Source organism: Callionymus lyra, chromosome 10 (genome assembly GCF_982586985.1).
Source record: "Callionymus lyra chromosome 10, fCalLyr1.hap1.1, whole genome shotgun sequence".
Classification (NCBI taxonomy): Eukaryota; Metazoa; Chordata; class Actinopteri; order Syngnathiformes; family Callionymidae; genus Callionymus; species Callionymus lyra.
Genome location: NC_141827.1, coordinates 25,531,292 through 25,819,649, shown reverse-complemented (window position 1 = coordinate 25,819,649; position 288,358 = coordinate 25,531,292). Strand labels below are relative to the sequence as shown.

The 288,358-nt window shown below is 37.6% G+C and overlaps 11 protein-coding genes across 16 annotated transcripts; 5 read left to right on the top strand and 6 right to left on the bottom strand.

The window, feature by feature from the left end:
- Positions 1-6,281: 6,281 nt before the first annotated feature.
- LOC148071234 (aflatoxin B1 aldehyde reductase member 2-like) lies at positions 6,282-9,341 on the top strand. The gene is made up of 7 exons (XM_087801299.1): positions 6,282-6,584; positions 7,629-7,816; positions 7,889-7,993; positions 8,104-8,200; positions 8,256-8,355; positions 8,425-8,554; positions 9,178-9,341. The coding sequence occupies exons 1-7, from the start codon at positions 6,389-6,391 to the stop codon at positions 9,337-9,339; spliced, it is 978 nt and encodes a 325-aa protein (XP_087657425.1). The 5' UTR covers positions 6,282-6,388; the 3' UTR covers positions 9,340-9,341.
- Positions 9,342-9,446: 105 nt separating this feature from the next.
- On the bottom strand, positions 9,447-13,769 carry mrto4 (MRT4 homolog, ribosome maturation factor). Its single transcript, XM_087801300.1, has 8 exons — positions 13,688-13,769; positions 13,519-13,577; positions 13,349-13,452; positions 13,206-13,287; positions 11,055-11,122; positions 10,826-10,977; positions 9,789-9,865; positions 9,447-9,727 (listed from the first exon to the last, which is right to left on the bottom strand). Exons 1-8 carry the CDS (start codon positions 13,713-13,715, stop codon positions 9,581-9,583), a joined length of 717 nt encoding a protein of 238 aa, XP_087657426.1. The 5' UTR covers positions 13,716-13,769; the 3' UTR covers positions 9,447-9,580.
- Positions 13,770-15,476: 1,707 nt separating this feature from the next.
- Positions 15,477-48,411, top strand: iffo2b (intermediate filament family orphan 2b). Of its 2 annotated transcripts, none has more exons than XM_087800925.1 (8): positions 15,477-16,299; positions 36,623-36,683; positions 39,690-39,785; positions 41,995-42,162; positions 42,996-43,144; positions 43,439-43,607; positions 43,676-43,774; positions 45,089-48,411. In XM_087800925.1, the coding sequence occupies exons 1-8, from the start codon at positions 15,836-15,838 to the stop codon at positions 45,320-45,322; spliced, it is 1,440 nt and encodes a 479-aa protein (XP_087657051.1). In that variant the 5' UTR covers positions 15,477-15,835; the 3' UTR covers positions 45,323-48,411. The 2 variants fall into 2 exon arrangements, with proteins under 2 accessions (XP_087657051.1, XP_087657050.1); XM_087800924.1 differs by having other exon boundaries at positions 43,409-43,607.
- Positions 48,412-49,427: 1,016 nt separating this feature from the next.
- terf2ip (telomeric repeat binding factor 2, interacting protein) lies at positions 49,428-56,910 on the bottom strand. Of its 2 annotated transcripts, none has more exons than XM_087800630.1 (9): positions 56,648-56,910; positions 55,441-55,685; positions 54,339-54,469; positions 53,943-54,220; positions 53,080-53,151; positions 51,734-52,241; positions 51,573-51,673; positions 50,701-51,483; positions 49,428-50,100 (listed from the first exon to the last, which is right to left on the bottom strand). In XM_087800630.1, the coding sequence occupies exons 2-9, from the start codon at positions 55,668-55,670 to the stop codon at positions 49,879-49,881; spliced, it is 2,325 nt and encodes a 774-aa protein (XP_087656756.1). In that variant the 5' UTR covers positions 55,671-55,685; positions 56,648-56,910; the 3' UTR covers positions 49,428-49,878. The 2 variants fall into 2 exon arrangements, with proteins under 2 accessions (XP_087656756.1, XP_087656757.1); XM_087800631.1 differs by having other exon boundaries at positions 50,701-51,456.
- Positions 56,911-65,275: 8,365 nt separating this feature from the next.
- On the bottom strand, positions 65,276-94,943 carry pparg (peroxisome proliferator-activated receptor gamma). 3 transcript variants are annotated; one of them, XM_087801586.1, is made up of 9 exons: positions 94,807-94,943; positions 80,163-80,441; positions 79,860-80,026; positions 77,050-77,188; positions 72,792-72,991; positions 70,516-70,633; positions 69,289-69,473; positions 68,986-69,229; positions 65,276-67,183 (listed from the first exon to the last, which is right to left on the bottom strand). In XM_087801586.1, the coding sequence occupies exons 2-9, from the start codon at positions 80,434-80,436 to the stop codon at positions 66,936-66,938; spliced, it is 1,575 nt and encodes a 524-aa protein (XP_087657712.1). In that variant the 5' UTR covers positions 80,437-80,441; positions 94,807-94,943; the 3' UTR covers positions 65,276-66,935. The 3 variants fall into 3 exon arrangements, with proteins under 3 accessions (XP_087657712.1, XP_087657711.1, XP_087657714.1); XM_087801585.1 differs by lacking the exon at positions 94,807-94,943 and adding an exon at positions 94,144-94,224; XM_087801588.1 differs by lacking the exon at positions 94,807-94,943 and adding an exon at positions 85,533-85,638.
- A 4,326-nt stretch (positions 94,944-99,269) lies between these two features.
- On the bottom strand, positions 99,270-166,569 carry syn2b (synapsin IIb). Its single transcript, XM_087800396.1, has 13 exons — positions 165,462-166,569; positions 131,538-131,595; positions 130,097-130,188; positions 127,417-127,573; positions 127,257-127,346; positions 113,097-113,159; positions 111,522-111,664; positions 111,331-111,405; positions 110,236-110,338; positions 106,808-106,978; positions 106,482-106,548; positions 103,885-104,632; positions 99,270-102,530 (listed from the first exon to the last, which is right to left on the bottom strand). The coding sequence occupies exons 1-13, from the start codon at positions 165,893-165,895 to the stop codon at positions 102,377-102,379; spliced, it is 2,355 nt and encodes a 784-aa protein (XP_087656522.1). The 5' UTR covers positions 165,896-166,569; the 3' UTR covers positions 99,270-102,376.
- LOC148071229 (metalloproteinase inhibitor 4-like) lies at positions 115,187-126,287 on the top strand. Its single transcript, XM_087801298.1, has 5 exons — positions 115,187-115,586; positions 122,410-122,507; positions 122,772-122,886; positions 123,807-123,931; positions 124,039-126,287. The coding sequence occupies exons 1-5, from the start codon at positions 115,454-115,456 to the stop codon at positions 124,234-124,236; spliced, it is 669 nt and encodes a 222-aa protein (XP_087657424.1). The 5' UTR covers positions 115,187-115,453; the 3' UTR covers positions 124,237-126,287.
- A 9,179-nt stretch (positions 166,570-175,748) lies between the features above and the next one.
- tamm41 (TAM41 mitochondrial translocator assembly and maintenance homolog) lies at positions 175,749-180,532 on the top strand. The gene is made up of 8 exons (XM_087800973.1): positions 175,749-176,065; positions 176,860-177,042; positions 177,160-177,252; positions 177,328-177,478; positions 177,553-177,698; positions 179,118-179,283; positions 179,931-179,993; positions 180,209-180,532. The coding sequence occupies exons 1-8, from the start codon at positions 175,928-175,930 to the stop codon at positions 180,301-180,303; spliced, it is 1,035 nt and encodes a 344-aa protein (XP_087657099.1). The 5' UTR covers positions 175,749-175,927; the 3' UTR covers positions 180,304-180,532.
- Positions 180,533-182,356: 1,824 nt separating this feature from the next.
- On the top strand, positions 182,357-212,158 carry vgll4b (vestigial-like family member 4b). 2 transcript variants are annotated; one of them, XM_087800975.1, is made up of 6 exons: positions 182,357-182,486; positions 184,113-184,186; positions 197,977-198,196; positions 207,426-207,699; positions 207,768-207,885; positions 208,711-212,158. In XM_087800975.1, the coding sequence occupies exons 2-6, from the start codon at positions 184,123-184,125 to the stop codon at positions 208,965-208,967; spliced, it is 933 nt and encodes a 310-aa protein (XP_087657101.1). In that variant the 5' UTR covers positions 182,357-182,486; positions 184,113-184,122; the 3' UTR covers positions 208,968-212,158. The 2 variants fall into 2 exon arrangements, with proteins under 2 accessions (XP_087657101.1, XP_087657100.1); XM_087800974.1 differs by lacking the exons at positions 182,357-182,486; positions 184,113-184,186 and adding an exon at positions 193,211-193,685.
- A 38-nt stretch (positions 212,159-212,196) lies between these two features.
- atg7 (ATG7 autophagy related 7 homolog (S. cerevisiae)) lies at positions 212,197-262,805 on the bottom strand. The gene is made up of 19 exons (XM_087800986.1): positions 262,336-262,805; positions 261,627-261,825; positions 259,187-259,241; positions 258,770-258,887; positions 258,596-258,673; positions 258,407-258,523; positions 257,875-258,015; positions 257,713-257,801; positions 255,143-255,264; positions 253,802-253,892; positions 253,114-253,258; positions 251,745-251,903; positions 246,083-246,277; positions 244,997-245,242; positions 244,565-244,680; positions 244,360-244,435; positions 241,686-241,766; positions 238,068-238,190; positions 212,197-212,447 (listed from the first exon to the last, which is right to left on the bottom strand). The coding sequence occupies exons 2-19, from the start codon at positions 261,799-261,801 to the stop codon at positions 212,415-212,417; spliced, it is 2,160 nt and encodes a 719-aa protein (XP_087657112.1). The 5' UTR covers positions 261,802-261,825; positions 262,336-262,805; the 3' UTR covers positions 212,197-212,414.
- A 3,834-nt stretch (positions 262,806-266,639) lies between these two features.
- Positions 266,640-268,938, bottom strand: hrh1 (histamine receptor H1). Its single transcript, XM_087800888.1, has one exon. It carries the CDS (start codon positions 268,852-268,854, stop codon positions 267,265-267,267), a length of 1,590 nt encoding a protein of 529 aa, XP_087657014.1. The 5' UTR covers positions 268,855-268,938; the 3' UTR covers positions 266,640-267,264.
- Positions 268,939-288,358: the final 19,420 nt, after the last annotated feature.

Below are 288,358 nucleotides of genomic sequence, written 5' to 3'. Positions count from 1 at the left end.
CCTATGCAGACTTCTCCCTTCCATTTATCTTGGAAGTGGACGCCAGCTATGGTGGCCTAGGTGCTGTTCTGTCCCAACGACAAAATTATGTGGTTAGACCAATAGCTTATGCAAGCCATGGATTGAGGCCTACAGAACGAAATATGGAGAACTATAGCTCCATGAAGCTGGAGTTCTTGGCTCTCAAGTGGGCCATGACTGAAAAGTTTAGGGAGTACTTGTTGGGTCACCAGTGTGTAGTTTACACCAACAACAATCCCTTGAGCCACTTGTCCTCTGCCAAGTTGGGGGCCACGGAGCAGCGGTGGGCAGCTCAGCTGGCCTCGTTCAACTTCGAAATAAAGTATCGGTCAGGAAAAAGTAATAAGAATGCTGACGCCCTCTCCCGCCAGAACACACCGGAGCCACCAAACCTGCATACTATGGTTCATGGCACCCGGCTACCTGAGCCCTTGCAGCAAGCGCTACAATGCGGCAAAATTGTAGCCACCCAGTCGGTAGCTGCAGCCTTACCTCATCGTTCGCCGTCTGATATTGCTACCCTCCAGGCTACTGACCCAGTTATCCAGGAAGTATTGGCCTTCTGGAGGTGTCAAAGACGACCCAATAATGAGGAGCGGAGGCAGATGTCCGCTGCTGCTTTAGTGTTACTCCGTCAATGGGATCGTCTGACAGAGAGGGACGGGTTAGTTTATCGGCAACTTTTTAGACCAGATGGGGCGGAGGTGGTGCTGCAGTTGTTGTTGCCTGCTGTTTTAAAAAAGGAGGTCCTCACTGAGGTTCATCAGGGCCATGGTCATCAGGGCATTGAGAGGACTTTGGAACTTTTGCGCAGGCGTTGCTACTGGCCAGGTATGACAGCTGAGGTGGAACAGTGGTGTCAGGCATGTGAAAGGTGTCAGGTAGCAAAAGTTTGTAAGCCGGCCGCTCGTAGTTTCATGGGCCACTTGATGGCTTCTCGGCCTAATGAAATTTTAGCTATTGATTTTACTCTCCTCGAGCCAAGCCGTAATGGTTTCGAAGACATCCTGGTGATGACTGATGTATTCAGTAAATATACCTGGGCGGTCCCTACCCGTGACCAAAGGGCAACTACTGTTGCCCAGGTCCTGGTGACTGAGTGGTTTTCCAGGTTTGGGGTACCCGCTCGGATACATTCGGATCAGGGACGTAGTTTCGAGAGCACCATTATAAAACAACTGTGTGAGTTTTATGGCATTGACAAATCTCGCACCATTCCATACCATCCAGCAGGAAATGGTCAGTGTGAGCGGTTCAACCGAACACTCCATGATCTTCTGCGTACTTTGCCAGTGTCTCGGAAACATGACTGGAGCTCATGTCTACCCCAGGTCTTGTATGCCTATAACACCACACCACATCAAGCCACTGGTGAGTCCCCATTCTTGTTAATGTTTGGCCAGGAGCCCAGGCTCCCTCTTGACTTTCTCCTAGGTCGGGTTGAGACCCCCGTGGGAGGTTATATTCATGAGTGGGTTCAGGAGCATCAAACCCGACTGCAGATGGCATTTGAGGGGGCCCGTGACCAATTAAAGGTGGCCGCGGAGCGCCGTAAGAGAAATCATGATCAACATGTCCAGCATGCTCCTCTGAAGGAGGGCCAGTTCGTTTGGTTGCGGGAGCTTGGTGTGCGGGGCCGCCACAAGATCCAAGATCAGTGGTCGTCTGTCATACACCTTGTCTTGAGGGTACCGAAAGAAGGGGGCTCGGTATACACCATCGCCCCAAAAGATGATGCAGATAGAACCAGGCAGGTCCATCGTTCCTTGTTAAAAGCCGTAGTTGGTGTCGATCCTTCGTGTGAACCTCCCGCTGTTCCCTCTTCATCTCCGCCCGAGTCAATTCAGTCAGAAGATGAACTTTCATCTGAATGTGACTGGCTGGTTTTAAGGACCGAGAGCTTTTCACCCATTTCTGTCCAGGCTGGAGCTCCAATCCATACTAGCCCCAGAGGTCAACCTTCAACCTCTGTGCACCCTGATCCTATGGTGGACAGGCCCCGTCTTCTCCCTTCGGTCGGCAGAGAAACTGTGCGGCGTACAGTGAGGTCAACTGCGGGTCAGCACTCTAATGTTCACCATCTTCCACGGCCGTTAGCAGACCCTGAACAAGGATCTACTAGTCCTTCCAACTCAGTGTTTAACTGTTGCTGCACTGTTTAGACCGTGGCAGTAAACTCGGTCATTGTGTCCGGTTATTCCATCGTCGGGCCGACGATTCAATTGTTGGGGGGAGATTGTAGCAGGACGAGGTTGTTGGCATTCCAGCCAATCCCGTCTTAGCCTGCTGGTTAAAAGGAGGCGGTGCGCACACTTCTCCCTCGCTCTGAATGGCTGGAGGCTGAGTTCCCACCTCAATCAGCGTCCTACGCTTCCGCTTCCGGGGTCAGAGGTAGGCTGTTAGCGACGACTGTGGTTCTCTCGTGGTGTTCTGTCCAGCTCTGTGGTAAGCTCATTGATCCTTTTGATAGATTCCTCTCTGGGTGTGTGCTTGGCTGCGTGTTGCTTCCCCTCTGCAACTTCTTTACGAAGTGGGTGACGCCGTTTCGTGCCGTGCTCCCCAGGAATGTTTTGATCGGTATGTGGCTAGGTGATTAGCACATATGGAGCTTTCCTCCTCCGGTTTTTTAGTTTATTTTTAACTCTGCTTTTATTGATCCCCCTAGGTCACTTAGCGCAGCCTCCGCTAAGACCACCCGCTTATTTCACTGCTGTTTTGTCTTGGGTTGTTTTATTTAAACTTCACCCGGAACTGCTGGGACGGATCGGGTGGCAACGATTCGCCCCTCCCGACCACCTCTGTGTCCCGACGGCCGACTGTGCGTGTGTGTGATTGGCTAATCGCACTAAGTCGAGCGAGCGACAGCGGACTGAGGCTCGGTGTCGCAGTTCACCCCGGACTCTTGAGTTCTTGTGTTCATTTTTGTTTACGTTTATTTCAATTGTGTCTGTTTCTTTCCGTGTGATTATTTTGATCATTCTATGTTTTGATGATTTGTCATTTGTTTAGTTTTACAGTTAAAGTATATTCATTTGTATTTTGTTCGTCATTGTCGTCACTCATTGTTAACGTTTCACTCTCTATCTGCTCAGGAGCTGCCGTACTGCGGTGTCGGATTGGTGTCCCGGTGATGGTGTTTCCCCCCTTTCTTTTGCACGTGGGTTTTGTTTGTAGTGTTCCCAGGGATCCCCCCTTTTCGTCGGGCATCTCTCACCGTAGGTGTCTGCCCTGAGCAAGGGTAGTCGTAACCAGCACTGTTTTATTGTTGTGGTAAATTAATATAAAGAAATAATAAATATTCTTTCTGAATTACTGTCTCTGCTCCTTCCCACAAATGAACCTATGTGCTGAACTTTATATTAATATCCTCTGGGTGAAATTCCCAGGGTGGCGTTGTTGAACACATAAATTACATAAATAATACTCTATCTGTGCTCGTGTCGCCACATTTATATAGACAGGTTCAGCCAATCAACTGCTAGACGTGAGAATGTCGCTGATTGGCCACTTTAATGTTACAATTAAGACCATAAACCCTAATATATTACAACCGTTTTTCAATAATATGACAACAAATGTCAATAGTATGAAAATTAGAAAATGTTTATTGCCAGTAGTGTTAAAAAAACACGATTTTTTTTTGTAGTGCATACATTATACAAATATGACAATTAAAAAAATGACTCGTTCAATAAAGTGGGCATATGTACATTTAATAATTGATTTAATTGATTTTAAAAAATCGAAACCTAAATAATTACTGAGGTGTTTATGATCCGAACTACAGACAAGTTATTGAAAGGGGAATATTCTAACTTTTTTTTTTTGAAAAGCGAATTATTTCGGAACTCGAATGATTTTTATTTCATTATACAGTTGTGCTTTATTATTAGTAAAACAGCTTCAGCCAATCAGCGGCTTTGTCACATGTAGCGCGGACCCTTCCGTTGGTCTCAAAGTCACGTGTGTCGTCAGACCAGGAAATGAAAGAACGGAAAGTGATTATGTTGACGAAGATCGTCTTTTTGTCAATATAAATGTTTTATGTGTGGTAAAAAGTATCATGTAAACGTTCTGTTGACGTTTCTTTAACCCATAAAAAATATGTTAAAGAGACGTTCGCGTATGACGCGTGTGACGTCATTGTAACCCAGCCGTTTATTTGTTGTTTTATGTTTCAATTAGTTTCACTGGAAGTATATAATTAAACCCAGTTGTTATTTTCGTGTTTTATGTTTTATTACTTTTCAATGCATGTATCGCATTAAGACACTGTCGCTTTAAGACGGCCATTGTTTTTACCTGCGTTCCACGGATGAGACGCGTGGTGTTCAGATGCTTCAGCGGCTCAGAGACTGAGACACGTGTGTGCCAACGCTCCTGCAATTTGACTGAATACACTCGCTTATCACTCCTAGGTGAGCCTAAACAATAAGTTTATATTATTGTTTATATTGCTGTGTGTAAATGAATGTTGTGTCGAAGCAGCTATTTAAGTTTTTGTGTGAAACTTGAAGCATTGTTTTATAACTTTGAGGTGACCATCTGCAGCACCGGGGTGCCTCAAGGGACAGTGCTGTCACCTTTCCTTTTTCCCTCTACACGGCGGACTTTACCTATGACTCCAGCAGCTGTCACCTCCAGAAGTTTTCCGACGACTAGGCCATTGTGGGCTGCGTGTCTGGGGGGGGCGAGCTGGAGTACAGGTCAGTCATCAAGGACTTTGTTGACTGGTGTGGGAGCAACTACCTTTGCTTAAACACCGGTAAGACAAGGGAGATGGTGATTGACTTCAGGAAAAAGTCCCCACCACATCAACCGGTGAGCATCCAGGGCTCGGACATTGAGCTGGTGGACAGCTTCAAATACCTGGGTGTTCACCTCAACAATAAACTGAACTGGTCCACACACATCAACGCCGTGTATAAGAAGGGCCGAAGTCGCCTCCACCTCCGGGGGAGACTGAGGTCCTTCGGAGTGTGACCACTTTTAAGGACCTTTTATGACTCCGTGGTAGCCTCTGCTATCCACTACGCTGTGGTCTGCTGGGGAGCAGGCAGCACGGACCGGGACAGGAAGAGACTGAACAGGCTGGTCACGAGGGCCGGCTCTGTCCTGGGCCGCTCGCTGGACTCGGTGGAGGAGGTGGGAGAGAGGAGGACACTCTCCAGACTATCCTCCATCAGGGACAACGCTCTCCACCCACTGCACCTGACCGTGGAGGAGCTGGCCAGCTCCTTCAGTGGCAGGCTCAGGCACCCCCAGTGTAGGACGGAGCGTTATAGAAGGTCCTTCATCCCAACTGGTGTCAGGATATTTAACTCTCTACTTTAAATATCCTGATGCTAATCCGTAGTGTGTTTTTCTTCTCGTGTGCTTTTTATCTTATTTTTTTTCCGTTTTTTATTCTATTTTATTTTATTTTTATTCTATTTTATTTTGTTAATATTGTCAAATTTCTAATTTTGTAAATAATTTGTATATTCTTAAGATCGTTTTTATTTTGTATTATCTCTTTTATTATTTCTTTTTTCCTTGCACTTTATTTTTTTCAACTGCGCTGTTGTGAAAGTGTTTCCCCTCTGGGGATGAATAAAGCTTTTCTATTCTATTCTTTATTCAAGTGTATATTTTCGATAGTATTTTATATTGTACTGTTTCACTTTGTTTTCGCTCCTGCAATTTGACTGAATACACTCGCTTATCACTCCTGGCGGCTCAGAGACTGAGACACGGCTTCACCTGTTCTTTGATGGTTCCTGTCACCGAAGGAGGAAGAGTAAACATCTGTCTGCTCAACAACGACTTCCAGGACCAACTTGAGTATTCCAGGATTTGTACTCACTCTTTTCACTTTTATTTTGCTGGCCAGCACAACAAACAGACATTATTAATTTTGTTTAAAGACAATACATTTTTCCAGCCAAGGAGGTTATTTTGTTTTTGTTTGGTTATTTGAATACTGTGTGAAATTATATGTTGTTTATATTTTATAATAGGAGACAATAAATATTTATTTTCTCTACTGTGTGTGGTGGATGAATGTGCTTCTGTCCACAATTATTTAATTTACTGGACTGATAGTAAATTGCTATCAACCCTACCTTTCCACATTGGTTACATCATCACGTAGGAAGTGGGGGGACCGATATTGTAGGGGGGACCGATATTGTACCTACACCGTTCGTGAACCAAATCGCTCGCAGTTGAAAAAGCAACTTAAGTTGAGACTTCCTGCTCGACCTTTAACCTCCGCCACTGCTGGGCTAGCACGCGCTGTTTACTAGCCGTCAGCAGCTTGTGCTCGCGCACCAGAAGTCTCACTTTCCACGCACACTTTCTGCGAGGTTGTGTCTCCCGGAGAAACATGTCGGCAACTCAGGCTCAGAAACCCGTGTCCTTACTTGGAACCATGGCGTTCGGTGGTCGAGCTGACGCCGAGCAGAGCCAGGAGATGGTGAAGGCTTTCCTGGAGAGAGGACACACACGCGTGGACACAGCCTTCATGTACGCGGACGGGAAATCCGAGACTGTTATCGGAGGAATGAACCTGCCCAGGAAAGGTGAGGTAGAGTCACACCTGCAGACCACAGGGGCTACAGCTGCCATCTTTCTTCTTCTACGACTAAATCTTTGTACTCACCAAGTCTCATGATCACTAAAGTACTTTTTTTCTGGGTTACTTTTATTTCGTTTACAAGTAATTTTGAAATAGTAATGTTAATAGTAATATGGATATAAAAACACACCAAATAAAGCCACTCAGATTTTCTCATTATTCATCTGTATTTCTTTCTTATGTTGTTTTCCCCCAAGTTCTTAAATATAATAATAATAATAATACATTTTATTTAAAGGCGCCTTTCTTGACACTCAAGGTCACCATACATAGGTTACATACATAAAACATTTTAAAACACAACAATAAAATATGTATAAATAAAAAGTAGCAGACAAGGGTAGAGGAATAGCATCTAATGGAATAAGCAGTTTTAAACAGATGTGTATTCTAAAATAAAAGCGTTTTGTAAATACAAACACCACGTATACTGCATGTCGTAATTCTCGTTTTAGTTGTTGATATAAACAAAATGTGTGTGTGAATACATTTTCACTGACTATAGTATAAAAGTGTAAGAAGTGTTTGTGTGTGTGTATATATATATATATATATATATATATATATATATATATATTTTAATATATATTAAACTTTTTTTTTTTTTACTCACAATTTGTTTATTTTTGTGTTGAAATTAAACTTATGGCCAATGACTCAGTCACTACATCTTCTGCAGTCCAAGGAACAATAAAATCCAAGCGATATCCCTGCGATGACTGAGGACAAGAGGAGACAGTGGACTCTAGCGGCTTTAAAAGTTGATGTCTTGAATTGAAAGCAGTTACAACTTTGTCAAGATTCATACGGTCTGTAAATTCTGAAACACCAGAGTCAAGTACTCGACAATAATACAAATATACCCTTCCTTATTATTCTAATATATCGTATCATTGCCCCTGTATCACTATACGTATCATCCGATTGTTTCCAATACATTATCCTACATTCATATCTATGTGTTAAATGTTTGTTTTTTCATTGGCAGTTAGCATCGCCACCAAGGCTAACCCCTGGGAGGGTAAAACACTGAAACCGGAAAGTGTTCGCTCACAGCTGGAGGCCTCTCTGAAGAAACTGAAGACGGACTGTGTAGAACTTTTCTACCTGCACGCCCCTGACCACCAGACCCCCATCCAGGACACGCTTCGAGCCTGCGATGAGCTCCACAAAGAAGTAATGAAACTCCTCTAAGGGTACTTATCGTAATCATGCCAGCAATAAACTAGTCCTGTTCATCACTTGCAGGGAAAGTTCAAGGAGTTTGGTCTCTCTAACTACGCCTCGTGGGAAGTGGCTGAAATCGCTTCTATCTGTAGACACAACAACTGGGTCGTCCCGACTGTGTATCAGGTGATCACGACTCATTGTGTAATCTGGCTACAATATTTGAAGCTCTGCAGGCTCATTCATTTGTGTTATAAATGTGAAATAATGAATGATTGACCTTTGACCCCTCACAGGGGATGTACAATGCTACCACAAGACAGGTGGAGACGGAGCTGCTTCCATGTTTGAGATACTTCGGGATGAGGTTTTATGCGTATAATCCTCTTGCAGGTACAGTTTGTTACGGTTAAGTTTATTCAGCAACTATTTTAACATGTATTATCAGGCGGTCTTCTCACTGGGAAGTACCACTATGTAGACCAAGATGCTTCTCAACCTGAAGGCCGTTTCTTTGGGAACAGCTGGGCTGCTGCCTACAGGGACAGGTAATGGACTTCTTTTTTTTGTTTTTAAATCAAGAGGCTCTTTTCATTCAGGCCCTTTTCTGATGCAAGATACTGGAAGCAAAGTCACTTTGAGGCGATCGAGTTGGTGTTGAAAGCGATGGAGAATGCATACGGCGCAAACAAACCTACTCTGACATCTGCTGCCATGCGCTGGATGTACCATCACTCCCAGCTCAAGGTAACGTCCAGTTATTTTTCATTAGTTCAAGTCAGATTGTTTGATTAAACCTTGACCTGACCCTCGTATGTCGACTCTTTCGAATACTTCTTTCATTGAAGAACATTTGAGTGAATAGTTGTGTTCCTTATTGGTTTGGTTTAAAAATTTTGTGTGAAATTAGAAAATGTTAACTCTAAGCTTTTTATCTTCATCTTAAATATAGGTAATTTTGTGATAATTAATTCCTTAAGAGTCTACATGTGTTTCCACATCATTTATATTAAAGTATTTTTATTGTAAAATGTCTGGTAAGGTGCATTTGACGTTTAAAAAACATCACATCACCATTTAATTACCTTTTTTTAATAAAACATTAACTATTAAACATTTATATATAATTAAATGTGACACTCATGTCAGACAGTAAACCTACAACATTGTAAAATGTTATATTTGAGTTTAAATTGAGAAACAATTAAAGGTTCATCTATACTTGACCCTTGTGTGTTGAGACTACCTTGACATTTCTTTCAACTATATAACATCTTGGAATTTTTTGGGGGGGGCAATATACTGAGTTTACTGTACTGAGCGTTTGGTTTTGAATTGCATCATCAAGTTTTAATCCTGCCTCCTCACAGGGTGAACTAGGAGACGGAGTGATCATCGGCATGTCGACGATGGAGCAGCTGAAGGAGAACCTGACGGTTGCAGAAGAGGGTCCGCTGGATGAAAGAGTCGTTGAAGCTTTTAAAGAAGCCTGGAACATCGTGTCTCACGAGTGTCCAAACTATTTCAGATAAAACTCAAGACGACTGGGATTAATCTTCCTCTAATGTACACAAATCAATCAGTGTTTTGATTATAAACGGAAATGATTTTGAGGTCAGCGATTGTGGAACTCATTGACTCACAGAAACAAGTTTATATTGGTTGAAAATGGAGCAACATTACAGTTTGTTTGAGAGCAGCAACAATAAATGTTGCACATGATGAAAAAAAAGCTAAAAAGTAGAATCGAATGTTAAAGTCCTTGCAGAAATTTCATTCTGCATCATCATCATCATCTTCGTCATCCTCCTCCTGCATGGGCTCCTCTTTACCGCTTAGATTCAGAAACTCCCCCGTCTCAGAGTGCCACATGGATTTGATCTGTACCTTGAACTCCGCCATTTCAATTCCAATCAATTTCTAGGAACAAATAAAGCAGTTTTAGTTTCATTTATTGACTGGCATCTTGTCAGAAACCTACCAGAATACGGGCTTGTTCAGGAGTCAGCGTGTCACCCTCCTTGCAGACTCTGTGGTCCTGCAGCAGCGTCACCACACCTTCAGGATGTTTAAACACAGTTAATAACTCACCAAAGATGCTTTTATTTCTCAGGGCTCAAGTGGGTTTCTTAGCATATGAGAGAGATTTATAGGTTCTGCTCCCTGCAGAGACTAAAAGCACTTTCAAATATGAAGCGTCCACTACTTGACTAAGGCTGAACGCTTATTGAAAAAAATATTGTGATTGCGATTATTTTATCAAAGTCATTTTTATGCAATTTTTAAATCTAATACAATAAATTATTAACTTTACATCAAAATGTATGCAATTTTTAAATCTAATACAATAAATTATTAAATTTACATCAAAATGTATTTCTCTTAGATTCTCAATATGGATTTATGAAGTCTTTTTATGATGAAGGCAAATTAAGCATACCTTAAAATAAAGGGAGTAGGTTTATTTAGTTTATGTTTGTAAACAAACATATTCACTGCAAACACTGAAAACTAGTGTAAAAACGTGCTAAAAGTGTAATGTAAACATTTACATTTATGAGTCAATAATAAGTCATAGAAACTAGTCAGTCATTATTTTCCTTACTGCATATTTTTGCACAGTTTCTCGTGTGTTTAAGTGCATTTCCTGTCATACACAATAATATATTATCATTAAAACAATTTGAATTGTGTGATTGCATAAGGTAACTTTAATGAGCACACACAAACACGCCGGTGGTTCGCGCACACACAGACACACGTCTCGATTCAAATGTGCGAACCGATGTCAGGATGTAAAGTTGTTGAAAACACTGTAGTTTGTTTCTTATGCTGCTCTTTAGCTTCTCTAGACGTCACTGATCACAGGTTCAAGCGTCTCTCTCCTCTTGCTCCGCTCGCAAGTCAAAACCTTTGCGATGTAATTATCGCATTTTTGAATATAGCGATTATATTGCGAATACGATTAAACGTTCAGCACATTTTATTATTTTTAAAGGTGCTTTTCCTCCAGCTTACCTTTTTTAAGAGCTGTGGGAAGACCAAGTTGCCGTAGCTGAGGTTCCATTGAGTGAGTGAAATGTTCCAGAGGACCAGCATCCAGAGTTACATCCATCTTTGCCTGGTTGCCAGAGCGGGCGTAATCGTTCTCTTTAAAATCGTCGAAATACCTAAAATAAAATGTTTAAAGTACAGTTAATTAAACTAGTTCATGTTTTTTAAGGAAAAAAGCTGAAGCTCGGCTTACTCTTGCACTTCCTCTTTTGTTTTATTTGTGAAGAGCACGCCCACTTCTCCTCGTAGCTGCCTGCTCACCTGCATGTTTAAAAGGCAAAAAAAAGGGCAAAAGTGTAACCGTTAGCAAAACTTTCTCTTTTCAAGGGTCCAGATTCTTTTGTAGTTTACACACAAAGTTAAGTTTGGAACCTCTCTTGTATCCCAACCAACACCATAAAGCTTGATTCAGAATAAACTGATCCAAGCAAAAGAACTTCCTGTATTCATATCATCAATGACTAGGGTTGCAACAATACATCTACAATGACAATCATTTTGAACCAAATAGATGCTCAACAGATATTTAACTATTTGATTTAAAAAAAACAACTTCAAAACCCATTCAGAAAAACTTAATTTTTACACTTAAATATATACCGTTACTGTAAAGGGATTCAATCTATACCATGATATGTATATGGTCATATTTTCTCAGTCCTAGACTCTTCCTTTTCTACCCCTTTTTACTGCATTTTTTTTAAACCAAGACAAATCTTAAAACACTTTCCTAGTTGGTCAATTCCATTATCACAAAACCATGTGCATTACAAATTAAGAAGGATGAACTAAAATACTGTTTTCATGAACTATAAAAAATGAATAAGTTAAATATTTTGCAGTACGTCTCATAAACGTGTTAAAGCTTTTTTGGTATCGTAAGTACCAAATACATGTTTTCTTGGCAGAACCAGCAAAGGCATTATATACGTGTGCACTATCAGCGCTGAAGAAGAACCTACTTCTTGAACATTTAAAAAACACGACAACTCTTCTTATTGATACTGGAAATACTATAGATCTGAGGCGGATGAATGCAGGTTTTTAAGGGTTAACATTTACAACAAACACATCCCTGAAGTAAGGAAGTTAACAGAGGAAACAATTCGAACCAACAATACTTGAAAGACATCTCGACTTGTTTGTAGTTTAAGGCGAGTAGTTTTAGTTTGAAATAACGTGTTTCACGTTAAACTGACAACAACACACGTTCTGATATTTGAGATAAGACATCACTATAGACCAGTGGTTCTTAACGTTGTTGGAGGTACCGAACCCCACCAGTTTCATATACGCATACACCGAACCCCTCTTTAATGAAAAATAAAATATGATTTCTTGTATTCCCCGTCTCCATGCAGCTTCAAGAAGTGTTCCTTTAGTTTTGCCGGTGCGAGAATAGAGTTGCTCAACTTGGCTTTGAAAATCATGAGGATTTTCCGTGATACATGTGAATCCATGTTGTACATATTTGTCCGTCCACTTTCTTCTTTTGCCCGACAAGGTTAGTATGGATTAAAATATCAACAAAGGAATAACACGACGTACTACCACGACAGTCACACTAAATTCCCCTCAGCACAGGTTGGCAAAGCAGTGTAGCATGATCATCTGTAGCCAGGGATGGCCAAGCGAATCATCACGAATTTACACGATAATTCGGGTGTGTCCGAACCGCGGCGGAGGCTCTGCCGAACCCCTAGGGTTCGATCGACTGGTTGACTGACCAGAAGCAAGAATCACAGAAATCTTTGAAAGGTTATTTATTTACCCACTTCTAACATACGATATAGATTTTTTTTATCCCTCATCACCAATGTTGAAATTTGTGATTAGTGTTTATTTACACATTTATAAGAAAATGTTTGAAGAATGTTTGTTATTATACTTTAAGGTTCATCATCACTGAATGTATAATAGTTGTTGGTTTTGATTATTTTGCATCTTTATGGAAGAAAAGTGACCATTGCAACTCTTTAAATGTAAAACGATTGTTGGTTTTGTTATTTAATAAAGTTGTGTACTTCAAAGTAAAGGCTACTTTTTTTAAACCATGGTATCGAAAAGAATATACAGGTATTGGTATTGACTTCTGAAATTTCGGTACCACAACCCTTCTTAGTATATCCATTCATCATTGCTTAAGAGGATTTTCCCAAAGGACCAACGAAGTTTAAATTCATTATTTTGTCGTTTTATTACAACTTCAAGAGTGTGATTCATCTTAACTCTCAGTCATCATGACATGTTTATTTTAAAGCATCGAGTTTTACTTTCTGGTAACATTATGGGTCATTAAGCTATAATTTTAAACAAAGAAACATCTTAGAAACATCTTTCATACCTTGCACAGGTTATCCCTGTATTCGTCAGTCTCTCCCTTCCCCAGGGCCACAACCATCACTTTATTCTTCCCGAAGAAGAATCTGTTGAAAGAAGCAAACGTTGAATGGACTCATCCTGACCTGGTTCACGGCTGTCATGTACCTGCTGTGTTTCCACGCTGTTCTGATGTCTTTCAATTTGGTGTTCCTCATGTTTTCAACCGAGAAGATAAACAAGTGCTTGTAGGTGTCCACGCATGATCGTAACTGTGGGAAGGAAATGTAAGTCAGTTAAAGCGGGTCAATGTAATGAAATAAAACTATAAATCTTACATCTTCAATAAGTTTCTGTTTGGACTCCAGTCCCTTCTTGACTGTTTTTGTTAAGGAAACTGCAAAACAAAAGATCGCGAATCAATCATGGGTAAAATAAACTTTTAAAGTAAATCCATATGAATGTTAAAAGAACAAAAATGCGAACATAAATGGATAAATTGTTAACCTTTCTTATCCCTCTTTGACTTCGGCATGGCTGTTTCTCACGATGGCTGGTGGCGCACATGTGAACAAATAGGACCCCGAATGTTTTCCGTCAACGAAAGGTGTCCTAGTAGAGCCTGAATAAAAAGAATAATAACAAACAATTAATATATGTACATATATTTAAAATAATAATCATTACATTAATAAGCAAATGTTAAGATACAGATGTTTTAAAAAATTTAAAAACATTTTCGAAAAGCAGGCACGCGAAAATAACATCATCCAGTAGAGGGCGGTCAGGCCACGAACATTTTTGTTTCTAGTCTTAAGTTAATACATCAAAATGTAGTATTTTATTATTTGCTTGACTTTTTTTTTTAATATTCTGACATTTCTATAAGGTATACAAATATTCACATATGTGTATGTTATATATAATATTAAAATTAATATATTACATAAAAAATAAACGCGTCATATAACTGAACAAGTTAAATAAGTGATCATATTAATTATGACATTAACGACCAAAAAGACCCGGCCAAATTGGAAAAAAAGAATTTGGAATTAAATTGAGCGTAAATGCTACATTAATATTATATGAGAACGTTTAATAAAATATTGAAGACATTGAATACAACTACAGTACTACCATTAACTTATAATCCTGCCTGCCTGGAGGCATTCATTTATCTAAATAAACCTTTTAAAAATGAATCTGTATGATAAGTGTATTTTTCGTGTTTAAATAAGACTATATGCACTATGAGTAATATGTTCCAATATTACACCACGAGCAATGTACAGATGTCAAACCGAAAACTACAAATAATCTTTTATTTGGAATTTTTTTTAAATAAGGCAGACTGAAATTTTCACCACCTGATCTAAGGTCATCTTATGATTTCTGGAAATATTGTATAGTTTCTTAGATGTAAGGAAGTAAGTAAGTAATAGTTATTTGTAAAGCGCCTTTCTAGACCAGGGTCACAAAGCGCTTGAAGGTGAAAAAGTTCTGAGATTGTTTAAAGATCAACTAATGAGAAACTCCAACTCTCCTGACTCAACCACATGTTTTAAATGTTGAAGTCTTCCTCTCCAAGATGCAGTAAGTCCCTCATCATGAACATGTTTTTCACTTATTACTTTATAAAGTTCTCCCTCGTCTGAAATCTAAGCGAACGAGAGGTTACGTCTCCATAATGACGTAATAATGGCATCACTCGTCCTCCATCCGGCTGTAAATTCTCCCCGCTTTGTTATTACAACAAGTCCCTTGGAAGTGGAAACTTGCAGGTTTGATGATACATGTCGGTACAAACCTTGATGCTTGACCAATCACAGCAGAGTGGGCGTGGCTATGGTTAACAAGATTGTAGCTCCAGACAAAGCGTTTTTCAGTGGGCGGGGCTTAAGCACATTTTTAATATATATGATAGAACGCAACGTAAATGGACATATATAAATGTATATGTATCTATTCAACTATAAGTAAAACGTGATCATTATACTAAACTATAATCAGGTTAGTGTCCATGGCTTGTTTTTAATGATACAATTCCTTTGTAAAAAACGTATTCAAATGATTATATAGAACATTACAATATTTTTTGGGGGCCACAACTCAAAGGGCCCTGGTTTTTGGAAGTTTATATTTCAGTGAACGCGTCAAATGGATCTATTGAATCAGTAGCTGGCAGGAAGTGATCGTCTGGCCCGGGTGAGGGAGGAGGGAGGAGGGTGAGGGAGGAGGTGGGAGGGGCCCTCGTCGCTGCTGGATGCTCAGTTTAGCACTCTTGCAACATGATCCGCGTCGAGGCAGGACTCTGCAGCTCCCGCATCCTGCCGTCACTCTCACGGTAGCGGATGGAGTGAGAGAGAGTGGAGGAGAGCCGAGAGAAGGTGGGACGACCCTCTTCTTTTTTCCTTTTTTTTGTTGGATCAACTGGGAGCAGCAGCGGGTGAGATGAAGGTGACGGCGAGTCACTGCGGTCTGCGTCAATCCTCCCTGAGATGATCCCCTGACTCCAGGGATGGTCCTCTCCTCCTCCTCCTCCTCTCCGCATCTCTCCTCGGCGGAGCTCAACATGCGGAGATAAAACAAAAAAAAAACGAAATCAGGGATTTTTTTTGCTGTATCACTGGGATCCTCTTATTGTTCTCCACCATGAACTCGTTGTTTTTCCCCGACCCCCCGCCCGGGCCGGTGTGCTCCGTGCCCACCGGCACCAGCGCCCTGCGCAACGACCTGGGCTCCAACATCCACGTCCTGAAGACCCTCAACCTGCGGTTCCGCTGCTTCCTCGCCAAAGTGCACGAGCTGGAGAGACGCAACAAACTGCTGGAGAGTCAGCTGCAGCAGGCTCAGCAGAGGACCCACTACCGAGGACTTTTCTCCCGGGAGGTCGCCGTGCAGACGGACGGACCCGAGTCCAGGATGCCCGGGACCATCTGGAGCTTCACCCACGTCCGGAGACAGGGGCAGAGGTTCGAGACGCTACACGGACCGGGAGTGAGTTGGACTCACCCGGATGGGGTCGGGGTCCAGATAGACACCATCACGCCCGAGCTGAGGGCTCTGTATAACGTGCTGGCCAAAGTCAAGAGAGAGAGAGACGAGTACAGGAGAAAGTGAGTAGAAACACAAATGTTCTGATGTGAAACCACCTGGGCTGGTTCTTGTATTAGGTGAACTAAGCAACTGCTTCAGAATCTTAATTTAATCTGTGAACCTGCTGCGTTGTTCCTTCAGTTAACCAATGGTGGCATTTTTGTCCCACGATCTAAGATAAATTCATTTTTTTAACATCACCGTGAGGTGTGGTTTACGGTGCTAACATTTCAAATACACAAAAACAAAACTCTCAAAAAATGGTACAAATAACCAAACTAAGATGGTCAATTAAAACTGTTTTATGATGGCAAACGTGATGCTTAGTTCAATATCAAGTTTGAGCTGGTTTGGTCCCGAAACCAAACTGAACCACTCTTTCCATGAGTTTGGTTTTGGTTGCGACCATCAGAAATGAAATAACACGACAGAACCAACCTTGTAACTTTACGAAAAAAAAATCCCTTTCCAAACTCTTGCGTCTCACAACTCGTGATCCAAACTTGTTTTCAAACCATGGTCTTCCCTACATGAGTTAAGTGGATTTGTACCACCTTTATTGAAGCTAGTAATGAGAGGTATACATTGCTGTAACACAAACCATTGAGAGGTTAAAGTTAAACCACATTAGCATTATGTAGTGCTCAAGGGCTACCTTACTGGGAACTAAACTCTATGTGCTTAAACCTTGTGAGAGTTTGATATATCTACTCACATAAATCATCATGGAAAAACTGTTGTGTAGTATAACCGGTAGTACTGAGCATGGCCTTTCATTCCTGCCTTCCTCTTCAGTATTTCTTGTACTAGTGAGTCATAAACCATCAGGAGTTCGACTCGAGAAGGTTCCTTAAATGTTACTATACTTTGATTTAGTCATGTGCTAAAAAAGTACACCCCTTGATCTAATGTCATCCAAAGATTTCTTAGAAGTACTTTATAATTTCTTAAACATGTAATATTGCCTTAAAGGGCAACTCATTTAAAAACACAACTTTCCTGACCCACTTTTATGTTTCAAATGTTAAAAGTCCCTCATCATGATGACGTTTTGAACTTATTACTTCATGAAATTAATCTTGGAAGAGGAGAGGTTACGAGAGCAGAGTACATTATGACGTAATAATGGTCTTCACTCCTCCTCCAGCCAGCTGTAATCACACCCTGCTTTGTTCAAAGTCCTTTGGAGTCGGAGACTTCCGGGTTTGATGACATGCGGTGACAAACCTTCATGCTTGACCAATCACAGCAGAGTGGGTGTGGTTATGATAAGCAAGATGTAATATCCAAAACAACTAAGTATTTTGATGCGTGGTGCATCATGCAATAATGATAGATTATTATTTCTCCACGGAGATAAATAAAAGTATCCATCATCATTACCACTTCTCTTGCCTCCTCCACATGCTCCCATATCAGCTTTAAAATAAGAAAACCCAAAAATAAAACTGAGCTAAACCATTGGACGAGCTACTTAAAATGTCATAACCGGTTTGTCAACCCTTCTCTTTTTAACAACTTTTATTGACTTTCATTTAAATGAGTTTCTTTCATCAGCTCGAAACTAGCGTTGAGACACGTCACGCTGAATCTGAACACATGGCAGCTCCACTGGATGTAACATTTGACATGACAGCTGTCAGAGTGTTTACTCAGCAGTTTAAACACTTGGATTCTAATGATGCAGTCGAGTTTTCTCTGAAGCAGCCGAGGGAAGACCCTGTACTACTCAAGGCCAGCGAGGCACGTCTTCCTGTTGGAGGCCGTTCGTACTGCAATGATTCAGATTCAAAGTATTTAAAAAAGGCTTATGAGCAACACAGACTTCCTCCAGAGTCAGTGACAGAGAATGCTCTCACACTCCTTCTGGAAACTGGATATCCTGTCTAGTCATCCCAGTAGAACCAGCACATCTTTTTATGAATATATCTACCTGCTATATATATATATATATATATACAGCCAGCTCGCCGCCAGTGGGTCTAAAAAGTGAAGTAGCCTTGTAAAGTCCACACATTTGTAAATTACAATTAAAAACAAAAACTATTTTAAATTATATTCTGATGATGTCCAGATTCATTTTTATAACTTCCTGTCGTTTAAAGTAACATTCTGATCGACCAGCAAAGTGAGACATGTTTCTCTTATTGATGTCTTTGAGGTATTTTTTTCTAATTTTCTAAGTTAGCTCATTTACTACCTTGTTAGTGAAAACATCTCATCAATAGCTTGATTATGAATAACGTTTAAAAATTAAATACAATCTAATGTCTTTGAACATTTTTCTGTTGAAGGTATTTTTATTTTAAAAAATTGTATTGGCAAAAGTTTTCAGTCGTAAAGCAATGTTTTTTGCAACCATATGGATAGTGGCTCAAAACTGAACTAGTTTGAGCACACATTTAACATTTAAATTAGAAGAACTCTTAAAGCTTTAAAGCAGGACTGTAAATAAATGGGCATTTTTTAACGTGCATACAACATAACACTCCAAATGATTTGGGTATTATCTTTTTTTAGTATGTAATTAACTACTAGTAAACTAGTTTGCCTAAAAGAACCTGCTCAACGGGCAAGAATCCCGGATTGACACATACTTTAATTGAAGCTCAATCATATGTGAACCAAAGTTACTTTTTCCATTCATATGTTTATTGATTTTGTTTATACAATCGAAAATGGGAAACAAATAAAAGGAGGTATAACCTTAAATTAAGTACTTAAGTCATTTACTGTATATCTTTAATCACGAAGTGCGTAAACAACAGAACCATACACAGGTAAAATCATACACGTTTAAAAACTCTAAAACGTGAAGACAACACAGTGACAAACATAGTACCCCCCCAACTTAAAAACAAAAATATATTTTAATAAACTGCTTAAAATGTGTCATGCAATTTGCCAAGAAAGTTAATTTTTCAAGGGCCAGATTATATGACATTTTTTTCACTCATTGAACAGTTTTTGGACATTTTTCCAGTTCAATAAAATAACATGATTACAAATAAGCTTCTTATCGAACAACACAGTTTTTGTTGACTTCGTAAAAACACAATGGACATTTGACTTGGCAAAGGTAACAGCTAACATGTCCCTGGTGAACCTCTATGTCAAACATTTTTACATACCACTGTCACGTGTGTTTAACGGACCAATAACCACAGTCGTCAATCTTTCACCTTCCCTCTCTGAGCTCACCCATTACATCACCCTTAAGTTCAGATGTTTTCCTCCCGTCTGCTCGTCGTGGTTACAACCATTCCCTCCTTTACTGTTGGGAGCTCTTTGTCTGCAGCCATTCCTTCACACCACCCTCCACCCCTTCGCTGGCCCGTGCACAGACTGCTTTGTAAGGCATCCTTAATCCCAGCAGAGGCCCCCCTGTGCCTCTCACCCACCCTGTTGATTTATTAAAGCTTTACCGGCGTGGACGTCTGCTCGTCTCATTTCAGAATAGTTTGCTTGAATCATCTCTCTGTCCGCTGCCGTTTGTGCATCTTCATGAACTGAAATGTGTTTTCATGGTCTTGAAAAACAACGGTTCCCAAGATCATAAAACTATCCAATGCAAGAAAATCGATCCTGCAGTTTTATTGGCCAGTATGTTGGCATTAATAGGAGTCGTATTGCACCCGGAAATTAGATCAGTTTTAATAAGTTTAGGGAAAATGAATCTGGGGAATATAAATATAATTATAATCATATTGGTAATATTCATTCAAGCACTCTTTGTAAGCATTTTAAATGTATCAAATTACCTACTTTTCCTTTTTTAGTAATGTTTGCATTCTTTAACCCTCGTGTTATCTCAGGGTCAAGCTGACCCAAAGACCTGAAAACAGATGTAATTGTTTAAGTCCTTGTGGTGTCTCTGGTACAAGGTGAACAACCTCCCTGGCTTCTATTAATACATATGCAACGGTGAAGGTCGTTTGAAAGAAACAAATTTGTTTTTTGGGGCCTCCGGGTCAACTTGACCCAGAGATAAAACAAGGGATTAAAAACAGCAGAAAGTCAAGTCAAATTATTCTATAATAATATCCTTTTATGAACATTAATATACTTTTTAGGAAGGCAATTTGACTACAAAAATAATAAAATACCCCAAAAAAGAAAAGATAATAAAAGATATAAAAGATAAACAACCATGTTTATAGGGAATGTGTTGTTTAAATGTAGCCATTGGCATGCCAATGCTATCTAGCCACCTGTTCCTGCTCACTTCAGTCTTCGGTCTTAGAATAGAAGCCACATGTGAAGCTTTACAAATAAAAGGAGAGGTTTTTTTTAATGATCTTAGCTGAATCCAAAAGTCCAACCCCCTTTCTTCAGACTCCCTGAAGCCAAGCCTCTGGACCACTGAGAGGAAACATGGCAGTAGGATGGGTAGCAAATGGCAATTTGATTGACATGTTACCATTTTATCATTTCTATGGGTTGGTACTTATTAGCTAACAAAGGGTTTTGTTGAAAAGAGAATTCATTTTACGTAAAATGTCTTTAAAATCCTAACGAAAACATATCTAAAAGTCAACAGTTTTTCATTCTTGAAAGAGTTTAAAAACCGACCGATCAGTGAAAGTGATGTTAAATTCGATTCCTCTAATACAAACTAATACAAGCAGAACAGTCTCCGAGCTGATCTCATAAATCAGACGTCCTTCTGAGCCCCACACGGTCACAGTGGGGGGTCCACTGCTGGTGAATGTCCATGAGTAAGAGCAGAGGAAAAGGTCAAAGCTAGTGTCTCGTATTTGTCACCCAACTGTCTCTCAAGCATGTGAAATGTATCATCTCGAGGCCAATGAGTTTCTGCCGTTGATTGTTTCACGTGCGTGGGATGTTTAGGAGGCCGTGAACACATCTGACAGTCTGCAATGAAAACTGTAACTCAAGGCAATGTCAGCCATCGTGGAGGAACGTTGTGAACCGATTCTCATTTTTGATTTGAATCGGAAGTGACACTAATGTCAGGAGTGATGAAGTGGTTTGTTGTTAACTTTGTCGATGATGTGCTGTTTCAGTTCTAGTTCTCGTTGGACTGTCAGATCACGAGACATTCCAAGGTCAGAGTGGTCTTTCATTCCATGCTCTTTGCTCCGTGTCAACATGGAAGACTGTAGATCACATCATTTGCTTCTGATTTTCTTTCAAGGTTGGTAGAACCTTTTCAGGAAGTACTTTAGTTCACACAGGTTAGTTGCGGTGGAAGTAAAATACGACTCTTAAATCTCCGCTCTAATAGATGGTGCTGAAGAGTGACTCCTCTGTAGCATTTCCTGTTCCTGCATTACAGCATTTGAGTTGTATGTACTGTATGTTACACTGAATTTGAGTTTTAGTACTTTAAATAATAGGAAAAATAGTTTTCAATCCAATCGTTTTAACTGTGTTCCATATATTTATTATTGTTATATATCGTGATATTTTGTAATCGTGACTCGTGATGTGGATCGTATCCAGATGTTTTGGTCACTGAATAAATGTAGAGATGGAGAGATCACTCAGGTTTATCCTTATACTCACCTTTGATTCAGGAGGAAAGTGAAAGACTTCAACAAGTTCAGATATGAACAGATGAAAATGAAAGTTTTAAGAAACATTAGATCGTTTGTTGTTTTTTAATATAAGTTTGACAATGAAAACCATCTATTCCTCCATCCATTCATCCATCCATCCACACACCTGGCCATGCATACATTAGTCTATCCTTTCATCCATTCATGCATTTTCCTTCCATCCAACCATCTATCAATCCATCTGGCCATGCATCAATTCATCTATCCATCCAACTATCTGTTCATCCATCCATCCCTGCATCCATCCATTCATCCATCCATCCATCATCTATTCATCTATTCATCCATCCATCCATCCATCCATCCATCCATCCATCCATCCATCCATCCATCCATCCATCCATCCATCCATCCATCCATCCATCCATCCATCCATCCATCCATCCATCCATCCATCCATCCATCCATCCATCCATTCATCCATCCATCCATCCATCCATCCATCCATCCATCCATCCATCCATCCATCCATCCATCAATCAATTTATAAATCCATCCATCCACCTGGATATGTATCCATTCATCCATCCATCCATATGGCCATCCACCCATCCATCCATCTTTCAATCCATCCACACACCTGGCCATGCACACATTAGTCTATCCTTCCATCAATCCATCCATCCATCCAACTTGTTGCCATCCACCCTGACTGATAATCAGTTCATGAATTTTAAAAAGTAATTCAAACTACTTATACTTTCTGCTGCATCATGTGAAGTTGGACAAGTTCTCCAGGCATTTATTCCTCCAGATCTCTCCTGCATGAATAATTCAGCTGCAGTTGAATTTAGCTCCGAGGATCAATGAGACTTAAAATCAGTGGCGACTGATCTGTTTGATCTTCAATCATGCGTCTATGAAGGTCTTGTCAAAGTGTGAACAACACAAAGCAGTTGACATTGTTGTATGTGTTACTATCTGTGTGATCACATGTGACATGTTTATATACACACACCATTGTGCTCTTGTGTTGCCTCTCCTCGACAATGACGTTCTCTGTGTTTAATCCTTGGCGTTGGCCCAGGAGATTTTCTTTAAGCCGTCACCCAGCACCGAGACTCAGACCTGCAGCCGGAGAGTCTTGGCACGCAAACGCTGAACCACGGCCTCGGAACAGGACTTCCTGTTTCTGCGATAGAGAGACAGAGCTGAGTTAAGACTATCAAGCTTCAGATGCAGAAGGTCAATCACCTCACACCCTCTTTCTCTGTGTGAGGGAACTTCTCAACTTAAGCTTCCTTCATTCTCCTTCTAACTACTGCTATGATAATTGACCTGAATCAAGTGGTGGATCAAAGTGTTATTTTCAAGGGACTAGAATATACTTGTTATAACTCATAAAGTAATTTTAAAATTATTTACATGAGTTATTCTCATGGTTTATTCATAGATGATGATTAAAGCTTTTGTCAGGTCCGTAATCTGACTTAATGCTTTTAATTAAACAAAGAATATAAATCAGATCTAGAGCTGTTCAGTTGCTGTTAAATCTTCTTTGCAGTTTCAAGAAAACTGGACAGAAACTGTTTCCTTCAACTGGGAAAAATCTCTCAGCTTAGGAAAATGATGTCACAACAGATTCGGAGCGTATAATCCATGTGTTTGTGTCTTCTCGTTTAGACAATTGTAACAGTTTATTTTCATGTCTTAACAAGAAGGAGCTGTCTCGCAGTTGCAGTTAATACAACTCTGCAGCGAGAATTCTGACCTGCTCCAGTAGAAGAACTCAAATTTCCCCGATCCTTAAAACTCTTCACTGGCTGCCTGTTTCTTCCAGGATTAATGGCCGTTAAATATCTTACTCAAAAGTTTTCGACCAAACACAAACTTCAATGAGTTATAATTGCTCAAGGTTGGGGTTAGCAGTTCACTTCTGCATTGCAGGGTTCCTGAACCTCAAAAAGTTGAAAAGGATCTAAATTTCTATAAACAAGGCATTGATTAGCATTAAAATGTCTTAAATAACATTTTCATCAGTAATAAATGTGGTGTTTTCTTTGATTTTTCCAATTTGGTTAATTGTCGAGTTGGTCTTAAATTTAATTTCAAATGGCATTCAATTAATATTTAAAAGTCTAGAACGTAACTTGTCTTGAGCTGAACGAACTTTGAACTGAGGATCAATATCTGTTGGTCTTATTTTCAATAATAAAGGAAAATATTAGGCTTGTCTTTCATTAAAATAAGCAGTATCTGACAACAGATAGCGGTGTGGACGAGGAACGACAAAACCTTCACGGGTCCAGATTGAACTTCAATCAGAACCAAAATATGATCATTCTTAACTTATCCTGAAAATGTACAAGAATCCACAAAACCTTTCAAGTTAAGAAAGCAAACAAACATACACTATAAAACCCTCTCCTTGGCAGAGGTAATTAAAGAATGTGGTCACTGGAGGGATGTGAAAAACATTCTGCTGAGTTCAAATGAAAGATTGAATCACGATCCTTGTTTAAAAACTGGCGTCTGTGGTTCTGGCTTAAGCATAATTTAATGTTATGAAATGAATGACTCAGGCTTTTTCTAAAGGGTTTTAATTAGTACATGCAGCGACTGAATTCTTCCAACTGAACATTTTCTTCAAAAATACTTTTGGCACCTCCAATAGCTAAAAACACCTCTCCCACTGTTGCCTAATAAACAAGAATGGAGCCAGACGGTGAAGGAACCTTCCGCAGCAGACCGGGCCTGTGTTCTCTGGAGCTCTTGTCGATGCTGGAGCATGAAACTGCTGCTGCTGCTCCGGTCGATTATTCATGGGTATCGATGGAGCCGAGCGAAGTGGCGCTGTGCCACGTTGAAAAATGCAGGAATGCACCTGTCTCTGAGAAAAGACCTCCCGCTGCGGAATTCTAACCAGCAACTCCACATGTTTCCATTCGCCCCGGAGACATAGATGTACTGTTTTCTGAGAGACCTTTACCACTAAGAAGATAATCATCTTATTAACACGCAATGGTTTAACAGTCGGTATAATAACACCTTTTGTTCAGACCTGTTCGCTTCTATTGTGCATTTTTGGACAGAGTTGCAAAGACTGACAGGTCGTGTTGGATTAATGCTCTCGGGACTGTGGTTGTGAAAGACTGGTTCGGCTGCACGTCAAAACCAAAGTTTTGGCAAAAACATCAACATAGATTCGTATTTCAGTAAAATATTCAGAGCTGTCCTTTTACTTTCATAGACCCTTTACACAAGTATAAAATCAATATATTTCATATTTACGTTACATTAACTTAAACATAAATCTGTGATTTTAGATCATGTTAATGTCACTGAATAAAAGACACTACAAAAATAATTTCAATTCAATTCAATTTTATTTAAAGTGTCTTATCATAACAAAGTTATCTCAAGACACTATACAGTTGAAGTAAGACTGTAGTTGATTAAGGAAAAACAGATCCCAGCGATTCAACAAAGAGCAAGAAGCGAAATACTGTGCAGTGAGCTATGGCGAGGAAAAACTTCCTTTTAGAAGGCAGAAACCTCGAGCATAAATGTATGCTATGTAAATACATTTATATACATAAATAAATGTGATAAATGAAAAGAAAATTAACGTTCTTGATTAAAAACAAGTCCCAACAGTTCACTGAAATCTACCTCTTCAGGTGATTGTGTTTCATATTGGTGGGTTGAGATATTTTGACCAGAAATTAGATTTATTTGTTGTATTGTTTAAGCTTAATTTGAAGGTTATAAGCAACATATTCACTTATTAAGCTTTATAAAAGAAATGTCATCTTATTGTTTTTTTTATTTCTTAGTCTGCATTTTTCCATAGTTTTAAATTTAGATATTTCAGTAATTGTATATTTACATTTAAAAAAAAGTCAAGCAATGATAGTATTCTTAAGTGTGATGTCTTTTATTTATTCATTAATAATTTAATATGGTTACTTTTGTGTTGTTTTGTTCGACATTTTGTGCTCCAGTAAATGCAATAAATGTATTCTCATATGATATTAAACAACTTTACTATTCCATATTTTCTCTTTTATGAATACAGACATTTTATATATATATATATATATATATATATATATAAATAATATGTATATACTGTATATATATATATATATTTTTCTTGCAAAAAGCTAGCCTCAGAATCTATTTCTTGCAAATATATAACTTCTATAATATTTTAATTCATTGCATTTTTTAGATGTTAAAAGTTGTTACATTTTATGTCTTTGTTATATGGAAGCAATAAATAAATATAAAAAAGAATCTTTGCAACAAGAAATTATGTTTAGTCATTTTCTATCTTAGGAAAAGTAAGCACATTTAGAAAAATAGAACATTTTAAGTCAGTAAAAAATTGTAAAAAAGATGAATTAACCTTTAACTCTTCAAGCACAAATGGCTGTAGTTAGTGTGCGAGTCATATTTCAAATGAAAGTGATTTATGAATACTCGGATGTGCCGCACAATGGAGCAAAATTCCTCCACTTTGTTTCTCAGTTTCCTGTCCAGTCACGGTGCAGGTGTGTGTACAGGGAGGTCAACATTAATCTGTCTTTCTCTTCACTCCATTATGAGTCAAACGAGTGAACACACCCCGACCATTGAGGGAGAGAACATCTTCATCTTTCTCTCCACTGTGAGGGTCTGTACGACTCCACCCTACTGTAGCCCTGACATGTCCATGATCTCACTCTGCGGCTCTTTCACACAACTTTGCAAACAACCCGTAAGACCCCGTTTATTTCAACGTAAAGGAGCCGTTTGTCAAGTTGAGCCGAGTTATCTTGCATGTCCACGTTGACAGTGGGATCCGGTTTATTGTTTAAGTGGAAATCTGACGAGGTGTCTCTTTGTAGCAAGTGGCGAGGGGTCGGTTTACAGCGTGGGAGGATCTGTGAGACTCAATGTTGTCTATGAGAAAATATATAGAAGATTTGAAATTAGGAACATTCTCTTCCGAGTACGTTATCGTCAACGAAAAATAACCAGGGTTACTTCTTCTCTTGATGCTGAGGAGCAGCTATTCTTCTCTGAGTCCCAGTTGACTGAGTTTCTACCTTTACCTTCACCCCTGTGTTATTCTTGGGTCACCTTGACCCAGAGATAACGAGGGATAAATCCTGACAACTGGTTCAATTAGGGACATTGACAGGTGGTATCTTTGTCTTTTGGCTCAGCTCTTTATCTGATGATGATCCACCCACTGAGTCATTGAGCAGAGACGTCTACTAAATTCCAGACAATACAGTCCAGATTAAAATTACATATATTTTTTAACTGTTGCATTGCATTATGGAACTTGAAGTCAGTACTGATGCGCTGAAGCTTCATGAAGCAGTGTCATGTTGTTTAGAGGTCAGTAGGTGGCGCCATCAGTTTAAAAATGATGTCATGTTTCATTAGAACAGTTGTTTAAAACAAAGGAAAATAGTGCAGAGACCGCCCTCTATTGGACTCTGTAAATAATGACACTGCTTCATGAACTGCTTCATCAGACCACTGATCTGATTCTGTCACTTTAGGTAATTTTAAATGTCACTACTTAATTTCCCAATTTGGGAACAAATATATTTCCAGTACAGTTTATTTAATGAGCATGAAATAGGAAAGAACTAGCATTTTAACTAAACTTAAATACAAACAATAGCAGACTTGTGAGGTTTAAATATACCTTGTAAGTCGTGACCCTGTCACTACATATGACATCATAACTGAAGTCTGCTGGAGTTCTATCGTAGTTCTCGCTTCAATCTCCTCTCTCACTTCATCCTTCCTCTAGCTTTTCTCCATCTGTCCGTCTACCCCCACCTCCCACCCTGTGACAGCAACACTGAGTCTGGTTCTGCTCTAGGTTTCTGCCTTCTAAAAAGTCATTGTTGATTTACTGGAATCTGTGTTTCTTTTCTCCCTCACAGTCTTACTTAAACTGTAAAGTGTCTTCAGATGACTTTGCTATGAATTGATAGTTTAAATCGAGTTGGATTGACGACGTCCAAGCTACTCACACTATTTCTTAGGAGTACAGACAACATATTGCCTGTTGGCTCAGCTCTAACTGCACTGTTAGACAACCTGGCAGTAAATAACACCAAGTTTCGTCTTGAAAATCCGCCGCATGTTAACCTGTTGTCCTGATCAAAGAGAAAGTCGTTAAAGGAAACCTTTGGCATGACATTGAGGCGTCAATCATCAAGAGCATGACAAAAACAAATCATTACATTGGAATGGTTTTCAAAGCAAAAAAAACCCAACATGTCTCTACAAATGTTTCAAACAACAATGGAGACACACCTCTCAAGAGCAAGATGTTGTGCGAGGGCGGGTCAGCGATTCACTAGCAGAACCATTAGACGCAATTATACATGTGTTTATCTGCTCGCTGGATGATTTACTGCTGACGGAACCTTCCCCACCTGCTCACACCCTGGAGGAAACGTCAGTGAGGCCCGGCCGGGGATGAAGGATTAGACGTGTTGCAACATTTATCAGTTAAGACTCAATGAAGGGAGGCTCCCCATCTTTTCAAGGCTTTGATCGTTACAATAAATAACTTTGTCTTATCTTGTCTCGGATCTCATGATCGCCAGCGGCTGTATCTATTTTTTCTGGAGCATTAGCAGCAACGAATGTGGCGGAGATTAATGGAGATATTTTTATTTCGTCTGGTCACTCTGGACTAGACGGCGTAGCTTCCCGAAGACCTGTGTGGGTTAAGTCTTTAGCGCTAATGCGGGTTAATCCACTTTCAAGATTTACACAAGCGTGCTCTCAGAAGAGGCAGCCGATGATATCATACTGTCAGAGGACTTCATTGTTGTCATTTAAAGTCTTTCTTGATTGTTTTAATTGACAATGTAGGCCGTAGTGTGATTATGATGAGAAACGATAGTCGCTATAGTCGGTACATTTTCTGCCATTCTAGCCACTTATAACGCCTTCTTTAGAACTGTGGTTTCATTCAGAGGTGGCTGTACAACTCTGAAAATAAATCTATTCCATCTTAAAATACAAACATTAGCATTATTAATAAGAATTGATGTAGTTTTGTGAACACAGATGCTGAATCTGGACGTAAAAGAGTAGCCTTCCTTTGAGACACCCACTCTTGACAACTGCTTTGTGATGGACTGGATTCCTGTCCAGGGTCTCCTGTGCTTCTTGGTACATGCAGTAACAGTGTCAAAATGCACATATGACATGGGCATTGTAGACCAGAGGATTCAAACTTGAGGCCTGAGGTCCATTTTCATTCGGCAAGAGGCAAAGGGACACCCTGGACAGGACACCAGTCTGGCGCAGGACACAAGAAGACAACCATTCACACATTCTAGATTTTAATTTCTAAATTGAAATAACAAATAAAGACAAAAATGGCCAAGATCCACAGTGAAACAATCAATAAAACAGTTAATACAAAAATATAAATAAAATGAGACAAAAACATTCATACAAAATTGAAAGACCCTCCCCCCTGCGACCGAGTCGGAACAAAGAATCGACTCCGTTTTAGATTTTACATTTTTTTGTTAGATTTTTGTGATAAAGGTAAAAGTGCAGCCAGAGGTCCATGAGTGGCCCTTTGATTTGATTGATGTGGTCCTCATTTGGTCGGTTGTAGAGGATATGAAACAGATCTTTGCAGATATTTGAAACCAAAGATGACAGATGCACAGGATCTTCTTGGTATCTGTGACATCAACCTTCTGATGCTGAACCGTGGTCTGAAGCCAATCTGCAATAGCGGCCATCTTGGAAATGCATTCTTCTGAAAAATGATTTGGTGATGAAACAGCACCCGTTTAATCGAGGCTATACAGGCTTAAACAATATATAATATATACATTTTGCCTTAAATTTAGTCTTGAAGGCGTTTTTTTGGTTTCTGCTGCTGCTTGTTAGATCGTCTGCAGTCACAGTTCTCCACCGGCCGGAAAGATTAAAAATGTCCACTTGAGCCTGAGGATAAACAAACTGACCAGCGAGGGGAGATTGTGCAGATCAACCCTTCTCTGACCAGGATTATTCCACTCTGGATGCCGGCCAGTGGTATCCAAGGAGACGATGTGGCGTGAGAAGATGAGGACGGGAAGGAAGGGTGGATGGAGGAGAGGAAGTGAGGAGTGACCTTGTGTCTGAGCTTCTATATGATCATGGTTAGCAAAGGCGTCTCTGTGGAGTCTGGTGAGACGCACGATCGATGACCTACTGAAGATGCTTTTTATTCCACCGCGTGAAACACTCTCTCGGCTGGTCAGTCACGGTTCCTACCTCTCGATCCCACTGCATGTTTCCTACACATCCAGCGTTATTGATCACGCGTGTGCTGGTGGGTCAGACGTGATCCGTCACAGCCGTCAGTGGAGGTCTCTCGCATCGATCCGTCCACCCTATCATGTGACGCCCACTCCTTCACTGCTGGAGACGCAGTAAGATTTTATTGTAATGGTGCCGTAAAAGTCGCGCTGCAGTGTCCTTGGATCTTTAAACGGACACTTTATATTTATAACTGAAAGTCAAAACTCTATCTGTGATTTAATCATACCAGGACTATTAACTGCTGCCACTTGAGGTGCGTTTCAAAAGCTAGATTGAGTAGATTTTTATGATGGATTTTTAATAGCCAAGTAGTTTACATAGTGAAGTGAAATATAGATTAATTTACTACATTTGTATCTTAAGATATAGACCTAAAATAATATAACTTTGACTTTGTGCCTTTGATTAAAGTATTAAGTGCATTTATTCGCTTTATTTGTGAATATATATGTATAATTTTCATCAATATTAAATACTTAGAGTCTAAAAACTCGTATTACTCTTAAAAATATAACAAATGCAAATATTATCGTTATTTAAGTTTTAAACCATAAATAAATGTACAACTGGACTATGGACTAAAATGATTCTTATTCATTGTTTTGACTTAAAGTTATTTCACAAATATACTTTCAATCCTGGTGTTTTTAATTTCCGGTTGTTTTATCATTAATTTGATAGATGGTAACAGAAGACATCATGTTTATTATAATCACACATTTCTTCATTCTTTCTTAGCACCCATTTTCTTGAAAGTCCCTTTTTTTCTCTCAAATGTTTACATATTTAAAAACATCAAAATCAACTTTGTGACATTTTAATAAGCATTTTTACCTTCTCTGTAGTAGTACAGTAGTAGAGGGTAGGGTAGCACATTTATTTTCTGATACAAATTCAATTTTTATAGTATGGTGAGAACTTTGCACTTGAACACAAATGGAATTTTAATGGAAGTTAAACTCTAATTTCACTTTCGTCACCGGGGCGTGTTCAGTGGTTGCAAGAAGGATTGAGAAAATATTGCAACAGCAGGTTACTGAACTTTGTGTTGTTGTTTTGGCCTTATTCCCATCAATGTTAGTAAAAAAAAACACTTTGTGTTTGAGAACCTGTTTAGAAGCTTGAATTCTGCCCCAGATGTCTTGAAATAAAATGATAAATAGAAGTAAAGAGTTTAAAAGGTAACATGAATCCAGCAAGAATTTTCTCTAATAAATAACTAAACTGAAACATTTGAACAAGATCTTAAACAAATACAGTGACTGTGGATAAGTTTTTTCTGCACATCTTTAAGGAAAATGTGATTCATATTTTGTAGATTTTCTTTGGTTAAACCTTTAATTTTGGCCATTATTTTGTCTAATTTTAAGAGTTTTCTATAAATGTGTTCAACCTGGACTATAAAATCTAAGCTATATAGACGATGAACTATGAAATGGAATTTTTCGAAAGTTAAACTCTAATTTCACTTTTGTCACTGGGGCGTGTTATTGGGTTGCGAGAAGGATGGAGAAAATATGATCTTTTTCTCTTAACACAGAACATTTTTATTTAACAAAAAATTCTGACTATTCTTGTTATTTTTTTCCCACTAAATGTATGTTTTCTCTGATAAACTCTTGAACAGTGTAAACTCATCACGACTCTTTTACTTATAAATTATTTGTAATACAGAAATCTATTTCCACATCTTTTGAGTTAGTATTAATCATTTACTCGTCAGCAAAAGTTGCTTTTTTTCTTTTCTCAACATGCATCTTGATTTAAATATTTCACATGATGTGAACCAGACACTGGTTCTTTTCACATAAAAGGTCAATCCTATATCGTTAGCAACACGTTTAACCTGCAAGACAAACAGCGTTCATGCATGTTGAAAGAAAAATGTCTCTGACACTTGTGTAGCATGATGTGTAGCAGAAACAGGGTGTTGTCTGACTGAAGTGTTGTTTGTTCAAGAGCCATCGAGACTGTAGAATGATGGGGAACCACACCTTTTCACTCCTTCATATTTATCTTGAACTCACTCCAGCTCTAGTGACGGATGACTTGAATAACTCCAGTTTCTCTCCTGATTAAACAACGTTACCGATGTGTTGCACGGTCACGCGACCAGAAGCCTTTGAGCATTGTTAGCGTGATCTGCTGAGGCAGAGGATGATGGGAACAGAAGGAGGCGTCTCGCGTGCAAACACGACTTCCAGACATACCGCACAAGGCTGGGAGTGTTTGTTGGCCGGAGTTGCTGGAATGCAGCGGCTCACCAGATAAAACTCCATGAGAAATGTCTGCTGGGAGAACGAAAGTTGTGACTCATCTTTATCATGAATACCTCGATAGAAGCAGATGAAGTATTAGACGTGGTTAAAAGAGAAAATGTTGCCCTGATATGTTATGTTAGAGCAAATTCTATTGTTTTCCTTCGTCACTACAGAATATTAAAAATGTTTCTAGAAGTGTCGCTGCTGTCGGTGAAAGATAAACAGCTGCTTTATAAATATTCTGTTAGAAGATGTGAATCAGCTAACAGGGTTTTATCTTAGATTAACAAGTGTTCGAGCACAAGTTGAATAGAGTCTTTCATAGAAAATTCCACTTCCAACAAAATAAATAAACCATAGAGCACATGGGTTGAATCTGGCTTCAAAAGGTGGGCAGGTTAACAAAGAAAAGTGAGATTTTGGTGCTGATTTAAAAATGATAGAAATGAATGCAGCAGAGTCACCCAGACCAGGGGTCCCACACTTGCGGCCTGCGGCCAGTTTGTTGCCCACAAGATGATATTATGCGGCCCTTAAGTGGGGGACACCCTGGACAGGACACCAGTCTGTCGCGGGGTACACAAAGACAGACAACCATTCACACACACACTCATACCTATGGAAAATTTCCCCAAAGTTCTCAATCAACCTCTGTATGTCTTTTGACTGTGGGAGGAAACCGGAGTGCCTGGAGTAAACCCACGCAACACGGGGAGAACATACAAACTCCTGGAGGTTTTATAATATAGTTAAAATACAAAATCACCACACGACAATATACAAAAAATTAAAGAAGAAAATATCAATTTGCCCCCCTCTTCAACCACTTTTATACCTTTTCCCTAGTGAAGTCAGGAGAACGATTACAAATATACTCTTTGACAACAACGTCTCACTGTGTTTGTGTCGTCGACGGTGCTGCTAGGATTACATTAGATAAAGATGCAGCAGAGTCAGTCCCTCGAACCTGATCAAGTTCTCAGGTTGGCAGGTGTTCACAAATGTACCTTTCTGACTTAGCAAGTGAGTCAGCGCACGTGCACGTGCATGCTCACACCCACTGTTAAAAACCAATGGAATGTAAAAAGACGGAAGACTTAATTAATAATAAAGATGATTCAAATTGAATGTGAAATACAGATATTTTTACCGTAAAATGCATATTTAAGAAAAATCAAATGAACATCTAAAATTCTCAGACTTTTCAAATGAAATTAACTTTGGCCAAATACATATAGTAGACGGGTCATAATCAAGGACCACTACTTTGCCACGGTCAGTTTAAGCCAGTTTTTTTTTTTTTTTAATTTTAATCATACACAATTGTATGAGCTGGACGAGGGACTTCTTCTTCAGGAGGAGATTTTAAGGTGACGCTAATAAAATGAGAAATCGATGATGCAGTTGTCACAGGGAGACAGTTATTATCTCACCGGTCTGCAGCGGTCAACACGGGTCCATGACAGGCTCCAGGTCTCGTCCCGTGTCTGTGCCCTTGTAAGGAGACCCCGGGTGTGTTCCCAGATTGAGGACAACCAGAACCCTATGAAACGTCCTGTTGCTGTTTGGATCGTCGTCACTTGTTTACCAATACAGTGGCTGTGAAGGGTTCTGCCGTTTGTTGCTTTTTAATTTGAGGAAGCTCAAGATATCTGTGTCTCGCACCAGGATGTTGACTTTTAATAACACTGTTCGCCTGAAATGTTTCTAATATCTCGGATCTGTTGCAAGAATTTCTTAGTCACATGGTGACACATATTTTACCATCCAAGATTTTAGCTCTTATTTTAACAGTTTTTCCTTAAACAGAGATTATACAGAAATTAACTCAAAATAGATGAGGTACACATGCCAGGTTTGTTTTGGCTTTATCCATATAAATCACACTAATAAAAACACGGAAGAAGAACATAAACATGACTAGCCAACTTCATCATGACATTTTGGTTTAGACCCGAAATTATTATTTTATGTTATTATTATTAATTATGTTATTTTAACGATACGTTAAGATTGACTCAAGATACCATTTACCGACCATATTCCAGTGAGCAATACTTTAGAGTGACTGGTCCAATGCTATATAAGCGTATATTATTGATATTTTTTATAAATACTTGATGACTGTACTGTATGGGAGTTAAGTCTAAACCACGCTACAATTTTTATGTTTTTAATTGCGGGACGTTTAAAAGACACTGAACTGGTCTTCTGGAAACTGATGAATCACTTATCCAATAAAGAAAACATCATTTTGTTGACAACCCAAATCAGATCGATTGGGAAACCCGGGTTACCTTACGTAACCACGGTACATGCGAGGCCCTCCAGCCACGCCACCCAGTTGACCCCCTGAATTATTTTGGGAGGGATTCTTTATGGGAGTGCCCCCCTATTACAGGTGAAGGAAACCTTCATTGTTTTTTCTCATTGTCGGGGGCTAGAGGGCCTAAGCATGCATGACGTAGAACTCGTATTTTGTTTTCAGAACTTGTCTTATAGGATCACGATGAAATAACTAGATGGAGGAAAAAAAAGGGTTAATACCAGTCGTCCCCAATGTAGGTGACCCACATACACCAAAGGAGTAGACCACAATGGGCCTGTTCAAAAATAATTTTTCATACAATGAACAGGTCATTATGTTGGATTTTGAGTTTCCTTTACTGTTGACCTGTTGCTAAAATTGAAGAATGAATGTATTAGAGGAATATATTTTATGATCAATAACAATGTATATTAAGTCATTTCAAAAGCATAAACCAAGCTTATGGTAGCCCTAGGAGTAGTTGGTGACACCTGGTTTATACTGTACATGTCTAGCAGTAAATCCCGTCATGAGCTGAATTTATCGAATCGAATCATATCGTGAGCTGAATATATTCAATTACAAAGGATATGGAAATTAGCAACAAATTCAGCCAAGCCAAATATGTGTCCAATCAGCCACAGAGTTTCAGTCTTGGCTTCAAAATACCATAAATAAAGAGCAAAGATGCTAAAGATGGATCTCAGACTGGCTTGTGAATAGAACTAGTACACACCAAAGATGGCATTTTTGTCTTATTTTTCACTTCTTGAACAAGCCTGTTGTTAAGCCAAATTCCTCAACTTAATCTCCCGCTAACAACTTATTATCCGTCAAATTGTCTAGTTTTAGTTTAGCGGTTTCTACTCGATTGAAGCTGAAATAACTCAGCAGTTGCCGCCTCAGTCTGTCGATAACCTCCCTCCAGGGTGACATAAATAGCTCTGACATATTGTCGACTGAAGGGGACTTTTTTTCCATCAGTGGATCCATTTTTATCCCCTAATAAGAAAGGGAAACAACAGAAATTACTCTCCGAGACGAGAGTGTATTTAGCGAGAGGGTTTTGAACCGGGCTGAACTCAGGCAGACTGAGAGTTGTGGCAACGGCGGAGAAGCTTCGCCAGCATTTTTTCGCCAAAACCGATTCGGTCTTCGCGGCCCGGCTGCCAAGAAACACTTCTCTGTAATTAGACAGGGTCCATTCAGAGGGTCCTCAGTGAGAACAAGCGGTTTCGTTGAGAAAGTGACGCACGCGAGTGACGTTTTCGTATCTGAGCGGTAAGAGGGTCAGAGCAGAAAAATGTAGTAGTCGTCGTCTCTCCCACATCCTCCCCATTTTCGGGAGTGAATGAATTTCCTACCCATTCTCAGAACATCTGTGACTCAGCAGTGACGGACCGAATTCTCTCGCCGCCTAATTTAGTTTCTGCGTCGCGGCTGTGGCTCGGATGAATGATGTGAAGTGTCACCGGGGGAGAAAGAGGATCGTGCTGCTAAGTTTAGCGACGGCGCGGCTGCTTTATTTGACGGCAGGAATCCTGTTCACATGTTTACGTGTAGGTTAGTGGGCCATGATGGCAGCTGCTCAGGTTCACCACAGAAGTTTGTACCTTCAACTAGAGATCCAGATCCTGAGCTCACAAGATAAACCCCACCTTTTGCATGCAAAAAGAAATCCTCGAAAGGGCGACAAAATCTCTTTTTTATTGAGGGAGTGGGCTTTTGAAAGAAGCCCAACAAAAGAAGGTGTGGAGAGAAAGAGAGGGCGTTGACCACCGTCCGATAAGCTCGCATTGAAATCTGAGATAAAAGTTCAATGTACACAAGAGTGTCGTGTTGTTTTGCCCCCCCCCTGTGGGACTTGATGTAACCGTGACCCTCCTTTTTGTGTTCACAGATGGGAGGAGGAAATGTCCAAACGAGAGCAGCTGGAGTCCACAGTGGAGTCACTGCAGCAGGTCGGACAGCATCGAATACACTATAAAGTTCTTGTATAGCGCAGAAAAACTTGCTTCCTGTTGGGAGTACGCTACTTCCTGCAGGGAGTTATTGGATTACACATGCCAGAGTCACAATCAGAATTCCAGTCAATCTGGTCTTAGTCATTATTTACAAGTCATTTGGTTTTTAATTCGAAGCTAGTACAAAATTAGATGGACTTAAATATTTGTTCAAAAACTTCACATTTATGTCAATATTCCTACAGTCAGAAGCTTCAGGCATTAAGCAATTGATGAGGGGTTCTTTAAAAGACCCTCCCAAAGTCAGCCCCGCGGGCTCTTTGTGGCCCCTTTACAAAGAAACTTTGGTTCAGTGCCTTCGGCCCCTCAAGTGTGGATGTCAACCAGAGAATGTAAACTTAAAATGAACATTCAAATCTTGACTTAAAGGTCTTTTAACCCTTGTGTTATCTCAGGGTCAAGGTGACCCCGAAGGCCCGAAAACAAATGTGTTTCACCTTGACCATGAGACAATAGATAAGACAAGGGTTAAAAATATTTATTTTTTTACAATACATTTGAGCCAATAAGAGGCAACACGTACTGTCAACATCCACATTTAAAAAGTGTTATTTCTGCTTGTCCTGATAGGTTAAGGAATGAGATGCATCTCAAACAACAGGCACTAATATTTTTTTAAATTATTTTTAACAAAGCAATCTCAATTTTAACTAAAACAAAGTGTCAAGAAGGTTAGCACTTTAACATTTGTAATGAAGCCGTCATTAGTCTGATACCATTTGACAGGGTTTTCTGTGGGTTTAATTCAATGAACGCCGCCTATATCAGGACCAGCAGTCTGGAGGAGGATGTGTCGGATTAGGAAAAACCACATTATAAATCCATCAGCACGAAGCTTGCCGAGCTCCAAATAGACCAAAATATCAGATATTACCAGCTGACGGCCATTATGTGTCCAAATGGAGCGGAGAGCTGAAACTAAATTAAATAAAGAAGCTGGTATTTTCAGTCGTTCTTTAAACAGGAATCGATCGGGTCAGCAGAAAGACTTCCCACGAGAGATAAACCATTGAGTGGGACAAAAGAAAACCCGCAATGGTTTTGCTCAAGAGCATTGTGGGGTGGGGGTGAGCTGGTGTCGATCGAAATCAACCAAATTTTGGCCATTGTTGACACACCAAACAGGAAATGGTGCTCAAAGCAGGAAGTCTGGAGGCGGCGTGAGAAGCAGGGCTGTTTAGAAAACAATGAGGGTCAAAGAGATACCAACAGTTCATCCAGTGTTTCTCTAAAACCCTTTTACCCAAACCAGTGGGTCAAAAAAGACTATTTTATTTGATTCAAAATGGCCGTCCCACTATCAGGAAGAGACAGATGATTAAGAGACATAAAGCTGCTTAAAAGATATATATATGCTTAGTGGCATTAATGGACCTGATCTGTAGTTGAAAAGACCTCATCTGGCGATACGTATCAGGATAAAATATATTGGGATAATGTAGTAACAAAGATATATTAGTAGTATTGTCGAGTACTTGACTCTGTTTAATTAATAATTAATTAATTAATTTAAAGACCACACGACTCTTGATGAAGTCGTAACTGATTTCATTTGTTTTGAAACCAAAATATATCCACCAAAATATGGAGCACCAGGATATTGACTTTATGGAAATATATACCATAAAAGAATTACAATGAAACTTTATATTGAATTTAAAATATGATTTGAAAGCTTTATATATATATATATATATATATATATATATATATATATATATATATACACACACACAGTATTTTAAAGTGCTGTTAAATATCTAAATCCTATCATGAAGAAAACCATTCCGATATTCAAGTATATTGGGGGGGTCGGGGTGGGGGTGAGCTGGTGTCGATCGAAATCACCCCCAAGGATGTCATTAAAGGTAGAATTTGTGGAGAAGCAGCCAAGTGGTAACTCAGCTAGGGGTGACAACCGCATTTTTTTGCCAGTAAAGGAAGTGCCCACTAGTGAGTCTTAGCATTATTGGAAGAAATGAGTCCAACCTGAATCGTCAGTATAAGAGACATACAAGTCTGGGGTGCAGTAGCCACTCTCACTTGTGATTAGTGGATGCTAATTTTAGCATAAAACGCATCAATTGTTCGTCACCAATAAGCACTTGCATCTCAAACTAAATGACTCTGAGAGCCAAATTTGGCCCCCTGGCTCTATGAGTTTGTCACATGAGTTCCAGGTAGTTGTCACACAAACAGTCCTTCCACTTTAGGTTTGTCTAATTCTCAATATTTTTAATGATTTACAACTATCCCATTCGGTTTATTTAATGTGTTTTACTTCCACTTGTAACTTCTGCTCATCCGAGGTCATGATGCAGAAGCCAAAGTAAAGACTGTCCGCCTATCCTGAGAAACATCCTCTCGCTCGTCTGAGAGAACACAGAGGTGGTCCCGGGTCAGCCAAGAGTATGTCCCGGTCTGCCTCGGTGGTCTCCTCCCTGTTTAACATTCCCAGTAACCAAGAAACATCCTGACCTCGATATTCAGGACCTCGATTCTACCTTCTATTAATCTTTACTTCACTACCCGAAGCTTCTTGTAAAAGTAGGAAGATGGATTTAATAAATTGAGACTTGAGGTATTTCTCCCCTTTTGACCTAATAACCATGGATTTAGAGGAGCTGATCCTCATCACATCAGTAGGTTTTCAATACAGCACAAGTGCAGTTTTTGTATCCATCAAAGGAGAAGTTACATGATTGAGAAAGATACGACAAGTCAGCTGCTCTAACACAGTGAAATCACGCTGGGAAATCAGTTTGAGCAAGAATTCTGTCCAGCATTTCGGGGGAAATCATCTGACAAGAATTTGGATGCGACTGATTGACGTCAACATGGATGAGGGCGTTTAGATTTGTGCTTCTGAGAAGAGTGAGCAGGTCAAAAAAGTATGATCATCCAATTTCCAATTTCCTAATTGAAATCATGATGTTTTCTCAGAGTGCCCAGGAGTCGTCAGAGGTCCAGGAAGATCTGAACGTGACGGTGGAGAAGCTGAAGTCAGAACTGGTGGTTTTCAAGAGCCTCATGGGTGATGTGAGTATTTGAGTCGACGAGGTCGAAGCTGATGGTCTTATTATGAGGTCACTGTGAAAATAACAAGTGATCTTGAAGAAATGTCTCATCGTTTGTGCTTTTTGACTGTAGAGGAGGCTGACTGCGGTAATTTATTTTACTTTTATATACCTTGTAATAATTTTGGTTTATGTTGTGTTATGTATTTTTAAACGTAGTTTATTGCTACACTGCTATCATAATTCAACTTCACATTTAATTAAAATGTGTTCTTTTATGTATATCGTTATTCAAACTTCTGGTATTCTTTTGTCTTTTATATGGCAATGTATATAAAAAAACATAGTTCAATACACACCCTTCTGTACCTAGATATCTATAACAGAATTGTAATAAATGACACAAGTGAGTTGATGAAGCTTCATGTAACAGCTGATGAGGTATCATGATACAGTGTCTTCCCTTTTAAAGGTCAATAGATCACAATCAATAGGTCACTCTCTTTATAATCTTTGGAACTGATCTACCAATTTAATAAAACCTGCCATCATTTTAAAACTTAGAGTGCCATCTAGTGGCTTTTCAAAATAAATTCACTGTATCATGATACCTCATCAACCGTTTCATGAAGCCTCATCAACTTATCACTAGTATTTTTTCTTACATATTTTTTCTTACTATTATCATTGTTATTGTACGTTGAGTGTTAGTTTGTTGTGACCCAAATACACACAGTACAGAACAAAAGTATAGATCAAGGAGAAAACATCAGCAATTAAACTAGTAATAATAATAAAAACGATGAACATTTTGAATCGAAACAATACAATTTGAAAAATATTAACAAAAATGAATGTACTTTTGTAAACCAAATGAGACATATTCAAAGTATTTATTATTGTTATTGTTATTTTTCCATTCTCATGTTTTCTTACCAGTTTGTAATTATTATATATGATGTGCGGTCCGTTTTTTTTTTTTTAGTCCTCCTTTAGTCATCAAGTTGTTGATGTTCCACTACCAAGTGTGCTATTGACACACACAACAGATAAAGCCCAACATCACGCTGGTCTTTGACCTGATGTTTAAATCTCTCAGCAGGGGGTTCAGTTATTCTGGTGCATCGACTCAACTTTCTTTTGTGATGGAAGCAATTTTTCCTCGAGCTGGTTTAGCTGCAGTTGTTGGCTTACACTATCATAACGTTAAGGCTCACGGTCTAGCTGATGTAAATACAGATGTGAAGCACGGTCGCCGTCTTTTAAGAGCTCAAACAGCAGCTGTACATCACTTCCTGCTCCGCTTTTGTTCTCTGGCAGCTGTGATGTACGGCTGTGATCTACCACAGTGTGTCGGCAGCACTGCTGGCTCAGGGATAAAAATAGTCGGATACTAATGTAGTTTTTCTGAAGCCTTGGTTGTTCATCCTCTCAATCTGGTCACACGTCTAACCTGCTTCTCTGTGCCCCCCCCTCGTCCCCCTGCCCGTGAGTGACAGATGCGGGTAAGTGACGATCACGTGTCCGATCATAAGAGACCAATCTGCTGGGGTTTAGACTCCGGAGGTTGCCATGGTAACAGATGTGAGGCGTCATACATAGTGAGACCCGTCTCTTTGTTTCATTAGTCTGTGTTGTTGTGTTGTTTTGACGTTCGTGTGTTGGAGTTGTTTCAAATAATATTAAAAGTGAGACTAAATACTGTTATGATAATGTATAAACCATCTTTTTTTTAAATAGCAATAATACTTTAGTATTAATTAACCATACTATTAAACAATATAAGACATTTTAGGACCACAGCAAGTTGAAAAGAATGTCTATTATATTTGAATAAATATATCCTATAAATTGCATAAATGTTATTAATCATTAAATATATGATTTAAGAGAATTTAGAAAAAATTATAAAAGTATAAAGAAATTAATAAATCTATGTTTTAATTAAGTTTTTATCATTTATTCTGTGTTATTTTACTGCAACTTTTATTTTTATTATGTGACATCTAGAAACTAATTTGAGTTTAATTTTTCACAGTTGAAATTGCTCAAACTCTATTATTGACAAGCCTTTAGTAAAAGGCCATGGGACATGATGGGCCTTAAACGACAATACCATGGCTGCCCATGGCCCACGGGCCTCTGGTTCCCGGTTTTTAAAATGTATCAAAAGCTTGTCTTTATATTTCTCTTCACATCGTTTTCATCTTTAAAACCTTCTGTCTACACAGCAAATGTCTGACCTGGACACGAAGATCCAAGAGAAGGCCAGGCACGTGGACATGGACATCTGCAGGCGGATCGACATCACGGCCAAACTGTGCGACGTGGCGCAACAGCGGAACTCGGAGGACATGTCCAAGATGTTCATGAGCCCGGTCCGGGCGCTGCCGGAACGGGTCGGTACCAAGTTCAAGCTGTGGGGATGAAATCTGAGACGACGAATATTAGCAACGCCGTTTAATTTCAGATCTTTAAAGAGCGCCTAATGTGAAAACCCAACTCTCCTGACTTATTCACATGTTGTAAATGTTGAAGTCTTCCTCTTCAAAATGCAGTAGGTCATTCATCATGATGTTGCTCCGTTTTGAAGTTATTACTTAATAAAGTTCTCTCCCGTCTGAAATCTCGCCAAATGAGATCACGGTTTAAATTAAACATTCCGACATCACTCTGGTGGAGGTGTCCTCCCCTAGAAGTCCTTAATCAGTTAAGTACCTACATGTTAATCGTGAAACAAAATAAATATTTATGTAAACATGGTGAGAGTTACTTCTGCCTTTAGGTGTTTTTGTAATGTGTACATTAAGCAGGAAACCTTATTATTCGTTTTTAATGTACAAACGGGAGTTTCAGGAGTGAGATTGAAATTTACGTGAGTCCTTGAATGGACGTGGGCGTGGTTTGGACGAGATATCTTCTCAGCCAGAACTGAGCATTTTAAGTGGACGGGGCTTAAGCGTATTTTCTAATGTAAATATCTTTATTAAATGAGAGTTTTGTGCAAAAAGAAACATACTGATGAATATAATAGAGGTCCTAGAACAATTTAAGACACACAGGACATTAGGTGCCCTTTATAATATTCTGAACTGCAGAGAATAGATTAAAAAAAAAAAAAAATTATAGGAGACAAACCTCTCTTTTGTTTGTTTACCGTCTTAAAAGTGGCAAAACTCGATGGTTTACTTAGTGAAACATGCTTTAAAGAACACTTTGCTTCTTGCAACAGACCACCATGACCTGCTGCAGAAAGAAAGAGCGAAAGCCGGCGTCAGACGAGGAGAGCCTGGAGATGGACGCAGAGCCCAGTCCGGCGGAGGAGGAGGTCCCTGCCACGGTCAACATCACCGACGAGATGAAGCGTATGCTCAATCAGCTGTAAGCAAAAGTGTCCACTCACTCTCAACCAACGTCCTCAATGAACCGTGACGTGCACTTATGTGCGACTCTGTCAGCCTCTTGTGTCCACAGAGGGTACTGCATCCAGCACATCTCGCTTCCATCCTAAAAATCATTACTCATTTTCTATTAACAAATACTTTTCATCTTCTGCTTTGGAAAGACTAAACACACTGAGCGTCTGTGTGTCCGTCTGCGACTCCGGTGACCTTGGTCTTCCCTCTTGTCCTCTGTTCCTCGCAGACATGGCTCAGATAACTCCTTTGTTGCCAGGCGGGAGACTTTTGAGATCGACGACGACTGCGACAGCCTGACGTGGGAGGAGAACGAGGAGACCCTGCTGTTGTGGGAGGACTTCACCAACTACAACTTGCCACCGGGCGCCATCGCCGCGGCGGCGTGCGCCAACGGCTGCGACGGCGCCGTAGAAGCCACCGAACCCGTGAGTCTCGTCTGAAAGGTGTATCGCGGTGAGGTTGAACATGTGACCGATTGACCCTTTGACCTCAGGAGTCGCAGGACGGAAGCCTGGGAAGCCTCATCGATGAAACGGAGTCTCTGTTCAAGAACAGAGAGCAGGAGTACCAGGAGACCATCGGGCAGATCGAGGTATGCAGTCGAGTCTATTTTCACTGTCCGTGGTTAGAGTTAAAACACATTTAAAACATGTTTTTTTGGGCCAACATTCAAGTAAAACCAGCTCTATAAAAGCAATACATCAGGTAAACATCTTACAGCTAGCATGCTAACATTCAACAATTTTCAATCTATTAAGCTAAATTAAATATTATAAGATGATTTCTTAACAGATATTTTGAGTTAAACGAAAAGCTTGCAAGACCAAAACACAGATAATCAGCCAAGATTACTTCAGGGTAAACCGTTTGGTTGATTTTCTTACTCAAGTAAATTAACTTGTTTGTCTTATATATTCAATCAAACATTTACGTCCAAAAACAGTTACTCAGTATACTCAGTACTAGGGCAGGTACGTCAAACTCAGGAGGGACCAAGAATGAACAGGTGAGAGACCGATTAGCATTATAGCCTTTTCTCACTTTTGTGATTGTTGGGCTAAAATGCTACATAACCAACACATTTTATTAATTAAGTGGTTTCAGCAACAACTTGTGGACTTAGGGAAAATTTAGATTATATACAAAAAAACGTGTATTTCGTAAAAAAAATAGACTGGCTGTAAGCGAAATACTAACCCAACTAAAATAGGACTGTTTAGCTAAGTTAATAGTCTTCTACTCTTATGTTTTTTAAATGCTAAAATACAAGGTTATTTCAAGGCAGGTGAAACAAACTCAAGGATAAATTGCTAAAACTGGCCATCAGGTAAAAGACAGTCACTACTTTCATGACAAAAGTTCATCGAAGATACCAATTGGAATTATCTTCAAGGACTTTTTAAAATGTTAAAATACTAGCATACCTGAATTGTAATGGAGTCCAATTTAATGTTGAGTTTCCATCAAGCGGTACATAGCTCAGTCTAAGGACAGGTCCAATCCTTGAGGTGGGCGGTCACATAGCGATGCTGCACCATTTCATGACGTCAACAATGGCGTCTAAAGCAAAGTCATTGGGGTTCCTGGTTAGGGATTTTGAGGTGTAAGAGATGCTCACACAGCCTCATTCATTTCACAGGTATCACAACTTTTGTCAGTTGAAACACACTTAATAACTCCCCGAGACAAAGCTACTTTGTAGTTTATCCTAGCTTAGGATCTGAGGCACATGTGTTGTTCTCAGTATTATCTTGATCTTTGAAGTATGTACTGTTTTGAGTATTGTTTTGATTGTTAAAGCGCTTTGTGACCCTGGTCTCGAAAAGCGCTATATAAATATATATTACTTACTTACTTACTTACTTACATTCCGATGAATCCCCCTTTCTCCTCTTCTGTGGTCCAGATGGAGCTCGCGACAGCCAAGAGCGACATGAACCGCCACCTTCACGAGTACATGGAGATGTGCAGCATGAAGAGGGGCCTGGATGTGCAGATGGAGACGTGCCGGCGGATGATCAAAGGCGGCCGCAACTCTCCTTCCATCAGCTCGGTGGCCAGCAGTGACTCAGGGAACACCGACGAAATCCAGGACGAGATTTCGGACAAAGATGCAGAGACTGAACTCCCCGCTAGTTGATAAAGGGGGACGTCCCGGGGTCAAGTGTGCGTAGCTCTCCACGGATTGAATGGGGAAGTCCTGGTGCTTTTATAAAAAACAGTTAGTAGGGGCGCAGGGGTGTCAGGGTGCTGCTGTGCTCTCTTCCTCACAAGCCGTTTATATTTTTAGAGAAATTCAACTGGAACTTTCAACTGTTATCGAAGTTCAAAGTTGGATTCACAAGTGACTTCGGGAGCACAGCATCTGTTTCTACGTCTATGCAACTGAGCTGGCCTTGTATTTGGACCGTTTCTTTTTCTTCCAACGATTAGCCTTTCAAAAGCAAAAGCAGGTTTTTTCTACCTTACGTTTTAAGATGTTATTTTGTCTACTCAAGCGTGTGTCATGTTTGTCACTAACGGGTGAAAACTGGAACTCGAATGAGGAACCCCCCGACTCTGCCTTGTGATAGCTGCTGCTCAAATGTTTATTTACCGACCCGGCAAGCTCAGTTTTTTTACCTTCTGCAGGCAAAAACATGTGTCCATCCTCGCAATATTCATGGCATTTTTGGGACGGACGGAAACTGAATGTTCTTAAAGAATATTTCGCAGTTTCAAGTTATTTCTATTTCCCCTATATAGCTCAAACACTTTTCATTTTTGTACTGTTCACATCATTGTTCAAATCATCCTCCAGATCATCCAAGTAAACCCAGGACTAGTGAAAAACATTGGAGCTTTCTCGACCAATTTCACCATTTTGGAATACAAGAGTCCAATCATCAAAGGAAAAGTGACCAAGTCAAGCCCAAGTTTGAAAGGGTCATAAAGGGTACCTAGCCGCCGCACACTTAAAGTCTTGGTACTTTTTTATTTTATTTCTTGACTTCTACGCATCGCTAAGCTGTCCCCGACTAACAACTGTCTCGGCTGAGGCAGTAAAAGCAAACATTAAAGTGGGCGCTGTCACAGAACGAGTTTGGCTTCGCTGATGTAAGGACACAAATGTCTTCGTTTACAGGTTTAGTAGCCCTTATTCCCAGGGAAATACCCACTACATACCCAAAGCAACAAAGTCAAATATAAATTTATGAAGTTTAGGAAAACAAACTGGTTCCCACGTAACTTCAAAGACCAACATGAGAGAATAGAAAGCACACCGCTGCACCAAAATTCTGCGGTAACCAAGACTCCTGTAGGAGTTGCCGAAATGAATTAAAAAAATAAAATAAATGAACTTGCCGTGAACTGAATAATTCTTTACAGTAGCCAACACCACTATAGGCAGTAGTCAAAGGACGATCATCTCTTCTTCAATTGGGCGTATCAAAGAAGTAGTGATGGGCTGATGAAGCTTCATGAAGCAGTGTCATGTTGTTCAGAGGTCAGTAGGTGGCGCGGTTTAAAAATGATGTGATGTTTCATAAGAACACTAGCTCAAAACAAAGGAATATAGTGCGAGGACCGCCATCTAGTGGGCTCTGAAAATAATTTCTCTGCTTCATGAAGCTTCACAGGACCATCACTACAAAGAAGTTCGTAGCAATGTTTGTGGTGAATGTGGAAATAGGAGAAAAGCCATAAAATCCCTTTTATTGCTCAAGTGCTGAGGTTAGAACACACACCAATCAGTAACTAAGCAATTTATATCAAGTCCAAACTGTGGTACCCAGTAATTTTTTGTGGCCTTAGGTAGAAACTATCCGACCTGCCATGCTTCTCCAAATCCTGGCTCAGATTCTGTTTTTTTCTCTCACAACAAGCAGATATTATAAACCTTTGTAACGTAACCTTGCAATTTCCTGAAAACATGTCAAGACTGTGAATGAAAATGTTGGTCGATCATGTTCAAATCTTGGCAGTTTTGGTTATCTGGTTTGACACCGAGAGCATACCACTACCACATAACAGTGCCCAACTGTCCACACAACAGTCAAAAATCGGCTTGAACTGTAGTGATGATGGTATAACAACTTGATGTGACTTTTGGAAATGAGGGTGCAAAGAAAGAAGTGAAAGATTATTTTATCTGTAGCAACTTTAACAACCCATTCGTCAACACTGTTAACCATACAAGTCTCAGTCAGTGTGTGGAATAATCCGACCTGCTTCAGGGTAGCATTGTAAGAAATCCCAGTCGTTTCTGACTCAGTTCAACAATCCAACAGCCATATTGTGAACATCTTAACCAAACCAAAGGAAGTTTTCCACCCAAGCATTTTTAATCTTATCCGTTTTCTTCCCTTACTTGACGACTATTCCAGAGGCCTTTTGTTCATCTATCAAGTGTCCCTCTTTGCTTTTCTATTCTAAAAAGAGCATTTTCTAGTCCCCAGATTGTATTTTAATGTCTGCTTTAAAACAAGGCAAGTGCTTTTGAACAGGCAGAATGTCAAGAAATTAACAGCCTTTTTGTTTTTATAGCATGTTTGTACAAAAAAAGGGGCAGTGGTGGATCTTTTTTATACATTTTGAACAGTGTGGTTTTAACGTCGACGTCCGTCATGCGTGTTCGACTTGTTTTGACACATGCTCTGCTGTTGGTTTGTGTTTGCCTCCCTGTTGATGTTGAACCAGCCGTTTCCTCTGTTGGGATGATGACGACCACACTAACCAGCCTACCAAAGCTAGCGAGGCAGCGTCATAGCAGGACTGCGACTCACACTTCTCCAGTTCAAAACATCTTGATTATGGTGAAGAGTTTTTGCGTTTTTTTTTGTTTTCTTCTTAAACACACTCATCTGTAGAGTAGCCTTCGCCTCCTACTAACACCGTAGTAGCTCCTAATATCCAGGGATACACACCTGTTCACCACTGGAGATCTTTTAGCTTTACTGAACGTTTGTGCGGTAGACGAGCTCCAGGTGGAATGTTTCCTACCAAAAAGGCTTTTATACAGTTTTTTTATCAACCGTGCTCCATATGAACATCAGATCATGTGCGGAGCAGAAAGTGAAGCTGCTCACTTCCATGTTCAAGTCTACTGAGCTTTCTTTTGTTTTAACCCATGCTTTCAATGAATCCTGACTTGTATTTTTGGGATGATTATTTTTGTAACCATGCGAGTCTGGGGATGAATGTAATCAATAGAACTTGGGGCTAGCAAAAATAAAAAGGTGCATTGGACTCGTGTTTCTGGGGTTTTCCTGTTGTCTCTGAGCCAGTTGTTTTTTTGAAAAACTAATTTCAATTAAAATGTTAGAAGACTCTGATAATGGAACAAGAAACAGGTGATTAGATGTTGGTGGTGTTTCAAATTACCGTCTGGATCCTAGAACTATTTTAAGGATGACCACTTTTTTGTTAGAACAGCAGCACTTCTTTCTTTCCTACTAGGCACGTGTAGTTGTTCTGGTTGGTCTTCTACCGCCACCTGCTGTCTGATTGAGCTCATTAATTACATTTTAAATGCTTAAAAAATATACTTATTATATAAATGAGGGAATTATATTGTGTAAAAAATGTATTCATAATTATAAACAACAACATTGTATTGTGTATTGGTGAAGGGCGATCTTTCCAACAACATATGTTAAAATATATATTTTAATATATACATACTTTTTAGTAAAGAGAAAAAAATATATATATCTTGGGGTTTTTAATTGAAATCATCAACCGTGTCATTAAATATCTTTCTGTTTTCTTATTGACATTTAAAAAAAAAAATGAAATCAAAGGCAAAGAAAACATGTCAGGTGATGGTTCCTGATCAAGTGTGGCATTGATGTTTAATGTCTTTCGTGGTGAAGAAAAAAGCTGAGCAAAAAGACTCCCGTCAATAAGAGGTAAAAAATAATATTCTGCTTTTTTTTTTTATTTATCTGCGGAGACCAACAGTAGATCAACTGTTACTCCGGCCTCAAGGAGGATTCTGCTTTTTACTTTTTTGGGCCTCTTCTTGACATTAAACATCAGCCACAGCTTTCTTGCTTTTCTCAGACACATCTTTTTCCAAATCATCTGTACTGGCAAGTTCACCATACATTATGCAATAAAACCAACGGAAAAGAACATCTTCATCTCAATTGAGCGGCGACAGGTCAATTGTTTCGAGCCATACCAAGAAAATCTCAGTTAAATCTCAGTAGAAAGAATTGAAATAAAAAAAACAAACAGTGTTAAAGCCATTTTAGTCAATGAAGGTGGTACAGATTTTATTGCGATACACAAGCCATTTCTATTAAAAAATACATTTTAAAATTACATTAAAAACGTCATGACTTTTCAAGTTCAGCTTCATTGTTCCAGTCCAGGTTCTTGCTCAAAAATGTTTATTTACAACACGTCGCTATATCTTCTTTATGTTTGTTGCCGTCGTTTCTTTTACAGTTTTTAAATTCATTCAATTCATAAAAATGACAAACGTATCCAGTAAATTGATTTTAAACCTCAAAAATTGATTTTATTAATTACAAGTAGAGTGTTTTATTTAATTATTAAATCATGTTTATCTATAACATGGTTAAAATCAAGTAATAATATTTGTGCCTTGAGATAAACGTTACAATGAATATGGAATAAAAAATAGGTCCTTATGCTTTTTTAAAAATCTTCCTACGTCTCCAAGTGTGATGATTTTAGATTGAGGCTTCATCCTTCTACCTCGAGGAACAACATCCTTTTAGCCACCCTCTGCTCACCGTATTTCTCTCGCAGCTTGTTTCTTGCCTCTGGATCGGCTGACAGGAGAAATCGGTCGTCGGTTCTGGTCCAGAAAGGTTGAGCAAGTGTGCAGGAGACCGAGAGCAGACCAAGCGCTGCAGGAAAATCCCCACTCGTTTGCAGCAGGGCTTTTGTGACGCTTACTAGGTCCTGGATGCATAAACAACAACATACTGTTAGTCAAAGATTTATGAAAGTTTGTCAGGGCCATCTGAATTTTGAAAGGTTGAGTTTATCAAATATATAAACTTTTAAAAAAATTAAATTACTTTTTTCTAAGCATTGATTTTTAAATTATTAATGAAATAATTTCAGATTGAAAAGTTGAATTTGTTTTTAATTTAATTAATTAATTTTACTATTTGTATATTAAAAGGTTGATTTTGTTTTTATAATTTACTTTTTATAATTTAATTTTTAAAAATAAAATATTTCCAAAATAGATTCATTTGTTTTAGACAGAGTTTGATATAATTTTCTTTATTTAAAAGGATACGAATTAAAATGTAATTCAGAAAGTTTTTTAATTATTGGAATAAGGATATCAAACTCTTCAAAATATTCTAGTTTTAAACTTCAATCAAAAAAGTTAATACATTTTCAAATAAAATTCTTCCAGAAAATAGGTTAAATCTTTAAAAAACAACATTTAAATAAAAAATATTACAGTTTTAACATGAGAGATGATAAGTTCAACCATTCAATATTTTGATGGAACTACCAGTCAGATCACCAGAGGAGAAAACTTACGCGTCCGGACACCTTCATGAGCTCTCTGATCCGCTCTATATCTTCATCTAACTGGACCTGGGTCAGTACGAGTGCTTCATCCAGGTTCTGTTCTGGGTCGGCTGCATTACTGGGACCGTTTGCCTGTGAGTTTTCTACCTGAGTTTCAAAAATGAACAGGTGAGCCTTGGAGGTCGCCAGGACCGGCTCAATGGCTGCACTGGTCTCTGGTCGAGTGGGGGGACCACAGAGGGTCGAGTCCTCCTGGTGAGTCGGCCCTGGTTTAGGGTCTGGATGAGTCCCGGCTTGATCTGTGGAGGTGGTGGGCCTCTCGATGGGTGGGGGTTGAATCACGTCAACCTCCTGACGAGGCTCAATCACGGCGACTTCCTGTCGAGGCTCAATCGCGGCCACTTCCGGTCGAGGCTCAATCGCGGCCACTTCCTGTCGAGGCTCAATCGCGGCGACTTCTTGTCGAGGCTCAATCGTGGCGACTTCTTGTCGAGGCTCAATCGCGGCGACTTCTTGTCGAGGCTCAATCGCGGCGACTTCTTGTCGAGGCTCAATTGCGGCCACTTCCTGTCGAGGCTCAATCGCGGCCACTTCTTGTCGAGGCTCAATCGCGGCCACTTCTTGTCGAGGCTCAATCGCGGCCACTTCTTGTCGAGGCTCAATCGCGGCCACTTCTTGTCGAGGCTCAATCGCGGCCACTTCTTGTCGAGGCTCAATCGCGGCGACTTCTCGTCGAGGCTCAGTCACAGCGACTTCTCGTCGAGGCTCAGTCACGGCATCTTCCTCCATGGACTGAAAGAACACAAACACCAACAATCGTCCAACTACGGTAAACTTACATATTTTGTCTTAAGAAAGCAAAAAAAAAAAAAATAGTTTACCTCCGTATCACTCTCCTGAAACTCCAGTGCAGCGAGCTGAATGATGCCCAGCTTCTCCGGCCCTTTCGTCTGCTCTTTGGTGTGTGGCGCTGGATCATTTTCTACTCAAGGAAAGGAGAATAAATTATATTTTCATTAACCAGATCATATATTTTCAGCACCTTGTTGAGATTCTTGATCCGGTCCACGGTCTTTACCAAGAGCTTCAGTTTCTATGGATGGACTCTCGCCCGTGTGTTTCTCAGGGGACTGCTCCGTCGGCCTGGGTTTGATCGGAGTGGAATTCTTTGGAGAACCGACGTCCGTCCGAGGGGACGTCTCTGAATCCGAGGACAGTGGCTTTTTCCGCTTTGCTTCGGGTGGCGTGGCATCCATGCCGAGGCGCCGCCTGGATGACCTCCGCAGCGGTTTGACCACACGCTTCGTGGGAGTGGAAGAGCACGGGGAAGGTTCGGGTGTCGGAGTCACGCGTCTGACCTCGAGGAGGGATTGTGAAGGCTCGGAACCTGGTTCTGCAGCATCAGCGGAACGTGCAGGGTTGTCTTGAGGTTCGTCTGGATTACACAGGACTCTCTCTTCTGATACTTCAGCTGCTTCTGGTGTTAGAAGAGAGATGGACTTCTGAGATGCTTCGTTTATAGAGGGTTTCTCATTGGCTGACACATCGATCTGAAGGAACAAGAGATTGTCAAATAACACAACACTTGAATTAAAGAGGTTGACATGGTTACAACTGGGGAGGACAGACATGAGGCCGGTGTGGAGAATTAAAAAAAACTGCGATACACTGGATATACCACAATATTTGTTCATGATACTGTATTGATGTTTAACAGCGCTGTATTGGATTTTTAGCACGCTTTAGCCAGCTATAATTTAGTAAATTGTGTTTAAAATAAAACAATTCATTATTTTATTTTATTCTATTATTTTCAATTAACATGCGAATATTCACAGCATTTGCTCGATTTTGCTAACAAACCACAGCTAAAGTAACATATAATCACTCGAGATCCTGGCGATTACTGAGGATGAGAGGATACAGTCGACTCAAGCTGCTTTTGAAGCTGATGTTTGGACATATTTTGGTTTTAAAACAAATAAAAGTAGTTACGACTTCGACTATAGTCATGTGGTCTGTAAATACCAGAGTCAAGTACTCGACAATACTACAAACATATCCTTGTTCTATACATATAATAACGATGAAAAAAGTTTATTCTAGCATCGTTATGTCATAGATCTTAAAAAATATTGTTTCTGGCTCCCTCATGTGTCAGAAAAATGAAATTGTAGTAACTGCAGTAAATGAGTTTGATGGTCATATGAAACTCAGACTCTGGTCGTCGACACAAAGTAAATAAAATTGCTCAAATAACAACTACAGAGACCTAATACAAGAGTAGTGATTAATCAATATTAAACTAATCATCAAACAACATTTAAAGAGAGAAAATAATATCAAATTACTACAACATGCTGCTTTAATATAATGTTTATATTTCACCTGCGTTCCATCTGAATCCTCTTCCTCGTCACTGGAGAGTTTCAAAGTGTATATTGTTGCGGTTTCAGCGTCCTTTAATGCAAAGAACAAGATTAATTAGGATTAAAACTACAATAAAAACCATACTAATACAATAAATAGTGTAATAGAATAATGAATATAGACCATAATCTTCTCAAAACACTTTTCTTCTTCTGCTGCTGCTGGAACTCTTCTCTATGCTTGTGTACTTTAAGCTCATTCATATCCTCAAGACATCTTCAAAATATAGGGTAAAAACGTTATATTGGAACGGATAATATGCGTTTAATTTATCTAGATTTGATTGATTGAAAGGCTAATTTAGTTGTTGTCTTTTGTAAAACCAGCAGCTTTACTGGCATTTGAAGACTTTATTTATTTTGGTGGATCCAAAAAAATCAGCGAACAGTACAAAAGAGATATTAATTAAAGGAAAATAATAGGAGCAGTATTAATTCTACGATTTTGCTGCCAACAGATTTGGTTAAATTTAACTTTGAATGACAAACAGATGTTAAACTGTGACCTGGTAGAACACTTTATCCATTTCTAAATCCAATTATCATCATTTAAAAAACAATGCTTATAAATACTTTTAAACATTTTTAATACTTACATTTCTATATTATATTTTCAAAAGGAAGTTTTTCCTCGCCAACACCATTATGTGATGTGATTTACTCATTGTTGAATTGCTGGGATCTGTTTTTCCTTTCTCCACTATAGTCTTATTTATACTGTAAAGTGTCTTGAGATAACTTTGTTATGATAAGACACTTTAAATAAAATTGAATTGAATTTCTATTTACAAAAATTACCAAATTACTATCTAGGTTAATTACCGGTGTCATGTCAGTAACTTTGGTCGCTTCCACTTCTTTTCCCATTTCCTCGTTTTCTGCCGCATGGCCACCTTTGGTAGGCATTTTCTTCAGTTCATATTTCAGTTGTTTTGAGATGTGACGAATGTAACGATCTTTCATGGACTGCCAGGTGTGGCTGGTTAAATTATCCTTCTCCATCTGTTGCCAGATCCGGTTCCCTCTGGTTTTAACACCTTTGAACTGTTGGACATATTCTGAAATTGCTGCGTCTTCCTCAGATGTGTACCTCATCCTTCCTGCAACAATCACACAAAACAGAGGGTTGAAACCAAAACCACTAAATCCGTACAGAAACACATTTGATGCAGCATATTTTAATAGGAATTGTTCACTTTGATCTATTCTTACAAATACCTTGAGGAGTTGAATATACGCTTGTGGAACTAGTTGACGGTTTGTTTTCTTCAGAGTTCAACCTGTAATCTTCTAAATATAGCTGTGCTTCTTTCTCCACACAGTCGTAAACGAAGTGCGTCGACACGTACCTGAAGAGAGGATGAGAATCTCAGGTGAAAAAAAACACTTGGATAGGAAGCTGTCAGAGATTTTTGACTGGACTAATTCATTGATTTGGAGACAAGTGTTGATCGTGTAGCATTCCCTGAAGCTGATACTGACAGCAGCCTCTTTTGACTGCAAGTACTGTAAGTAAGCAAGTCATTTTTATTTGTATAGTGCTTTTCCAGACCAGGGTCACAAAGCCCTTAAACAATCAAAACAATATTCAATAAAGTATATATTTTAAAGATCAAGATAAAACTGATAACATAACAGGAGTTCCAGAAAATCAAGGAAAAGCCTGAACAAATAGAAACGTCTTAAGATGTTTCTTAAAGGAGTCTGTAGACTCCATCAAGCTGTGTTTGAGAGAAGACAAAATAGTGAATTGACTCACTAAGAAAGATGTTTTTCTATTGCTTATTTTGTCTTAATCACCATTTGGCACTCTGCTGCATCAGCAACTTCCAAGAATAGACTGCAGCGGATAATCCGTCCTGCTGAGAAGGTGATTGGCAGCCCCATCGCTGCAGGAACTGACCGTCACGATCATAAATATTATTGAATTGAATTACATTTATTTTATTTTGCCTAATTTTGTATATGCAACTTTATGGTAATTACAATGTATACTATTCTATTTTAATGTATTGTATTTTATTAATCTCGTTTTATTTAATTTACATCATTTAATTATTTTATTTTATTCTGTACTGACACCACATGTCTGTGTTTACAACATTGCAAATATACATTTCTGATGCTTATGATTTCCTTTTACCAGGAGGAACATAAAAATGTTTAAGTGTATGTAAAAGCTCAGAGTGTGAAGTGGTGTCATTTGTAGTAAATTAAGAAAATATATATAATATATATATATATAATATCCACTTTTTTATTTGAAGGAGTGTGGAATGAAAAAAGGAATACATTACTCTTACTTCCATCAGAAACATACCAGTTTGAAGCGGTCTTTGGAATAGAGTCGCGTTCCTCAGGATCAAGCAGCAGGATTGTATTGGGCAGCTGTGTGTTGCTCAGCAGTCCTCCGCCTGCTATGATCAACGGTCGAAGCTTTTGTTTGGATGGACCGGGCCGTACGTAGAACTGCATTGGTACCCCTTCATCAGTGAAAAAAAGAACTGGAGAAATCTCCATTTCCGCTTGAACTTTTTTTTTCGCCGACATGGTTTAAAGTTTCACCTAGAAAATATGTTAATCTTATTGTTGTGGACAAGCAGAGGTTATACTTTTACTCCCTGTCTCTATTGTAGGTAGGTGTGTATTTGCCGCTTCACTTACTGATCGCTCATGAAGAATATCTAAGTTTTCAGAATGATCCAGTAACCGTGACACAAATCTCAGACAACATTGTCCAAGGTTTCATTCGACAAAACTCCTTGCAAAACATCTAAGGTGAGAAAAATGTTCATTGGAATCCATATAATAATATATGTTATACATTTGCCTGTAAGTTTGCCAAATTTATTTTTAGTTGACTGAGTCACACAGAGGATTTTTTTGGGTTTGATCGAGTCTGACCAGCCATGTTTACTGACATTACTGAAACTTCTAACGTTAATTTTATTAATTGAATCAATTAAAAATATACAATAACTGTGCTTTATGTTTACGTTAACTGTATATTCAAACAACTTATGGCGTTTTATAACTATGCTTATTTTGAAAGCCAAATTAATCGTTATTTCATTGATTTTTTTGTTTTTTATATGTTTGTTTAGCAAACTTTCCAACATTACCAAACATTTTAAAATCAGGTTAGTATTATGCAAGTTATGACATTTTGAAAGTCGCATTCAGGAAAAGGTCAAACCTTAATTTTGAACTCTTGACTTAGTATTAAGGAGGTTGAACAGAAATGTGTGTTGTTGTTTTTTTTACCGGTTTTAATAATACAATGAATTTATTATTTATCAATAACCGGAAAATTAAACTTATATCACTGGAATCGTCATTACAAGTCCGGGCTAATGCTACTGATTTCCTATATATAAATTAAGAATATCGAAGACTAATATGATGTTTAGTTGAAAGAAACAACAACGGTTGGACTCTCGCTAATATACATTATTGTTTTTAATATTTAAAAATGTAAAATAACTTTTGCAATCAATATAAATGCAATAGTTGTCTTCTAAACTCACCAGAGGTTTTAAATCACACTTTCCCGCTCCAAAAAAAAACAAAACAAAAACAAAAGCACAGTTCCGGGTTAGTTCTTCGTGTGTGATCAATTGTAGTCTCTCTTTTACAGTGAACTCACAGCGCCCCCACGTGGATGGTGATAAACGTTTCCTTGTGGATACGTTTTAAACAAATGACAAAATAAGTGTTTTGACGTTACTTAAAAAAAGAAAAGAAAAAATTAAATCTAATCTAATCTAATAATCATCGTCTGCAATAAAATCGAACAGGATAAAACATGTACGCGTATTTGTTTAGGTTAAATACCAGAACAAAAAAGTACACTCAAATAATTTCCAAAAGCATTTATTTAAATAAACATTAAATCACGATGGAAATAAAATAATAAAAACTTGTATCAAATGAATCTCATTCATTAAACCCCTATTTGATTTTTCTGGGAAAATTGTATTTTCGATTTTTATTTTATTACAAAAAAGTAACTGAAGGAAAATAAGAAATATTTTTTAACAACAATAATGGAAAAAAATACATCACACACTCGATCTAATACACACTTTTTTTAAGTAGACATCTCTTCTTCTGCAGAGTTCTGCTTCAATGTCCAGCATTCACTTCCATAAAGGAGAGCAGATTCCACGGTAGCATAGAAGAAGCTGAGTAGGACTTCTCGGTGGGGTTGGAGGTCCATTCACTGTAACCATAGCACAATCTGATTCCACTCTGCTCAAGAGCTCCAGCGCTTGCTCCATGAGGTCGGAGAACACAGAACTACAGTATTTACCCAAAGCTGAAAAATTGGAAGGCGCCGGTGGGACTGCGTACCTTACCTTCAGGGCCCACTGTTGCTCCCTGTTGTATGGCCGCTTTGTCTGGCTCCTCCCCCTTGACCTTACCGCCTTGGGTGACCCTACCAGGAGCTTAAGCCGCAGACGGCATTACTCTCCGGCTCACTGGAAAACTCGGGTTTCTCCACCACAAGGTGGTGATCCACGGAGAACAACGTAAGTAGACATATATAGATAAAAAACTGATTTAGAAGGTAAACCTGCTGAGATTCAAAAGCAGAAACACCTTTTTTCAATTGTTTCACCTTTGAATCAAAAGGCTTCTTTGAATTTCTGGAACACTTTTACATACATAATATTTATTGATTTTTTATTTTTTATTTCATTGTTTCTGTGTCTGTCAATAAAATAAATCAAAAACATAAAAATAAAAAAACATTTTGAGAAAAAATGTGTTGAAATTTGTCAATATTTTGTTCAATGAGAAAAATAAATAGCAAAATAAGCAGCATGTAACACAGTCCAGCATGAGAAATGATCAGATAAAAGAATAATTAAAGAAGAGCTTGTGTCTCCTGGCTTGAACAATATTTGTTTTATATTGACTGACAGATTATTCCTGACCCAGGAGACTAAGCAAACTATTTTCAAGGTTATTTAAAGACGTGATCGACGAGGCTGAAGTAGAAAATCAACAAAAATATTCACGACTCATCCATCCTGACTGTCAAAAGAGATGCTGGAGTTAAATATGTGACCTTTACATCACCGTCTAGATCTGGACTACTGTTGTTGGTTCACTCCCGCCGCTGAGCAAAAATTCATTTTAGTTTTAATCTTTTTCACAAGAGAAATAATAAAATGCTGCTCACAGTTTTTTATAAACTGTTTTGTGAAGTTATTCTGCCAACTTATGATATAATAATAATAATATTTATAGTAAAATATTGCGTCTAGCTTGTAAATATAAGACATCTCAATTTTATATTTAACTACATCTTGAGAGCGTTCTTAAAAAAGTTGTTTTAAAGTTTTGTTTTGTCACAGTGTTGTTGAATCCTCAGTACTCAGATAGCAAACATGGCCTTGACCTCATCTCTGGGACTGGATCCTCTCAGGATGAGCTCTCTTACCCCGTTCCTCCCCGTGGACGAACGCCGGCGCTGAAATCAGGAAGCAGTTCGCTTTGAAATACAGAGGGATCTTGTTTTGATTCCACTCTTGTGAAGCAGCAGAGAAACTTATGATAGTCCAGCGGGACATGGGTTTTTATAGAAACTGTGCAGAGCTCCGAGGGACATTTTCCAGTTATTGTCCTGTTGTGTAGTTTCTCATAAAACATGTTCTTATTCTTTACACAAAACTTTTGAATCTCAGCAGCTTCTAAAGACGATTGTCGATTCACTTTAGCCTATGTGTACATTCACTTTGACAGTATGTGTGTAGCTGTGCTTTCCAGGGTCTCCCTCAAAAGTTTGTTGTCGTCCAGTGAAAACGTTACATGCTAACAGTAAGCATACTAGCTACTACCATGTATTTCACTTTCTAGAAATATTATTGTGCAAAACTAAAACGTTGAATGCCCAAAAACACATTTTGTCAACAAAAAGTTATATATATTTTTTAGTAATTTGGATTTATTATTGTTTTTCTAAAATGTTCCTTTTTAAATTCAAGTTGATTTATTTCCTTTATTGTTGATTGATTAAACGCTAATAACTTAATGGAGTGTTTCTTATTATCAGACACTTGAGTGTATTGCTAATGATGTTAGCTTACTTTAGCTTGTTAGCTCACCTTGGCTTACTTTAGCGTATCCTGATTGTATCGTGTATGTTAAGTGCTTTCCAGAGTCTCCCTAACATTTAGTAAGTTGTTTTCCAGGGAAAACATTGCAATGCTAACTGTTAGCATACTAGCCTAACCATGTTTTTCAACGTTGAGTGCTTAAAAAAACATTTTGGCTTCAAACATCAAGTTATACTTTTTAAATGCAAGTTGAATTTATTTTTATTTTTTATAAAAATTCATCGCTCCGAACTTTATTGATTGTTTCTTATGATCAGACGCTTGATTGTATTAATAATGATGCTAGCTTACCTTAGCTCATCCTGATTATAATTGGTAAAGATAAGCTAAAGTAAGCTAGGCTAAGCTAACATCATTACCAATACAATCAAATGTCTAATAATAAGAAACACTTAATCATAATAAAAATCATTAATAATACAATCGATCATAAGATTTCCTGTTCCCCAGACATGACCATAGAACAGGGATCCTTGTGCTGAATACTCATATCCTCCTGTCCAGGGTGTCCTCTTCCTATTGCTAGATAGACGTACAGTAGATCTTTGATCGTAGCTTAATGTCATACTTTTTGCAAACAGAGTAACGCTTCGTATCTCTGGTTTGTTGATCGGAAATCTTTCCAGTGTGTCCCCCTGCTCCGGATGAAGTCTATATCAGAAGTCACACCTGGGGGGAATTTTTTAAGACTCCAAAACTTTCCCTTTTAAGATTCTCACGCGCTCTTTCCTTCCGTTGTCTCTCCACGTGATGCATGACAAAAGCGCTGGAACTGGGTCACCCGGACGTCAAATGATCGTGAAGTCATGGGAGGCGGAGCCATGACTCACTTCAAGAAATTCCGCCTCACAAAAGGAGCCGTCATTCCTGAAGAGGCGCAACAATACGGGCAGGTGGGCGGAAAGATCAGGTGATGACGACGTTGCTGTTGCGACACAACCACCTACCTGGAGTCGGTCTGGTGGAACCGACCATTCATAAAGTAGGTGGATATAGTCAACGGGTCACCAGCGATAAACGAGATAAACCAGACCCACATTAGCTTCAACCGTCCTTCGCACGCACGAGGAAAGAATACGTATTTCCTTTTTTTTCAGGAGTCATAAAAGCATTAGGAACATATCATCAGTCAAATAAAGTTACACAAACTTCATGGGTCAACTATCGTGACTGAGGATGACGGGAGGAGTCGAGAAAACAATCAACACAAAAAGATGGATCTACTCAAATTTACAGACCATCCCTCCTTTCTCTTGTTCCTCCAAGAAAAAGGATAAAAAACAAAAACAAAATGGCTCGGTGTAAATCTGCTTACTCGCCCCGTGGATACAAAATAACAAACTTCATTTGGCAGGCAAGTGGAGGAACCTTGGCAGAGTCGGGTCTTCTGAGACGCTCCGAGGCTCTGCTGACTCGACATAAAGAGCGTGTTTAATTACCATCATCGTGGACAGTCGGGGGCCAAGAGCCAAACCGGGACTTCAAGTTCAATCAAATGTTTTGTAACTTCTTCACGAAGCTGCTTTCTCACGTCCCCATTCTCCTCCCACGCACCTTTTCTATTTTAGAACTTAATTATATAAAGTTTATTGCATGAGTTAAATGGCCAGTCAAGACATGGAGATGTTCCTGTTTACATGGCGACCATTGATGGTATTGTTCAAGATGATATATGTCAGCAATTATAAGGAAACTAAAAAACCAATGGATTTTAACATAATGAGTCAACGTTTTACGACTTTTAACAAAATTCTGAATTTATTCCTTGAGTAATTCACTAGTGTATGGAAGTATAGCATCATCTATTTTGCTGGTCGTTGTCATAATAAAGTTGTAAGTGATGCGAGGCACCATCGAGAGCCTCCTGTCGAGCTGCATCACCCTGTGGTACGGCGCCTGCACCGTGTCCTGTCGCAAGACCCTGCAGCGCATCGTGAGAGTAGCTGAGAGGATCATTGGTGTCCCCCCCTCCTGGACATTTATAACACACACATCCCCATCAAGGCCATCAGGATCGCTGGTGACCCCCACTCACCCATCACACAACCTCTTCAGCCTAATGCCGTCAGGTCTTCATGCCAGAACCTCACTCTCACCTCCGCTTGCACTACCTGTGCCTTAACTTTGTTTTTTGTTGATATTCTGTTTATTAGTTGATTATTGAAGTATTGTTGATTATTTATCTCGTTTGTTGATTATTCATTTTTATTTATTCATTTTCTTGAAAGTTTTATTTGATGTCCTTTTTAACTGCCTCCTTAATGTTTTGCATCGTGGGTCTGAGAGAACTACAATTTCATTTATGCCTTATGTCTTGATACATGTATATTTGACAATAAAAGACCTTGAACCTTGAGGTTAACATTCAAGACTTTATTTTTGTTCATTAGCTTTGTTATTCTTTCTATTGTAACAAAAAAGAAATATGATAAACCTTAACCCCCCAAATATATAAAAATATATAAAAATAATTAATTAATTGCAAAACTAAAAGCAAAGAAAAGAAATGGTAAATAAGATAACTAATTATTATTTGCAAAGTGCCTTTCTCAGACCAAGGTCACAAAGAACTTAAACAATTAAAACTAATACACAGTTAAAATATATACTTAAAAAGGCCAAGACACATAAGACAAACACAGGAGTAACAGAAAAATTAAAAAAAGCCTGCACAAATAAAAATGTCTTAAGATGTTTCTTGAAGGAGTCAGTAGATCCATCAAATCAAAGATTGTTCCAAAGCTTAGGAGCAACAGCCTGGAAGGAATAGAAAATAGAAAGCATGTGTTCCAATAATGCAGTTGAAGGAAATCCACACACAGCGTTCAAAGTGTCTGTACAACTCTTCTTAAAACAACAGCGACACAAAGTGGCAAATCTCTTGTTTCCCTCTCGATAGCATCTGGAAACAGTCAAAAATCTTGACACATTTGGAGCAAGACTTGCAGAGCGTGCATCATTTATTCAAGACACAAGAGGAAAAACATTTTTATTTGACCATTTCTTAACGCAGAAAAACTCTCTTCACTCTTGGTATCCTTGAAAGATGTGGAACAAAATGTTTACCGCAAGAGCAGGATAAATGCCCTCAGAGTTCAGACAGCGGCGACATAGGAGGAAATTAATTCTGAATACGTTTTGCAGTGAAACCTGTGAGCAACCTTACACTGTATACATTGAAGTTTGATCCTACACAATCCCTTTACCACAAACATCATCAGATGTTTTATCACCCGGCTTATTTCCCCACAACTTTGCCTTATGAAATCAACCGTACAAAAAAAATTTACAAATAAAGAGAACACATTTTTGAGTGGACGATTTTCTCCTAATCTGATTTTTTTTTGGGATAATACTTAAAATATTGTTCCCAATGTGTTAGTTTCTGAATTCTGTATTTTTCTGTAACTGGGTAAATGATTGAAATGTAACACGATCATATTTTAAAAAGTTGAGTTATTTTTACTGTGTTATAGTTATTGCTTTACTTCCTTCACCCTCTCAATGTGTGTAGTTGTGTGAAGAAACAGTGGATGAGTGTTGTATCAGAAATCGGGAGCTCACGTTATCCAAGTATCTCCAACCTTTTTTTGCACCAAGGACCGGTTTAGCATCTGCAATATATTTCAAAACCCACTTTTAAATAATAATTGTAGAAATTAATCATAAAAAGTTTGTGTTTAACTCAGTTTCAGTAGTTTAAAGGGTTTATTATTTGAGTAAACTTGACTGAATAAGCAACTAGACGAGTCAAGAGTTTGACCTGCTCTAGTAGAAGAACTCACATTTCACCGATCCTTAAAACTCTTCACTGGCTTACAGTTTCTTTCAGGATCAACTATAAAATTCTGGTTCTTACTTTCAAATCTATTCATGGTCAGGCTCCTCCTTCCATCACTGATCTGGTCCAGCCTTACACCCCAGCTCGGGCTCTGAGGTCTGTGGATCAGAATCTACTGATGGTTCTTGAACACGGTTCAGGACCAGAGGAGAGAAATCCTTCCAGGCAGTTGCTCCTAAGCTTTGGAACAATCTTCCTCTCTCTCTGTGTTTGATGGATCTACTGACTCCTTCAAGAAACATCTTAAGACGTTTCTATTTGTTCAGGCTTTTCCTTGATTTTCTGGAACTCCTGTTGTGTTATCAGTTTTATCTTGACCTTTGAAGTATATACTTTATTGAATATTGTTTTGATTGTTTAAGCGCTTTGTGACCCTGGTCTGGAAAAATTTGCTATACAAATAAAAATTACTTACTTACTTAAATATAAGGTTTTTCCCACCGACCTGTGGGGCTTCATATCTGGGAACCTTGTCATAGCGACATGATGACCGAACACAACCAAACTTCCCCTCCATCATGTTTTCCATTAAAACAGTCCCAACTCTATCATCTGTACAGTCCCTCGAGAGCAAACTTGAACGTCACGTCACAACCTTCCATGGAGCCTGGATAATAATGAGCCATGTGTGGGCGACACATGCATCATACACCCTGTCATTTCTAAATATTCTCATTCATTCACTCTCCATTAGCTGATGACTTGCTCATGAGTCACTAGGGACCTGGATCCTTCACACTGGCCCCGAGCCACGAGACTGATGTCTATCTTCACTGAGAGAAATACTGTGATTTATGACTTTCAGGTTTCTTCCACTACATGAACGTGACCCGACCGACAGTTGATACATTTGTAAAAAATGATGTATTTCAAAACCTGCTGGAACAACTTACTGTTGCACCTCATGTGGAGATATAGCTGGAGAGGCTATATGGTTAAAAATGTATATTGATATACAACTGAAAGTCATGTTATAAAAAACATATTATAATATAATACATTATCATTATAAGAATACATGTTTAAAGTTGTAATATTGAACACAGAAAAAAACATGAATTACTTATTTAACTTACGTTAAAATGTTTTTTGTTTATTTTGTCGTTTGTTTTTTATTTGTTATCCATCTTATAAATGATCTATAGAAGAGGAAAATTAAATGAACGCAATGGGAATATATTTTTTAAAACATACATGTTAGAAAAACGCGTCGTCTTTTATTATTAATATTGTTTTTGGATTCATTTTTAACATTTTCGCACTTTTGATTCTACATTTATTTTTATTTTTTAGTCAATAGCTACATATGTTATTGTATGTTAAGTACATACACACATGCATGACGTTTTTGAGTATATATATTTTCAGTACTAAACATATATATTTGAAGGAAATATTTTTATTGTTAACAATTTTCAAATTCAATTTTTTTTTTTTTACTTTTCAAAGGTTTAAAAACACCATTTTCAACTCACTTTCCTATCCAATACTATATATATATATATATATATATATATATATATATATATATATATATATATATATATATATACAATCTTTTGTTATTCATATATTCATAATTATTTTTTTACTTTCAGGCTTTTTATTGTTTATGTTTGTTCCGGAAAAGAAAAATGAATTGAAAATGATTTAAAAACATACATTTATGTGGAGGAAAAATACATGTATAAAAAATGTTCCTACATATATGAAAGCATCTCAGTGTCTGTAAAACCACTAACAATCAAAACCTAAATAAAACATTGAAACACAAACTATTTTTTAATTATATTTAAACATGTTTCTTGAAATGATTAAAATAATGAATTAGAAACAGAATTAATTTAAATTCAATAATATTTTTTTAATAATTAAAAATACAGAGATTTTTAAACAGGAAACTTAAAGTATATTACTATCTCCCTTTTAACGGAACAAGTCTATCAAGACATTCAGATAGTTTTTCCTGAACATGTGATCTAAAAGCATCCATCTTGGACACTGAAGCTGAAAATAATCTTCAACTGCGTTCACCTCACGACCTGCTCGTCGACCAGACTTTGCTCAAGAGCTGCAGGTCACTGGAGTTGATGTGTTGCAATCACTGCGGCTGCTTTGGTAACTCATGCTGATGTAACGCTTATAAAACCCCGCGATCGCCACTCAATCCACCGATCAATTCACCGACGAAAAGTTAGAAAAACATCTTTATTGGCAAGTTTCTTTCAATCCTGTGAGTCCAGCTTCCTTCAGAGCAACAATCAGTCACGGGCGACACAGTCTCGTCATTTACACTTAAAAAAACAATGATTACAAACGTTATTTTGTACAAAAATACATGGATTTGGTTAAACCTCACATAGATTGTGTTCATAAGAACAAATGTTATGGTCATATAATGTTTTCAAGAGAGTGCATGTGACCCGGGAGGAAAACCTGCTGGTCTGGTTTTTCACTGAGGAGAGATAGCACCTTCATCTGTCTGCGACTAGGAATTTTACTACGATGTGGTCTCCAGAGTTTCTTTCTGAAGTGACGAAATAAAAGACGATTAAGGTGTTTTCAGGAACAATAAAAAAAATGTTCTTTAACAGACACATACAAATAATAACAGGAATTACACAAAAATGTCCTCAACCGTGTTATCTAAGGGTCAAGGTCAACGACCTCCCTGGCTCCCATAAATACATATGCAGTGATGGAGGTCATTCACCTTAACCCAGAGACAACACAAGGGATACCACAAACACATTTGTTTTCGGGGCTCTGGGTGAGATAACACAAGGGTCAATGGTTGGACCAGCAACAACAACAACAAGAATGAAAATTCTTTAATTCAACTGATGGCTATTGATCATATATATATATATATATACATATTTTTGTACATATATATATATATATATATATATATATAGTTAAGAAAGGAGCGAAGATGTAGTTATTTTTCCAGTTGTCTTTTACACATTTTAATAATATATAATTATATAATTATCTATATCTATAATTATTTAAAAAAAAATACATCTTTATTTTACAAAAAATAAGATTGTATTTATTTATTTTTACTATCTCTCTTTCATAATTAAAAATGATGGAATTCATTCTCTAAAAGTGAATGTAATGATGAAATGATGAGCACATTTTCTTTATATGGAGGAATTTTTAAATGGCAGTAAAACGACAGAACTAGATGGAGGGAACAAAAGTAGGGTTAAAAAAAAAAGATACATTGCTTTTCAATTTGCCACTTTTTACGTTTTAAAATGGTGCTTCGATAAATCATGTTTTTAAGTAAGACAACTAAAAAAACCAAATGGGTAGCTTTCTCTGACTGCAGTACACAAGTGCACCACTAGAGTCCGTTTAATGCTCGTTCCATCCAGATACATTTTATTTCATTTGTGAAAAAATATAATTCAAATATACTCTTTTGAAAGTCAAAAAATATATTTAGGAAGTATTTCAAAATAGAATGGATATAAAAAGTTGTGTGTAAATGCTTTCATCAAGACGGTCGAGAGCGTTGGTTCCGAGGTACTGAGGCACGGTTGACGCTCGTAGATGTTGTAACGCAGAAGCTGCTGGCGATGGCTGCTGCGCGACACCACGGGTATAAACATTCACAGTTACACAGTTACAATCATGAATTCACGCTGGTCGGTAGTTGTGTTCAAAGATCGCTGGTGACTCGAATGAACCGGCTCAGCAGCGCTGTGGTCGTCACATGCTGCTGTCTAGACGAGATTCATTCCTTCTTTCCTCTTTCTCAATTCTGTCAGGAGCCTTCTTTTTTTTTCCCCGCCATCTCTTCATTTCACAACCGCAAGAGTCCGGTCCTGGTGGGTTCTAGTACAGGTCCTTCATGATCTCCTGCAGCAGCGGATGCAAGCACATCTCTATGTCCGACTTCTTCAGCAGCTGGATCAAGTGAACGTGGTCGGTGACGATCTGTCGCAGGTCCGTCATCTTCTGCAGCACCTTAGCGAACAGCTGCAACGAGTCCGGGTGGCTGAGCTTCAGCTGGAGCTCCAGCGAGTGCAGGACCGTCTCCTGGAGCTGCTCGATGGGCTTCACGTTCAGGAGACCAGGGCGGTCTGGACAAAACATTTGGATAGAAATTAACTCCTTTTAAAACAAACAAACAGACGGATACGCAGACATGACTTAACAATGGGTTGCTATGGTGTGTTCAAGAAAAAAAGGTAACTTTTTGTACGTGTTTAAGTTCCTAAGATAAATAAAATAACACTGATATTGTCCACAAATTTGGATCTCTGTGCAACCCTAGTTTTATTTGTTTTTGTTTATTTAATTTATTGTTTTTACCTTTTGTCTGAATTGTTTGATCATCTGTACACAAATGTGCCTTAATCCCTACCTAGTAACTAGTTACTTTGAGAGTAATGAGTGACTTAAAGTAACTGAGTTACCAGTAATGGAACTAAGTTACTATTTTAAAGTAACTTACCCAACACCCAATTATCGTATTGTAGATCTTATTGTGTTGCGGCTGCAGTAGCAGACTTGCTCTCACAGACATTATTTCTTACCATGAAGATGTATTGATATAGTATCCATTATAATAGACATTATTTCTGGAAATAACTACACATAAAAAAAGACTACATTATTAAAAAGACATTATTTATATCCTTACATTATTGACTCAAGAGAGTTTATTCTGAAGAATGTCCTACCTCAGTATTTATAATACTTGTAACACAAGATATTTAGTTAGAAATTGGAATATTAATATAGAGCTATTACAAACAATATTGTTGTTAGGAAAATACAATTCGTAGCTGATCTGATTTTGTTGTGAAATGCTTCAGATAAATGTATTTATCGTTTATAAACGTTCTCCAAGTGGCCTGGTTAAGTTTCTTTTTAGTCATTCATAATATGAATTTAAGTAAAGTAAGTAATTAGTATTTATAGAGCGCTATAATAAGACAACACAGAGACAAACACAAGAGCCTCAGAAAATCAAGGAAAAGCCTGAATAGAAATGTCTTGAGATGTTGAGTTAGCAGCACTTAAAAAACGAACACACGATCAATTTAAAAAATGTCGTTGTTATAATTCTTAACCATGGAAAGTACGGGGCTCCATATGATCTCACTGAAAACAATCAGCCATATTTTGCGGCGACTCACCTGCGACCCAGTCACATCATGTGCTCGACATTAAAGCGACAACAATCGCAGAAATCTGAATTTACGACCAAACAGAGGATTTTACGGCGGTGACTCAGGGATATCGTGCAAACAACCTGATAAATGGGTCAAGGCTGGATATGGGTTGCGTGTGAACGGGCGCTGCTTCGTATCTAAACGCGTTGGCATCGACATCTTTTACGACTCTTTACGACGCCTTCATGGTCCGAAGTCACCGACGTAGCGTGACGACTAGCTTTGACCTCACCGGTATCTTTTTACTACGACATCTTATCTACCAAAACAAAGACGATGTTTTATATCATGCTTATTTCCAGAACTTGGAATTTTAGTTTGGTCCGTACCGTTCTTCTCCTCGTCTCTCTACCTCTTTCCTTTATTTAACCCTCCTTTCTTGTCTCTTCTCATCTTCTAGTTCCTGGCAGTGTCAGTAGTTCACCCCGATCGACCCCGACCAGCAGTCGGTTTAATTGGACATCGTGCTCCCATTTGTGATTTTCTTTAAGGATATTTTTTCACCATACATTAACACCATCTTCACAGACCAAGAACTTTCCAAAAACTTTATAGATGGCTACCAGAATTGTGCTACGATAGTGTAAACCCTAAGCAAATCAATTCAAGAAACCATGTAGCTCTCTGAGTCAGAACTGCTTCGACATTAGTTCTTTCATAGGAACAATTTTCTTCTTGGACCAGACGGACGCTGGAGAACTCACCTCCACTGAGGATGATGACGGCCAGAAACAGCGCCATGTCGCTGTCGTCCAGCTCTAGCGTGTTAAACTTGACCGAAAACTCGAACTTTGGTTCCATCATTTGGCAAAAGGGTTTCCTGAGACTCTTGAGGAACTCTCTGGTCATGAAGATCTGCCCGTACGAGATGAGGGTCCCGTCTTTGTTCATCAGCGGCGCCATCATGATGATGAGGATCTCGATGACGCCGTATTTCAACAGGGTCACCTGAAACAAAAGTGTCAAATCAAAGACGATTCATTTGACGACAAAAACACGCTTCTCACCTGATCGTTGAGGTCTAGATCTATGAATCCTGGGATGCTCTTCGCAAACTCGGTCACTTCTCGTACAGCTTCGGCCGAGCGTGATTGACAGCTCTGGAAGAAGCGCAGTTCCACAGCGTTTGTTCTGCCTTGTTCGTTGAATCCAAAAAGATTGTAATCCGATCCTTGCAGAGAAGCAAAGGCGCCTGCAGGGAAGACATTGTTGAAATTAAGCAAATACTCAAATCAAACATGTTTAAAGTAAATAAAAGTGTCTTTAATGTGCTATGACTTGTGTACTGTTCAAGGAGCTTTGACTAAAAGAAATGCACCTAAAAAGATTATCTTAGGTCATCCAAGGAATACACAGTAATAATATTTCCTGGTACATTTATAAATATTTTAACAGACACATTCAAGAGATTAATGTGGTCCAGACTAAAAGCTGCACTCACAAATATCAAAATGAAGATCAGTCGCCTAACCTTGACTTTGTAGCATCGTCCCATCAAAAATACTTTAACACAAGGAAATTTATCCCAAAAGAAATACAAACTGACACAGCAGTTAACCTTTTAAAGGTGAAAACATCAGTTTGTTTTTTGAATCAGAGGACAACAAACATTTTACATTACAACATGGGAAAACTTGTTGGGAAACAGACATAGATAACAAAAGTTACAATAGTTCTGGTATATGATGTTTTTTTTCCCCAACAATCTCCGCAGATAATTTCCTGAAAGGGTTAACCAGGTGCGTTCTAAACAGGGGGTTCCCAACCTTTTTTGCACAGCAGAACGGTCCAATGTAAGCGATATATTCATGGACTGAATTTAAAAACAAAATGGTGGGTTCATGAACTTTAAGTCCATGAAAAATACATCCCGCCAAAACGCTGAATCAGCAAGAACTCTAGACTGGCTTTCCTACTAAGAGATGGTCTGATATAGTGTTTGTGTTTCAGTCATTTTCATTGTTTGTTTTTTTAACTTTCATAGACTAATGTTGCTTCAGGGAAAATCTGTTCTTTATGCAAAATAAAACACATTTCAGGCAGTAATTATTAATGGAACCCAAATGACATTCATTATAAAAGATGCGGTCAGGTAACAAATGCCTCAGAGACCTGTGCCGCTCCCCGGACCAGAATAGTTAGATCTATCCTAGTTTCAGACAGTTTAAATACAATAATGGACTTTTGTCTTACACCTTCTGTTGTATGATGTAGGATCGATGGGAACCACTCACTTTCATTTTCCATAGATGGCGCTATTGTCTGTTGATGGTCGTCCTGTGCTGGCACCTGCTTACAGTTGATCAGCTGTTCTCCTTCCATCAGAGATTTCATGTCATGGATGACAAACGGCTGAATGTGAGGAAAGACAGTCGGTCATTTTTAGCTTTAAAGAAAATAAATCAACAACAACATATTCTCAATATTGAAATATCATCTGGAAGTAAACAAGCAGCAGTTTTTTTTTACCAACTCGTGCAGAATTTCCTGTCAAATCGTCACTAACAACTCGAGAAAAGCATGACTGTTTAAAAAACGCTGCTGAGAAAGATGATGACACCGTCTGTGTCATGACAATCGCTCGTGGTTGAGGTCAATATCGTCCAAACATTCGGAGCGAAGCGCTTTGTTTTGGGAGTTCGCTGATAAGAATTCCTAAGTTTTCCGGCGCACACATGATTTAGGGACGTTTGGTAGCGATCAGTGAGACGAACAGTCAAAACAAATCTTAAAGCCTTGAGCTGAGTAGAAGAGAGTGAACTACTGCTACCATCAACAGTACTTTATTTCATATTACTTAACAACAAAAGTACATCTAAACGTGTGAAAATGAATCCAATTTTCAGTCCAACAGGACTAACTAATACTGCGTTCGTCACGTCATCGGTACTACTTCATGAATCAAACTGGTATCAAATGGTACTATGCATTATTACACCATCTTTGTAGAGTTACAATACAGTTACAGTTACAGTTACAATACTACAACATTAAGAAGCATTCATTTTATGACAAGAGGGGCATCGAGTAGGTTTTATCCAATAACAGTACTTGTAAAAAAAATGATGGTTGATGCAATCGCTGTAACCGGAGAGTTGTCCTCACGTGTTCAAACTAGTCAGTCCACTTTTCACTTACAGGATAAAAACAGTCGTTCATGTTTTTCTTTTCAAAGACTTACAGAGAAATCTTCTACTAGTCCGACTTGTTTATCAATCCTGTTTTTGCTTCACAATTGCCACAGAATTCATGTGGCGGCGAGTTCTGGGTTTATGTGGAAGAAGAATTGATATGTGAAGCATCTATTGTACGACGGTTTCCTCGACAGCTGAGTCAACATAATAGACAAAACAAAGATTGATTGAGTCGTAAAGAGTGTGGATCTTCAGGTCCTTACATTTCCAATGAGATTTATGTTTCCCAACCACAAAGCCTACACACTCTTTTCATTTACATTCAAACTGATGTATGTCTGATCTATTGTAAACCCTTTTCTTATTTTCAATACATGCAAATGGAGAATTAATCAGCCTTTTCTACTACTTCATGCTTTACCTAGAGTTCGTGTAGATTTAGAGTTGACACATTTACAGTGACGTAAAAAATTACTTAAGTTATAATTTAGCGCAGTGAGGTTTTCAATGCCATACCGATAATTAACAAAATGACACAGGCTCTAAATAACAGGGTCTTTGACCACATGTACAAAACTTAAGGGCCGGGGGCCAAATCTTGCCACAAAGGGATTTTATGCAGCCCGCTGGATGGTTTGGTAAAAAAAAAAAAACTAAAATTATATGTGGATTTCCGGACCTATATACAAGCATTTTTTTTAAGATAAGCTGAGAAAAGGCTAATATGGATTTAAACAATTATACAGTCAAACTGAGGTAGAAGAATATTAATTTGATGGGAGTTTGGTTAGTGACGGTTTGGTAAAAACAAAATTAGTGGGGCCGAGACCAAGAGTTGTAGAAGATTTGGGTCCTTGTGTGATTTAGTTTGACAACCCTGTTGTATTTATCATATATAAGTCAACTGACTGGAAGGGCTCGTTATATTTACCCAGTGTAGCATGTTAGCCTTTTAGCTTCTGCTACAAACAAGCTTAAAATATAGACTTGTTTAAGTTTTTCCGGAACCATTCCTCATGTCAAGTCGTCAATAAGTGTGTCTTTTTGAACAGCGATTTTGAGCACTAATCGCTACATTAAAATGAACATACATTTAGGCATATAACTAAAAAAAGTTTAGTTAGTTGACATGAGGGTTAGAAAAAATGAGTGACATTTGAATTTTGGGTGAACTATCGGAATGAATTCGGCCAAGTTTCTAAAACAACAATATTGGATTTGATCAGAAGGGAAATGGGAATCTAACTGTGGTATTTAATTCTGAAAAATAATCCAAAACCATCTCAAACTCGGATTCTTCAGTCCGAACCTTACAATTTGTAATCATTTTTTTTATGTTTAATTATTCTTGAGATGACTGAAGAACTAGTTCTTACCGTGCCGTCCCCAGTCTTTCCCGACAGAATGGCCCTGGCCTTGGCCTTTGTGAGGGGGAAGTACTTTAAGTAGGCCTCGTACAAATGTTTGGACAGAGCTCTGAGATCCGCCGCCTCCGGGTGCATGTGCTCCATGTCAGAGGAGAACTCAGCCATCAGTTTCTCCTTCTCTGCTTGAGGCATCCGGCCAAAACGAATGGCTGTGAGAAAAAACACAAAAATAAAAAAAAACTTGAAGTAATGAGGCCGGAATTAATAGGCAGAGAGAAGAAACAGAAGAAACTAGAGTCATTTTTATGTTGGAAATTGATATTGACCCACCAGTTGGCAGAAATTAAGAGTAATAAAAGTAATAAAATACGTGTATATATATATATATGAAAGGAAGACGATCCTTAATAACTTTTTTTTGTATTCTTAAAGAAAAATAAATGCAACTGTTAACGGCAGTAGTACAAGGCTTAACTTTAACGACACTTGTAAAAAAACCTGTGTTTTCTTAGTGTCTAGTTCTGTAAAAATTCCTAAACGCTTTCATCATTTGACATACAACTAATCTTTTAATTCAACTCAACTTCTTTGCACTTAATCAAAGTGTCAGCACAACTGCTGAGAAATGACCTGTAATGGAAGGATCACAAAGTGGATTAAAGACAACAGACATATTTCTGGCAGTGCTTGAAGATTCTAGGAGTTTCATTATCCTTTACTGCACGTATTAACCTGAGAGTCCAATAATAAGAGTTTTTTTTAAATAAAGTAAATAAACTTGATTGACAACTGCATTATGAAGCAATTACAATTCATTTGACATCTTAAAGTTGAAGTTTAAACTGATAGTTTGACCTTCAGCTCGTGCTTTGTCTGTTTGTATTTATTTATTTTTGCAATATAAAAACTTGTGGGCAGTACAGGTTTTTTTATTTTTCACATGAGCACATGGTGTCACCTTTTTAAATCAAAACTAAATGAATAAATTCAAAATTGCTACGACATCATTATGTAGCAACAGATCCAAAGAACATGACACTGGTAGGCCAACCTTAATAATTACTATAATCACTCTGATTTGTAGTGTTCACGAGAGTTACCTGAAATATAGTCCCATTGTTAAGACAATTTTCACACGGAATAATATTTCTTGGAAATTATTGTTGCATTTAAACAGCAGTGTGTCTATCGCACGTGCCCGGTACACACCTCGTGCCCACGAATGCAAACTCGAGTGGCCCTTATGCAAGCTGGGCACAGAGCCCACAGCAGTGACAAAGCATTTTGGAGCAATCAGTCAATGCCCTAGCTCTCAGATGAGTCAATTATTAATGAAACAACAAATCAAAATACGCACATAACACACACCAGAAAAAATTAACCTCAGGAAATGATGAGAAGAGGTAATAGAAATTAAGCTTATCATTCCTGTTAATAAAACGGAGAGATAAGATACAATTCTGACTTAATTAGTACCTTGTTTGGCAACTGTACTACGTTCTGTACTGCAAAACGGTTCTTTAGCACAGAGTGAACTGGTTGAAAAAAAATGAAAGAAAGAAAGCCCTCCGATGTCTAAAGGAGAAAATCCTATCAGGAGGTCAAGACAACCAGGACACAAAGTGACGCATGTCAAGAGGCACAGTTTTGAGTTCAATATTAAATTCTGAATACTTAGTGCTCCAAAAGGAGAGTATAGAACCACCTCCTGCAAAACTCGATTACCTAAAGGTAGTCTAGGTAGCTTCTTGAGGCGGTGCTGTAGCCCATGCCAATAATCGGTTTCTCATTTAATAGGTTTTTCTTTAATTTCAGTAATGTAAACAAATATACAGATGTTAAGTTGAACATTTTGAAGTGTTTTTTGTGCGTCCTGCTGTTTAAAATCCACTCTATAGTCCTTGTTTTTAGGACATGTATTTAAGTTGGAACACTCCGAGCCCCCACACACCTTAGAAGCAATTTGTCTTTGGGTTTACACTTCAACAGAACATTAATTTAAGAGTCATTAACAAATATACACATCATCCTCATTGAGTTAATCTAAAGGGTACAGTCTATTTACAAAGAATAACCGTCTGGATCCAGGAATATTTTGAAGAATTCATCACTCTCCATGGAGACTACTGCAGTATGAACTTCCTTTCGAGTGTTGAAGTTAAGATCGAGAACAAGTTAGTCTTCATCCATTAAAGGCAGTTGATGACTCAGGAAAGTTGATCTGCTCAATATTATCATTGCTTGAGATGCACTTTATAACTAACAAAACCAGTTTTAAATCACACAACAAAACTGGGATTAAAGACACTTATAAGACATGTGTGTAATTTCCCGAGACAGGATGACAGGTCAGTAAATCAGTCGAGCTGGTGTTATTTATGGCCTACATGCGAAGGTTGTGTCTCCTCAACTTGAACCCATCGAACCTCTCAAAATGTTGTTGAGTCAGACTTACTGACTGATAGTCAAGCCTGAGAATCACCTGAAAGGGAGGAGTCAAATAACCGCTACAGTTAAAAATGAAAAGTTATTTTTAGAACAGCTTGACACAAAGAAATGATCCTTTAAAATGAGTTGTTATTAATAATTACAACAACTGTCATCAGATCGTCTGTTAGATCCAAGGAAGCTGGTTAACTAATTAAATGACTAATATTCACATTTATAGCTTAAAGGGGGGGATTTAAAAATGTCTGCACCACTTTAGGATGACACTGAAACATAAACAAGGATGACAGTAGATTGAAAAACTTGCAGTTCTGGGCATTTAAGCTTAATTTCTTTGCACCGTTAACAAACTGGTTAATCAAATCAGAGATCAATTTTATTGGTAGACGTTCAGTATGAGTAGAAAAGTGCATGTCTCAAACCTTGGAAGCACTTGAGTGTCTCTGTGCATAATAGAGTGTTAACAGCGAGGAATGATGACTTCACTTCTTAATAATGACTTTGAGTTTCACTTGAATCAGAAATTTTTTTTTGGAGCCATTACTGGACTTGTTTGCCAAGTCACAGCAGTTTTTTACTAGAAGTTCCCTTAATCTCATTTGATTTTCTCTCCATTTTGCATACAAACAATAAACGTTAAATAAAAGTTAGTGAAGTTAAATCTTTGTAATGACAAACAAGCTTCATGCGAAATACAAAAATGCAAATAAAAATCCTGATTTAGTGAATCTAATTTTCATCCTCCAGTCATTGGCTAAAGCCACCTTAAAGTCTCATTGTATGTATTATATTAAATTCAGTGTACTACAGGTGTTATCTGGGAAGATTCCTAAGCAAAAATATGTCTCATTAAAAAAAAGTGATTCAATTTCCTATTAAGCAAAAGGGGAAATCAATGTAACTACCAGTACTTAATCCTGTTTTAACATCTGAACTATAAATATGGCAAAATAACAAATATTAAAAATGAAGTTGAACTCTACGAACTGAGAAAACAGTCATATGGGTTATTGTGTCAAATGCAACATAAAAGTTTTTTTTGTTCATTTCAAATAAAAACATACTCATATTTAAAAAAAAAGAGCAACTGCAAATGTAAATAATATAGGAAGTTAACGGCAGAGGTTACGACACTACGTAATTTTTTTGAACTTTGAGTCAATAAAGTATTCAAAGAGATCAAAGACACTTTATAGGGCAACCATGTGTTGATTTAAGTGTGACTTAAACTGATCTTGGACCTTTATTCTATCATCAGTATGTGAATGTTTGTACAAAACTCTCCTTTCATTGAAATATTTACATTAGAAAATGTGCTTAAACCCTGCCCATTGTATGCGTTTCATTTTTCTGCCGATTAAATCTTGTTTCCCCTAACCACACTGAGCTGCTCAGACGGGGGAGAATTTTACAAACATTCAACATTTGAAACATGTGACTGAGTCAGGAGAGTTGAAGTTTCACTTAAATTACCCTTTAAAGAGCGGTTATATTATGTTTTTGTTTTTTTAAAAGAGTAAAAATGTCAGTTGTGATGTGAGAAAAAAGAACACAAGCATACTCAGCACACTTTCCATAATTCTACAACCATAAATCACAATAAATCCTGGAAACTTGTATACAATTGTAGGTTAATTGCAAAATCCATTCAATTATCTGACCTCGAGTAAACCTTCAATGCAGTTCCCAATCTTTCTAATAGCTGATTTATTTCTTCAAGCATCTAAACCCCCATGATTAATTCCTACATCACATTTGGTCATGTACAAGCTCAAACAGCTGATTCTCTTCTGCACAAAAGTACATTTCATAAACTTACCGTTGTGTGACATGCCGGCGTTGAGGCACTTTTGGAAGCGACAATATTGACATTTGTTGCGAGACTTTTTGTGGATGCGACAGTGAAGGTCACAGTGATCGTAGACCAACTTTAACCTGATGGTGCGTCTGAAGAAACCCTAGAAAACACAACAAAAAGTTGATTAATTTGACTGAATATTAAGTTCTTAAACATATCATGTGGGCTAAATCATTTTCAGATATGGATCTCTGCAGATTACATGCTTGAATCTTTCTAATCTGAGAGGAAATCCATCATCCTGTTCATTTGCAAGCAGATTTACTTCAGTGTGGATTTGTGCTTTGATGTTTTCAACCTTGGGACTGAAGGTGCAATAAGACTGAAGCTTATCTCAGCTAATAACTGTGCAGCGCTGCTCCAACCGCCAACACACACACACGCAGATTAGTTGACGGCTGCCGTGTTTGTCTACACCGACTGGAAAAGCAAACACGATGATGAAACAACCTAAATAAATTACAAACTCAACTCTTAAGGTCACCATATTTGTCAAGTAAAAAAAATCATCGGGCGAGGCTTGTTTGACAAAGTGTTGTAAGATTGCAGCTGCATTTTTATTTATTTATTTATTTTTCAATCATCCAGCTATTTAAAGTGAGAGGAAGTTTAAGGGTCCAGGCCTCCACCTCAATAAAGAATGTTTTGTGTTTGGGAACAATTAAGTGTTTGCCTGCTTGGCAGCCCTCAGCATCCAGTGAGTCTCCCCTGAGGACGAGGAAGAACAATGACTCCCGAACTTCACACTCTGGAGGTGCAGAATGTGGATTCCCCCTTTAAGGAATGTACTTTCCACACGGAACATTCGGAACTAAACATAGTATTAGTCATCATAATAACAACTAGTTGTGGCTGTTTTTAAACTGGAATTATTAAATTATTAAGATCAAATATTAATATCTAAATAAATGTTTAGGGAATAACAAGCTAATGGATGCATTATTTCTATAAGTGTCTATGAGTGCAACTGTTCAACTGTCACTGGTGAGTCACTGCCCCGAGCTGACCTAACTTATCAGTCTTGAATGACTCCTCTCGACTCAAAAGACCAGTTCATCTACAAGCTTCTTCTTCTTTTCAGCTGCTTTGTCACAGGGATTCTTTGTGATCACAAACGGGTGTATTTTCGACATGGTCTTGATAAATCACAAGTGAACTGATAATCACCTCCCCCATAAACACTTATTGACGACATTTAAAAATGAAAACAATTGGTCGGAAGCGGTTGAAGTGACAGACGTCAAGAGATTGCCGACACGCTGACACACAAACTTTTTGGCTTCACTGGATGACTGAGGTGTTTCACGGCTTGTCATCTTTTTATATATTGTTAAGCATAAAGTAGATGATTAACAAACAAAACAAGTCACAAGACAAAAACATATCTGTATCCTGTTTTTTTGGTTCCCATTTTAACTTCGCAATGATTTTTAACAGTTAAAAAAAGGTCATAAACCTTATCATCTCACCCAAGAAGGTTTGTTTGCATTTATTAGCAATATAAATTAATAAGCTTAGATTTGATTACAATAATATTTTCAGGAAATGTTGATATTGGTACAAATACTTAGATAATGATGGTACTTTGGATTACTATCAATAACCTGTAGACTAGACCTGGGCAAGGGCGGCCTATGGGCCACATGTGGCCCTTTTACTGTATTTATGCGGCTCTCTTTAGTCACTGTTGAATTATTGTTATTATTAATGTATTTTATTGTAAAAAATCAAATACAACTTCTTAATTTACCTAATTTTCCTTGTTTTTTCGTTAAATTTTTTTAATTTGTTAATTTGTTCACCACTTTTTTTTTTAATGCCTTTATATCAAATTTTGTTTTTCTGTCTAAAGTTCTAAGAGTGTTTCGATTAAATATGAAAGTATTTTAACGATTACAAAATATTCAATCATTTCTTTTTTGGCTTATGTCTTGTTGTAATTTTTATATACTAACAAACAAACTATCTTTTTTTTAAACTATTTTTGTTTGATTGTTTTCCCATTGTATTAAACCTCTTTACCTTTGGCGGCTTTGTTTGACGGCCCCTCAAAACAGTCACACATATAACGTAGACCTTTAGGTAATTTACTTTAAACACGCCCTCTCGCACATTCTGGATTTCTACTGGGTTGTGCAAGGGCGTTCCAGAAAACTACTATACAAAAATGCAATTAAAAACCCTGATTTAGTGAATCTAATTTTCCTCCTCCAGTCATTGGCTAAAGCCACCTTAAAGTCTCATTGTATCAGTGTACTACAGGTGTTAACTGGGAAGATTCCTAAGCAAAAATATGTCTCATGAATACAGTCAAAGGGCCACATGTGGCCCATAGGCCGCCCTGCCCAGGTTTGGTCTACAGGTTCTTTATGGTAATCCAGAGTACCACCATTATCTAAGTATTTGTACCAATATCAACATTTCCTGAAAATATTTTTGTAATCAAATCTAAGCTTATTAATGTATATTGCTAATAAATGCAAACAAACCTTCTTGGGTGAGATGATAAGGTTTATGACCTTTTTTTAACTGTTAAAAATCATTGCAAAGTAAAAATGGGAACCAAAAAAAAGGATACAGATATGTTTTCGTCTTGTGACTTGTTTAGATCCATACAATTTGACTATTAATACTATAAATTATATTTTATATGTCCAAAGCAATCTAATCATGAAGATACATTAAAAACAAAGGACAATCTGCTTCCCCAGTCCAGGTTGTTAAACCTTTTTCTGAGCAAACCAAACATTAAAGAACAAATAAGTGTTTACCTTGCAACCCTCACAAGCGTGGACGCCGTAATGAAACCCAGACGCTTTGTCTCCGCACACTCTGCACTCGATGTAAAGGGCTGCCACGGACGCTTCATCCTGCAGCTTGGAGCTCACAGGACTGTCGGAGAACTGAGGAGGTGACTCCGGCTCCAGTTTGATGAAATCTGACAACAGACGAAAGTTAACCATTTAAAAAAAGCAATTTTCACCATTAAACCTAGAGTTGAAGCGTGAGTATTTCTGTTAGGATCATTTAGGTGATTGAGTGCCACGATACAGGAGTTACAACGTGACACTCACTGTGTATATCTGGCACAGGCGTGTAACTGTTCATGCTGGTGTAGTCCATGTTGGTCAGGTGCTCCTCACGCTGCGCTGGACTGTGGTCGTACGTGGCTCCCACAGAGGAGACGTTCGAGGCCATGGAGGAGGACGAGAGGGAGGCGTAGTCCAACATGGTCAGATGAGAGTCCTGGACGTACGTGGACTGAAGGTTGGTGTCCAGCTCGGACAGATCCATTGTGCTCAAGCTGAAGCCGATGGGCCAGGCGTGGAGCTGCTGCGTGTCCACCATGTCGACTGTTTGGAGACAGATTGATGGAGCCATTATGGACAATGAATCAGCAATAATAAGAAATGTGCTACAACAAGAAGAAAAAATGGTTCTTTGTCGGTTATCTAGTAAACCAAGCTGGAGTCAGCTGGTGGTGCGACGACCAAACAAGAAGCCAAGGATATCACACTCTGTGAACAGCACATTCCGTTCTAATTCAGAATAAATCATTGATATCTTCTCAACAGTGACCATTGTGTCTAAGTTTTGTCTTGCAGCTTTCCAGCATGAGGACATGGGTTTCCTTCAAGTCGACAATAGATTATATAGCTAGACCAGATCAGGACACCATCAATTACACATAGAAAAAACTCTCTCTTTGAATATTTCCATCTTAAAATCATCTCTATTAAGTTGGTTTCGCTCAAATCCCACAATCTAAATAATAATAATACTTAATACTTAAAAGTATATATTATAAAATGTACTTTATGTATTACATTTTTCATGATCAGTTTTGACATATATTTCCTTTTTTTTATTTCTATTTTCAAGTTTTGTTTTTTAATAATTAATAATGTAGGGGGTCAAAACTATGCTTTTAATGAATATTAAAATATGTTTAAAGCTAGACCAGATGCAACGACTTGGTGGGCAAGATTTGGCCCCTAGACTTTAAGTTTGACAGATGACGCACATGGTTGGAGAACCAAGTTCTGTTCTGTTTAGTAAGTCAAAAATATTAATGTCATCCATGCTGTAAATATTATCCTTATATATTAAATCTATTAAATCTATTTTCACATAAAACAAACAATTGAAGCCACAAATGAGGCTCATTCTCGTCTGACTCGTGTGATGCCAAGATGGCCAAAGTCCAAATGTCACACTTTACAACCGAGCACTCAATAGCACAGACTGTTTGACTAGGCTCACAACGTTTGTATAAGGTGTGATGTGCAATAAGTTAATGTATGAAGGGCAACTACAAGCACTTGTAAAGCTGACCCGTGAGATCCAAAGATTGTTTACATCTTTATAGAAGACCTCAATGTCGGGTTTTTATTCTTGTGCGATAAGCAGATTAATACAATGTAACACACGTAACTTTGTATGTCAGATTAAAAATTAATAAATAAATAATTATTGAATATTAAATAAAACTTGAGCTACCGTCTTTACATTCTTTTGAATACATCTTTAATCATCATGAAACCAAATGAAACCACTACTTACATTGTATTAACAGGAACTCCTGTTACTTGTATTGGTTTAATTTATTGGGTTATGATTAGTCAAGGACTTTAAATATGTATATGTGCAATATCAAGAGATGCCACATTCTCTCAAACATCTGTCTCTCTAGCCATATAGTATCAATAAATAGATATCAAAATACCAGAACAAGTTGCAACCAAAGGTACTCTATTTTGATTTTCTTTCAGTCCCATCTTTTAATCTCCATAAATTAAATTTCAGGAAGCATCTGTGTTAACAATAAATCACTGAATACAATGCAAAAAAATGGTCATTGAAAACTATGGGGTATATTCTACAGTGCGAACACTAGCTCAGGGCCATCACTTTGCAAATCAAGCAACTTGTGAGTATTTCAAACCCACAAGGGACAAAAGGAAGAGTATAGGAGGGTAACTCAGACCCCAAAGTAATGACTTTCTCAATATTTATTTTAAGAATCAGGTCACCAATAGGATAATCTAAAATGCCTATGATAATGTGCCAGAAATCGGTGGAAATAACAAGTGTCAGGGCGGCCTAAATAAGGGTAATACCGAAGGGTATGAATGATGTGTTTAATTATGAACAAAGATAAAACATGATGCAACAGGACGTACCGTAAATAGAAAAGCAAGGATGGCACAGAAAGACCAGGTATAAAAATGGCTCAGAATGGCAAACACATCCCAAAGGAAATGAAAACATCCTCCTTGCTCAATAACATATTGTTTCTTTTTTTGCTTCTATGAAATGTGCCAGTGTAAAAGAGCTACTTCAAAATCACTTGACATTGTTCCAATTCTAGTAACAGAAATCGGAAGTTGTGTACTTCCAAAAGTTCCCCCAACTGGGAAGCTCAGTGCGGGATAAAAATAGTAGCAGAAACCAGGTTATTTTTCTATTTTTTGGAGTTTGTCCAGGGAATCTGAAAATAGACTGCACTCTGGCAGAACCCGCAATCCATGCAGTTATGTCAAAATATTATGTAATGACACAGTTTCTCTAGTGGCTAAAATGAAGTCTTATACAAAGACTGAAAACATGTTCCCACTGTTTTTAAACTCCTGGCATTGTAAATAGATAAAAACTGCTGGATTGAACAAGTTGGTATCTGTGCATGAGGTTTGAGCAAACACCTGTCAGACTTTCTAAAAGATGACAGATCATCAGTAGGGTTTCGCCATGTGTGTGGTATGTTTGTCAATGGGTGTGCGTGTCTCTCCGTGCGAGCACGTGCCTGACAAGTAGATGCGTCAGTTCTCACCTGTCAACAAATCAGAACTTGTCCACGAAAAGGGAGGTGGAAGTCGAAGAGGACTTTCTATTCGCCCCTGCTTGCGTGACATAACTCCAACCAGGAATGGTTTGGTAACATCTTATCCAACAAAGGACAAATGAATAGACAATAGAAAATTATTCATAATTATGTTGTCATTAAGTTTTATGCTACCACATCTCTATGTCACGTTATCCCTAAATGAGACTTGGTAAGCTACATTTTAAATTATGTTAAAAAACATTTAGTTTCATTCTTTTGTGGAAGATTAAAATATAGATTTTAAGTTGTGACTTTGAACTAGCATGGTGCGGCTATCTTAGCAAAACCAACCTTGTAAAAAAGATCTTGACGGCATTAATAAAAGGTTACTTACAGATGTATTAAGTGTTGCTAATGAATGATAAATAAATGCAATAATAAATGAATATTTAAACAGTAATGCTACATTGTATCACTTTCAAACTCTTTTTTATTTACATTTTTTTATAAGTAGTATACCTTCAACAGTTATAAGAAAAAACAAAAATAACAAAGGAACTTAACTTGAACTTAACTACAAAAGCAATGACGCTGTGCATACCTACATGAAGGAACTCATTTCACATGACAATAACAACTCATGAGAATATATATGTATCATTTTTTTTATTTTTTTTGCATGTAGTACGAATAGGAAGAGAAAGGGTTAGTTTTAGTAAAGAAGAAATCATCAAAACAAATCTGAACTACCAGATATAATTATCGTTTTGTTTAGGCGTGTTCAACCTGGGGTCGACCCAGCAGCAGATGAAGTGCATTCAAAACCTGCCTAACAACATTCAATGCCATCATCCCTCTTAGAGAACAAACACAGAAATCCAATGTGGGCATCATAAATGTTGAAAATACCAAAACGTAATAGGGGAGAAAGAGGTTAGTGAAGATAAGGGAAGAAAACTTGTGCAAGGAAACTGCGTTTCAAAAAATAGCTTGTCCAAATACAGCCTGACAGGGGATTTAATTTTTCTGAAGGAGCTTTGAATATATATGTTTGAATCAAAATTGTACCTAATAGCAGCTGAAAGCAAAACGCCAAGTCCTTTGAAATCATGAGCCCAACAAGATAAGTGTTGCATAAAGAGATGAAAAACATAAACTTTAAAACGTTAAAGAAGGAAGTACATTTTATAAACAAGGAAATAGGAGACAAATGTATTTGCTTCAAGGACAAGGAAATAAGACTGTCTTGTGCATTCAGTTGGGGGAGATGGCTAAATAGTTTTATTCAACATTTCGACTTATGCCTCTTTTAGTACAGTAGGTTATTTAGGTGGTTCACTGTGAAGACTCAATAACAAATCTGATGTGGCCCCTCAAACATATAGTATTGTAACTGCAACTTGTTAGTTAACCTGCAAAATTCCCATAATGATTGTTCTGCAGCGAAGTCAAGAGGGTACAACCACACAAAAATGTGCGACTTCCTGATCTTTTTTAGGTCAGCACTTCTGCGGGCACATTTGAGTAAGTATTTTTCTGGAAACTAACTTATAAAAAGATTGTGAGACTGTGTGACACAAACAAGTGCCATTCTGAATTACTCCTCAGGAAATTGGCCTCGTTCGTCAGTTGTAATGTGTGAAGCCACAGAGAGAGAGCATTACCTGGACTCCCCCTATCACCCCCACCTGTTGGAAAACTTTTCTGCCTCAAATGAAGTAAACTATTGTGACCTCTATCTTGCGGTAACAGCACCACAATCTCTGAAGAGAAAAACAACCAGATTTTTATGAAGTTTTTATTTTAAGATTTTTTTTCTAAGGGAGGCAATGATTTAAAAGTTGCTTTCCATGTTTACATATTTATATATTATATACATGTTTTTTAGAATCTGTATTAGCTTATTTTAACAATATGTGAGCTTATCAATGACATTATGGTGATTCATTAATAATTTAACAAAGTGTTTCTACTACTTGCTTATCTGAGCTACATCGATTGAGAAGTAGTGGGAAACATCCTGGACTAGTTGCAAGTCAATAGGAGGACAATTTAGTAAAGGATTAGACTGGATCAGCTTTACCTTCTGACAAGAGCCTCTGGATGTAAGATGCCAATAAAAAAAGTACAAATATAAGTTAAGCAAAAACTACATTTACCTCCAATACATGTTTATTACATGACGATGATGTGTCTTTGACCGTGAATACAGAGAAGTCTTTGTATTTTAACTCATATTCACAGTTGTAAAACTGTAAAATGTGGCTACCTTCCACGATTAACCTCAGAGAAAAAAAAGATTGCCTAACCGATTGTGTTATTACTTTCTGGCAAGCATGTGACAGTGACAGAGGCTGATGATGAAACCCCTGGAAAAAAAACTCCCAACAGAGGTTTGACCAAGAGTTGCCTCAAGCTGATCATGGAGATGATTCAATTCTTGCACACTGTGGTTGTACGTGCTTCTTTAAAAATATAATACTAGCTCATACAGGATGTTCAAGGTTTTGTTAAAGCAGACTTGTCTCACACCTTTAAACCTGAAAGCCCATGCACACACAATCGATGACGCTGACATGATCTCTCACAAAAAACTTTTTTAACGCAACTCTACACTCACCATTTGTCACCTGTCCCAATGCAGAGGGTTCTACTTGAAAGTGGTCTCAGAAACAGGCAAGCATGTGACAGTGAGCAGGAGATGAGGAAGGCATGAAGTGAGTGAGCAGAAAAAGAGAGTGAGCGAGTGAGCTTAGGGTCATGCTTTTCCTCAGGAAGTGATGACCAGCCAAAAGGGAACAAAACATAGATTTCTTACGAGAACCAGGGCTCAGCAGAAGTTCAGACAGCCAACTGTCATGTGGTGTGTGTGTGTGTGTGTGTGTGTGTGTGTGTGTGTGTGTGTGTGTGTGTGTGTGTGTGTGTGTGTGTGTGTGTGTGTGTGTGTCAGCACAAACAGGAGAGTCAAACTTTATTAGGTTAAGTAAAAAGATCTCAATATTTCTTACTCACTCTTGCTTTAAATAATATTTCACATTTAGTGGGAGTTCAACTTCAAGACGTGCTATGTGGGTTCATGCATGCATGTGCGTGTGTGTAAGGTGGTAGACATCAGAAGCAGATGACTTCCTGTTGCTTCACTGACAGGCGACCTCATCATGCTCCTCTAGTTGCACTTCTCCCCTGCCTAGACTTGACTCGGTCACTTCTGCCTCTTCAACAGTGCAAGTTACAGAATGTTCTATTATTTGCCAATACATTGTCATCGTTTTAGTCATGAGAACGAATGAATCACAACTCAATCTTGACCCCCCAAAAAAAGAAAAAAAGAATACGCTTCTAGTAAATCAACTGTTTATTTGTGGAAAACAAAAAATGATTTTGGAAAGTAAAATAATAACTTCGAAGTTAGTTAACCAGGAAACTTTTGTGTGAAGCATTGCTTTTGTCAGTCAGATCTAGATTAAAGGACAAAAAGGGGCTGATTTATGAAGGTGCTGCTGAAAATGTTGAGTTGTAAGTAAAAGAAAACATTGAAAATTAATTTAACGTGAGAAAATAAATTCTGCACTTTTTTTTACTAGCCAATGTATTTGCATGCGATGATTTCATCAGCAGTATAAAATTCCATCAGAAGTATATAATTAAAACTGTTTTTTTTAACAGGAATCAAAAATATATATTTTGTTTTGTTATGTATTTGTTCACAAATGTGGATTCAAAATGATATCCAAATATATATGAACAAAAAATAGTATTTGTTGCTCAATTATTAATAGCTTTTATCATTTAACATCACGGTTATGCATTCAAAAGATGATGGACTTTATTAAACCCTTGTGAAGATAATCACATATACCCATTATTATAGAGCCTTGGGACCGACAACGCAGTAATATATTGTTGGTATACATTTATATATAATTGGCTGTTTATGATTCAAAATTGACATATTTGAGTCTTTATGTTATGCCCTATCTCTTAATGGGATATCGTGAGACCATCTTCTCAAACCCTCTCCATTAAATAAATATTTCTTGCAAATTTAAATTTGAGGACTTTTTCATCAGTTACTTCTTTATCGGTTCCATTATTTCATAACTCATTATATAATCATTACGAATCACTTAAAAATGCAAATAATGTTTTGATTTAAGTGTCGCTTAAATTGATCTTGGACCTCTATTGTTCTCATCAGTATGTGTCGGTTTGTACAAATGTCTCTTACCATTAAAATATTTACTTTAGAAAATGTGTTTAAGCCCCATCCACTGAAAACTCTTGGATTTTCTAGCGATAAAATCTTGTTTACAATAACACCGCCCACTCTGCTGTGATTGATCAAGCATTAATGTTGTTCACTGTGCGTTATCAATCCCAGAAGTCTCCACCTTCGAGAGACTCGTTGTGTAGACAAAGCGGGGCGTGATTACAGCTGGCTGGAGGAGGAGTGAAATGGACTCTGCTCTCGTAACCTCTCGTTCGCTAAGATTTCAGAAGGGGGAGAACTTTAAAGAGTAATCAAAACATCGTCATGATGAGGAACTTTTTGCATCTTGGAGAGGAAGACATCTTGAAAATTATTTTAAAATACTAAAAATACTAAGGATCTCTGTAAACATAAAGTGTACAAAAGAAACGTAGCATATTGTGTTTCAAACTGGCAAACATTGACATTGTCTGTCAGTCATTTACCAAAATAAAAACCCTTTCATTAAAAGAACTTGGGTGGTTCCTTGATAAGGATCTTATTTATAGATCAAACATGGCAGCTGTCAGCGTTGTTTACAAGGAGCGACCATCACCAGTGCAACCACGAGGCTAGAAAGGACGGCTTCCTGATCAATTTCCTGTGGTTCATAAAGCCTCTGCAATGTAAAGCCATGACAACAACAGCTTTCTTAGAACATCCTGAACAGACATGTTGGTGGAGAGGGATGATAGAGCAGTAACTTACAAGTCATCATTTAATGTATGTTTGTAATTTACCGTTTAATTTAATTTACGAATATTATGTCTTTTTATGAGTTTGGTTAGAAATAAGTAAAATGAGGTGTCAAGCAAAGTTACTTGACTTTCAAGAAATCATGTTATAAACAAGTCATATTTTGGTTTCAATGATCAGCCAAAGAAAGCAACATTATGACTAAATGCTACAACTCAGACAACTACCCTGAGGACAGATTTTTCAAGTGTCTGTGTCTCATAAAACTGGAGGCCTATTGTAGTCTCGCCAGAATTCCCAGCTTGTAAAAGTGTAACGCTTTATGGCAACGTAAAAAGACATATTCATGTTAAATCAAACAACCGTGACTGTGTCTTGCTGAACCATTACTTTATATTGACACGAAATATTCACTAATGCAGGGAAACATTTGTATTCAACTGTGAGAAGCTCACGTTCATGTGAGGACATTAACTTACCCTGTCGTTTCTTTCAAAAGATATGAGTTAACAGATCATGGATTCCTCAACAGCTTCCTAGCTGGGAAAGAGGAAGGAGTTCTAATGGCTGTCAAACCACAGACCACGGTTAAAAAGACCCCCAGTGTTTCTTAACATATACATTTAAGGATGTGGAGAAACTGACTTGTGTTCAAAATGTTTTTGGTGATGTTTCAAAACTTTATTGACTCTGCATTCTATCGTCTGAGTCCCATCGATTACATGACCAAAACACACACACCTCATTGGTCAACAGCTGCTCCGCGTCACTCGCATGCACGTATATATTGGGTAGAAATATACATAGAGGCGTAGAGATAAAGAAAATGTACAAACAGTAATTGAACGGTTATGATTTGTTATCTGTGTAACCGTTCACACGTGTAGACGTTGACACAACATTATTGAGGAATTATTCTTGCCCGGAGAAACTTAATTAGACAATGTTTCTTATCCCATTGGCAAATATTTTAAGCATAAACAAGTTATTCAGGCTTCAGTTTGTCCTTCTTATCTTAAACATGACACCATACTACGAATGTAGCACCTCATTAAGTCAATAAACACATTTTAAGACATAAAACAAGGCTCAGTCAACAATAGACACACCAGCAACATGAAAGAAAATATGCATTTGTATTACATTTAATATCAAGGTCTTTCTTTCCTTCAAGCTTTTTTTTTTAAAGCAAATCATGTATATTTTTTGTGTTCTGCATCTCTGATGAATGCCTTTTATGTTGTAAACCTACTCCTGATTCTAGTAAAAAAAAGGGGCAGAATAACAATTTGATTCGATTTGATTTCTCATCCATACACACAATCTTTCCTCATAAACGCTTTAACCATATAAACTAGACAGCAAATAGACTTCAACTAGTTCACCACAAGTACACCCTGGTCTAGAAAGGCGCTTTAGAAATAACCATTACTGACTAACTTACACCTGAGGTTCCCTTTTTATAAAATTCCTATGCACTTTTCAGAGTCTAAATTAAAACCCTTTATTATTTTATTCAGAGCCTGCTGAGGACACACATTCCAGAGTCTCGACAGACGACTGAGTATTCCAAAGCGGGAGTCTTGGAGGCAAAGACAGATGCGATGATTAACAGTGTACTTTTTGTTTTGACAGACACAGGGAGTGAGAAGAGGATGAGGTAGAAGGAAAAGGGAGAGGGACACTGCAGTAAGGGTCACAATGCATTTCTGGAAGTACAGAGGAAAAGAGGGAGTATTGGCAGAACAATAACAGAACACGAGGGCTGAAATTACTGGAAATATCACACAATAATAATAACTGGAATGTCGTAATGATATAACAGATTGATTCTTGAAAGTAAGATTTGTGTCTCATAACTCCTAAAGTAAAGATTTTGTTGACATAAATATAGCTTGTCCTTATCTTGTACAGAAGCTGATAGTTCACCTAAGGAAGCAGTATATGGGCAGAGGGCGAGAGATAGCGGTTTAATAACCAGTACTGTGTGAGATTAATGACAAGAACATTTACATCTCTTTGTTCAAGACGAGTGAGGAACCAACACCACATACATTTAAGAGCAGAAACAGCTCGTTAATAGGTATGTAATCCTCAGTTACATGTCTGGTTTGTTTTCTAAAATAAATTGCCCAAACTATAAATGCTTTCGTTGAAAAAAACATTCTCATGCTAATAAGACTTGCAGTAGTTTTTCATCACATGATTTGAAGATTCATTCTGTGTCATTTCATGATTTGATGCTTGAGTCTGCATTGTTATCAACCACAAAATCAGAGGTGTCAATACATATCCGTTTTTTTTATTAGTTAGTTCAATAGCCCAATAAAAGTGGCCCTTTCACTGGATACGTGCAGCTCTCGTGAAGTCAAACTTTGAAGCTGATTTTCTAGAAATGTTTCACCAAGATCTTAACTGAGTTTTAATTTTTTCCTCCTTGTACTTTCTGTTGTATTGATTTTTACATAATTTACAATAAATATCATTCCAATTTTACATTTAAGTGCTCAAGTATCTTCACATTTTGACACAATTATTTATTCAACTTGAAGGTTTTCCATTCCACTAAAGATTATGTTTATTAATATGATGGAAAACTTCTTTTTGTGGTTTTATCTTTTGATTTTTCGTGCCCTCAAAACTTTTCCAAAATATTTCCAACGTAATTGTTCAAGACAGAGGCTTTGACCAGAAATAGAATGTCTTACTTTTGCAATTTTTGTTATCATACTATTTTTAGAAAATGTGCTTGGTTTTTTAGGACATAGTGATGGTCTGATGAAGCTTCATGAAACATGTTGTTTGGAGGTCAGTAGGTGGTGCCATCAATTTGAAAATGATGTAATGTTTCATTAGAACAATTGTTCAAAACAAAGGAAAATAGTTCAGAGACCACCATCTAGTGGACTCTGAAAATAATGACACTGCTTCATGAAGCTTCATCGGACAATCACTACTAGAATCCATATCATAGCAGTGATACGGTGTAGTTATATATGAACAGAAGAAGGTAACACATGTAATCTACTTGATCTTGATTAGACATTGTAGTGACTTGAGGTGAAGAATAAACTAAACTTAATAATTCCGATTCAAAACTTTGCCTGTGGTTGTAAAATAAAGTATTTCATAGTAATATCAAAAGTTTCTTCTTCGGGATTAAAGACTATTTGTATTTTGTTATTATTAATTCAGTGGAAACATCTTGTAACTTGTAAAATAAATGTCTAGGAGAGAGAGTTCAGACAGGGTGAGAAAAATACAGAATGCTTTTTTTTAAACAGTCACATGTTTATTCAATTGTAAAATGACAAAAACCATGGTGTGAATGTCATTTTCCACTCTCTAAAAGTCACATTAGAATGGCTGACTAAAGTCAACAAAATGTCAATAAAAGTGCACACACAAGCAGAAAATGTTATTTTTAGATCGTATGGATAGAATGAAACAAGAAGTGAAAAGAGTTGTGGAAGTAGTCGCGACTACTGGAAAGCAACTTATCATTTTAGCCACCAAGTTAAAAATGCTTCCTTCAAATTTGATGGCCTTTATCGCAACATTGACATTTGTTTTCAATACAGTTTAAGATCCTCTACCTCTTGACATTTCTGAGTTAATCCCAGTCAAACAAAAGGTTAATCCAGGAGAGAGCCGTAACCCTGGATGAACCTGAGCTGTGATTTTACACCAGTGCAAACAAAACTTGGCAGCCACGTGAGAACAACATCAACACAACCGTATCTTTAAATGTCTTTCGTTGATGATAATAGAGCAAAGTCCATGCCTCGCTCAGTCATTCACGCTCAGGGACACACACACACACACACACACACACACACACACACACACACACACACACACACACACACACACACACACACACACACACACACACACACACACACACACACACACACACACACACACACACACACACACACACACACACACACACACACACACACACACACACACACACACACACACACACAAACGGGGGGATAAAACTATACAAGTAATAATTCACTGACTGGCAGGGAATCAACAGACAGATAGATTCTAAATCTCTCATGAAAAGATTACAGGGAGGGCGTGGATTTTTCAATCACATTCTTTTGTTAAACATACCAGACACGGCTTACTCTCTTGCACTTGACGCGCCACCAGCAGTTGTTGTTTCACCTTTTCTATTTCCTGAACCAGTGTTAGCATGTTTACACCAATTAGACTCCAATTAGTCTCAGGTGAGTCGCCTCAACTGGGGCTTGGAAAGCAAATCACATCCAAAATCAGATAACGACATATATGACGGATGCTGTGGTTTGTCATCAAGTAACTATTATCATCAAGTAACTACTAATGTCGAGACGTGCTGTGGCTCAAATCGCATACTTCTCTTAGTATACTAGAAGTGAGTATGCATCAGGATAGTGTACGTACTAACTAGTACGCTAATTCTCGACAGATAGTATGTCTCAAATCAAACACTGCCGCTACGCACTAACCACAAATGACGTGACAGCTTCTTCTTATACTTCTATTTAACGATGGTTGCAACCAGCTGTTGGAACACTATCGCCACCTGCTGTCAGCACGTTTCGCAAGTTTAGGAAGAAGAAATGAGAAAATATGAGAAACGAAATATTCGCGAGATATTTATGCGGGTATCAGCACTGACGACGTGTCATCCTTCTACTGCTGACCGAAAATGCACCTGTAAGTATATAAATATATATATATATATATATATATATAACGTCACTAAGATGCCGGCCGTTTAGGGTAGATAGTGTCCATCGAACCATACTCAGTTTTGTGGGCGTTTTAGTACCAATTTAGTGTGCATGGCGCACTACATTTGGCAAACTAAGAATTGAGACTAAAAATACTAACTTTGAGTACGCAAGTATGCGATTTGAGACACCTTTAGGTGTCGATTCTCTATAGTAGTCACAGTTCGGTCCTTGGGACACAAGTCTTAATAATAGGCTATTTCTTATCACTTTTCATTCTTAAAAAAACAACAACAAAAAACACTAGAAAGTAAAGGAAAATATAGTAAGTAGAATACGCCTAAGAAAAGAAGAACATTTTGTCACTTCAGAGTAGGGTTGTGTATTGTCAAGCAGGGGCAACGGTACGATGTATGATACTGTAGGAACGATGACATATTTTTGGATCCCGACCTGATCTTTCTGGATTGTATTGTTCCTTTAGCTGTGGAGGACATAATGACTGCTGATCTTTGGAGGTGATTTTTGAAATTCGGAAAAAACGTGTAAGATCATTTGTCAACTGCTTTAAAAAGTAGATGCTAAGATTGTGTTATAGCTGATAATTATAGCCATAGAACCGCAGAACAGACAGTTCATGTTACAAATATTGCGATTGTGACGAAGTCTGATTAACTACGATATGATCCGACGAAAAACAACTCCAAGACCACATGAGCATCCAGTCAACACATCCACAACATGACCTTGTAAGAAAGTTTCAATCCCTTAAAAGGTGTTCTAAAGACCCTAATCAAAACCAAAGCAAATATTCATTGATTTTCCTTTTAAATAAAGAATTGTGGCGGTAGAAGTATAACATTTGTGTGGTGCATTGAATCGAGACATAAACATTAAACATTATTTTTTAGAAAAATACTCAGAGAGCCCACATCTCTAACAGCATTTTTCTTTTCTTTTTTTTTTTTTACGACTTTACGACTTTAACAAACAACAGAGTCAAGCTCAATAAAAATAACTTCCTAGATTCAAGAATTGTGTGGCCCTTGTGTTTACATACATATATTGTTGTTTCTCACAGAAAAAAGTAAACCAGGCAGCCAGGAATCAAATTCTGGATCCCCAGTGATGTCCAACATTTCACTTTCTCCCACAAAATAATCTACAAAAAGCAAAAAAAAATCTCCAATTCTAAATAAAATTTGTAAATATAATAGTAAAATTCAGTTTTGAGTGTAAACTTTAAAATAAAATAGTTTAAAATAGTCCCTAAAAAATGATACAGCTGTGTGATATAAAATATGGAAATATGGAAAAATAAATCACTTGTAAAGTTAATTCAACAAAATCTTTGAACACAAGTTTCTTGACTTTCCGCAAGCTTGGAATAAACCGGTGTCCTTATTCTGCTGAGTCATGGTGTAGACGCAACAAGGACAAGCATGAAGGTTGTGTAACCAAACAAACTACCTTCCTCTCCAACCGTTTCAATAAAAAACACATCTTATTTCGCCACGGATGTCGTACGAACAGCTGAAATAAGAGACACTCACCGAAGGAACTCGGATGACTCTGTTGGATCAAATCTCTGCCTGGTGTTTGCATGTCAAACACATTCATGACCTGCAGAAACACTGGACCTGCACCTGACTGACTGTCTGATGTCAGTCCTGTGACCGCACCCCCTGTCTTCATCACCACCCCCACCTGAGCCCACATCCTCCAGTCATACATCCATCCAGTCATACATCCTACAGTCCTACATCCATAGGTTGTATGAAGGTGTCAAAACATGCTGACGTTTGAGTCAAAACATGCTTACGTTTGAGTGACAGGTGAAGGATATCAGACTTATTTAATGACAAGTAGGATTTAAAAAGGGATCCTGGTAACATGTTTTATTTCTCACATAAGTCAAGGGGACGATCTTATCATATTTATGAAAAATAAAGCAGCATTTATTTGTCAAGAAAAAACAATAAAAAAAACAGTTAAAGGTCTAAGTATTGATCATGAACGCAACACAAGCTAGTTTGGATGGATAAACCGACTTCCTAAAATATTTATTACTATTATTATTATTCTAATTATTACCTTTTTAACCTAAATAGAAGGAATATATTCCAATATTGTTAAGGTCAGCAAACTACGACACAATAAACGTACTTTTCCGCAGGACTTCTGACACAAACGGCTTCTTACTGAGGGTGACCTACCTTCTGAAAAAAATGGTAGCGACCTCTTTCCAAGTGTCTCCGCCGTGTTTGTCTTTCAAAGTCTTCGTGCCGGAGACTTGTCGCCGTGAGTCCGGGGGAGTCTCGCCGCAGCAGCGCCTGGTCTCCCCGCCACAGAAGTGTCGTGTTCCGCGGTCTCTCCTCCTCCTCCTCCTCCGTCGCTCCGCAGGAGTCAAGTTTCCCGCTGAACCGCCACAATGTTTTAGAAAATAAAATTAAAGGAAGTTATTGCTTTCTCTACATCTAATGCGTAACGTTTGCGAAAATATTTTTTTTTAGCATTAAACTTTTAAACTTAAACGTACAAAATAATTAAGTGGAAAAAGTTTTGAAGTGAACAGATACCACCTAGCTTAGCTAATGGATAACTAGGCTAGCTGCTAATTCTGAGCTTTAATCTACCTCCTTCTTATATATGTATATATATATATATATATATATTTTCAAGATTCTAAAAGACGTTTTTATTTTTGTATTATGTGTTTATAATTGTGGCATCATGAATTGGTATTGAAAAGAAAATATTGGCTGAAAAAGACAAGTGGTTATGAAAACAACATTATTCTTTAACTTAAATATATTTATTATTTGATAATTTATTTTTAATAGTTTTTCAATTACAGTTCAAGCTGACCATATTGAATCACTAAATAAAATAAAAAATATATATTTATATATATATATATATATATATATATATATATATTCAGTATATATATATATTTGTAAAGCGCCTTTCGCAAACCATGTAATTTAAGAGAATAAACTAGTTGATGTGTGAAGAATTAATAAATAATTAATTTGTTAAGTAAGTAAGTAAGTAATTTTTGTAAAGCGCTTTTCCAGACCAGGGTCACAAAGCGCTTAAACAATCAAAACAATATTCAATAAAGTATATACTTTAAAGGGCCTAATACCAGTACAAAGACAATTTCTTCACAACAAACTAGCTCAATTGAAACTCACAGATTTTTCTGAGCTGCAGTGAAAACCACTTCTTTACTGTTTTTTTATTGTCTAATCAAGTGTTAACATATCTTAACCTCAGACGTGTGCATCTTAACAGCGTACAACAACATAAGTTAGGGGCTTAAGATGTATAATAATGGAATAATGGAACCTGAACCATATGAAGTTTTATTTGTGCCTATTTATTGAGCATGCAGTCCGAAAGCACCTGAGAAAATGTTTTGCAGTGACAGTTGGCATGTCATTTTTACTCCAGTAATAAATAAAGTGATTTGAGCACACAAAAATTGTTTGGCTGTTTGGTTACACGAACAACAGGCAGAAGCAAACTATTGTTCATTCGACATTTTTACTTGCTGGCTGAAGTGAGCGGTTAAGTGTTCAGAAACACTTGAATGCAACACTTTTCCTGGCGCGTTGTTGCTGTATGAAACCAAACAGCCAATCAGAAACAAGCTTTTCTCTGTGATTTGTTGGCTCATTGGCACAAACGAAGAGCAGTGTAGAAGTTGAACGATCGTAAAAAATAAAATCCACACGTGCAGGGAGATAAGTTGAGGACTCGTACAGCAGTCGCAGTAGTAAAAATTACATGCAAACTGTCACTTACATGCTCGCTAAACATACTCTCAAGTGCTCAAGATTTCTAACTGCACGCTCAACAAATGGGCACAAAAAAACGCCGTAGAACCACAGTGCTGGGAATGTGTGGAGGAGGAGGTAGCTCCACGGCTCAGTGACTTTTATGGATTCTTAAGCGAAAGGAATTAGTCAAGAATGAATCATTTAATGATTTTTAATCAGTTAGAAAGTCTTCTCTGTCGGCAGGTGTTTGTTTCCTCCGGTGCGCGTCGTAAAGACCACGACAATATGTCTGCGTGTTTTATTGGTCGACTAATTAATCCATTTTATCTCACGGTCGATTACACTAATGATCCTGGATTAGCAACAGTATAATTACTAGAACACTCCCTGTTGAGATTCCACAGTGGTGTAGTGGCCAGTGCTGCAGCAATAAGTTCTGCCGTTTCATAACTTACCCTTCATGCTTCTTTTGGTTTCTTCCGTCCATGTGGCTACATTTTTTTATTAACATTTCTAATTACAAAATCGTATTTTTACAAATATTAAATATTTACAAAAATACAAATACATAGTGATGGGCTGATGAATCTTCATGAATCAGTGTCATGTTGTTTAGAGGTCAGCAGGTGGCGCTATTAGTTTTTAAATTATGTGATTTTTTTTATTGGAACAGTTGTTCAAAACAAGGTAAAACAGTGCAGAGACCGCCATCTAGTGGACTCTGAAAAAATAATGACACTGCTTCATGAAGCTTCACCGAACCATCTGTAATAAATACACATTGTACATTACAGAAAGTAGTCATATGTTGTTATAGTGTTCGGCCAAAGAAAGAACACTCGTAAAATAAAATTAATAAATAAAAAAGTAAAACCCAAGAGGTAGCTTTGTTGGGCTCTAACCCTAGAAAAAGTTTGCACTTTTATGAGCTTGGTTTTTCCACAGTTAAAGTAAAAGTTTTAGCAACTGGCCTGACATCTCTAAAAGGATAGAGATGTAGGGACACCCTGGAAATAAAGACAGAAAAACTAAACTAATATATATATATGTAAACTACATCTCAAACATTTAAAAAAAAAATAGAAGAGTGAACACAAAATCATATATTTTGACTTGCTTTATATATTTATATATATATATATATATATATATATATATATATATATATATATATATATATATAGTAGTTGTTAAAACTTTTTTGTGCATATTTCAATTACGGAAATTAAGCTTGAACAACCTTTATTTAATTACCTATTTTAATGATTTTGTAATGATGTTTGAAAATTCACATGTTCATATTCTTATAATAAACTTCATCTGTTCAACATTATTAATGAATATCAAAGATCTGTTTTCTGATCCTCAAACCTACCTTGAGATTCTGATAAAGCATTAATGTAACGCATCACCACACAGTGAATCCAACTTCGCCTGCAGCAGGTTTGGATAGACACCAAAAAAAACAAAAAAACTCTAGTATCGATGATTCATCTCTTGCTGACGACAACTGAGGGGGTGTCTGATAAAACTTTGTCATAAATATATTTAATTTACCGTGTTGCAAAATCAGCCAGTTGACCTACAATTTGCAAAAGGTTTCTATGTTCATGATTCATGTTTTTAAGTTTGGACAAATACAAAGAAGTAAATGAGTGCAATCGAACTTTAGATATATATATTTTTTTTACCACATTTCTTCAGCAACAAAATCAGACATTGAACTTGAAAAACTGTTGCGGACTGTTGCTTTGTTCTATTTGGGTTTTTTTCAATCTTTGTATAATTCAGTGTAAAATTCAACGTTTTAAACATTAAACGTAGAAAATATTAAGTGTAAACAATTAATTGTAAAAAAGATATATATTAAAAACCAGACGGCATTCTCTGTTAACACTGAAATCATTTTACATTGAATTTCCTATGCTGAATTTCTTCAAGCTGAAATATTTTTCATTTATTTATTTTTGTTTAAACTGATTATTTCAAACATTAAGTTTATTAACACATTCATTTATTCCTGCACTGAAGAAAAAAATAGACAGCAAAAAAAATAACAGCGCTTGAAATTTGACGTTTTTTCAAATTAAAAGTCTGTTTGTGATGTTGTAAAAATCAGTGATAAAAATTAAAATTTGATGATAAATGTATCTGCTAACTGAGGTCAATTTTAATACTTATTTCCCAAATTGTGAACTGACACTATTATACAGTATTACGTCTTTTGTTCCGAAATATAAAAACATTCAGTATGCGTTCCCAGATCACGCAGATTTCCCAGATCGTGTACTGACAGGGTTGTTGCACTGCAAGTGCAGGTTAGGAGTGTTCGGCATATGGAATATGTCTGAGCTGACGCACATTGATGACATCACATGATTTATTTTAAAAATCTCTCTCTTTAAAAATAGGCTTCAACACAAGTTGGGCATCACAGACAGGCAGTATGGAGGTATTTGGATGTTTTTAAGTTTGTCTTTTTGGACGAAGATGAAGATGAAGACAACTGAGCTCCAGTCGCTACATTAAAATGAGCAAACATTTTTGCCTATAACTCTAAAAAGGAACAGATGAGACTGTGTTGACCAAAAATACCATTTAAACTGAACCAAATCCTGTGTATCGACATATTAAAACATGAATAATGTTATTCTACATACAATAAAATTCTGGTATAACCTTTGATTTAGCAAGCCTTCGCAATCTCTTTGGCTCCTAAACTATTGTTTTATTATAATATATCAAATAATCCTGTGCCACCAATAAGGGAATAAGTTGAAGAAAATGTATAAATGCATATATCAGTGTTCTCTGGGTTGGAGAAAGCATATCTATAATTGAATTGACGCTGTGAAACTTTTTACGACAATATTAATGCGACCAGGAAGCAGTGATGGGACCACATGTTTATTAACTTCAATCTGTACAGAACTCAAACATCTTCAGTCACCACGTCATGCAAAGCGGTATTGCGTTACAAATATAAACACAATACAATTTTTACTGTACCATAAATATGGAGCTTTTTAAAAAATAAATAAATAAATATATTACAAAAAATAAACTCCTGATATGACACACACACGTAAAAACACACAAAACCAAGATGGCAGCCTTAACTTGCATCATAGCACTGACGATTGATATCGGAATCTTTCGATAGAAGTGCAACTGGGGCTTGTTTTACACACCGATTGGATCACGAAACTATAAAATGATCACACTCAGTAAAGAAAGAATGAGGCGTTGAACACACACTTTTTTATATTCATAACAGGGCGACAGCGCTCGACAGGCCTGCCGAGGTGTTATTGCACTACTGTCTCAACGTCTTTTCATGAGAATAATCAACAAATACGATACTGTTGATATCTACACAGAGATGGAACGAAGAATCACCAGTCACAGCTGCAGACACCAGTCTCGACGGCCTCTCAAACACATTCATCCATCAAACCCGGCGCCGCCGAATGAATGCGTCTGACCCGCGACCGACTGGAGCCTGCTTCAGGGCTAACGCGTATAGCTGCAGAAATTGAAAACACAATAAGGCTACAACATCTATAGAGAAAGATAGGCAACGGAGGGAAACATGGGTCCCTTCTGCTCCGATAATCACACTGAGCCACTCGAAAGGAGCCATGCAGAACAACAGATGAACAAACACAGAGTTCCCTCACACCGACACACAGACCTCAAGGCTTTCGGACGGAAAAGAATCGGCATCAGTGACAGGTGGCCAGGACACAGCAGCTGGATCGATCGTCGATAAAACCATTATCAATACAGAGAAATAAAACCAGCTGATTATCATTCAAATGCCTATTAATTCAACCACTGAAGAAAAGATTGAACACACTCATGACTTATGTTTGTAGCTGGCTTATTTCCTTTTACCACATATATTTATATCTATCAGGTTAGATTTGTTTCTATAAATATTGTACATAAATATTATCCTTTTATATAACTGTATACGCTCTGGGAAAATAAATAATAATAGATTCCTCAACGTTTTTTTTTTTTTTTTTTTGCCACATTCTACATGTAAGTTTCAGCACAGAAATTGTAAAAGATTAAAACAGAGGCAGGTAATAAAGCCGAACTTTGATTGGACGGACATATGGAATAATTAAAAGTGAAAAATATATATTAAAAATTAAATTTACTTGAAAATAAACTTTATTTTTCTGTATTTCTTAGTCAAACATGGGTGGTGTTCCTCAGGGTCCAGGTTTAGGTACCTTAAATGTGCCAAATGTTGCCCGCCAAGTCATTTTATGGGGCCTGTTGGATTATTGGCTCAATATCAAACTAGATGAGTGTTCATGTTGATCTTTTAACCTATAAAGCCACCAGTGTTTGAGCTAACATAAGCAAATATAGTTGATGACAATCATTTTATTCAGACTAACGACAAGAGTAAACATGACGTTGAAGAAAAGGAATTTGATGGGAGTGTGAAGGTAAATGAACAATGAGATTATAAGGATTAATGTTTGACAGTTTTGACTTAAATCTTCCATCTCGCAACAACTTTTGAAACACGACACAAAATCATCATTTCGGTTTCAAATGGGAAATCCCAGTAAAAGAACAAAAGAGAGTCTTGTCAGATTTAATCAAGTCATTCTAAAAAAATATCCTCATTCCAATTGTCTTCTCACGTTTAAAAACACTGTGTAGTGTCTTGTGATCGACGCACATTCAGCCAACTGGTTGAGAAAATGCAACACAAATGCATCCTGTCGAAAACCATGCTAAAGAAATGTCTCGGTGTTCTTGATCACTGGTCAAAAACCTCAGACAATGACTGAAACTGAAATTGAAATGCTAAGCCAACTTTGTCTTGGTATCACACCAGTTCTACTGACATCCATACTGGCTGTCATCATATGACTCAAACCAAATTCATAATGGGATTCTTTTTTGGAACACAAATCCCCGAACTAAATGAGTCCTTTCTATGTTTGGACTCAAAAGAGGGGAAGCAAAAAATGGCTATCATAAGCTAATATTGATCTTTAGAAACCTTTAATCAGAGCCTCTTCAAATATTGAAATGTTACTAAAGTCTCACAACTCTAACTCTGAAATCTCAACCCTATGCTTAGCAGTGTCCAAAACAACAGTCAAAAGAAACTGATGTTAGCTTCGGAATTTAAAGTCCTAAAAGGTTTTTAACTTCTAACTTCGTTAACTTCTTAAACATTGCTTAAAGTTTTTTCACGCTCTCAAAAGAAAGTTTTGTCAAAGGTTTCTGTTTTGTGATATATCGCGAAAAAAATACGTACGTAATTACTAAATAATTACTCCACATTTCTATTACCAACAACTTTGCCTTTAAACTATCTTCAATCGTTTTCGTCTTTGGGGCAAAACTATCGAGGTAACTTTAAGAGGAAACCATAACAAGACCCTTTAAAAAAAATATTTAAAACAACAACTTAAAAGCATAATGGAAACCTTGTCCATCCAAAAGTAATGGTTACATTTTTGACAAGTTGTCATGTTTTGTTCTGTGTCATCAACAGGATGTGGCCTTTTGCAATAGATTACAATCTGTCTGATAATCAAATTACTTTATGACTCTCTATTCCTCTATCAAAGAATTTGTCAATCCAATCCGAGTCCGGTTTTTAGTTCAACTTCTGCAACAAAGTGTTAGGTTTTAAAATCTTTTTAAGAAGTAGTGGTAATTAACTTTTTTTTTTCTGTGCCTGAAAAAGTGATTTTCCATGTTAGAACGTGGCAGAAAAACTCACCATACACATCAAAACCTCCATCAGCTGAATTCTGGCACGGCATCATGCACTGAACATCCTGCCCAGCAGGCTTCGCTGTTAGTCACACAGAGAAGATAGAAGTGGAAGAGGGACCAGGACGGAGGGGAAACAGTACAGTTAAACACACAAAGTTTAATCTCAGACTGGTTCACATTTAATGTCAATCGAGTCACTACTGGCCAGTGGGAGGAGGAGGCCCCGGGAAGCAAAGACCTAGTCAGAGAAAAGGCTGGCGAAGGACTTTCGGAGGTTGCGAATGGTCTCGGCCTTCGCCTCTTCTTGACCGTCACCTCCGGAGCTGGAGACTCCGCGGAAGAAAGAGGAGTCGCTGAAGGCGTTGAAGGCATTGGTCAGGGACTGGGACTTACTGGGAAGCAGGACAAGAAGAGGGAAAATAATGATGTATGGATCAAATACAAGGAGCGAAGGGTGTTAATATGTGTGAGAGGATACACACTGGGACACAAGTCACAGGGCCAGGAGGATACAGAGAATGAAGCTTAAAGGACAGGCTGAGATAAACTGTGTGATTCTGGGAAGACATGACGGTGTTGAGGAAAGAAATTTCGCCCCAAAACAAATTTTCGCTAAAACTTGTGAGGTATATTTAGTAATCTATGATTATTTATACATTTTTAACTAATTAAATTTGGACTTAACCTTGCGTTTTTTTTTGTTGATAATTACCTGTTTTTTTGAGAATTAAAGTAGATGATGAAATGTTATCATGCCGATGTATTTGGTAGTCAACTTGTTAGGTTACAATTGTATCGGTTTCCATAATGACAAACTCAAGGCCTGTGGGTCAATGTTTGGCCTTACTATTAACTTTTTTTCCCTCAAACAATCTGCTTTACATTAACATGTTGGTGTTGAAATATTTCCTTTTTTTTTGTAAAAGTTTATGTAATTTATTCCTGTTTAAAAAAAGCTATTCTTAAGTATTTAAACACATTCAAAATGTGTTACAAACACATAGTGTGTCCCAAATTGACACTTCTGCACTTAGACGTAACATTTTGGGTACACAAGTGCGTACACACGGAACTGTGGGCGAAAATGTAGTGCCCTATATGTACTCAATCGGTGCACTCAAAAGACCAGAAAATTGAGTGTTGATCGATGGACACGTTCCACTCTTAATGACCGCCATCTTAGTGGCGTGGATGAAGCTAGGTCTAGAGCTATGTTGCTAAACAGAAGATACGTCGCTGACGACATGTCTTCGGAGCACATACCGGTGTCAATTTCTTGAGAAAACACTAATCTTACCCTAAAACAACAATAAAAACACAATGAAACACAACTTAATAACTTGCTTTGTGATAATTCGCAATTACTAAGCCTGTGTATGCGAAGTGTGGTCCTGGAAATGTTGCGATTTAGGGTTGCTTGGTCACTGAAACTACCTTTTCCAAGTTTGAAAGATAACTCTTGGCTTTAAAAAAAAAAAAAAAATACAAAACCCACACAAAAAAAAAGGTTTGAACCCAAGAATCCTCTACTGACTTTCACGATTGAGAGCGTTCAGATTCCAAAAATGACACAGTTTACCTCAGCTGTTTAAAACAAATCTGGTTCTACAAGAAGAATTTTTAAAAAGAAAAAAACAACCACATAGACAACCACCTTCGTTAAATAGTTTTGGTACAACGAAAAAAGGACAGAGTGTGAACGTGAAAGTTGATATGCGGCGGCATCATCAACAGTGTTGCTCTTACTTCAGCAGAGGGTGGCTTTTCTGCTGGGATCCCTGCTGCTCCTCCCCGACACCCTCGGCTGGGGCGTCGGAGGCTTCGGCGGGGGCAAACTCTGCGGTTGGCTGAGCGTTGGCAGGAGACTGGATGTCAGGTGAGGACTGGCTGGCTCTGCCGGGAGACTGGGGGCTGCTGCTATCTGAGGAGCTCTGGGGTTTGGGCGGGGCCCTGGGGGGAGGTGGGGTCTGAGGTTTTGGCTGCAGCTGTGGCTTGGAATTCCTGCGCACCGGCGGGATGGGCTTTGCAGGCGGTGTCGGTTTCGGAGGCAGATCTTTGGGTTTGCCGGGAGATGGAGAAGGCGAGCCTTGGGGTTGAGGTTTGGGCTGCTCAGTGGTGGCGGCGGAGACGTTGGGCGAGGCTGGAGGGGAGGCAGGAGCTGCTGCTGCTGCTGCTGCTGCCACTTTGGTCTGAGGGGAAGCTGGCGCTGCCGCAGGTTTAGCTGGGGATGAAGGAGATGCTTTGGCAGGAGCCGGGCTGGAGGCAGGATCCGGCTTCGTGACAGACGGGGCCCTGGTCATCGGGGGAGGCCTCGGCACCGGCGGCTTGTTGACGGATGCCGCCTTTTGAACCGGGGCCGGCTTCTGGGCTTGTGCTGGTTTCTGAGCCTGAGCTGGACCAGGTTTCTGTGCCTGGGCGGGTTTCGGTGCTGGTTCCGAGGCCCTCTTCGCTGTCTCTGAGGACTGCTCGATGCTCTGAGATTTCACCGGCGCTCCTGAATAATGTAGTGAACACATTGTTAGACCTCACAGGGACTCAAACACATTCTGTTGCTACATTCCCTGTTGTTGTGTTGTGTGAAATAAAGAAACTTTGATTCTGATCCAGGAGTTTTTGATAGGATTTGAAGCGGTTCCAGAACTGGAACAACATCGCTTACCTAGGCTAACTAAACTACAAAATCAATAAACACTACAACCCATGATAAAAATCTGCTCTATTGTTGTCTCACTTCCTCTCATTGAACTCATCCCTGCATTTGTTTTCTTGTTTCAATTCATAGTAAATACTAGTGATGGATTCACGAGGCTTCATGAAACAGCTGATGAGGTATCATGATGCAGTGTTTTCATTTTGAAAGACCACTTGATGGCAGTTTCTGCTTTATAATCATTGGCTCTGATCTACTGATTCAATGTTATCTTGGCCTCTGAGAGTGAGAGTGACATCTGAGAGTGACAGCTAGTGCTCTTTTGAATCGTATCGTGATACAGCATTAGCTGCATTATGAGGCTTTATAAACCCATCACTATTAAAATTGCAATCTTTGTGTAGATACATGATCATTTATCATAAATATTTAATGTCGATTGGGAGTTTGAAATACATGTAAATCCATTTGTACAGAAATGTATGTAAAAATATGTGCCGAATATGACTTTTCTCTCTCCAGCAGCTGGTATATTTCAAATCCAAAACTACCTTGCAGCTGCATCATTGTGTGCTGCCTTGGCTTCATTTTATTGACAAATAACTAGCAGACAATCTCTCTCAATGTGTCTCTGAGGTCTTCACTAATGCACTTCTGCTGGTCCTGCACAGTCCACCGCCCTTATTAAATAAAGCAGTGTCAAGATCAACGTGCCCTCTTTTTAAAAAGGTCATCACTACATAATTTGCAGAGACCGGACCCATCCAGGCTTGAAATGAAAGAATGTGTTGCGGTAACTACATAAAATAGCAAGCTGAGAGAGCGACTACACATTAGTGGCCAGTGGAGGGCAGTGTTGCATTCTTAAAGAACAAGATGACGGCAGGAAACTAACAATAAAACTGATATAAGCTCATAACATGAACCACTGAAAATATAATATAACTACTTCAAGATCCATTTGTATTCATTTGTACTTTACACGTTTTTTGACCATTTAAGTTGTTAATGAAATATTTGTAATATGAATTCAAAAGGATGATTTTTCATTTTGTGAAGGTGAAACTGAAAATTGTCAAAATGCTGGATTTCCTCCATCAGTGATTCAAGGAACATTATATTGATAATTTAGTTTCACCATCCTGTACAGAATTAGTATCAAATTATTTGATATTTGCATTAAGAAGAAAATAAATATTCTTAACCCTTTGTGTTGTCTCTGGGTAAAGGTGGTCCGAAGGCCTGAAAACAAATATGTTTGAGGTATCCCTTGTGTTGTCACGGGGTCAAGGTGAACGACCTCCCTGACTTGTATTAATACTTATGCAGTGGTGGAGGTCGTTCACGTGATAGTGCTTAGGTGAGTCTTTTTACTTCATATTGTTTAAATCATTACGCTTGTTGGTTATTTACATAGATATTTTAGTTTGTTTACAATGAATCAAAGGTGCACATTTAAGTCTAAAAGGTTCAAAACAGAATGTTTATTTCCCTTGAGAAAGAGCAGTTGTAAAAGTTTTGAGCTTTGTTAAAGTGTCATTACGGGAAGTTGAAACAAGAGTAACGATTTTTTCTACGCTGGACCTGAAATGGCCCGGGTGGAGACCGAGAGAAATGTTCTCCATGAATCTCATTAATTAGCCTCTTTTTGAGTCGTTGCTTCTTGTGCTGCATGAGGAGAAGTTCAGACAACCTTGAGCTGAAGGACGTCGGGCCGTGGTCCTGGAGGAATCCGCCGCTCCTTCTTTCGCCGCAGCACTCTGAGAGTGAGGTCAAGTAATAGAAAGAAAAAAAGAAGAAAAGAAGAGCATAAGTGAGTATTTCTGAAAGATTCAGCAGTGAACTATGAAGCTGCCTCATCACACCAGGGGCAGAAAAAGAAGATCGCAGAGGTCGCAGTTTTCAACTTAAACATTGATGATGTACATTTGTGCCTCAGATGCGTCTGTTCAATATCTAACGTAAGAACCAGAGGGATCTAAGGATGACTCCCTGCCTTCGCCTCATGAAGGAAACTACCTGTTGAGGCTGCACGGTCGTCGGCTTCTGGCCCTGAGGGGAGCGAGAAGGTGAAGCGCTCGCTCTTCTGGCAGCCAACTTTTGGTTCATCTTAGCCAGAACCACCTCTGAGATCAGCTGACGATCCTCAGCCTGGTGATCCCCGATCAGCTGCATCGATGATCCCACCACCTGGATGGACAGAGAGCGTTAAAATCAGAATAGATAAAAGGGAATAAAACAAAATGAAACTATTTCAGGAAAGTCATTGAAAAAGTTTTTTTTATAAACACAAGTTCATGTTAATGCTTGAGAAACCATTCAATAAGAAGAGTTTTGTTTTAATTTTGGCTTTGTTTGGCTATTGACCCAAGTGTAAGTACCGAACACTAATCTCCACAAATGTTCGACCTGTTCGTTTGGGTCGTTTAATTAATTCTCTCCGAAAGTTGGTCCCAAAACCAGATGTGCCGTTTTTGTCCCAATTTGTAATGGCTTGTTTGAATTATACACATAAATGAGGATGATGATCTTACTGCCAGTGCTGGTGAAATAAAAGTATGTTTGGCTGCACAACCTTCGCGTTGATTCAGGACTATGTTGATTATTTTGGCGTGTAATTTTAATGTTCGAGCAGCTGCAGCTGCAGTTTTGGATACATTTCTAGTTCATTACTAAATGTTCTGGCTAGTTGGTCACTTTATTGAGCAGAAAACTGTAATGATGGATGGATGGATAGAAGAAACGAAGGATGGATGGATGGATGAATGGATGGATGGATGAACGGACTGATGGATGGATAGATGGATGGATGGATGGATGGGTGGATGGATGGATGGATAGATGGATGGAAGAAAGGAAGAATGGATGGATGAATGGATAGAAGAAAGGAAGGATGGATGGATGATAGAAAAAAGGATGGATGGATGGGCTGATGGATGGATGGAAAGATGACTGGATTGATGAAAGGAAGGATGGATGGACTGATGGATTGATGGATGGATGGATGGATGGATGGATGGATGGATGGATGGATGGATGGATGGATGGATGGATGGATTGATGGATGGATGAATGGATGGATGGATGGATGGATGGATGGATGGATGGATGGATGGATGGATGGATGGATGGATGGATGGATGGATGGATGGATGGATGGATGGATGGATGGATGGATGGATGGATGGATGGATGGATGGATGGAAGAAAGGAAGAATGGATGGATGAATGGATAGAAGAAAGGAATGATGGATGGATAGAAGAAAGGATGGATGGATGGATGGATGGATGAATGGATGGACTGATGGATGTATGAATGGATAAAATAAAGGAAGGATGGATGGATGGATGGATGGATAGAAGAAAGGATGGATGGATGGATGGACTGATGAATGGATGGATATAAAAAACAAAGGATGGATGGATGGAATAAAGGAAGGATGCATGGACAGATGGATGGATGGATGGAAGAAAGGAAGAATGGGTGGTTGAATGGATAGAAGAGAAGAAGGATGGATAAAGAGATAGAAGAAAGGATGGATGATAGAATAAAGGATGGATGGATGGACTGATGGATGGATAGCTGGATGAATGAAAGGATCGAAGAAAGGAAGGATGGACAGATTGATGGATGTAAGGACAGATGGTTGAAGGAAGAATGATTTAATCATGGATGGATGTATAGAATCTCATATCCTCTAGCGTATGCCACAGACCTGAGATGAATGTGCTGCTGGTTGTCCTACAACATTTAGTGCCTGGCAGAGAGCGAGCGTCTAACGTAATAAGAGTAATAAAGACAAGCCCTCTCTGTGCCACAGACTCTGCCAAGCACCGTATATACTCCTGCTAAGAGCCTAATAACACCTTCCTTTTACATCCTGTTTACACCTGATATATGCTACTAATTACTTCCATCATCGTGAAAAGTAGCTCCGGCCTATAGGAGAACATTCACTGAGAAAAGCTGAAGAGATGATGTGTTTCTTTCATTACGCTTTTACCTTGTTTGTTGCTATTTGTTTGTCCAATTATACACTTTTATCACCCAACGTGCTCACTGGTATGATAACAAGAGGAAAACATAAACAGATGTTGGCCTGTTGTTTACCAAGAAGAATAAAATACATTCATCTGTCCATCCCTCATGCATCTATCCGTCCACCCATTATGCATTCATCCGTCCATCCATCATGCATCTATCCGTCCACCCATTATGCATTCAACCGTCCATCCATCATGCATACATCCGTCCATCCATCATGCATACATCCGTCTATCCAACATGCATCCATCCATCCATCCCTCATGCATCTATCCGTCCATCCATTATACATTAATCCGTCCATCCATCATGCATTCATCTCTCCATCCATCATGCATCTATCTGTCCATCCATCATCCATTCATCTGTCCAACCATTATCCATCCATCCATCCATCCATCCATCCATCCATCCATCCATCCATCCATCCATCCATCCATCCATCCATCCATCCATCCATCCATCCATCCATCCATCCATCCATCCATCCATCCATCCATCCATCCATCCATCCATCCATCCATCCATCCATCCATCCATCCATCCATCCATCCATCCATCCATCCATCATGCATACATCCGTCTATCCAACATGCATCCATCCATCCATCCCTCATGCATCTATCCGTCCATCCATTATACATTAATCCGTCCATCCATCATGCATTCATCCATCCATCCATATACCAATCCATCTATCCATCAAAACATTCAACTTTCAAACTTTCAAACTATCCATCCGTCCATCCGTCCAATCCGTCCATCCGTCCATCCGTCCATCCGTCCATCCGTCCATCCGTCCATCCGTCTATCCATCCATCTGTCCATCCGTCCATCCGTCCATCCGTCCATCCGTCCATCCGTCCATCCGTCCATCCGTCCATCCGTCCCTCCATCCATCATGCATCTATCCATCCACCCATCATGCATACATCCGTCCATCCATCATGCATACATCCGTCTATCCAACATGCATCCATCCATCCATCCCTCATGCATCTATCCGTCCATCCATTATACATTAATCCGTCCATCCATCATGCATTCATCCATCCATCCATATACCAATCCATCTATCCATCAAAACATTCAACTTTCAAACTTTCAAACTATCCATCCGTCCATCCGTCCAATCCGTCCATCCGTCCATCCGTCCATCCGTCCATCCGTCCATCCGTCCATCCGTCCATCCGTCCATCCGTCCATCCGTCCATCCGTCCATCCGTCTATCCATCCATCTGTCCATCCGTCCATCCGTCCATCCGTCCATCCGTCCATCCGTCCATCCGTCCATCCGTCCATCCGTCCATCCGTCCATCCGTCCATCCGTCCATCAGTCCACCCATCTGTCCATCCGTCTATCCATCCATCCGTCCATCCGTCCACCCCTACATCCTCTCACCTCGGTGATGTAGTCATTACCATCCTTGCCACAGATGGCTTTGACAGCACAGATATCAAGTCCTCCAAATATCTCGGAGCAGGTATCGACCCACAGCTTAAACCTGTCACAGAGAGACATGAACAGCTGGATTATCCCTAAAAGGTCTTGACGCTTCAGCGAGAAACTCAGTAATCCCTAAAACTGTGACCAAACCCTAAACGATTAGAGCTGACTTTCCTTTGAACCAACAGGTAGCAGAATATCTCAACAATTAGCAACTATTTTCTATGAATTTAGACACATTTTTTTCATGTTCCATACATTTACTTTTATCTCCCTGTAAATACATAAAATGCTTGGAAATATTTTCAACAATAAATATATCCTGCACGTTTTTTGTATTTATTATAAATTATTCAATTTATATTGAAGTCATGTTTACAATACTTTTTCTGAACATCATTTTACATTTATAGTTTCATTTTGATTGTCATTACATAACAAGTATAAATAATAATAGCATACAACACCGATTCTTCTTAAAAAGAAAAGTACTTTTTTTTTTTTTTAAACCATTCTTCCAAGATTTCTTTAAATCTTTATATATAAATTAAAAATAATTACAATAAAACTATTATGCTAATAATAATAAATAAATTACAAATCCAATCAAACTGAATTAGATTTACTTTTTTTTTTTTTAATATAATTTACAGTCGATAAACATGTTTTTGTAAGTTATTATATTATTATATAATTTTCTTATTTCTAGTTTCAAAGATTATAGAAAAAACCTTTTTGGTTCAGAGATATTTAACTCCATGAGTCAGTTTTAGAATTTATCAGGAACTTTCCATGTATATTTCAGTGTGTAATGTAAGTAAGTAATTTTTATTTAAGTTTATACACAGTTTGTCCTTTAAACATTCAGAGAATACTGAACAGTTACATGAATCAAAATACAGTGTTGGCTCCTGCTGAGGGAGCAGCCATCTCCACCCCAGGACGCCGGTTACGGCTGAGTGACTTCGCTGAATCAAAACTGTGAAACGTCAGAGACACGTGTGACGCGGCTGCGAAGCCGAGCATCACTAATGCAGAAACAGTGCTCACTTGTCAGTCATGGCTACTTGTTCCAACATGGCAGATCCAGTGTTGCTCTTCCAATTACCAGAGATGGAAGTTCGCCTGGAAAGAAGAGGAAAATGGTGCATTAAAGGACTTCAGTCGACTTCATCAATAGATGTTGACACGATTATAAGCATGCTAGCTACAGCTTGGGACATACATGACCAACAACTCACATATAAGCCTTGTAGTCGGCACCGATCTTCTGGACTCTGATGTCATACTTGGCGTCTACGAAGGGCTCTGTGGTGCAGTAGGTCTGAGTGATGGCCACCACGCTCGCTATGTCCTGGAAGTCGCTCACGTTATCCACTTTGACCTGGGGAGGGAGAAGGACAAGAACACGAGTCGTGACCAGATAAAAAAAAGTTTCTGTTTAATGTTTCACTTTACAAGGCATGTTTGTTGAATAACGTAGAACACAGAAACTCCCTTAGCTTGAGCTTGAGCTTTCTTCAATATCTTTGAAAAGGATTGAACTCATAGGAGTTATAACTTCCTCCAAAGCGGTAAAGTAGAGTTTATCTAACAAAATTGATGGTTGATTTCAATTCAATTTTCAAGAACTGATGATTTATATTTATGGTGATTTGGATCACCATCTGGATCAAATAAATCAAGGATTCGTCCGTGAGTTTGAGCTGAGCTTATTCTGTGTGGACACTTTGTTTTTAAACCAATTACGAAGAGTAAAAATGTCCAAAAAAGGAATCTAACGGCATGACACCAAATTTAAATGTATGGTGAGAAAGAGTTGAAAAATTGAATTTGTGGCTCTGTCTGGGGGTCATTGGTCTTCCTTCAGTGACCATGTCACACATTACTGATGTCATAGTCGGTGGATGGTGTCTTCAAACTTTGACTGTGATTCATATTGTTTTTAGATTGATGCAAAATAAATGTTTTCCATTCATATTTTTATTGTGCTTCCATGTCATTAATTAATCAAAAAACTGCTTATTAATTTTTTTGTATCATTTTCCAAACCAAACAAACTTAAAAAAAATGGCCCCCTTTAGACTTTTAGCTCAGGGTAACCAAACTATTAGCTCCATACCTTCCTGAGATTTACCCAAACAAACTGATATCCAGTTTCTGTTATCACACGCATAATTCAATTGCTTCTTTCGGCAGAGAGGAGAAAATAAAGCCAAGTCTAAGAGTGAGTGTTGAAGTGTTCTCCTCCAGGGGATGACAAGAAAGAGTGCAGAAGAACAAGAGATAAGAATTCCTGAAGTGATCTGATAGAGGTAGATATTCAGAGCGACAGACAGCTACATGATGTAAGACTGAGCTGTTTAGAAGGCAATGATGTGAGGAGAGATCGCCGATAAGTGATAAAATAGAGCTCATAAATAAACACAGTCGTCGATCGATTCTACTGATCGGAGATATGGAGTGACAAACCGGGATCGGAGATGCGGGAAGAAGGGGTTGGGATGGGAGGATAGGGGCTTTATTTAGAAATTGTTAACGTGTGTGGTTTAAGAACGGGTAATTATAACATAAAAACAACTTTATTTCTAGTTGTTTACTTCATTAACATAACATAATATTCTTTCCTCAATTTTGTCCATATAAAAATTACTTACTTACTTACTTATTAACATTATGACCATATGAGGAAGTCAGACCATCTATTAGAATATGATTTGATATTTGTAATAAACTCTATTCTCAATTTTAAAAACATTAAAATGCATAGCTCTGGTTTTCGGAAATTAGTGAAAGAGGGTGAAAAAATGACTCACCTTTCCCATTCCAGAGTGGGCGTGTCCGATCTTCACCACTATCGGGAAGCTCGGCGTTGTAATCTGAAACACAAGAACCAACTCATTAATGACATTTTGACGGTGTGACCGGTGCAAAAAGAAGTTGCCTTTTACTAATTTAAGATATAACCCGGTGATCCTAGTTAGTTGTTTTAACCACCAACTGAAAGCTATTTTATTTATGTACCTTTCATTCTTAGGACACAAACAAGGATCAATGAATCCAATCTGGATTCAGCTCTTAGTGCATCTTGTTAAGATTGTCTCGAAGCTAAATTGAAGCACTTAAATGAAGATATCTTTGCACCAGATGAATTCTAATAGAAAGTGCCAGTGATTGTCATGTTCTCATGACATACATTTGAAACAAAATGACACTAATAATACAAGCAATACTAGAACGCTTCTTAGCCAACTTAAATTGCTGTTAAATGCTAGTAGGCTAGTCCTGAAAAGAAGTATTCCGATTACAGTCAATACCACAAGGGATGTGAAGAAGAAGTGTCAAATTAAACGTTATTCATTTGACCTCAATTTCTCCAGTGTACTTCTAAGGTTTGCGTTCCAGTTGTTCAAGTAATGGGAAGTGAATGAGGATCGAAATTGGATTGTACAGAGGTTACACCGACACCGTCACATCTGACAGACCTGTGTGTTTTGTACGCGAGTGATTCAACAGACAGAGAAAACAACTAGTTTTCTCAAGAATATTTTCCTAGAACATATTAAAGAACATTTGTCTTTTGTCTAGAACAGCTTAAGCCAAATAATACAGCCTCCTTAGGACTGTACATTCTCCACCTGCCAGTAGATCAGACGCGGATGAAAAGATTTAACAGATGTTTTTTTTACACCACGCAACATCGGCAGTGGCTGCTGAAATATGTCTGGTTGAAATGACAAGGACATTTTTTAGAGTCGATGGTTCTTAAGGTGCTGGTGACGCTTCCACAAAAAGTCAGTTTACTTCTAATTTAATTGACTTATTATCAAACAATTTACTTCCTATATTTTTTTTCACACAATTTTACTTTTTTTATCGGTAGATATTCCAGCTATTTAATTTTAACTAATGGATAGCAGCACACCAGTGTTCACTGTTAGTGGCTGTTATGCAATACTAGTTGGGTTTTCGTTGTCATTAGAAAAAAGGACAATTAAAAAAATTGTGTTCATCGAAAAAATAACCTGTCAAACGTTTCTCAAAAAGTTTTTTACGCATTCATAAGGTTATTGAGAAATATATAGCAATGGAGCCACTTTGTTTCTTCCCATTAAATTATATGACTCAATAATAATAATAATAATAATAATAATAACAATGACAAGGTGCTTTACACAAAAACAAACATTATTTAAACACAGCAAAGTACATGAACCCTTGTGTTATCTCAGGGTTGTTTAAATTGATCCAGAGGCAATGAAGGGATACCACAAACACATTTGTTTGTGTTAAAAGTGTTAAAACAAATGTTAAAAACAGCACAATAGTTAAACAATATCAAACAAGATACATTAACTTAATATAGCAAAACATTATAATATTAATGTAATACAGGAAGGATAAAAAAAAAGTAAAAACCCATTGATGAATCAACACAATCATATTAAAGCCAGTTCATAAAAGTGTGTTTTTAAAAGATATTAGGCTGATTCCTAAGAATGGGAGTCCTGAAGGAGATCTCTTGATCCCCTTCTGATTTTTAACCTCGACTCTGGAACAACCTGTGTGGTCGTATGACCACATTGCTTTGAGGAAACATGGCGTCTACAGGTGGGGATTGAAAAAAAAGGCCAAGACTTTTCTAACCTTACAGGAGTAAAAATGTTGCCACCAGTAAGGTTTGGAGTGTCCTTCTTCCTCCAGTCATATGGGATAAGACTTCAATAGAGTTACATCCTTCCTTGTAATGCTAGATAGTTAGAAACGGACTTCAAAAAGATGCGAGAATAAGTGGCAAAACAACGTGTTTTGTTTTTTTTGGGCCTTTTAGAGGGCTGTCTTGAAACTGTTGAGTACATAAGAGGCTCCCTGTGTGCGACCCTCTCAGCATTCAAGACCAGAGAGTGAGGGGATCCAACTATTGTGAGTCTCTCTGTGTCGCGTCCAGAGAGGGAGAGAGAGAGAGAGGGAGACAGACGAGAGACACGGAGCAGAGAAGGCGACAGTCGCTTTCTTTCCAATAATTTTCAAGGTGCACTTTAAACTTATGAACATATTTCTATCAGCAGCAGCATCTTCGCTCAGGGGGAGCTCGCACCACTTCTTTGCCGCCGAGGGATCTTAAGCGGATTGTCCGAGCCGAGTGCAGGAGATAGCTGGAGTCATCGTGGCCATGTCGAGGGAGAGGAGAGTGTGTCTGGGGCTCTGGGTGCTCCTGCTTCTCGGGGCACATTTGGAAGCGCCAGTGGAGGGATGTAGCTGCCATCCTTCTCACCCGCAGCAGCTCTTCTGCAGCGCAGAGATGGGTAAGTCGTGATCTCGAAGGGCATGTAGAGCAACTCGATTAGTTTGATAAATCAAGAAAAGGGTTTTTCTGTAACAACTTGAAAAAAAACAAAAAACAAGCTCTCACAACATGCCACAGTGTTTGGCCTACTTTTTGGTCTCCCTGCCTGTCTGTCTGCACGTCTCTCGCCTCTCCTCGTCATCCTGCTTTTAGCTCAGGCCAAGATCAACACGCTGCCGTGAGCACTTGGCCTGAGACCGTGGAAAGCTGGAGTATGTGGCGTTTGTCAAAGGTTACACTCCAGCGGAGAGCAGAGTGCAACAGGGACGAGGAGGGAAGTTTTGTTTTCTGGGGTGTTTTTAATGAGGCTATGGCTCTCCGGAGGGTTTTTTAAGGGTCGTCGATCAAAAAGTTGAGGATCACAATTGGCTATGAACTACAGAAGGAATTTTAATTCAAATTGATGAAGAGTGAATATTGGTGAGAACTGGAAGAATTGAAGTTTCAGGGTAGCAACAGAAAATGGTGTTTTTAAAAGTAAGAGATCTAACTTATTGAATCTATGTATTCTGTAGTTTTTTGTCTAGTCCATAACTGTCCCTCTTCTGAAATTAGACCAAACACGGTTGATGTCGGCCAAATTATTTCAGTCTAATTTTATCATAATTAAAAAGTATATATTTTAGGATCTATATAGTTAACTACAGACTTTTATTTAATTCTTTTAACAGTATTTTACCTGATGGATGGTAAGGCCTCTTGATACAGCATCGACTGCATCATGATACATCATGATACATTTTCAACTGCCAACAGATGCTGCTTCCAGTTAGGGGATCAGAGCCAAAGAATTTAGGGGGCTTCTAGGGGCTATTCGAAATGAAGACACTGTATCGTGATACAGTTGATGCTGTATCACAACGCCTCATTAACCCGTCACTAGTTATTTCCGCTTTCAGGGGGTGAAACTTAAAGTCATGATGCTAGGAAACAGTGAACTAGTCTTTAATTTTGAGTAAAACTTTTATTATAAAGTGCTTCCAGGCCACATATTAGTATTTGGTGGGCCAGATTTGGCCCTTGTGCCTTGGGTTTGATGTAAATATTTTGATATAAACCTATATCTTACTGTACACCAGGCTTGTCTAACTCAAGGACTATGGGCTGGATATTAGTCAATAATACAATTTAAAAAACTCTAAAGAGTACTTTTAATAACTGGCTCGATTGAATTCATATGGTCAGCTTCAGAAACTCAATCCAAGAATGTTTAAGTTAAGGTTTACACATTTGTTTTGCCTCATCCATGGTTGAGTTAGATACCATTATAGATATCATCTCCTTTTAAAAATCATACATGAAATCATTTGCATTTTAAATAGATTAGTGACGCTAAGTAGATATAAATACGAGACCTGATTTCATCTGCTAAAATGAATTCAGGAGCCTAGACCTCCACGATATTAATCTCACAATAATCAAGACAATGTTGGTCAATAGTCAAAGTAGTTTGGAGGGTAGGAAAAAGAAGAAGGTCAAAGGTGTTAGCAGTACAAAGGAGAATATTGAAGCATGCTATAGTAATAACTATCAATCCAGGAAAATGTACAGAGTAAAGTACTTTATTGACAGCATGTGTTGAACTCAAGGTCCAACCCTCCCTTTTTATTCTGAGGTGGCCTGTAAACGGCTTGGATTTTCATTCATTTATTAGGAATTTAAAGTGAATAAAAAAAAGCTTTTCCCTTGCATGTTCATACAATCACTCCAAATAGACAGATTACAGTTCCAAGTACTTGATCTTGGAATAAAAAAAAGCAAAAATTTACAGAGAGTAGAAAAGGAATTTGATGAAAAATGAATTAGAAGACATAATTATTTCTATTTTCTTTGTGTCTATGACAACCTTTTAAAATGTTCCGCTTTTTCTACTTGAGTGTGATTACCCTGTAAAAGACAATAAAAAGCCATAATATATAAAGTCAAATTTCAATATATAAGAAACTTCTGTGATTCTCTCAATGTGGACACAGTACTCAAAGGATTTGCCTATATCTTTACAGGGAATGTGTGTACAGCTCTTGTGTAGCAGTTTGGAATAGAAGTGTGGATGATGGTAGACAATGGTTTAGAGGTTTATTAGCGTCTAACCATTTGTGTCTTTGGTGGTAGCACTGTAATCTCTTTTCTAGTTGTTCAACCCTTGTGTTATCTCAGGGTCAAGGTGACCAGTTATCCCGAAAAATAAACAGGTTTGTGGTATCCCTTGTGTTGTCTGTGGTTCCCTGGCTTCCAGAAATACATATGCTGGGTCACCTTGAACCAGAGACCACACAAGGGTTAAATACCAAAAAGACAATCTGGTGTTTGTCTAGCTAAAGACCAACAAATGTTAAGTAATACATTTCTGTGAAGCTAGTTCCGTTTTGTGTAGATCTTCACTGGTTAGGAACCTCCTTTTGTTGGTGTTGTTCTTTTTTTCAACCCTCTATTGCTTAATCCAGTGATTGTAAAGGGCCTACATGACATAGATCCACTGAAGACACAAGAACAAGATGTTATCTAAGTGTTGGCCCAGTGGTGGCCTTCAGTTGACCTGATGCTGTTCACAGGATCCTCTGAATAAAGCTGTACATCTGAGTAATGTCCCATCTGGACAAACAAGTCAGACATGTTTTTGTGTGTTTCAGCTGGTGTGTGTGTGCGGTGTGTGTGTGTGTGCTGGACATAGGCCAGTGCCATGCCAGCACAGCCTACTCCATCTCTCTTGCTTTCTTCCCGTCTCTCTCCCTCTCCACTTCATTTCCATGTCTATAGGCTCGGTCGAATGGTCTGAATACTAACAATATCAGTGTGAAAGACGACTGACAGTCCGGCTTTGTGTGGATGACAAGGCTGCCGATTCATCTGAGATGGGGGAAGTTACTTAGTACATCAGTTCTCATGGTGCAACTGAGTAATATTTCTCACTGGTAATGGAGCTGTGAGGAGGCAGATGCACCGACACTTTCGTTTTTTGGGTGAATCGGAATCCATTGTTTCTCTATTGAGGTATTATCAAAGTGAAGCGAAACTTGGCTCAGTAAGCTGGTAAAAATGTGTCTTAAAATTTAGAATATTGGTATCAAATAACTTTAATCTCAACTGTCAAAGTTAGTCAAGGCGGCTTGAAAATAATAGAGGAGAATTAATGTCAAATTGAATCAGATACTCTCAACATTTTACTGTAAATAAAGATTCATTTGCCCTTTAAAGCCACAATACATAACATTTGACATTTTGGTTTTTAATGGTTTAATTTTGAACAAGAAAGGCTCATATAATACAATTCTCTAACTATTATTTTAATGACATTTCTCACTAGGTAACTTCAGTATAGCCCTGAGAGTCTATGGTAATTTCTACAAAATGACGTTTATACTATACTTTAAGTACTGCAAAATAAATATTAAAAATATTTTTTAATAATTTCTTGCTGATTAAAAAAATATATATGGGGCATTTAAATCATGTTTTTGTGTCCTTTATCCAAAGTTGATAATACATTAATTAAATAACTTGCAGCTCTAAGTGAGCTTATGTATATTAACTAAATAAAGTTTAAATACAATTTCCCAAACTTTTTTCTGCACAATTCTAGAGTGTTCCAACAGAAGCCATTGATATTACATTTAGATATGCATAAGTCAAAAAGTGATTATATTCTGTTTAATATTTACAAAATTGAACTGTATTTACTACAAACTTGTATTATATTATTCTATAACTGAATTGCTGGGATCTGTTTTTCCTTTCTCCACTATAGTTTTATTTAAACTGTGTAGTGTCTTGAGATAACTTTGTTATGATAAGACACTTTAAATAAAATTGAATTGAAAATTGAATAACTGTAATACTTTCACCCGGTGTCAACATTTTAGGACTACAATGTGGGGCATTTCTTACAATACTGTTTTTATCATAAGAAGAATTACTTCCTTATCATTTCTTTTTAACTGTGCTGTTTTTGTTTATTATTAAAAAACAATAATAATCTAGTGACATATAGACATCAAAACTAAATCATGAAAGCGAATAAAGTGATATAATAGTATGATAAATAAAAAAGGACTAAACATCTTTCCTCTCAAGCCAGCTTCAAGAGTTATCCTCCTCTGAACACAAAACTCTGTTCCTGCTCTTTGATGAGCTCAAGAGCCAAAAACAAGAGCGAGGTTTGCTTAACTGAGCGAGGATTAGAAGGTAGCGCTGGGTCACGCTTTCTTTCTCTCTCACTCTCTTTCTCTCCAGCGTTTGATCGTTCCTCTCCTGCCTCCATCTGACTCGGATATTTCTGTCCAACACAACAGAAGATTCTCTCCTGCAGCAAAGGCGCGATTATATTTATACGCCGTATAACTGTTTACATCCTGATATTAAGCTGGCAACTAAAATTCTGGCGTGCTCCTTGTGGTGCCTTCAAGTAAAGTATTGGGGACTTTTAGACGCTTAAGAAGGAAATAAAGATGAATATTTCAATGATCAAGTGGTTAAGAACCTTGTGTTGTTCTGAATAATTCATTATAAAATCCATATATGGTTTTTAGTTCACTCTTCATTCGAGGAATGTACTGCAGCTGAATTTGGGACACATAAGTCGGTTTGAAGTTATTTTGACAAGTTGAGCAAGTAAGTCGTCATCACGGCAGCAGAGGAGCCGTGAGATAATCCATAATTCATCCTCATAGACAGAGAATAATAGAATAAAATAGAAATGTAACAGTATACTTTGGCACACACGTCTCAATAATATTGTTTTCTACTTCATATAGAGAGATAGATAGAAGTTTATTGATCCCTCTGGAGATCTCCTTTGGGAAATTGTTATTCCAATCACTACACAACAACACAGAAGATAGTTTCATAAAAAATAAGAACAAGAACGAAGTTATAAAAAGAAAGTACAAGATGACACAATCTAATTCTAAAGATTGATAACATAGATCAAAGAAAGTAACAAAGACAAAGGATACAATATTAATATAGAATAGGCTCATCTTTTTGCACCGCTCCTGCCCCCAAAGTCAAGAATTATACAATCTAATAGCACGAGGAATGACGTCAAATAATCATGATCGCTCAAAACATCATCATAAACATGATTTTTATTTGGATTATGAATTCAGATTATGTTTAAAAAAAACTTTAACAACTTAAAAATACAATATAATATCATCGCCAACACTCAACATCAATAAATATTGTCAACATTATATAAACATTTTTTATCTATGGTTTTATTTGTGGGGAGATCATAATATTCAAGTTACTGTTACACTTTAATGTTAAAAGTCAATATTTTTTAGTCAAATGTCAGATTACAGTGGTCAACATCTGAGACAACAACGAATGTAAATATTAAGAACTGGACAAAAAAAGCTCAGTTGCAGAAAAACTTAAAGGATAAAATGCGTGGATGAGTAGAAGAAATGAGTCCAGTAATGAACTGCTTGTGATTTAATAGAAGCCTAGAAAATAATTATTGAGTTCCAAAAAAACTGTAGAACAGCAAGAAAGACAAGTGTCACTTTAGGACAGAGAGAACTTAAAACATGACTTTCTCATCGAAGAGAGTTTCAAATCAAGTGCTATTAAAGATTAAATTCTGAATATTTACAAATGACTGAGGCTGTCCCCAAAGAGTTGTTAAAATATGTACCAGTAAGAATAGTAATAAAGTAACACTTTTTTGACCTGCCAGAGAGCGCACAATTGTTTGCCTCTTTCAAAGGTACAGAAATTACGAATGCCCCAATTTGGATCCATTGAAATAAATCAATATTAAAAACCACAACTAATAATCCACTTTCAACTGTTATTACTATTTCATCTTAGACATGTACAAAGTCAGGGCATCAGTGATGTTAAAATAAACACTTTTCCCCTCAAATTATAACTCTAAAAGATTGCATGTATTCTATCATAAACATTCTTTTTGACAGTAATATAAAAAAAGGCCTTACAAATTAGATTTTTAGAGCAAAAACTCTGAAACTGTGGGTCCTTTGAAATGATATGTTTATAAAGCCTCAAAACAATGTTTCTGTTTGGGTTAGAAACATTAATTTAGCTTCGATCTCCAGATATTAATAAATATTTTTGCCAGATCGATTTGTTTTTCAGGAATTAGAAGTGGTTTTCTGTATGTGTAATGTATCTTTCACTCAGTAAAGTTTTAAAGTAAAATATTTTCACTCAATGTAATACATGTGGACACTTCTGATGTAGCAACTTCCAGTGTCACACTGAACTTGCCATTATGCAAAAAATTGGGAATAAAATGGACGATCTCCCACATTTAGCACCAGTTTTGAACTTACGCAATCTCTTCTCTCTCTTAAAAGTTAGCTTGTGATATTCACTGCCAGCAAACTGTTAATAAAGTTTTAAGTGCATCTTAAAAGTGTTTTAAGAAACACTTTTGGTTAATTACTAGGTACAACATTTTTGGTACGTCTGTAGCAGCGTAAACCAAACCCCTAGTGGCTGGAAGTTGTATTGAATCTTTCCTTATAGCTCAGCTCAGAATGATATTTGAGTCACATGTGACAAGCATGATTCACAGTAGCGTGTTAGCCGTATGATCCGCTCGTGTGTTGCTTCTGCTGGTGGACACACAGGCAGCTACTTGTTATTCCACCAGGGTTCTGATTCCCCCCTGAGAGGCCAGGAGTTGCACATCCGGTGTCACCAGTGTCGCCGGAGCAGGCGGAGAAAAACAAAACGTGTATATTTCATACATAACTTGACCTGCTTTGCTTGTTTTGTCAATAAAACGCCATCTTTCTTCTTCACCCTGTCAGTGATCAGAGCGAAGATATCGGGCGAGAAGATCGTGTCACCTAGCAACAGTTCCTCCCCGTACATGAAGATGATCCAGTATGAAGTCAAGATGATTAAGGTGAGCGAGCGAAGCTGCCTGACAGGAATATTAACGCCACACGTTGGGCTTCCATCGCTCAATAAATGCTTGAGAAAGAACCGTCGACCTCCCTCACCTGTTACCCTCAAAGCCATTTGGTTTAGAAAACAACGCTCATGAAAATATCGCCAAGTTATTATATCAAGTGTTTGGATTTTGTTGAGAATAATTGTGTTTTGAAGGCGATTCTTTTCATTGTTAATATAAAAATTCATCTTCCTTTGATGTTTTCTTCGACTTCAGATGTTCAAAGGTTTTGAAAAGGCGAAGGACATTCAGTACGTTTACACGCCGGTCTTCTCCTCGCTATGTGGAGTCAAACTGGACCACAACAACAAAGCCGGGTACCTGCTCTCAGGTAAAGGAGAACGCGTTTGTCGTGTTTTGGGAAATTGTCAATTTATTTTATTTCACTTTTTTAATAAATAGAATTTACAGTAAACATATAAAATGTTCTTGCGTAACTAAACATGATTTATTGTGTCTTTTTTTTCTGTATGGTTGTTACTATTGTGCCATGTCTAATGTTGTGTTTGCCTGAGTTATATTTGTTTTTTATGTAAATCATGATGTGATGTTTCATTAGAACAGTTGGTCAAAACTAATGATGTGCTGATGAAGTTTCATGAAGCAGTGTCATGTTGTTTAGAGGTCAGTAGGTGGCGCCATCAGTTTGAAAATGATGTGTTTTATGAGAACAGTACAAAAAAGTAAAAATAGTGCAGAGACCGCCATCTAGTGGACTCTGAAAATAATGACACTAGGTCGTGAAGCTTCATCAGGCCATCGCTATCTGAGAGGTTATATATATATATATATATATATATATATATATATCTTAAATTATTATTGTTTTAAATTATATAATAGTATGCAATGGACCAGTATCAATGTACAGCTCGTAAATTTTACTTCAGTTTAAAATGAATGTGATTTTTTTATTAGAACAGTTTTTCAAAACAAAGGTAAATAGTGCAGAGACCGCCATCTAGTGGACTCTGACAATAATTGACACTGCTTCATGAAGCTTCATGAGACCATCACTAGTGATTTCTATATGTTATTTGAACTCGGAAAGAATACATATCTTTATATATATATAAATATACAGTATATACATAACATATACTTCTTCCAAAACTCAGATAAGTACATTTCAATAAGTGAAAAAAAGAGTGCAATTTTGCTAAAAAACTGAAATCCAGAATTCATTAATAAATAAAATAAATACAAATGCAAAGAAATAACAGTAAAAGGTGCACTAATGTTGGCCCACAGGAAGCATGTGGAGCGATGGGAGGATTTCCATTGGTCAGTGCGACCTGGTGGAATCCTGGGACAACTTGTCTCTGTCACAAAAGAAGAATCTCAACTACAGATACCAGATGGGCTGCGAGTGCCGAGTGAGTAGAACTTGTTCAATTCAACATGGGACGGAAGTGTTAAAGCTTCTTGTTCGCCGCTGAGATCCCGTTCGAAAGCACGTTCAACGAGTCCGTCTCTTGCGCAGATCAACACTTGCTACTCGGTGCCGTGTGCGTCCGCGGGAGACAACGAGTGTCTGTGGACGGACTGGTTGCTGGACAACAGCCTAAACGGAGAGCAGGCCCGTCAGTACGCCTGCATCCGCCGCTCCGACACCACCTGCAGCTGGTACAGAGGTGGACCCCCTCCCGAGAGGGACTTCCTGGACTTGTCCGACCCTTGACCTGCGTTTCTGAATAATCGACTTCCTTCTCACACTTTCGGAATCAGAATCGGCTGCTGAAGTATCTCGTAGTATTTGATTTAAAAAATGTATTGATCATGTCTGAGCTCTTTGGCTAATGTAGTACATCACCTGAAGTAGAGATGCTAAATGTCAGCATTTACTATTTTTTCCCTTTGATGTACTCACGAAGAGATGAACTTCTCAGCTACAACAAACACTAAACACTTCCACCCGGCTCTCAGTAGCTAAAACACCGTAATCGCCGACTAATCAAATGTAACAAATACAAGGAGATTCATTATCTTCTTTATATTGTAAAATGCTGTCGAGCGGACAAAGAAAAGAAAACCTTTATTAAAAAAAAATAAAAAATAGGTACTAAGAATAACAGTAAGATTAAGTAAAATAAGGATATTTGAATAGTTAAATCATGTCATAATGTTGTACAAAAATAAGCGTTTTGAAGAAGCATTACAACTGACAAATACTCCCGAGAAAGAAGGAGAAACGATAACGAAAATAAATAAATTAAGAACTTCAAAAAGTTATATTGAGAATTAAAGTAGCAATAAATAATAACATGAAAGGAAAACAAATTAATTTTTGAGTAGCTTTTCTACACAATCAGTTTATTTGTTTTTCTCTGACCTCATGAGGGCCACGTAAATACAGTCAAAGGGCCACATTGGGCCCCCAAACCCACATTCTCTGGCTCTTCCTCTTTATCCTTAAAAAGTGTTTTTTTTTTGTTCTAACTAATGGACCGTGAAGTTAAAATGTAATAATAAATATAACCTCTGAAGTTTGTGGCATATACGCCAATCAACATTAACATTATGACCAGTGACAAGTGACTAAAACAGGCAGCAGACGGATCTTTAAAATGAAAGATAATTAGAGAAAATGTTGCTGTTGAAATACATTTTCGTCGGGTGTTCATGTTCTGGCTGGGCTTTAAAAAGAAAACAGTGAACCAGTGACTGTCATTGAAGCGTGCAGGGATGAACGACTGGTCCCGAGGCTCCACTCGAATGGAGAACAAGGTGTTGGAAAACGTAATTGGGCTTCAGCTGCAACCTATTATGTCAACCCAGTGGTCGTGCTGTTATCTCTGGTCGGCGTAAAACGCCGCACACCTTTGAGCCAAGCGCTCCTGACAGAACCGATAACGTTTCCCGGTCGCCAGCCCGGGGTTTTAACGCGAACACAAGCTGACACTCGAGCCGCTACAGATTACCGGTGACTGCGTTGACATGTATACATATTTTATAGCACGTTTGTTTTTAGGCTTTAGCTCTGTGGTCGCAGGAGACATTCCTATAATAGTTGAATAATAACCAGGCCGTTTCAAAACCCTCTGAATCAGCTATTAAAACAAAACAAAGGACTGGACTTTAACCATAATTGAGAATTGACCACCTGTATTAAAACACCAACAATTGAATGTGCAGCTTATGAATATAAAAAATCTTATAGAGATTTTTACATGTACAGGAATTTAACAATTCAACGGCTAACAAATTCTACTAGCATAGCATTAGCATCTTCCCATGAGCGTGTGTTTACTCGTTTGTTTTTCGGAACTCTCTTAACTACTAAAAATATATATTGTTTTGCATCGACAGAGACTGGTCTTTTTTATTTATCATCTGCTATTTTTTTTAATGTTTGTGATCAACTGTATATAAACCGATGGAAAGCCTGAATTGTCGTCAACCCTCTTTGTGTGACTTCCGTATTAAGAGGTTATGCATTTGATAGTAAAGCATTAGTTTCTCCCGCCATGCTTGAATAAATACACATTTCTCATATCCAGACTGATTTTATTAATAACCTTGATAGCAACATCAGGATTTACAGCGTACTTTGAGTGAGTTGCTTTTATGCTACACTTTAAAAACATTAACACAATAACACAATAAGAATTGTCACAAAAAAAAGTTCATTTTATATTGAAAGAATTCTTTGTATTTATGTTCGTTTCTGTCTGAATAAAGTTTTTTATTTCATGTACCAAAAAAGAATGTATATAAAATGTATCACTGGAATATTGTCTTTGTCTTTTTTTTCATGAATTCAAAACCTGGTGACGTGCAGAGAATCTATTTCATGTTTTGCTAAACTACCTCTGTATTCTTTGGTGCTAATAGGTGACAGAAGGAGCTAAATATCGTGAGCTCCAGAGAGAAGCAAAAAATATCTGAGCAAAAACTACTTTGGGGACCACTTTCTGTTCCTTTATTAAAGTAGAGGGAGACAATTTTGTGGAATCATTTTAATTGACTCGTGGAGCAGAGCTGCATAGAGTTCAGCAGAAGGAAACGATAGAATCAATGCTCCTTGAACACACAATACACTGATGAAAGTTGTGCGACCAAAATATAAATGGCATAGTAACAAAAAACATATGTACCTTCTTTTTCTACCTATTATTTCAACAATGTTCTTCACTACGTTCTTTCGTACGGGCGATCCTGCTGGAGATGTTAATGCAAAGTTATTCACGTTTAAATAATAATAGAAAAGGAAAATAGATATATTTTGAGTATAACCAGGAGGAGAAAACGACAAGCTTAGATGTTTTTATAGGGAGGAGAACAGGTAATTATATTTCCTCAGGGGCCACGTTTTATATAAAGTGACTGTTGTCAGGGGCCTTCGAGCCAATTACAAGAAGAAACAAAAAAATGAAAGTGTCATTATGCCATGACATTTTATAACAAAGCTAACCAAGCTAAATATTTTAAAATATTTATAATCATACAGATGATGAGGAGGAAAAAGTAAAAAGTAAAACAAAAAAAGATGTTATGCTGTTGTTTTGTATTGAAATGTATTTATAAAAAAAACCCACTAAAAAGAACCTGTTAGTTAACTATCAGAGTATTGACCACTGCCTTACTTAAGTAATAAGTAATTTGTATCTTGTCAATGGATTTTGTTTGATAATATAGTGTTAGAAAATGACAAATTGACAAACAAAACTCAAAAAAACAGTAGAAAAGATAAAATCTCACCATGTCTTTGTAGTTGGGGTAGAAAGTTTGGTCGATGAGAGGAAACTTATCCGAGCCCAGCTTCTTCTGGTTCCCGATCAGCTGAGAAAACTGGAGAAGGAACAAAACGTCGTTACGACGAGATGTTCTTCGTCGCATCCTGAACGTTGTCGTCACTTACGGCCCACGGTTTGTCACAAAGGCTGTAGATGGACTCCAGAGAGTTGACGGACGGAACCCCTGCGTACTGAAGGCCGATGATCAGGTTCCTGAAGTCCTCGTTCTGGGCCATGCTGAAGGCGTGTTGACGCACCAGCACGAAGTCGGGCTTAAAAGACCTGATGTTGAGAAGAGAGACATGGACAATGAATCATGAAAACCCCCAAAATTAACTCCATATTTCTACATTATCCCTCCCACACATTTGTCACATTTATGGTGATCGCTTTAAAGCGTATGCGCCTGCCTCGTCGAGGTCTTCGCTTCACTTCTAAATGTCAAAGTAAAACATTTTACCTGCCAATAAAATAAGGATTGATATCCACTAACACTAAAGGGCAACCGCTTTTTTTTTTATTTTTAAAAGGGCCTCAAAATGTCGGGAATGTAAGAACAGCAGTAGACGGGGGAATGAGACGAAGCAGGGAAATCTGGCTTCAGCGAGACCATCAGCAGCTCTGTGTGCGTCCAGAATACTAATGCGACACTTGGGGGATCTCCGGAGAGACGGAGGCAGCAATTAGCGAGCACGACCTCTAAGAAAATGTCAACATTGCTAATCAAAGAGGGGTTTTCTTTATGTCTACTGTAATTATATCCAAATTAATTTCAGTAGGCTTTTTTTTTTTAACACCCTTAGTGTCCTCAAGGGACGTCCAACAACCTTGAGTTCCCATACTTATGTTTAAGTATCTTATTCATCTTCAATCTTGTTATTTTTTCTTTTTCATGGGAATAAAAATAGCTGTTTTAAACATTTTAATGTATGAAAAGTGGCTGGTGAATTAAGTTTTCATTTATAAATAAAGTGTATTTTTCCGTCATAATTTTATTTTTCCACTCACAGAATTGGGACGGCGGTTTCGTTCATTTCCATCAGGGCGGTAGGATCAAGAGTACATTCAAGGCTTCCAGGATAAAATAAACAACAGGAAATATTTCAAGTGTTAAAGTGTCGCGTTGTCTTCAGCTAACAAGCTTTTTCCCCATTACCCTTTTGTAGCTGCTTTTATTTTGATGATTCACTTCCTATTGTGGCGTGTGTTTGTACTTGCACTGTTTCATCAGTGGGGTCGCCAGAAAATTACATTTTCAAAAGGGTAAATATATTTTTTACGTTCAATCACCAACTGTTTTTTTTAGGTCACAGATGATTTTTTCACGACCTTCTTCAGTATCCTTTTATTTTGTTGGTTCACTTCCTGTTATGTCACCAGTTCATGTCTTGAGGTAGCAGAACAGCAGACGCCAAAACGTGAATTCAACTTGAGTGCAGTACTGCTCTTCTCCAGCGATTCTTATTATTATTAATTGTGGGAAAGTGCTGAGCTGAAACTACATGATCATATTTACCAACCAATCATATTATTACAATAGTTTCACTGCTTGTGTGGGAGAGGAATGTGGGTGCAACGTTGTCTCTGTGCCAGGTACGATCTCTGGAGGAGTGACCCGCTAAACCCGACTTGTGAGTGAGATAGTGAACGGCTTGAGAAAGTGTGATGAAGAAGTAACAACCTAACATCTCTGTGCTTCAGAAAGGATTTATAAAGACATGTAAACTCTGTTTTTTCCTCACTTGTACAAGTAAAACATGTGAGTTTAAACCATATCTTATTTCTATTCTTTGTTTAATTAAAAGCGTTAAGTCACATGTCTAGCCTGATATATGATGTGTATTTTGTATTTTTGTTTTTAGCCCTTAAATATTTGGTTAGTTTTCTAACTTTCCCCTTTAACACTTGACCCACAGTAGTCGGGTTTATTGGGACCTTTTAGGCTGTGTCATATTTGCATTTCATATCATTCTTTCTAGTAACTAAAAAGGTGTTTAATGATTTTTTACTTCTGTAGCAGGTCTGATCTTTGCTTAATGTTTTCCTTTCTGTTTCAGAGCCACGTATTATTTTGGAAGGAGTTACGGCTAACACTGATCTTAAGCGATAAATTCGCATTCAAATCTGTGTCAGTTGAAACATTTGGAGGAAGATGATTAATGGCTTGTGAAGCTTCAATCAGTCTTTAGTAAATAAACAAAGGATTTTTAATCCTCCTTTACTTTGGCTGCTTGTCTCATCTCCATCTCAATGCTTTGAGTCTTGAAAAGAAAAAATATAATCTTGATCAACCTTCTTGCGAAGAAATACAACACTGGGATGTGTGTGAGCACATCTTCGTGATTGTTTCTGTGACGTTCTTCCTCTCAGCTGCTGAGAACTGAGAAGACATGTGTAATCTAGTCTCTTAGCAACACTGGGTGGTTAGCGAAAACACCGTTTTCCGTGGAAGTCAAGGAACACGGCATAATTAAAGAGACAAATGCATGTTGTCTGGAAACAGAATTGAATCTGGAAGGGTGCCATCGATCACAGCAGACAATTATGCTGTAAATTCATTAAGAAGTTTGGGCAGAACAACAGTCAACATTCAAATGACATTCACCGCTTCAGAGCACGAAGACAGATGACGAGTGAAATTCAATTATTTTTGTTTGGATTTGCTATATTCCATCAACATCTTCACAGCTCATTTGAGTCACAAATATTGAAATGTTTGTATGTTTTCGTTGCTGTTAGCAACAACTACCATAGAGGATATACAGACCAGATTTAACCCCGAAGATAAAGAAGGCGTTGACTCACCTGACCACTTTGGTTCCGCCTCTCATGACCTGCATGTCCACGTTGCAAGTCCCGTTTGAATGAGACACCAAGTTGATCTCAGAGAACTCGGCCTGAATGACGAGAAACCAAACATATACAAATACTTTTGTTTGTTTAAAGGCTCAATGAATACGCCATTATCAGTAGGAAAAAACACTAATTTTGGCATAACCCAAAAAACATTTATCGTGACGCACAAACTTATGGTTAATTCATCCAATTCTCTTCTTAAGATAAACATTTTATTGATTAATTCTTAGCATATATATTACTAGTCTGTCGCATGAAGAACCAACAAGAAACATACTTTGGTGGATACTGGAATTTTATGGAGCTGATGTCAGTTTTTGTGAGATTTAAATTAGAAATGCATTTCATTTTGAGAAAATAAAGGTTCATTTTGTGTCCAGACCATTTTACTAGCTCCATTTCCCTCATGTTTACAAAGACCTATATAGAAATACAAACTGATATACTATCAAAATTCTAGTTTTGTATTCAGAACTTCATTCATTTTATTATTAAAATCAAATTATATCTTATTGTTGGTATACTAAGTAATAATTTGTGCTGCTCCCACCATTAAACACATAATGTTCAATTTAATAAACGCTGTGTTTATAAAATGAACATCATTTAGTAGATAATGACATCACTCGAACCTTAAAAAAAAGCCAATCTCTCATGATGGAAGTTTCCATAAAATATTATATCTTTTTTTTTTCTTGTTCTTGTTACTCTTGTCCGTCAATTTGGTTTTTCAACTGTAAAAAGGTTATGTTTCATATCTTAGTTACTCAATAAAAGTATGTATCTTAGTGCAAATGTCTTTAAAAAACATTTGTTTCAGATCAACGGTGTCAAACTCACTCACACAAGGAACCAAAATCTTCCAGCTGTCCAAGTCGTCGGCTCAACCAAGTATATATTTACCAAACTTTCCATAATATGAAAACGAGTCTGAATGAGAAGTTATTTTTTATTCTAGGAGGCTCCTTATATTTTATTTATCTGTGTTTGTTCTCCTCTGTTCACATCATTTTTACTGTTATTGTTATATCAGTTATAATCTCTTTATGTTTATCTTTAATGTTGTATTTAACTCTAGCATCTTTTTAAACAATTTAAACATGACCGTTAATATACTTTGATCCGAGCCTACCATCCTAATGGAAGTCTTAATGTTAGACTGTATGGTTCATCCTCCGTCTATTTCTCTTCAGGTGTTCAGACTCCGTGATACAAATGTCAGCATCAGTTAAGTGTGGAGTTGATGTGAAATGAGAGCATGTTCTTGTTCAATATTTAACGCACTGGTGAATAAAAAAAGCCACTTAAACAATGGCAGCATAAAAGCAGCAGTAATGATGGAACATTTTCTCCATTACAGGCTCACAGAAGAGTTGAACGAAGGTCATACCTGCTCCACTCTGATGTCGTACTCCCCGACGACCTTCTTCCCCCGAAACACTTTGACCCTGTTAGTGAGGAGAGATAGAAAAAAAGAGAGAGTTGTGTGTGTCAGTGGTCGTGCTTTCATTACTGATGGTAGAATAATTGATTTTAATAACACAAGTTCATTCTGCTTTCACCTCGGCTTCACTAGATCCCCCTTTAGTTCTGCATTCACGTTAGCCAAGCGGTTAAAGCGTTCACGACAGTGCTAACATGGAAGCAGCGTGTCATTCTAGTAATGTAGCGCTGATTAAACAAGAACACGGCAGCAGTCAGATGGTCAGACAGACAGAAATAATGAGACCAGCTGTTTGCTCTACTTTCATATCGCCTAAAAACCCTTTTAATGCCACATTACAATCATGATTATTTTCAGAGGAAAAAAGTGTTGACAGGATTAACATAAACTATGTTGGATGGGAAGTGCCAAACAGATTCACCATTAAACACATGTACAGTACATTTGTTTTTGTCGTTTTGTATGGCTAATGTTATTGTTAGGTTCATGAGTTATAATTTCCAAAGATTTGTTCAGAATTCTTGATTTTGTATAACATTTTTGTAAATTTGATTCAGAATAACTTTTTTCACACTATTTAATTTATAAATTAGTTCCACAAATTTGTTCACCTTTCTCTTTAATCTTCTATATTTGTTTCATGATATATATCTATATATATATATATATATATATAGATATATATATATAAATATATCTATAAATATATATCTATAAATATACTTATATATATATACAGTATATATATATATATATATATATATATATATATATATATATATTGAAAAACATCATATATATACATACATATGATGTTATTCAAGAGATTGTAAATTCAGAAAACAACAAGAACTAAAAGCAAATGAAAGTTGTTGTTTTTTTCATTTTTAAAAAACGTTTGTAGTACTGTGAAAGATTTTTTTTTCAGAATTATTGATATTGTATAACATTTTTGTAAATTTGATTCAGAATAATTCTTTTTTTTTCACACTATTTAATTTTATTATTATTTTATTAATGAATTAGTTCCACAAATGTGTTCACCTTTCTCTTTAATCTTCTAAATTTGTATCATAATATGTATTTATATATACATATATATAAAAAACATCATATACATACATTAAATGATGTTTTTCAATATATAAACATATATTGAAAAACATCATATATATACATACAAATGATCTTATTTAAAAAATTGTAAATTCAGAAAACAACAAGAACTAAAAGCAAATGAAAAATATATTTTTTATCATTTTTTATTTATTTGTAGTACTGTGAAAGACTAATATTTGATTAGTATTAGGATTAACTACTTCAATATCCTGCTTTAAATGACCTTCCATGGCTGCAGCTGCTTCAATGTTCCTTCTGTAAGCGCACCACCAGTTAGCATCTCCCAAAATTGAATGTACACTGACATCAACCGATCTCTCTTTTAAAATAGTTTGAACTCTTTGCAGTGTCTGAACCTCGTGCGACCTGCTCTTGCAGCATCTGTCTCATTAGTCTGCTTCATTACCGTCAGACCATCTGCGGGGGAAAGGCTGAGACTCCTTCCGAAAAGGGACAGAAATCAATAATCACATTTCGGTGGAAATCCTAGACGATGAAGATTTAGACCAGATGGCTCGACTCTCCGGGCTCGTGGGTGTTTTCAAAACATTTGCTAGCAGGTTGAAAACCGAGAGACGTTCAAGAATACCTGGTCACTTGAAGTCTCACCTGCCCATCAGCTATCGAAGGAAGAAATGTCCTTGCAGGTGGAATATTTGATCAAAATATTATTTAATACATTTAGCTTAAAATCAAAAGGGGAAATATAAAAAATAACAAGACAAACCTTAATAAAGTGAGTCCAGGGGGAGCGCTCAATCTTTCCTTCTTAAATAATTATTATTCATCTCAGGAGATATTTTCAATTTAATGGAAGCCATTTTAGCCGGGACGAAAGATATGTTGTTGTTTTATTTGTCAATAAAACAAATTCTGTGATTTATAAATGTTTGCTTACTATTTTATTTTTTCGTGGTCTCCTCTCCTCTCTACTTGGTCTTTTTCCGTTAAGTTAGAACCGGCTCAAAAAAATCTGCAATCAACACCAGCTGCCTTCTGCTTAAGCTTATAAGTTCTAGTCCGTGGTGTCAGATCTAACCCTCTCACGCCTCACTCCTGAAGATGGCCTCCCTAAATATTTCACTCTATGTTTTCTCGTACTGGTCCATTTGTGTTTTCTACTTGCTCTAAGTTTTATCTTTTAATGTTTATTTCTGCCCGTTGTGTTGACAACAACAGTATTTTTTTTATTTTTTTTTCCGTTATTACCGTTTCTTAGGCAAATTATTAAATTGCAAAATGTTGCTTTGTTCTGATCACTAGTGATGGTCTGATGGAGCTTCATGAAGCATTGTCATTATTTTCAGAGTCCACTAGATGGCGTTCTCTGCACTTTTTTTTTACCTTGTTTTGAACAACTGTTCTAATGAAACATCACATCATTTTTAAACTGATGGCGCCACCTAGGTCACCACACATACTTTCCTTTCCATATATATTTTTAATTTGGGACAGTTCATTTTAAAACAGTCATGACTCATGTAGTATAACTTTCTAGGTATTATTTAAACAAGTTTCCTCGATACTTAACCTTGTGTGAGTGTTCTTGATGGAGTTTTTATATGAGGTACTAACAGACTTTTTGTAGTCGCCAGAGAGTTCAGTAAAGTACAGTGACAGCTGATGAGGTATCGTGAGAGAGCGTCATCATTTTGAAAGGCCACTAGATGGTGCTCTCTGCTTTATAATATTTGGCTGTGATTTACTTCTACAATTAAACCTGCAATACGAGTGCCATCTAGTGGCTTTTCAAAATGAAGACACTTTATCGTGATACATAATCAACCCATCATTACCAGCAAGTTAAAAATAGAATCTCACACAACAGGAATCTAGCAACTGCGCAATGAAGATTTTACGGCATTGCAGTTGCCCTTTCCCGACACACAGAGTCGCCAGAAACAACTTTCTTTAACTGGCGTTTTGTTGCTTTGTCAAGTCCTCACTATTTTTTTTACACTATTCTTGTTTCTTACAGAGGAAGATAATCATTCTTTTGCTGAGTATCTTTTAAAAAGTTAATGTAAAGTTTTTTATCAAAATGAAAGTTTGTTATAACTGATAACTTTAAACCCAGGAAGTCGTTGAGTCCAACACTGAACTCTAATTTTCCAGTGGAAGACCTGATTTTCTCTCTGCTCCCACACAGCTATGAACTTTAACTGTAATAACCGGCAGCTTCACAGATTTCAATTGTGAAACATCCGTCACGTCATGTGCAGATTTTGAAGTCGTCATAATGTTGGGCTTGTAAGAAAACACACGATTGCGATATTGCGGCTTCATATTGAGTTTGTACCACCTACTGCTTCCTTTTAATTTGATTTCCTAAACACAGGACCTCATATCGTACCAACCACACAATTATATTTGAAACATAATCAACACGGAACAAAAGAAGTTCTTCTTCAAACAAACAAGCTCCTGATTCCACTTGGAGTTATAAATACTTCAACTTAACAATTACATAAGAGCTCGGCCAGCCAGCCCAGTTTCTGAGACAAAAGTTAACAGTTGGTTTTGTTTGCCGCCCACACAGTCACACTTCAATTGTGCGCTGAAATATTTCTGAAACGGAGACATCGGTGCTTTTACATCCACTGAACAAGTGCAGAAGACTTTGCTGAACCTTTAGTTCTTTGTAAACCACAGTTTGTCCTGAGAAATATAAGGTCAAGTAACTTAGGGAACCATCACTTAGACAGATAAACACAATTTTCACCGTCTCTACTTCTTTCTGTAATTTCTACTTGTTGCCAATTTTTCTTCAGGATGACTATTTTAGTTAGTGATGGTCTGATGAAGCTTCATGAAGCAGTGTCATGTTGTTTAGAGGTCAGTAGGTGGCGCCATCAGTTTAAAAAATAATGTGGTGTTTCATTAGAACAGTTGTTCAAAACAAAGGAAAATAGTGCAGAGAGCGCCATCTAGTGGACTCTGGAAATAATGAAACTACTTAATGAAGTTTCATCGGACCACCACTAGTTGTGAATATAAGATCAGAGAAACGTTTAATTAAAATACCAATATGGACCTTATATGTCTTCATCCCTCTAATATAGGTGTGGGATTGTTATTATTTTGCATTAAAAACATATTTTATCAGAACAATTGCATAGCAATTGAAAGAATTTGAAAACCTTCACACAAAATTACTTATTAAGTTGATTTGCTTTGTGTAATTGTGAGTTCAGTTTCTTTGGCAAATTAGGTGGAAGTCAATACACATATTTGTGGGGAAAAAAAGGAATAATTTAGTTTAAAAAAAACATTTATATATATTTATACTGGTTACCATACTCCCCAATTATTAAATAACAATGTCATTATTACTTGTTTTTTATTCATTGTAGCAATAGACAAAGTCAAAAACATTTGAAAGAAAACAAAAACTGCATACTGCTATCAGACATTAAATGTTGTATGTTAAATAAAAAATTTTAGTTCACGGAGACAACACATACCTTTGCCAAGGAGCTCAAATCACATTTCGTTATAACAAATTAAATTAAAATAATTAATTTGAATCCACATTTTTTGGTGAACAGACTAAAAGATAAACATAAATATTGTAAATAATTGTATTCCTCCTTGTTCTTATAGCCTTACAGCCAACACAAACTTACACGTACCTATGATATGATATGATGATACGACTGCTGACTTTCAAATTGTTTTCATGTATCGTCTTCACTTTAAAATTAACAAAAAAATTCCATGTGTATCATTAGTTTTTTTTAAATTATTAAGATAGTTTTCTAATTGTTAATTATAGAGGTATAATAATATTTTCTATAGTGCAATGTTCAGGTATCACGAGCCTGGTTAAAGCCGCAGCTCTACAGAGTTGTTAAAAGCAACTTGATGGACTCGACGCTTCACTAAACAGTTTCCTGGATCATTGGCTGCAGAAACACTGCATCGATCTGTGGCGTCCAGCAGTCTGACAACATCATGGAAGTGACGACTGTCGAATCAATGCGAGGTTATTCCCAGAGAGACAAAACAAAGGCGGCAGATGAAAACAAGCCTCAGGCGCTAAACAAAAGCACATCACTGATCTGTATACATCAATAAATAAAGTCCATGTATTTAGTTCCTGGCATTTTGAATCATAAATCATGGTTTATTATATATTTATTATTAAATTAAGGATAAAAAAAAAAAAAATGAACACAACGGGAAGTTCTATCATTGAGCCAAACCTGGACTTTTTGGATAAAATCTACTAAAATTCTTACACATTTACTGTAATAAATGCCTTTGGAACTTTTTAGAAATGTTTCATTTATTCACACTTTACTATTATACTGACATTTCCAATCATTCCTCATCCTTAATGCTCAATATTTAAATAACATAAATTTAGGAGAAATTTAAAATAAACTTTTAAATTTGAAATGTATTTATCAGGATTAAGTTACGTGCGCATGAATTTGAGAAGACTAATGTCTTCCTAGTAAAATGAAATCAACAGCATAATAAAAGGATAGAAACACTGAGGAGGTGAACATTTTTCCAACACATTTTTTGCCGCCACCTTCTCTGTTGTCAGCTGTGATGGATTCGATGCAAACACTCATTAACGGAACGTATGAATGCAAATGTAAGGTGCACGATGTGATTGCTAATGTGTTCAGTGACTGCTGCAGAATGTCAAAAGCATCTTCTCAGAGATCCTCATAGTATCGTACCACAGACCAAAACAGAAGATTCAATCAGAAGCACAAGAACAATAACAACATCTCAAGCGAGTCATTCGTCGCCACACTTGAGCATCAGGAGCGAGAAGATCTATGCAACCTGAGGAGACGATGTGAGGAGAAACACAACATTTATTTCTCTTCTCCTTTGTAAGACCCTGTTCTCACGACAACAGCAATCTCTTTGTGAACCACATATCATCCGTGAGTGTCTGGCCTCGGCCCAATCCTTCACTTAAGATAGTTTGGGATCACAACACGACAGGATGGAAAAATAATGTCCTCAAAATGCCAGTAAAGAAGAGACTGATGCCTGGATGGGTGCTGCATTTAATTTTCATGAAAGGTTTTCTCTCCTCGATTTTCCTCTACCTTCTGTGAAACCTTTAGAGCAAGGATGGGCAATTACATTTCTCTGGGGGCCAAATTATATTTCATGACTGATGTGAGGGCCAAAAAAGGAGGGAGCCATTATATAATGTGAAAAACTAAAGTTATAAAAAAATTAAATTAAATTAAATATCCAGTATATATATATATACACACATGCAATATATATATGCAATATCTATATATTAAATACGTTTATTTTTGTATTATTTTTTATTATTATTACCAAACTTTTTATGAATTTCCTTTATATTCTTTATCAAATTACTATAAGCAACAAATTAAACTAAGGGGAAAAAAGAGAAGGTCCTGAAACAAACCTTTTAAATTTTTTTTTTAATAAAAACAAAATAAAATTGTTTCTTAGCCTTCGTAAAAAAAAATCTACTTTTGTAGTTTTCCTCCGCAAGGGAGCCGCACAAATAAAGTCAGAGGGCCAGATGTGGGCACTAGGGACGCACTTTTAGAGGAAGTATGACGATATGTATCAGGATACATGGACAACGGTACAATATAAAACAATACTGTAGTTACAAGGATATATTTGTAGTATTGTCAAGAACTTGCAGAATTACAGACCACATGACTCTTGAAAAGTACATTTGTTTTGAAACCAAAATATGTCCAAATATCAGCTTTAAAAAGCTGCTGGAGTTGACTGTATCCTCTCGTCCTCAGGCAAGGGCATCTAGTGGCCGGAAGTTTAATGAAACACAAAAATGCTGTGAATATTTACATGTTAATTGTTAGAAAAAAATAAATCTATTTTTGATATTACACACACTTTATTATGATTTGAAAGCCACAAATGAATAAATCAAATTAGTGCAGTTAAATGTTGATACGGTTTTGTGGAAAGAAAAGAAGCAATATTTAAGGTTATCAGAATTTTCTTACTACTCCTGATGATCTAATTTAATGATTTTGTAAAAGCCGGTTCATCCCAAACAAAAGAAAAATCAGGTTTAGTTCATGTAGAATAGATCCCTCTGAAGATCTCCTTTATATCATCTATATTTTCTAAAATTATTATAAATATTATCTATATATTGCACACAGAGCATTTTGTGTATGAGTTCCTTACAACATTTAGAGTCACTCTTTTAAAAAAAAAAAATCTTAGCAGTCGTGCGTTTCTATCTGATGCCACTGTTTTCAACGTAGAAAAAGAATTGCCCTTTTGAGTCTTCACCCGTGATCTGGAGGTCTATTTGTGATGCTTCTCTACTTTTGAGTGACTCCAGGGCTCCTACTCAACCACGCATCATCCAAACAAGTGCTGCATAAAGACTTTAAAATTATCTTCCGGCAAACAGGCTCGCGAGGCGATTGTGTCGGATGAATAATTCAGCAGCAGCTAAGGAGTCACCGCCACCTCCTGCTAGTACCTGCTACTTCGGGCCCCTGCAGGGACTCACTGGGAACCCATCCACTGCGTCACCACCTATCAATATAGACACATATGAAACAAGACGAGGGGCACAGACGGTGAGAAAGGATCGTTTTATTTCATTTAACATGTAGCACCAGAGGCTGACAGTTAGCTAACCTCAACCTTCAATATTCAGGAACTTAGGCTCATTTCATTGTAAGAGGCAGTATGTATTTACCGAAGTGCATAACAGGAGATAATGAACACAAGTTCAAATAATAAACACAAGAGTTATAAATATTTATCCCATAAATGTATTTCTTTGATGCTCAGTTTGATGCTAAGCTTTAAATAAGTTTTTTGTTTTTTATGAAATTTTAGAGGAGAAAAATAATACATTTATATATGATAATAATTATATAAAGCCTATATTACATTTTCCTACAATGCGTACTTAAGGAATCTTTGATAAAACAGTGAAGATATTCAAACAGTTGTGTAATTATGTCAAGTATTATTTTCACATATGTTTTGAATCATTGACTATAACTATGATCTAGAATGATAATATTTTGGTTTTAATCATATTTTTAATTTTCATGTGACTTTAAAGAATCTGATGCCGACAAAATGTGTTTAGGTGTCGAACAGTTGATCAGACGTTTGTATCTTCATTATGAGAAGGCTATAATAAAAGTGTATCTTGTGATGAACAGAAAATAATTTAAAAATAAAAGAAACAATGAGCGAAACACCGTAAATCAAAAAAATAATTAAGGATCATTAATTCAGAGAAAAGTTAATTCCACAAAAGCAATTATTTCTCCGACCGGCTGACATTTCAGTCGGTCTAATTTTTCATTTCTCAATTTGTTTCTCTGCCTGTTTCCTGCTGAAGGTAATTGTAATAATGTAAGAGTTAGCTCTGTTTCACATGTCAGTCAATCATCCTTACAAAAGATTTCAAAATTATATTTTCCCACATCTTACTGTACCAATCAACTTCGATAAAACCTAAAGTTTAACAACCACACAATAAAAATACACACAATACACAGTATAAACATGTTTTGTTTCTTCTTTTCCAATAATTCAATATTTATTGCATAAAATAATGTAAATATTTTTTTAATGCTGTAAAAGTCAGTTTTATTTGGATGCCTCTAGTGGACACTTGATGAACTACAGCTTTATGCATAACAGTATCTTACCTTTAAAAAAAAACCTGGATAGTCCTTCTATTTAGAGTTGAACCAATAATGAATAATATTATTAAAACTAACTAACGTTAGCTTGCTGTCATTCTCTGCGATATATATATACAATCAAAGGGCCACGTTTGGCGATACCTCCCCTCAACACTCATTAGTACAGCATCCATTTCATTGCAGACACTGACAGGAGGAATACATTTCTTTAAACCTTCGTAACCAAGACTTCTAATACATTGAAGGTACGTGTAAGAAGTCATTGTCCTCTTCCCCCCGGTACCACTCCAGTGGTCATAATGATCTGGTTATATCACTAGAGGAACACGCCTTAAGATAGAGGTTTTTCTTTCATATTCCTTTCCGAACCTCAACTGAACCTGAGCAGCACTAACTACACTTACGGGATCAAATGAGCTCTGGGTTGCTCGTAAGAAACATCTTGGCAGTTCCCTGCTCCGCCGTGCATTGATCCGCCATCCAACAAGGTGAAAGTAAGGTGAGGGATCTATTTAGTTTAATGGTGGTATGAAAAAAGGGAGCTTGCATAGATCGATACAGACAATGCTGGCGGGTCTACAGCTGAGGCTTTATCTGAGCCAGATGTTGGCCTGACACAGCTGCAAGATTTATACCTTAATGTTCTTTTCTATTACATTTTGACTCTGAAGCCAGACTGGCTGTTTAACAGTCTGGATATATAATAGAGCGCGACCTTCACTTTTAAATGGATATCACTTGGAAACGAGTCTATAGTCACCAGTTATTCAAATCATGGTGAATCTAAACCTTATAGTCAAGATCAGTTTGACACACTAGGAAGATTCTCTCTTTAACAACAGCGTCAGTGTCGGCCGAGGCTAGACGGAATCCTGACTTCTGAAGGTACGTTGACTTGCTTACACTCTGAGGCAAACAATTCCGACGAAGCCGCCGACTGATAAAACAAAAGAAACATCTGAGGAAGAAGAAGAGGAACCCTCTGGTCACGGAAATATAAAATTATCTTCGCCACAACATCATGTGGATGGAAACCAGAGTCACGGTCTGTCATTGTTTACAAGACTAAGCCGTTCAAATCTTTATTGATAAAATAACGGCACAGAATTTAAACGCTTTGATTTTCTATGAGTGACACTGTCCATCTGACACACTTCAGAATGTTTTCAATATAAAAGTGTGTATAAATTTAAATTTTTAAAACTATATTTATCATTGCAAAAAGTTCTTGTTCAACACACAAAGTAAGAAGCATGCTCAACATCGCTCTATATTGTCACACAGAGACCTTCAAAAGATTTGTGGATCATGATGGTAATACACTAAAGTCTCATGAAAAGTGATCAAGAGGGCTGAATTTGGTCCTAAGGCCTTAGTTTTGATAGCCAAGGAATTTCATCTACTAACCATATTTTTGCTTAAACATGTAAAAAAACATGAATTCTCTCAGCCTTGTTTTAATCTATTTGAGCTGTGATTGGCTAATTGTCTGCTGCTCAGGAATAATGTGTTCCAGCTGGAAAAATTGTCCTTTAAATATTTAAACTATCGGTTTCCTTTAAAACAAGGCTACATCCATCTCGGTGACAGAATATTTCAGAGGCTTAAATACTCTTAGGATTTCATCATAAATCTGAACTAAAGTGGTTAAATATATAAATATAAAGGAGGTTGTAATATGTCTTCTGTTCCACAGTGAAGTTGTTGCTTTTGTTTCCAACTTGTTTGTTCAATTTGCAGCTTTTTACACCGCAAGGTCTCTAACAGTGGAACATAAACTTTATCGGGAAATATAATATTGTGATCCAAGAGTCGTTCTGGTGCTTTGCTGCGCATTATTATATCAACCCAGAGTCCATTTCTGCTGCTGGCAGTGGTCCAGCTCACTCTCTTTCCCTTCTCATTGATTTTCCCAACTACTCAGGAAACATCACGACCGACTCACAGAATGAAGATAAACAGACTACAGAACCGGTTTAAACTGCTCGTAAAAACAATGAAGACTTTTATAGTACTCGTTCATTCTTCCAGCGTTGTTTAAAATAAACATTATTTTCCCCCAATAAAATAACCATATTCTTCAATATTGTTATGATTGTACTGTTATGTTTGTATAGATTTCAGGTTGGACCAGAGGGACTATTCAATCCACACAGTAATTCCTTTTAATCTGACTTGTGACCCATTTAACTGGGATTTTCTCCTAAAGCCAATGACTCAATGTTGTTTTGAAAGTATCCCTGACGTTCACCAAGTAAGCTGACGGAGAAAAAAACATGGAGGCAGAAGTGAATTTGAGTGCAGTGCCCATGTGGCTGGGATTAACAGGTTTACCAACAGTGCTTATAAATAACCACCGTGAGGATTTAGATACCCACTGACCCATAAAAATGTGTTTCCATGCCGGCCAAAACATCGGGATGACACCTCATCACTGCCCAAACCCTCATTTTTTATTCTATTCACGGTATTGTTTGGCTATATTAACCTGCTGGTGGAGCTCATACGTCTTCGTTTTCACTCTATAATCAGAGAAGCAACCGGAAAATTCATGATGGATGAGTGAGGAAGAAATTCACCAAGCTCTCATAAATCATAAAGATATGAACATTTGAAAATGTGTAAAATGATCTTTACATTATCAAGTTCAGACAGGCATAGAATTAGATAAATTATGCGGTTTCATTCAGTTTATATATCTCCACTTTGTCTTAACTAACGGCTTAAATCTGGAGATGAACTCACGCTAACCAATGATATTAATTACATTATAGTATCAACGAAAATGTGGAATGAAAGGTTTCTCAATAGGAGATGTCGTTTGCTGCTTTGGTTTTTCTTACACAAATTTTCTGGTTAGATTGGACCAACCAGATACACTTTATTATATTATATTATGACAATCATCTGAGATGGTTCATGTTGTCGTAGATACATGCGGCTCTTTGACTGTAATTATGTGGCCCTAATGGGGGTTGGACTGATTATGCAGAAACATTTATCTTGGCTAACTAAACTAAAGTTTTTGTCTAAACTTAATCTGAAAAAAATGGTCCCTTACAACAGACACTGTATATAATGTGGCCCCCGAGGAGAAATGCCTCAGAGTGTCTCTCTGTCTTGTTAAGGAATCTGACTTTAAAAATATGAACTTAGACAAAGATAATGAATCAGATTTGGTTTTAAATTCTAAATAATTTTACTTAAAAAAGGAGAGATTAATACAGAATAATCTCATAGAATGTACATTCTAAAGCAAGAGCTGTTTCAGTCGCATCTTTATACTCCATCGTAAATTATTAATTATCAAGACACAAGAACAAAGTTCACAACCGGAAAAAAAAACGTGAAGAATGATGTATAGATTGTCTAAAAGTGAAGGTTAGTGGGGTAATTGGGTTGTCAATTGGGTAACACAAAATGGTTGCTAGCGGGAGTGGCTTACCTGGCAAAGAAGCTAGTGTATTTATTGTTTTAACAGAAACCCGGTGAGGAGTTCTCTATTTTGCTCTAGAAACATCCAACCGACAAAGATAAATGGAGTATAATGGAGGTTAAGTACTTCAAAGATGGTTTTTTTCTACACAAAATAATCCACAGTTTTATTATTGTTGAGTTTCTAAGTGAGCAAGTGATAGCCCTTGGTCTCCGGGGCGGATCCTTGAAACTCCCAAACTCCCTCTGTGTGACTTCAAAAAAAATGAAGGGACTAGAGTCACAGAGGGGGGCCTTCACCGAGCCGGCAAATGAGAAAAACATTTAGTAATTACTTTCTCCCTGCTGCTGGTCTGAACCAGATGGAAGCTGTTTGAATAGATAAAGAAGTTCATTCAGTGGAAGAAACTAACTATTCTCACACAGACACTTGGATATGCATTATTAAGTTGTAAGGCAATAAGAATCCTAGCGTGACTGTGATGAGTCAATCCTTTCCACCGTCATCGAGATGGAGGCCCTTGAAAGGTACCCCAGAATTTTATGACAAATGTGAAGTTCATAAAAATGCTTTTTATCATAACGCTGAATCAGCAAAAGCTCTGACTGGTTTCGCTGCAACAAGATGGTCGCATAACAAGTTTGTGTTTTTCTTCCCAAGTTAACTGGTTTATCTTTGAGTAAACTTGACCCGAACAAGAAGCTTGACTTTTTTTTTTTTTTTTTTTTTTTTTTATTTGTCATGAGTGACTAATAATCATTTATCTTGATGAAGCACCTTTTAGGCAGTATTAATCAATACAATAAACAAACAAAAACGTTAAAAAAAATGTATTTGCAGCCCGGTAACAAAGTAACAAATGGCCGGTACTGGACAGAGGTGGTTAAGTACCACTGCCTTATGTTGTTTAACCATAAGTAAGATTTTCTGGAGCTCCTGTGTTGTTCTCGGTAATATCTTGACCTTTAATATATATTTTATTGAGTATTGTTTTGATTGTTAAAGCGCTTTGTGACCCTGGTCTCGAAAAGCGCTATATAAATACAAATTACTTACTTACTTACTTTTGAATATCAATCCACACTGGACAGAACCAACTATATTCAAAAATGAAAAGTACTAAATATTTTCTTTCAAACAATATTCACATCTTCAGTAGAAGAAAAGTGAGGGTGGTGTGTCAGGGTCAGACTTTTTTTTCCTGTGTAACACTTCATTAGTTCAACTTCGAGACGGCCTTCGCGGTTTTGTGTCGCGGACAAAAGGAGGACGTTAAAAAGAGACATCAAGTTGACTGTAGAGGAATACAAATTGGAAGTCATTTGTTACTGTTGGCGTGTCCTTGTCTGGGCTGCTTTAAATGATCATGTCCAAGGCTCGGGAAAAGTTCCTGGAGACATTGGGTTGCAGACGAGTTTTGTTTGGTGTCGTGATCTATCGTCTGCTTCATAGCCTTGCTGTGCTAAATCAGTGAAGCAAGAGGCAAGGAGTTTATTACTGGACATCTTTGACTAATTTCTATCTTTAACTTGGAATTAAAGGGACAATATGTTGATTTGAAAATGATGTTTCCGGTGACACTATGTGTCAGAAAAGAGTAACTGCAATGCTGTAAAATCTCTGATACAATATTGCTTGTATTATCTTCCTGGAAACCTCCAAAAAGTCCTCTCAGTACTTCATATAAAAAAAAAACACAGTGAACATGGTAAAGTGTCAGGAGTCACAGTATTGATTATTTTCCTCACCAATTCTTTACATTTATTTAGCGGTTGTCAGTCAATATTTTCCTTTCCAATTCCAATATTTACCTGTATATATATTTTTTACTTCCAGAAAAGCTGGCACTACTCTAGCTTCAGACGAAAGGATAATTTTTTTAATGATCTTTTCTGTTTCTATTTATGATTAATATTTAGAAGCGTAAGAAACATAATGTATAGAATGGTTATTAACCTTATTTTGAAGTGTCATTGCACAATTATACTTAATTAAATTATACTTAACTAACTTATACTAAATTAACTTATACTTACTATAATTATACTCGACGCTAAACTTGCACCAAAAAATGAAGTTTAAAATTGGGAAAAAGAGGCTGTAAATCTGAGATAACAACAAAATCACAACAAATGTCAACATTCTCAATTCTTGCACTTCACATCCAAAACCTCGGTCTCTATTTCCTGTCTTTAACCTTTACTCACTGCTCCTCCCCTCCTGGTTGTGTGTGTGTGTCTGTCGGTGTGTAAGTGTGTATTTGTGCGTCCAGTCACAGCTGAGTGCAGTCGGCCTCAGGCGCTCATGTGCAGCTGAACGAAAAGACACGTGACGAGGATCTTTCCAGTTCTAACTCAGCACTATCCTGCCTTCCTTGCCGTCTAACCCCTCAGTCTCACAGCTGTCACTCATCCCTGCCATCCTTCTTTCATTTGTGTCCCTCCTGATGCTGTAACCTCATCACCGCGCTCATCTCACCCTGTCTCATCCTCACAAACAAATTATTACCTCACAGTGTTTTGTCCCAGATTCACTTCCTCATTTCCTCCGGGATGGATTTCACAAACACCTTATGACGTCACCGACGGCACTGAAACATCTTTTTGTCTCTCGTCTTCTTGCACAGAATTCTCTCTGCTCCATACAAGCGGCTCGGATGATTTCATTCTTCCAGAAGTCATGCACTGATGCACACTTTCCTGCAACGAAATCATATTTCTCTATCCCTACTCATTATTTTGGCTTTCGTCAACTTTAATTTAAGAGCAAGATATATCAACTTTTCTGTTTGTGTTGAACTATTATCAGATAAAAGCTCAGTCATTGTCCTTATTATGCTTAGAATTCTCATTAATACTTTCTTAATTTTAACCTTTATTTTATCTCAATTGGCACCAACATTACAAGTAAATTCCTTTTTTATTCTAGTTCTTCATCTCTTCTCTTTATATTTTTCAACATCCAGTAATTTCAGTTCCTTATTTTATCTTAAACACTTACATCTTTATAGGTTACTGTACCAACATGAACATTTTTCTACCATGATTTTGAGACAGCCATTCAGTGGGCCACATAAAATGACCGGGCGGACCAGATATGGACCCCGCGCCTCAAGATTGACCTTTGCACTCTAGTGTTTAGAGCTCAGTGTGTAAGAAAGAAGAAAATATACAAATATTTTTTAACATTTTATTTTTAGTATAGATCTTTTGTGGTTTATATTTCATTAAAGTTTACGTGAAATAAAATTCGTCATTCATTTGTTGATGTAATTTAACTTCTGACCAATAGATGGCGGCATTCATTACGTCCTCTGTCGCCAAATGAGCAATTTCATTTCGCAAGTTCCTATTGATGACTGAGGACGAGAGGATACAGTCGACTCCAACCTCTTTAAAACTGATACACATATTGTTACGTGAGCTGAGTGTATCTTATGGAATCTAGTCAGTGCCTCACAGCGAGAAATGTTTTCATTATTTAATTTTAACATATAAACAAAAAAGGACTTTGAAACATGTTTTATTGACATATAAACTAATTTAAACCGTTTTAATTAGCCTTTTAAGATAATTTTCAGTGTTTAAATAATGTCTGCTGGTCTCTACTTCTAGAAAAGGAGAAGCCAAGATATTCCCTGATCAGTTAGATTCTGAAATCAAGCCTGAAGTCATTTGAATCATGCGGTTAAGAGATGATTTGTGAACATGAAGTGGGTACAACACTGATTATCTGCCTCTGCTACCTGCTGTAAATAAGTGGAGTCGCCAGACGTCCCAAAGGTTCGCCGTTTAATTGGCTATGAACTCTGTAATCTTTCTTGTCTGTGTTTGTAATTTTATTTAAATACCCGAGGGTCTTGTAATTGCCTGTTTGTTTCAAGGGTCGCTGAAGCCGTGTGCGGTTTGTAGTCGAGACCCTTTTCTGTTGTCAGGAGAGCGGCGGTGAATAGATTAAGTCCAACACTTGAACAAGCTTGTGGTATCAGGACGAAACCATCAGTGAAATACCTGCTTCTTGTCATTAAACCCTGAGTATACCTGGAAACACATCAGGTTATATTGAGTATTCAGAAATTCAAATAAACAATTTGACAGCTAATGATGAATAATAAATGTTTATTATGCTCCTTGTTATGATAGAAATGAAAACACATTTTAATTATACTATAACATACCTCATACAGAATAAACTAATTTATTTAAAAACTAAAGTAAAACTCATAACAACATGTCCTCTGCAACAAACATAAAGACACTGAAAATAACGTTACAATGTGAGCTAAACAAGCTATTGACAAAGGGCGAACGTTTACCCTGTGAATCAATGCAAATATAGTTTATTTGTGCGAAGGCTACTACAAACATACGACAAGATGAATGTTGATGATTATTTTGAAACTAGAAAATAAAAGTTATAAGCAACATATTCAATTATATTAGATATAAAAAGATGAAGACATTTAAATGGAGCCCAATCGTTGTGAGGGCGGAGTCCCGGCGCCCTCTATGGGTCAGCCGCCACTGGTCAAAAGGCCATGCTCGGCCCCCTCAACAGATCTCATGTGGCCCACCACCCTCGTAATTAAATTCAGTGAAAAAAATGTGATGTTGAAAAAATTGCCCAAGATGTTAACAACATTTATAACACTGAATTTAATTTATTTACATTTACATTTTTTACATTTTATTTTTAAATTTAATTGTTTACACTGAATATTTTTTGTATACATTTTTTACATGTCTACACGCCTATTTAACGCTCAAGCGAGTAAAGCCATTATAGAGAGAAATAACTGCTGCTGTAATAGATATATTTAGTTACATTAAGAGGGTCGTTCAAGTCTTGTGGTTACTCCTGGAAACAACATGAAATCGGTGATTCAACTTAGTTGCATTTCTCAACCTTATCTCTCCTGCATGCAGCAGCAGCAGCAGCTCCATGAAGAAGTGCTCGAGGAGGAGGAGATTTTCCAGTCACGACTCTGTGGCACCGAACTGCGCATGTTCACTTAAATGCTGAGGTTCACCAGTCTTGATTAAAGAAGAAAACATTGCTGCTGCCAGACTCAGCGCAAACATCCTCCTGTTGGTTTACTATCACTTTGAGTGACGTAGATCGTGAGTTATTCTTTGAATGTCTGTAATAATATATCTCAAAAATTATTCAAAAGAAATCACCAGGAAACATTGATAACGAGAATATATTGGTATGAAAAATGTTGCTTGAAAAATGGACTAAAATGTTAAGTAATAAAAGTGATATATTTATATATTTATTTGACTCAGACTAAGTTCCAGAAAGAACTGATAAAAGTATATTATTTAATACATGCTGAAAGTTTTAGACAAAATATGTAACTGGGGGAAAAATGTAAAACGAATTAGGGCAAATAAATCTGTTGCTTTTCCATCTGGTTACTAAGTTTTAGGTGTTTAATCCGGATTGAAGACGGTTTGAAAAGATTATACAGTCACTTGTATGGTTTATAACTACTGCTTCACACACACAGACTAATTTACATTGTTTTCGATATCAACCGAATCCGGATCGTAGCAGAGCTTTACAACTGGTGTGTTTAAAAAAATAAAAATTGGGCCAATATGATTCTTGAATCATGAAAGTTTGTCTGAAATTGAACATTTAATGATCTGCTTAATGTAACATATGGTCATTAAAAGTAGCTGATACTCTCAAAAAAAGAGTTTCATGTGCGTCATAAATCACGAGAGGTGAAGAAGATAATGAAGACAGGGTAGAACATATGTGACCAATATTCTAATTTGCTCTAGAAACCCCTGGTTGTACATTTAATAAGAGATTGATATTGTGGAGAAATTACATATTTTGCAAGGACTAGTCCATGATAACTTTAAAACTACTCTTTTTTTTGCTCGATTTTTTGAGTGTTGACAGCTAAAGATTTTTATTATAGTTTTATTGTCTTTTAAAAAAAAAAAAAATACTCAGTCAAAAACACAGTTTTATCTATCAGAGTACATATGTACTGTACCTTAAAACCTTTCAATTATTTATCCAAAATAAATAATCTTTAAAATTGACCATAGAGACAAATACAAATTTAAATAATGATAAACATCATAAACCGTTTTAAAAATCAAGTACATCACGACCCTTTTATTAATCTATACATGGATTCCTTGTTGTTTTCCATTTACTGGCAGAACTAACTGTTGACAGAGCTGCAGCGACACTTTCATCATCAACCAATTAAAGATGATTTAACATCATTACGAACACGCGATTCAGAAGCTTTTTGACTTTTACTTCAAAGCACGAGTGGGTTTTCAAAGATGGAGCGAACATAATAAATCTTTATGAGAAAAAAGAAAAAAAAAAAAAGGATTATCAAGCCTCGTGTCCATTCACACTGAGAGTCAGCAGGCTTCCACTTGGCGTCTTGCAGTTTATACTGACTCCATATTGACAGTTTGACACCAACACCTCCCACAGAGCCATGTCGCGAGTGTGAGAGCAAACCATAGATCCGGGGGGGAAAGAGTTGCGGGAATGTATGAGGGTTTAAGATGACATGAAATAAACTCCACGGATGATGGAGCTAACATTTAAAGGGATATTCAGTCTTAATTAAACATAAGTCAACACTGTTGTAAGAAGGAAGTGATTGAAAGATTCAGATGTAGGATATATTTTTCTGAAGGAAATACCTTAAAATACAATACTTTGCTTTTAGTGCTAATGATGAGAGAAGTTTGTTTAAAATATCTAAAATCCTCTAGTCTCCTTTAACTGCAGCTGCTTTTGATGAACATACTTTAAAGGATATGTTGTGTATGTTTTTAAAGATATACTTTAACAAATGTTTCTGTTATAAACCTATTTTTAAAGATATATTTTGACAACTGTGTATTTTTTTTAACATATTTCTAAGGCTATATTTTAATATCTTTTTTTAAGATACATTGTATCATCTAATTGTATTAAAAAAAATATAAGACATCTTTTACTTGTATCTTTTTAACACCCCATAGTTTGATAACTGTGAATTTTTGAACATTTTTAAAATATATGTTATAACATCCGTGTGTTTTTAAAGTTTTCTTAAAATATATTTTAACATCTATTTGTTTTAAACATGTTTTTAAATATATCCATGATAACATCTGTCTTTTTGTTAAAATTGTATTTTAAATATATACTTAACCATCTAATATAATATCATCATCTAATAACATCCATCAAGTAATCAATTGTCAAACTTGTCAGACAATTACGCAATACATTTTTTTTATCAATTTAATAGAACAAAGTGTCCTCTATCAGGTTCACTTAATTATTCAAACAACCTGTACCATGTTTCTCTGAAATTATTTAGCATATAAAAAAAAGGTGTATTTGTGTCAGCGACTGAACGTCCAATGAAGCGCGAGCGTCCGGTGCTGCCAAAAGGCATCAAAGGACTGTGAACCATATGGACAAGTTATCCACACAAGACTCTGGACGATGACAACCAACGGATATTTAGACTCTATAAAAGCCTGGGGAGCGACTTTCTAAATATACCGTCACCACTTCAGCTCCAATTTTTAACCTCTTTCATCTTGATTTCTGCAGCGATGATGGCGTTAGAACTGTGGTTCAAACTCTCCTTTAAGAGAAGGTGAATTGTTATTTTGTAGGAAATCTGGAGCAGCAGCAGGAAGCACATGTTTATCTGTGTATATATGTGCAGAGTGTGCGAGCGGTTGTGTGCTGTGTGTCGATGACGGCGTGTCAGCTGCTGCACAAAAGGACTCAAACCAAGGTCAGGGCGATCTCATTATCCAAACCTCGTCCTCTCTCACAAAACCCTCTGCTGATTAATATTGCCGTGAAGCCGCTCTCCATCTTGACCAGAACCTTTATGAGTTTGTACTTCTGACACGGCGAGTGCAGGCTCTCCATACATGACATTATACGTGCAGCAGAGTAAACACACCGGTTGTTACATAAACATTCTCATATTTATACGCCGTTTTTGTGTTCGTGATGGCCTCGCAGCAAGAAGGTTGCTGGTTCATTTCCAGGTTGGAAGGGAGACAAATTGTGACTTTAATGTGTTGTGTAGTTGGTATGTTCTCTCTGTGTTGCGTGTGTGTGAAGGATTGTCTTTGTGTGATGGACCGGCGTCCTGTCCAGGGTCGTTTTGAGTCCAAGATGATCTCTGTAGGACGCCTGCAGACAAGTGAGAGAGGCAACTCAAGTGACCTTCATAGATATAGATTAACGCTTGTGAAGCAAAACGACCAAATTTTTGGGTTGAGCTACACAAAGGTTGTGTGCACACTAATTGCCTTTCTACAAAAGAGTACTATAAGACAGTACTAAAATGGATAAAGTGCTTCTCCCACAATAATATTTATATATATATATATATATATTATATTATATTAATATGTAAACAAGCGCAACAATTTTTTTTTTTGTCACAGTATGATTTGATTCTTAAATGGCGACTATTGTTTCATATTAAAACACTACTCATTCACCGTTCTTTTGTCTTGGTCTCAGGTTATCTCCTTGTCTTGAGCCTCAATGGTCATCAATCAAAATGGAGCGTGACAATATTTTCTGCTCCTATAATGATACACAAACGTTGACACGCCTCCTCACGGCCCACCCAGTAGAGATCAACTGACAGAACGTCATCATTTATCAATTATTCGGACTGGTTTGTTGTTCCTGGCGGACATGCAATGTTATCAACATATTGATTGAACATTTTAATTATAATTAAAGGCGGAAACAACCGTAGTTACAAAGTGCTTTACATTAAAGCAAACAAATACAGTTAAAAATGACACAATCCATTCAAACAGCACAGTAATACAACAAGATATTCAATTGAAGGAAAATATTATTAAATAAAATGATCAAATGCTAAAAGAGAGTTAAAGCCCATTGATAAACCCAAGGGGTTAACGGTTAAGAGGCGACATCACACAAAAGCCAGTCTGTAAAAGTGTGTTTTCAAAAGAGATTTAAAAGAAGGCACAGACTCAGCCAGTCTTATCCTCCAGAGGGATCAATAAAGTTCTCTCCCCTCAGGCAGGCCGTTCCAAAGTTGAGGTGCCCTGATGGAGAAGGTTCTGTCCCCTTTGGATCTTAGCCTGGATCATCACTGACCTTGTTTAAAAGAAAAATATGCCCCTTCCCATCATACACACAGTGTTTGATTGTATAACTATTGCTAAAAGAAATAAACCTTTTTTTTCCCAAAGATTTTAAATCATAGTTCTTTCACCTCCAACAACAAAAACTTAGTTCATTAAACCAAGTATAATCTTCTAATGAACATGTATAGCAATATCTAAATATGGACAGTTCAAGAAATCTTCTATCCCTCTGATGTCCGGATAATTATTATTATTTAATTAAACGTAATTTTTTTTTTTTTCATTTTTATCAATTCTTTATATTTAATTTCATGTTAATGTCTATTATTTTATTTTTTGCTTTCCAATTGTATTATTTCAATATTTCATTATATTTACAACGGTGCAAATTAATGTTTCTGATTCTGATTCTGAAATATTCTACCAATACTCCCTTCTTGGAGATGCGTTTGGAGCTGCCTCAAGCTGGATTTGAACCCAGACCCCTGCTTGCTGCGATGTTCCTGCACCAGCCACCACACACAGCATGTGGTTGATAAAGCAGCAGAACTTAAACAGCAGGAATGGAAAAATTTCTTCAGGGCTGGATGATAACGCAACACATGTCTGATCATCTGTAGATGCTGTTCTCTTGACTCAACGCTCGGAGAACTGCTGTGCTTTTAGGAGACGTTATGTTTTCGCATCGGTGCACACGTGCGGAAAAACAGTAGCTGAGATTGGCTTTAGAGCGTCTGTTTCCCTGATGGATGGGAGACGCCATTATCTGGATCGATACTGACAGAGAGCTGAAGCTAGAAGCTGCAATCACAGATGACCTCCAACCACACATATCAATGGATGACTGGATTTTCCATCACTTCGATCACATTTTTACTGCCTCCTTCCCATCCTCACATATTTGGATCTGTCCTTCACGATGTGTTTAAGATCCCGAGGCTACATGTTCCCTCCATCGTCCACCAGCGAAAGAACGGTCTGGTGTTCATCAGATTATAATCCTTGTAAACTCCTCGGCTCCAATGCGGTCCGACGCAGTAATAAAAACTAAACCTCATGATGAGCAATAACTCAAATATAACAGAGAATAACCTTCAGCATATGTCATCATAACCACGTCTGGACGATACAATATTATCGCACAAACGTTGTTCCAAGCTTCTGCAATGATAAAACCTAGTGAGTTTGTTTCCATAGTAACCATTACAGTTAAAGAGTAGTTGCTGGTTGGTTATTGAAAGCACCAGGTTACAGAAAAACATGATTATATTGTGATGAGAAGTTGACTTAACAACACTATTTCTAGATAAAATGGTAAAAAAAAAAAAAAATGGTAGATAAGCTTATCAACAGCTCTGAAGCCTCTGAGCTAGGCTGGGCAGTGGTCCGGTCCAGGAGAGGACCGACCCGTGGCTTGCATAAGTCGTAAGCTACTGCCAAGAGAACGCTACTATTCCACTGTAGAGATGGAATGTCAAGCCATCAATTGGGCATTGGAATCCTCGAAAAATTGTTTTTGAGACGGATTCCAGGGAATTTTCTTGTCTAGATCAGGCTGAGACTCCAAGGGGTTTTTTGGAAACTGGAAAGGGGCCATCGAAACTCAATGGAACTCCCCTCAAATTTCTTAGATTTAGTGTATTTTTCTAGCAACCGATCTTTTTTACTGGAGCCTACAAGAAAGAGGATATTCTTTTATGTGTGGCAGGATTTTGAGCTGATATTTCCTAATAATCTCCAATATGTTTTCTGAAATAGAAACTGCCTAAAGCAAAGCACTGTAGACAAATTGATATTCTTGAAAAAAATGAACAATTGTTTCCCCCAAACTCAAGTAGTTAGAGGCTTCATCTCGTCATTACTACTTGTGTGTGTCCGTGGTGGATTTCATTGAACCATTTGTTGTTTTATGAAATAATTTAGTTGCTCACCAGTGATCAAACGCCACGTCCTGGTTTGGGGGAAGAGAACCAGAGGGACTGAACACTTACCTAAAATCGTTCAATTTAGTCGGCCGTGTTCAAATTAATGATGTTTAATTTGGTGTTTTCTTCTTTAAAGTTCTTTGAAATTGAGCCTTTTTATTATATATATAATATTTCATTTAGTAATGTAAATATCCATCTTTCTTGATCTTAAATCTTTGCTGTGCTTCATTTTTTTTAATATCCCTGTAGAACTACGAACTTTTTCTTTAATAGCAACACAAAAAAAGAGGTGTTTCTTGTGTGTCGTCAAATTCACAAGGACAACAAGTTAAGTCTCTTTATCTTCAGCAATAATCTGTATATGTCAACATCCTGTGCTAACTAGGAAATCACTATAATTAAAGATCCATATTTTCTTTCTCACTATTCCCCCTCTCATCTTCCTGAAGCTGTAGAGAGAGGAAAGAAAAGGTCAAGTAGATCTGCTGCTAACACGTGGGCAGAGACACAAGTTTACACCGACCTGATAAAAACTGTATTTCACGCTATAATTGACATGAAGCTGATGTTATTCCATCATATTCAACCAGTAAATTTTGTCGACCGAGGCTCGAACTCCCTGCTAGGTCTTTCTACCTAATCATCAGCTTGTTTGTGACTAATTTACCCGGAAAAGCAATTAAATATTTTAGCATGGACGTCAGAAGAAAACACCATTTTGATTGGTTGTCTGAGAACACACTAAAAGATTCATGACTTTGTTAAGTAAGTAAGTAAGTAAGTAAGTAAGTAATATTTTTTTATATAGCGCTTTTCGAGACCAGGGTCACAAAGCGCTTAGACAATCAAAACAATATTCAATAAAGTATATACTTTAAAGATCAAGATAATACTGAGAACAACACATGAGTTCGACAAATTCAAGGAAAAGCCTGAACAAATAGAAACGTCTTAAGATGTTTCTTAAAGGAGTCAGTAGTCTCCGTTAAGAGTGATAGTTTGTTCTTATTTCCAGTTTACTGTTTTATAAACTATAAATCATGTGTTTTTCTAATACGCTGCCATAGACACACTCCTATGATGGTCGTCTTGTTTGTGAGTTGTAATTTGTCACAGAATATTCCCTCAAAAGTACAATTTAACCTGAGGTAGTTTGAGTATAAATGCTGTTCCACCACAAGGACGTGATGTTCACTGCCTCTCTATTATCTGCTGACTTTATGTTCTGAGAATTGTGGAGCATCTGTTGCTGGTTTTACCCTTTGAAGGGTCTGCCATCCTTTATTTTTTCTTTTTTTTTTTACAAGTTCTTACATCTTTTATACAAAGTCAGCAAAGTTTCCCAGCTAGTCCTGGTTGGGTTCGATCCAGACTCGAAGCTTTTCCCACCAACTTTTCTGACCCCTGCGACCCTCGGGCCTGGCCATGACGGGACTTGGCTAAAATCCTGCTTCATGAGATGCTTAACCTTGCTTCGGAATTGTTGTTCGACCATTTCTGTGCCTCTGGGTGTTCAGTTGACGGGAGAAAAATCCCTGTGACAAATGAATGAAAAAAAAAAACCTCGAAGGCCCTCTTTCTCTGTGGAACATAATTGGAGTGTGAGTTTATGATGTGGTTTAGAGGTTTGCTTGTTGAATTGCCTTTGGAAATATCAGCTTTAATTAAAAAGGAGAATTTTCAGATCAGATCAACAAAGTTCAGCCATTCTCTATCGACAGAGCATAATAAGGTGTTGAATTAAATCAGGTTTTCACCGCTTTGGTTAGAAAACTAATATAATATTCCACTTTTATTGCCATATACTCTTCTCCGCCACATGTGTATGTTTATATATGAAGATAAGACACAACTGACATCAGATTACATTATTATTGAACTGTTGTTTGTCAGGATGACTTTTATCCAAAGATTGTTGATCAGTATTGGTGTTTACTTACCTCTCTAATGGTACAGCTACATCTTTAAATGACATATTGTGACGATAAATACATTAGTACAAAGTATTTTTTTCTTATTTGGTACTAAAAGTTTCTATGGGTTTTTTGAGAAAAATCCTATTCAGCACTCCAGGGTAGAAGACAGTCATGCTGGATAGCACGTACTGTACTTTATTAACATAAACAACTGCCTAATGTGGAAGTAAATAAATATAAATATATAGTTAATTATTGGGTAAAATGTGATCAAAAATCAGGAGGGTTATCTGCGTGTCATACTTAATGTTTTCTATAATGTTCTTTTTTTTCACTTATTTTGTCAGTCCAGGGCTGAAAAAAGGAATCAAATGCAGAATCAAAGCAATTCAAGCTAGTTTATTGCAAGGTTTATTTCTTTACTTGATTCTTTTAGCAAAGGGACTTGAAAAATAATGCTATGAATCACAGCCACTAAGCTGCTGCACAAGAAACAGAGAAGCCAAAAGCAAAAAACCTCAGAAACAAAACATAATATGAGAAAATTACTACAGAGGGAAATAAAATCTCTCAGGCAAAAAACCTTACAAATAAATCACACTAAAGAGGAGGAAGATAAAAGCAATAAGCAAAACTACCCTAAAACAGGAAAACAAAGGACTATAACATGAACTTAAATAACAACAACAAAAAGTCGCTCACTTAAGAGGATCAGGAAACAATACTATTCATGATTCTATTGTTTCAGTTTTATAAAAAGAAATACTATAATGTAGTATTAAAGTATTAAATTACCCTATTAATTTGGATTCTAACACAGGAATAGACAAAAAAAAGAAGAAAAAAACATTGTTTTGGTAAGAGAGAGGTTTTGAAACCCCATGCATGTGGAACCAAAAAATGCAGACTCACAGATGTTTTTGAAATTTAAAATAAGATGATAAAAGTGAAACAAACATTCATGTTTCTCAAGGTTTGTTTTTTTATCTCTTTTTGGTCTTTACTGATAATATTACACATTTATTTCTTTATTTTATTCAGATTAGATAAAAAATTATAAACAAAATCCAAATTATATGGTAAAAACATTATACGGCTGAATGTTAGGATATGTCTCGACGCCAATAAGGAACTTATATAATTGATGAGAAATAAACAAATTAGAACTAATGAACAAAACAGACTAAAACAGCCAAAAGATTTTTTTTTTTTAAGTTTTTTTTTGACCACCTAGTTTACATTGTTTATGTACCACAGCCAACAATATCTTAAAATAAAATGGTTAAGACACTGAGAAAAGCCAACACAGTATATTACAGTGTATCACAGTACAGAATATTTATTAATTTATTTCATGTTTTTACTGTAAAAATAGACATGGACGTCACTTCCTGTTTGCTTGTCACCCTCGCACTCTCAGCAGGGCACCAAGGGTCAATGTGACCCCACCTCTGGCTGTAATAGCAAGCTCTGTACCTCAGTGTAAACTGCTGCTCGGAGCCAAATGCCACTGATCGTGTCATATCAGTGTTAAAAATATCCAAGAGGACACAGCGTCCACGAACAAAAAAAAAAAAAATTCTGATGTAATTTGTGACCTTGGAGGCAGGATGGTACATTCAGGGGAAGAAAATGAGGTTTTACAAGACCATTGGTCAGAGCGACAATCTTTCTTTTCTGCAGTCGGGAGGTAAATTAGGGGTCAGAGAAGTTCATTCTGTCTAAGAAAAGGGAAATGAAGGAAGCAAACGCTCCACTCAGGTCGATGAGAAACAGGATTAGAGATTATATTGATCGCATTAGTTCAACTAATTAAGCTTAAATACAAAACCAATGAGCTTTGAAGCTATCTTGGACGTACGTGTGCTTTTCACTGGTCATCCATCTTTGCAAAACAGATCCCAGGGTAGGGTGAGACGTTGCTGTGCCAGAGTTTAGAATTTGTCTACAGACGATCTGGGAAAAGTGCAGGGTGAGGACCACATCTGGCCTCCTGCTTGTATTTTCTCGGCCCTAATCATACTTGTGTAAACTCAGCAAGTATTTCCAATTTTTTTTAAAATATGTATATCTTCATCTCAATTTAATTAATTAATTCTAACATAATTAATACATGCATCTATTGTTTTTTTGTTTTTTTTTTAACAAATAAATGTTTATTTTGCGCTTTTTTTATCACTATTAACCATTTGAAGATTATTATCCCTGAAGTAGTTTCTATTTAAGTACACAAATATAGCCCCCTAATATATTGACTTGATTATTTAGAAATTTGCTTATTTTTTATTTTTCTTTGTTACATATTTTTTTGTTATTTTTGATAACAGTTTTCTATCTAAAATAAAAATATGTACATTATTCTAGAAATCCCCTTCTAAATCAATGTAACTTTGCCTTGATATATCCTTTTTTTTAATTATTTAATTATGAATAAAAACAATAAAGAATATACATTTTTTTCAGTGTATGATGTTGCCTCACTATGTGTAATGTATTCTGACAGAATGACTGCTGCCTGTCAATCAGTATTTTACATGCAAAATCAATTAAATCTTGAATTTTAAAACCACTTATTTAATGGGGCAGCGGGGGGGCAACGATACATTTAGTCATTCGAACATCAATTCAATTAATGTCCACCAATCATTTAAAAAAAACTAAGCTAGTTGTTTTCATAAGTCTATTGTTTTAAGTGGTATGTTCTAGTGATTTATCGAGCAGCTCAGCATGTGATCAATACAATTATACTCAAGTGGTTGCATTAAACTAATGAAACAAAGTCAAAACGCTCTAATAAAAGCACAACATGCATGATTTACAGAGAGGAACATGTATCTATTTCAGATTAAACGTCTCTCTCCCTTAAAACATTCCGAAAGAAGGCAAATACAGCAAAGTAAACGGTCGCTGGCAGCCTCGCGACATTTTGCAGCATCAATCCTGAAGATAACACAAGTATAAACATAGAGCTGAGGGATGCAGACGGGGGGGGAAAAAAGACCAGATGTGGCCTTTGGCTCAAAACTGCTGAATCACCATGTCTCCTTTTATTACGTCATCTCGGAATTTTTTCCCGCAGATCCTCAGAGAGCCCCGATGAAAGACAAAATGATGCAGTGGGAGAAATGAGATTGCAATAAATAAAGGAAATGAAAGAGTGGGACACAAACGAAGAGCACTCAGAGATAAAAGGAGATTCCCAAATCGGGCCAGTTTCCCGTCATCCATCTCTGTTTGTACGAGCGCCAGAATCACCTGAGGAGACTCTGAGAGAGGCTGTCTCTTCCTGTTTCCATCTCTGGGAGGTCTGGTGTGTTATATAAAGACTGCATGTGACAGCACACACTCTCACACACTCACACACACACACACAGCTCTTTCATCTGGCTGTTGATTGTGTAATATTGGGGTGTATTTCAGAGCATAGTGACAGGAAGTCGTGTTAGAGTCGTGACTTGGACAAGCTTCTCTTTAATGTTCCGTCCAGTCCATTGAGGGAAAAACTGCCTCGTAGAGCATTAGTACCGTGATATTTGTGAAAATTGTTCGATGATTAAAATGGTTTTGATTGGTGAAAAAAGTTAGCAGTACAAAGGATGAAATCCAGTAAATACTACGAATGTTGACTTAAAATGTACTGAACTAAGTGAGGCTTTAAAGTTGTTACATATTTAGCAAAACTATCAGGTTTTAAGAGGAAAAAGAGTATCAATTCCCCTTAGTGTGCTCTATAGAGCTTTTAGAAAACCTCCGTTCCACATGAATATTTATGTTTGAAGTTAAGATTTGACATCAACTTTGTCTTCTTGGACATGTAGCTCAAAATATATGATTAAATTCCACCGAGAAAGTTTTTCATTGCAATAATCTGTGTCAGAAATATAACTGGAGACGCTGTCAATGTGAAACTGTTCCATCTGGTCTTAGAAAGATGTTGAAGGATACTTCATTCACTCGGAATGTGTTATTGTTCATTAGATAATGCTTTAGGGTTGCTAGGTAATATCAGTATATACCAGTACTGGCAGCCTAGTGGTCAAAAAATGGATTTGGAAGCCAATAAAAGTTGCATCTTTTACAAAACTTATTTTTAATTTGAGAATAATTTAGACCCAAATTACATTAATTTTTAGACAATAAAATGCAATTAAAATCTTTAAAATAAAATCTCAGAAATTGACAGTGTGCCTTAAAATCTGGTGAGTATTTTTTAATCCTGTATTTCTGGTTGAACAAGGCATTAAAAACCCTGTAATAATATTTGAGAACTACTATGACTGTCAGGAGCCTACGAGGCCTGTGTTACTACAATATTGCATTGTGCTAAACAGACCTGTTCGTTGATAGTGCACCTATTCACGTCGTTTTTTTTTTTGTTTAAAAAAAAAAAGGGTAAAGCTTGTGAAAGAAAAACATTAGAGAGGAGTCGGACTATCTCGGGAACATCAGCGATAAGCGGTGAGGGAAGAAGCTGTAATCAGTGGACAAGGCCTGTCACCAGCTGGAAAATGTCAAGAGATCCTCGGAACTGAACACCAACAATCAGTAGATGGATACACTATTCTGACAGACAACATGGACAAACTAACTAAGGGAAAGGACGGACAGGGCGAGAGCCTAAGAACACGGAGGACGGCAGGAAGAGCCGTCACATTAAATTAGCTTGACAAAAAAAGAAAAGAAAATGTCCTCACAAGGTCGTGCTAAAGGTTAAGCTAACAGAGTAATGACTTACAAGTCACACGACCAGTTTACCCCTAGGTCATTATACTGAAGGAAAATATTATTACCATATAAGACGTAATAAAACGTGCATTACCGCCACCTGCTGGTATGGAATGTGCTTCGGACTAGTGACTTTCTCATGAAGCTTCATGAAGCAGGTCATTTGAATAGACCTGATCTGTGCTTCTCGTTTTATAAAAGTGTAGTGTTCAGTCCTGTATTTTCAAATCTTAACCTTGATATAATTGTTCTGCTCTTTAGGTTCTTGTTGTGTTTCCTAGTTGTTGTTTTTGTATTCTGAATCTACCACTCCTTTGCCATTACCGATATTTTTGACTATTTTTCTTCATTTTTGTCTTTTTTTTTTAGTTCCACCTCGCAACGTCTCTTGTTTTAAATTCAGAGAGTGACTTGCAAACATCATCATATCATGGGTCGTCCAATCGTGAAGTAGAAAACACTCACAGCCAGAGGGGCTGGATTAACGTAATGTAGAGCAGCGCTCGGATGATGACAGAGTAAAGGAAGCTCTGCAGCGTCGCGTGTTTCATGCATTTGCCAAGATAATCCTGTTCTGATTGTGATGAGTGGAATAAAAAGCCGTTTTTTTTACATAATCTTCAATCTCAGACGTCACTGAAGGCTCGCAGATGTCATTTTGTTTTTTAGAGAACAATGGATTCAACTCAAAATGCTCTGTAGGTTTGCTTACATCCTCTAATTGATCTTTACAAATTGTATTGTTTTATCATCTCTTTGTTTTAAATGAATATGTTCAGCCTTCAATTATTGCCTTCAAATAAAACGTGACTTACACATTAAAGTAACTGAAAACAATGTTATTTCAAATTAATAAAAAGTATAACATAATATAGATTAAAAAATGTTTTTTTCATTACTGATGCATTTCAGACACACATCTAGAAAAACCTACAAAGAAATTAAAATAAAACTTCTAACCTAACAGAAACAATAGGTTACATTCAATTTTTTCATACTTAATGTAATGATTTATTTTAAAACAGCCATAGTTCACAGCAGAACTCTCTCGCTAATATTTCATTCATGCTTTTCCCTGATAGACTCTTTGAACTTTTCAGGAAGCTCAAACATAAATATAAAAAAATATCTGTTGTATTTAACAATTCAGTTGCACTTTTCAGACATGTGAGGTCGCTAGAATCAACATTTATAATCTTAAGTAATGTCACTTTAAAAAGCAAATAAAGTAATAGTTAGCTTTCATTTTTTCAATAATCAAGACAGTAAACCATCAAGATACATCATTGTGAAGATTGCTATGGATACTCTGTGATAAATAAGAGTATGGCATTGTAAACGCTCCACTGCTAATGTGGTCTGATGTCCCACCGCAGTGCAGCAACATGTCTGTTGTAATAGAAAAGGTCAAACATGCCATAATGCTGCCAATTATCACTGCGCAGCCCGATGCAAGCCAGACCCCAAACAAACGTTGATAATGATGCCAGAGAAAAGCCGTAAAAAAAAGATCTACAACGTTTTTTTTAACGGGGAAGTCCTGGAGTTAAATCATTACAGTTCCAGGAGAGAATGTTTGACTCACGGCTACACGCTCTGGTCCGACAGATGATGATGTACGAGGTAATAACATGAGGATGTGCTCCTGTTAGCCAGGCGTTGAAAGGGGGGGATGAAACCAGAAAAGATACCTATTTAGCACACGTTACTTCGGCACATGAATTCAGAAGCAGGTGTTGTTGCCCGACACGTCTCCAGGAACTAAACTGCCACTTCTATTTTAAGAACAGCTTCATCACGGGAGGCGTAAAACAGAAACATTTACCATGAGCAGAGGATAATAAAAATGTTTTATTTGGACGATTCCTTTTTTCTAATGCTTAATTATGGATGGAAAGTAAATACACATCTTTCATGTCTACTGTGCAGTCCTCCACCCACACTGTGTGTCAGGAGCGAAATTCACTTACCTCTACGTCTACTTTAATGTTGATTATGTCAATCATGCAAAACAGACGGATGGATTGAGTGATCCCAGATCCACATTTAGCCATTTGACTGTCCCTTGCAGGCAATTAGGAGATCAATGTCTTTGAGTTTTCCACATAACAAATGTTATACGTGATGGTGCACAAATGGTCATTTAAGATAAGGCATAATGCGTAATGGTACTACATACGTACCTTCTTTTTTTTTTTACCTAATCAGAAAAAGTCTGTTTCTGCTTTGGTTGGTTTCCATTAAGATAAAGATGCCTCTTAAAAACTAATTTCCTAGGCTTTAATAGCTGTGTTGTAAACATCTAAATGCAAAAAAAAGAAGTAGCATCTTAACAAAAAGCCATGTCCTGCTTTAATTCAATGAAGAAAAAAGGTCCTCAAGACGGATTTTCTTGCAGGTGATCTCTTCTTTTTGAGACCATAAGGAACCCAGGGATATTGGTAACCTAAGGAAATGATGGCGAAGGTTGTGGTTTAAAAGTAATGATGAGCTCATAAAGCTTCATGAAACAGTGTCATGTTGTTCAGAGGTCAGTTAGTGGCGCCATCAGTTTAAAAACGATGTGATGTTTGTGAGACTGCCATCTAGTGGACTCTGAAAATAATGACACTGCTTCATGAAACTTCATGAGACAATCACTATTTGAAAGGTAATATAACATTAGTAACTCACTCACGCATAAAAATATTGGGTTTACAAATTTTTAATTTTACTTTTACGTTGCCCTTTTCTTCTGAATCTACGTTTGGTACACATCATTGCCCCTAAAAGACGATCAGTGAAACTTATTTAAATATATACCGTTGGGAATAAATCACTTATAAGTACTGATGTGCTGATGAAGCGTCATGAAACAGTGTCATGTTGTTTAGAGGTCAGTAGGTGGCGCCCTCAGTTTAAAAAATGATGTGATGTTTCATTAGAGCACTTGTTCAAAATAAAGGAAAATAGTGCAGAGACCACCATGGAGTGGACTGGAGCCTATCCCAGTATCATAGGGCGAGAGGCAGGGGACACCCTGGACAGGACGCCAGTCTGTCGCAGGGCACACAAAGACAGACAACCATTCTCACACACTCTCATACCTACCGACAATTTCCCAAAGTTCTCAATCAACCTCTGTATGATTTTGAACTGTGGGAGGAAACCGGAGTGCCTGGAGTAAACCCACGCAACATCTTTGCAAAATGGTCAAATGAGATTTGGTTTGGGTCCCTAAAAATATTTTCCCTTTTTTACGAGGCAATACCTGAGACACACTGGACACGGCTTTGCAATCCACTTTGCAGAATCGCTGATCTTAACTGGAATAGTAATTTGACTAAGTTACCTTTTGTGCGAAAACACCACGAAACACTTCAGAAACCATCCTGCCTCTACCAGTTTTTCAACCTACGAAGTCCCCCCAAGATGAGCCCCGGCTGCTAACCCCGCGTCCACTCTCCCTCCCTTGGATGCTCCTGATAGCCGCTGACCACTACACACCGGGGACACCATCCAGAGGACCCCACTGGGGCCCATTTCTCTCGCCGTCACAACATGTCAAATCATCGAAGCAAAGGGGTGATGATAGAGGAACATTTTTTTTAGCCTATGATAGATGAGGACAAAATGTTCTCTCACTCGCAACCAATGCTGTGCCATCATAGTAGAAGTGATCATTGTCATTTACAAAACCTGTCTGTGGTCATAATGTATTAAAAAGGTGTATATTTACGAACATATAATGACATTGAAAAGAGATTCTTCTCTCTTACGGTCCCACGATGAACTCATCAAGCTTGAGTTGAAGTCGTAGTAGTTCAAAACCAAAATGTCATGTTGACTGAAAATGATAAAGTGCCTTTTTTATATCCATTTGGATGTCTAACCAATCGAGGCATTAGGAAAAGTGCATGTGAAAATATCTAATAAAAATCTTCAGCGACCACCTACCACTCATGTTGAGGCTCGTCGATGACCAGCAGGATCTTGAACTTCTTGGAAGGCGACTGGGCAGATTGGGCGGACTCTACAAATCCAGCAGCAGAGGCGGCCGTCAGCTTGACCGCGTTGGTGATGGAGCTGAAGGAGCTGAAGAATCCAGAAGAACCTCCAGAGGACGTCGGGGCCGGCGCAGGTTCCTTGGCCTGTTGGCTCATGCGTCGCTCCTGGGGCGCCGGGGAGCTCGCCGGGGCCTGGGACGGCACCGGCACCGGGGCTTTGGTGGGGGACTGAGCCGGGATTGGTGCTGCCCCCTGTTGGGATGGAGAGGTAGCGGTTGGAGGAGGAGGAGCTGGAGGGTCAGTCCTCTGGAGGTCTGACATGTAGCCATTGGGCAAGTTGGACATGAAGGTGCTGTCAGAGAGGCGCCGCCGGAGGAAGTTCATGGTTGCGTTGCGAAGGTCACTCTGTCCGTCGGTTGGGTTTGGTCGGATCCTCACAAAGTGTTTCTTGGAGCGGACGCTGGCAGACGGCTACAGAAGAGAGGCAGCTGGACAAACACACTGATCAGAGGTGAGGTGAACGACAGAGTGCATATCAGTCCAGAGGATGGAGGGTGCTCTGACAGCAGGATGGAAGGAACGACGCTCCGGTTGAGTCCTTCAACGGAAAAAGCTGTCCAAAGTCAAGCGGTGGCAGCCAGATAGCGAGGGTCGTGGTCGTCCTCCTCACCGTACTTACACCTCCTCGCAAATGTGTGCACGACCGTGAGCGCGAAAAGAGAAAGGTGTAGTGTCGCCCCCTTTGGTGAGGTGCTGCAGCTGCGCTCCCTTTCCTCTCGCCTCCTGAGTCGCTGCGAGCAGAATGCACTGATGGGATGCTGCTTATCTCACCCGTTCACTAGCTCACTCTCTCCCCTCCTGCTTTTTTTTTTTTTTTTTTTCCTACTCGCTCACTCCCCCGGTTCACTCACACGCCCTCTTTCCTCAGCACGCTCGCTGGCATCCCACCCCTCCCCCCCTCGCATGCTCTTGTCATCCTCCTCCTACATCACGGTCGACGTCGGTGTGTCGTGCTGCAGCCGTGGAGCAGTGTCGTGTGCAACCAGTGGAAAGGGGTTTCCTGCGAGGAGGGGTCCACAGATGGAAGTACTAATACCACAAGCCCCTCCTTCTCCATCTCCATCCATCTCCTCACCTAATGGCGTTTGAATGTCCAAACACATATTCTGATAAATAACAGGGAGATGACAATATCACCCAGAAGCTGCAAGTGTGTCCAAACGCTTGCTGGGATTTATTTGTCATTTGTGCCACTGAAGTGAGATTGCCTTGGCAGACGAGAGCGGAATTGTCCTGGGATGAGACCAGAAGAGGGTGAGATTCATCTCCTCTGCTCCTCATCGACCAAATTAATCAGGGGGATTATTCCCTCAAGTGGAACCTGTTCCTCTTCCATGATGACGGTGGCTGAGGAAAGATGACGGGGGAAGGAATTTCAAAACACGACTTCAATGGCAGGATGTTTGAGACTCCAGTTGCAGAGTGGCTGAACCATACTGAGGGTATAAGAGGGTTCATTTAAGGACAAATGTTCCCTTTTTTATTTTATTAATGTAGCTTCATCCGTGACACACAGACAGAAAATATATTTAAAAAATGAAAATGTATAAACAAAATACAATTACAGGGTAAAATAGTATTTTGTTCAACATGTGGTGTGTTGTTGTTGTACATTATAGATTGGTTTGTATGTGTTAAAATTAATAATCTTTGTATCTTTTACAAAGATTTAAGGTGGATTATTTCCAGAAAATGTTGGAAAGGCATGATTTTCTGACTTATACCTTTGTTAATCTTCTAGTTCACTCTAATCTTGTGTTTTCAAACCAAAATTATTGCTCCATTATTGAGTCCCTATTTAGCGTTTGAAATTGACATCATAAAAGGTCAAACTCAATGCAAAGGTGAGTGAGATTAGCATTTTCGAATTGGAAGTTTTGGAGTTTCAGCAAAATATTTGCAGATCCAGATGGTGAATCAAAATGCCATAACTGTTAATAATTTGATCATTGTTCTATCGTTACATTTTCCAAATAATTTAATATAAATCTTATAAAATATGTCCTATAATATTGTTTTTAAATGTTGTTTTTTTTTACAGGAAAACTTGAAGAACTGATCTACAAACACTTTCTGTGAGGAAAAATAGAATTTTTAATAAATCATTTTAAAAGTGTAGATACCGAAATATACTATATCCTTGAATATTTTGATTAGTATTATTATTATTATCATTTTCATTTTTGCCATAATAATCAATGTTGTTTATATGTTTATATTATTATCGTTATTATTATTAATATTATTATAATCTTAATAATAATAATATACTGTATAGTAGTGGTAGCAGTACTAGTACCAGTGTTAGTAGTATCATTCATTCAGAGGAACATAAAACATCAAAGAGAGGTGAAGAGGAAAGTGCAGGCAGTGTGGAATGGATGTGGACGACTAATAGGGAGTCTGTAAAAGAAGGGTAAGGTAAAAGTTTTCATTGGGAAAAGATCATAAATTAATATTTCAGAGAGACACACTTGTGGAGGCACTAACTTAATTTCCAATCATAAGGTACCAAATATTTTGAACATGAACTACTTCAGCAAATGCATTTGTTTTCTTCTTTATTCCAAAACAAACCTACTCTTCCTTCATTATTCATTCAGAGCATGAGGCGAACAACACTGTTGGCATAAGGTTGTCTCTTACTCTCTGCAGCTCACAGCTGTACGGAGAGAAAGAGAGAGAGAACAGCCAGAAGAAGACAGCGCAAAGAGGTAGGAAGAAAGGATTATTCGAGCACCAAGAAAATCCCACACTCACACTGCAGTACATGACAATATAAACCAGCATTGAAATCTACTTCTGTATTAAAATACTGTAGTATTTCCAATAGCTGTTTTGACTATCATGGTCTTTGTTTGAGTCTCTTAAAACTAAATTTGTTCACAATAATGATTGAATTCATCCACCAGACACTTCCAATCCTGGAGCAGGAAACAGGCAGGTGTCAGTCAAAGTCTCTAGTTACTTTGCAACATATTCTTTAAAAAGACTGAAGCCTTTCAGATGAATGAAGCAGCTTTATCCAATTTTGTTGAAGACTTCAATCTAGATGAAGGTTTTGAAGGTTTTTCCAGCAGGTCTAGGGCACGATGGTGGGCCGGAAGACCCCTAGGAAAATGCAAATAAGTTCAATTCTTATTTAATTACACCCATATGTATTACATACCAAGTAAAAGAGATTTGCAGAATTTCAACTTCTTTGGTTGATTGTAAGGGAGCGCAAAGGGAGGCCAGAGACCCCCATGAAAATTAAATTAGGTCCAATTTCAGTAAAATTTATTCAATAACTTAAACATAAAAAACAAAGGATGATTACCAGTATTCAGCTCCTTCATGCAATTCTAAGGGCTCTTGTCTCCTACCCCTTTTTTTTTGGGTTGTTTGTTTTCGATTTTATCGTTCATATCCACAGAATGAAAGGTGTCACAGCGAGTTCAACTGCAAACACACACCAAAGAAGCACAAAAACGGATCAAATGTAGCCCGGAGAAATCCACGACGCGACAAAAACAACCAGTCTCATCATCAACATTGACTTTAAATGAAGCCGTTACATATTTGACTCCTTCAAAGACGATCTTTACGTAATGCTGCACATTTGTGGCGCGTCACGATGAGTCAAAGCCTGCACGTCCCTCCCCCCTTATTAGTTTAGTGGACCAGAAGAGCGAGCCTCAGATCTGCAGAGCAGCGACATGCTACACTGGCCTGCATGTTTCATGACATCACCGCACGCTGTCCAAATAAACACCGGAGATAAGAGCTACGGACGGGACGATGACAAGAAGACGTGAAATGAAACCGACATTTAAATGATTTGCTGATTCATGCAAGTAATAGCTACAGTGGGACGAACAAGTAAAAGACATGGATTCATGAGCCGTCAATCATCCGTCCCCACCAGCCTACACACCAGCCTCCTCTCAACGACAAATCAATCAAAACACTCAGAGAATTATTATTATTAGTCTAAACCTGCAGACTATCAACTTCAAAAGATAGTATTAATCTACAGCCTAGTGCACTTTATTTACCTCAGAAGACTCCTGTGTTTTATTTTCCTCGCCTAATATGTCATAAAATGTCAAAGTAAATAGTCTTGACAAATGTTTCTCACCGGGAAAGCTTAGGATATTAGTACGTCACTGAGACGTTCCAAAGAACATGGGGGTATAAAACTGGTCAGAGAATTAGGGCAACATCAGCTCTCTTCTCACCAAATCAACCGGATTTATGACTGCCTGTCATTTCACTGCCATGCTGCTACGCCTCTAAGTATTTTCCTGCTAGTCAAAGCACCGATATTGCACCGTTCACTGACAGAAAGTTATATGTCAATAAAACATCTTGTCTCGTCTACTTCTGCTTATCCAGGACTTTTCTCGCCCAAGTCCCAGAACATTATAAAAAAAATGTAAAGCTATTTATTTATGAGCCTGTAATTCTACATTTTTATTTGGAGGTAAATAGTCTGGCCTTTCAAGACAAAATTTAAATAGAACATAAGCTAGACATGGGAAAATGATATCTAAACGACATTAGCATTTATAAATATAGCATGACCTACAACACGTTTTTGCCATTTATACAGACAATCAGACACTGATAGGAGTAGGCTGCGACGCAGGATGCCAGTTCAGCATCAGGAGCAAATAAGGAGCGTCTTGTCAGGGACACTTTATTTTACAGCAAAAACTTAAAACACCTGAACCTTCTTTGGCCACAAGCTAACTACTTTACCATCTGAGATAATATTTACGATATTGTATTTGTCATATTATTGCTCTGTTTGTGTGTAACTTTGTGTGTCCTGAAACGCACTCTTTGGTAAAATGATGATTATTATTATTATTATTATACATAAAACTGATTATGTACTAATGGCAATCTGACAATTCAGTACTGAAAATAAATGTTTGGGTGTATAGTTGACATTTTGTGTGATTTATATTCAGAAAAAATTATGAGATAATAATAGTATATATATATAAATATATATATATTATGTTATGAAGTAAAAACGTTTGGTATATATATATATATATATATAACGTTTGGTATATATATATATATATACCAAACGTTTTTACTTCATAACATAATTACAGTTGTTGATATAGTTTTTTCCTATATTTAATGTTTTTTTATGTTTAAAATTATATATTTGTATTTCTTCTTTCTTTTGGCCTGACGACAACACTCAAAGTTTATAATATGATCTACCTGGACATTAAATTAAGGTTTTGATGAAGAGGAGCGTAGAATAAGATGGAACCTCTACCAACCAAACATATGATTCAACTACAGCGAGACAAATGAACATTTCAAGAACCTGACTAAGAATGTAAAAAGTTAAATGTAACTACATATATAAATACCAAAGCAAACCATGTTCTGCTTTATGTAGGTTCGAAAAAAGATCAGAGAATGAAGAATAAGTTTTATTTCCTAAAGATATGTTAGAAGTGTGACAAGAGCAGAACAAAAACAGGAACATCAGATGGGGGACGTTGTGTGGGCAGTGGAAGATGTGAGAAGAACTGAAAAACTTGTATGTGACGACCCCAAGGGAAGAAACAAGAGGAACAATTTCGGATGGGTTTTAGTGACAAGCGTGTGTGTCACAGCTCAAACACCTTTGGGGACAAAATCTGAGGTATTTCGCAGCAACATTCGAGATTGTCTAAAGTTTCACCACAATCTCTCTGACATGCCAGAAGAGTTTAACAGGCGTTTCTCATAGAAATTGCGCAATTAAGTTTATTTCAGACAGACCAAAGCTCATAAAAAAAATCTGCATGAACGAGGAGATTTAATGAGGAAGATAAAACTGCAGAGAGGAGGAGACAGCCACAGGTTAAACGATAAGTTTGAATTCCTGATCTTAACAAAGAGAAACAGATAAATAGATGAAGCCCTGTTTTGAATCTTTGAGAGCTTCATATTGTATGTTTAGATAAGATAAAAACCGCACATTTAAAGATAGACACACTCTGCAATGCAATTGGAGTTTTATCATCTAATGCAATTTGAGTTTTATGTTTGAGTAACATGTTCCGGTGATTTTATATGCATTGGAAAGAATCATATCCAGCGGCAACATAAAATGGATACTGCAGCCATTTTAAAGAGATTAAGACCAACCAGTGAGGGAATTTACAGAATCATACGAATAAAAAGAAGGCTCCATTTTAGCATAGTTGAAACAATAGACTCATAGACTTTAATAATTAGCTTGATATCTAAATGAAAAACGGTTATTTGGGATAACAGTCTGTCGCAGTAAGTGTATTAAAATATATAAGAGCAGAAGAAAAGAAGACAACAAAAGGGATAAATAGGTACTATAATAAAAGACTGTAAAATAGAAAATGGACACATAATTTATAATTGAACAAATGGATTGAAAGATTTGGTAAACTACCCCATTTTTCCATTCTCTGATGGTGCATATAAGGTAGGTATATTTGCGGCACTCTAATTTAATTCAAGAGATTACCAAACTTCCCTTTTTACATAAAAAGCTATATGTAAGCTGTTTTTAAATCATATCAGCAAATCTACCTGTAAAAAACTTTTAATACGAGAGGCAACCCTAATCCTAACCCTAACCCTATTTTACTCATTACAAAAGATGTCTTTACTTTACATTTAATTTACTTTAGTCCTGCACTAAACTTATTATCTTATCTATCATATTTTACTGTGTATTCTCCCTTTACAGACAATGAGCCTGTTAAGAACAAAACAAACTACATAAACGCTTCAATATTTTGGTGTGAAATTTTTTTATGAAATGGTGTCTCAGAACATAAAAGTCCTGCAGGAAGATTCTTCAACCCATAAACACAAGGTGAGAAAGGGAGCTCTACAAGAGACACTTCATTGGTTCAGCGTGATGGCAGCGAGAGAATATAGAAAACGTTCTGTTGCAGAAATGACCGGGCGCTTTCTGATCAATGAGCCCAATCTTCCTGCTCCAACCTTGCACAGACTCTAAAACAAGGTAAAGAAAGCCGAATAATAACCAGGGTTGACTGCATGCTTATAGTTGACGTCACCAGACATGCAGGAAAAGTATTCACTTAGCCAAAGCTTATGTATTTCAACCTTAAACCCCATGATGGACAGATTACAGTTGATAGCAAAATCTGAAAATCCATACAGGAAATCAATTTCACACGTGGTTGCACTTATTCTCAGTCCCATCGTCACTGTTTTTTTTATTTTCATGCCTTAAATTCTGTTGATGTTGTTGATGCAAATGACGACAAACATGTGAAGGCTTTAGTAAAGCCGGGTTTTCAGAGAAGCGTGTGTACAATATGCGTGTGTAGTCGACGCTGCCTTCTCTTTTGATGCTTCAGCGCAGGCACGGACAGCAATGGCCATCTCCATGGCAACAGAGAAAAAATCAGAAAAAAGGATGCTGGTAGTTAATTATCCATGAGGGGTCGTGCAGCCGCTACTGTACATTTGGATGTCATTCTGTTTAACTAACACTAGGAGGTAAATCTAGAGCATTATTCAATAATATTGAGCAACTTTTGTAGGACAGAATTTATCGTCTTCTGTCCGAGAGCAGGGACAGAACCTGAGCGTTCCCATTAAAAATACTCATTCTAAGTTGTAATGTTCAGACAGTTGTAAATCATTTAGAACAGAACGATTATTTTCTCCTATATTTTAAATTGAGTTTAAATCAAATTAATTTCACACACAACACAACCCACAAAAAAGCTAATAGTTAGAAATAGTGATGTTACAGACACAAATAAATAAATAAATTCAGTTTCAAAATCTTGACAATGGGAACAGAAGAATAATTTTTCGGCTAATTTTTGAAGGTTTTTTTTTTGTGTATATTGCAACTAACTGCAGAGAACTAGCACACAAATAAAGTAAATTATGAAAGCATCATCATGGCCGACATTAAACACATAATCAATGTCACTTTTTATCCTCTTCATAATGCACAAGCAGAATCACCACACTGACTGAGGGAATAAAAACTTGTACGTCCACAAGGTCTTTAAGGAAGTAAAATCTACTTTCAACATCATTTCGCTACATTAGCTGGACTTTGTGACTAAAAAACACTAAATTTCCTCCTTCATCAAATGCAGAACTGGGTCTCCTTGGGACTGTGTGCTGAGCCCCCTCCTGTTCACCCTGCTCAGGTACAATTACTTTCAGAGCAGGGGTCTGCAACCTTTTTTGAACCAAGGACCGGTTTGATGTGGGCATTATATTCACGGACAGACCTTCATAAAACTGTAAAACACCATTTTTCCACTAGTTTACAGTTTATTTAGAGTAAACTGGACTGAAACGAGCGTCTTGACGTGTGAAGAGTCACAGACTAATGTTTTACCAGAGAAAATACAATCTTTTTTAAAAAGAAAATGATTTATAGTAGAGAAATTATATAAATTATTATTCTTTTTTTGTGGCCCCGGTGAGATTGCATTTTTTTTAAACACACAAATGCTGATGCAAACCAACCAGTGAATACGAATAGAATGATGTTTTGATTTTGCCTCGTTGTTGGACTCGCAAATTTAAACATTGAGCCAACATTAGTTCGCCATCAGAGTTCCTGGATCTGGACTTCTTTGGGAAATCTATGCCGGCTAGACAATAGGGGAGAACATGACCCAGACCATAGACTGCTGAGATACGGGACCATTAAGTGGTCGCAACGAACAACAAGTCATTTAATAATGTCTCAGGAATGGTAGAGGACATTCCCCTTGTTTCAACAACTAGGAGTCCTCACAAAATAATTCTTAAATCCTGGATTTTTTTTAATGATGGCTGATGATTTTTGTGTTTCCATTGTGAAATAAGCTCCTTGGTGGAGGTTTGTCCTTTCTCTGATCTTTACCCGTTCAAATATGCAATAGTCAGGAATGCTCATTGCTAGATCCACAAAAGGCGAGGATTTAATGGGAATTTGAGGCCTGGCAGACGCTCACTCTTCTCACATCACAGCCTCTGCATTCAGGTGACAGGAATCAGTCAATTTACAGAAGAAGAGAAGCTCTTAGTAAATGATCTTCTCTTCAACATTAAGAAAAAAAAACATGCAGCTCAATCTCTTTTCTCAGTCTACGACTGGAGCAGGTGTGTGATTATAACTCTTTACTCTCTGTTGCTCTGCTCAAATACCAATAAGATTGAGTTTGATGCGCCATGTGCGGGGTTAAGCCGAAAGTTGAACTCTGTTTAGGGCTGTCAATCATCCCTGAAAGTACGTGGAATTATTGGCAATTTCCATCTGAACACAGGTCAGAAACGGAAGATAAACAGCCTCCGTCTGGATGTTGACTTTCAAACACATGAAGGCACAGACGGGCTAAAAACAAATACAGTGAGCAGAGGAAGTAGCGTTTAGGTATGTAAGCCGCTGAATTTACAAGGCGTGTCAGGTTGAATTGATAATGAGTCTTTTCAGTGATCTTATCAATATTCATAGAGCGTGGAAAAGGGCATATGGTAATTAATGAGATGATAACACCTGGGAAATGTACAATATTATAGGATGCATTAAATCCTGGATAAACAAAGCCTTTGAATTGTATTATGCAAATCATTTATGAAAATAAATAAATACAAGCACAAATAATGCAATACTTTTTTTTTCATTTAATTATTTTTTGGTTAAGTCACTCACATAATAGTCACTGTAATAATAATAATAATAATACATGTTTTGGATTTTAAGGGACTATATCAGGGTTTACAACACGATTTAATGGTTTGTATATCAGTGTGAAGAGCAACGCCATTGTGCAAATCACCTATTAATATTCACAAGTCGTTCTGAAACACAATAAAAGTGTACGTTTTGCAGAATAAGATTATTTGACAATGTACAGTATATTATTGGCCATTAGCGTTACTTTATAAGCATCAAGTCAAAAATAGTAAAACAGCGTCATCTGCTGGAATTGTTTTAAATTGATCATATTAAGCGAAGGGGGCTTTCTCTCAAATATTATATTTTATAAATAAAATATTTTCATAATCATTTAAAAACATTTAAAGAACGAACTGGATTATTATCCTGTATTTTAAAGGGGTATTCGACCGAACCTCTCACTCAAAACTCAATTTCCCATCACCTATCGCGCGTGTCGCCTTCGATGACGTATTTTCTACTCGACGCTAGCTGTCATCTATGAAGTTGATCTGATGTAAAGTAAAATAAAAACAGGTCTTTTAAAAGACAACAAGCGTTAATCGCTCTTCTGGTAATATGTTAGTAAGACTTAATCAAATCTATATTTAGTTGTTTTGTTTTTTCTACGAACGTTACAATTGTTATTGGGTTCGAGTGTTTTGTGGATCATGACTTTGCCAGTTTTGCACAACACTGGTGTGGTTTACAGGAGGATCCTGTCCCAGTTCCCTCAGGACATCTGTTTGGCTTTCGCTTATGGCTCAGGGGTTTTTAAACAACATGGAACCAGCCAAGGTCAGATGGAGGTGAGAGAACTTTACGGTCCATTCGTTGTGTCGTTATATCCAATGACGTTGAGCGCTTTAGATGCAAAAATGGATGGATCAGTGGTTGGCAATGAAATGTACTCAGGCTTTTTCATGTTTTTAAGTAAAAAAAATAAAATAAATACAATCAAGCTGTATTTAACTGTTTTTTCGTCATGAAAAATCGCCTTTTTTCATAAATATTTTTCATTTTCACCTAAATCTATTTGAGGGGCAATAAATAATCGTAATAGTCCAATTTTTTTTTAATGAAATATGAGTTTCTACATAATCTTGACATAAAGATGGTCAAAGTCTTTTTTTGTAATGGACATATATTGTTGTTTTGCTTTCTTACATTATAAGAAATCTGTAGCAATGTGTTTAATTAATATGATTCCATTTACATTGATTATTCACGTTTTTCAAGTTCTATAAGCACTTTACAAATAAAACTGAATTACTTGCACTTTTTAAAGCATTTATTTGGGTTGTCCCCTTTTTTCAAGAGTGTTTCGTACATGAGCGTTCCATTTTATTGGTCGACAACTTGAATGTGAGTGAATACATTAAACAGAATCTCCATTCTGTTTCTATTCATTCTTTCTGAAATTTAAAAATGACCAATGATGTAGAACGTATGGACACTTACACAGGATGTTGTTCTTACTGTAGGTGACCAGTTCTTAAGCAAAGGTCTTTGCTTTTTTTTTGTTTTAGTGGTCATTGTGTTGTTCGTTTTATGTTTGTTTGCTGAATCACGTTCCTCTAATTCTGATCATTTTCTTCTGTAGAAAAACATGCTGGACTTTGTTTTTGCTGTGGATGACCCTGTAACCTGGCACACCATGAACCTCCTGCAGAATCGCAAACATTACTCCATCCTGAAGCTGCTGGGACCCACAAAAATAAGCAGCATCCAGAGTGATCACGGTGCCGCAGTGTATTACAACACGCTGGTTCCTGTGGATGGCAAGGTACATAAGAAACTGACAAAATACTGAAGTGTAATCTGTAATCTATTTATTTTTTTTAGTAGGAAGGAATGAACCATACAAAATGTATTTATGTAGTTTTCTATGTTTATTTTCCAGATCATTAAATATGGAGTGATAAGTACAGAGGATCTGATTGATGACCTGATGCACTGGAAGACCTTGTATGTTGCAGGACGTCTACACAAACCGGTCAGTGTGACGGTCAAAACAAAAGCATGAGAATCTAGAAACAAGAGATTTACTAAAAAAGATTGTGTATTTTAGGTTAAGATGCTGGTTCAAGGGGAGAATGGAAAGCTTCGAGCGTCTCTCGTGGCCAACCTCAAGAGTGCAGTGACGGCTTCTTTTCTCATGTTGCCCGAGAGTTTTACCGAGGAGGAACTTTTCCTACAGATTGCTGGACTCTCTTACGCAGGTATTTAACAATAAAGTCGATAAATGACACAAAACCTGATTTAATATTCAGGCTCAAACATTTTGTTTTCCCAGGTGACTTCAGGATGATGTTTGGAGAGGACAAATCAAAGGTGTCCAACATAGTGGGAGACAACATCGATCACTTTCGATTCCTCTATAGTAACATCCTACAAGACTGTCCTCAAGTGGTCTACAAACCTCAGCAAGGAAAATTAGAGGTAAAGTGGAAACAACAACACAGCTCGCTGTTGGTAATGTTGAGACTGATTTATTTAGCTTTTTTTCCAAGAAAAATTTGTATTTTTTCTTAGTTTAAAAGCCACATTATTCCTATATTTACTAAAGTCATTAAATCAATGAATCTAAAACAAGCAATTAATTGCCATTAGAATGTTTAAAACAAAAATGTCAACGTCAAATTTGATTGATATTCCTTTATTGGGGACATTTTAGCAGCAGTACATACACATTTAATATTTAAACATAGTAAGAACAATAAAAACAAAGAAATTGTTAACTAAAGATAGTAATGAGAAAAAATAAATAACGATAATAACATAAAAATAATTAAACAACTAAATAAGAATTTCAAAATATATCAACAACAATTAAACATGTATAACAAAACAACCACTACTAATACTAGACTTTTTTTAATGCACACAATACAGAAGTACAGAAAGAAAAAACTTGAATAAAACTAAGAACTAATAAAAAACATGTTTTTTATCGTTAAAGGACCTGCCAATGGGCAGAGCTGTACGTTAGTTTTAACCAACATGTTTCTTTATGGCCTGAAGCGCCTCTTGGCAAAGATTACGAGGTAAACTTCGTGCAAGTTATTTTATTTTATTAATATTTTTCTAATTTAAAATGATTGGAGTCAAAGGAAGTTTTTCAGTGGACTAAAAAGTCATCTTTATTTTTCGTTAAAATTTACATCGGCTGTCAATGTAATTGATCTGGTGCTTTGTTTTTTATCGTCTTAACAAGTCTTGAATTGTACTTACGTTAAGCTGTAAGAACTCTGTACAAGACTGAAGGTTTGGCTTATTTTCTTATTATTTCTTTCCCTTTTTTCTCATAATTTTTTTTTTTTTTACCAAACGAAATATTATCTTCACACTTATCTTCATTTCCGAGGATGTTGAAGATTATCCTCGGGTCACATCTAGTGGAGAATAAGGAACAGTGTGTAAAGATGTTTTCAAACAAAAACAGTTTAAAAAAAAGAAAAGATTATATATACATCTATCAATGTATGCTGTTTTTATCTTTAGGGAACTCAGTCTTAAATGTCATTAGTCTTCCCACGTTCATCATTCCTAAGCCAATATTTGAATTCTAGCTATTCAATATTTGTTCTTAATTAGTCTGGCATATTTCACCCTCTTGTCTGTGTAATTTATGCTGATCATCAGTGGTTTGTACTGTGTGTCATGGTTTCTGTTTACTCACTTGTTTCATAATCCTTAGAATATTATCTTCACACAATGCTTATCTCTTACAGGTGTGATCAACCTGTACGACAGTTGAAACATTCCACTACTTTATAAATTATATTTAAAGAGTTATTGATTTATTAGAAATTTAAAAACCAAGTTCAAGAATTTCCATCCTTTCATCTGCGTTTTAAGGTGGACAAAAGCCCAGAGGGTCAGTTCGTCCAGTTGATGGCGTTACCGCGGACTTTGCAGCAGCGCATTACAAAACTGGTCGACCCTCCTGGTAAAAACAGGGACGTGGAAGAAATCCTGCTTCAGGTGGCGCAAGATCCAGACTGTGGTGTTGTTGTCCAGCAAGGTAGGACTGGGCTTTTTATGCGTTTCTTTCTGCATGTCTTTGGCCCAAATGTACGGCTTGGTATCGAACAGCATCTTATTTTGGCACCGGTTGCTTCATTAGTATCAAGTATTTAAACATGCTTCGGCATTTGGTACCAAGTTTCAGTACCAAAACTTTAAATTATGAGGATATTTCTGAAGAAAAAGTGAAGATGAATTTGTTTCCTTCAAGATTTATTTTGTACAGACAATTTTTCGCTGGAAATTTATTTTTATTTATTTATTATGTAAGAAAACTAGTGGTAGTCTTATGAAGCCTCATGAAGCAGTGTCATTATTTTCAGAGTCCACTAGATGGCAGCCTTTGCATGTTTTTCCTTTGTTTTGAAATGTTTTAATGATACACTGACATGCTTCATCAGCTTAAGAAAACATATTGGAGTGAAAGTTTGGAAAATTAAACTCAAGATATGTTTTACTTTTTCTTAGAACTGATATTATAAAATTCGGGATTAAAAATCTTAACTTTAAATTTTGGCCATTTTGTGTGTTCTTTTTTTTTAAGCAATCTGTTCCATCTCAACTATATAATCAAAGCTGTGTAAATAATCACATTTGATGATGATGTTTATTCCATCTGAGACCTATGTTTGTTTTCTTCTGAAGGTATTTCTTCTATTGTGAAGTCTTCAAGTATAACACAGAGTACTAAAGGCATCGCTACGGCTGGTGAGTATTTTTGGTCCGGGTACATTTTTTTGTTGATCATATGTTGTTTTTTTCTTGGAAGCTGAGAATTTCCTTGACGGTTACAAATAGAAAAGCATTCGTGTGAAATTTAGTTAAATACAGCAGTAAATGTGATTATTCTGTCAACAGATCTCAACCTTAAGTTGCAGTTTATTGTTTTCCTCAAATCTAAGATTTGCTCTCTGGGTTCCCAGGCTTGTGGAAGTCGGTGTCCTACAGTTCTAAGAAGATGATGAAGATGTGGAAGGGCTGGAGGAGGAAGCCGTCCGTTTCTGAAATGAAGACTTGACGAATGTTTATAAAATATTATGAATATTAACAAACCTTCTCCTGTTTTCATCTTGGAATCTTGTCTGGTAAATGACAATCACAAACAAAACTATTCTTAAATATCTTGACCAATTGTTGAGATATAGGTGCTGCAAACTGGATCAAATTGTGCCATTGGAAATTGTGTTTTAATGTCCACATGCTGCTACTTTGTTTGATAAACGATGGAAAAAAGTCACTAAGAATAATGGTTTTTTTTTATTGATTTATTTAATGATTGTGTAACTTATCACTACAATATTTGCAGCTACTTAAGATTCATGTGGAACAGAAATTCTCTCTGGGAAAAGCTTTTCTTGGAAAAATTCTTTGGTTGCCATTTAGCATGCTTTATTAATATAATAATATTTTCTATATTCTAACATGATCTTACATTTTCCTTTCTGTTCATTATTACTATCTTTCATTAAACGAACCTTATCGGACAGATATACTTTATTTTTTGTTAGTAAAATACATTATTTTGAATTTTATTGGTCGGCATCTTTTTTTTTCATGCTACTCCTGTGGAAAACATTCATGTAATGCCTGATTTTCTTTGCAATTATATGCTAAAGTATGTCCAGAAAGATCAGGACATGGACTTCCAAGGAAGACGCCATGACACTTAATCTAGATAGGATAATAATATACTGAAAATGTAAATAATACATTACGTGTTTTTAATAAAATCCATCTTTTATTTAAAGTTGAACGTTTTGTTATACTTTACAGATATTTAATGTCTTATTTAGATGATAAAGCAACAGATGCCAAATACATTTTCATAATATGTTGTGCGGTTCCACCCAGTATGAAAAGAAAAAATGTTTATTTAATTAAACTATGGAAATCTAAATTATGAAGAAGAAAGAGAGAGAAATTATCAATTCATGTCATTACAACTTTATGTTTGATAAAATGTTATCCAGGAAATGCCATTGTCCTAAAAATTGACAATGATATAATGTATATATGTCGTTTATTCTTTTATACGTTGACCTGCAGGTATGAATTTAAAATTATATAAACATTGTGACCTAGGCATCCTCTTTGCAACATTTTGACAAGATACACCTTATCTGAGAACGATAGACACAATGTCCTCAATTTGTTATGTTACATGATAATGTTTTAAAATAATTGTACAGTTTCAGAATTTACATTTTAATGTTGGCGCTCTAGAACTATTTGTGTGGGAACCTGCATGAGACCCTTGGGTGACATTTAAAGACACATTTAAGAACATAGAGAACATCGTAAGCTGGTATATAGAACTTTATATAACTTAATTAATTAGTTCAACTTTTCTTTTAAAACATAAATAAAAAACAAACCAGTAAAGTAACAATGGGCTAATTTTTAATTTGTTTAGTTTTCCGCGGGACAACAAATGATAATATGTATCCTGCTTCAGTTTAAAATATAACAATAATACTAATGATTGTTATAACATTTTAAATAATTATTAAATAGTGTGAAATCAATTTATATTTTCTATATTTACATCATACTATCAAAAATGTAAACGTGGTTACGTCAGCAGCGGGCTTGAACGGATATGACGTCATCTTTTATTACAGTCATGCAATAAAATATAAATTGTGTCCAGTTATTTATTTACTATGTTTCTATTTCACTTGAAGACATTATTTGAAAAGTGTTAACGTCAGAAGCGGGTGTTTGAACTCATATGGCGTGACATCATATTACAGTAATGCAACAACACATGAATTGTGTTCGACGATTTATTTTCTATATGCACGTTATACTGTGGGGATAAACAAAAATAAATACATTTCAGAAACGTTTTTACGTCATAAGAAGGGTTGAGCGGATATGACGTCACCTTACTACAATAATGTATGCTGATATCATTGCCGCGCGTCTCCACCAATCAGCGCGCGTCACTTTCACCACCTGCTAGGAACCGAATTCCATCATTCCACGCATTCCTGCCCCTTCCTCCTCCTTCTCCTCCTCCTCCTCCTCCTCCTCCTCGTTTACAACCAAGTTTGTCAGCTCAGCCGCGACAGTCTTTCCCAGCAGAAGTCGCTGCGTGTTTCTCCGTGGAATAGAACTCCTTTAAAAAAATACTTTTTATTTAAATTTGAACTGGTGGATTAATAACACTGGACTCTTCCAGAGTGGCGGTGGAAGGAGGTACGTGTGCCATTGTTTGCTGCTTCTCCACAAGTACTGTGTGGTTCCGTGGAAACATGTGTTTAAGCGGGAGATGACATTCTTGAGTCACATTTTCTTCCACGACATTGAAGAGGATCACTGGCGGGTTCCCAACTTTTCTCGTGGAGAAATGAAGCCACGCTGCCTCGTCATGTCGTGTCTGGTCCAAGCGCCTTTTTTTTTTTTACTTTTGTATCTCTTTTTCTAAAGACTGTCATAAATACAGACATGACGCACTTTGTCGTCATCCACGGTCGCTTCTGTTCTTTTGTCTTCAGTAGTTTGGAATGACAATGTGTGACCGAGATCCTTCCCGGAATAGTCGAGCTTAAAACGAAAGGAATAAAATCCAAGGAATGTAGGAAACATTTAACTTTAAATTCTACCAAACTCAACAATAATAGTGGAAAACAAGTCAAGTTATGAAAAGGGATAATGAAAACAAAGTTATTAAAATGGCATTAAGAGAATGTTTTGACTTAAACTCAATTCATTATCATTATCTTCTCTTAATAAGATTATCCATGGGTTGGAGACTGTCCCAGCTACACACGGTGAAAGTCAGGGGAACCCTGAACAGGTTGACAGTCCATCTCGAGTCACGAATACAAACACGACTGAAACATTTTCACGTGTTCGATTGACCTGTATGTTTTTGGATGGTGGGATGAAATGAAATGGTTAAAAAAAACAGAAAAACAAATAATAATGTTAGTACAGATAATACTACACTATTATCTCACTTAAACACCTAAATTAATTTAATATGATGGGAGGAAAACAAAAACAATCGCACATTATTATTATTTGTTCAGGCTTTTCCTTGATTTTCTGGAGCTCCTGTTGTGTTCTCAGTTTTATCTTGCCCTTTAAAGTATATACTTTATTGAATATTGTTTTGATTGTTTAAGCGCTTTGTGACCCTGGTCTGGAAAAGCGCTATACAAATAAAAAATACTTACTTACTTACTTACATAAAGGACATTGTAAAATAAGCCTTAACTTGATTGTATATAATGTATTGTTTTATTTAAATAATTCATAGAAAATACATTACATTCTTTTTAATAATGTGCTATTATAACCATAAAATCATGGTCATGCTAAACATGCTAAAATTAGCCTTCAAGAAAAACTGATTTCACATCCTGTTTACACTTCCTGCAAAAAGAGGGACAAACGTATAGACGATAAAACGATACATTAAGAAAATTACGTTACAAAAATAAAATATACTATTTTATTAATTGATTTTCAAGAGACATTATGAAAATGAAAGCGATTACGTTTGAGATTACGGTTGTAAGTTTGGAAAGTCAAATGAGGTTTTCTGTTGATTTTTACAGAGCAATAGTATATACTCCAATAATTAAAAAACGTTTTTAAATTTAAATATCTGACAAAAAAAGAAGAGTCGTTTGGTTCACCTGTGATATTTACCAATGCAAAAGCTAGCAAACAATGCGTGCATTGAAAAAAAAAGAAAAAAGGTCAACATTTGACTCCAGTACAGATTATAATAACGAATGTTTGCATGTTCTGACACCAGTCTGTTGGTGAGTGTTTGTTTTCAAACATGCTGTTATATTTGTGTCTCATCATTAGGTCGCCCAGCATGGAGACACCTCTGGATGTCCTGTCAAGAGCAGCGTCGTTCGTTCACGCCAATGAAGAAGAAAGTAAGTGTGAACATTTTCTGAAGGAGTCGCTGCGGCGAAATGTTATGTACATTCAGTCTTGCCTTTAATGAAGTGGAACCTAATGTTGAACTTTAATCCAGTTTCTTTTCTGCCTCGACAATGAGGGTCTTTGTGTTCTTATGCTGCGAGTTGTCGATCACAGGCAAATGAGAGCAACTTTAGTCAACTGGGTGGAGTGACTTTTGTCATGCTGACATTTGACAATTTAAAGACTCATAATGCATTAGTGAAAGAATTAAGGACATAAAGGAAACTAAGCATTGTGCAGAAGTTGGAAAATTCCAATTTAAAGTTACATTTGCTATAAATTCTAAATAGTTACTACACACAAATGGGTGTTAGAAAATAGCACCGTTTCGATTTAAAGGGCAACTTAAGCGTTGATTTAAGTGTCTCTTAAATTGATCTTGGACCTTTATAATTTAAACTCTGATTATTGCGCCTGATGATAAGGCCCAGTATTGAGTCAGTACTTGGGTGACTTAGGCCAGTCTGTCAAACTGAGCCTGAGAAACCTGGGTGTTGTATTTGACAAAGACATGTCTCTAGTTCAACACTGCAGAAAACTGACCAGAAACTGTTTCCTTCAACTGAGAAAAATCTTTAAATTTAAGAAAAATGTTCTCACAACATGATCTGGAGCTTGTTATCCATGTGCTCGTGTCTTTTCCCCTGGACTATTGTAACAGTTTGTTTTCATGTCTTAACAAGAAGGCGCTGTCTCGCCTGCAATTAATACAAAACTCTGCAGCGAGAATTTTGACCTGCTCTAGTAGAAGAACTCACATTTCTCCGATCCTTAAAACTCTTCACTGGCTTCCAGTTTCTTTCAGGATCAACTTTAAAATTCTGGTTCTTATTTTCAGATCTATTCATGGTCAGGCTCCTCCTTACATCAGTGATCTGATCCAGCCTTACACCCCAGCTCGGGCTCTGAGGTCTGTGTATCTGAATCTACTGATGGTTCCTCAACACACTTCTGGACCAGAGGAGAGAACGATCTTCCTCTCCCTCTGTGTTCAATGGATATAGTGACTCCTTCAAGAAACATCTTAAGACATTCATATTTGTGCAGGCTTTTCCTGATTTTCTGGGACTCCTGTGTGTGTCTCGCTGTTGTCTTGATCTTTTAAAGCATGTATTTAAACTGTGTATTGTTTTTGATTGTTAAAAAGCTTTGTGACCCTGGTCTGAGAAAGGCGCTTTACAAATAACCTAAACCTCTTTTCTTTAAAATATTGACATTAGAAAATGTGCTTAAGCCCTGCCCACTAAAAAAACTTCCTTTGTCTGGAGATTAAATCTTGTTTATTATAACCACAATCACTCTGCTGTGGTCAAACATGGAGGTTTGTCACCACTTGTCATCAATCCCAAAAGTGTCCACCTGCAAGAGCTTTTAAAGATGATGTTTGGACATATTTTGGTTTTAAAAACAAAGTAGTTACAACTTTGTCAAGAGTCATGTGGTCTTTAAATTCTGCAACACCAGACAATACTACAAATATATTCTTGTTCCTACAGTATCACACTATCGTATCGCCAGATTATTTCCAATACAAACACCCCTACTACCAAATGCAATAACTTAATGTAGTTGTTTTTTATAAAAAATATACCTTTTTTCCACAAGAGAAAAAATGTGTGGCAAATGTGTCCAAATATTGAAATATATAACGCATATATAGATGTCAAAGCTAGAGGCCCAGGGGTCAGATCTGGCCTGCCAAGACAGTTTATCTGGCCCCTGAAGGCTTAGTACATATAGTTGGCTGAAAAATCTGGAAACTTCTTCCTTTTATCTGTATTAAAAAAGAGGCCAAAAATATATGCTTTATTTGTAGTTTTGCAGGTATTTTGATTTTGTGTGTCTTTAAATGAAATGAGAGTTGGCCTGGGACGGTCCTTCCCCTCCTCACCAGATCCTTCTCTCCCCTGCAGTGTTTTTGTTTTTCCCCTCTGAGCTGATGTCACTTTTTGTTGCACACTGTGGATGCTCTCTTTGTCCCGTGACAATGCGATCTGCCTGCTCCCACACTGGCGCAGAAGAACTAGGCTAGCTAGCCTACTAAGCTAGTCATCCAAAATGTTAGTCATTTGGCCGACCAGGCCGACAGGCGGTTAGACCAACAAAGGCCGTCTGTTTGTTTGAATCTCTGACAGATCTTTTGTCACGCCCGTGCAACACTTGACACCGGAGAACCCTTCACTGAACAGGGAGAGGCTGCATCGGGCCCTAAACAGCCACTTTGACTTGTCAGGACCAGTGCTGCAGCGCCCATTGACTACTTCCTACACTGCGCTGTTGAGCCATCAGCCTTTTGTGTGTGTGGAGTTTGCATGTTCTCCCCATGTTTGCATGGGTTTACTCCGGGCTCTTCACTTTCCCCCCACAGTCCAAAAACATACAGAGATGAATTGTGTGTGTGTGAGTGGTTGTCTGTCTTTGTGTGCTCTGTGACAGTTTGGCGACCTTTTCACGGTGTCCCCCACCTCCTACACGAGATAATCTGGGATAGGCTGGAGCCCCCCTTTGACCTCCTTAACAACAAGCGGCAGAAAATGACTGACTGATGAGCTATTGAACGTTGCTCTTATTATAAGTTGTTTTTATTGCGTCATTAATCCAATTTTTATAAAGTTTTGCTCATGAAAGTCACCATTATTGCTCCAGCATAAGATAGAAATTTTAAATCTTTCTGTCTGTCTGTCCGTATATTATCATAGCTTATTATAGCCGTTCATCTATCTTGTCATCTGTACCTTATGCCTGTCTGTCTATACATTCTGTCTATCTTTCCTACTATCCATCCGTTCGTCTACTCATCGATTAGTCAGTCCATCTATCCAGCTATCTATACACTTGTTCGTCCATCCCGCAATCTATACCTTCCGTCGTTATATCCGGCTCGTACCCATCCATCCGTTTACATAGCCCTCCATCCATCCATCTCTTTATCCATTTGCCTGTCCATATTTTTATCTGACCATCAATCCAGCCATCCTTCCATCTATACCTTCTGTTCGTCCGTCTATCCTCCAATCCACCCTTCTGTCTATCTAACCTTCTATCCACCCAGCACTATATGTAGCCTTCTATCCATCCATCCATCCATTCTTCATTCTTCATCTATCCATCTATCAAGCTGAATATCCATCTTTCTACAAAATGATTATCTGACGCAAATTGAGTTTGTTTTCTGCAAACATCGAATGACTGTTGAGATGAAGCTTCCAGCTCTTCGTTAATTGCATACTTACATCGAGAGAAATTAAGTAACCATTTTCTTTCTGTGTTTTTAATGGCAGGAAACAAAAAAAAAACCTGATTCCAACACTTAGTAATTTCAGAGCAATTTTGGTGAAATGCTGGAACAAAAGCCTGTACTGCACTCCACCCTTTCTAAAAGAAGAAAAAAACTTTTAAGTGTAACTGTACCGAATGTTACATTATTAATTATCATTTCCACATGTATGTCTCCCTTTTTTTGGATAGAACTTCATAGCAATCCTGATTTGATATTAGTAAATGGATAGACAAATGAGCAGGATTTGTGTTGCTCTGAAACAGCCTAACAAAAATGCATCTGTTAGGAAGACCACAATACACAGACTAGACGGAGTGTAAAGGAAACAAGAAATGGACGTATTGTTGTGGAGGTGGTCAATACAAGAGACAGATTAAGAGTAATTGGATGAGATGAAAAACTTCAGCGACGATCTTGATGACGCTTCTTAAGAGGAACAGGCAGGTTAAGTTGGTAGCAATGAGCTTATTGGGAAAGTAGGTGGCAGTGGCGTTCCAGAACGTCAAGACACACATCAAGCATCCACACCAGACACAGTAGAAGCGAGGAAGATGCCACTGATTCTTCTGCACCAAGGAGAGTGGTCAGAATGACTCATGTATTCATATTGTAATTTGCAAAACCAACTAAATGTAATCAAAAATATAATCGCAATAATCAGAATTTCCAAACAAAAATATGCATTTCTACCTCTTAGTGGCTCTACCTGGTGTTTCAAAATGATGGTTATTGATATCTTTATGTTTTTACTTAACTGTATTGTGTGTAACCTCAAACGATAAATCAAGAGGAAGACATTGCACCAACTCGGCAGCTTTGTCTTTATTGATTCGGTGGAGTAGAGCCAAAGCCTCTCCCCGGGAGCAGCGCTTTCGCGGTTGTGCAAGGATGTCACATAGCAAATTAATGTTGACATCTAGATGGAAAGGGTACTTTATCATTCCGGCTAGTAACCTTTTTTTCCTAAGTGGTTAAGGAATCGTTTTTAATATTCATTACCATCGTGAAGCTGAAATGGGAAGCAAAGACGTATATAGCTTTAGGTGTTTCTCCCTTGACTAATAAACATTTGTACAGGGAAGGTTCCTATCAGGGTTGCATGACAGCTGAAACTAGTCAAAGCTTGTCAAAGGTGGTTTGTGAAAAAGGCGAAATCGACACCAGTGTAATCAGTGTAAGTAGGATCTTCCATCATGACACTTGGCTAATCTTCGCTGCAGGCAAACAAGGTGGAAGATTATTCCAGCGAGGGTTTATCTGTGGTTTGAGGTGGGTGTGTTTCGTGCGTCTCCGGCAGGGAGTGGGTTCACCCCGCGGCCCGTCCGGGGTTTCAAAAGCAGTACGAGTAACTAGACACAAGTGTTTGATAACCTGATCATACGTTCAGCCTCCAGATGGTTAGCAGGTGAAATGTTTACCTTTTGGGATCGGGTTTAGGCGTCAGAGTTTACTTTAGGAAGTTGAGCTCTTTTGTTGTAAGGCAAAATAGTTCTGAAGAAACAAAACTTTCTTAGAACTACCATTCCCGCGGCAGACGACTGTTGTTTCTTTCAACAAGCATAAAGAGAAAGAAGTAGTCGGAATGATAAATTATATAAAGAAGTAAAAATTATACGATATTTTTCAATATATTAAATATTCTCATTTTAATATTAATAAACTTTATTTAGCCTTTTTTATTCAAGCCTCTGAACAAGCAACTTTCCCCTGATTAAAAAACATATTACTGCATGGAATATTATTGTATTGCAATGTTCCCTAAGAGCATGACCTTTGAACAATAATCATGAGACTGGAATGGAGATGTTGACAGGTTTTCTCTGTATATTGGTTGAAGGCTCCTAAGAGGCGAGAAGCTGAGACATCCAGAGGAGGCTCAATGTAGAACGACTGGTCCTCTCCTGGTTCTATTTAGGTAGTAGGCTAGTTGGCTGTTGACATTTTTTTTAATAAATCCATCTGATTCAAAACTATGTTTTGGATATCCGTGTTAGTGAGGCGAGAAAATCGAGTGATCCAGTACAAGATCAAGGTTATTACAGATATGCATTTGTTTTTTAGATTGTAAAGTTGAATATTTCTTTTTGTTGTTCCGATTAAACAGTAGTTTTAAATAATCACCAGATACAGAAACTGACCCTTTTTTTGGGGAGAATTGCTCCCTCAAAACATATTCCTGAGCCTTAAAATAAAAAATTCAACCCAGGGTAACTTTATATAAAGGTAGTCTTTAAGGTTAACTAAAAGCTATCATTACTTTCTCATGGATTATCTTTAACACTATTATACTAATATTAACTGTAAAACCGAGTAATTGAAAGGACGGTTGACTGCGTCACAGTGTCTTGTGTTTGTTTCTCACAGGTTCAGTGTGCGTGCATGTGTCAGTGCGTGTGCACGTTAAGTAGTCTGTTGCCGATAAGAATCTTAACAGCCAAGCTTCTATCAGTGCAACGACTAGACGAGCAAAACAAGGTCGACTGTATCGTTAAACAATACACAGAGTCGTATTTTATTGCTCCAACCGATACAACATGTACCCAAGCATTAACAGTTAGACTGGGGTCAAAGGGTGGGGGGTTTGGGTTTTTCTTTACATTTGTAAAGTTTTACTTGTCTTTGAAAAGTAAACCCTCTCTAATGGTGACCTTGATATGTTTTACCACCTGAAGTGCGTCGGTTACATTTAACGATCCTGCCTTAGACAAGAGAGTTATTTTTTATTTTTTTATTTCTTCTTCCCTTTCAACGTAGTAGTAGAGGCACTTTAACATTCACGCCCCGGCTTTGCACCACTCATCGCATGCTTCAGCAGTTTGCATTTGGACAAGAGGGTCGCGGGGTCACTCTGGTCACAAGGTTGAGGGTCAAGTGTCACGGGGTCACGGACTCCAGTCACGAGGCTAACTACAATTAACCCTTCTTGCTCTCCACACTCACTCCATCATTTTATGTGAACACACTGAACAGAAAACATGTTGCATGGTTCAGTTTCGCTTTGTCAGATAGTTTCGCTGATGCAGAAATTTAATTATAAGCTGTATTTAAGTCTCCAGTTAAGTTATAGCTCTGCCGTTTTGGGAACCGATGAAATTTGCTGACCACACAAATTCTTCATTCCTTTCTTTATGATGGCACTCACCATAGCTACTGGGGATGAAACGGCACTGGGTTGTTAAGCTGCTTGTGATGAAGAAGTGAACTTTTGTGTTGCTTGGAAAGTGGTTTCTCTTAAATAAGTGATGGTCGAAGACACACAAATGACCTTTGTTTGGTTTATTATAGTTTCCCTGCCCTTTAAAAAAATAGTACTTGCGAAACACTCTTCGGACTGAAAGGTGCTAAAAGTATACAGCCAGAGCAGGAGACTTCCTTCTCCCCAGAAACCTCTACCAGGTCTTCCAGGTGCAATACAATTTCATTCCCAGACTAAATGAGAGACATTAGCTGACTTAGCCTTATCATTGGAAATTGAAAAAAAATGAAGAAATTGAATAAAAGACTCAATTCCCTTAAAAATATCCCTAACATGTGTAAACTTTCCTTAAAAGTTGTAAGTAGGAATAGTGTGATGTTATATGCTTGTCACATAGATTTTGGTAAATAAAATATATAAATATATATATTCATTTAGAGAAATAAAGAAGAAAAGATAAATTAGTCTTTCAAACCAATTTTGCAAGTACACTTCTGGATCACATTGTAACCATGTTAACATCAAAGAAAAGAATAAAGGGAAAAAATACAATTCAACTTAAAGCAAATAATAAATGTAACATTAGTTTTAAGTCTGTAACAGAAAATATTTGGTGAATCTATTGGCCTGAAATAAAAATCCTTATTTAAACTAAAGACATTCTTTGGTTGACTTAGAAACCATTTCTTACGGAAAAAACGCACTTTATAAATAATTAAACATTCAATTAGAGAAAGAAAATTAGCCAGGGGCACAATATATAAAACGTATTAAAACAAAATAATGAATCGGAAGAAAAACAGCCAGCTTTTCCCTCTCTTTTTTCCAATTCCTATTAGTGTTTACGGACATTGTTTTAAATTATAAGACAAGATTAGTTGCTGCTTACAATTACTCAACAGGCAAAGTCAAGTCCAAATATTTCCTTTATGTCCTCCTCTGTTCTCCCGAGGGCATTCTTTCTGTCACGCCACTGTTGAAAAACATTGGGATGAATCACCACCTTAACCCCGCGGTGTTTTTTTTCCTTGACACACCTTCGCCGTAGAGACGCACAGACCTGTTTTGTGAGGCACCACATGTACAACTAACACTCCCAATAAGGAAACAGACAAAGAGTACACAACTCTGTGATGACAAGAAAACTATATATGACATGCTAAGGTTACCGATTGATATTGAGGAATTACTCAAAATCACCCCGATTTTACTCAAACTAGTTAACCTCTCTTCCATTGTGGTGTTTTTCTCAATTATTCCAGGCCTGTATCCCTGAGAGTCACACCTTTGGCATTTGAGTCATTTATTTCTAGAGCCAGTGAAATAGTGCAGAAAATAAGGGCCGGTGTTACAACACAGGATACGCAACAACTTGTCCTTGTGAAAAAGTGAAATTCCCTGTAATTGTTGTGTAACCAATAATCTCCCTGAAATGTATTCCCGCAATACTAAGAAATAGAACAAATGATCAGAATTAGCAATGATATGATCTGTTAATACAGCATCTTAAAATCCTTGAAAAGTTCCACTATACTATTAAAGATGGTTGTATCAATTATATTGATATAACCATCTAATCCAATGTATATATTATATCCAATTTAATATTTAGATTTTTCATCAGCACCCTGGTAAAACCACACATCTGTCTATTTTAAATTCTATTCTGATTCATTATAAAATGGAGTTAATGGATCAAAATTATTTGAATGCTACTCTCCTTTCTAATTGTGACATAATGCAATATTCACACTTGAAAAAAATATTGTTGCATATCCAGTAATAATGTTAATACATGATGATCTATTAAAACAAACGTCTTATGTTTTTTTGCCCTTTTTAATTGCAACAATTGTGGCCTAAATTCTACAGACATTCTCTCACCTCCTGGTTTGTGAATATGTGTCATAAGACACACAACTGCATTGTGTGTTTACTCACATCTGGTCACACCCAGAATACATTTTTAATTATATCTAATCTCTACGAGGATGACAATAAGAAAGGGAAAATAAACAGTGGAGAAATACAACTGGGTACTTCTCTTCAATGGCTGCCACCATTTCATTGTGGATAATGGACGCCAGGTGGCAGCAGACAATCGTCAATATTATTCATTTCTCTCAGAATCCTCAACTCTCTACCATTGCAGTGCTTCTGTTTTTATGTAGCGTTGGCGTGACTGTTTACAGATAAATTGATTTAATCCGTTAAAATTCATAAAATAGTGTAAAGCGGTTGATAACCTTGAGATGAGATGCAATATTAATGGTTATAATTAAATTAAATTTCACTTAAAGTGTTAAATTATAACTGAGTTATATCGAGACACTTACCAGCTTTTATTTGAAATACTTTCAAATACAATTATGTGTAGTACAGCGTTTAACTTAAACTATTATCTCACTTTTCGTATCACACTAATCCATTTTTATTAATACACATGTCAGATACTTGAGTACCATTCGTTTTTTCCGAAGTACAGTGGTGTCGTTTTTTTAATCTTTTTTTTTTTTTTAAGTTGCTCCCAAAACATCCCTGATATTTGAGGCGCTCTCGGGATTTTGTGGCGCATGCGCAGAGCGCCGGCGCCCGAGCAGAGGGACGGCTCTGGAGCAGCATTGAGTTCATACCGATCATCGTGTGCGTGTCAGTGCAGTCGACTTACAGCTGGCTGTGAGGACAACTGACGCAACTCTGTGTTCCTTTAATATACTCCAACTTTTTTTTGTGTCAAGTGTGTCAGACTCGGTTATTAAATCTAACATCGATCACCATTTTTTTCTACACCGAGCTTGTTGAAAAGTTGGAGGCTGGGCCTTTATCTCCTTATTTTTTCTTCCATTTTTAAGGGTTTAAAAGCTGGTCTTTTTTTCTGTCATAAGTTGATAAATGCTTCTCACGAAAATGGACCTGTTGAACTACCAGTACCTGGACAAGATGAACAATAACATTGGCATTCTCTGCTATGAAGGTAAACTTTTTCTTCTTTTTTTCCCAAAACTTTTTCAAGTCGCATTTTTGTTGTACATTCCAACCAGAAATCGATTTTTATCTCGTCAATGATGGACTGTTTGTTTGCTTCTTATCAGAAATATCACTCGTACTTTACTCGGTTGTAAGTGTTGGTTTAAATGTGCGTCAAAGCTGCTCGGACGGTACCGATGTAGCCGTTAGCAATGTTAGCTTCAACTCATATGCGCTAATGTTAGCATCACAGTCTCGAGAGTTTCTCTCAATGTTATGAACTATAACATTTGTTTTGCTTAACATCAGAAGTGGAAAAACACTTCAAAATATTGTATTTACTTCTGGAAATCATTACTAAAGATGTGTATCTACACTTTGTATTTCTTTATAGAAGCATTATCTGTTTGGTGTCCCTTTAAAACATTTGTACAGATCAAATTTCGTTGGCTGTTTTTAAAGTCATATAAAATGTTTTGAATCTGAATCTGGAAATATGTTTTATATCTGCAAAGTTTTTTTGTTTTTTTAAGCATGATGTGCATGTGTTTGTAATAGTTCGATTTGACAGATATCTGACATGAAAGTTCACTTCAGATTTAACCAGGGGCCACATTATACAATGGATTTCGAGATGGGACATCAAGCAAAAAAAATAAAGTAGCTTGAAGTTTAAAGTCAAGCTAAATATGCCTTAATTATTGTGTCTTGTTTTTCATATAACTATTAAATTATATCTGTAAAAAAAACAAAAAAAAAACGCTTTTTTGGAATATTATTTTTTATATCCACTTCAATCTTTAGGAGAAGCAATAAATACACACAAATAACAAAAGCAGACGGCAAACAAAAGTCCTAAAACCAAAACTCTACTGTCATGTTTAGAGACTAGTAATGAATAATAAAAACAATACAGTTAAAGGGCCAAATAATTACAGTCAAAGGGCAGCATGTGGCCCCCAGACCACACTTTTCCTATAATCTATACACTATATATAGACACAATTTACCAAGCTTTGTATCTGAACTTTTAAAATGATATATTTAAATGTTTGGTGATATAAAAATCAAAAATTTGGAAGTGAAACCAGGTGTAAAGTTCATCTTCTTAAAAATCATTGTAATGGCAGGATAGCGATTATTTATTATTATTTATAGGTTTGTGTCCTCTGGGTCTTCATGCTCTTTTAAGTTGGAAACCTCTTGACTCTCTTCAAGATCATCACTGTTTGTGTTCCCTGTGTTTCTGCTGACTGTGCTCAAATCTGGCTCTTGGGTGCATCGCGTGATGAGACCACAAAGATTCAAGATTGGGGGAAGAGAGCTAATCAGGAAAGAGAACGGGAGAAAAAAAAACTTTCTTGTTCTTACATGTTGAGTCAAGGAAAGCTGGAGAGGCCCTGTAACACGCAAACTAACCTGCACATGTGCACTTTATCTGATTTATTTCAGGCAGACTTATCTTCTCTGCTGGAAGTTTTTTTTTATTTAAAAATATTAGGGAAAGAGGATTCTATTCATTCTTACACGTGTTACGTCCAGGCATTGGTGTTTCTCTTTAAAAAAGAGAGAGATGCATCCTTTGAAGTAAGCAACTGAAATTTGCATAATATGATTAATTCTGTAACTTCTTAAGCACGTATCTAAAAGATTATGAAATAATAAATTGATGGATTTTAATACTACATAGAGTAGATTATTTCTTGGGACTACAATTGACTTAGACATTAAATTTGTGGTTTTCCTCACAATTTAAGCTTTTTTTTCCTTCTTTGGTAGAAGGATTCACAGTTGGATCACAGTTGTTATAACATTAGACAGCTTCAGGATGTGATACTGACTCTCAATGTTCTTAAAAAAACAACAGATTATGTCGTTTTGTCCATGAAAAAATGAGAAAATTATATCATGGAACAGATTATTAAAATATAGTGGTGCTTTGGATTGCCATCTGGATCCACAAAAAGGATTTTTGTATTGATGGTGCAACACTTTGTCCAAGTATTCAAGTTATTAACCAATAATATTTTAAAAGCCACATAAAATATCGAATTATCTAGACCAAATAAATGTAGATCAATAATAATGGTGTAGTTTGAATATTGGGTTGTCAAGTTTGCTGTACATAGAAACAGCCCAAATAACCTTTTTTCTGGCTTTTCTTTATGCAATTTGATCACAAAAACGTTGGAATCACTTAAATTGGATAATTTTTGTGGGGTTGGCAAGTAAGGATGGTTTAAGTTACTAAGTAACAGACGTTTTGATTGTTTTCCTTTTGTGTCCAAACAGAAGAATATCAATATTTCTGAGATCATATTTCTTATTGTACCTTGACTAAACATCACCCTGAGGTTTCTAAAGTGGCATGTTGATGGGTTCCAAAGAACTGTGGTAGTAATGCAAAAAACCAAGTGAAAAGAGTTTGAAGATAAAATGCCTATTTTGTAGTTTTGTTGACTATTGGCCTAAACCTTCTCTTTCTCTGGTAACTGCCAGACTTCTGGGCCAGGCAGTTAGAAAGGCAGCTGATGCTGATAGACTTCTTTTGCTCCTGGGCAAGAGAAAATAAACAGACTTTCTCAATGCCTTGCACTTGTGTTTGTCTCTCCCTTTATCTCCGCCCGTCTGGCCCTCCTTTTCGCGCTCTGCCAGAGATCGAAACCATTCCAACATCCGGTTTAAAAGTTCACTTTACAAAGACCAAAAAACTGTTGGTGGAGGTCCTTTTTTTTTTTGCTTGTTTAAAGAATATATCTCCCACAGGCTTGGAAAAACAAAGGCAACCCCGGAGGGCCACGTTCATGTTACTGAGATTTGCTGCCAAAAATAATAACATTGCAGCTTTTCAAAGGGAGGACAAGATTAGACACATCCTTGTTTCAAATGTCTGGAGGTGAAAAGAAGAGGGAAAGATGAGGAGGGAAGTGGAGAGGTTCAACTCTATTTGTAATCTAATCTCTTCCTGATTCCCAACTGTTTGAAGTTTTGTCAAGAGAAATAGTGCTTTGATCATGCGGACCTTAATGAATTGAAAGGGTACAGAGTGGAACGAAAGATGTTCTTTTCTCATCTGACGGGAGCTGAACTGATATAGATATGTACTTATGGACGTCACCGCTTTGCTTTTGATTTATTCAGAAGTAGACGACACCATCATGTTTCCTGTGTCATGTCACGGTATTACAGGGGAAAGGATATATTTTTAATATTGTCCCAGTGCTCTGGCAGAATTTAGAGACCACGTGACTCTTGATGAAGTCGTAACTGCTTTCATTTGTTTTGATAAAACATCAGCCTAAAAAGCTGCTGGAGTCGACTGTATCCTCTCGTCCTCAGTCTAGCCGGACCATCTAGCTGCTGGATGTTCAATTGCAACAGAAAAATGAACAGACACTTTGAATGTTAATTGAAAAAAACTAATTATTTTATGTTATACAAGCTTATTGATGTATAAACCATTTCTTTAAAAAAAAGAGAAATTTGATTCAAAATCAAAAATGTTGGAAAGTGAGTTTGTTTCTTGTGATGAAGCCTTATGACTTGAAGTGTGCCCCATCGTATCACAGTCTTATCTCTTGGGCAACGAGAGGCTGATAAAACGCTGGGCGAGCTGCACAGTGATAGGATAATCTGTGTCACCATATCTCCCTTTTTGTTGTGTCCACTGTCCCTGCCAAAAACAGTGATGTCACCCTTGTTGCCATGATGCACAGTGGGGCCAGCAGGGACCTGCCAAAGAGATCAGGACAAGGGGGAGCAGGTGCTGGATCATTTTCAGGATCCAGATGAAGACACAAGTTAGAAAAAATAATAATAATCACAAATTATGCTTTGTTGACTTCACGATCATACTGTAGATCGGATTGTTTAAAACTCGTTGGGGTTTAACTCATGTTTCAAGTCATCTTAAGTATGTTTTCTCAGCATGGATACATGAATCTGAAGCAGTGGAAAGTCCCGAGCTGAGGCAGAGCCAGCAGTTGTAGTTTTCCTGATTCTCATCTGGGCTTACTCCCACATGTCCATGTCTGTAGACCCTCTGTGCTCCGACAAGAGTTTGAGGAAGTGGACAGGCGGAGAGAAAATAGTGCACACACAAACATTTGCAGAACTCATCCGCAAATATTTAAGCTGAAACATTTCTAACCAGGAACTCTTGGAAAGATTTATGCCTCTCTCAGCGAATTGAAAAACAGCACACCTTCTCTTCTGTGTCCTTATTTCAATATTTAAAAGTATTTTTGCGTTGGTTTTTTTTCTTACATTTACTAACGGTCGTCTCTGTCCTTTCTTAGGCGAAGCGGCTCTGAGGGGAGACCCCAGACTTCACTCCTTGTCCCTGTCCTCGTCCTCTTCCTCGTCATCCTCATCATCCTCGTCTTCCATCTCCGGCCACCGAACAGGTCCGCCTCCCATCAGCCCCACCAAGAGGAAGCTGAGCGGAGAGCAGTGCGACAGCGACATGGACGACAACGAACATGTCGCAAAGATGAGCCGGCTATTTGCAGCACAACTGTAAGTTTTTTGGCGATCGCTGCTCACATTTACATTTAAAAATACACTTTAAGTTTCCGGATTAGACGCATTTTGTTCTTCTTGATAAAACCGTCCCTAGACTGGATGTCTGGTACGTCCTATATTAGACCAGAGGTGCTATACCCGGTTTAGTTGGCTCCACCATGTTCTGTATTTAGCCAAAGATTTCTGGAATCTTGGAAACGTTGACCACTCATCAGAGAGATTACTCGCATCTCTCAGATTCCCACTACCAGAGATTCCAGAGATTCTGGAGTGCTGATCGGTAGTGACTGGATGCCGAGGCCGCGGTCAATGGTGTCAAACGAGTACGACGACTATTCCTGGGTTTTCAACTTATTACATCGTTGTCTTAAAAAAAAAAAAGTATGGTCTCAACATGTGTTATTTTTCTATCGTCAATGCTTTTGGCAAAATGCTTTGAAATCCAAGTAACAGAGAACATACCTGAACTGGTTTCAGAATTCCATCTGACCAGTCCACTCATACCTCTTGGGATGGCTTGGCTTTTTTGGCATGGGCGGGCTGTTCTCGAGCAGATTGTGTTACAGGTGGTCGTTTGGGTCGCTCATGTGAGGGGGGAAAAAAAAAGAAAAAGAAAAAAAGCCTTTCCTCCTTCATCTTGTGACTGGGCTCACATAACAAAGGATTTGCTTTAGCGACTTGACATTTCTGCTGAGTCATCAGGCTTTCTATTATGAATGTGCCAGTGGGGGTGGAGGACTGGAAGTGAGGCGCTAAAAGTAAAACTTCCATGTTGATACGTTTTGTTTTTTTTTCTCAGATGTACTGACGCAAGTTGACTCTACATTTTAACGCTTTTATGTCGCTTTTTATTTTTCATTGATCTCCTGAAACCATATGTACATTTTTAAACTTTCTCTGATGTTTGTAAGTGTGTATAAAAAATTTTTTTATTTTTTTTTTTTATTTACAATTAACATGAAAGTATTTATAGTGTTTTTGTATTGCAATTAATCATCGTCCGCAGTCATTAATTCCTTTGCAATTAAACACTTAAATCCTGCAAGATACAGTCCACTCCAGCAGCTTTTAAAGCTGATGTTCGAACATATTTTGGTTTTAAAACAAACCGTTACGACTTTGTCAAGAGTCATGTGGTCTGTTATTTCTTTAACGCAAGAAGAGTCAAGTACTCGGACAAAACTACATGTATATTTGGTCCTATAGTATTGCGATATATCACACCGCTGCACTTGTACGTGGTACGCATTGCATCGCCGGGTACCACAACATTTCAGCAAAAGCATCTATAAAAATAAAAAGTTGAACCCTTCTACCCAATTTTTTATGAAGGAAAATCCGTTTATGTATCAAAAATAACGTCTCTATTTCCACGTTCCATATAAATTCAAACAATTTAGTAAGTAAAGGTTATTTGTAAAGCACCTTTCTAGTACTAAAAATCATTTCTAAACAAAGACAAAAATTGAATTACTAGTATTTTTTTTAATATTATGATGTTATTATTAAATATTATATATTTTATTCATATTTTTTTATTGATTAGTAAGTAAGTAAGTTGAGGTCTTGTACCGTTTTTCCTCCTCTTTTCCCTGATAGAAGAGTATTAAACATATGAGTTTAAGGTGAAGTAAGGTACGTAACCGATTTTTTTGATGAGTCCAAGTATTTTCTCAGCGGGAAAACGCTGTTCTTGTTTTTGCCGTCTTGTTAAAACTTGTCAGTCTAGCTCAGACACATTTCTGTACATTTTCGGGAAATACACAAACCCCAGTCTCCAGGGACTCAACGTATTCTTAGAAAAGTTCAGCTTGTTAAAAAAAAAAAGGTTTGTCTCGGCTGTCAGACGTCCTCACATACACTCACACACCCACGCGCACACACACACACACACACACACATTAAAGCAAAGGGAGATGGTTATCTGACACCGGGGCATTTCTGGCTCGGTTTCTGCTTCTGTTTGCGTAACTTGACTTTTCTGTGTTGCTTTAGATTGGCTCTTATCACTCTTCTTTGCATTTTGATTTTATTCAGTCCTCTCTCATTTTTAACCATAGCTCTGGGCTCGATCATTTCAGCGCTTCATTTCAAATCTTGTGCAGTTGTTGACACGGACGACACCTGTAACTTCAGACTCTGGGCGGGGCTAGCGAAGAGAAAGCTTTCTTTTGTTGTCCAATCACAACAAGCTGCACTGCACAGACTCCCAGACTGGGGAGAAAAAAGCTCTGAACAAACTTTTTAGGGACAGACCCTGTAAGCGTTGAAGGGGGATTACCGAGGTTTCATCAGCTTTTATACTCGGCAGAAGTGAATAACTGATGTACAAGCTTCATTTGGATAAGACATTGAAGCTAAAGCTGAACTCCATGTTGTGCTCTCTGGTGAAAAGAAGCCCCATTTGTGTCATGACTGTGTGTTTGTGCATGTATGAACTCGTCCAGTGTGCTTTCCCCTCATGCATGCGGTTGGTTTGCAATCGTCAGTGTGTGCGCGTGTCTGTGTATGTGTGTGTGTGTGTGTGTGCGGTGTGAGTGGGCTCCTTGTCAAGCAACCACGGCTATTTTCTCTGAGGAGGAGGAGGAGACTTGAACAAAGAAGCCTTATCCTGTCCAGTGAAGCCTGCGGGCTGAAAGCTTGCTGCTGCCTGCCCGCCACCCTGTAGTTCAAGACCCACCAGAGTACAGCTACTTTGATTGATACGTCTCAAAGGCTGTGACAGATAAGAAATCACTTGTTTTGTACAATACAAAATGCTTATTTGCCGTTTAGGAAAAGGCAACTTGCGAACTCGGAATTCAAAGAAAAAGTTTCTTCGACGGGACAGCTGTGATTATCTGAAAGGACCAGATTTCTGTCTCAGATTTCTAAAACCATAGAAGAAGAATAGTAGTGGAGTGTCAGTGCATACCATGGCAACGTTAAATTTTTAATTTTGAAAAAAACAACGAAATAGACCTTTTTTCTATTAAAACCAACCCAAAAAACTGGCAATTATTGCTGACGTGATGAAACATTTCATTGAAGATTATGGAAAAAGATAAATATGCATTCATAGAAAAAAACGTGTTTTCTGGAGTTAAGGGTTGCTAGAGGCAATTTTCCAGTTATTGGATGAAATGAATGAATGCTCTGAGATCCAGTCTAAGGGAATCTTATTGCTGCACTATATTGTTTCATGGAAACGTTCCTAGGTTTTATACCGAGCTGTATTTGTAACAAACCATATTTATACACGTCTTTCTTGGCATAAAGCTTCTTGTGGTTTTCTTGCACCTACTATTGCTGTTGCTTTAGTGGGAATGTCTTTTGTAAGTTGTTCTCATGGAAGTTTTCCTCCAGAGACAAAACGGGGGGAAAAAGAGAGGGAGCTTGGTCAAGTCTGGTGAAGTCATTGTTACCGTCTTGTTTTACTTCGGGGTATTTATATACGGTGTGAGAAAGAAAGGAGTGTGTGTCTTTTACTCTTGATGACAAAGGGTTTGTATCCACTACTATTGTGAAGCTTCAATGAAAGGCTGTACCATAGTAGTAGTATCTATGAATTGCTACTTGGGGAACTTGTTGTTTATGCATGTTCTCGACACGGCCCTGATAAGACATGCGACTGTTGAGTTTTGTGCGGTTTTGAGCAGACCTTGCTGAATTTGGGCTTGGTTTTAACCTGTGGTTAAGCCTTCATCCTCCCCCTCGACTTCTTTTTTTTTTTTCAGACCCTGATTCTTCCCAGATGTTTCCTGCGTGCATCCCCTCCCCCATTATTTATTCCTCCAAAAGAGATGATCTCGATCTTTGCCTACATTTGGCAGTTTCCAAAAGTGTAACATGTGCAAGTAAAAAACATTATTTTGGTGACATGGTCTAGGTTAGGGGTTCCCGAATATTACCCAATAACAAGGCCCCTCGAACACCAGTGGCCTATGGCCTGGGTCCTTTGCAAAACACAGGAAATTCTTAAAATATATATAAACAAACATAGACTTTAGGACGTTCTTACTATTATTCACTTTTAAACATATAATATTTTTAAGCAGTTCAGTGTATGCTGCCTTCATATTTTGGAATTCTAGCCAACCATTTTTTAGCAGCAGAATCTTCACGGCAGGGCTGTAGGTCTGCTTCTTTGAAAACCTGTCTGTTTACTTCTTACCAGCTAGTTACAAGCTACTTAGTAACGGGTGCAAATACCAAGGTCGACCAATGTTATAGCGTCACAGGTGGTAGTGTGGTTAGGGAACTTTAGAATTCGACGTTAAGGGTGTTGTACGTTCTGGGTAAATGGTTAAAACATAATTTTATTTTACATAACATAATAACGATTTCCTTCTCTAAATTTTCGTATCCCCCCTAGCGCCCCCTGCTTGAAATGCACTGGTCTAGGTTATTTGTATTTATTAAAAAAACGTCTTTATTTAGATGAAGCAGCTTAAACTAATCTCCACATGTTGCGGGGACGATGTGATTTTTGTTCCTGTGTATCTCCTTAAAACTAATTGCATGATGGCACAAGAATATATTTGAAATCCTGCTCAAGTCATCGAGGATCATTTTGAGTCAAAACCAATACCTCGAGGTCGACTTGAAGACGGAGCGTCACGTGAAGGGGTTACTTTAAAAGGCCTCGCTTAATGACAGATTGGGCGAGTGTAAATTGCTGCAGATATACGACTCTATTATTTGAGGGTTTGGACTCTCTGGCTCTTAAATGAAGGGAACCTTCAGCGGGTGACCGCCGCAGTCGCAGCCACTAATTTCAGCCTCACATATATCCCAGAGTCTTGTAAAAAAGAATCAAAAAGATGGCTGCCCTCCATTTCTTATTGTGTCAAAAGGACCATTATGATGTCAAGTCACACGGTCGGCATGATTTAACCGCAACCACTCCCTTTACTTTTGTCCGTCATCTTATAGTTCAAACAGTACTTCACACAAAATCACCATCTCTTTCAATTGACCATCATGTCGTGGTTTTCTTTTATAAATTTGTGTGAAATGAAGTTTTACAATTCAAGAGTTTTCACACTTCATATCCTGAGCCTTTTTTCTTGCGATAGACACGACTATGTCTTTGCAAGCTCCGACACTAACCTGCCTTCCAACAGTAGCCGCAGTGATCTAATGGTATAATTGGCACTGTCGGCATAAGTCGAGACGGAGCTGCACAGAAGCGGCTGTTTCCTGCCCAGCCATGTGAACAGAGATTTCACAGGTGCAGAGTGGAATTGATGGCGGGTACGTGACAGGTTTGCGTTCGGCAAGAGGGTTGTAATTGCTGTTATCAAAGTGCTAAGCAGCAGTGACTGAAAAAAGTCTTGAAACTATAGAGAAGGGTAAGACCAGTTTTATCGAGAAGTTTACAGTGATCCTTCGTTTATTGTGGGAGTTACCGCCTCCACCTCCGAGTAGTATCCATTTTTTGCAAACTAAACATTGCATGGGACATGCCATCTCTCTCAACAACCCTCTCGGTCACGATCATAAATCTTCAGCCCTCATAGATGCTTTGCCAGCCAATCCCAGCTGTTGATCACTTTTGACACAGAAACATAGACGTTTAGTATCTAGTATTAGATACAATATATGAAGCCATCGCTTATTTGTTACTGTTTTCACCATCAGTAAGGTGGGTGCGGTAATTAGTGTCTCCCACAAAGTTCTGTGGTTGTGTTGTATATCTACCATTAAATTAAAGGATCTGTTTGTAACAGCGTAAGGTAAGATAAGGAGCTTTGGGGTTCAGGATTCCAGTTTTCTACAAATATATTTAAATATGCAGTACTGAGTGCAAAATAAAAATCTGCAATACCACGATACGACGAGGTACCACTGTACTGTGGGTTTACATAAACTATATTTGTGCGACACTACTTTTCACCAGAGCGGTAGCTGAGCGACAAAGCTGCTTCCTTACGACGGACGTTTTGGCTGTCTGGGGTACGTCTATACCATTTGACATTTTAACATGTCACTCACTAGAGGCATGATTGTAGCCCTATATCTAATGTCCAAGTATGAAAAAAAACGAAAAAAAATGAGACCTTGTTGTCTATGGATCCTCTAAAGGATCATCGAGTTTCATTTTATTTTCTCAATCTAAAGTAAATGCGTAGTAAATAATACATGTATATTTTAAAAGGGTCAAAGGATACTGCATGTGCAGTCATGTCGGCTACACTGCTGGCACACTGAACGCTCAGCCGTAGTTGTTGTTTGTGCGGCCACCTGCGTGTCTAAACCTCCCCGTCTCTCTCCAATGATAATTGAAAGGTGAGTAAAAGAAACAAAGGCATTAGGAGTGTTTGAATGCCTGATCCCTGGAGTTAAACACAGGCCAGTGATTGGTGGGCAGTCAGGCGAGGCGGAGGCAGAGCTGGCAGAAGATTTGACAGCTACACCATTCACTGGGTCCCGTTTGTTGATCTCGTCCACTGGCTCCTGTGACGGCCCCTCTTGTGTAGGGATTTGGGCGTGCCCGCTGTTTGGGCTTGATAAAAGTTTGGAACAACTTCCACCGGCCGGCTCGGGAGGCAGCTGCTCACAAGCCCAGAAGAAGAAAAGAAAAAAAAGACAACAAGCTTTATTTGTACGTCGAGGCTTGTTTATGTTCAACCAAATGATTCCAGAGGTGATTATAGTCGCCTAAAAATAAATGCACCGATAATTGCAATCACATTTTTTTTCACTCTTGAGTTGAAGATAAAGGGGGGAAAAAGCAAATGAAGGAAAGACTGATGCAGTATTTTTTTTTTTTTGTCATGATACTTTATCGATGTTCTGTATGGATTATTTATTCCTTTTTTGTCAAATCATTAACATAGTTGTTTTATGGCGTGTAATTCAACAACATGTGTTAATTAAACTATATGGTTATTTTTGTTATTTATAGTTAACGTGCAAATATTCACTATTTCTTTATTTTTCTGTTGCATCTAAACCTCAGGCTGATAGTTGGCAGCAGTTATAACATCCTCCGCAGCTAAAGGAATAATGTAATCCCACGACATCTTGACTGAGGACGAGAGGATACAATTGGACATATATTGGTTTTAACACAAATGAGAGCAGTTTGGACCTCTGTAAATTCTGTAAATCCAAAGTCAAGTGCTTGGATAATACTACAAATATATTGTTGCACTGACATTATCGCTATATGTGGTATTTTTGCCCCTGTATCATGATATACATCGTATCGTCAGATTTTTTGCCAATACACGCCACTAATCCATAAACAGTACAACTGACAACTGACCGTCTCTTTTGATTGACCTGAGGTACAATGTTCTTTATCTATTCTATTACTCAGTGGGTCTATATTTGTATTTTAATATGGGATTACAGATAATATTAGAAAAGTATTCCTGCCAAAACTGCAGCAAGTTTCGTTTGCAAAATTGAACCCATGTCAGCAGTTTTTGGTAAAACAAACCTTAAAAAAAAACCTCAATGTATTCTGTCCATGGTCAAGTTTGGAATTTAATCAAAGCTAGAAATGTCCTCCAGTCTCCAGGAAGTTCTGCTGCCAAAGCAGGGACAAAGTGAGGAAAAGACGAGGCCTCTCGCTCATTTCAGCTGTCGGCACAAACGGAGGAAACCTGCAACCTTTTTCTTGTTGTGGTGATCCGAACCATTCACTTGCTTCTTCCCCTTCCCCCCCCCTTTTCCCTAAGCCTTCCTTTGTTCCTTTTCTGTTTTCAGACTAGCTATTTGTTTGTGGTGGATGTTGTTGTGGACTCCAGATGCTTGACCCACCATCGGTGTTGCCTAGTCACAAATATCTACAACCATTTGTTTTGCCGTATTGTGCCTCCAAACAGTCCCCTTTTGTTTTCGACCATCAGGCCCGACGCCGTTTGTCGCTCATCGTGAATGAAATATAGTTTGACGCCGGAGTCGTACTTTGCCGTGTGTTATTAGAGCTTCAAGTCGTGTCTCTGTCGGATCCAGTGAGGCAGAGCAGTGAAGTACAGTGGCTCCTGCTCCCTGTAACTGGGCCTCAAATTGTAGGGGGTAAGTGGAGCTGCAGGAAGGGCGCAATACACAGTTGAGTACACACGGGCGCGCACACAAAAACACCCGACCACATTTGACGCAGTGAGGAAAATAATTGCTACCTCTTTAAACTGCAGGCAAGCGTGCTCAATATCAGTACAAACCACTTCAATGAAGATCAAACCAAGTCTTTATCTTCGCTGTGTGTGTGTGTGTGTGTGTGTGAGATAGAAGAGCTCTTATCCTTCCATTTATTTTTCAAAGATCATCAAAACATGAGGTCGGAGAACCTCGTATCATCCTATGACCGGTTCACATGACCATCTAAAATTGTGTATTTCCTGAATAATGCTTCGGCAAATCAAACCCAGATCAGATCTTAAGACTGAACTACACACAAAAATTTGTGTACTTGCCTGCCAATAGAATTGTTGTGTAATGGCAGAGTCCGTTTAACCGTATGTACCTTACTTATAATTTATATACTGTATATAACTATTTGTTTAACTTGTATACCATACAAACCAATTTATTTAAAGTGATCGTTCAACGGAAATTCCAATTTCACTCCTTTTTTTGTACGCAGCCTCATGTTGGGAATATTTTCAGAGTAGTCCGTTATAGACAAAAATGTTTGTTCATTTTAATGTAGCGACTGGAGCTCAGTTGTCTTCGTCCATAAAGACAACTAGAATCATACAAATACCTCCATCCTGCTCGTCTCTAACATCCCTCTTGTGTTGAAACCTCCTCTAAGTTTATCCTCCTCTAACCATTTGTGGGGTCACTGGCATATTTAAAGTTCAATATCAAAATTGCATTGAATCCACTTCAAGCCAAACGTCCGGCGGGGCCACATACGACGGTTCAAATTTGGCCCTCGGGCCAGGCACACTTCTGACACATCTCTAATCTCCTAACCTAGACAGTCTGTGATACGAAGTCACAACGTTAAAAGTAATTCAAGTCAGCGTCTTATCGTCAGGAAACTTGAGAACGTTGAACTTGAAGGAACATCTGTTTCGGGTCCATGTAGGACAAATGCTGTGTATATTGTGTAGCACTGCGGCACATGTGTAGTATTTATAGCTTGTGCGTGTTCGGCAGTGTTTGACACAAAGACCCATTTATATCATCCTTTTGTTTCTCCTTCATCTATTCTCTCTTTTTTTCTTCTCTTTGTTCTTTTGTTCCGACTTGTTGATTCATCGTAACTTTTGTTTTTCTCCAGGAAACCGAACGGAGATTACCGCGGCTCTTCCAAGGAGCACCGCAGAAGTCCCGTGGAGCGTGTGGTGGTGCCCGGCGCCCTCGGGATCCACGCCAACCACCTGTACGGTCACGCCCACCATCTCCACCACCACCACCACCACCATCTGGCCAGCCTGGCCGGCATGGAGCAGCCGCTGGCCCTCACCAAGAACAGCATGGTGGAGTCGGCACGCACCGGCACGGCCGCCCTGTCCTCGGTGCCGCACGCCGTCGGCGCCGTGGAGCGTCAGCAGGTACGCCACGGTTTGAGGCGTCGCCAATATCAGCGACTCATGTTTGTGTTTTTTTTTTTTCTCCCCAGAATCGTCCGTCGGTGATCACATGCGCCCCGGCCAACAACCGCAACTGCAACCTGTCTCACTGCCCGGTGTCTCACAACGGCTGCTCCAGCCTGAGCAACAGCTACAGAAGAATCAACAGTGAGTTACCTTTGATGCTGGTGCAGGTGAATCTGCTCTGTGTTTGGCTGCTGAAAGGACAGTCAACAAGGGTTAGTTAAGTATGGAAGTAAATCAGTCTATAAAAGATTGAATAGTTACATTTAACATTTCAAATGTTTTTATTGAAATGTGTTTTATTTTATTTGTTTATTATATAAATATTGAAAGGTTTAACTAGTTTTTAATGTATACAATATTTTTCTTATATAATACTATTGCAAATGTTTGTATTTTTGAAAATTATATATCATTTCTTTAACATGATCATTTGTATGTTGAAGTTACATAATTGAATTTTGGAGTTTCTAATTCCAATCATAAATATTGTTTTCTAAATTCAGTTTTATCTCTGGCCTATTAAATTCAACATTAAAAATTGTGGCGCTATTATAAAAACATTTACATTGAATTTAAAAGTCTACAATAAAAAAAAAACGTTTTTTACCCTTTACTGCTTTATTATTATTTGTATTTATTTGTGTAATTTTCTATCTGACCTTTAATTTATATTTGAACGAAATCTGAAAAAAATCAAAACTACTTATTTTGTGTATGACTCTCATTTATGTCAATAAAATTACAAAAAAAAGTATAATAATATGATATTAAAAACATTAAACCTTTAAGGCATCAACAAAACAAAATTCAACCTTTAAATATAGAAATTATTTTATTGAATTATTTAAAAACCGTCATTCAAAGCAACAATATTTCAACAAGTTTGAAACGTTAAATTCACGACCAACACTGATGATGTCACTAATGCTGCTCCACTAACTTGACGGACGATGGTTTCTCCTGCAGCGAACATCTCCTGTGACCCGGTGATCGAGGAGCATTTCCGCAGGAGCCTGGGCAAGAACTACAAAGAGCCGGAGCCCACCGCCACCAACTCGGTCTCCATCACGGGCTCGGTGGACGACCACTTCGCCAAGGCGCTCGGCGAGACCTGGCTGCAGATCAAGAACAAGGGGAGCCCCTCGTCCGCCGGCAGCAGCCCCAACTCCTCGCCCGACAGTCACATGATCAACCACAACCACTCCCCGTCCCTGGTCTCATGAGGAGGAGGCTCCCGCTCTCCCGGTCCCTCTGAGGAACGATCATGTTTGGACAAGGGTCATGTGACCAGGGGTCGACTCTGAGGAGCGTCGTCCCTTCATGGTCGTCTGTAGTTATATGTACATAGAGCTTTTTCTTCCTAACAGTAGATCCACCTGGACGTGCTACCAAAGAGATCTCACTCGTGTTTCTCCTCAGATCCACCTTGTGACCGATCAGGACTTTTCTTTTCTCTTTTTTTTAAACCACCCACACACATCCTGTTTTGATGCGCCGAGCAGCTGGAGACACTCGCGGCCAGAAACGAGCGTGTCGTTCAAAACATCATCCACCGTTAGCTGTCGTTTATGCTCACCAGCTACTCCGCAGGAAGCAGCTGTTCACGTAGATGTTTTCGTTAGCAGCATTAGCATGCTAGCAACGGCGGAAACCCCCAAAAACAAACATTAAAAGTTAATATATGAAAGAATTTCTCTCAACCAATCACAAGTCATTATTTATGTCGACAAACGTCAATCGCTCAGTTTTACGTAGCTATGCTCATGAGCCACTTGACATGAAGCAGCTGTTTTTGCTAGCAGTGTTGGCATGCTAACGAAACCCCAAGCTCCTGAAAATGCTAGCCAAATTGCTAACTTTAAAAGATAAAATAGAAAAGAATTTCTCAACAAATCACAGGTCATTATTTATGTCGACAAACGTCAATCATTCAGTTTTACGTAACTATGCTCATGAGACACTTGACATGAAGCAGCTCTTCAAGTTTCGCTAGCGGTGTTAGCATGCTAGCGAAAAAAATGCTAGCCAAATTGCTAACTTTAATAGTTAAAATATAAAGAATTTCTTTCAACCAATTACAAGTCATTATGTATGTTCCACGGATACCAATCACTGAATGTTAGCTAACGGTAGCGACTAAGCTATGCTCGCTAGCAGCTTGTCGTTCAACTTTATTAGACAAATATTTGAAAAGTGAACCTTCAGTCACACCTGCGCTAAGGGCTATCTGTCGATATGACTCCACCTGAAAGCAATAATAAGCGATTAAACTTTTTTTTTTTTAATTCTCTGAGTAGCATGCTAACAAAACTCTTCGGAATGCTAGTGGAAAAAAACATAAAATGATCGAAGTCAAAAACTTCTGTGCGCCCCCTGCTGTTACAAGTCGATTATTTATATTCAGCATCTAAAAGAGCAACTAGCTAAGTATAGCAGTTTAGTTATACTTAATAGCAACTTCAGATAAAACAAATATTTTGCATACTGAGCATAATTTTAAAACTATTTAATAACACGTACGCTAAAGACCTTAATACAAGGTTAAATATGGCATCACAAGAACTGGACAACTTTTTATTTTTATTTTCAATTGTTGCTACAATCCCCTCTAAACACTCTGGTTTGGTACCACTTTGACTGTAAATCTAATGCTTCTGCTGGTTCTGTGTTCCTTGTAATAGCTGGTATCTATTTTGAAGCATTTCAATCGGACGTTAGTTTGTTGGCTTAACAAACGTAGACACTCACTGCTGGGTCAGTCGTACTTTTGTTTTCGGTCCGGTTCCGGACGTCATGCGGCGGGTCAGCCTTCCCGGAACCGGGCCCTCGAATGGTGACTCTATATTTTCCCGAGACGATGGTGCAGGATGCTACAACGCTTTTGGATCCTAGCGTCCGCTTCTTGGCACTTAAAAGACCTAAATTATGTCAAATATGGACGTTAACTAATCACGCTTTAACCATCTTATGATTATTGCTACTTAACTTGTATTTGTGTCGCTTTTTTGTTTGGGTCGTAGCTGCTGTTTTGACCTGTAACGTATCTGGAAATGCTAACATTCCTTGTCGAGGGGAATTCCGTTGAGAGGGTAAACCCGCCAGTTGGGTTTCTTTGTCCGCCATGTTTGTCTCTATTTGCATACTAGCCAACGGCTTTCGTAATCGTCAAACTTCCACCAAAAGTGACGCAACCAACGGGGTTCGATTGCAGAAGGGTTCGCTAGCGCTAACTGCTAAGCTAGTACTTTGGATTCAACACGTCTGAAATTAGTTACTATTGGAACAATTACATTTTTGAAAAAGAAGCTAACGATATAAGCTACTAATGCTAACAAACTTGTATGTTTGATTCACACGCTGTTTTTTTCGCGAAATAATTTTATATTTGCATATTTCTTCAGCTAACATGTGTGTAAAAGTGCGCAAATTGGTAGGAAACTATAGCGTAACACCTAGCTTGCTACCTGTTAGCATTAACATTTTTTTTTTTAACTTGAGGTGGAAGTCACTTAAAGAAACCTTTTTACCAATTCTTACAAACTAGCATGTTAACATTAGCAAGTAAAAACAAGTATGCAAATGGGGACAAAGCATTTCTATTTTCTTTAATTTTTTCATAAATGATGAAGACACAACTGATGACAATCTAACGCTGTAAAGATTTCCGGTTGGTCTGACGCGAGAGTCGTCCACACATTCCATCCTCCAGAACTTCAAGATGGTTCCGAGCGTTAAGAAACCTTCAGGAGCTGAGCTCCTGTAAGTCACTGCTCGGGGATCGGCCTGAAACGTCTCCACTGTTCTAGTCGGAGGCAACGCTGGAATAAACCGTCGGGAAGATAAATCACACGTAGCTAGGGGGCGCTCTCTGCTCCGGCACACACTCCCCCCCCCCACAATCACTTTTGTATGGTAGTTACCTTAAGACCATCATTACGCTGTGCGTAACGAATGTACAGAGATGAAAATGGTAGGTATTTTTTTGAGGATTAATGTTTTAATGACTTGTAGCTATTTAATTGTTTTTTTTTTCTTCCTGTAATCATTTTCTCTTTTATTTCTTGTGAAAAAGTTGATCTTTTTTTTGTGTATAGTTTCTCGTGTAGCGTGAAAGTTCAAGTGCAGGAACACACAACGTATGAAGCCACTGGTCTGTTTGACGACTGCTAGTCTTCCTGGTCCATCATCACGAGAATCTTCAGACGTGTCGATGGAATCTCGTTCCGTCGCTCCGCAGTACTGCAGTACTTCTCCAGTACTTCAAGCGATCGGCCGGAACTCTTGAGAGAAAAAACTGAGAGTTGTATGGAGAAAAGCGCGTGGCTCTGTGTCTCCTACTGAAAAGGTTTTGGCAGGCCACCTTTTTTTTGTACGTAACGTAGCCCTGATGAACAATAAAGTGCTTTTAAACCACCGACTGACTCCTCTGTGATCACAAACGCACAACTGAACCAAGAGTGACAACTTTATTGTGAGGGTTAGTGACGACAATGTTGATCTTAAGTTTTACAAAAAAGTTTTAATGTTGCAGTTGACGAGAAAAGATTGTTGCTCATGATGGCTAGAAGCAGCTGGTTAAGTGAGAGTGAAGCTAGTATAAACATGATGCCGCTCGGTTCGACACAACTGTGGGTCTCCATCACATGATGACCTTCACGACGGTTGGACGCTCAGATGCTGTCGTCGTCGCTCATGTCCCAAATCTGGAAGAAAAAAACACAATGTTGAGTCCTGCAAACATTACCACACTGGTGTCAGCAGTAATAGTGTTTGTATTGGTAGTTGGGTCATACTAGTTGTACATACTAGGTTAGATTAACAGATGGACTTACTGAATCCCTCTGGAGGAATCGCTTGGTTGGTACTATTAATAATAGTAGCAGTACTCTGCTACTATTAGACTAAGAGTAGTTGTTCTAATAAAATAAGCTATAGTAAAATATTGGTAGAAGCGTCAATACTACTACTTCGACTACTCTTCAGAAGATTTACTAGTAGTATCAATACGGTGGAAGTGGTAGAATTTTTCAATGGTTACATATATTGAACAACATTTATTTTCACTTGAAAACCCAACAATGCATGAAGTTACTGTATATCCCTCTCAGTAACGGTGACCTAAACAGCTCCAATGATGCTTTGCCGCCCAGCCAACCAATTACAGCTGTCAATCAGTTTTAATATAATAAAAAAATTACTTTAAATACAGTATTGTAGCGACATATCAGCGCACACTTAATAGAGCAGAGTGTAGAGATGCATCACAGTAGTTCACTATTTTACCGGCACCAAGGAGGGTACCTGAAGATATCTGTGGTTGTTTAGAAGTATATGACGTTTATATTATATTTGTTGTCCAAATAAAGCACACATTTGTAACGTGTTGAACAAAGACAAGGAGCTGTGAAGTTCTTGACTGTAGCTTGATACAATATATTTCAATATGCAGTACTGTGTGCAAACAAAAACAACAGCTAGGAAACGGCGAGACCTTGGAAGAAGAACCGTGATATGGTGATGGACCACTGTTTAAGTAATAGTGGAAGTAGTACCATAATATGTGTCGCAGTAGTACCACTAGTAGAAATAGCAGTTGTACCATTAGTAGCAGTAGTACCATTAGTGGGTGAAGCAGTAGTACCATTAGTACATGTTGCTGTAGTACCATTAGTAGGAGTAGCAATAGTACCATTAGTACGTGTTGCAGAAGTACCATTAGTATGTGTTGCAGTAGAACCATTAGTAGGAATAGCAATAGTACCATTAGTAAGTGTTGCAGTAGTACCATTAGTACGTGTTGCAAAAGTACCATTAGTATGTGTTGCAGTAGAACCATTAGTAGGAATAGCAATAGTACCATTAGTATGCGTTGCAGTAGTACAATTAGTAGGAATAGCAATAGTACCATTAGTAAGTGTTGCAGTAGTACCATTAGTACGTGTTGCAATAGTACAATTAGTAGGAATAGCAGTAGTACCATTAGTAGGAGTAGCAGTAGTATTAGTAGTGTATGCTGTCATAGTATTTGTAGTACAGTTGACTCCAGTTGTACGAGAAGTACACGGAGCAGCAGAGTAGCTGCAGATGAACACAGTAGCTGCAGAAGAACACAGTATCTGCAGAAGGAACACAGTATCTGCAGAAGGAACACAGTAGCTGCAGATGAACACAGTAGCTGCAGATGAACACAGTAGCTGCCGATGAACACAGTAGCTGCAGAAGAACACAGTAGCTGCAGAAGAACACAGTATCTGCAGAAGGAACACAGTAGCTGCGGATGAACACAGTAGAGTCTTGATGTGTCCAAGTGTAGCTTCTGCTCCAGACTTCTCACAAGTGTGTCAGCAAACGCTCTCACTGCTCTGATGGCAGCAGATTCCCAACATTCTCCAGGAGCTGCTCGCACTCCTGCGACCTCTGACACCGGCCGGAATGTTACACACGGTTCTGACACACGTGTGCTTCATTCCTCGCCCGCTTCAGCCTCGCACGAGGAATCTGGAGTTCCTGGGAATGGACTTCACACCGGAAAAACTCCCTGGATTCTGACATTCAAGGTGGCAGACGTTCAGCCTGAGGTCAGCGTCTGAGAGGGAGTTTAAACCAGCTGCTCTACTCCGAGTGTCCGCTGACGCCAAAGCGTACCTTGGATAATGACCAGAGTGAAGAACCAAGAGGGAACATACAGCTGCCAAGGAGCCTCCAAGGGGCGGACACACAACACAGTGACAGGACGTTAGCACGTCTTGGAAATAGCGCCCCCTGCTGCGCAGGTGAGCAGTTAAGACCATGAACTGGTTCTTGGCCCTACTGTTGGTCTAGAGTTGTGTGTCTTCTTGTGTGTTCGCTCCACGACAACAAGCTCTCTGGTGGTCCGACACCGACTTCCGCTTCTCTCAGTGCCCACCATCAAGACCCCCGAGCGCCGAGGAGAATCGAAGACAAATTCATATCAAAGCCCGACATTTCTGCTCCAGCGCTGCCGCCGGATCATCATCAAAAGAGCCGTGAGCGAAGACCCTTTGAGATCAGGCGACACCGGACCACCCCCCCACCCTCTCTCTCTCTGGACCGCCGCCACGCCGCACTCCCCCGTGTGTGTGTTTTGTACGGAATGAAAAGGCGAAAGAAGGGAGGAGGAGGAGGGAGGTGGAGGCTTATGTAACGCGGAAAAGACGGGAGAAAGTTGTTGCCAACTACTTTCTCAAGCTGCCCCCTCGGGCACCGACACAGTCCAGGGTCCGGATCTCCATAAATCTGCTCCCGACTCCAATTAGTGAAACTTATTGGACCCAACGCTGACCTGGATGTGTGAACCGACCAGTGGGAAGTGAATCAAACGCTTAATGCCGTTATTTTAGGACGGATTCCAGATGGACTGCAGCAAACAACACGTTGGTTAAACATAAACATTCAAATGTAAAACAATTATTCGGTGATATTGGAATTTTAACTGGTGCAGTTGTACTTCAGGAAAGGAAAACTTACAATTTTTTTTTTTACGGAGGTTAATAATATGGTTTAGTTCAACATTTTTAATGTAAAATTTCCCGTTTCAGACCTTGGCTCCTGAGAGGGTTTGATATTATCAGTTATTTGTGAGGCTACCTAATCAAACAGTGTCTTGGTAACATCCAGAAAACGTAAGACTATGGGACAGGCATTAATCATGATTTTATATATATATTATAACAAACTGGCTTATATGGATAATGGTTTTTAGTCATATGTATCAAATTTTGACATTTAACATTAATTTTCTTTTTATATATAATCAGATCAGGGTGTGAACGTTTAGATTTTCTGAAGCTACAAATTTTGAGAAATTATTTTGGAAGGAGCCATCACACAAACTAAAAAAAGACTAAAAGAAAGAGGAATTTTATTGTTTATAATTTAAATTTATATTCATTTTATTAGTCCTGAATATAAAAGATCACATAACTATGGACAAAACATTTAAGCAAGATATAAAGTCACTTTTCTTCACCATCCATTCATCTATTAGATGAAAAAAACTTTTTCATCCATTTCATTTATTTTTTACAGAGGTTAATAATATGGTTTAATTTAACATTTTAAATGTAATTACATTTTTTTAAAGAATTTAACGATTTTGAATGATTTAAAGGTTTATTTTCATAATTATAAAATATTTTCAAGATGAATAAAATGGCTTTTCTTTTCCTTTTTTCTAAATTCAATGTTTTTAAATATGTTGCCGCTTTAATTTAGTATTTAAATGTTGGCATAGTAGTTGACACCGAACAACCCTAAGAGAGCATTGAGCTACAAATGAAAATATTCTATTTTAAATCAAATATCAAACCGTCAATGTGTAAAAGTGTGTAAGAATTCATTCATTCATTTTCTAGCGCTTTATCCCTTACCGGGGTCGCGGGGAGACAGGAGCCTATCCCAGTATCATAGGGCGAGAGGCAGTGGACACCCTGGACAGGACGCAAGTCTGTCGCAGGGCACACACAAAAACAGACAACCATTCACACACGCTCTCATACCTATGGACAATTTTCCAATTTTCTCAATCAACCTCTGTATGTTTTTGGACTGTGGGTAAGAACTCATTTTTATATAATTCAATTATTGTATTTTAATAGTAAAAAACAAACTTTTAATACCAAAATATTGAATGAATTCAAGGAAATGTTTCATGTCTTAGGTCTCAGTATCCTCCACACAAGATTAGACCAAAACAAAAGTGTTAAAACAATTTAAATCTCAGGTTTTGTTGTGAGAGACACAAGAAGGAACTTCCTTCAAAAGCTTGACCCACAACAACAGGACTCGCACCAACACGGCGTGACTGCCCAAAAAAAAAAGTAAAAAGGGATTGGAAGAAACGGAGCCGTCCTTAAAATGCGAGCTTCCTTATCTCGGCGGCACCTTGAGTCACCGGGGGGTCACAAACTCGAAACGCTTCTGGACAGTGGTAAGCTGCATGTAATTATGGGATGGATGTGTTTGTGTCTGTAATCAGTTCTGCTCCGGCTGATGCGACATCTCTAATCCCGGCCGGTTGTTGAAACAAAGCCGCCATCTGATCAGATCGTGGAGGGGTTTGAGTTGGAAGCCGACTTCGGTCGAGCGCCGGCCAGATCTCTGCCGCGGCCGATTGTAGTCGCACGACGACGACGACACCAAACACTCCGAGCGAGAATAAACCGAGGCGCGCTGTGGACAGAGTTTTGTAAACACAACGCACCGCGACACTGCTAAGGTCTTGTTTGTTTTCCACTTAAGGGCGTGGCCCGGTGAGTCCTGAGCAAACACACAACATCACAAACTACACAAGTGTCCCCCGGCTTCTCTCGTAGACCCCCATCCTTCTGTTTACGGTCACTTTATGAAAGGAATGTTTACGACACGAAAAATGTCTTCACAGTCATGAATTCTAAATCATATTTTCATTATCTTACAAAAGTTCCATGTTTATAACTAAATAGTTAAAACATACTTTCTGTCATAAGGAATATCCACAATTTAACTTTATTCTGAATCTTATCTCACATTTCACCTAAGCTAACAAATTGAGCATTCTTTTCAACTTGTCAAAACAGTCGAAGAAATAAAGATTTTACTTATGGTACGGTAAGGTTTAATGGACTCTATACGACGACTAAAAAGATCAATTAAATAATATCAAACTACGATGGGAAGTTTCCCATTTGAGACCTTGGCTCCTGAGAGGGTTTGATATCATCAGTTATTTGTGAGGCTACTTAATCAAACAGTGTCTTGGTTACATCCAGCAAACGTAAGACTATGGGACAGGCATTAATCATGATTATATGTGTATATATATATATATATATATATATATATATATATATCATAACAAACTGGCTTATATAGATAATGTTTTTTAGTCATTATATGTATCACATTTTAACATTTAACATTAAAAAAAAGTATATATAATCAGATCAGGGGGTGAACGTTTAGATTTTCTGAAGCTACACATTTTGAGATATTATTTTGGAAGGAGCCATCACACAAACTGAAAAAAAAAACTAAAAGAAAGAGGAATTTTATTGTATATAATTTAAATTTATATTCATTTTATTCTGAGTCCTGAATATAAGATCACATAACTACGGACAAAACATTTAAGAAAGTTATAAAGTCACTTTTCTTCACCATCCATTCATCTATTGGATGAAAAAAAACAACCACGAAATTGATTTTCTTTTTCATCCACCCGCAGAGGGCCGCATCAGGACAGTCAAAGGGCCCCATGTGGCCCACGACCCGCTCTCAGCCCAGACCAGCGTAAGAAGAAAATTCTACAGCAGCAGCTTTTTCGAAGCGAAAGAACGGATCCTGACCTCGGCAACTTTCCAACTGGCTACAGTGGTATGGGTTCCTCGTCATCTCTCCGGCGTTGGGTCGGAGGGATGACGAGAACACATCCGACGTGCGGGTGGCCTCAGCGGGGAATCCAACCTTCAAACCTTCTTCTCCTCGGCAGCCCGGCTCGACCGCTGACGGGCTTCACTATTAAACACACATCTGCTTTACATATCAGAAGTGACACCAAAGCACAAAGTGGAGCTTTCATCACGGAGACTGGCTCCAGCCCGGGTGCAATTAGCAGACCACACAGAGTGACGTGGTTTATGGCTGCATCTCTGGGCAGGACCGCTGCTGCTGCTGCTGCTGGAGGAGGAGGAACCCCATCCATCAAACTACACTTAGGCCGGGGTTAGTCGTCTCATCTTTGATGTTAGCGCCGAGGTTTGGAAGCTATGTTAGACGAGGAACTTCTAAGCGAATGAAGGGATGAGCTTTTTAAAAACCAAACACAACTTATTATGACGACAACAATGAAACACGACTGAATATGTGATCACACCTGGGGAACCCCCATCGACCCCGGGGCCACATCTGGCCGCTCGCATGAATATATCTGGCCCCGTGTAGCCATATTTAAATAGTTGTCTTTATATTGGGATTTAAATGAGGTTCTTTGTTTTGAGTTTAAGACAAACTCTTATGTTGGAACAAAGTACTTGTCCAGATATTTTTAACTTTTTGATTATTGCTCAAAATCTGTCTTTAATCACATTTTTTGAGAGGATCCTTTATTATACAAATATTATTATAGTAATTTACCCATAAATTCAATGACTATATTGACAATCCTTAAACTTCTAATTATTCAAACTCAAATTATTAATTATTTTTTTTAAACAAAAAGATTAATTAAAATTAATAGAAAAGTGCTCAGGATTTTAACTCTATTTTAATCACATAAATATTTATATTTTTGCATACAAATAAAATATGAATATATGTATTCATCTACATAATTAAATACTTATGATAATCTTAAACTGAATATTGAAATTTAAAACATTTTTATAAGGTTCTCATTAAATTCATTCGTCACTGAGGATAATGAAAATCCAACAGTTACAAATTAAATAGACGTGAATTGTCATTTATTATCGTTCACATACATTGGCTGATATAAACAACACCAAAAGTTAATGTGGTTGTTATTACACTTTCATCTTCAGCTCTTTTTTCAGTTATCTTTAAGCAGTTGCATCAATTATAGTTTACAATACAAACATTCATCGTCACTGCTGAAACTGACCACAATTCCAGACGAACCACATGGATACCATAAGAAATGTTGTGCATCATTAGTGCATTATGGGACTTAATAAGGAATATAAATGGTGGGAGATTATGAGGCCATTTTTGTTCAACTTTTACCATCTCAGGGTTGCAGAAATATGGGGGTCTAGACTGGTTTCCACTACAAACAAATAAGAGAATATGAGACCATTCCGTGTGTTGTGCAAGCGAGTCCAAAACACTTGTGGAAAATTCCTAACTAGAAAGCACATCTGACCGAAAAAGCCCCTTAAAAAACAACACAAGCAGGTGTGTGTATGTTTGTTCCTGTGTGTGATGACCTCACGGCGAAGAAATAGCTTCACCAGAGTTTAACCCTCGACATAAACTGCCTGAACGTCGCGCGTATAAACACGATGACCAGAGTCGCACCTAATTCCACATTTTTGTTTTGGATATTTTGTTGTTATACCCAATTATTTTTCAATTTTATTTAAGGTTTCACTTTTACCTTCCTTAAAATGTGAATGTATTTTTTTTTAAATAAATCTATATATTGATACAATATTAATTGAATTATTAACATATTATTAATGTTAATACATAACATATTAACATTTGTTTATTTATGTTTCTGTAATTTATTTCCAATTTATTTATTTATCATAAATCAAAGTATTGTTAAAAATCTTCCTGATGGAAAATCTCTAAAGGAATCCTGTTGAAAATGTGAAATTGTTTTTTCGATGATGGCACATAATGTTGAGTTGTTAAGTGTCTTTTTGGACAAAGATGAAGACAAGTGAGCAGAACTTCCATGTTTGCCCATAACTCTAAAAAATAACGTAGTGCTCTGGAAATAATCCTGACCATTAGTCGACATGAGGTGGAGTAGAAAATGCCGGTTGTTAACTTTAAGGTTGACTTAACAAGAACACAATGCTGCTGTGTCTGACTCCAGATCAGTCGTACACGACACTCGACTTCAGCCCAAGTCTATGAACTATAACAACTTTTTTCCTCTCCCTCTCTGTGGTTCCAGCGACAGACTGACCACAAGTCTATTTAATCACGCTGCAGTCTCACAGTCCTGATCCATTTAAGCGCTCGCACAATTTCAACTTTTCTGAAGAAAAAAAAAACCGTAGTCGCCGAAACTGGTGTGGGAAGACGGCGTGTCGGGATCCAGTAAAAAAGGGATCAGCGTGGATTAAGGGGTGTCGTGAACCTGAGCACAGACGAAACAAGCGTGGGATGCATGACATGTGCAAATACACCCCCAAAAAATTCTTGCAGGGAAAATGACCTCATGCGGACCGTGGAACCAGAACTACAGCTGCAGCAGTGGCATTGCCGCTTACATACCAGAAATCTCCGTCTGACATTCCTGACGTAGAGGGGAGTGGGGCGTCTACACCTGTGTGTGGGGGGGTCGTATGAAACGAGCATCTGAAACCCTGACCATAGAAAGAGTTACACTATCATCTGTGACCTACATTGATGACTGGGAAAGTTTACTTTCACAATTTGTAGTTTAATTATATTTATGTCATTATTACCACTGCCAAGGAGGTCATGTGATTCGTCTAGTCGTCAGTGAAATAATTGACATTAAAAAGCTCTGATGAGTTTGATTAAATATAGACATAAATCATCCTTTCAGTTCTATTTCTTTTCCACAAAACATGTTGGACTTCTGTGACGAAACAAAAAGCAGGTGATAAGAAGGACGCGGTCGAGAGGTGGTGACGAGAGAATGAGGCACAAATGAGGGCGAACAGTGACGACTCCATCAGGACTTCATTAAATACAGATTGTGAGTGTGCGAGTGTGCGATTGTTCTATTCACTGCGACAGGAAGGGGAAATGGAGATGGGTGGAAACGGGAAGAGGAGGGTTCACCCACTGACCTAAACTGCCCCTGATACAAACGCACTTCCTGTCTGATATCATTGAAGATACAGAGCTGACTCACACGCTTCAGTCGCAGCTGCACGTTGAAGCTGGAGTGACCTCAGATCAGTTACTCAAGTCACATGACCATCATTGTGATCAACATACGCAACACTCAAGAGACTAGAAACACACATGGAACATTAGAGCAACAATATGCTTTGACATTTCCTAATTAGTTTTTGTAACGATTGGTTAACCGACCCGGTAACCACACCACCACTCCAGGCGGCGGAGAGGGCTGGTGACATTTCAGTTTTCACAACAACACGTTTTTGTTTTAGACTGTGAAAGAAGCCAGAGACAAAAAAATGTTCAATCTTCAGAAACGCTTCTTGATCATCTGATGTTTTCATAACTCTTAAAACAGCATTCAACCTATTCCTATTCCATGGCAAAGCTCTCCATCTGTTCTCCTGACGTGGTATTTTCAATATTTAGTCACATCAATAATCACTTCTCAGTCCCTCAAAACGTCCCTTTTGTACAAAATACAATGGTTAGCTCCATTGTGAAATTGGACGGAATCCCCTTCGCCTTTCATCAATTGACTTCCTGTATACATTTTTACTAGGATTGATGCGGTAGGCCAAAAAAATAAACGTTTTTTTATTCTTAGGAGTACGGCAAGGTTTACAAATTCTTGGACACTCCAGGAAAAAAAGTAAACCTGGTTAACAAAACACTCTCAGTGACTGCAGTTGATGCGATCAGCTGCAACACCTAGTTAATGCCATCAATGTTCTCTATATATTGGCCAAAATAGGTTGATATGGCACAAGAAAAGGTGGCAGAACAGGTTTGGGTATTACATTTTCGATACCTTTTTCAATACCAATTTTACAAGATAAATTCTAATAAAAAGAAAACTACATAGTACAAATCTAAGTTCAATTTTTCAGCTGTTCCAAGCCGTTTTCTTACAGAAATAAATGATATCCGGTGCTAAAGAACACTTTTAAAGAAGTGTAAAATCCATAGTAAACTTGGCATGTTCCTATACTTGGTACTACCAAAGCCTTTCAGTCCGTGCCACAAAAGAAGTTTGATACCTAGTCCTATGTACGCATTCAGAAGCTCCCATATGAGTCAGCAACACAACAACGGCCAGAGTTGGACTATTTTCTGAAACATGTTTTTAGTTGGGTGACGTACGAGAGAGCCGGGGAGGCAGCCACGCACCGTCACAGATAAGCGCTGACGTATGGGTGAATGTGGGCCACCAAGCATAAATGTAGCAAAGATGGAGACTGAGATTGCTGTGAAAAGAGAAAATGGTTCTCTCTGGCTTACAGAGGGAAGTGATGTTTAAGAGGAGTTTTGGTGGGAACAGAATGAGTCTGTAGGTCCCAGCTGAGGTCACGTCCCCTGCCTGTGTTTTCATAAACTCCAGAGTCTCAGGGTAATCAAACAAAGCGCCGGCACTCACAACATTCGGGCCCCAGATAACAAAACTTGTAATGACAGAGAAAAGACAACTTAGGAAGTGAATTGGGAATCTTTTTTCTTTTTTTTTTTTTCACTCTCTGTTTCTTCATCCAACACCGAGCCCGGGTCCAACATGGGCCCAACCTAATTCTCCTGGTCGTTGAGAGCAGCTACAACAACAAACACAGTCCCCCTCGGCTGGGTGTGGTGGCCTGTGGAGCAGTGAACAGCAACAGCTGAGTCCTGTTGTTTCTCCAGAGACACCAACTGATGGTTCACCCTTCTTTTCCCGGACACTTTCTCCTAAATATTTAACAGATTTACGCACACTTTCTCGGGTTGAGTTCCCTCCCAGGGGAGGCTTCTCTGAGCTGACAACCTCTTTCTAAGAAAATGTTTAAAGGACTGATCCCTTAATTTCCTTTGTTTTCTTATCTCCTGCACACCAAACCTGACTATGCGTGTACAGTTTCACTAGTGACAGAAATCTAGTCCACAGCAAGTCTATTAATGATCTCAGGAAATTCAGAATCCAGAATGTTTTAGTTACAAAAATGTAAACTGCACACAATCTCAATGGTTACACTAAAAACAACTATTCTTTTTCTTTTCCATTTCTGCTCTCCTCGTTAATCCATTTTGAGACTAAACAAGAATGCAGCACAAACTGTACTTAGTGAGATAATACATTTATGGACAAATAAACACATTTTTTCACAAAAATACACATATAATATGGTATATGTCTGTGCATTTCAGAGGGATTATATGTGCACTGAAAGAAACGTATTTAATATTTAATTTAGGAATTTACAGTATCATTTTTACCAATTTTATTGGTGTTCGGGTTAGGACATTCAGTTCCTAATTCCACATTTTTGTTTTGGATATTTTGTTCATTCATTCATTCATTCATTCATTGTCTACCGCTTTATCCCAGTGTCGGGGTCGCAGGGATACTGGAGCCTATCCCAGTATCATAGGGAGAGAGGCAGGGGACACCCTGGACAGGACGCCAGTCTGTCGCAGGGCACACAAAGACAGACAACCATTCACACACGCTCTCATACCTACGGACAATTTCACAATTTCTCTCACCTTGTGTATGTTTTTGGACTGTCGGAGGAAACCGAAGTGCCCGGCATAAACCCATACCTTATTATTTATTTTATTTATTCATTTTATTTAGGATTTCACTTTTACCTTCCTTAAAATGTGAAAGTATTTTTTTTTCAATAAATGTATATATTGATGCAATATTCATTTAATTATTGACATGTTATAAATGTTAATACATAACATATTACATTTGTTGATTTATGTTTCTGTAAATTATTTACATAATATGTATTAATTGAGGAACTTAAACTTCATAAATCAATGTATTTTTCTTTCTTTCTTTCTTTTTATACCAAATGATGACACAGGATTTATTATTTGTCATTAATTATTAGTTTGCAATTTAAAAAAATAGGTTTTCATACAGGAACAGTTCAATTTCTATGATGCGATGTTGATCAATTTGAACTATATCTGTATTTAAAAGTCTCGTACGTTTGCTGGCCCAGACCTACCCTGAACTTCGCTAACGTGGTGTCAAAGCAGCAAACAAACGCCAACCGCGGATCAAGAGAGCACATGCTTGGACAGGTAAACCGACAACCGTCCAGCATTGAAGAAGAAATAATCGTTGTGAAAGGGAAGTCGCAGGAAAACTGCTGAATAAAAACAACAAGCCTCGACACACAGACTCATAAAAGTAGGCAGTGAAGCCAGCGGGCCACAGATGAAGTCATCTTGTTTTTATCTGATGTGGAGAACCAAAAAAAAAAGTCTTTCAGCACTTTCAGTCTCTTCTAGAGAACTGGTGAATAATCTGATCGGGCAGAAAACTTTTAAAAGTAGAGTTCTTTTGCTCCATTATGGGACTTTTATATATAACTACGATATGCAAATCAGGCCAGTTGAACTGGGTTATTGATATATAATATCAAAATTTACCAAAGTGACGTTGGGTTACAGAGTTTCAGCATTTGTGGTTTCAAAATTTAACTCAAAGAATAAGAAAAGGAGGATCAGTAACTCAGTAAACCACAATTTGCTGTGGAAGTTATAACTTGGAAAAAGTGATTTCCCCTCAAAGAAAGAAAAACATGAAAAAGCCTCTATTTTTTTGTAATGTCGCCATTAGAACATCGGTGCTCAAATTGCATCTTGAAAAATGCCAATGTAGCTATAACTCAATATTGAGGGTAAATTTATTGGCCCTTATTTCAGCACCAAAAAAAACAACAACCAACAGACTTAATCATTAAGTTTCAGGTTCAACTCCTGTGAAGTCACACTAGATAAAGGATAAAGAGTAACTGTCAAGACCTTTTCCTTTTAAAGGTTTGTGTTAATTATCATCGTAAAGATCTGAGTTACGGACATTTTCGTTTTCTGGAAAATAAACGGTTACGGCTGGTTCTTTAATTGTGGCGTAAGAGTTCCCAAAACTGAGTGAGAAGTCTTTAAATTTAGAATGCCTCCATCCCCTGCACCGAAGCCACATGACAGGCTCACGACACCATCCGGCCCAGGATGACCTGTTCTTTGAAACGGCTCTACGAACAGTTTCTTTCACATTAAAGAGATTTTATTTCCTGGTCGTAATCAGGTCAGGGGGAAATGATGATGTGTCTTCACAGATGTGTGGGTTTGAGTAACACACCGAGAACAGGCTGAGACAAGCGTCAACAAGTTTGTGTTATTTTCCTCTGGTGTGTGTGTGCGTGCGCGTCCCCCGAGGCGTGACGCTATCGTGACCATCTCTGTGCTCAAGGGAGCAGCATCAGGGGGAGAAGATAAGACCATTAGGGTCAGATGTACATTATTGTGTGTGTGTTCTTTGGTGAGTTATAGACCGTCTCCGGGCCAGAACTGCAGGGCAGATTACCTGTGTAGCAGGCCAACATATGACAACACACCCAACCTCACACAAAGAGTATCCCGTCTTTCAAACACAAGCGCAATATTTAGCCAAACTAGAGATTTCAAACCAATTACATTAAAGTGGACATCTTTGTCCATTAAATGTGTCCATGCACTCCGGTTTCCTCCCGCAGTCCCAAAACATCCAGAGGTAAGAAATGATCATTCTAAATGTTGATGTGATAAGTGTATAAAGGGGCGTTTATGTAGTTTTACCTCCTGCCTCTGGCCCCAAGTAGCTGGGATAAGATTCAACCCCTATGTCCCCATTAGAAAGACAAAGAATGCTGTAGAAGTTCTAGAAGCCACTTCTTTGAATTCCTTTGAAATCTAACACATGTAATAAAATGTAAATTATATTCTACAGTGGGTAAAAGTAGAGAAAGTATATGAAGGTGAAAATGTAGAGAAGAAGAAGTAAATCACCTCCAGTTGTCTTTCATACTGGCGAGTATAGTGTTGGAGAATATATTTGATATTATTTTTTATTTTACTACACTTTATCTCAGATAAATGTGCCATGATAAATATCTTCGTCCTATATCGTTGTCAGATGCAAATAAAAAAATGAAACAATTTTATATTTTCAGAATAAATAGGATAAAGAACTTGGGGAAGTTATTCCAATAGAGATGTGAAAGTTATGCCCAACAACAACTCACTCGTTTGAGTGGACGGACTTTGAGGCCTGAAAACAATGTGTTTGTGGAGGTTTACCCTGAGATAACACAAGGGTTAACAAAGATGCAATAACAATTACTTAAATTACACACACATCTTTTTGAATTGTCCAAAAATACAACCCTTTTGGATTAAAATACACTTTTAGATAGACTTCATTTGCAATGTTTCTTGGGTATTTTAAGGGCTTTGTCCAAAAAGAAGATTGAAATTTGAGAAAAATATTACTAGATGAAGCTAAGAAAGTTATAACTAAGACTTACTTTCCTAAGTGCGGCAGTGAATAAATTATTTGAAAAATATAGAGATGTCAGTGTGTGGTTTTGTTTCAATTCATTTCACTATGATTATTATGATTATAATTTTTATCTAAGGATTATTAAAAAATAAAAAAATAAAATCTTTCTTTTCAACAAGATTCATGTAGTATCCATTCTTAGGTGCATCTCGTATTTTCATGTTGATGTTTGGGGAAAATAAAAAACAAAAACAAAATCATTAAAAGCAGATAATTTGATCTCTATTCAACCTACATGTTTAATCATTTCAATATACTGCATCCGTGACCAACCCTTTTCTTTTCTTATTTCTTATAAATGTTGTCCATTTATAAGAACAAAAAAAAGATTTTTAAAAACTATGAATAAATTAACCTGTAGGAGTTAAAACATTATCTGAGATTGGTTTGAAATATTACTTAGGGATGTTGCTTGACATTTCTTTCTTAATTTTCTTAATTTTTTTTCTTAAATTATTAACTTGACAGTTGTATTTTTTCGCTTATTTTTACCTTCCAATCCCTTCCGACATCCTCTCATTTAAAGACTTGAAGATGAATTTGTCACCCTTAGGGGCCATCAATCTGTAACCGCTGCCATTGTTCCATAATCTGCATGAGATTAAAAAAGAGAAAGTGACCCAGCTACATAAATAGGGATCTTAGCTGCAGAGTAGATGAAAGACAAGGGCGGGAGCTAAAGACGGACTAAACTACAACACGGTCCGTCACGACCGAGTCATGTGTCCGTTTATCCAGGCGTCTCCGCCAGCTGCCAGGACAGAAGAAGTCATCACTCCGGACTGAGCGGCGCCGGCCGTGGGGGATGCCATGTTTAGGAGCCGAGTAGGTTTTCCCTGTGTGTAGGGAAAATGTCTCCATAGCTCCTATTTATGACAAATGAGAATAACTCCGTTATGATTGATGATTGATAATTATGGAATCTGTCAAGAGGGAGGACAGCTGTCCTCGGTGCCAGGCATCCCCCAAACTCCTCATCAGCACAGTACAAATAGACTAGCTTAAATGCAAAGTAGCATTCATCCAAGCACCTGCCGTGTTCACTTATATTTCATTTATAGCATATAAGACATTGAAGTTCATCATGTAAAAGATGGAAACACGTTCATGCACGCTTGTGTATTTTTAACACAACCGCCTTTTGCTGAAGATAGCAGGACATAATGAGGGAAACAGTGAGTGGCCATGCTATGGACATGACTCATGTTACCTCAGTTACTGAAACAGAAGTGGTGTCAGAGTGGGGGAGTTGTGGGACGGGATGATGACACCATCTGACCTAAGCCCCGACACAGAATGTAAGTTATTGAACAGCTGAATGTCTTCCCGTGTTGTCAGGGGCAATTTAGACTCGTGGCAATTTTGAAAGCTGCTGAAAGATTGTCATCGGAAATTGTGCAATTTTTAGACACGTGTGACCTTAAATCATTTGTATTTCAAAGTATTAACACATGGCGCCAGAATGAGACGGTGTGTAAAAAAATCCATTGATTCTATCTCTCAAAGATAAATACTTGTTTGCATCTACTTTAGAATTATGCTAAATTTAAAATTTAAGCAATAAGTACTTGCTCCTCGTGGCTAAAACTTCAAGACACCAAAGGTAATTGGATATCTTCAGTACTCTGCTCATTGGTGTCTGTAAGTCATCTCAAGTTAATACTTTGCTTCAGGAATTGCTCCAGGACAAAGTGAGGGATATAAAGATCAAACCAGTAACCACAAGATTATTAGTAAGCCTCCAACCTTTGATGCTTTTCTGCCAAGAAAGAAAACTCATCTAAAGGATCACCAGGGGAAATAACGCACACACATGCACGCACTGCAAAGTATCTTAAGGGTAAGTAGTAGCCGGGCTTCGGACTGCCAACAGAGTTTGGTATTTTTTACACGGCCGCAACTTCTTAAAAACACAAACACTATCAGAATGCAAAGAACCAGAGAAGTACCATAACTTTTACAAAAGCACCACCCAAACCAGATTCACCACCGAATGTTACACAGCCTTCTTAATTCAATTAACATCTGAGAGATCAGAAAATCAAAGCTTTCAAAAGATGAATTGCATCATCAGGCTTCCACCTTCTAAAGACATAATGCTAAATATTAGGTTTGTTTATTTTATCTTTCTGTTTCAAATGGAACGTTTAATAAAGTTATGTCTATCCCTTCATTTCAGATTTTGGTCCAATCTGATCTTCCTATCAAAGGGGAATCTCTTTCAATAAACCATATTAAAATACATAAATTATTATATTTATCATTGGAAAGGATGGCAATGATACTTTTCCTTAACTTGGAGCTAAATCCAGTAATTAGTGGTTTTGTGTTTTACAAGATGTCTTAGGTTTAGAAAAGGGGTCCTCAAACCTTTCGTAGTTAAAATAAAAATATAAAAAACATTTTCTTTTAAAATCTGTTAAATGGAGACAGCTTCACTGATGAGTTCACTGAGAAGGAGTCAGATGGAGAGAGTTCAGGGTTGGAAGGAAGTTTCTATTTTCTATTTTCACCCATCTGCCTACTGATTGAGTTCTGAAATGAGACGGAAAGTAATTATGCTTCTTGGGCATTCTTGTTTCACATCAACTATTTGAAATCTTAAAACATCAGCTAAAACACAATGATATTTCCTTTCTTAAATGGCCAATAATTCAATAAATAATGTAATAAATAAGGACCATTTTACATCAAAAAGAAAACCAAAAAGTTTCCTAATCAGAAAAGATCATTAAACTGAATTAATATCAACAAATACAGGCTTTGAAACACTCCATGACACTGGAATGTCCCAATCCCATAAGCATACAGTGTGTTTGTCATTTAAAATTGGAACAAAAACGTCATTATGTCAGCGGTAGGTGACGAATTTTCCCATTATGCATTTTACAAGTCTGCAGAAACCAAAATACGTATTAATCAACCAACAGAGATTGTAAAGATTGTACTTAAGGAATTGAGTTTAAGATGAAAACTCTCACGTTTTTTTATTTTTTTTATTTTCAAAGAAACCACCGACTCTCTTTAAAGCAAACCAATAAAACAATTAATGAAAAAAGTCTTAGAACTTTCACCATCTTTAATGCCATGATCTCAGAATGCAACGTTTATTAAAAGAGAAACTCAGCAGACCAAAATGTGTTAAACGGGATATAAAAACCTGTTCTCTTCCTGTTATGTCTTTACGATGAAAAATAATTCCCAATAACTGGCTGAGAGACTTCAATTTGATACCCTTTGGGTTGGAACACCAAGCAGGTCTTATGAGCAATTAAATATACATTCAAAACCCACACACAAGCAAACACAAGAAAGCAAAATCTGAAAAAAGTAAACCTCACCAAGATCATAAAGTACTACTCAAAACAAGTGTTTTTTAAGTAGTTACAAGGAAGTTACACACAGCATTTTTTCCACAACACTATTATAAATAATTGACTAACAGTAAATATTTTGGAGAGGGTTGATGTAAGAATAAGTCATCTGCAACGCTGAAACAATGATTTATCTATTCAAGTCTTAAAGAAAGATCAACAAAACCAAGGGAAAACAAAGCTCCTTTTTGTCTTCTAAGCCATTGGATTTAAACTGTATCACAGCCAAAAGAACACTGTGTTATGACCCAATATAATTATGAAATGATTTAAATGCTTGTTACACGATTCTTTTACAAATTACACTAGATAGAAACACACTTAATTTTTTATGGAGTCAGAATTCAAGGGGATAAGTTACTTACAGGACAGACAACATAAAATTGTATGAAACAAATACATTTGGTTTACATTCTCATCCCCAAATGACACTGGATGTATATTTATTACGTCTTTGTTTTGCCGCGTATTCCGCCTTCCGTCAACTCCCATTGGCTGCATTTATGGCATATTGCGATCACATAATACAACAAGATATTGTTAATTGCGAGTCAGCTTTTTTTGTTATTTAAATAAACAAACGTATCTCTTTATACACTCCTAGGATTGTCTTTTATTTATTCAATTAATAAACGCTTTTTTCATCTACTAAATATGTCCAGGAACTGAAATCCAGAAGATGGCGCACCACAAAAATATTCGGATGTATGAATCTGTGTGCGACACGAAATTTGGGAACTTTTCCTTCGTACATACCAATCAACGTAGAATTAATCGCAGACTTGTTCGTCCCTTTCCACGCCCTCATTTACATATTTAAATCATATTTTAAATAAGCCACATTCCATTATTTTTCTCCCCGCGATCAGAACAAACAAATGATGAATAAATGAATGTAAACTGGTTTAATTGTTTATATTCGTTCATTTAAACATTTCTGACATGGATCACATACTTACATTTAAAGACGAGCTCCGGTGAAAATGTTTATATTTTATATACAAAGTTATTAACGCAAATACTTTATTTACAGACGATCAGGGGCTTATTTGAAACGTCTCACAGGAGTTAAACAAGAACAAAACTGTAAATCGGTAACTTAAAGTGTATTGATGATGAAGAGGATCTGAGTTTCATATAAATGTGTGGCACAACTGCGACACACACGAGAATTCTTCTTATTCTAAAAACTTTTTCTTTGTCTACAAATGACAAATGAACAAATCATGTGACGGTGTATTTATATAGGTGTGTTTTTCCAAAGAGATCGCTCCGATCATGTGACCACACGGCTTCAGCCTCAATTTAGTGAATGGGAACATATTAATAAGTTTGTGAATAATTGAATATCCACTTGTGTAACTACAACTACTGTGTGTTAATTTATAACCAATATTGATCGTTAATGTATCTCTGATGTGAACATCTCAACGTGACCAGTGAGGCTGACATGCATCTCATCTGTACGTACGCGACCTACAGACCTTGCCGGAATTAAGAACTTTTTTACCGCTCTTTTCAGTATTGATACATATGGACTTTGACGTGAAATGTGGCTCAGCACGTATTTTTGTGCGTACAACCCCTTAGTACATGAGGCCCCAGGTCTTTAGTTTCTCCCACCATCCATCTGGAAATAATCGTAGCATGTAGCAACCGTAGCCGTGTTTGGACAAAGCTCTGACATACATACGGCCCTCTGACGCTCGCGTCTGGTTGTTTATGTGGGCAAACGAGCGAAGAAAAGGAAGGAAAGAGCGTGCGACTGTGAGAGCGGGAGAGAGAGCGTGGGTGCATGCTCATACTTGTACGTCTTCCAAACTGATGGGTGACGAGCCAACACCACTAAATCAACGTTATCGTCAGCGCTCCGTTTTACGCAGAGAAGTTCAGAGATGCGTGTGGGAGGTTGGGTTTACTTTACAGCTCCGGGGCAACAGTATGACTCAGGGATGATTAGTGACATCTGACTGTGCAAAGACTGTTATCACACAACTAAATGCACATCTGGAGAAAAAGCAGGTGTGTGTCTAAGCACCAAAATACATTTCCCTTAATTGTCTGCTATTTTCTTCAATAAGTTTGCACTCGAATGAGTATTTTGCCATTAATTCAGAACCAAAGTTTGATTTTAATTTGTTGAAAGCGTCGTCATGAGCCATGATAATGAAAAACAAACAGCCTGGGAATTGTTTTGTCCCACTTCTACTGAGAGTATTTTTATTATATATATTTGTATTTATTATCAGAAAAGGAATCAAGGTCACTTGCACCGTGACTTAATTTCTGAATGTTTAATTTGGAAAATCATTTTGCTCAAGCACTGGCTTCACGCCTGAGGGTATGCAAAGCACTAGCAGATTTAATGAGAAAAGCATTTCGCATATTTTTTTTCTGGCTAAATCATCAGGCCTGACTAATCAATGGCAGAGCCGTGAGTCAACAAAACAAACTAACTAGAGCACCATTTATTTTGATCGTTAGGATTTCAAACCGGTTATATTCTATGGAGGTGACATGAAAGTCATTTTTTTAACTTCATGATTACAGTATCTCGAGGAGTTTCTTTTGATGTTTGTATCTCGTCTGGTCTGTGAAAGGTGCTGTTTGAATAAAGCTTACTTACTTACTTACATCAAGTCAGTCAGCAGTTCAAACTAACATTTTCCATACATCCACCTGTAACCAGGGCCTGTAAACTGCTGCTACTGTAAACAAAGTGAATCACTTCGGCTGTTGGAAAATAATTAATGGCAAAGTTTCTCTCCGTTAAAGATCCTGATAAGCTGAGCTGTGAAGAATCTCTTCATGAGTCATACCTACATTTCAAATAAACACTCATAAGACACTCCTGGTCAATATTATTGGCCTTCTTCTAGTGTAAATGGGGCGAATGGTATTTATAGGGCTATATAATATTAGAACCTTAGTTGTGCAAGTTAAGATTTATGATATCTTGCCATAGCCATCATTCTATATCTATAAATCTAAACATCAATTATGAATGTGACGGAAAAATGTTGCTTCTTTCCACTATCTATACGAGACGTTTTAAAGGCCGTCGTGAATGTAGCCATCTTGTGACTCACTGGCACGAGTAGTCGTAGGTGGGAAGACGGGGAAGAATAAAGGCTCTTTGTACTGTGAAGGTCAAACAGAGTGTTTGAACTCGCTACAAAAGATGAATTCACATGTTCGGGAACACATGAGGGTGAAGAACTTACGGAACGATGGTCGTAATAGCTTAATGATCGCTAACAGGAAAATTGTAGTAGCAACCCAAGGAGGCTGTGACCATGTAAGGAGATCTATTCTCTATCTCCCACAAGAAGAAAATTATATTATTACAGAGACAGAAAACAAGAAAAACTGTTCTGTGGTCGACTAGCTTAACATTCAGGCCAGGAGAAAAAAAAAACAGGAGAGTCCTGCTGCCATGAAGATCTCAGAGTAAATTCAGGAACTATAAGTGAAATAAAAAAGGTATAATTATTTTAAAACATTCTGTCAGTGTCAATCTAGGTGTCTCTGAAATGACTCAGAAAAGGGTTTCTAGCATGAGTTAACACTTTGCCAAAGTATATTTGCAGGCTGCCAAACTTTCTGTTCCACAAAGAATCCATTTAAAGAGCAAACACACTCCCTCAAAACTATAGTCAGGCATGAACTCCCCCCAAAAAACCTGGAGCTGACCGCATAAAAAGTAGTTCTCCGGTTACAGACTTGACAAAAATAGACCATAAGTACATAGCGCAGAGTAGAAGTGACGTAGATTATAGTTTGGACTGGTTACACACATCCTTGCACACTAGATACACAAGAGGAGTGACGGATTCAGAGCTTTTCAGAAAGACAAGAATATTCCAGTCCAGAAAGATTCATAAAGTGATTTTTAGTCATGATAGAAAATATGTTTATTGACATATTCTTAGTGTGATTTCTCAGAATTCATTGTTCAAATAACATGGAGTAACTTTCAGAGATGACTCATAGGAACCCTGTCAACCCATAATTTTCAAATGCAAGACCAGGGCCTCGCAAAATACCACCCAGGACCCGAAAAGAACCGCAGGCCCTCTGGAGGGAGAGAAATAAGTAATGCTTTCTGTCCCTTCCTGGAAGAGGAGAAGAGAATGGAGGGACATCCTCCGAGCACAGCCGTTTTCAGAAAACCTAATCTGTGTACAGGAAGCCGAGTGCAAAGACTTGTGGCGCTGGTGGGCTACACAATCAAAACAATCTCTCCTTCCTCGGGGTAGAGAAAGGAAACCCATTTCAGACTGGTCGGGCCATTTAGAGGGGGATCAATTAGAAAGGAAGAAATGATCGATTGGATGTTGAGATCACCTTCAAAGACAAAGCTTAAATCCCTTTTTTCCATCTTCTTATTGTCTCATATTTTCTTTCCAGTCTCTCCCTCCACCTCCATTTTTATGTTTTTAGAGGAAGAATATACTTGGGATTTTCCCACAATTTGGCAGGAAAGAAACCCAACCCCCACCACCCACATAAGGTTTTTTTTAAGTCCCTCACTCCGCTCCTGCTGTCAGACGTCTGAAGGGAGTCTTTAGGAAAACCACCCAAGTTCCAATATAACCTTTTTTTTTCAAAGTGTGGTTTCCACTGGTGAACATAAACTCAGTTCCACTGGGACCATTAACTGATAGTGACAGAGGGGGAAACATTTTCAAATAACTGAAAATCTTCTTGTCATCTTGGCCACATGACAAGAAGCACATTAGTTTCATAGCGGCTTGAGTTTTCAAGTAATTCTAATTATATACTTCGTTGCAGTCTTATCAACTTTTCCTCTTCATTTTTTTTCATTTCAACAAGATGAATGGAATAAACAGCCAAAAAGCAGTCTTAGATACTGTATTAAAGTCAATAACCTATAAGAATCTGCGTTGGATTTTGCTCCTTTCATCCAATGTTCGCTACATTTAAATCCATGAATGTCTCCTGAGATTTAACTTCCCACTTTAGGGAAACTACAGAGTTTTGTTTTTTTATCAGCTTTCCAGGGCCATTAAAGATCCCAGCATAGTTGGGGGTTTGGCACGTGATTTGACCAGCTTCTCGTAGCTCCTTCCTTCATATAAATTTGCAGCCCAATCATGCCGTCAACCTCTCGTATAAAAGACATTTCTGGAATCTCTAATGCAGGAAAACGACTTTCATCAGGCAAAACAAAACGATCCATTTCAGCGTGAACTACCAAACACTGTCTGCTGTTAGTACACCTTTATTCAGATCATGCAAATTAATAATTATCGGGTCAAATACAATACAATTAAAGTAATTGCAATTCTTTAATTACAGCCCAAACAACTGTTTTTAAATGAATACATGTTAGTTTTAATCTCCAAATTCACTGGTTCTGTTTAGAAGTTCCTTTTTTTGTGATGGTGTTCTTTTGCCCGAGTTGTCTGAGTGAAAACTACGATCAGTCACTCCCTGAGGTAACAATTGATTGGTCTGGTTTATCGTAAAACACTTGTTTTTTATAGTGCTATCTAACAGCACTTAATATATGTGATGTTTTATTTTTATTTTCTAATGATTTGGACAAAAGCACACATGAACATTCATCTTTTCAAGTCAGTAAAAAAAAAAGATTTTATAAAGACCCTTTTTTTTGTTGTATAAATGGTAGTATTCTTACTACTAAATTGAATCCTGCCAACATGAACATAAAATGGCCGCTGAGGTGCAGTCACACAGTGTGGCAGGTCCTGTGTGGTTGCCTAGAAAAATCCTTCGAAAACCACACACCTCTGATTCCTCCATTAACATTTGTGTCGACTGCTTTTATTTCTGTCCATTTTCTCACGAGTTTGACATGCCCACGGAAAAGGGATTATGCAGTCAGATGGAGTCATCCACACCTTTTGTTCTCAAGACTGCTGAACCATGCTAGGTCACCCCCGGGGAAAAAAAAGTAAAAGTCTGTCACTTCTAGACAATTCCTAGGAGGGCTACCACATCTGCAACTACCTGGACTACCATCTCTACAGCTACCTAGGCCTAGGCTAGCACCTCTGCAGCCCCCGCTCTATCATCTTTGCAACCACCTGGGCAAGGAAGAGGTGGAGGTAAGTAAGTAAGTAATTTTTATTTATATAGCGTTTTCCAGACCAGGGTCACAAAGCGCTTAAAAAAATCAAAACAATATACAAAACAATGTACAATAAAGGTGTATTGGTTTATGTTTAAAAAAAAAAGTGAACCAATAAGCTGGCCTTTAGAGGTTAAAGTTGAATGTATTGGTCTGCATATAACATTGTTTTCAGCAATGCGTTTTACTGTGATTTTTATGTACTGGCCGCCATCTGCTAAGGAAGCTGATGAAAGAAAGGAACAGAGCCCTTAAGAAATCATTCAAAACAGGAATTACAAGTGAATGACAAATCTTTCCATCACTTCGAAACAAAGTTATAAAACTAATGCGTAAAGCTAAAGCTCTCTTTTATATCGACATCATTAAAGGGGCAAATGGAAATGGAAAAATAATGTGGGAAAATCTAAATAAACTTGGTGCGTAACAATGATTATCGTCTAGGGAATCTGCAGCAGTAAAGTAAACGGTACACTGACCGATGACTTGTCAATATGTTTAACACACTTTTCATTAGCTCAACTGAATAATTGACAAGGCATCTTCACAAAGAGGCACTTGCAAAACCAATTACTCATATGATAAATCAATCCATTAGACAGGGAATAGTGCCAACGTCATGGAAGATTGCCAGAGTTACCCCAATATACAAGAGTGGTGACAAAACAAAACCAGAGAACTATCGTCCAATAAGTATTTTTCCCATTATTTCAAAATTCCATCCAATGCAGTTTGGGTTTGGGGAGCATCACTCCACAGAGACAGCCACTTGTTATTTTCTAGAAAATGTGAAACATCTACTAGACCAGGGTGGTTTCGTGAGTGCTGTGTTCCTTGACCTGAAGCGAGCATTTGACACAATTAACCATAAGGTGTAAAGGTGTGTCCCACTGGCTCTAAGACTCCAAAACAGTCTGTATGTTTTTCTCTCGGCAGCCAGTAGATGGTGAACAACCATCTGTGCTGGTCAATGGTGAGAGATCAGATGTGGTGGAACAATTTAAATATCTTGGTGTTAAGAAAATTCAGCATATAACTATAATATAACTACTTTAATCTGTCCAATTTTAAACATGTTAGATCTTACTACAGAGTCGGCAAAGATCTATATGGATGCCATGTTATTCAGCCACATAAACTACTGTTATACAACTTGGTGTCATACATCAGAGAATATCCTGAAGCCATTAAATTCTCATCAAGAGAACATTAAAAATCCTGGACAAAAAGCCTCTTCAGTATCATTAATGTAACATTTTAAGTTAGTATAACATCTTGGGATTTAATAATTATCAGATATTCATGTATGCTTGCCTCATTTTTATAGTTTTAAATAAACTTGCTCCCCCTCCCTTTGGATTTTATAAGTAAAAAAATAATAGCGGTCGAGTTAACACCAGAGCACTGACCAGAGGGGTCTATCAGAGACACACAGTTATGGAACAGGCTACCAGCCCTTTTCAGGATTTAAAATTGCACTAAAAAAATGGCGGAAAACTAACCAGACACGCAATCACGCTAGATTACTTACCTTTCTTTTTTTTCTCCTTTTCTCTTTGAATCCAAAGTTTTCAAAATCTTAACCAACATGTAACGCGTCTATGGTCTGTGTCTATGGTTTACCTGTAATGTATAATGTCTTGTATTTATGTACTCTTCTGTATCATCTAACCTGCCTTAGGACAACGGATGAAAATAGCTATTGTGAAAGCTCCGGCATATTTACGTGTTGATGAATATGCATTGTCCCAATTCAAATAAATAAATAAATGTGAATAAATGTTATTAAACTTGTTTGATGCAAAAATCATAGTGTACAATTTATATCAAATCCTACTGAAAAAAAGAGCCTTATTTCTTTCCTAGTCTTCATTTTGGCCGTCGGTTGACTCACCTCTGCAGCCTGAGTCTCCTGGTGAAGCAGAGTCAGCCCAGTGAGGTCTTCCAAGAATGAATGTGATGAATTAAAAACCTTGGCAAGGAAATCGAAACCTTCTTTTTCGTAGTTATCCAGGACCTGAAAGAAACAAGAAACATACCGTGAAGAAAATATCAGGTGAAAAGCGAAGGTTTTTTCCGGATAAGAAATAAAATAATCCCGCACTTGTATAACTGACGCTAAAAAAATATATATAACTAGTCTTTTTCTATGTCTATTTGCAGGGAGAGGTACTTTGGTCCACCAGAAAATTCAATAAAATGATGAATTCTATAAGATATGAATATACTGCCACCTCAAAAATTCCCATGGTGTTTAGAACTGTCAATAAAAGTTTCAGATTCTGAAATTAAGTAAAATATTCACCGAAAATGCAAATGAACAAAGACACTAAAGGCAAAAATTGTCAAATCCTCCCTGACATTTATTTCATCAATGTATTTCTGCTCATGTTTAGCACCAGCATATCAATGAGATCAATGGGGAGGAACTTCTCAAAAACAGACAATAGGCTCAACAAAGAAAGCCGTGCGGCTCTTGCCAATTATTGGAAATGTTTTTTGATGAAAGGAAGTCATTTGTATTTTTAACAATAGTTTCTTAAATATTTTCTTCTGTTTGTTTTATTTTATTATTTTCCTTACAGACAGGCTGACAACAAGCACATTAGTCCGATTGTGAAACTCTCTTCAATTCTTCACATCCACCATATTTACCGTTATTGGAAGTCTTTATACAAGTGTAAATATAAGCTTTTTTCAACACTGGCAGCTTTAAGGTCATTATGTCAACATGAACATATTGGTTTTGAACATTCAGCAGGCCACATAAAATGACTTGGCGGGCCAGATTTGTCTGAACCACAATTCTGCATTAGTTGACCTTAAGTTAAAAATCTGCAAGGACCCGAGCTTAAAAAAATGTCGTTCTTAACTGAAGCTTTGCAACACATCGTTAAATTTTTTCCCAGCACAAGAAAAGCACACAGAGGCACTAACCTAAGAACTACCTTTTCAAGCAGAGTGAACTGCGTGAACCTTCTACCATCACCCATAATTGCTCCTCGGCAGGTGTAGTGTTACTCCATGCAGACAACAACAACACCCTGTGCTGCACCTGACAGTCCTGGCGTCTCTTCTGAGAGCCAGACGCACGTTATAAAAATGTTTTCGACATACACTACGTTGAGTCTCACTGTGCTTCTGTTGGCCTCTTTATTCTGAGGACTTCTAATGAATCAGCACACTGTCGGAATGTAAAAGGAATTCTCAACCAGCTGTTCAGACGTCTGCGGTGAAATCAAACAAACCATTCAGGAAGTATAGAATGGTGGACACTTTAACGTCACTGTCAATAAAATAAAGACGGGGGGGAAAAGACAGGAGCGGCGGAAACTATTGAAGCTCTCAAGGAGCTTCTATAAACTCAGTAGACAGTATGTTTTGACTTCCACAGAGAGTCATCAACATCTGGATCGGAGAACGCAATCCGTCCTGCAACTTCCTGCCGCAATGGGCCACATGGGTCTATAGATTAAACATTTTGAGTCATGGCGTTCGAGTGTGTTTACGCTCCCCGTGGACATGTGTAGAGCGAGACCACATGCCCAGAAAGTCAATTACAAACTGCATTAAGTGAAAATAAAGCAAAAGTGAGTCAACTAATGACAGTTTTTGTGATGATATGTCGTTATATTGGGAGCATGTAGTGTAACGTAGCGCTTGCTCATTTGATCTTGTTGGTCAGTGGTGAAGCTATGGTCCGACACTAACCGTAGACCGTGAGTCAACAACTGCTGATGACTCAGTGACTGAGACTTTTTTTAAGGTGTGATGTAAAAGTACTTTAATTATTTATTTATTTAGGAGGGGCAAGAAGTAGATTTGATAGACTTTATTAACCCCTCTGATGATCGTGTTTGGTAAATTAGAAATATTTACCCCCAAAAAACATTTAAACAAATTTTAACAACTAGTAACTAGTAATTAATTATTTTTTCATGGTATAAAATAGAAATTGTTCTGAGAGTTTCCTACAGGATTATTTACCATGACCTCATAAGGGACAGATATATTCAGTTAAGGGGCAACATGAGGGTTGGATTTTGCTCAGGTCTAATTTAAGGTTACACAAAAAGTAAAAAAGAAAAAGTACAATGAGGCCAAAAGCCAAAGTTACTATTACCCATTTGCTTCTGTTTATTGTGTTTAAAGTCGTGGTAGCACCGTTTTAACCCTGGGCCACGTCATCTGCAGTTGACCCTCCTCTTCATGGTTTTATTGGCTTTCTGCCGCAGGAAGAGTTAAAAAACACACGCATATTGTGGAGAAAAAAAGCCCCAACACTACAGGATCCCCTCCAGCCTAGACAGGGGCTGAATTGTTTTGTTTCCATAGTGACTTGGCAGCACACAGCTGACTGCAGCACACAGAATGACACGCACTCACTCGCCTGTTCGCTCACATAGCACGTAGACGCACCGTAGACAAAAAAAAAAAGGCACAAACACATTTCGCAGTGATGGATGGACGGAGGGACACAGGCGGTTGTCGGGTTACCGGAGGGGAACATTAGAGACCGTACGACAAGAAGAAAATGGCCAGAGGAGTCCAGAACACAAACAGGAGGAGGAGAAAATGTGTGCCTGAGATTAACTGAATCAAAACATTCACCGATTCATAACCTCGATCCTCCGCCTTGGCGGCGTATCGTCTTCCAAAACTCGTGTTATTGGTTGTTTGACATTGCACAGGTCCACCCGATCCCTCTGCAGCACAAATGAACTCTCTGTTCCATCCCAATAATGTCAGCAGACACATGACACCCTGAGGTGGGCTGCTAAGGTTTTGAGGAGCCATGTAGGTGGAGAAACTTTAAACTTTTAGTGTACCTCTACCCCCCCTCCTTCCCTTCCTCCCCTTGTTCTGCCTCCAGCCTCCCCCCCCTCTGGGTTCTTCACATGAGAGTGATAGATCTGCAGCTTTATGACCTCTCCATACACACAAAGACGGCTTTGAGACCAGAGGCTGAAAAAGAGAGTGAACCAGCCTCTACTCATCGCAACACCCCTCACTTCCGCCCATTCTACCCACCCCCCCTTCCCTTTAAAAAAAAAAAAAACATTTCCCTCTTTAATTTAAACCCATCCATGTAACCCAGATCAAGATGCTACTAATCACAAGGCCACTTTGTTTCCTGATTGGGCAGTTGGCTACGGGTTGAGAGAAAAAAAAGAAAAAAAAAGCTTAAAAGACAGAAAGGCAGTGTCTCCCACCACAATTGGCTGATTTTTAGATCCGTCGTACTTTCCAACAACCCATCTTCCAGTCGGTACACACACAACAAACACACACTCGGGACAGCCACTGAAATCAACAAGCAACTGCTGCCTGATTGAAACCATATGGTTCTGGGTCTTAAGGTGACTTAAACAATCGAAAACTGTTAAGTTTTAATAATAATTTATAGTGTGTGTAAGCTTGTCAAGAATTACAGAAAGAAAAAAAAACATCACAACACAACAAGGTTAATAATCCTAAAAATAATTGTTTATAAAGCTCTATATTAACTTACACTTGATGAGCAGGCGGTACATTTGTCAAATGCAAGACTGGCAGGGAGGACGTTGTCGAACCGTGAGAGGAAACCTCGAATCTGTGGAAGAAAGTAAACACAACACACAAGATTATTAGACATATTAAACATGTAATGCGACTCTTTGTATGCCTACCATATATCTAATAAACCACCATGTCGTGTGACACGTGAAGTTTTACATGAAAGCAAACCAAACTAGTGCATAGGAGCAGATTAATAATATTTAATTAATGAAATGTATGCCTGTAGCGCCCTCTGGTGACTGTTTTTGACATATATTCGGTAAAAGTTACACATTGTTACAGAGGGAATTATAAATAAGGTAATATTCTTAATATTAATACGTTTTTTTTTATATTCTGACTGTACTTAAATAGATGGATAAACTGTATTAATCCCTCTGGTGATGTCCTTTGTGAGCTAAACATATAAAATACATAATTCAAAGCATTTTCTGTTTGATGTCTGTTTGTGCTGTGAAAGGTGTCTTCAATAAAAAGTATTATTATAATTACTATTTCTATTATCGGGGAAGGTTCATAGTCAATTTCAATGTCTATTTCTCTTTCCTTTTTATAATATGGTTAAAAAATATGCGTTTCAATTGTTGTATTCATATTTATACGCATGAAGCATTGAAATATAATTAGTGGGAGTAATTCATTTAATCATTTTGATAAAATTATTTATTATTAAGTTAAAATGTTAATATTTATGCTTTATGAGGAAGACCCATTTTCCAACAGAGAAAGCGAGTTTATTAAATATTTCTTTGATGTTTTATGTTGCATTATAATAAATATATCTGTATTAGGTTAGTTCAGCTTAACTGATCACATGACTGGAATATTAACTTGAAAAGAATGTTCACAACTTCCTCAGGTGTTGCAACAACATCCCATGTAGGTGTGTTTAACTATTGTTAGTGAGAACATTTGATTACATTCATTTCACAAACAATGAGGCGGTCATGTCTGTCTTCAAAGAGAGTTCAGGAACCAAAAAGATGTTCCTGCATTGGCAAATCCCCTGACGGCAAATTAACAAGCGAAAAGGTTGAGAGGATGAGTCAGACAGATTGAGAGGCGAGTGGGCGAGTGGGACGGTACATAAGTGGAAAAGTGACAGCGAGTGGAACAACTGCAGCCTGAGTCACCCAGTGAAGAAGTGGCGATCTGTGTCTGTGTGAAGAAATCAATTCAGTAACGACTTTAGATGACACGTCGTGTTTACATGAATTATGACAATCTTTTCAACCTTCCAGACAGATGGCTCCACGGCAGTGAACTACAAGGAGTGTTGCAATTATATCAAACTTTTGTGTAAACAAAAATGAAACTGGTAGTAGAAGGGCACCATCAGTTGCAAAGACGGGATGATTTGAACACATTCACTCAGCTCTGTGAAACCACTTTTGTATTAATTAGAGAAGGACTTCAGAGACACGAGACGGAAATGCCATGAGCAACAGTGGAGTTGAGGAAATAGCGACACAGATTGATGGCGTGATGAATGCTGATGGTGATGCAAATGCAGAAGGTGAGAAAATTAAATGATTTGAAAGCATTAGATTAGTGAAAGGCTACCGTCTGGAATCGCTCCACAGCCTCCATATGTGCTAATATTAAGGATTCAATGCATGAATCCTAAAATATAGACATTTATTTTTATTCTTATTGTTGCTCTATTAAACTTCTATACAGAAGGTTACTTCTTCAGATCCATTGCAGCAGAGAACCAAACGTTTTATTTAAGTTAAATAAGGGTTTCAGACAAAACTCTTGCCTAGTTATGATCACATAATGATCAGTCTTCTCAGTACGAGAACATCTGAATGATTGTACAATTCAATTCATCATAGCATCATGAAAGAGCTTCAAAGGATATATGGAACGTGTGAAAAAAAAAATCACTAAATGCACGAAGCTGTATCTATGAGTTCACTGAGATGGAGTGAGACAAAGCCAGCAGTGTTTAGAAGTGATGGTCTGATGAAGCAGTGTCATTATTTTCAGAGTCCACTAGATGGCGGTCTCTGCACTATTCTCCTTTGTTTTGAACAACTGTTCTAATGAAACATATTTAAACTAATGGCGCCACCTACTGTCCTCTAAACAACATGACACTGCTTCATGAAGCTTCATCAGACCATCACTAGTTTAGAGCACAAGCTAGAGAGTGATTGAGTTAGAAAGAGAATTCGGAAAGGGAAGAAACTGAATTGTAAGATTATTTTTTAAATTGTTTTTTTACTATTGAGGCAGAGATTTTTTAGCAAACACACAATAGTCATGAAAAGCTTCTTGTTTTCAGATCCAAAGTAGATTTTCCAACAGCCCTATGTTTTGGTTGACGCAGTGATGAAGTCATGTTAACGCTTGAGGACACTAAACGTGTGGGCACAACTGCAGTGATCTCCTGTCACACCACTTATTTCAATCTCTCCTCGCTAAGGCAAGCAAACTCTAAAATGAAGGTAATAGTAATAATCCTTTATTTTACTGATGGTTACTTGTATGTGAATACTCTGGTTATTGTTTGGATGATTGTGCAAGAAGATAAGTGTAGACAACAGCAGCGGTAAAAATACAATTTGAAAATGTCAGAAATTGAAGTTTCGTTTGACGCTCACAAACACAAACTGTCTGACCTGATGTGGCACCAGGCCCAGAGATGTCGGAGGTTCATTCATTCTGTCGTCACTGCTACTTGCCACCGCGTAGCCCCTGAATGAAAAACTCCACTTATTATACATATACATTTAAATGACAAAACAATGTAAATTAAGCATAAAAAAAATAAATCACCACTCTAAACACATGAGCAAAAAGGAATACAACAGCACAATCTCTTACCCTTCACTGTGCTGCAGGATGGACACCATCATTTCAACAGCCAGAGCTCCAGCAATCATGGCCAAACCAGGTCTGCTTACAGTGCACTGCTGATCTAGAGTTCGATCTCTGGTGGACTAGAGTAGAAACAGTTGAGCGTTAGTTGTGTAAAGATCAAATCCCCTTTCTTATTATAACACCATTTAATTCACTATCGATTTCATAGATAAATATCAGTTGCATTAACCTTAAACAAGCTATTGTGTTTAGACATCAAACCTGTTTCTATTGCGTTTCTATCTGTTACTTAGCATATCGCTATATCTGACATCCATGTGCAATAAGGGTTTTCTGGTACGAGAAAACAAATCAATCCACAGGCAATCAATGTTTCCCTGAAAACATCTAAAGTTCTAACAGCGTCGCTAATCAAACTGAGTGATGTTTCCTTACATCTCCTGGAGCTACCACGTCGTTGCAGAAGTAGCAGCCGAGCTTGTGCCCTGGAATGTTGGAGAACAGAGAGGACCGGGCAGATGTTGGTGCAGATCCTGCCGGTGTTGAGGAGGACGAGGAGGCTGAAGAACAGGAGGTGGATGTGTCGCCCCCTGCAGCGGCATTTGGAGCGGTGCTGGACTTCTTCAGGCCGTGCCGCATCACCACAAAGGTGTCGAACCCAAGGGCAGCGTTCACGACCAGCTGGAGTGAAAAGCAACGAGTGTTTAACAATGAAAAAATGACAAGTGACTTAAAGTACTCTTTACTTTTGACGAGTACATTTTTTTTTTAAAGTCATGCCAATATTTTATTATTCATATTTATCAAGATACTATAAGATGGTCGTTTTATTCATGCCAATATTTTGTTATTCATATTTTAAAAAGTATAAGATGATTGTTGTAAATGTTGTGTCTTTTAGTTTTTCTTTTTATACAAGTATTTGCAAAATTATATATATATATATATATATATATATATATATATATACTATAAAACACTTTTTTCTGTGAATGTGCTTTCAACATTTAAAAACACTACAGTTTTTATATTTTTCCAATGCAGACATGTAGAAGTCAATCTCACGATGTTGAAAGGTAAACTAACTATTCTAGCAAGTGACAACTATGACTTAAAGTACTATTTTTATTCTTTGTGCAGCAACTATTGAAAACAGTTTTTGTTTAGACCAAAATCATTTATAAGTCATATTTTAATATTTATTCAAATAGCATAAGATGGTTGTTGCTTATATTTATTTTCCTTTTAAAAGCATTTGCAAAAAATAACAATAACATATATTCTTTATGTCCACTGGATACATTTTTTTTTAATTTCATTGATATTAATAATGGATTATTTTTAAATATATATTTTATATCAAATGTTACAAATTATCATCGTTGTCCATACAATGCAGGCATGTTATATTATATCTAAACTTTAACAACGAGTTTCATATATAAATGTATGGAATGATAAATGTGGAAACGGCCACCAGGATGTGACTCTCAGCTCTGCTCGTCCTCCTTCCCAGGTTACCTTTCTCTTGCTGGCAGCGATGACCGTAGGAAGCCAGCGGCTTTCCCTGGTGTCCATTAGCAGGAACACCACATCGTGTTCACAAATGAGCTTCTCGAGCTGCTGGACGTCCCTCTGGGCCTGAGTCAGGGTGGCTTGAGAGAAGTTCACCGGGTGGCCGGGCATCGGAATGCTCATATTGAAACCGTTTGCGTTCTAGAAAACAAAGACAATTTTAGCGGTTTTACTCGTGCACTCATGTAATCACAGAATTGTGGGTATTTAAACCCGGTTTTGCCTCATCCAGGTTTTCATGAGAATTTTCAAATACAAGGATATTCTATCTTAATTTGTAAACCAACATGAATCATTTTAACACGCTCTTTGTAAATCAGAGCAGTCGTCCTCAATCACTTAGAGATTATAGAATTCATCCGGGATAGCAAATCTAATATAATTGCTGTGTGGGTCATGATAAATCAGAGTGGAATTGATAAACAGGTTGACAGTTTGTGGGCTCTTATGCCAATTCATTGTTGCTACATGCAAAAAAAAAAAAAAACACAAGTTGATTTAGGTAAACGCCCCAGTGGAATGTAAATTGAAGGTTAACAATTTTAAAAAGTTTATTAATATTAATTAATTAAATGACATTTATAGCACATGCTTGTTCCCGACATCAATAAAAGGGTTTGATATGCACATCTAGAAAATTGGAAAACCATCTGAAAGCAGAGAGTCCAGGCTTGGATCGAAAGCTAGATAAGATTCTAAGCATAATAACTAAAGCAATAACTCCTTAAAGTTTATCAGATAAAAAAAAAACGTATAAAAACGGTTTCCGAAGCCCTGTCTGGTGTGGTCACCAATAAAAGGACGTTAAATAACCGCACGCAGCCACATTGCTGGGTTCAATGAGAGGGAATGATAAGTGGAGATAAATACGAATTTAGGAAATTTTTTTTAATCAAACAAAAATATTTTCTAAATTGATGGAGGGCAAGCTGGGGAGCGTTGTTTTACTCAAAACCATTAACCTCGGCTGCTCCATCCTACCTCATTCTAGAAGAAAATCACCAGGTTACAAATTGTCAGTCAATTGAAGTAAAAATGTGTTCATATGGACATAGTGGTTCAAAATTAAATAAATCACATCAGTAAAGTGTTATTACACACAAGGATGGAGAAGCAGTAACTCATAGTACGTTTGAAAAACGTTTTCAATGTCCTTACTTTCAATTAAAAAATAAATAAATAACCGCTGGGGCGTCTGTTTAAGTCAAATTATTAACGTCCAGTTTATTCTGCAATAGTAATAAGTTGATAAATAAAAAACTTTTAATGGCAATTTTCAGGAACTTGCAAAAGACACAACTGTCTCACATATACTAAATTATACACACCTTTCAGTTAATTAAACCTTAGAGCTTCTGCTAAAACATTTAGCGATACACACTTGGCACATGATAAATGAGAATGTCAGCCATTTAATAATGAAGATGATTCAGCAGAAGTAAGAGTTGGAGTGTGAAAATCAGTCATACGTCATTTCACAGAGTAGATTACATCTGGAAAAAAGTGTTAACTGAGCACATCTTGTATAAAAAGTGGCTATATACATAAAATACATTTTACCCTTCTTGATAACATTTTAGAATAGGGAACACATTAACTATGAATAAGATACTTCATTCATATGTGTATTAAGAAAAAAATAACTAATTAACCATTTAAGCTACTACTAACAAACCTTGTTCATTGTGACTATATTCTACCATTAATAGCATTATATTAAGGAGCCTAACAACACATTAATTACTGATTATTAGCAGAAAATAAAGAAGACATTAAAGATCAAAAGCTTCTCTCTTTTCCCCCCCATGTCAAGTGTAAAATATTTTTGACGTTCTGTATTTACAATTACAAAGACTTATTATTGAGTAATTAAAATGCCAATAATACTTCTATAGTTGTGTTTTTTTCCTTGAATACAGACATTATTACATCACATTATTACATTTTGAGCACATTCTTCCACAGAAAAAGTATGCACTTTCCAAGTTTCCCTGAGACATTTCTGAGTATTTAAAAGATGACCTTGTGCAATTGTGTTTTCATAAAAACAGGTAGTGATGGTCTGATGAAGCCTCAAGAAGCAGTGTCATAATTTTAAGAGCCCACTAAATGGTGGTCTCTGCACTATATTCCTTTGTTCTGAACAACTTTTCTAATGAAACGCATCATTTTCAAACTGATGGCTCCACCTACTGACCTCTAAACACCATGAAGCTTCATCAGACCATCACTAAAAACAGGTGAGGACTATCTCTGTCAGATAAATGTAAAAACTGTAGTCTACGGGATAAGTCCAGCGGATAAACTATCTTTTGTTTCATCTTGTTCTTATTTTTGTTTTTATGAATAATCGTCTGTATTGCTGTGTCTAATTGGAAAAACAATTTAGTTTTTCAATAAAGTTCTACCTAACCTAACCTATATTTGACCGACAAGAGTTATAGCACGGGTGAAATGTCACTTGATGGATGATTATCTCTGGTGATTTTTTTGACAACTACTCACTTTAAAATATTCAAAAAGTCAGTGCTGAGTGCCGCTGAAATGTCATGTAAATGACATCGATGCTTTTCAGTCGGACAACGACATTGACCAAAGGCAACTGGAGAAGATGAGGCAGAATACAGATCCGTTTCACAGTCCGCTCTGAAACTTCATCTGAATTAATGATTCAAGTTATTGATTTACATAAGCTCGTCGACAGGGATGAAAACACTCTCCGACTGAGGATAAAGTTAGTCAACAGCACTTGAATCACTCCAAGGGTTCAAATTGAGTTAAATTGTCAGCAACCCCGGACAGAAAGACAAAAAGGATGAATCACAAATGAAAGCCCTTCGACACATTGTATCAGAAATGTATATGCATTAGCACGATATGGCTAATTACATCAATCTATTCTGTCTCGAGCCGTCTTAGCCAACACGACTGTCCTCACAGGAACTCACCATTGTTTGTTCTCTAATGGAAGAAAAACATCGGAGAGAAATTGCCTTTTAATTTAGATGTGAATATTAAAAGCACAAAGTCCGTTTTTATCTATCTAGCTATGCATATATCTATCTATCCATATATCTATGCATCTTTCTATCCATCTATGCATCTATCTATGTATCTATATATGCATCTATCTATATACTGTATATATGCATCTATCCATCTATCTATGCATCCATCTATCTATCTATGCATCCATCTATCTATATACTGTATATATGCATCTATCTATCTATCTATGCATCCATCTATCTGTCTATGCATCCATCCATCTATATATATATGCATCTATCCATCTATATACAGCTATGTTCAGAATAATAGCAGTCCAAGATGACTAACCAGATAAATCACTGTTTTTGGTATAAAACATAATAATAAATGGAAAATAATTTACCAGCAGGTGTAGTAAAGTCAGAGGAACCAACAGACCCAACTTTAATGATATGTCATATTTAATACTACTGGGTCTGTGTAATTGACTAATTAAGTAAAAGGGGTGTGTTCAAAAAAATAGCAGTGTGGAGTTCAATCAGTGAGATCATTCATTATGTGAAAGAAACTGGTTTCAATCAGGTGGCCCTTATTCAAGGATGAAGCCAGCACATGTTGTGCATGCAATTCTCTGTGAAAAATGTTGAAAGATGGCTCGTGCCAAACGTTGTTCAGAAGAAATGTGTGCTTTGATTAAAAAGTTGATTGGAGAGGGGAAAACGTATAAAAAAATTGCAGGAAATTATCGGCTGCTCAGCTAAAATGATCTCCAATGCTTTCAAATGGAAAGACAAACCAGAGAGACGTGAAAGAAAACGTAAGACTACCATTCGAATGGACCGAAGGATAGTCAGAATGGCAAAGACTAAGCCAAGGGTCTGCTCCAGGGAGATCAGAGACGGTCTGAAGGTACCTGTGAGTGCTGTGACAATGAGAATACGCTAATGTGAGGCTCATCTACCAGTAAGAAGGCTCCGCAAAGTCCCACTGTTGCAAAAAAGACATGTGCTGAAGAGGATTGCATTTGCCAAACACCATGTCGACTGGCCTCTGGAGAAATGGAGAAACATTTTGTGGACTGATGAAAGTAAGATTGTTCTTTTTGGATCCAAGGGCCGCAGTTTGCCAGACGACCCCCAAACACTGAATACAAGCCAGAGCACACTCTGAAGACCGTGAAGCATGGTGGTGCAAGCATCATGATATCGGGCTGTTTCTCTTACCATGGTGTCTGGCCTTTATATCGCATACCAGGGATCATGGATCAATTTGGATACATCATAATACTTGAGGAGGTCATGCTGCCTTATGCCGAATGGGAAATGCCCCTGAAATGGGTGTTTCAACAGGACAATGACCCCAAACATACAAGTAAGCGAGCCAAATCTTGGTTCCAGACCAACAAAATTGAAGTTATGGAGTGGCCAGCCCAATCCCCAGACCTTAATCCAATTGAGCACTTGTGGTGTGACATAAAATTTGCTGTTTCTGAGTCAAAACCCAAAAATGCAGAGGAATTGTGGAAGGTTGTCCAATCTTCCTGGGCTGGCATACCTGTTCAGAGGTGCCAGAGGTTGGTTGACACCATGCAGCACAGATGTGCAGCAGTTATCAAAAACGGTGGTTAATCAACCAAATATTAGTTAACTAATTGTCAGGATTGCTAAATGTTAATATTTTTTCAGTTTATTTAGTAAATATTTGAGTTTGTAATGAGAAATCCCGACACTGCTATTTTTTTGAACACAGAAATATCACCTTTTCTTTCATATTCTGCAAAGTAAATAAATATTGATACTTTTTTCTTTATGATTTGTTGTGCAATACCATGTGCAGTGTTCCTAATGAAAGAAAATAAAAAAATATAAGGATTTTGAGCTTTATTCACTTTTTAAAAAACACTGCTATTATTTTGAACATAGCTGTATATATGCATCTATCTATCTATGCATCTATGTATCTATGTATCTATGCATCTATCTATGCATCCATCTATCTATGCATCCATCTATCTATTCATCTATCTAGCCATGCATCTATCCATCTTTGCATCTATCTATCTATCTATCTTTGCATCTATCTATCTATCTATCTATGCATCTATCTATCTATCTATCTATGCATCTATCTATCTATCTATCTATGCATCTATCTATCTATCTATCTATGCATCCATCTATGCATCCATCTATGCATCTATCTATGCATCCATCTATGCATCTATCTATGCATCCATCTATGCATCCATCTATGCATCCATCTATGCATCCATCTATGCATCCATCTATGCATCCATCTATGCATCCATCTATGCATCCATCTATGCATCCATCTATGCATCCATCTATGCATCCATCTATGCATCTATCTATGCATCTATCTATGCATCTATCTATGCATCTATCTATGCATCTATCTATGCATCTATCTATGCATCTATCTATGCATCTATCTATGCATCTATGCATCTATGCATCTATCAATGCATCCATCTATCCATCTATCTAATAAACTTCATCATCTACATAAAATCACTCAGTGATTCAATTAATGTGCATTCAGTTCAATTTTTTTTTTAAGTTGATCACAAGAGTATGTATTTTATATTTTTGCTTACCACACCCGGGAATATTTTCACCAGACGGTCCACAGCCGCTAAAGCTTTGGACTTCCCTCCTCCGAGACAGTCTTCAAACTCGTAAAGCGGCTGCCGGACTGGATTAGAGTATGAGATTTTCGCGTTGTCGACAAAAGTGATGTGTCTCACGCCCCAGCCCTGCAAACAGACAAAGTATATCTTATAGAACACAACACATGAAAACGACTCAAAGAAATGTTGTTTATGGTGTGTAACCCTTGTGTTATCTTAGGGTCAAGGTGACCCGAAGACCCGAAAACAAATGTGTTTGTGGTATCCCAGAACACATGTCCGCACCAGTGCGGTGGTGGTCGTTCATCTTGACCCAGAGACAACACAAGGGATAAACAAATTGCTGTTTGTGGGCTCAAGGGGACCAAAAGATATTCATGAAAATTAAAATAGGTCCAATTTCAATGGAAATTACCTACATGTTAGAAAATGATGATTTTCACAATGATCAGCTCCTTTCTAAAGCAGTAAATCCACTTTCTGCCATCTCTTTTCATTTATGTTTGTCATTTATATTCAAGAGATTTTCTATTCATGCCCTTTTCTTCAGACGATTGCCAAAGCAAACCTACATATCTAACTTACTGGGGCAACATCACACATTTCAGCTAGTCTGGTATGTTTTAATGACGAGGCATTTGTTAGAGGGCCGCACAGACGGGAAATAAACTATTTATTTGATTTCTGTTGTATTGATTTATACTTTTTAAAATAGACCAGATTTCCTTGTTTCAGTCACGATTACTAAAAAAGTCTGTAGGCTAGTAAAATTCTGGAAAACAAAATCTCTTAAAGCGCAACTAAAACTCTCTTTTGCTGGTCAGTAAGACGTTAACAGAGCAGTTGTCTCAAAACATTCAGTTTTATTTTCACGTATAAATAGCAAACTAAAACATTTATAAAAGCATTTATGTTTATGCAAGATAAAGGTAAAGCTCCCAGCCAACTTTTCTCTTGGCTAAGTGTAAAGTGCGCCTAAATGTAAACGTATTTATACAAAATTTATATTCAGAGATATTTATATTATATTGTGCTCTCATGCTGTTATCTTGCTGTAACACTGAATAATTTGGCTTCAGGCTTGCAGCCTGGAATACCAATAAATAATTAAAGAAAAGCATCATAACAAATTAACACAATGTTGATCAAACCAACATAATTATATTCAAGCAAGCTATACAATTATACACTGAATCTCAAATTGGTTAATGGGTAGAGGCTAGGGAGGAAAGAGGTGAAATTGAGGACAGGAGGAAAGTGGAAAGTTATGTTCCACATCAGCATGGACAAAAACTGTGGATTGTGACATGGACTGTGACGGATGGGGCGATCTTACCATTAGGGTCCTGGCAACGTTACATCCGAGAGTGCCAGCTCCCAGTAGAAGACATTTGGTATTAACCACCTTCTCCAAATCCAGGGACGGAACAAGTCTCCATCGCATCAGTTTCAGGTTGAGATCCACGGATGACTCTGCAAGCCTGCAGACATTCACAGAGACTTATCTCTTCTGGTGTTAATGTAAATAAAACCCTAATTTGATGTGTGGAACAATAAAGTCTTATTAGGCAAATGATACTCAAATATATATGTATTTAGGTAGAAAAAAACATCTATGTGGTCTAGCTTTCCAGACATCGTTCAATACAGAGAAACGTGTTAAGGAAAAGAATGATCCCAAAGACATAATAATGACTCAACGTTATCAGGAATCTGACTTAGTGGGAAGGATGCATTTGTTCCCTGCTGGAGATGCTCCCACATATCAAGCAATATCGACAGAATGAGAAAAAATATCCTCTTCATCTATTTAGACACACCATAAAAATGCTTCAGGCAAAAAACATAAATATGCAAACTCTTCATTAGGTAATTCAGCCCTATTGATTTGAAACCTTGAGAGTTTGTGGATTTCTATTGAACATTCCAAAAAATGGACTCTGTCCAGACTGCCAAGTGAGAGTTAACTGGGGTGAACAAGAAACAAAGTGGTCGATATCTGGATAAATATTGAAGCATGTTACCTTTTCGGGTCCATGCACTCACTGAGGTTGACCATGCGTGGTCCCATGGCACCATTTGCATTCTTCTCCCAGCCCACGCTCTTTGGACAACCTGTAAAAAGGTACTTTAAATGACGTGGCACATAAGTCATCCATACATTTAAATGATAACGGGGGCAGGTTGTGTTTGCTCAGTATTATTTAAAATTAATAAAAAGTTTACAAAACTATCATTATCTAAAAGTTTCAACATTTTAAAACTCACAGAGAGAGCACAGACCTCCACCAAGCAGCTCATTTCCACCCATATTGTTGTGATCTTCACATAATATCATTTACTTAAAATACAAATTTACTTTTTTCCAGTTGAAATATTAACAATTGTTCTTCTCAGTATTTTTATTCCCATCTTGGGATCAATAAAGTATATCTCAAGTATCTGCCTAATCTATTTTAGTCAAATTAATCCATTTGGACAATGGGTGACAGAGGCATTCCAGGGCATGAAGAGCAGAAAATTAGCTTTTTTTTTTCTTTTTTTTTTAATTATTTTGCTAACTGTAAGAACGATTAATGCTGACAATCACATACATTCATTAAAATTGGAAGATGTTACCTTTAAATAAAGTTATATTGCTCAAAAGCAGCATGGAGTCAGATTGAACATATTTCTTTAGCTCCCCCAAGTGGTGAAATTGCAATGTCATTAAATAATTGGCACTGTTGCCATATACTGCATATACGTTTTCTAAAAAAAACAATACGTGACTATCTTTATGGTAGCTTCAAAAAGTCTCTGATGACTTCATAAGAAAACATTGAATCTGACCCACTGCTGGTACGTATTGTTGCTTTTAATGCTTTTGTTTTTTACTTTTCACATTTATCAAAGAGCTTTTAAACTATGTTTTAACTCTTTGACTTGATTTCCAGCATGAGTACCATTTTTTTGTAGATACATTCATTACAATTATGATCAATCCATCTCTCTCAATATATAATTTAAGTCTCAAGTATAGAAATCTTTGATTCCCTGCAGCTATTAAAGTACTGACAAGCTCAGAGTGCTGCATCTGAGAGGCTGAGCTATTACACAAGCTAAAATGTTATTCATAAACATTCAGATAATTATTAGCTTGGCTAAGCAGGCCAGGGAGTGATGCCTCAGCTGAACCTTTAAAGGGGTTTCACAAGATTGTTCTGCATATTCTTCTGGTGTTATTTCCATTCTAATGAATTTTACGGCCATTTCACATTATAGTTGAATGACTGCAAAATCTGAGATTAGGTTGGTTCATTGGCAAGAAGACACATTTTCGCACTAAGATTGATGAATGCACCTGTGGAAAGAATGATAATTACCAGCGTTAATGGGAAGTTCCGGTAGTTTGACCCGAAAAATGACGCTTTGCCGAATGGAACGAATCCCTTGCAGTGTTCTGTCTCGGAAACACAGCACCTCCACAGTGTCCATCTTAACAGACCTGTTTTTGGCAGAAATATAAACGCAATAAAGCAGATTTCATAAACGGCTCAACATTTACAAGACTGAAATCCGACAAGGGAGTTAAATGAAACTGTGAATTTAATAGATTATCAGAAAGATGGAGAGAATGATTTTTAATGAGCACTATTAAACATCCCAGCTTCAACTAATTGAAACAATTCCACTTAATGACAACATTCAGATGAAAGAATGAAAACCCAGCGAGACATTGTTATGCCACAATTACAGCTTCTTTGTTAAATGCACCCATATGTGGGTTGGAAGTAAGTAAGTAAGTAAGTAATATTTATTTATATAGCGCTTTTCGAGACCAGGGTCACAAGTAAGTTGCATCTGATATTTACAGTCACCCTGAGAGTGATGATTAACAGAGGGTTCTCTGTAATCACAGTGATTTATTGCTCAAATGTTTGTTGGTACATGAATGAACATTTAATTGCAGAGGAAGTTGATACAATTGTTAAAATCAAAACTATATAGGAATCAGCATGACTTCCTTACTTATTAATTTGGTTGGAATAAGATCTGGCCTTAATTACTCTTCATTACTTAGATTGCTTATTGATTTGAGGGTTTCTTAAATAGATCTTGGACCTCTATTGTACTCATCAGTATGCGTCTGTAAAAAACTATCTTTTCATTTTAATATTTACATTAGAAATTGTGATTAAGCTCCACCCACTGAAAACACTTGGTTTTCCTGGAGATTATATCTTGTTTACCACAACCACACCCACTCTGCTGTAGTTGGTCAAGAATTGAGGTTTGTCATAGTGCGTCATCAACCCGGAAGTCTCCACCTCGTTGTTTAAACAAAGCGGGGCGTGATTACAGCTGGCTGGAGGAGAAGTGAAGCCATTATTATGTTAACCCTCGTAACCTCTCATTTGCTGGGATTTCCGACAGTGGAGAACTTTATAAAGTAATAAGTTCAAAACATGGTCATGATGAGGGAATTACTGTATCTTGGAGAGGAAGACTTCAACATTTGAAACATGTGAGTGAGTCAGGAGAGTTGGGTTTTTATATTAGTTGATCTTAAATATATCAGACAATTTAAACATGAAGCAAAATGGAATTTCAAGAATGTTCTGGGAAATTATACATCAGTTATTGGTGCAATTCTTACACAACTCTATTCTCTTCCTCAACAGGTCTTGAATTTTCGGAGCAGCTTGATCAAACAAGGTATAAAATGTAAGACACAATTTAAGATTTGATTTAATGTATGGTTTACATAAGTCATCTTCAAACTGCTGCCTGATGAAAGAAAACATAAAATTATTTTATATTTCTTTTTTCAAGAATAAATTAAAATGACTTGTCTCAAGATGCTTTTTCTTTTGATTTTGAAAAAGAGTGTTGCTGCGATGGCATAATTTCTAAGCACCATTGCTAAATACAACATTTAAGCATATTTAAAGACAAAGGAAATAACAATAAAGTCAAAATATTACATCGTTTCGCTTCAATTTTTCCTGCAAGTTCAAGGTTCGTATTCTTCATTCTTTTGTTTTACTCTCTTTAGGCTTGATGTCAGCCAAAGGTCTCAGAGTATAATGTGGCCCCTTAGGAAATGCAATTGTTTACCTCTAGATTATCAAGTCCGACACAAAGACAGGGAGCAAAATTAGAAATGTCAGCGTTAAAGACGCAGAGGTTGTCATTGGGAGTGACTACAGAGGACAAGATGAAAAATGAGTGTGTCAGAGGGAAATCTATGTGGAGAGAAAGTTAGGAAGCACAGATGGTTTGGACGTGTGATGAGGAGAGACTAAGGGGGTGATCAGGACATGCAAGAAAGGTAGGCCTGTGTTCAAAATGTCATCATAGTTTTGAAAAGGACATTTATAAAGATTTTATTTTATTAGTGGATGGTGAAATCACTTGAAACTGTGTGAGCTGTCATTAGAGAGTAAAGGATGTTAGCGATACACTGTAATGGAGAAGGTTGCTCATTCAATCTGTACAGTTTAGGATTACGCCGTCACCATTGGCTACCATGCCCTACACCTGCACATTAAAAAACTCATACAAAGGTGGATAACAATTAATTGAAGGAATGAGTCTTTAAAATGAAAAAATATATCAAAATGAATATCTCAAGAAAGAGGAGGCTGACTGATATATTTAATGGAAAGTGATTCTGAGTCAATAAAATACTAATGAAAATCCTTTTTAGTCATTAATTATGAGTAATTAATAAGACTTCATGGCTAATGATCAAACCATCATTTATACATTTTGACATTCATGCTTATCAGCTCTAAATGTAACTATAACCTTCATTATCAACCTGAAATCACGACGGTTCCTTTTTATTTGTTTCTATGTGGCATCTCTTGATGTCCTTTTGATGGGAAATTTTTTCTTATTTAATTCTTATTCAAATGAGCTCAGAAAATGTTGCAAGAGACGTCAGTACCGTTGGTGTGCTAGAAGGACCAGCAAGTTTCTCAAAGGCCAGCCAGGATGTTGGGGCAGAGTGCAAGGGTCATAAACACCAACAGTGACCTAAATGACAAAAAGAAAAGTCAAATTAAGTTTCAGATTATTGATGTAGATGAGTTGATGAAGGTCATTTTACCTTGTCTGTGGCAAAAGTGTCCCACTCATCAAATGAGGCCATTTTGATGCCATCCTCTGTGTATTTCAGAAGGAAATAAGACAGAGCTGTGGTGTTCCTCTTGGTACACAGACCGTCATATGCTTCCTGCAAGGCTGCAATCTAATTTAAATAAGATTTTTTAAAAATTCACAATCAGAAACGGTAAATACTGCAGTTAATAAACAAAACCATTTTAATTACTTAAGGTGAAATATAAACCAGATAAACTTTCATAAAGAGTTAAAAAATAATCTAAATAAAAACAAGGCCCGTCTCTAGCCCTTATATCATTGAAATTACCCATTTTATTTTCCTGACAAAATAATTACATTGGTGAAGAAAAAAAAGAGCGTTACCTTTTTTAAAAAAGGTAAATAAATGACATTTTAGTCACATTTTCTGTGGATTTTTGGCATGCATAAAAATTTGATTACATATCGATAACAACTTAGTATCATGTTATGGAGACGGACACAACATCTTTATTAAATCCATTATAGAGAAATAGTACCTGTTTTTCAGAGAAGACTTGTTCTATGACTGACGGCTGCTGGACGATTTTAATTCCCTCCGGGAAGCAAAGTGCAGGGAAGCAGAACCAATAGTAGAAGTGATACTTCTTTAAGTCCTAGGAAAGATGTACAGAGAATATAAAAAACAGCTTAATGAAGTCTGTGAATTGATTATATGTGTTACTTACTGCAAATGTCAGCAGAATGAATCTGCACAGGACAGAAGGGTCTTTGAGGGCAGCCCCAGATTGAATGGCTTCCCATATCTGCAAAACAAACGTGAAACAAAAACTTCTGATAAATTCAAGTCACTTATAATAACATTTAAATATATTGTAAAAATAAAATAAAATGCTGCTCACCTGCTCGGCCTCTTTCTCCAGCAGTGCTTTCTTATCTGTGGTCTTGAAGGCATCACGTGTGTTGGTGTTGTACAGCTTTCCAATAGCTGGACAACAATGAACAGGCGTCGCACCATCTCTAAGCAACAATGCCATCATTAGTTTGCAGTTGTCGTAAAGCGAATATATTCCCACTTTATCACTCCCTTTCTCAAGTTACAGTCCAAACATATTTCTAATGAATCATCAAAGGATGCTTCGATGCACTGCTAGGCACACAAATACCAATTCACTTCACTTAAAACACAGAAGCCTCTTCCTTTTAAAAAAAAAAACATTTTTGGTCCAGATATATTTAGTGCTTTGAAAATTCTATCATCATTGATCTAAACAACAGAAAAGAAGACAGAAAAATACATGCTGTGCATCAAAACTCACACGTCAAACGCATTGAACTCCAAAGTAAGACGGGTTGGCAAACCATCTGGATCCCCTGTTGAGCAAAAGAAGATGTTGAAGAATTTGTCAACTTATACAAGTTATTTGCTTACAGCTAAGATTGCAGGATCATTTGATGAGACTGGTTTAGTTTGCATTCAGTCCATTTCATGAATAATCAAAGGTTTAAGATACATCAGAATGTTTTTGGTATTTGGAAACGTAAATTAAAGTGTTCTGAAAGAAGTATTGGACGTTCAATGTGATTATAACATTTAACAAAAATGTTAAGAGCTTAAACATACATAGGTGTATATATATATATATATATATACACAGTGCCTTGCGAAAGTATTCGGCCCCCTTGAACCTTTCAACATTTCGCCACATTTCAGGCTTCAAACATAAAGATATAAAATTTTAATTTTTTGTCATGAATCAACAACAAGTGGGACACAATCGTGAAGTGGAACGAAATTTATTGGATAATTTAAACTTTAACAAATAAAAAAATGAAAAGTGGGGCGTGCAATATTATTCGGCCCCCTTGCGCTAATACTTTGTAGCGCCACCTTTTGCTGAAATTACAGCTGCAAGTCGCTTGGGGTATGTCTCTATCAGTTTTGCACATCGAGAGACTGGAATTCTTGCCCATTCTTCCTTGCAAAACAGCTCGAGCTCAGTGAGGTTGGATGGAGAGCGTTTGTGAACAGCAGTCTTCAGCTCTTTCCACAGATTCTCGATTGGATTCAGGTCTGGACTTTGACTTGGCCATTCTAACACCTGGATACGTCTATTTGTGAACCATTCCATTGTAGATTTGGCTTTATGTTTTGGATCATTGTCCTGTTGGAAGATAAATCTCCGTCCCAGTCTCAGGTCTTTTGCAGACTCCAACAGGTTTTCTTCCAGAATGGTCCTGTATTTGGCTCCATCCATCTTCCCATCAATTTTAGCCATCTTCCCTGTCCCTGCTGAAGAAAAGCAGGCCCAAACCATGATTCTGCCACCACCATGTTTGACAGTGGGGATGGTGTGTTCAGGGTGATGAGCTGTGTTGCTTTTACGCCAAACATATCGTTTTGCATTGTGGCCAAAAAGTTCGATTTTGGTTTCATCTGACCAGAGCACCTTCTTCCACATGTTTGGTGTGTCTCCCAGGTGGCTTGTGGCTTTAAACGAGACTTTTTATGGATATCTTTGAGAAATGGCTTTCTTCATGCCACTCTTCCATAAAGGCCGGATTTGTGCAGTGCACGACTGATTGTTGTCCTATGGACAGACTCTCCCACCTCAGCTGTAGTTATCTGCAGTTCATCCAGAGTGATCATGGGCCTCTTGGCTGCATCTCTGATCAGTCTTCTCCTTGTTTGAGATGAAAGTTTGGAGGTACGGCCGGGTCTTGGTAGATTTGCAGTGGTCTGATACTCCTTCCATTTCAATATAATTGCTTGCACAGTGCTCCTTGAGATGTTTAAAGCTTGGGAAATCTTTTTGTATCCAAATCCGGCTTTAAACTTCTCCACAACAGTATCTCGGACCTGCCTGGTGTGTTCCTTTGTCTTCATGGTTCTCTCTGCGCTTTAAACAGAACCCTGAGACTATCAAAGAGCAGGTGCATTTATACGGAGACTTGATTACACACAGGTGCATTCTATTTATCATCATCAGTCATTTAGGACAACATTGGATCATTCAAAGATCCTCACTGAACTTCTGGAGTGAGTTTGCTGCACTGAAAGTAAAGGGGCCGAATAATATTGCACGCCCCACTTTTCAATTTTTTATTTGTTAAAAAAGTTTAAATTATCCAATAAATTTCGTTCAACTTCACGATTGTGTCCCACTTGTTGTTGATTCATGACAAAAAATTAAAATTTTATATCTTTATGTTTGAAGCCTGAAATGTGGCGAAATGTTGAAAGGTTCAAGGGGGCCGAATACTTTCGCAAGGCACTGTATATATAAATAAATATATATATATATATATATGTATCGAGTATCTCCATACTGTACATGTATATTTACTGTCTTCATTCCTATCCTGTTGCAATAGGATCAACTTCGTGGAAAAACAGTGTTATATATACACTACAAAAAATAATTGGAATTAAATAATAACTATTAACTTAAGAGATTCAATTCTGGTTTTACTGGAAGAAGGATACAGTGTTGAACTCTGGCAGGCGACAAGTGTACTTGATAAGTTTCTACTGCAGTATTATATGTTGTTGTTGTTTTTTAAATCGTAGTGAAGGGTCAATTAAGTTTAAATTTAAATTATACAAGTTATGTACTAAATAATTAAATTACAAAAAGTAATAATAATAGTGTTTCAGTTGTGGTTTCTAATAGAGGAGATGAATTAATATTTGCCACCATGTAACAGATAAGGAAAGAGAAATGAGAATAAGTGCTTTGGAAAAGGATATTTTCTCACCATTGTAATAGTACCCTTTGATGCATTTAGGACTCTCATCCAATCTGTAGTCGTTGAGCTTCTTCTGGGTAAGTTGATGCCAGAATCCAGCCTCCAGAGCACTACTGAATGGAGCAAACTGAAGCCTGGTGTCTTCCAAGGACGAGGCCCCGGCTTCATTGCCGTCACCTGACATCGCAACTTCCTTAATCCTTTCTCACTGTTCAATTGTATTTCATAACATTAGATTGTTTATTTAAACTGTATCAAAGCAAATACACATTAATAAGTACATTCATTTCTTTTAAAAGGTGACAAGACTTTTTGCAACATTTACATTACATGTTAACTTCTGTTCATTCCCCCAAAACAAGGAACTTGTAAAGTGGAATAGAAGGAGACAGTAAGGACATCCTGGAAAGATAGCCAGTAGATCACAGGGAACAGACAACCACTCACAAACTCGCAGACTATAACGAACTGGTTACTTGTCCATATCCATGCCTAGTGTGCATATTTTCGTATGAATATTGCTTTTTAAAAATAGCATGACATTATACTATAAAGTGTAATGTTTTCATTCTCTCAGCTTTAGCAGCAGAGGTAACAAAAATAACACAAGTCCATATAATCCTCGCATACATAAACATCACCCACTACCGACGTATCGCTCAAAATATGACATGTGATGCTTAAGAAAAGACAAAAATGTCATTTTTTAAAAACTCACCGAAAGCGACTTCCTGGTTGATTACGCGAGCACGGAAGATGTCAACAGTGCAAAGCAGTCTGGGTAAATGTTAGCAGTCCGGTTAGCTTAGCTGAAATCGATCTCTATACTTCAAGGAGCCATGAGCATCGAATAAAAAATGAAGAACACGAACATAAACAAGAAGGCACACACGGCGAAACAGGAGAAGACGGAGAGGAATTTATAAGCGCCGTTTCCTTTCATTTCGAAGTAAAAAACTCTGTTCACATGTTTAGCAGCCCAGCTTCCGTGTCAGGTCACTTTATATGTGACGTAGGGGCCGCGCGAGAGATTACGAGCACTTTGTGATGCAGTAAATGTATAGCGAAAATATTTGGTTCGAGGTAAAATGAAAAATGTGTTGGTTAATCCATGAATTGTTGCGATTGATCAACGCGGTGAACAACCAGTCTGTTGGGTCTGTGACGAGGCTCCGTCACACCATTCCGGAAAATATGTCTGGTATGTGGGTCAAGAAATACGAAAAGATCATTTTATCTTCTTTAAATTGTACTTAAAAAATACTTTGCAAATATTTTTGTTGGTGTGTACAATTGAGAGATGGTCATAATATATTCCATAAAAATAAAATAAAATAAACTTGAGAAAATACGAGTGGCATGAGCAACTTCTTTCTTTATAATTTGGGTGTATTTATAGATTGAAAAAAAAAGGGTATATATGACACAACCATAATTATATGAGTAAGTAAGTAAGTTTGCAGTGACTGTTATAAGGGGCCTTTTAGCAAAAATAAAGAAGCAAAAGCCTAAATATGTTGTCAAAATTTAAATTAAAAAAAGCTACAGAAGTAATCTAATAAGTAAAGCTAAAGGTGCTAAACTTGTGGTTGGATTGTATAATATATTTTTTTTTTTTTCCAATATGAAAGTACTTTTTCCCTGAGTATCTTTTATATTCACTCAAATCTTACTGTGGGACAATACTTACAAAATGACAAAAACGGAGGACAAAGGTCCAAAAACAAAAATTATATAATCATATCATGAGTTGAACTAGTAATGATTAATAAAAATGTATACAAAATAAAATTTCCGTGTAGGGTCCCATTCATGCATTTTCAAATGGTTCTGAAGTGAGTCAACTGGACTGTGTAGTGTTGCAGAAAAGTAAGAACCCTCCTCAGAGACATACAAGACTTGTCAAACAAGATCTCACCAACATCTATAAGAAGAAGGTAATCAACCCATTTCAACAACTGGAAAAAAAGGGGTGATTGAACGAACATTGTATTAGATATTAAACCCCGTAGAGGGCTGCCCTGTGCATGTATGGATTTACAAAATATCAAGAAAATCGCTCCCGTAAAACCTTAAGTCAGTAGCACATATTTATAAGTTCTCCTGTCATTCTGGCTAATGTATACACGGAGGAGGTAGAGAACAATGTTCTAACTTCCTTTAAGGGACAAGCACCAAGCTACTGGTTCAGATAACTTGAGGCCTCCACGAAGATGTCAAGGATAATGTCTTAGCCTTTCTGTTCTGCACAGTTAACTTGGGAGGCAGACATGTGCCTCAATGTGAAATCGCAAAGAAAACCCACAAAAACAGATCAATATTTACTCTTTGATTCGCAGCACCACCTTCTAGCACAAACTGTTGCTGTGTCTCAAATCGCATACTAGCGTACTCAAAGTTAGTATTTTTAGTAAGTAAGTAATATTTATTTATATAGCGCTTTTCGAGACCAGTGCGTTAGTGCGTCTCAATTGGCGTACTAACACGCCCACAAAACTGAGTATGGTTCGATGGACACTAACAACCCTAAAAAGCCGCCATCTTAATGACGTTTTAAACGTAATTTACGTCATATATATATGCATATATATTCATATACTTACAGGTGCATTTTCAGCAGCAGTAGAAGGATGACACGTCTTCGGTGCTGATACCAGCTTAAATATCTCGCGAATATTTTGATTCTCATATTTTTTCTTTATTTCTTTTTCCAAAGTTTCAAAACGCGCTGCCAGCAGGTGTCGATAGCGTTCCAACAGCTGGTTGCAACATCGTTAAATAGAAGTAGAAGAAGAAGCTGTCATGTGATTTCCGGTTAGTGTGTAGCAGCAGAGTTTGATTTGAGACATACTATCTGTGGAGAATTTGCGTACTAGTTAGTACGTACACTAAACTGATGCATACTAACTTCTAGTATACTAAGAGTAGTATGCGATTTGAGACACAGCATTTGTGTCATCAGGACGCTTAACTACCGGGCTGAGAGTGTCCCCACAAGAAAGGAAGCCAAGGTTAAAGAGCATCACCATGTTGGAAAAGCCCCTCGCCACATGTGGATGCCCTAAGTGGGCCTTTTTTTGTAAACAAAAAGAAGAGGAATGACAGAACTAAACAAGGAAGAGAAACTGAAGGACCTTGTAATACCTTACATTCAGTATCTGAGAAACTAAAGACGATCTTTGACAAATACCATGAAAGGTGAGATGTCTTCAAAAAACTACACAGTTCAGTTGAGTCACAAACTGTAATTGTTAGTTTCTACATGATCTGGTCTTCATGAGGGCCACAATAAAATACTGTCATACATATGTTCCTACAGAAAACACATCATTGTCACGTATTAATTATCACACAGTTAGATTTTTGATTGACATCATTTATGTTGTCCCTCCTGAATGTTCGTTCCTCAGTGGCTTTCTAAAACGTGATTGACATGTTTTTTTCCACCAAATCTCTGACTGACTGCGTGCAGCGGGTACATGATGGGGTCGCCACAGTTCATCTGGATGTGTCGAGGAAAGCGCAGCAGGGGTCTGTTCAAGCACATAGTCGTTGCTACAAGTCTCTTCCAGCGACGCATGATGTCTGAACTCTGAGCAGAATTGAGAGCACTTTGTCGCACATTTAATCCCAATTAAGAATGTATTGAACTGATGAATAGTGTTTTATTTCACTTAAGTGTATGTTCCAACTAAAAGCATTGTTCTGTATATTTTACAGCAGATGCAGCCATTTTTTTGTTGTTGCCATGGTAACAGGTAGTCTGACATTCGTCAATTCATCCAGGATTTGTTTAGTTTCTTACCATTTCCTTACACTGCTTCCATTTACCCGAACAAAGTTTTGTTTGTTTGTGTTTAAAGGGACAAATAAAGGATTATCTTTCTTGTATTGTGTGTTTTTCTTCTTCATTTGTCAACTCATGGACTGAAGTTCTCTTAGCTCCATATTACTTGGTGTGCCGGAACCTTGGCTCTCTCCGTGATGTTGACATTTCTGGTTCCAGTGAGATCAAAACTTATCTCACTCCTCCTCCTCGAAAGCCCACACGGTTCCAGGCAGTGACTCACACTTGGCTTTTAGTTTGTTTGACAACAATGAGAAAAATAGTGCTGGAATTGCAGCTGCTGTTTTAAATATGCAATTTCAATCAGAAAAATAAACGAGGCATTTTTGAAATCCATTCACTATTTGGGATGGTAGGTTTGTGGAGTTTATCCAAGCTAACTAGGGAAAGAGGCATGAGACACCTGTGTGAAGTGCAACATGATTGTAATTTGATATATTTGATATATAGTATTTTAAAATGAGCCATTAAATGAAACTAAGGTTGGGAAAAAAGTGCTTTATTTGAAAACAGAATATCTTCATTACGCCTTGCATTATCTGAAAAAAAAGGAACAGGAGACATAAAAGACAATCATAATTTCTTACATTAAAATCGGTTCGATTATCAACTAAAATGAATAAACCAGAAACAAACTTGTTGCTAAGCATTGAAAAATATGATATGAAATTAAAAATTAAATATAAATACTTACAGTTTTTATTAATGTAATGAATATTTTTTTCCGTCACAGTTGTCGTAACTCATGCTATACTTTGTTCCGAAAAACTTTCATGTCATTTCATAAGCTCTTGAAATAGTGAAATTTGGTCAAAATGTATTAAAAGGGTCAGAACTGTAAATTGTACTTTGCACCCCATAGCACCTAAAGAAGCATTTGTTACATATTTATATCTTTCTTCATATTTTTCGTCATGCTTAGTTTAATTTTAAACTCATGCCTGTGAGCGTTACATGACCAACAAACTGCTTTACAGCGATGGCTCAGAGACAGGGTTTTCATATGAAGTAGTTTCTTCAAACCACAAACCTACACAACAAGAACCTTTATTTTGTTATGTAAAAAGTGAATAAACAGTGATCTAAAAACTGCACAGAGAAGCTATGAAATAACATTTACAATGTTCTGACACTGGGGAGAGCAAGAAAAACAATGTTATGAATTGGGGCTTTAACAGACAGTTGACATCAGTCATCACATGCAGGTTGACATTATTTTTATTTGTTGCTTTCGGTAGTAAAATAGAGTCTATTAAGCTTAACCAAATAAACCACACAACAGATTTGAAAGCTTTTTTTTTTCTTAAAGGGCAACAAATGTGTTGATTTAAGTGTGTCTTAAATAGATCTGGGACCTCTATTGTACTCATCAGTATGTGTCACTTTTAACTGAAATATTACATTAGAAAATTATCTTAAGCCCCGCCCACTGAAAACTTTTTGTTTTACTTGATATTAAATCTTGTCTACCATAACCACGCCCATTCTGCTGCGATTGGTCAAACATCAGGGTCTGTCACCACTTGTCGTCAATCCCGGAAGCTTTTGAAGATTATAATTGACTGTTTTTAAAAGTTATTTAAGTCTCGGATAGAAATGGTCTGATCAGGTACAGGGTGGTCAATCTGCTCTATGAAAAACAATGTTAGTCTTTTTAATGTAAAGAAGAAATGGCACCGGTTTCATACAATGACCCATAACACTTTTTTTTGTTTGTTTTTATTTGTATATGTGATACTGGATAAGCATGTGCAATTCTGAAGTCATTTGGATTTTTGTTTTTTACAGAAAAAAGACAAGTCAAAATGGAATATGCAGAATGTTTTTGAAAACACGTTTAAAGTTCCTGTTGCACAGTGGGTATATGAAAGGGTTGAGGGTGGAGTTCATGTACCCGAGCCAGATGGTGAACATGTGGAGGTCGTGGTGCACACACTTCCTGCAGACGGCCATGACCATGAACGTTATGAAGTAAGGAATCCAGCACAGCAGGAACGCAGCGATGATGAAGCCCAACTGTTTGGCAGCCTTGTGCTCCTTGTGGATCCTCAGACTTTGGATTCGCTGACGCGAAAGTTCAATGAACCTTTGCCACGTCTGCTTCAGTGTCACCTCATTAGCGGTGTCCTCTTCGACGTCTCTGAGATCCCTCTCTGGCCACGGCAGGGTCTGCCTGTCAAAGTCCTTGAGCAGCACAGATGGGTACGTCTGCATGTCTTGCACCTGGGTAATGTCACAGATATCCTCGGGTGATTTGGTGGTTTTGACGTCATCCGAACATTGTTGAGGTTTGTTTTTAATAATGACTTCCGAACAGGCGTCTTGAGGCACCTGTGGTTGAGTTGCAATATCTGTCTTTGTTCCCACACAGGATTTCTTCACTGCCTTAAGTTGCTTTGTTGTCATGGTGAGGAATGACGTCTGCTGGTTTTGTGCGCCGGAATCTCTGTGAGATCTGGAGGGAGCACTTTTCCTTTTAGCAACATCCTGCAGAAAATAAGTCTGATCGAGTGTGTTCTGGTCGAGCAGATGCTCCTTTTTAGAAAGTTTCAGCGGAAGCTGACAGCTCTTTTTGGGTGAGTTGGATGCGTTTCTATCACCCGCCATTTGTTCATTTTCATTTTCCTCGAATGAATCAGTGGGGTGAATGATCCTTTCTCTGTCCCGGAGATGTTGCCTCACTGCCAAGTAGATGTAGGAGTAAAACCACAACATCAGAATGGAGGGAACATAAAAATTGAATACCGCTGTTACGACCTTAAACCATGTGACGAAGCGGAAGTCGGTGTCACACTGGTTTTCCTCCTCCGGTTTGGGGTCAACATTAGTGAAGGAACGCCATCCCAGAATAGGAATGATCCACATCACTGACAGCAGCCATGCTCCGGAGATCATTGCACTTGCTTTTCTTCTGGTTCGGTGCTTTAGATACTTCAGCGGCTGTTTGACGGAGCGATACCGGTCCAAACAGAGAATAAACAAGCTAAAGATGGAGGCGGTGCTCGCCACGTAGTCCATGATGAGCCAAAACTGGCAAACGGCCCGACCTAGCCGCCACTGGTCGTCCAATAGATACACCAGGTTAAGAGGCATCACGGTGGCGCCCACGATCAAATCCGCCAAAGACAGGCTGACAATGTAGAGGTTTCCCACCGTGTGCAGGCTCTTCTCCTTTTTCACAGCATAGAGCACCAGCAGGTTCATGAAGACGGTGAGGAGGGAGAGGAAGCCTAGTGTGACTCCCAGCAGGGATTTGTGAATGTGTACATGTGGCGAGAAAGTGGGACTAATCCTTGTCGAATTGTTATTGCAAGGACCACAACAGCTGTCATTGGCGTTTGCGGTGAGCTGTGGGGGGCACGCGGTGGATGACACACCCAATTCCATCATGATAGGTAGAAAAGACAGCGCTAAACAGTCAGCTCATCCTCAGCGGCTAGATGACTAATCGTCGCACCGATCAATCTCCCCCACTGTGATACATCCTTTTCCTCCTCCCTGTTTTCATATCAGGTCATATTTGTTTTTTTTAAATCCAACAGTCGCTTTATCCCTGAAAAAAAAAGGAAGACAAGTTAGACACATGACGATGTACATCAGTGACAGTGACACAGGTGTTTGTTTGTCAGTGGGTTAAGACCTAAAAATATATATTTTAAGATGATTTTCTTTATGTAGACTAGTCAGAAATATATGTATATTTTTTTGAGAAAGGTACTCTTTAAATATAAGCATTGATACAGCTTTGGTAGACTTGATTAAACTGTAAAAAGGGAAGTTATTTTAAGTGAGAATTCACCCAAATTTCACTAATTTTCTACTCACCCTTATTGAAACAGGCAGAAACTAATGGCCACTTTTCTTAATCCTTCTCGTCCACAAAGACACATCGAATAACATCCAAATAGCTGACTTTCCCTTTTATAATGAAGTATCAACCTGAGAAATTGTTCCAAAAATCTTTTAAAAAAAAGGCCGAAGTTTATGCTACACACAGCGTTTTTGTTTTTGATTGATTAAGGTCTTTATTGACAACAGCACAACGTTTCCACATACATAGACACATCTGCTGCCAAAGGGATGAAAACACAAGAAAGCCCAGGCTTATTCCCATCGTGAGAGAGCGAGAGTGTGTGTATAATGTCAAGGAGAATCAAGTGGGTGTGCCTCCATGCATAAATTGGGGTAGGGAGACAATTCCAAAGTGCTATATCTATAAAAACAACATTAAAAAATGAAAAAAAATATATAATATATCTGAATGTATTTTAAACTACATTTATTTTAAGCCACACAGGAACCAGATTAAAGGATCTCCCCCTGGTGGTATTGTCGTGAACATCACTAACTTTTCAAGTAATCTGGGGCAGCATTATTTTAAAATCCTTTACACCATACATAGTTTAATTTGAGTAACGCACTCCTCAATTCTGAGCCATTTAAGGCTGTCAAAATGTTCTGGGAGGAGGTGAGTTCTGGGGTGCTACTTGAGAATTATTCTTATCAATTTTTTTTTGAGCAGACTGAAGCCTGGTTTTAGGTATTTTGGGGATAGCAGCGTACCAAGAGGAACAGGCATAATCATAGTGACACTGAGCTCCTGATAGGATTTCCAGGGCCCTTCTGTTCAAGAAAGTGGATAGTATAGCTTAAAAACTTGCTGACTTTACTTTTGAAATCACTTTCAGTGCCATTTTTTCTACTGATAATCTGCAGTCCAGAATACATCCCAGATAGGTCACCTCCTCTTTCACTGTGATATCACAATCCCCCAACATTATACTCTAATCTTGGGATCTTGCTAAGTGGTTACTCTAACCTAAAAGGATTGATTCAGTTTTCCCAATATGTAGTGACAGCCTATTGTCCATCAGCCATGAGTTGATTTTACCAAGCTGCAGACTAAAGTGTTTCTCGACCTCCGTTTTTTTTTTGGCCCGATGCGAGGCCAGTATTGCAGCATCATCGGCAAAAACTATTTTCACAGGCTGTTTTTTTATGTCATTTATATAAATCCAAAAGAGCAGAGGCCCTAAGATGCTCCCTTGGGGGACACCGCACTGTAACTCCACTGTGAGACTTCATTGATCTTATTCTGACTGAGTTATGGTAACCCAGAGCTGATTTCTGGATCTTACGAGTACAGAAAATTAAGGAGTGGTCACTTAGCACAAAATCCATAACCCATAATAATTAGAAATTTTGATTTATCTGTCAGAAGCACCAAATCAATTGTAGTACTGGATAATTTAGTTATCCTAGTGGGTACTGCATTAACTGAGTAATGTTAAAATTGGAGCAGAGAATTTGGAGCGCCTTGAAAATGAAGCGGTTCTTATCCCACACATCACACAGTGTTCATAACGCCTGGTAAACACACCTCCTCAGTAACAAAATCATCAGACCTATTAAATACTTCCTCAAGGCGTGAGTAGAAGTCTCTTTGATCAGGGGGTCTAAAACAAAATCCTACTAAAATAGTCCGATCTCACTCTGAAAACCAGGTCTGATCTAATAAATACTCAACTTATACTTATATTTTTGTCTATAACTCCAAAAAGGAACAAATTACTCTGAAATTTCTTCCTGCAGCTATCTTTCCTTATGTTACATTGAAACTTCCCAGACTGGAGGATTGCAAGCATGACGGCTACTTGGATGTCGCAGCGGGATCAATTTAAAGCATAATCCATGGGAAACAAGGTTGAGTCTGTATTAAGATGTCATTCCGATGAGAAGAAAAAGGCTGACAAGATACAGCAAAGTATAACAAGTCTGAAGAGTCTATTTCAGGAGCAGATCCAGCATATATTCAAAACCTGATGCTACTAAATTGTCTGGATGACCTCATAGAGCAGGGGTTTTAAACAAAATCACACAAGGAGCAAAACTATTTTAAAATATAGATTGCTGGCCAAAATAAAATGTATATTTACCAAATGTCTGTAACAGGAAGTATGAGTTTGTATTTTCATTCTTGTAACATTAAAATTCCTTTCATTCATCATCAGTTTAACTCCTTCTGTAACTCTCTGTATAAATATTGATATCCATAATCCCTAATTCTCAAACACTGAAATATTAATAGGTCACCAATGTGAACCTTTATCTACTTTGATTTAGAGCCAACCATCTTCCGGGCCACATAAAATAACTTGCCGACCCAGATATGGCCCCCGAGACCTGTGTTTGATACATTTTTCATAAATGAGATAACTCAGCTTAAACTCAAAAAGCAAATAACAATAGCAAGTGATAAAAACACCAAAAAATAAAGATAAAAATCTACTACAGAATTCTAAGAAGTGGGGTTCTGAAGAATATGTGGTAAAGACCATAGAGAATTTGGGATGTGAAGGTGTATCATAAACTCAAGCCAGGAAAAGTTAAGAAACACTTTTCAATTATTCAGTTTGAAGATGAAGTTAAAAAAAGAAGCCGTTCAGAAAAGCCTGGAATTTATGTAAGTCAAGACAGAAGCTCGCAACATTTGGACATTGATTTTACAGCAAAGGTCGACAATGAGCGCAAGAAAGAAACTGCACAGATCCTCCTTCACTGGTTTTGAAAATGGATAATTGGATAAATTAGAAAACTATCTTTCAACACAAAAGACTTTGAAACAATCTAAGGCTGCATCAAAAACACCATGATACTAAAGGCAAAGTTTTAGGATTAAGTAACACTTGTATGTCACAGTTTGATTAATGATTGGTTTTATTTTTGTTGGACTACTTCATGTTTTGGTGCTTCTTCTTCCCGTAACCTCGACAAAGGCTGAGGGCGCGCGAGACAGGAATCAATTAATCTTACTCGCGGGTCTTTCTCTTCTCCTTTACAGGTTATACTGTCCTAAAAAAGTTGTTGCATAGATTTACCCCTATACATTACAATTTGTTACTGTTCCCAATCCAGACCTGATAACTTTAACAGTTTGTGATTAGGTTTAATTATATATTTTATACTGTACGTAAATATTTGATCAGTATTTGTGAATTTATGAGACGCTTTCGTAACACAGTGTATGAAAGGTTCAGTTTAAAATGAGTCATAATCCTCCTAAATTATCTTATGGGAGAGTTAAACAACGTCCAGGATGTATTTACTTCTCACGCTTTGAAGTAACTGAATGTTGAAAGTTGCGTGAAATATTTATACTTAAAGGTGTTTTTTTTTAACGTGTGTTTGTCAGTACAGACATTCTTCCAGGGATGTTTCAAGGTTTGTGAGTATTATACTCAGTATAACATATACAAACATGCAAAACATACAAAGTGAGAAAGACTGGAAGAAAAAAACATGAATGTACAATATTGAGCTAACAGGCCTGTTTCTTGGTAAAGCATCAAACTACAACTGTTAACAATGGATCCTGGGTAATTAATATTATTTTCTTTACTGCCTGATGTTATCACAACAATTAATCTCTTTAAAAAAAATTGTAAATAGAAGGATATTCCTCCTAATCTTATGTATCAGCCATATTTACTTTTTATTTCAAAGTATCCCTAGGTGATAAATTGATTCATTATGGATGTCGCAGGGGGAGGAGTCTATCCCAACTTAATCGGGAAAGAGGTGCTCCCACCTCTTAGATCTATCTATTATCTCCCCCCCGTCCCCATGCTGGAATTCAAACTGCAACCTTCTTGCCATGAGGGATTCGTCGCGCAAACTGCAGTGTCAGCATTGATACATAACATTTAATCTGTTCATTTGTAACTTTAGAGAAGATTTTATCCTGGTAAAAACTTTATTTTTTTCAAGAACTTTCCCCACCCATGCTCATCTTCAGCTAATGTTCATAGTTCTGACTGCTCTTACAGGGCAAATTTAGAAATATGACTGCCTCCTTCTCGACACATTTAAAAACCCATAATGTTAAAAAAGACAGCAAATGCTTTGTTACATGAAATTGATAAATGGAAAATCTAAGATACAGCAGCTCTCATCCTAATTATACACTTAATAGCAGCAGTAACTCTCATATTTTTCTTCTTCTCCCATTTCTTCTGATTTTCTAACATTTATCTACTCAACCTTGCTCTCTGGATGCTGGTATTTAGCATGGTATTACTTAGACCTTTAAAACTGCCTGGATTTTCTGGAGCTTCTACTGAATGTAAATGTACAGCTCACTTCGTTTGGTCTATTTGTTCTTAAAACACCCCTTAATGTAAAAACAAATGTGAGTAAAATACAAGAAATAATATATTATTATTGTTACTACAATAGCGTGAAAATGCTGATTTTCTTCGTCTCATTCAATGGACGATCTCTGTAGCTCAAATATCAAGCAAGTCACAGCCTTATAAAAAACTCAAGTTCTCCAATGTTTTTGGCGTTCTTTTAGCCATTAGGTAGTGTCACTATTTTGTTTTTTCCTTGGTTTTGTATCTTGTAAAACTATACTGCAGCTCGTGTAAACAGTATATGATAAAAGATATGAAAGATTTATAATAAATTATTCTAAAATTGACTGCGTTAGATATAATTGTAGTATCTGTGATGTCACCATTCTGGTAGTGAACTGATATATGAGAATATAATGACATATTTTAAACCTGTACGTTTGTGTGGCGATAGTGACATAGGAGGGGAAATTGCTGTAAATGTGTTTTAATGCTGTCAAAGTGTGTCTGTTTACATGACTTACTGTCTCCCTGTAGCCAGCTTCAAGTGGACACTGAATGAACTGCAGATTTTTGTACTTTCTTATTTTCTTTACCTGATGTTGCCTCTTGCTTCGATACCACCTTCCAAAATCCAAACAGAACAACATAAAACTACAAATAAATCAATTGAAAATGTGCACAACTTAACAAGTAGTTTTGATTACTGACATACATAAACAACACAGGATAAAATTGAGGAACATGAGCAACAATTTTGGATTATGTTATTATTCCCTTGACGATAAAAACCAGCCCTCGTTCTTATTATTATTATATATCATTGTTAATAGAAAGGCGTACAATCAGATTTAAATGTAGACTCTTTATTCCTCTCTGTAACTGAAGAAAGTAGAAGCAAATGTTTGAGCTTTAAAGTACCAGGGTTTTATCTATATGACACACTTCCGCAGCTGTGTAATATTTAGCATTTAATATAGAGTAAAGTATTGGAATTCAAATAATATTCATCGCTAAGCTGAAACCTTCAGGCTCCTCTTTTCACTGCCCAGCTGGCTTTCTTTGACACTCACACAAAGAGAGGGCGATAAATCGTGTCCACGCGACAGCCGTGGTATAACTGTGTGAACAGGGGAAAAAGGGAACCAATAACGTTCTTCATGTGTCAGTGTTAACGTTTTTTAATATTTGTCCTATTGTTTCTATTTGTAAGTAGAAGCATGAAACCTAAATCAAATTAATATGAGTTTCGCTGTCAGCCTTGAGATAAATATACCTGTTGCCATGGATTCAAGGGGGTGATTTGTCCCGATTTGTCAGGCCTCCCCGGGAAAGTCAATGAGGAAAAATTGCATATATTCCTTTATTGATAACATTTGTAGAAAATACTATTCACTAGAGAGAAAAGTAGTTCATAAAAAAGTACTGGTAGGATTTGATGTACAAGTTTTTACAGCACATCTGAACCAGTTCAATCAGATGAATGAGTGAAAGAAATGGTACAATAAAAGAACAGACTGAAGTTGCATCCAAATAGCAACAGAGATGAGAAAGAAGAAAGAGAATCCGTCATCACTGCAGGTGAAGTGAGGACAGATTTAGTAGGAGGATGATGATACATACAAACACTCATCAACTTTGATGTCAATGATGGAAAAAGAGTAGTTTCTGAGATGAATAAATACATAGATTGATGAAGTGACTCACTCCATGTGGGTGTTTCAGTGAAAGACAAGAGTGAGATTTGAAAAATGTAACTTTTCATTTCTCCAAAAGTCTATATTCAATTTATTTTTAGTTTTTTTTTGGGGGGGAGGGGGGGTGAGAAGTCTACGTTTTCTGGAAAAGATCTATGACGGTCATTAATTGTAACTTAGTTAGGGATAATTATTGATTTGTAGCATCATCATAAACCAGTCATCTTTGACAATGACAGCTAAAATATGAGTTTGAATCATCGATTTAAAATGTTCAAATCTCATTTATTTTAAATCTATTTACTGGGTGAGAATATTAATTCGTTTTAAACAATCAGTAGATATGGCAAACCTGAATGAACTAATGGATGATAAAAAAGATGCATTTAAAACATTTAATTTCAGAGAATTAATTATATTTATATTATTTATTATAAGAATTAATTCGTGGTAATGAATACAGTTGCGCTGATGCTCTTTATTTGAAAGAATGAAGAGCATCGGAGGTTTATTTCCTCCTTCTGAACAGCGTTTGGGGAATTGACTATACAGTTTAGCGATAACTTCCCAAATTTATGTGCGGATTATGACAGGAGAAACCCGAATAACTTTAATCTGGGAAGCAGTATGATGTTGTTGCTACGTTACAATGAGTCGACCACTCGTTGTTGTTTCTATCTGTGTGAGAAGAAATGCTTAACTGTTGAATAGACCTGCCTTATGTTGCTTCTGATTTGTTAATATCGTGTGGTGGCTTCAATGATTGGCTAGATTTATGCAAAAATGACCAAAGTTTATTATCATTAATAAATAAATATATAGTATTCGATAGGTAGATTTAAGCTTGAGGAATTTCAATTGTGGCGTGTGGTGTTATAATGGGTCAAATTGTGTGACTGTCTCACTCCAACCATGAGACTTGGCTGCTCTGATGCAAAACATATTTATAAACCTTTTGTGTTTAAAATAAACTGATGAAAAACAACCTTCTCCTCTTAATATAATGTCAATATTTTCTCCATTTATTTTGAGGGGCAAGACATTGTCACAAAAGCTACAAAAAAGTTTTTAATAAATCTTAAAACAAAAATGTTTTATTTAGAGTTAATACAATAATAAACACAAAATAAAAGTCTACTCTACCCTCTTGAGGGCCGCATGAATACAGTTAAAGGGCCGCATGTGGCCCCTAAGCCACACATTTCCTCCAAGAATTATTTAATAAAGATAAAAAGGATATTTCAAAAATACATCCAATAAGACACAAATAGTCCAGAATTAATCTAATAACAAGTAGAATTACCAGCGAAACCAGACAGAAATCCCCCCAAAATATACAAATTTGATGTCCAAAAGACTTGCAGATAAAATCCTTAAGATAACCCCTATCCTACGTCCTCATAGAGTACTAAATGCATGGGTTCATCCTGTTTGTAATAATGTAATAATAATATGTAGCACCTCTTTATGAATTGTTGCTCAATTTCTTCCATTGGCTCACTCCCTCTGTTTATATTAGATATGTTTCAGGGCAGAGTAACCAGCAAGGATGAGCAACACTGCGTTCCATCCATTCAGAGATTCAGAAGCGGGAGGCATAAGTAAGTTTACAGCAACATAAATCACAAGACCAGGCCCTAAAATTGTCTTGAAAAACATGTTCCACTCCGGATGTGCTGCGTAAGCAGTGCACCACAGACAACAATTCATTAAAAGCTAAGACTCCTCCCATCTCTTGTGTATTCTGCTTTCTATGACTTCAAACTGAAGCTAGACTCACACAGAAACCATTTGAGTTTCAAGTTCTGTCCACATTGCAAGTAGGAAATGATGAACCACATTAGACACCATCAGTACAAAAAAGAGTCGACGTATTCTCATTAGGCAGCTGCGGGATTTTGCTGTGGTCAACTTTTTAATGATCCATTAAATGTGCTGGAGAGAAGTTATCTGTAATATTCTGTCTGAATCTGGAGAAAGTCTTCTGTCTCCTCTGAGCTCAAGCGCCTGGAAAAACCCCACAAAGAAAGCAGAGTAGGGAAGAGGATAAAGGATTCTTCAGGATGACTGAGATCTTTCGATAATGCAACGCCATCTCACCTATGGAAGAGATTTTTTTTTAAAACCTTGCTCATGATAAAAGAGTTCATTGGGGAGGACGATTACTGGGAGGAGAATTGTCTTTTCCCCGAGCTCTATTTTTTTGTCATCCTAGCACCTCTCTGTTGAGATAATAGAGGACTACGGCAACAGCTTAAAGGAATCCTTCACCCAAAATTCAAATTTCAGTCATTTTCTACTCACCCTCATGTCGACTTATTATTTTCAGAGTAACTTTTAACATTACAAAAATGTATGACAATGATTTCTTCAAAAAGACACTTAAAAACTTCCAATTTCTTTTAAAGTCCATATTTGAAGCTTGTTTCAAGCGCTAAAACACATTGCCAGAGTCAGCAGCCATGCTTAGCTAAGTCAGATTAATCTCCTTCTCCAAGGATATTTGCAGCACAGATAGAATTGACTCATTTAAAGGATTTCACATTCCATGACGATGATTGTGTAGTCTTGAGTCCTTCAAGTTTATTATGTTAAGAGTGTGTGCTGACAGCTGGCGTGCACAAGAATCCGCACATAGCTTTTTTATCTCTAAATGCCCTCAGATCTTTATTTTTTTTCCGTTGCTTTGTCAAATTGTTTTTCGTGCTTGGAAAATCAAAGGTACTATGGGATTTTGAAGCAGCATTCCAGATGACTATATCTATAAGTGGTTGTCTCCCTCCACAGTTTGAACCGTTTTTGTTGCTGTTTTATATTTTATATTGCCGGGAGCTTCAGAAAAGTCCCTTCAGCACCTCAGCTATTTTGTAAATCAACGCAACCAAACACAACAGCCATCCCCTCTGTCTGAAAACACAGTTTGGTGGTCACATGGGTATCATAAAAGTTAAGGAAAAATACATTTCTCAAAAAAAAACACAATTAAAACATTAGCGAAAAATTTTGTTTTGCATCAGAAATGCAAAAATAACAACAGTCATCAAATGATATCTAAAAATGTGTAGTTTTAAAAACCTTACATGTTTGTTTGTTTTTAATTGCTAATTGCTAACGGTTGACTGTCAGGGCCAACTTATACTGTACACATACTATGGCAACCGAATCTGTTGCAAATATAAATTGTACTCTGAATTAAAACAAAAAATGTTTTAAGATTTTCCATATCAATAGAACACTCATAAATAGATGACTTCAAGTTTCAAAAGGTGTAGAAGACCCAAAAGCCATTGTTTATTTTTGGGAAGTAGATTTCATATCCATCTTATTTAAAATGAATATAGTATAGTTGTATAGTCGTGAGAGTATTTTGGGGGGAAAACTGTAAATTATCTTGAGTTTTCTATAATGTGAATATGCACTTTAAATAAAAGTATTGAACTGAATTAAATATAGGAAACATATATCGAAATGTTATGTGTTGCTGCTTTAATATATAAGAAAACTAGTCAAACAATAAGAACATAGTTTTATAGCCAAATCAGCATCATTCTTACTAACAACTTCGCTAAATATTAATAATTTAAAGTATAAAGACTTGAAAGACATTGCAGCATCTAGATGTCAAACGTGATTTATTAAGTTTCTACATCCTTCCATCCGTCCTTGGTTTTTACTGAAGGTGACTTCTGTGTGTGTTTACTTCTGAGGCACCTGTTGTAATAAATGGATTATCATTTTAGCTCAGTCCAGCAAAAGAATGTTCTCACCATAGTCAGAATAAGACGATATATGTTCTTAAATCTCAGATGACTGAGAACCATGGCTTCAGATTAAGAGGTGATTCTCCTCATTCCCTCTACTTCAGAATGCACTAAATAATAGTTTTTTTCGCCGGATTAATACAACAGTTCAACAGCTTTAAAAAACACCATAAGAGTTATAAGCTCCATCCAAGGAACTGTCAACCAAGACAAATAAATCCTTTCTCAAAAAAAGCAGCAGGGATGTCAGAGGCCGACGGCCACCGAGATCAATTTAAAACTGCCACAAAGCATGAAAACAAACTCTATCACAGATTCGATTCCTACATAAATCGCGCTTCAACCTGCACTTCCAGAAAACAAACTAAATCAACTTGTTTCACTGTGTTACTCTTCAGCTCGTTCATCTCATGGATGGTCAAAGGGTTAGTAATTCACCGGTCCATTTTCCTTTTGGTGTGTAAACCACCGATTTGGTTTTCCAAAAGTACCATTGCTCCTAAGACTCTTGTTTTATTTTATATTTTTTAGAAAAGGCAACAAATTCATAGTGAAAGTTGTTGATGATATTTTGGTCATTTTGTTAGTAGCATTTTGTCCAAAATATCCTGGACAAAACATATTTCAATACCTTTAGATTATTCTGGTCAAATACGCTTGCAGAAAACATTTTTCTACCTCATAAATAAGACACAATAACTATAATAATAAAGTATTAATATCCGTTTTAGTGTAACGCAGTAGTCATTTTTCAAACATACAAGTCGGATCCCCTTCCTTTTTTTTTTCTAATTGAGGTCGAAGGAGGAGGAGCCTCTTCTTGCTGCTTGGACACCCTATAAACTCCACAGAGAAAGGCTGCAGGTTGCCTCAAGCTGGAAGCGAACCAGCAACTTTCTCGCGGTAATCTATAGTACAGTATCCTCAAGCCTTTCCTTTGCAAACAAATCTGATCTAATTCATCTCAGAGTCAAAGTCGTTCTTTTCTAGTCTAAAGCCAGGTCAGGTCACACTCTACCCCACAAACCGTCCCCCAGTAAAGTCAGGAGGAGCAACATCACTACCCTGAGTGTCTCCGGGTGGCCGAGCTTTTCACCCTGTCCCCGAAGGGAGAGTGACACCATCCTGCAGAGAACTAATCTCCAACAACTCCCTGTGCGAAACTATCAATAAATCAGGGCTGCTGTGCATTTTAACTCAAGTCCTTCATCACCACGACAAGCTGCAACATAAAGCAATATTCCTGAGGGTAGACCACTCATTTAACCTTTTTGTATTTTAAAATGGAATCATTTTTTACTACTTGTACTTCGTTCTCTGCTGTGGCATCCAAAAAAGAAAAATAAGCAGCGCAATGGAATTGTGATTAAAATAACAATAACTTATTATAGCTATAATAATAATATAATAATTAATATCTAGGATCGACACAAACGACCTCCAACATACCCGATTTTGACGATGTAAATACAGATACATTTACTACCAATTCAAGCAAGGAAATCATCATCAAAAGAAACAAAGTGTTGAATAGATGTCGTTGAAAAACAAAGAGACAACATGCGCAAATGTCCTCGTGTAACCTGGAGGAGTTTATTTCCCGCTGGTCAGCGATAGAAATCTTTAAATGTCAAATTAAATTAGCTGGACATTACTTCCATCTTTGCGTTAAAAATGCGGCAAGACAGCGAAAAATGTCTTACCGGTGTGAGCGCGTGTGTTTCCCCGCGTCGACCACGCTGGTCTTGCCCGATAGAAAAGAGAAGGATGGAGAGGAAATAAAAAGTTAAAGTCCGCCTGCCTCTCTCTCAGCAGCGTCTTCTCTCAGCGGTCTCCTGCTCTGGACACAGGATCACATCTCTTCCCCTCTGAGACAGGTGACCTCCAGATGATTCAGAAAAGAGATGCTTCACATGGACGCGCCATGACGGACACAGACAATGTTGTCAATGAATCTGATCCAGCAAAAGTTTTTTGTACAAGGAGAGATAGTTTATCCCCTCCTCAAAAAAAGATGAGGTGTCTTGTTTGTGCAGGATAAGTTCAAGTGAGGATATGTCAGACTGCAAAAAAAAATGTTGATCTAGCCCAGATATTCAGACTCAAATATCTGAAATATGTTTTTTTTTAATATATATGTACATATAAAATGTAAATGGGCAAAAATCGAAATAATTTAATGAACCTGATATTTTGCTAAACATTTAATAGGCAGAATAATACAGATTTATTTATATATAAATAAATACTAAATACTTTCATTTCCCTTAAAACATTTTTGTATCAGATACTTGACAAATAAAAATGTTAATAAATTGTTTTTGGATTTCCTTTTCCTAATATATGTCTTTTAAAATATAAAGGGATTCATGAAATTATTTCGATTTTTTTACATTTGTATTTTCTTACTCATATTGATAGATGTATTCGACAATAACAATATAACAATGAAATGTCGATCTTCAAAAATGTACTGAAGACACCTTCTTTTCTTTTTTCTGATTTTTTTTAAAGCATATAAAATGTGTTTTACATTACAATTATCCAGATTAAATTATTAAATATTTATAATTTTACACATACTTCTAATACAACCATTACTTACTTACTTACTTACTTATTTGTATAATAAAGTGTTACTGCACATTTTAATAATGTACATTTTATTTTTTCTTAATAATTTGAGAACAAAGGTTGAATCCTTCAATTGAAGAAGTTAGTAAAGGTTTGCTCAGGTATTGGAGAAAGAGTGATGCATTGTGACTGAGTCATTGGAATTACTTTTCCTCTGAGAGGTGTTGATGTAGTTCCTGAATCTATACCTGCAAACCCCACAATCAGTCAGCCACAATGGATGGATGCAGCGAAACAGAGGGAGAATAAATCTCACTGCAGTGTACAGTGGGACTGAAAAAAAAAGCTTAGTCTGACCAGATCTTAAGATGAATCCCCCGCTGAGTGGTTCTGTTATTTTCAAAGCGAGATGCTATTATACACTCTGGACGTGTGAAAGGGTTGACAGCGGGTCTTCTCACTTATCACAAAGTTAAACCTCTTAATAGCTCTGGGACTCAGAGAGAAATGTCTCATCTGATGTTTGCTTAAGTTTACTTTCTTCGGGAATTCAGTTCAATCAAGGTGCCTCTGAGAACCACCAGAAGCTCCATGTGAATTTAGAAAGATTTGGCTACATCACTCTGGTAAACTCTTTTGAAATGACTTCATATATATCAATACGGATGATTTATTATATTCATCTATTACACTTTTGACAGTATTTCAATAATTAACAATTGGGCAAGAAGAAAGGAAACACAAAATCAAACATAATAAGATGTTTTTTTTATTTTATAATATTTTTATAGAACAAATCCTAGCCTAAAAACGTACACATGTGAGATTAAAAGACATGTATTTGACTAACTAACTAGCAAGGTTGTCCATTTCAACTAAATTGAGAGAAATTAGACACTTTACATATTAATTCAGATCTGAGGAGATTTTTGTTAAGACCTGAGTGCTCTCAGGTGAAGACATTGTTAAAGAAGTACCATTTATGTATCGTGACATAACAACAGAGTGTGCTAAAGTTTACATCCAAGAATGAGTCTGGTTCTGCTCGATATTTCTGCCTTTTTTTCCGCTTAATTTTTCTAGGTTATTTAAACTATAAAACTATAAACTATAAAATCCATTGAGATGACACTTTAAATTAAGATGGTAATTGACTTTTATTAATTAATTGTTTCTATTTGTTCAGGCTTTTCCTTGATTTTCTGGAACTCCTGTTGTGTTATCAGTTTTATCTTGATCTTTAAAATATATACTTTATTGAATATTGTTTTGATTGTTTAAGCGCTTTGTGACCCTGGTCTAGAAAAGCGCTATACAAATAAAAATTACTTACTTACTTACTTACTTAAGTTAACAGAAGTCAGAACGAAATTTAGGGTAAGGACGCTACGGCTTATTTAGCGCTTAAATCAAAAGAGACTCTAAACTACTGCATTAAGATGGTTGAATCCGAGAACAGAAAGTGTTGTGTAGGTCAAACATCAGATTGATACATGTGTGTTTTTGTTTTTTTTAAGTTTCTATCACAGGAATATTGAAGGGTGAGTTCATTCCACCATTCCTGGAGAGAGATCTGTCGCAGTCAGGGGGACATGATCCATATACAAAATTAAACAAAAAAAAAGGTACTTTAATGCGGAGAATCATAGATCATTTTATTCACAGTAAAATTCACCTTCAATTTTCCCCTCACAATCCAACATGGTTAGCAGTAGTGTAGCCCAGTTGGTGGAGCACACCCCTCTTTATTCTACAGTTACCCGCTTTAAATTTGGCAGTGGATTTGTTTTAGGTTTTGCAACTGCAATAGTGCAATAAACAATACACAACCTCTCGTTTTGTTGCATAATTTATACTTTTTGCATTGCCCATTAGCATTGGGTTTATGATCCTATTACTGAGGAAATAATTGAGTTGATGCTGAAAGAAAAAACAGGAATAGTGTCCCAGAGGCAAAAGAAACATAGACAAAAAGGAAAGTAGGAGAGTCTTTAAACGAATGTGTGTATCAGCAGCCAGTGAAGGTGAGGTGAGGTGAGCAGAGTTTGGGAAAGGTGAAGCTAGGGGTGATGATAAGAGCCCAAATCACAACTTTTTCAATTGGGATTTTGTCTTTCTAATGCTGTGCAAGAACCTGCAGGATCTGATGTGTTGCAGCAATATTGGCATTCTGGGAAAAATTGATCTTCCAGGAGAGTGTGCAGGCGGGAGGTCGTCAAGGTGTTTCTTTAGGCAGCGTGAATCCACTGATATCTCAGAGTGCTGTGGTCGTGATGTTGAACATCAAATACAAGTGCCAGAGGTTATCAAACATGAGAATGATACCGTGCCGGCACAATTTCCTCGATATAACGACGAGACTAATCACCGCTCTGGCACTCAATGTGTCTCATGATTATACGGAAACTGCAACCTTTTAAAAGGTACCTCGATATATTCGTTGTTTCCTCAGAAACCTGGTTTGACTCTTTTCCCACCTAAGGGTAGCACAGGGGGAAACAAACCATTAACCGCTGTTAAATTTCATTTCACAGAGGAGATAATGAAGATGACCTGTATGCTGTTGCTCTTCACACTCATTAGGAGCTAATATCTCAATGTTTACATGCGCTGACAACATTAAATGTGATTAAATGATAGAAGCCCTGGAGAGAATGAGGAGCCACTGGTTTATTTGATGACACACAGCACAGCAAGAAGTGCATTTATGTCAAAGAAATGAATAAATGTTAGCAGGATTTAGCTGTTGTCTTCTCGTGGAGTTGAAGAAAACTAATTATGGATGACAATTTTCATTTGTTAAAGGTTGTGTTGATTTAAGTGTGTCTTAAATAGATCATGGACCTCTATTGTACTCGTCAGTATGTGTCTTTTTTCATTTAAATATTACATTGCAAAATGTTCTTAAGCCCCGCCCACTGAAAACACTGTTTTTCTAGAGATGAAATCTCAAGGTTTGTCACCGCACGTCATCATTACAGTAAAGTTCCAACTTTAAGGGACTTGTTTAATAGACAAAGTGGGCGTGATTACAGCTGGCCGGAGGAGGAGTAAAGCCATTCTTAGGTCATAAGGGACTCTCGTAACCTCTTGTTCGCCGAGAAATCAGAAGGAGGAGAACCTTATGAGGTAATAACTTCAAAACATGGTCATGATGATTGACTTACATGTGTGTTTACTTACACATGAACGTAAATTGCTTTACCTTAAAGGTGAAATATTTATCATTTTGACATGAGTATTTTCTGGTTTATTTTTGATTATCATTCGTGACTCATGCAGTAGAATTATCTAGCTATTATTTTATCAAAGGTTTTCACCACAAAGCTGCTTGACATCAGCAGGTCAGAAAAAAAAGTTTTTATTTGTTACTGAAAAACGTTTTAAACTACCAGGACTCATATTTCAAAGATGAATTGCAATGAAAGAGTGTTTCTTTCAGTTTTTCATAACACAGGGACCTCCATCATTATTGAAATTACAATGAAGCACACACAGGGCGAAATAAAGAAATGTAATTGACCTCTCTGTGGTTGGATTAATTGTTCAAAGAGAGAAATATCCTCAAAAAGGAACATAATGATTTAAACGTGGCATAAAATGGAGAGAGGCTCGTGCAGATGCGGTTCGTTATAATTAGGCGTCAGACCATTAATTTGGATTCTGGATGAATTATCGAATTATCATGGAGTAACAGATGGTTGCAGACCGACACCAACAGTCGTAATGATGGAGAATTGCTTCATGCCGAGGTGCTACCAGGTCAACTCAGAGACTAAATGCTTTTAACAACGAGAAGAAAATCCAATACAAGTGAGGACACCACAGAGTTTACACATGTCTGTCTCAATCCTTTCTGAAGCAGAGAGTTTCACAAGCTGTTACTTATCTTACTCCAAAGGTTCACAACAATAACACATTTTGTTCAAAGTCAGAGATTACTCCTACAGAGTCCAATTTCTGGCACGACATTTACTTCCACATTCATTTCCCACATATGCAGTGATGAAAATACCAGCAGTGATACAACTATAATATTGTTATATGTTGTTAAGTACATTTGCTAAAGATACTTTAGCTCATCACACAGTCACTCCTATGTGTCCTGGGTCCTGGGCCTCTACCAGTTGGACACGCCCAGAGTTCCAGGACGACTTAAATGATGTCCAAACCACCATGCACCCATCAATCTTTCCCTTACTTGTGAGCAAGACCCAAAGTTGCTTAAACTTAGGGATAGTCTGATGAAGCTTCATGAGGCAGTGTCATGTTGTTTAGAGGTCAGCAGGTGGCGCCATCAGTTGTTCAAAACTCAGGAAAATAGTGCAGAGACCGCCATCTAGTGGACTATGAAAAATAATGACACTGCTTCATGAAGCTTCATCACTTCTTAAACTCCTTTAATCTGAACATTATTTCCACCAAAATGGTGTAACTGACTGAAAAATGGTTCTTTTGTCTGTAAGTGCATAAGTGGCCTTTGTCTCTCAAGTTTTATTTGTCTTTTTTTTATTGGCAAGTAAGGAAGCAATTCACCTCTACAAACCTCTGGCAAACTCTAGATAAGGAACACTTTGGCTCCGTCTTTCTTTTACTAAATAGTTGAACGACCTTGCAACATAAACTAATAACGGTAATGGACATTATATCTTACATTGATTGTAATCGGTGCATTTGATCTCCTGTTAATGGGATGTTGCTTTTATGTCAACAAGACAAGCGCTACAAATGACTCAAACAATGATGATGATTTGTTGCAGCCGGTGGAGTAAACATCTGTACATTACAGCCTCCAATATCCCCTCAAGCACTTCCTGTGATATGCAATTATGGCAACTGACAGGAATCTATGGTTAAATCTGAGAACAGCAAATTGGACCATTATGAGCTGTGAAGAGGCAACTATACACACATGCAGCAGATGTTTTTTTTTTACCCTACTTTGTCAATCCAGAAACCCAACAGCTTTGAAATACTGTGCATTATAAGCCATTGCACTGGGGTTTCTATGATGATGCATCTAATTGAATGCGTTCAGCTGAAGGGTTGTCGGTGAAAGCAACAATAGGTCAAGCCCAGAAGAACACAGGGACATCTTGGATGTGATAATGCGTTTATTCTAATGCCTTCCTCTTCCGAACGACATTTAGATGGCGTGTCTGGATCAGAGTCTGTGACGATTAGAGATGATCGTCACAAGACATACACTTTCTAGTGTAATACTGACATCTACTGGTTCATATTTGAATGAAATACTGCAGTCAAGTTTGAAATTTGAAGACTGTGAAAAGGTCAATCAAGCAAAAGTCATTATTTTTTTATTTAAAGATCAGAAACAACCTCAACCTTTACGTACTTGCTACACTCCAAGTATGTATGTTTTGAACTTAACACTTCACTTAACATGACTCTTTCCCATCAAGCATCACTAAGTAAAACTGCAGTAATATATTGGTTAATTTCCGTTTGTTGTTGCTGTAACACTTTAAATACTGTGTCAGTGATCATTGTGGTAAATATGTGTCCACAGTCCAAAAACATACAGAGGTTGATTGAGAACTTTGGGATGATATATATGATATATGCATAGGTATGAGAGTGTGTGTGAATGGTTGTCTGTCCAGGGTGTCCCCTGCCTCTCGCCCTGTGATACTGGGATAGACTCCAGTCACCCCACTACCCCGGTAAGGGATAAAGCGGTTGAAAAGGAGTGAATGAATTTCTTAAAACAGGGCATGGCCATTTTCACATTTTCTTGAAAGTAGTCATGAGTTTACATACAGCTCATTAGTATTTGTATAGCATTGCCTTTAAACTGTATGTCTTGGATCATCTAGAAATTGCACCCAAGGATGAACCAGACTTATGCAAGTCCACAATCCTCTTCCTGAGGTCTTGGCTGATTTCTTTCGACTTTCCCATGATATTTTCAGAAAGAAGTAGCGAGGTTCAGGTGTGCCTTAAAATGCATCCACAGGTGTGACTCAAATCAACTCAAATGTTGTCAGAATCTTGACAGCTTCTTCATGACATCATCATCTGGGCTTTACCAAACTGTTTAAAGGCACAGTAACCTTAGTGTATGTAAACTTATGACTTTCAAGATAATAATAAAAAAAATTCTAAAAAATGATCTTTGTCATTATTCTGGCATTTAGCAAATAGAAATCATTTTGGTTATCCTAATTGACCTTAAACAGGAAACGTTTATTTTGATTTCATGTCAAACAATGAAAAAAGAAATGTGTCTTTTTATACAGTGTACGTAAACTTCTGGTTTCAACTGTATGTATGTATATATGTATATATATATATATATATATATATATATATATATATATATATATATATATATATATATATATATATATATATTTATTTATATATATATATATATTTATACTTTATTTATACTGATCTCTGAATACAGAAGACAATTGGAAAATGAGAAAATAGTGTTATTGATATGGGTAGATGACCTTAGAAATGGAAAAAACGAATGCTGCAGAAAAATTTGGAAAATAAATATCGTGGAGAACTAAAACATTTCTTAGGCATTAAACTAACAAAGTGAGGGAATTATTCAATAACAGCAATTAGTTAGTTAATGTACTGGAAAGGCAAATCACGATCCTCCTGAGCAAAGGCAAAGCTTTGATAGTGAATGTGAAGTTTTCAATGATGTGTACTATCAACATGTGAAGCTGAATACATGGCACTGGCAGCAACC

Excerpts from the sequence above, each read along its gene's own strand:
- LOC148071234 (XM_087801299.1), top strand. The coding sequence starts at position 6,389 with ATGTCGGCAACTCAGGCTCAGAAACCCGTGTCCTTACTTGGAACCATG. Across the intron at positions 7,817-7,888 it reads GCGATGAGCTCCACAAAGAA|GGAAAGTTCAAGGAGTTTGG; the intron begins GTAATGAAACTC and ends CATCACTTGCAG. Across the intron at positions 8,201-8,255 it reads TGCGTATAATCCTCTTGCAG|GCGGTCTTCTCACTGGGAAG; the intron begins GTACAGTTTGTT and ends ATGTATTATCAG.
- mrto4 (XM_087801300.1), bottom strand. The coding sequence starts at position 13,715 with ATGCCGAAGTCAAAGAGGGATAAGAAAG. Across the intron at positions 13,453-13,518 it reads AACAGAAACTTATTGAAGAT|TTACGATCATGCGTGGACAC; the intron begins GTAAGATTTATA and ends TCCTTCCCACAG. Across the intron at positions 11,123-13,205 it reads ACAGGGATAACCTGTGCAAG|GTGAGCAGGCAGCTACGAGG; the intron begins GTATGAAAGATG and ends TTAAACATGCAG.
- iffo2b (XM_087800924.1), top strand. The coding sequence starts at position 15,836 with ATGAACTCGTTGTTTTTCCCCGACCCCCCGCCCGGGCCGGTGTGCTCC. Across the intron at positions 16,300-36,622 it reads AGAGACGAGTACAGGAGAAA|ATGGGAGGAGGAAATGTCCA; the intron begins GTGAGTAGAAAC and ends TTGTGTTCACAG. Across the intron at positions 43,145-43,408 it reads AAGCGTATGCTCAATCAGCT|ACATGGCTCAGATAACTCCT; the intron begins GTAAGCAAAAGT and ends TGTTCCTCGCAG.
- terf2ip (XM_087800630.1), bottom strand. The coding sequence starts at position 55,670 with ATGTCGGCGAAAAAAAAAGTTCAAGCGGAAATGGAGATTTCTCCAGTT. Across the intron at positions 54,221-54,338 it reads CGTATATTCAACTCCTCAAG|GAAGGATGAGGTACACATCT; the intron begins GTATTTGTAAGA and ends TGATTGTTGCAG. Across the intron at positions 53,152-53,942 it reads AAGTTACTGACATGACACCG|GACGCTGAAACCGCAACAAT; the intron begins GTAATTAACCTA and ends TTTGCATTAAAG.
- pparg (XM_087801585.1), bottom strand. The coding sequence starts at position 94,210 with ATGAATGTGTTTGACATGCAAACACCAGGCAGAGATTTGATCCAACAG. Across the intron at positions 80,442-94,143 it reads GAGTCATCCGAGTTCCTTCG|TCGACATGGTGGACACGCAG; the intron begins GTGAGTGTCTCT and ends GTCTCCAAACAG. Across the intron at positions 77,189-79,859 it reads ACGCTTGTGAGGGTTGCAAG|GGTTTCTTCAGACGCACCAT; the intron begins GTAAACACTTAT and ends TGTGTTTTCTAG.
- LOC148071229 (XM_087801298.1), top strand. The coding sequence starts at position 115,454 with ATGTCGAGGGAGAGGAGAGTGTGTCTGGGGCTCTGGGTGCTCCTGCTT. Across the intron at positions 115,587-122,409 it reads CTTCTGCAGCGCAGAGATGG|TGATCAGAGCGAAGATATCG; the intron begins GTAAGTCGTGAT and ends TCACCCTGTCAG. Across the intron at positions 122,508-122,771 it reads ATGAAGTCAAGATGATTAAG|ATGTTCAAAGGTTTTGAAAA; the intron begins GTGAGCGAGCGA and ends CTTCGACTTCAG.
- syn2b (XM_087800396.1), bottom strand. The coding sequence starts at position 165,895 with ATGAACTTCCTCCGGCGGCGCCTCTCTGACAGCACCTTCATGTCCAAC. Across the intron at positions 127,347-127,416 it reads TTTGTGACAAACCGTGGGCC|TTTTCTCAGCTGATCGGGAA; the intron begins GTAAGTGACGAC and ends TTCCTTCTCCAG. Across the intron at positions 110,339-111,330 it reads CAAGTAGCCATGACTGACAA|GTTTAAGCTGTGGGTCGATA; the intron begins GTGAGCACTGTT and ends TCTCTGTGACAG.
- tamm41 (XM_087800973.1), top strand. The coding sequence starts at position 175,928 with ATGACTTTGCCAGTTTTGCACAACACTGGTGTGGTTTACAGGAGGATC. Across the intron at positions 177,043-177,159 it reads TGGTTCCTGTGGATGGCAAG|ATCATTAAATATGGAGTGAT; the intron begins GTACATAAGAAA and ends TTTATTTTCCAG. Across the intron at positions 177,253-177,327 it reads CAGGACGTCTACACAAACCG|GTTAAGATGCTGGTTCAAGG; the intron begins GTCAGTGTGACG and ends TGTGTATTTTAG.
- vgll4b (XM_087800974.1), top strand. The coding sequence starts at position 193,604 with ATGCTTCTCACGAAAATGGACCTGTTGAACTACCAGTACCTGGACAAG. Across the intron at positions 198,197-207,425 it reads CGGCTATTTGCAGCACAACT|GAAACCGAACGGAGATTACC; the intron begins GTAAGTTTTTTG and ends GTTTTTCTCCAG. Across the intron at positions 207,886-208,710 it reads CAGCTACAGAAGAATCAACA|CGAACATCTCCTGTGACCCG; the intron begins GTGAGTTACCTT and ends TTTCTCCTGCAG.
- atg7 (XM_087800986.1), bottom strand. The coding sequence starts at position 261,801 with ATGTCAGGTGACGGCAATGAAGCCGGGGCCTCGTCCTTGGAAGACACC. Across the intron at positions 258,888-259,186 it reads GAGTTCAATGCGTTTGACGT|AGATGGTGCGACGCCTGTTC; the intron begins GTGAGTTTTGAT and ends ATTGTTGCTTAG. Across the intron at positions 241,767-244,359 it reads TGGGCCTGGTGCCACATCAG|ATTCGAGGTTTCCTCTCACG; the intron begins GTCAGACAGTTT and ends TTTCTTCCACAG.
- hrh1 (XM_087800888.1), bottom strand. The coding sequence starts at position 268,854 with ATGATGGAATTGGGTGTGTCATCCACCGCGTGCCCCCCACAGCTCACC.